The sequence below is a fragment of the Chrysemys picta genome, chromosome 9, assembly GCF_011386835.1.
Source record: "Chrysemys picta bellii isolate R12L10 chromosome 9, ASM1138683v2, whole genome shotgun sequence".
NCBI classification, from domain to species: Eukaryota; Metazoa; Chordata; order Testudines; family Emydidae; genus Chrysemys; species Chrysemys picta.
The window spans coordinates 1,268,776-1,554,214 of NC_088799.1; the positions used below are offsets into that span (position 1 = coordinate 1,268,776).

Below are 285,439 nucleotides of genomic sequence, written 5' to 3' on the forward strand. Positions count from 1 at the left end.
CCATCTGCGCCCCCTGCACCGCCTCCTGTGCCCCTCTCCCCGGCCTCGGGCCTGCCCCGCGCCCCTCCACCTGGCCTCGGGCCTGCCCCGCACCCCTCTGCCGAGGAGCGAAAGCCGGGTCCCTGGGACCGGAGAAGGGGGCGATGCAGATGGGGCGTGGAAACCTGGCTGGGCCAGATCCTGCTCCATGCCTGGGTTTGCCCCGGCTGCCAGCAGACACCCCGTTATCCCCCTGGGGCCCCAACACTGGGCTACAAATTCGGGAAGAACGACTTCTCCTCCGGCCCTGGCTGTTCTGGGTGGCATGGGGGGGGCCCTGGGGGTGGTTAGGTGACCAAACAAACACCTGCCCCTCCCCCCACCGTCGGTGACTCACAAGGAGACAGGCGCTTCCTGCAGCCCGAGCTCAGACCCCAAACTCTGAGAGAGGAGCAGGACACAGCACACGCGCCCCTTGGCATCTCCCCGCCTGGCCCCTGCCTTTGTGGATCTTCCCATTCTTAGACTCCCGGCTCTCCCTGGGCACTGCAGGGAGCCAAGGTGCCTGACTCAGGCTTTGTGGCTCAAGGATTTTCCTGTCACTTTCTAGAACCTACAAGTTAGGAGCTGCGACCATCTGCATTGCAATGCCTGAGTCTGCTGAGGGTTCGGGCCCTGGTGACCTGAGAGCGCCACCGCTCCAAAGCACTCAGGCCACATGACAGCCACCTTCTTGGGCTGGGCATTGAAATACAGAAAAAGCAACCTGTGTGTGTGGATGGGGGCCTGAGGAGCCTGCGAGGAAGGAGCAGAGCCCTAGGAAAGAAGTTCATAAATAACCAGGGATTGACTTGACCTGCAAACTCTTTGGGGGAGGGGCTGTCTAGTGTAAAAATGTCATTCGGAAGGCCAAAAAAGAATTTGAGGAACAGCTAGCCAAAGATTCAAAAGTAATAGCAAAATCTTATCAACTACATCAGAAGCAGGAATCCTGCTAAACAACCAGTGGGGCCACTGGACGATCGAGATGCTAAAGGACGATAAGGCCATTGCGGAGAAACTAAATGAATTCTTTGCATTGGTCTTGACGGCTGAGGATGTGAGGGAGATTCCCAAACCTGAGCCATTCTTTTTAGGTGACAAATCTGAGGAACTGTCCCAGATTGAGGTGTCATTAGAGGAGGTTTTGGAACAAATTGATAAACTAAACAGTAACAAGTCCCCAGGACCAGATGGTATCACCCAAGCGTTCTGGAGGAACTCATATATGAAAAGCAACAGAGGGTCCTGTGGCACCTTTGAGACTAACAGAAGTATTGGGTCATAAGCTTTCGTGGGTAAGAACCTCACTTCTTCAGATGCAAGTAATGGAAATCTCCAGAGGCAGGTATAAATCAGTATAAACCTCGTTATCTCCATACTGATTTATACCTGCCTCTGGAGATTTCCATTACTTGCATCTGAAGAAGTGAGGTTCTTACCCACGAAAGCTTATGCTCCCAATACTTCTGTTAGTCTCAAAGGTGCCACAGGACCCTCTGTTGCTTTTTACAGATTCAGACTAACACGGCTACCCCCCTGATACTTGACATCATATATGAAAGTGAACTTCTCTACCTATGGTCATGGCTGGCCTGGTTGACTTAGTCTTGTTGTCTTCCTGCAAGGTATCATCGAATCTACAGGCCTCGTACTCTGTTTTATTCCTGCTGATTTTCATGCCATTTCTTTCAAGCAGGCACCTCTGTCTTGCTAAATCTTCCTCCACTTGCTCTTTGCTCTCCCCTGTGAGTGCTATATCATCTGCAAAAACCACGCACCACGGTGCACGCCGCATGTTTTGTGTAAGTGCATCGAGCGCCAACGGGAACCAAAAGGGGCTACTGTGGATTCTTGATGTGCTCTGACTCTTACTAAAAACTGTTCGGTTTCTCCACGTGGCCTCCTGACCGTGGTAACCGCACGTACCGACGGGGCGTGTCCCAGACATGTCTGATGTAGTCTTCAGGCATCGGTTTCGTTCTCATACACCACCAAATGACTTCTCTTGGCACGTGGTCATAAGCCTGCCCAACATGGCAGAGTATTGTCCGCAGGGTTTCTACTTTTCTCTGTATTTTTTCCACAAGCAATCGTAATGCAAAGAGAACATCCATTTGTTCGGTTCCGGTAGAACAGCTCCTAATTTGTTGGGTACATTTGTGAAATGGCTAGAATGAGTGGGACAAGGTGGGTGAGAGAAGCTTTTTGAAAGCGAGGAGCTTTCGAGCCACACAGAGCTCTTACTGAGTGGTGCATTTTGGGGATGTAATTGGAGCTCCCAGGTGCCCCCAAGCCCATTCCCCAGAGTGTCAGCACCCAGCCTGCACCCACTGGTCTCCTTCCTGGGCCTGGTGACCGATGGGGATGGTTACAACTGGGGAGGTGGCGACCGAGCAGCTAAACAAAGCAGCGGTGCCGTCTGCTCCAGAGCCGCTCCCTGCCCTTCCTGCGGGGCGAGGCTGGCGCAGAGATGGCACTGACTGATCCACTGCCTGGGTGCAGGGAGTTCCCTGAGGCTGCCTCCGGTGCTGGGCCTTGTCCCCCTGTGTGTGTTGGCCGGGAAGAGGATGCGCAGGACGGCCTGAGCCCGGTGTTTGGTGTGGGGTCGTCGGGAGCCGGGGGACCGAGTGCTTTCCACTACCGGGGGTCAGTGTCGCTGGGGCGAGGTCTCCAGCAGGGACGAGTGATCTGGGGGACCCCTCTGGGGTGCTTTGAAGGGGCCCGATTCCCAGAGGTGGGTGCTCAGCACCCTTTGGAATTCACCCCTCCTCCGAGGGGTGTTTGCCCTGCAGCGGCTCATCACCGCGGAGTCTTGGCCCCACGTGGGGGGCTGCAGCCCAGGGAGGGGAAGTGAGCTGCCCTGGCCACCCCGGCACAGACCTAGTGCTAGGGCCACCGGCTGTGCGGTTCCCGGAACAGCCCTGGGGCAAGCCAGAGAGCACCCCGAGTCGTGGGGCCTGGCCTGTGCCTCATCCTAGCCGATAAAGCTGGGCTGAGAACCCCAGCCCCTGGGTGAAAGGGCAGCGCTCCCCCTGCTCTGATCCCTCTCCCTCTGTGTCCCTCCCAGGCTGGTCCGTGCCCGCTGCCGGAGGAAGGGCTGGCAGGAGGTGTCGGTGCTCTGCATTATTTACAGCTTTGTGGGCAGCATGTGCAACACGATTGGGGCGCTCCTCGCCAAGCAGCTCGCCATCCAGGTACGCAGGAGACGTCCGGCCTGCCCCTGCAGAGGCCTGCAGATCCTGGAGGTCGGGCATGGGACAGCCCCCAGCCCAGCCCCTACGGCCAGTGCAGGATGTTGGCTAGGGCTTTGGTAGGGTGACCAGAGGGCAAGTGTGAAAAATCGGGACACGGGGTGTGTGTGGGGGGGGTAATAGGAGCCTATATAAGAAAAAGCCCCCAAAATCGGGACTGACCCTATAAAATCGGGACATCTGGTCACCCTAGGCTTTGGCCATGGTGGTGGCGCTCCCTGTGCGCCCCTGGGCCCAACAGAGCACAGAGTACTGCCCCAAACCCCTCAGCCCTGGCCAGGCACAGCTGTCCCTGGGCGCCTTGCCTGGGGGCTGGAGGGGGCAGGTTCCCTGGCTGAGTTCTGTCCCTTTGTTCCACCAGATGCCACGGTCCCCCCACCACGAGACCCCGTCCCAACTCCCCTGAGGTAACCGCAATCCCAGGAGGCCAGCAAAGATCCAAATGAGAGCTCTGATCCCTGGCAGCCCCCCGCCATGCGGGCAGCCAACTCTGACACAAGCCCCCACACCCCCTCAGCCCAGCCATGGCTGCCTCAGGCCCCCTGCTGAGGAGGGGACTCTGGGGTGAGGATAACGCAGGCTCGGCCCAGCTACCTTTCCCTTGTATACTGTGCTGGGGGCCGTGTTCGTTGCCTTGCCCTGCCCTGCCCAGCCAGGCCTGGCCCCACAGAGACACCTCTGGAGGGGACGGTGGCAGGGAGTGGGGCGGTACATGGGCAAGGGTCCCTGCCCCATGCAGAAGGGGGGCCTCAGCCCCCCACTGATGATATGGCTCTTTAAGCCTCGGTGCCACTCTTTGCTGCACCTTCTTCCCCTTGACCCGGAGCAGTGGTTCCGGGGCGGGCGTCTCCCTGTCTGAGTCACTGGAGCCCGGAGGCAGGGGTTGGGTGAGGCTCACACTCCCCACCCTGTTTGTCTTGTTCCTCAGGGCTGACAGAGGAACAGCTGCTTCCCTGAGGTGAAGTCATGAACAGCCAGAGCCGGTCTGGGGGGGCCCTGGGCCCAGCCTCGCTCACTGCCGGTGTCTCCTCAGCGCAGGGCGATTGGTCACTCCCAGCATTCACGGCTGGCGCTCGGGGTATGTCCGCACTGCAGGCAGACGCCTCTGGCTAAGGGGCTGTAGAATTGCGGGGTCCATGTTCGGGCTCTGGGACCGTCCCCCCTGCGGGGTCTGAGGGCTTGGGCTGGAGACCAAACATCTACCCTGCAATTAAACAGCCCCTTAGCCCGAGTCTGCTGGCCGTGGGTGTGTAATTGCTGTGGAGACATACCCTCAGAGGCCGCGATAGCTGCATTAGAAAGAGACACAAGGAGACACCCAGTCCTTGTCCCTCCCAGACAGACCATCCATCCCAGTGTATCTGGCCTGGGGAAGATGCGTTCGTTCTGTGAGCATGCTAAGTTCTGCCCCTCTGGCTCAGCCAGCAGTCCCTTCCCCGAGTGGATGGGGCAGGCGGGATGGAGGGGACCCAGGAGTGCTGCTGCCTGTAGTTCGGCCGGGCTGCGTGGGACTTTGCTCTGGTTTAACCTAGGGTGACCAGATGTCCCGATTTTATAGGGCCAGTCCTGATTTTTGTCTTTTTCTTATATAGGCTCCTATTACCCCCGCCCCTTTTTTTCACACTTGCTATCTGGTCACCCTAGTTTAACCGGTGGTGGGATTCTTAAGCCCAGCTAGTGAAAACGTGCGCGATGTTCTCTTCTCCCACATGGGGGCGCTGCAGGCCCTGACTTGTGCGCACCGTCCCCAGAGCTGGGCGTGCAGACGGGCTGCGTGTGTGGACACACGAACCCCCCACGGCTGCAGGGGAAGGAGGCACGTCAGAGCTGGAGCGGCTGTGCCTTTACCTGCTCGGAAAGGGGGCTGTACGCCACGTGCTTCCTGAGCTGAGCGCAAACAGGCGAGCACGGCAGGCCAGCCCCATTGCTGGGGGGGAGAACAGCCTCACGGCACTGCCCTGCAGGGCAGTTGTCCCCACTCCCAGCCCCTGGGCTGATGCTCAAAATGGAACAGCCCCTGCAGGTTTTTCACGGCAGGGCTTGCTGGGGCAGGCGGGCTCTGTGTTGTGCCCCCGGCGCTGTGTGCGCCTTAGCACAGGGACGGTTGGCGCAGCACTGCCACCAGCCACTGTGGCAGAGGGTTTGGAAGCTGTTTGAAAAAATTCCTTTTGTGCTTAAATTCTCCAGGCAGGTTCCTGGGGCCGGGATGAGTCCCTGACCCTGTCTGACCTCGCTGCAGAAGTTCCTCTCACTGGGAGTTCTTGGGGGGGTGCAGGGCACTCTTGGGGGCGTTGGACCAGACTCTGTGTGCTGTGGCCAAGAGGCTGTCTGCAGCGGGGGCTGAGAAGACGGATACTGTGCACTTCACTGGCTTATCTGGAGTAAAATCTGAACTCTGTGTCATACTCCAGGGTCTGCCCCTGCCTGGCCTGGGAGCTTCGGAGCCCACTGGGGTGACGTTCGGCACCATGGGATGTCGGCCAGGCTGGGAGTGACAGAACTCCAAGCACTATAGCTCAGGAGAGCCACCCCAGCCGTGAGCCGGTCACCATGCCAGGCCTTCGTCTGCCCCTAACAGTCAGGTGCTGGCTCTCCCAGGGACGCCGGGTGTCGGCTAGATGGGCAGAGTTTAGTTCAGTCCAGAGCCTGCTGTGGGAGCTGTCTGCCCCATTGCTCTGGTCTAGGCTCTCTGCAGCAGGCCCTGTCTCTGCCATGGCCCATGACGCTGTTGGTCTGGGGGAGGCCCAAGGAGCGCTGGGGTCACCCGAAGGCTGCCACAGAGATCTGTGCTGAGAGCTGGGGACCGGAAGTCGGGACCCATCTGCTCTGTCCCAGCTCTGACACCTGCTGGCTATGTGACCTTGGCCAAGCTGTTCACCTCTCCGTGCCAGGGCCATGCGCAGAAGGAGGCTGATATCCTCCTCTCAAGGCTGTTGAGAGACTGGTCCTCACTGTCCATAAAGCGTTTCCCCATCCTGGGATCGTGGCTCTGATCCGATTGGTCTCTCCGCAGGTCTTCATAGGGGCGTACATGGCTGCTGTTGACATCATTCACTTCCTGCTGACTCTCTTTCCTGTCTGTGCGTCTGACCCCAGACCCACACCAGGTATGTGCCCGGCGGGTCACCCTGTCCTGAATGGCGGGGGCGGGGCGGGGCGGAACCCCAGGCGATAACCTGGCCCCTCCCCAGACTAGATGCATACAGGAGTGCTGGGGGGCCCAGCATGCTACAGGGGATGAATACGTTCCAGGCCACACCGAGGGCTGGGGAGATGAGTGGTGAGAAGCATGCGGCTGGGACGGGGATTTGGGGAGAAGCCTGGCTTGGAAGGCTGGATGCTGAGGGGGTGGGGGCTCGGAGGGGGGCTGGGCGATGGGGGGTGGAGGCTGGGCTCAGGGAGGCTGGGTGCTGGGCAGTGGAGAGAGAGGGCTGAGTGCTGTCTGGGGGGGAAGTCTGGGTGCTGGGGGGGTGGACTGGGCGTGGAGGGGGTGGGCTGGTTGCTGGGGGGTGGAGGGAGAGGGCTGGGTGCTACCTAGGAGGGGGGGTTGGCAGGGGTAATAGAGGGCTGGGAGACGGGCAGGATGGGAGGGGGTGAGGACGACGCCCCCACTCCCAGCACAGCCAGTGACCGGGGGCAGGCGAGCTCTTGGGGGACGAGGATCCCGCTTTGGGGAGATGTTCTCCAGCAGCAGAGGCCGGTGCTGCCGAGGACCCGGTCCCTATGCTGAGCTCTCGGCTGGTGCTTGCAGTGCGGGGCCAGTTCCCCGACAGGCTTTCGTTGTGTCTCCTGGCTGAGACTTTGTCCTGCGCAGCTCCGCCCGGCAGGAGGAAGAGGAGGAGAAGACAGGTGAGGAGCAGCCTCCTTGCCCTCGCTCTGCCCCTGTGCACGGGCCCCGGCTGGTATGTCCTGGCGATGGCCACCTCATCCTCCCCCAAGGAGTTCCACGGCGCACAGAGGAGACTGCTCGGGACGGCACTGCAGGTAACGCAGCTCCCGCTGCCTGTGTCCCTCTGGGCTGGCAGGGATCCAGCCAGGGCAAAGCTCCCAGCGGCAGCTCCTTCGGTGCAACCCCTCGCAGAGCCTGCTGGGGCTGGGGGGAGCCTGCCTGAGGGAGCCCCGGCCAGGAGCTGCGTCAGGCTGCCGGCACTGGGGTGTGGTTTCGCCCGCTGAAGTTAGAGGCGATTAGGCTCACAGACATCAGAGTTGGGAAAGGGGGTGCTGCCAGGCCCGGGGGCGCAGGGGCTTGTCTGCGCTAGAAGGAACGGGGTGAGGCAGCACGCAGCCGTGTGTGTCGGCTGGCTGGGGGCCGGACGGGCCCATCAGATTCTGTCTCTAGCTCCCGTCATTCTGGGAAGCGACGCTGTTCTAATGAGCTACCGAAGGGCGAAGCTGGGGGGCTCCAGAGAGCCCTAGAGACGCAGGGGAAGGTTTGTCCCGTTGTGCACAGCAGACGCTAGGCCTGGCGTTTCCAGGCTGCCCTGGTGGCCCTAGAGAGCGGGAGCCGTGGTGGGTCCAGCAGTCGCGGGAAGGCAGGTGCTGTGCGGGAGCTGACTGCTTGTCCGGGCGGATTAGCAGATGGGGGTGACACGCGGTGCCTGGCAGGCCCCTCTGCTGCGCAGCGGGGAGTGTCCTGGGGGCTCCCAGTGGCTCAGGATTTCTTACCCTCCCGTTCCGCAGGAGAACACGGAAGTGCTGGGCTTTGCGCTGGGGATGCTCGCTGCGCTCGTCGCCTTCACGGCCAGGATCCCCGCGCTGTCTGGAGCGGTAAGTGGGCTGGCCGGAGCTAGGTAACGCGGAGCCCAGCACAGGGCGGGGGCCCTGGTGGCCGTGCAGTGCATGTGGCTCCATGGCCTGGGGACAGCGGGGGTGCACAGCAGGAGGGGCACAGCCTGCGAGCTAGCTCCAAACTGGGGTGTGTCGCCCCGGCCATGGCGCAGGGCTGCAGCCACAGCCCCGCGGGGCCTCTTGCCCTGGTGCAACAGGGCCCTGGGCCAGTGTAGATGTGGGTCTTGTGGCCCCTCCCAGCACACTGGGGCGTGGCAGTGTCTCCTGGACAGCCTCTCCCCGCGTGCCCATGTGCCAGGGGGAGTCCCACCCACTGTCTTCCCCCGGCCTGGGCCTCCCTTCCCAGCCTGCCACCGTCTCTCCGCAGCGCTCACTCCTGCCCTGGGGCTGTCGCCCCGACGCTCCGCGAGGCCCAGGGACTCTTATCCCACACCCTGTCCCCCCTGCTCCCCCAGTCTGTCTGTCTGTCTGTCTGCTCCGACCGCGCTGCCCTGCAGCAAGACTCCTCTGTGGCCTGCGCCACACTTACAGCACAAAAACAACAAGGAGTCCGGTGGCACCTTAAAGACTAACAGATTTATTTGGGCATAAGCTTTCGTGGGTAAAAACCTCACTTCTTCAGATGCATAACCTTACAGCACAGTCTGTCCCTGACGGACCCGAGGGCCTGAGCCCGCCCGTGGCAGCAAACCTGTTGTGTCCATGGGCCTGCTCGGGTGTGAGTGTTTGCTGGCTCAGGGCTGGGCCGCGGTCCCTGCTGCTGCCTGGCAGGCCTCGCTCGCCCTAACCAGGGTTTGTTCTGCCCCTGCTGCAATAGCAGCGCGATCCGGGATCGACCGGGCAGCTCCCTTGGGGACCCAGACCGAGGGGTTTACCTGTGCCCCTTGCCTTGGGCTCAGACCCCAGGTCGGTAAGGCCCCTGGGGGGCAGAGCATGGCAGCATTCACGTTGCCCTTGCAGGGTGGTGGCCTAGAAGGAGGCAGTGCCCCTGACCCCCGTGTCTGTGTGTTTGCACAGAGAACGGTATTTGGCTGTTCCCGTCTCGCTGCAGAGGCAAATAAACGTGGCTCGGGACACGGACCGGGCTGCAGGGAAGGCCGGGCGAGATGGCAGCTCCCAGCCTGCAGACAGCTGTGCGCAGTCGCTGTGCTTCCACTGCTGAGTGCACTGCGCTGTATCTGCTGCAGGGTGTTGCCTGGCGAAGCAGGGACTGGCCCTGCTGCCTTGTGGGGGGATTGGCTCGCGCGGATTCAGGGAGCCAGTCTGACCTTCACCTGCCTTCTGCAGTGCAGAGGGAGGCTGTCTCCAGTGACCCAGCTCTGGGCCAGCGTCTCCTCGGCCCTGGCCAGCGTCCTGTATGCAGCGGCCATTGTGACTCACGACCAGCGGCCCGCGTACTTCGTGAGAGCCATGCCCTGGCTCCTGCTCGCCCTGGGCTCTGCTGCGCTCGACGTGGCTGTATCCTTTCCCCGCCGGCTCCACGGACTGGCACGGGGGGGGTTGGAACAGAGGCCGAGGGCCTGAGCACCCCTCGTCTCCGGGGCACGACGCAGGCTGCAGAGGTTAGGCCCCTGGGTCTGATGGGCCCTGAGGGCTGCGGATCCTGCCCAAACCTTACGCCACTCTGGCCAGCTTGGTGGTGTGGGCTGGGCATTGTCCCTGAGTCAGTGCTGTGTAGCTCCCTTCCAGGCAGCCCTGTTGTGGGGCTGAGGTGGAGCCGGTGTTCCCCTGAGACGCCGTCACTTCCTTAACCCTGGGAGCTCAGATCGCCTGTCTGTCCTGCTTGATGAAAAGCCAGATGGGCCAGCGGCTGGGCCTTGTGGCTGAGGCAACAGAGACCCCGGCCACGTGGGCGCTGCTGGCGCAGGTGGAGGAGGAGGAGGAAGAGCCGAAGGGAACCGAAGAGGAAAAGGTTTCTCCTCCTGTCTCTGGGTTCTCCCCTGCCCTGCACCGTGTGCTGCCACTTGCCCTGCAAGGGGAGACGGCCAGGGGCCGGGGGCCCACCCCGGGGTGCCTTGCCGAGGTATTAGGATGGGCGTGAGGCCCTTGCAGGGATGGCTGTGCCCGCTGCAGAGCTCGCTCCTGTGCTGCCCGCAGGCGGTTGGGAGCCTGCCGAGGATTTTGTGCCTCTTGGGTTTGACATTGGCCGTTTTACCCCAGCATCCTGCTACGTCGCTGCACGGGACGCAGCCTGATCCGGGGCCCCGCTCTCCTCTGTGTGCCCAGCTGGCTCCCGGCTCCTTCCTCCCACCCCCTTTGGGGGGCTGCACAGCCCACGCTGACAGCCCCTTGGGGTATCCCCTGCGCCTGCTCCCCACCCCCTTCCTCTCCCTCTGCCCTGCGGCCCAGCTGCTCTGGTACTTCGTGGAGCCGGCCGTGACGCTCTGCTAGTTATACAGAGCCACAGTGGGAGGGAGGGAGGGACGGGTCGTTGCTCCGGCCTCCATTGAAGAGCTCAGCCCTGCCGTTCCCAGTGCATGTTGGGATTTGCTCGCTCACTGCCCCCCCTCTCTCCAAGGCCCCCAACTGGCTGCCGCTGAGCATGTTCCCGGCCCCCAAGTCGCTCCACGAGGGGGCAGCCGTCGGCCGCTGCCTGGATCTCACCATCGAGCAGGTACAGCAGGTGAGGCAGGAGAACCGCTGGGGCGCTGGGCGGGCTGACCGCAGCACGGAGCTGAGCTGCGGGTGGAAGTGAGAGGCTGGCCGGGATTGCAACGGGCTGCGGGGGGCGACCAGCCAGCGAGAGACGCCGAGCCGGGCTGAGCCAGGCTCTGTGGGTGCACACGCCCGTTCTGGGGTGACCGGGAGCTCATTGGTCTGCAGCTTTTGGGAGCCCTGCCCCCGTAAGCAGTGGGGTCTGCTACCCAACCATCTCCCCACACAGGCCTCTCCGGGGCTTTCTGATCCTCCTACTGTGCCCCTTGATTCTACGCTGGTAAATCCTGCTCCCTGCTACGTCCAGGCTGGCCGCGGTGCAGTGAGGCTGCCAGGAGATGGACAGACGAGTGCTGCCGACCCTGCCCTGCCGGAGCCCCCTGCCTACCCTCCAGTCCAGGTCACCCACGCCAAGCTCTCCCCCTCCAGCTCCTCGTACGTCTCCTCCATCAGCTCCGAGCTCGAGGTAGGTGGCTACCACCGGTCGTTTGCACTGGATCCTGTGCTAACCCCAGCCTCTTGCCTTGAACTCGGCCCGCGCTGCCTTCACTGGTGTGCGGTGCACAGAGCCGCTGGCCCCAGGCCAGGGACCGTCCCACCCAGGTGTGTGTGTGGCAGTGAGAGCGCTCCCAGTGCAGGCCGGGTCCCCAGAGCCGGGCTAATTGCCACGGGATAGGTCCAGTCACAAGAAGCCAGCTCCCCAGATAACCAGATATCCCCCCACCCCACACACACACACACACACAGATGCCCCCTCCAGGGCTGCGGGAGGGCCCGTCTCCATCTCTGCCTCACTGACTGCCGTGGGGCGGGCCGGAGGGCCAGGGCAGTTCCCACTCAGGCAAAGCGCCACTTGCCATTAGCAGAAGCTAGCGGGGCTGATTGTAGACTGAAGACTGAAACGGAGCTCAGCACGTAGCCCCTGCGTACTGCGTCGTAGGCAGGGCTGGGTGCGTCGCCCCGTATTAAACTCGACCTCATCTCCCTGGTTTCAGTTGCCTCAACCTTTGCCAAACTGTCACTGTCTGAGCTGAAAGTCCCAGGCTGGGGGCTGCCTCAGGCTGAATTGTATTTTGAAGATTTCACCCAAGATGGTTCGGCTGGTTCCAAGAACGAGGCTGGGAAATATGTTGTTTGGGCCAGGTTAAAAACTCGGCCGACTTTTCTTTCAAAAGTTCTAACTGACGCGCAGTTCTGGGGCAATGCCAGCGCCTCCCAGGCCTGCTTTGCTCCTCCCCAGGAGGAGATTTCTGCATCGGCTCATTGCTGCTGCTGTCACACTGCGCGACGTGTCATAGAAACTCTGCAAAGCCTGTCACGGTTGTTGGGGCGATTCCTGTCCTGAGCGACGTGCATGCAGCTCGCCCTGGAGCAGTGCCGTCCCTCCGAAGGTAGAATTCAGCCCACAGTGGTGTGATCCCAAGAGCTGGACAACCCATGTGCACGAGGGAGGGCGGGGAGCAAATAGTGGACTATTTTATGTAGTTCTAAAAATGGGACCATTCCGTTCCAGAACATAAATGGGAATGCTCAGCGTTCCTGTGCCATTGTTACAACCCGCCAGCACCCTGGGCTCTGGGCCTCTCCCCTCCTGTGGAAACGGGGCAGTGTATGCTCCTTGAGAGACGGGCCGATGCATGGCTTACTGCCCCTCAGCCTGACAGAACGGAGAGTGCAGAAAACCTCTGCCAACACTACCCCCCCCGGGTTCCCCGGCCTGGGGCTCAGAGATTCCTGTCTGAGGCTGGCGTTTCTTACCATGTCCCTGGCGTTTCAGCAGGCGTCTCTGGGGGAACAAAGGGGTTTATCGCAGGAGATTACAGCAGGTCAAATCCCCTTCTGCCTGAGCTAGCACTTGCCTTGCACAGTTACCATATGGAGGGGGACGAACAAAAACACATTTTGATTCTATAAAGTTTGTTTTGTTTCGTTTCTGTTTTTTTTTTTTTAAACACCTGCACCTGATAACTGGTTCCAGTAGGAGTGCACTGCACACTAGAAAGAATCTCTTTGGATGATTAGGGCGAGGTGGCTGGTTTGCACTCCATTTCCATAGGCTGAACGCGGTTTGACAGTCACTCCGAGTTTGAAAATAACAAGATGATTGAGCTCAAAGCAGCTGAAATACTCTTGGCGGGTAGGGGGCAGTATTTCCAAGTACAGCCCGGAGCAGCCCCAACTGGCGCATGTGGCTAGTTGGCAGACCCAGGCAGCCTTCGCTGGCGTTCTGGGCCCTTGCAGATCCCACGCCAATGGCTCCTGTGTTTGTTTGGACAGACTGGATTGTGTTTCTGTGACAGTGTCTCACACACCTTGTGAAATCATGTTTTCCTTGCAGTCGTTCTTCCCCCCCCCGGCTCACTTTGCACACTCGCTCGCCCGCTCTCTTCGGCTGTTTTGAAAATAAGAACTCCCCGTATTTCTCTGCTCACTACAGCTGTCCTGCTCTCGAAAGCTGCTTGTGAATGCTCCCACGTGGCCGTCTCCACCTTGGCTAGGTACCAGAGCGAGGCGTCAAGAGAAGGGGGCTGGGCTGGGCTGCTCGGTGATGGCTGCTCTAGACCAACTCTTTTCTTGATCTTTGTTTTTCTTCTGCAGCAAAAGTACTGGGAGGCCTTAAACTCAGAACAGGTCTGGAGAACTGTCACTTTGCTTTGCGCTGGGCCCGCGACCAGCATTCCAGGGACACCCATGTCTGCCAAGCGTCTTTCACTTTAAATCCGTGAAGCATTACAACTGAAGTCTGTCTTGGGTTAGATGCATGAGACATCACAAGCCCCAGAAAGAGGCCAGATTGCAGGGCAGGAAACAATCACTCATGAATTGAAGAAACATAACGTGCTTGCTTCGTCCTTCGTGCAGTCCCGGGGAGAGGCTCTGCTCCCAGGCCCGCTGGTGGGACTCCCCTGACCCTTAGCAGAGCTACTCCGGATTACACTGGGGCACAGGAGTAGAGTCTCCCCCATGATCTCCAGCCCAGGGTCGTTTTTAGGTCACAGAACTAGTTGAGGTCAAAGAGGAGAGAAGTCGTCTAATCTCCCCTGAAGGAAGTTACCCCACCTCCAAACTGGCTTTCACTGGCTGGAGATAAAGTAACAATGATGATAAACTCCACGCAGCCCTGGACTCCAGAAAGCCGTGTCCCCTGGGCTGGCACACATCAGCCATGTGGCGCCGCAGCCAGCGCTGGGTTCGTCTTGTGGCTTCGCAGTTTCATAGCGTCTCCTGTGGGGCAGAGGGAAGAAATTCTGCCGATCCGTTCCTGGGACGGAGATGGCTCAGGGGCTGGGGAGGAGAGGCACGTCCAGCTCTGTAGTGCTGGGATCGGCTTGTGTGAATCGCTGGGTCTCAGTCCCGTCCATCCACTCTCACAGCTGGCGGAGAGGTCAAGCAGGGCTCGCGCTGTCCGTCCCCCCGAGAGGTGCCCCTCCAGGACAGATCTGGGGGCGCAGGCAATGTGGAATGAGCTTCTGTCCCCTGCTGGTATGCAGCGTGGGCAGGCAGATGCCCCCTCACAATGAACAGAGGCAGAAAGGGAGTTCACACTGGCCTGTGGGATCCCAGGTACCGTATGTGCCACAATGAGCCATAGGAGTTGTGGGTGGAGCTTGGGGACTGAATATCACCACTTTTCTCCGTGCTCTGCCCTCTGAGGGTGATCCCTGCTGCATTGTGGGAAGTCATGTGGGTCCGCAGTGCGGTGACTGACCTGGGTGTGTGGGTTGTTAGTGCGCTTTATCACAGCTACCCCGCGTCTCACCCGGGTGCAGACCCGCCCTGTGTGACAAGGGAGGCGAATCAAGTTGCTCTGCCTGAGTGCTGGAGGAGTTTGTATGTGTCACTAAAGCACCAGGAGGGCTCGGTACACCTGGGCCGTTGTTCCGCGAGCCCCGTTCGGGGGGCTGCAAGTCAGGGCGGGCATGAATTGGCATCTTGTGCCGTCACACAGCATTGCCTCAAGCCCTTTCTGAAGCAATGGACTTCAATCCATCAGCTGTGTGATTCTGTAGATCCACTGGCTAGTTCTATGGGGGGCTAAAGAGGTAAATACTGCCTGGAATCCAATGGGCCTCGTTCTGCACGGCTGTGGGTACAGAAAACGTTCCTGACTCCAGAATGGCTGAAAGCCCTTCTGCTGATGTCTGCAGATATTTCCGAGGTCCATGGTACAGAGCTGGAGCTGTGTTTACCAGTCAGGTGGCCTGCGTGGCACGAGTGTCCCCTGATTACCTCCCAGGTGGGGAACAGCTGTTCTGGACCGCTCGCTCTCGTTATCTCTTGACAGTAGGTTGGGTTCAAAGTGACAAACTGTTACTCCTCAGGGGCTGAGTGCTGCTCGGGAGAGAGCGCCGGCCGGCCGAGTATTTCTGGCAATGACCCGCAGACAGTGCAGTGACCTCTTCTCAACAGCAACATCCATCCCTGGAAGTGGAAGTTGGCTGAGGCTTCTCGGGTTAGCAGCCCTCGATAGTCCCCTTGGTGGAGATCCGTCTCTGGTTATTAACTGAGCAGTAACGGCCAGAGCTGGTTAGAAAACCACCCAGAGTTTCTGGAGAGTTTTCACCCTGCTGGGATCCGACAGGCGGCTTTTCCTTTCATTCCGCATTTCTTCATGAAAAATTTTATTTGATTTCAAAAATGTTTTTCTCTGTTTGCTTCCCCCCTTTCCCTCCGTTTTTTTCCATTTTCCCGCTTCCAGTGGGAGGGGGAAGGAGAAAAGGAGGGAATGAAAAACCTACCCCAAAAAGGTTTCCATGTGGAGTTGTGTTGAAAATTTTTTAAAAATGAGAATTTTGTGACAATTTCTATTTTCAGATAAAGTTTGAATTCAGGTGGTTTTTCCCCCTGTAAAACCGGCCTGAGCAGCTCCTGTGTGGCCAGTCTGCATCCAGTGGAGAGCAGACCCCACTTCTGTAGGAGCTCTGGTGCTACAGACCTGCCTTGTCCCTGTAACCCGAAACCCTTTCTCTTCGCAGTGGGACTTCGAAGGCATGAATCTGCAGTGGAACAGAAATGGTACCGAGGCGCCAGACATCCAGCCCGGCGGCAGCTCGCTGCCGGCTTCGGGTTTGACGTGAACGCCCTCAAACAAGCCGCAGCTGCGCTGAGACTGTGTGATAATGACGCCCCCGGGGCAGAGAAATCATAGCAGGTAACTCAAAAAACCAGCAGAAGAAAGATCCTCTGTGGAAGATTCCTGGCAGGTCCAGGTTACAGCAGTACTGTGGGCCAGATCCGGGGATGCGGCTGGTTTGCATAGAGCAGGGAGTAGATGCAAATGTAGCGCAAATCTCACCGGTGTACTTCCCTGATCCTGCTGCAGCTTTGGGCAGGGCGGCTTCTTCTGCACTGGGCTGGAGCAACCTGAAGGCCACGCAAACAAACCCTGTCTGCAAACAGCCCCAAGGAGCTGAAAACACAGCTGGGGCTCAGCATGGCCTGGCGTGTCTCTGGCCACACGCCTGTTCCCTGCGGCACTCGCAGGGGCGGTGGGGAATGGCAGAAGAGCCCCATGGTCAGCGTTCCTTTGCCCGAGACTTACCGTGACGCTGGGGCAGCCCACCCCAGGCCCTGTTCACATGGGGGGGCTTACAGTGACTGCACCTCACCAGGGATGCTGCAGTGTCTGCACTAATCAGGGCTGAACCGCGCCCATTGCCCAGTGAGAATAACTGACCTCTGGGGGAGCGGAGGGCGTGGGGGCAGTTTCCCCGCCCGGGCACTGTTGGGTTGGCCGTAGCCCATCGATCAGGGTTTCCAGCCCTGCTCCCCGAGCTGCAGGGAGGGGCTCACAAGCACCCCCGCTGTGGCTGTGCGCTTCCTCTGAGCCAGGTGCCGGAGGGGGATGAGCCCTGACAGGGCAGTGACAGGAGCACGTCCATCTCCCTGGCCGGAGTTGGGACTTCAGAGCTGCCAGTCCCAGGACAGATTCAGAGGAGAAATAAGGCGCTGCTGTTTGACCGCGAGGGAACTGAGCAGCGTCACAGAGCTTCTCCATTACTTCCAGAGCAGGTTTCTGGCAGATCTGCTCTGGTTCAGCCCCACGATGTGAACTGACAGTGGGGAGTCCTACGGCCTGTGCTGGGCGTCTGTGTGGGGCTCCTCAAACAGCTGCTTCGGACTCAGCAGCCAGCGTCCTGGCCGGCGTGAGCAGGGGAAGCACAGGCCGCTGGCTCTGCATCACTTCCGCTAACAGTGTAGGTGGCCCCCATGCCTCCCGTTATCTGCTTGTAACTGGCCGGATTCTGACCATACCTTGCCGACACACAACAGGGTTTGCTGGCCAGGCAGAGCGAGGCTGGCTCGCACCAGCTCCTGGCATGGGGAAGCTCTGCTGTTCCTGAGTTACCTGCATGAGGGCGGTTGCTGCCCCAGCTGTGGGGGGCAAGGGTGGGGTCACACTCCCACTACCACAGCTGTGCTGGCCTTCGGCCTGGGCAGGGCCCTTGGAAAGAGCTGCAGGGCGAAGCAGGTTTGGAATCCCCGTTTCCTTGGCCAGTCCAAGTGCTCTGTCACCTCGGGGCCCCCCCGCGTGCTCTGGGCACTGGTATCACAGTGCCCCCATACGCAGATCACTGGTGTCTGAATCTGCTCGGTCGAGCCGCAAGCCCCCCTTCGTCTGCACCTTTTCGAGCTGGTCCTTCTAGCACAGAGACGCTGCTGGGAGTGAGACGCAGCGGGCCGCCGGGATGCGCCCCAGGGAGAGCTGCGAGGGCTGAACGTTGGGGGGGGGGGGCGCTGTTGTGACCCGAGAGGATGGTGTGAAAAGCTGGCAGCAGCGGCTGTGTGGGCTGCGTGCGGCGAGGCGGGGGTGCAGCTGGGAGATGTCAGGTCCCGCACTGCAGCAAACAGCAGGATGGTGCGTCCCGCCCTGCGTGAACGTGGAGCCGGCTCTGCCTGCGGGAAGGGGCGCTGGGGCAGAGGGGTAATGCCGGGCTCGCTTTGGCTGGAGGGAGCAGGCCCAGGCAGGTGTGGGTGGGAAAGGCTTTCCTTTTCTGTTATGCTATTGGGTCTTAGAGCAGCACCTATAGCCCCCTATAGATTGATCTCCTATAGATTGTTCCGGGGGAGGGGTCACAGGCTCCCTTTGTCACATTGCGGTGGGAGATTGCAATCCCCTGACCGTGTGCCCTGGCTGTTCTACCCCTTCTGCTCCCCAGAGTCCCTCGCAGCTCCGCTCCGTTCCCCTGGCAAAGCTGGAACCCCTCCGCTCTGCGCCGCCACCCGCAGCCAGCCGTGCCCAGAGCCAGGCTTGAGGCTTGCTGAGCACTCGGCCCGATGAGCTACAGCAAACGGGAGGGCGGCCTTGCGGTGCATTCCTAGGACACTGAGCTGCCCTCCCTCTCGGGCTCCACTCGCCTCACCCCTGGCTTCTGGGAACGCAGCACAGGCGAGAAGACGACATCTGACGAGAGCGTCTGGCATTTTGTCGCTCCCAATCTGATCTCGCAGCCCCCAGCCTGCCTGGCGCTGCCCCCTCCAGGTAGATGACCCATCTGGCAGCTGCCTAGGGCAGCGAACGTACAGCGATTGTTCAGGGAGCGAGCAACTGTGACCTGCGCTGGGTCAGACGCTCCCTTGGCCCAGAACAGCAAAACATTCCCGAGCCGGCGCTGATAAGAAACCTCCACATTAATATTTCTAACGGCTGGAGATTAATTGCCTGGTAGTAAAGCTCAGAAATGCAGACAATGCAAAGACTGGAAAGCCAGGGGAAAGGAAATTCTTCTGCTGTATTGCCTTTTCCTATTCAGATAATGCACAATAAAATATGAGCGTGCAAGTCAGCGCCTGGGGAGGGCTGCCTCAGTCGTGTCCAAAGCAGTACCACTTGCAGATATGCCAGGAGAAACCCTAGAGCAAGTGCTCTCACATGTTGTGCAAGGGGGCAGATGGGCTCTGCTGCCTTCAGGGGGGTATGTAGTGAGCAGTCATATTCATGATACTTTACACGTCCCTGGTGTCTTCTCACTGAGAATCTCAAAGCCCAGGCACCCGTGAACTGCTTGTGCTGCAGAACACTGCGAGGATGTGGGATGTGGGCAGGTCTTTGGCCCAGGGGGAGATGGGCAAAGAGAGGTGGCTTGGAAGACTCAGGCAGCCAGTCTGGCAGAGCCCAGATCCCGTGTTGCAGACACGTATCCTGTTACCATGCGGCCAACAGCTCATACACGATGGGGACAGGGAAGGGGAGATAGTGAATGGATGTTTGACAACAGCAAGTGGGTCACGACGCCCTGTGGGGCAAATCCTGCTCCCACGAGTAATCCTGCTGGCCTCCTGGGGATCCCTTCCCTGGCCTAGCAGTGCTGTGCCCTGGGGGCAGACGCGGTGACAGTGAAGTGTGTTCATGTGCCCTAGGGTGACCAGATGTCCTGATTTTATAGGGACAGTCCTGAGATTTGGGGCTTTTTCTTATATAGGTGCCTATCGCCCCCCACCCCCTGTCCTGATTTTTCACACTTGCTGTCTGGTCACCCTAATGTGCCCTGCTGGCCTCCAGTGATTGTGTGCGTGATGGATCTGGCGTTCTCTAGGCCTCAGAGGACACCTTTCCCCTCCCTCCCCAGCCGCTCTGCCGCATGGAACAATGGGAGCCTGGCATTGCTGGGCCCTGGATGGGAATAGCTGGGCTTAGGCGGGCCTAGGGAGGAGCTGGATTTTCAGGGTGGGGAGGGGGGTTTGCACGTCTGCTCACGTTTTGCCGTTTCACCGATTCATGGAGTTTAAGGCCAGAAGGGACCATTAGATCACCCAGTCTGGCCTCCTGCATCACACACATTGCCCGTTACCCCCGTGTTGGTCCCAGCAACTTGGGTTTGGCTCCAGCATCTCTGAGCCAGTGCGTTCAGGTGCATCTGGTTCTCCTCTGCTGGCCCCCCTGCAATCTGCTGACTCCAGTGTGCAAACCAGGGTGGCACTTGGTTGAAAATCTGCAAGCAGAGTAGGTGTATGAGAACAAGGGATCAAAAAGTGTTTGCCCTTCCACAGACCTTTACTATAAAACTGAGTAAAGACTGGCTGTGATATCGAGGGGAGAGGCACTATGGGACCTTGAAGGGTCAGGCTGGGCAGGGAGTGGGGCTGCAAGATTTTCTTTAAAAAGAAGAACAGGAGTACTTGTGGCACCTTAGAGACTAACAGATTTATTAGAGCATAAGCTTTCGTGGACTACAGCCCACTTCTTCGGATGCATCCGAAGAAGTGGGCTGTAGTCCACGAAAGCTTATGCTCTAATAAATCTGTTAGTCTCTAAGGTGCCACAAGTACTCCTGTTCTTCTTTTTGCGGATACAGACTAACACGGCTGCTGCTCTGAAAGATTTTCTTTGCTTTCGATTAATAAAACGTTCAGTGCCTTGTGGTCCCAGGCTTGTTTGTGAGCCCCGGGGGTCATGACCCATGGGCTGAAGGGGGTGAGGGGCTGTACAATCTTCAGCATCGGTTGGAGTGTCCCTGTCTGTCAGCATCTGGCATAACAGGAATGTCCGCCCCTCTCTGCCCTGGGCCTGCAGCCCCGACGCCTCCCGCTCCCGTGCCTGCCTCCACCGGCCGCGTTTGGGGACCCGAAGCCGTGGCCAGCGGGGCTGCTGGAGATTAAGGGGCGAGTTCACTGTGCAGTGTTTTTCAAGGGGAAAATCCCTAGTCCTGCTTGGTGCTGGTGCTGTTGTGTAGCAGCCCTCAGGCCGTGACAGGCACGCTGCTGCGGGGCAAGGTCTGGCTCCGCCAGCTTCCCTGCCACAGGCGGCATTATGTCAGTGGTGACACAGAGATGTTCTTTGTGTCGGCCGGGCCCTGGCCCCCCGGCTGGTGCCTCGTGCCCCTGCCTGCCCTTGGCCTAGTTACTCTGCATCACAGACGGGATCAGGCTATGTGGGAGTGACATACCTTGTGCCTGGGGTGCAGCGACCCCCCCGGCCAATGCGGGATGCAGCCCCTGCTGGCTCTGCCCGGGATGCAGTCCAGCCCCGAGAGCTGGTGTTAGTTTGTGGCACCGTTGGGTGCGTATCCCGGGCCAACAAAGGGGTGCTTGGACCCGCTCAGCAGCGTGTTGTGCTTCCGTGTGGGTAGCTGGCGGGTGAGCTCTGTGCTCCGGGACATCCCATGCAGGGTGCTCGTGCTCGTTACACTCTGCCTGTGGAGCTCCTGTCCTTGGAGCTAGCCAAGGGCAAAGTCTCTTGGGGCCAGCGCTGGGGCTGGGACCTGCCGGGGGTGTGGTGAGGCTCCCGCTGCTCCTCAGGAGGTGCCCCCCCCCCCGGGAAGCGGCAAGAGGAGGTGATGGACGTCACTGGATGGATGGGGGCTGGAACCCCGGTTTCACATCCCGCACTCCCTCGCCCATTCGGAGACCCCACCGCCTCGCCTGGGGCCGGGCCCAGCGCTCGGTTCCCCTGGGGCCTGGCTGGACCAGGGCTGAGGTGGAATTCCTGGCTCCCATTCGCCCACGCCTAGGCCCTGTCGGGTGTGTGCACGCAACAGAGCGGTCATGGGACTCTCGCGCCTCCGCTCGGCCTGTCTCTTAGCACCCAGGAACCGCGGTGCCCAAGGAAAAGCCCGGCACCCTTTGTTCTCTCTGCGCCCGTAACTCCTGCACTCGGCCTCCCTGTGCCCCGCCAGAACGGCTGCAGCATTGTCCGAGGTAAGGTTGTGAGCAGCCCCGGGGCGAGGCAGAACCGCCCCGTGGCTATTGTGTCAGGAGCGCCGGGTGGCTCTGGTTCCAGCAGCCCAGGCCGGAGGAATGTGGCTCGGTGCCAGAAGCTGCTGATAAAATCTCTTCTTGCAAAGGAGGTCGAGTCCCCGCTCTCCTGCCGGCGATGTAATCTGCTCAGTGCTTGCCAGGCAGCGATAACGGGCTCGGCCTCATGCGGCCCGGACTCCGCGCACTCCGGCTGTGACCACAATGAGGAAAGAGCTCAGGGTGCGCGTTAACCTCCCCCAGCCCCTCCACCGCTTGGAACAATAGCCTCTGTGGGCGATTACGGAAAATCACATGCTTAGTCCAGCTGCAACCAAACCAATTTGTCAATGTCCCGTTTTCATTTCCCCCGATAAGACAGGGCCGGGGAGTACAATAATCCCTTCCTGAGAGACAGCTGCGGCTCCCCTCCCCAAAACACACACAGCAAGGAGGCTCATTTTGGCCTTTTTGGGCTTAGTGGGAGCAAGTCGCAGTTTTTCAATCCCACTGGGGCTGTGATGCCAGGGGACGGGCAGGGAGCCTCTGTCCCAGCAGCTATCTGCAAATCAGAAAATTCTAGGAGTAATAGAGCATGGAAAGGTGGTTTCCATCCCCTGGGCTGGGCTGTGTGGGAATAGCCAGCAAAGATGAGGGATCGGTTTAGCCCAGTGGCGAGAGCGCTGGGCTAGGTGACAAACTCCTCTCTCTGCCACTCATTCACTGCGGGTTGGACAAGTCATTTGACCACCCCGTGCCTCAGTTTCCTCATCTGTAAAACAGTGGTAGAGCTATTTACCCTCCTGTGTAAAATGCTTTGAGAGTCTCCCGTGTGACATGCCAAGCAAAATTATTAAAACACTGCACATTTTAAAGCCCCTATGCCCACATCAGAACGGTCCCCCAAACACGACACCGCCTGCTTCAGAAGCAACCTGCCGAGGGGACAAAACCCACATCGCAGAAGATGGGTGCAAAGAGGAGTGAGGAGCCAGCCCCAAAGGCTGCTGGGAATGCACCCAGAATGCCTTGGGCCCAAAGCGCCGATTCCATTCTCCACACCCCTCGCTGGTTCCGTGAACGTTCGTTGCTCAGCCAGGAGCCGCTTGGTTCCGGTTCGTGGCGGTGCCGTTTTTCTCTCCTCACTTTTTTGGAACTAAAGAGCAGAGCAGCTCCTCTTGCTCCCTCCAGGAGCGTGCAGCTTGCCCTGACGCACACCTCCAGGAGGGCGGGCATGCGGCTCTTTGCCACGCCCGCACTCAGGGCGGGGCGCTCCGCTCACGGTTTAGTCTCCCCTGCCCCCCGAATTGTTCTGTTGCCTCAATGAGTTTTTGTTTGTTGTAGTTGTGGAAAATCCCCTGGTTGAGTTATTTGCAAAGCTGCAACTCAGGCTTCACCGGCGTGTGGGATCTGGGCAAGGCCCTGAATGACCAGGAGGCCTGAGCCCTCCCACCCTGCTCCCCCAGGGCAGGCCTGCTGCATCAGAAGGGGCCGGTTTCACAAAGCCCCGTTTCAGAGCAGAACACTGTTTCAAAGAGGGATTTAAAAGAGGGCAGAGAAAGGCGGTACAGATTCAAGACTCCAGACAAACCTCCAGGGCATGAAGCTCAGGGAACCAAACTTATTATGGACAATAAAGACTAACAGATTTATTTGGGCATAAGCTTTCGTGGGTAAAAAACCCACTTCTTCAGATGCATCTGAGGTTTTTTACCCACGAAAGCTTATGCCCAAATAAATCTGTTAGTCTTTAAGGTGCCACCGGACTCCTTGTTGTTTTTGTGGATACAGACTAACACGGCTACCCTTGATATGGACAATAGAGAGGAGAGCATGCTTATAAAGTTCTCAGATAACACCACGCTGAGAGGGGTTGCAAACACTTTGGAGGGCAGGATTAGAATTCAAAACAACTGTAACAAAGTGGAGAATTGGTCTGAAATCAACAAGATGAAATCCCATAAAGACTAGTGCAAAGTACTGCACTGAGGCAACTGCATCACTACAAAATGGGAATAACTGGCTAGTGGCAGCATGGCTGGACAGGATCTGGGTGTTCTAATGGATCACAACTTGAATATGAGTCAACAAAGTGATGCCACTGTGAACAAGGCTAATATCATCCCAGGGTGTATTAACAGAAGTCATATACAAGACTGTGACCGAATGCACCCCTGTATTCACACCCTACACACGACTGCAATAGTCTTTGTACAAAATATGCCTTGTGAAGTATCATTTGAATGCTACTAACTCACTGTCAATAACAACACCATGATGAAAGGTGCAGGAACATTCTATGTAGAGTTATAAACCTAAGCGGAAATTGGGTCTGCAATGTGGTTACCAGACAAGCCTGGGGAAACCAGTTTCTCAAAGACAAAGGACAAGCTGGTGCCTCTAGCCAGGTGTCATCAAAGCTGATGGGCCATCACCTGTCAAATGGCTGTTCTTTGGCAAGGAAGGGGGGGTGGGAACAGACAGATCTGCATCTTAGCAAACAACAGCATGGAACCTCTTTCATTGGGAGACTCCATAACTCCAGCCTCACAGCAGGAATGAACTTTATCTGGGGTAACCCTCAGGAAAATGCATTTCAAAAGGGGGAATGGACAAAACCACCTCAACCACCTTATCCATTTCTCTCTCAGCTAAGAAGACAAAAGTGTGACGTTTTTGATGTAATCTGGGACCATATAGATCATTGTTGCAACCAAGGTCCTGTAGTGACACCCAAATCTTGTATAAATGGGGTGTCTAAGACAAGGTTATGGTTTACTGGTTATGATTATGCTGTATATATATATATATATATATATATATATATGTATATCAATTTTGTAGTTGAAGTTATGAATATTGGCTCTATACTGTCTGTATTTCAAACTTATGCTATGCTGCTGGGTGACATCCCAGACAAGCTGGTGTTAGCTCTGCCTAGCCTGCTTGATGGCCCATTAAGGACCATCAACTATACAATGGACCCATTGAGAGAAGGCAAATATGCCTTGAGACTCAGCAAAGTATGCAGGGACTGGCCCATGTGACTCCAGACTCCATTTTGCTGTAATTTTCCACAGTAAGAACAAAGAGGTGTTCTTACACCTGGAAAAGATTATATAAGGCTGGTTTCAGAGTAGCAGCCGTGTTAGTCTGTATCCGCAAAAAGAACAGGAGTACTTGTGGCACCTTAGAGACTAACAAATTTATTAGAGCATAAGCTTTCGTGGACTACAGCCCACTATGTATCCGAAGAAGTGGGCTGTAGTCCACGAAAGCTTATGCTCTAATAAATTTGTTAGTCTCTAAGGTGCCACAAGTACTCCTGTTCTTTTTATATAAGGCTGATGCCTTATCTCCATTTGGTCTTCAATCCTGCTTCTTACCTGTGGAGGGACTTTGCTACAACTGAAGCTCTGAACAAAGGACTGAATGACCCAGCTGGGGATGTACTCCAGAGACTTGATTTGAACCTGCAGTTTATTCTATCTCTGCTACAAGCCTGAACCAAGAACTTTGCCATTCCTGTATGTAATTGATTCCATTTAACCAATTCTAACTCTCATCTCTATCTTTTTCCTTTTATGAATAAACCTTTAGATTTTAGATTCTAAAGGATTGGCAAGAGTGTGATTTGTGGGTAAGCTCTGATTTGTATATTGACCTGGGTCCTGCTCTGCTCGGCACTGGTAAGGCCTCAGCAGGAGGACTGTGTCCAGTTCTGGGCGCCCCTCTTCAGGAAAGTTGTGGACAAAGTGGAGAGAGTCCAGAGGAAAGCAACAAAAATGAGGACTGGTTTAGAAAGCTTGAGCTCTGAGGAAAGGGTTCACATACTGGGCCTGGTTAGTTGCTAGAAAAGCAAACTTCGAGGGGACCCGAGGAGAGTCTTCAAATATCGTAGGGGTTGTTATGGAGAGGACAGTGAAGAATGGGCTTTATCTGCAGCAAGGCAGATTTAGGTGGGACATTAGGGAACAACTTTCTAACTCACGGGGTAGTTCAGCTCTGGAACAGGTTCCCAAGGGAGGTTGTGGAATCCCTGTCACGGGAGGTGTTTAAGAACCGGCTGGACAAACCCCTGTCAGGGATGGTCCAGGTTTACTTGGCCCTGTTCACCGAAGGGGGCTGGGCTCGAGGACCTCTTGAGGTCCCTTCCAACCCTTCACTTCTATTCTGTGATTGATCAGTCATCTCCTTCGGTCGGTCACATGTGTCGCCTCTTCCATTCCTTGGCTGTAGTTAATCCCACACGGTATGTTAAAGCTTTGCACATCAGAGGTGCTCACAACGCCCCTGAAACAGTAGCGTAGCTAGTGGGGTGCAGGAGAAGCAGCCGCTTCCCCTCAGCACATGTTCCATAAGCAGCGCCTTTCCAAAAGCGGCCGGAGGAGCAAGGGGGGGCACAGGCTGGTGGCCCGCAGCGCAGCCGGCAGCCATGTGGGGGTGGCGGGCATGGCTGGAGGAGCAGGGGGGGTGGGGGCGCAGCATGGCGGCCGGCAGCCGGAGGAGTGAGGGGGGGCCACGGGGGTGGCACAGTAGGGGGGGAGGAGCCATGGGGGGGAGGGGCGGTGCGGCCGGAGGAGGAGCCGAGGGGGGGCGCCTTTTTTATGTTTGCTCCCCCTCCACTTAGAAGCTGGCTACGCCACTGCCCTGAAAGCGGATAAACATTGTCCTGTTTCACAGCCTGAAAACACGGCGTACTCGACATTTCATGCCCCTGGGACAAGTGATTCTTAGGGCTAAGGAAGGTTCCTATTGTCAACCAACCGCACACCTTTATCTGGCTCTTCAGGCACAGACCTGCCACTGCCAGCAGGACACACCTGTGTGTACCAAGCCTGCTGGAAGACAGCCCTCAGCCAGAGCTGCTGCAGGGCCCTCGATAGGCAATCCCACCTCGCTGCTGCTGTGCACAAGCCAAGCTGAGCTCTGCTAGCAAAAGGGCCAATAGGACCCGCAAATGGCATTGTCATCACAATCCGACTTCTTACCCTGAAAGTCTGCCAAGAACTTCGGCTTGTAAGAACACAGCGGGTGGTGAGGAGCAGTTCTGTGTCCTAGCACAGGGATTTGCAGGTCTCTGCAGTTGGTTTTCTCAGGGGGATAATGCCCAGCCCTGCTGCTAAAGGCATGTCCCTCTGGAGCGACTCGCCTATTGTTCAGAACTCATTTTCTGCGGGTTGAATTCCGGCATATCATTATCTTCGTGAGCCTGGTAACATGACCCTACACAACCCCCAATGCAGTCAATCTAGCAGCATTTATTGGCTAAATTTAAAAGATCTAGTTTCCCTTTTTCCTGCCTTCTCACCGCGACTCGACGCCCTGATGATATTTTCCTGTTCTTTCTCCGAACAGTGGCCTGGGGTGGGAATGCGCCAGGCCACCTTCACTTTAAAGAACTCGTTGCAAAGGGAACACCGCTCTCCTATTGCCGCTGCCTCTCAGCGGTGTGTGCATTGCACGCTGGGAGCCAGGCGTGAGCTGACCACGGGATTGGGAGCCAGGAACTCCCAATTCTCACTGGGGCTCTGACACAGACTTGGGTGAGTTACCTGGGGTCACTCACAGGCAAGCGGCTCCATGGGCTGACAGATAGCAGTTGCTGTGCTTACGTAGCTCTGGGCTCCTCCGGTCCTTGACGGCTTTGAGCACTGGGGGCAGGTCTTTCGGCTGCACCATTGACATTCACTCCTGTTCCTTGCCTCCAGTCCCTCCTCCTACACCAGGCTTTTCCTGAGCCAGGCGAGAGGGGACGTCAGTGCCCTGGCCGGCTGCCGCCTGCTTGAAGCTCCCTGTTCTGCAGATGATTGTGAGGAAGCTGGTGGCTGGCCAGCTCCAAACATCCTCACGGCCATTGTGCCCGGGCAGTCAGCCTCCGCCTGGGCTGTGGCACAGGAATGGAGCCAGCGCCATGGCTGGCCATCTCTGCAGACAATGGACAGAGGCGAGATGTCCTTGCTGATATTGCCCATGATCCCAGCAGCCTTTGGCACTGACGACAGACTGGTGCCGTGACCGCAGGCCCTGGCTGTGGAGGGGCGGGCCGGGTGCTTTCAGGGGGCACTGACCCCTCCCAGAGGGTGCTGATCTGTGCTGAGCCTTCTCCCCCCGAGGGGCTCGCTTCCATCAGCTCTTTGTTCAGCAACTGCTGGGGGAGATGGTGAGACGATACAGGCTGCAAAGCCATCGGTGCCTATACTGAGCTGCGACCCGACCGCACAGGGCCCTCGTTCTAGCCCACTGGGGAGGTGGCGATTTGAGTCCTTGGGATGAGCTTCACCTGACAGCCACCTTGAGCATGTCAAGGGTCCCCCTCTCGTGGGTAAGGGCCTACTACTGCTGCCAGCTAACCTGGGCTCCTTCAGCGGGGGGAGGCCTGTGGTTTTGGTGCTGAGGGTCACAGGCTCATGGTGGGGGAAGTGCTCTGTTGAGTGAGGCGTCTACCCACCCATTACCCTGCAGGTGCAGGCTTACCCTCAGCTCCTCCCTGCACGGCACGCCCAGGGTGTTGGGTCACCAGAAAAGGGGTTTTTACTTATGGGCGGCAGGAGACTGTACTGGCGCCTTTCCTGTGTGGCTCTGGCCTGGACCAGGGCCTTTGTTACCTCTTAGTTTAGACTCTTGCCTGGGACAAAGCCACCTGGTCCAGAATTAAATTAATGGAGATATCCTAACTCCTAGAACTGGAAGGGACCTTGAAAGGTCATCAAGTCCAGCCCCCTGCCTTCACTAGCAGGACCAAGTACTGATTTTGCCCCAGATCCCTAAGTGGCCCCCTCAAGGATTGAACTCACAACCCTGGGTTTAGCAGGCCAGTGCTCAAACCACTGAGCTATCCCTCCCCCCAATGCAGCTGCCCACCTTCTGAGAGGGCCGGGGTGATGAAACCTCTCCCCAGTGTGCTGTCTGCCAGGTGACTGCCCGGGATCTCAACAGACTGCTACATACAGGCGCCAGGTTCTCCTAGGGACGGCCCCCATCTCCAGCTCCTTGGGCGGCTGGAGCGCCACATCCCAACGGGGAGCTGATGGGAAGTGGGGCTTAGGGGCTGTCACCAGCAGGTCTGCCCCTTGTGGATTCCCTTCCTGGTCGCAGGCAGGACGAGCTCCAAGTCACAGTGTTTCTAGCTCTTCCTGTTGAGTGAATGATGGAATCCAGGGTTCCTAGCTGGCTGGTTGGTTAAAAGTTGTGGGCAGCAGAGTGTTTTGTTCGTGGTCCTTGAAATGTTAATGGATCCCATTTAAGGCTTTAAAATGCACCCAGATCCTGTGGAGATGGGCACCCACTTAGGGCTGGTTATGCTGAGAACATACATTGGACAGCTGTGTCTCTCGGAGCTGTGGAAAATCCACGCCCCCGAGAGCGTCGCTCTGCTGACCTCACCCCCAGCATAGACAGCCCAAGGCTGATGGAAGAATCTCTCGGAGAGGTGGATTAACTACAGCAACGGGTCGTCTACACCAAAGCGCCACAGCGGTGCAGCTGCAGCTCTGTAACCGGGCCGCTGTGGTGCTTCAAGTGTAGACATGATACCCTAGGCACCAAGGGCCATGAAGAGGACTGAAAAAGGCATGGGAGCTAGATTGATCTCACTGATGTATATTCATGCTCATATCTCTGTCTGCATGAGAACGATTCTCTGTTTCTTTCTGGCTCGTGAACTGAAAAGCTACTTGGTCTGGACCCTCCCGGACTGCTCCTGATTTCTCAGGGAAGCTGAACTGCTTCCTTTGTAATCACTCAAACCCCCCCCCCCCTTCCTCTGGGTGTGTGCAAGAGAGAGACAAGTAGCGTCGCCCCCTCCCCCAGATTTATTAAGGAACTCTCCTTCCCACATCTGCCCATCACTGCCCCACTCCTTCTTCAGTTCCCGGGGCTTCTCCCCCCTCTGCCCTGTCCCAGGGCACGTGCTGCAGGGCTGGAATGGGGAGCAGAGGGTCTCTCCCCACTGCTTACTGGAGCAGCTGGGCTGTTTCTGCAACATCCAGAGGGGACAGTCTAGTCACAGTTGCCTACAGGGCTCCAAGGTCTTTGGTACATCATCTGCAGCGGCAAGGCCTGTGGGCAAGGTGCTGGGCACCCCCCTTCAGCACACAGGGCCCCAGGGTGCCTCACATGGAATCACAAGAAGGGATTCCTACCTGGGGGCCCACAAAGGTGTCCTGTGAAAACACACCTGGACTTTTCTCCACCCCTGCTCCAGGCCCTTGGGAGCGCGCCCGGCCAGACAGCAGCACCCATGCTCCTTCGGTTAGGACATGCCTGGGCCTGGGCAGAGCGGCAGGAATCCACCCAGCAGCTGCAGGCCTGGAAACTACTTAAGGAAGCAAAAGGAATGAGTCATTTCTTGTGCTAATAAGGGCGGGGCAGGAGGGCTGCGGAGGATCCCCTGGCCTGGTTTCACCTTATAAATGGGGACTTTGCCAGTGTGGGGAAACATCAAAGCTGCCTGTTCTACTTTGTCACAGCTGTGTCTGGGCAGGAAGGACCATTTGTTGGTGGGGGCCTGGGAAGAGAGCAAAAGACTCAACCAAAACTCACCATGACTGGCCATGATCCTACCTGTTCCTGAGCCGGGATTTCAGAGCAAGTCTGGGGATTTGCTGAAAACCCCCGTGCCTGGAACCAAGCAAGCAGGTGAGAGTCTCAGTCTTTCTGGAGAAAAGTCACATTTCCAGCGTTTGTTGCTGTGGAGAAAGGCGGGAAAGGGTGACCCACGTGCGGCCGAAAGGCTCAGACCCCAGGACAAGAGCCAGGATTTGTACTTATTTAGTTCATGATTTTTAAGCTGATGCCTTGACTGCGGGTAGCCTGACGCCTGATATTTGAGCGGGGGAGGCCGTGCTGCCCTCTGCACCAGGCACCTCCAGGAGGCGTTTGCTGGCTGTGGGCGAGCCAGGTACCCCCTCACAGTTCTCTCCTAGTGGGACGGTTGAGAGGCGAGCTCCCAGCAGTGTGGGAAGGCTGGGCTGGTGAACAGCTGCCTTGCTCTGGAGGTGAAAGGTGCTATCAACATGCAGAAAGCATTGGTGGGTCCCAGTGGGGTGAACAGCACCTCCCTGAGGTGGTGGATGAGGCCTGGGGGGCTCTGGAGGGAAGGCAGTTCCTGCAAGTCTCCTTAGAAAACTCCTGCCAAAGCGCTTCAGAGGTGTTAACTAATTAACCCTCACAGCTTGCCTGGGGTGTGGGGGCTTGAGGCACAAGGTGGATAGGTGACGTGCTCAAGGTCACCGAGTGAATGGGTGTCAAAGCTGGAAAGAGAACCCAAGAGTCCAGACTTCTACATCCCTGGTGTAACCCCTCGATTGCAGTGTCTGTAAACCAGCCACCAGAAAATCTCTGGATGCTTGTGTAGCCTCGTACCACAGTCCTGGTGAGCAGCTCACTGGACCTGCTGGGGAGTCGCCTACAGCCCAGGGGCACCGAGATACAGGATGGGATCATTACTCCTGCATGGTGCTGACACGGGGCGTTCGCTCCAGACAGGGCATACAGGAAGAGCGCAGGGAAGCCAGGCCTGGGGAATAAGGTCAGAGCTCCCAGTAAAGCCAAACTCTTGTGTGTGGGGGGGTGGGGGGTGGGAGTTTGGATGCTCTGGGCCTGGGAGTTTGGATGCTCTGGGCCTGGATCCAGGAAGGGGCTCAGGTGTTGCAAAGCCCAGCATCGTGGCACGGAGCGTTTAGGTGCCTAGATAACCCCAGGCACAGATAGCAATCCGCCTAGCAAAGCTGGGCTCCCCGGCGGGGCAGAGACACGGGCCTTTAGAATGGGATCTACCAAAGCCAACAGGCCTGGCTGGTGGGAGCCCCTTATGCTAGCCAATGGGAGGTGCTGACCAGAGGTGGGGGATGCTAAGCCCTGCCCCTTCTGCAGAGTTCGGCCCCCACATCTGGGGAGGCGCCTGGCTCTGAGCCGTGAATGGGAATGCACCCCGGAGCCAGGCAGTGCAGGCGTTTCTGGTGAGCGTGAGGCAGGTGCTTGCCTGGCTCCACGCAGAATGGCTGGAGGTGAGGGAGGAAGTGCTGGTTCTGGTGCCCACGGGCCAGCTCTTAGCCCAGTGGTTGGGATGTGGGAGACCCCTGTTCAAATCCTGTCTTCCCCTCCAGCAGAGTTGGGAATCAGACCTGGCGGGGGGCTAAGGTGAGCACCAGCAGCACCCCCTCCTGCTTGGTAGCAGCCTCTGAACACGCCTACCGGCCCCGGCCCCACACGCGGGACCGGCCAGTGATCCCCTGGCTGGTGAATCGCGCCGGGGCTTCGGCAGGAGCCAGGCCCGCAGGTGCCTAGCGAGAGCAGCAGCGCGCGACCAGAACACAGGTGCCGTGGGGGCTTTGAGCGAGAGAACTTAGCACAGGGTGAGTGTCGGTGCCGGCACTGGCACTGGCACTGTTTGTCGGGAGTTCTGTGGCGCAGCAAAGCCTCAGGCTGGGATTTAAGTGCCTGGCACCCAGACTGAGCGTGAAGGTCAAGGTGGGGGGAGGGGGAGAGAGACGGGCTTGGACACAATCAGCTACTTGATGCTGCAGCTACTGCATGAAGTGTCGCATTGTGTTCACAGGGGTCATCTCGGGCCTGCTGCGCTGCTTGTTGGCTCGCACTGAGGCCGCTGGGTGTGGCGTTGTCTCCCCAGGGATGTGAGGGACTCGACTGCATGAGTCCCTGGAAACCAGAATGGGCCAAGCGCTGGCGAGAACCTGGGGAAAGGGGATAGAGGTGGGCAAGACCAGTGAAGGTCTACGATGATTCTGCAATTACCAGCCCCTCCCCTTCTTTAACCAGGGGTTTGAGTCAAAGCTGGCAGAATTTCAGCCCAGAGGAAGCTGTAACTCCAGTTGGCTGTAGGATGGGCCTCTGTCACTTTGCAATCGCAGTGTAATTATTACTGCCCAGGAAAGGCTGGTCTCTTTGCCCAGTGCATTCTGTCTTCCTCTCTATGAACCCCACGGAGTCACTGACGGGCAACGCGCTGGAAATGCCACCAGTTCATGTGACTGCTGTGCTTTGAAAGAATTCTTCTCCTTTTTTTACTCCCATCCAAATCCCTTAGGAGTTTTTTCTCTCCCTGCCCGATTCCCTTTCAAGCACCCAAGAGGGGCTTCTCTCAGTGAGCCCTAGAGAAAAATCGGTTTCTGTGAAATCTGCTGGTTGAGATGAACCTGCCTATATGAGTCTAACAGAGAATTCATTTCTGTCACAACCCTTCCAGCCTCGGGTTCCATAGCTATATACATATATGCTCAATTCTGGGGGGGCAGCCAAGCTGGAACCCTGTCCTCCTGATACCTCCTCAAGTGGTCCTTAGGGATAACTTCGATTTAGTCCTGGGACCCAATTATATCCTATACCCCACTTCATTTATTTGGGCCAGGATGGGCTAGACCAGTGGCTCAGTCTCAACCTTTCCAGATGACTGTACCCCTTTTCAGGAGTCTGATTAGTCTTGCGTACCCCTAAGTTTCCCTTTACTTGCTTATAAAATAAGACATGAAAATACAAGTGTCACAGATTTTTTCAGTTTGGGATTGTAGTGTATTTATGGCGTTCAAATGGTCTGTATCTTTTTGTTCCTCTTCCAGAATGCCAGACAAGAGATTTGCTGGGGTCCTTGGCTCAGGGCCCCACATGAGGAGTGCTGGGGTACATGTTGTCCTCTGATTGGCTGCTGTGTGTGCTTAAAATGGGCCGCAAATCTATCTTGTTTCATGCTTTCAAATCTCCTTCTTTCACTTCTGGATAGCAGCAGGGTGTGGTGAACTGAACCATTATGTGTGGCTTGGTGGCAGTGCTTTAAAAAGACTATTTTCACTAGATACACAGCAGCAAATCTGTGGCACTGATCCCAATAAATGGGGGTAGGGTTGTGCTCTAGTGAATTAAAATTCTAGAAGATGAATAGTGCAATGTCGGGGGGAAATGAGCCCTGCTCTTCTACTTTCTCCATTAGCAGCTATGGATGGAAACCAGCTTGAGAGCATTGCTTGCAATCTCCTGCCAGGACAGAATCGAGTTACTTCCTCTGTCAAGGATCACCTGTTAAACTGATACCTTACCTTGCTGGATCTCGGCCATGAGGCTTAACATCTATGATGTATTAGGTGATGGGGGGAGGGATAGCTCGGTGGTTTGTGCATTGGCCTGCTAAACCCAGGGTTGTGAGTTCAATCCTTGAGGGGGCCATTTAGGGATCTGTCTGGGGATTAGTCCTGCTCTGAGCAGGGGGTTGGACTAGATACCTCCTGAGGGCCCTTCCAACCCTGAGATTCTATCCACAGTAGACCTTAAACAGGGGTGGGGGTGGATGTGGTAGGGGGTAGCAATTTTCTCCCTGGCTGCACAATTCCCCTACAGACTATTTATCACCTTTACTGGTAGCAAGAGATGGAGCTGGATGACTTTGTTTTCAGGCTGGCAAATGGCACAATGTTTGTAAAGTTCACTGTTACCCTTTGCACTGGCCTCAGAGGTGTATCTCTGGTGTTAGATACTGCAGTTATTCAGCACATATTTGTTTCAGCAAGCACATGAAGATGTTTATCTCCTTCTGTTACAAGGGGTGTGTGTGTGTGTGTGTGTGTGTGTGTGTGTGTGTGTGTGTGGCGCAGAGTTGTGGGATGCCAGCTGAATCGATCGGTACAATCATTTTCATTTGGAACCATCTCACACTGCCAATATGCACTGGGCTCCAGTGTTTTGTTAGAGCTACTGCAAGAAACACTTCCTAGGTTCAGTGTCTGAACTAGGAATGTTTCAGAAAAGGAAATTTTATCCCTGTAGGGTAGGAGAATGTGGTCTGAGGGAAATTCCATCCAGGAAAAAATTTAGGAAATGAATGTCACTTGGTATAGTCTAGTGCATCGGCCCTCAAACTGTGGGTTGGGACCCCAAAGTGGGTTGTGACCCCATTTTAATGGGGTTGCCAGGGCTGGCCTAGACTTGCTGGGACCTGGGGCCCCAGCCTGAGCCCCACCATCCGGGGCCAAAGCTGAAGCCTGAGGGCTTCAGCCCTGGGCGCCAGGCTCAGGTTACACGACCCCTGCCTGAGACTAAACCCCTTGGGCTTTGGATTTGGTCCCTGCTGTCTGGGGCACTGGGGCTTGGGCTTTGCCCCCCCCCACACACACACTTGGGGGGCAGGGCTCAGGCCAGCTCAGGCTTCGGTCCCCCCTCCTGGGGTCATGTAGTAATTTTTGTCAGAAGGGGGTCATGTTGCAATGAAGTTTGAGAACCCCTGGTCTAGTGTATTCCAAAGGCAAAAATCACGCTCTCCAGAAGCACTGTTATAAAGTCATCCTTGTTGGGGATGGCGATGGTTTGCCACTAGCTATGGAGGGGAATGAACTCTGTTAGAGGCAAGTAAGCCCACTTCTCCACCCTACTATCCTCTCTCAGCTTGAATACGGCCTAGGAAAATAGAGCAGACAACGGTTTACTCCGGCTCCATCTCTATTTGTGCCAAGCGAGTGCGTGTTTTCAGGAGGTTGCTTCAGCAACAAAAGCCAGTTTAATGCCATTCAATGAAATGAAACCACCACCCTGCATTGTGTGGGTCCTGCATGTCCTGGGCTTGTGAGCTTGGTGGTGAGTATCGTGTGCGTGCAAAGTACAAAGGCCAAATGCTGGGCTTACAATGGGATTGCATGGGCTGTACGTCCGCACAGGAGCTGGCGCAGTGGGTTTGTGTGGCTTGAACTCCAAAAGAAAAATAAATCCCCTTAGTGAAGAGAGGCCTGGGCAGTCCGTGTCCGGGTGGAGGTGACATTCGTGCACCACCAGCAGCTTCCTGGATAATTAATAACCTGTGCGATTGCCACAGCCGTGGTGCCTGGCAGACAGTAACTAGGAAACCACAGCCGGTCAGGTAGCTAAGGGTATGTCTGGGAGTGAGCCGCCTAGCCCAACGCCACAGGTTCGTGTGAGTCGGGCTTGTGCTAGGTGCTAATAGCTGGGGTAGCTTGGGCTGGAGCGTGTGCTCTCGGCCCTAGGTAGGGTGACCAGATGTCCCGATTTTTATAGGGACAGTCCCGATTTTTGGGTCTTTTTCTTATATAGGCTCCTATTACCCCCTCACCCCCTCCCGATTTGTCACGTTTGCTGTCTGGTCGCCCTAGCCCTAGGGGAGGGAGTGAGCTTGGGCCTGAGTGATGTCTAGACAGCATTTCAGTGCTAGCCCAAGCCCCACTCACGTCTCTGGGCCCGGGCTGGGGGCTCTCTCCCACGTGCAGTGTAGACCTGCCCGAAATTCTTACAGATGGGGAAACTGAGCACCTTGGGTAACTCAACCCCGAGGGAGACACCAGCAGAGCCAGAGCTGGAACTCAAGAAGTCCTGAATCTCAGGCCCCTGCTCAAACCACGGACCAGCCCTTTATATGCTACAAAGACAATTCAGTTTTCGAGGGAAGTGGTGCATGAGGCTGACGGAGACCACATTAGAGTGTGTTTCAAGGCGTGGGGTGGGGGCAGGAAGACTGGAAGGGGAGGCTTGGGGATAAGAGTACAGCCACGTGGGGGCTGTCCCCGTCGAGCAGTAAGTGAAAGGTCCTGGATCTAAAAGGCTGCGTGGGTGACACCAGTCCTAAAGGCTATTTAACTACAGTACAAAAATGAAGATGTAGAGTATATACACAAGGAAACAGTGTCCAAGAGCTGGTGTGTGGGATTATTGGAATGGATGGAAATAGAGAAAGGCACAATGGCACTGCAGTAGCAGGCTGAGTGGGTAGATGCTTAATAATCGACTGTCCTAGCTTATGTTTGTATAAAAACTAGTCAGGATTACACAACCAGCCTCAGTCAGCTCAACAAACCTCTTAAGTGTGGTAGCTATAATCCTTCTTGCTTTGTTCCTTCCCTACTGTTAAAACCACAGCACATATTCACCGCGGGGGGTGCAAGAATCGTTTCTATGACCAGTGTAGATAGGGATGGCTTTTGAGCCAAGAACTGTGTGAAACTTTGGGGATCCAGCATTTTTCCATTGAAAGCACTTGGAAAAGCATCTTGAGCAAATTTCCTCTGTGAGAGTTAAACCCCCTCTGGGCAGCTGGCACTGCACTGCATTTTTAAAATGTGCAAATTAGGACATCATATGGGGCAAATGCAAGGCTCACTTAGGATGTTTGATGCCTGAGCTGTCCCTAGGCCTACTTTTTTTTCAATCATCTGGAAACTTTTCTATGATAAGTTGTTAAATGTGGCTTAAGGAGCATTAAAATGAGATTCTAAAGACTTGTATTTTTCAATTGTACATGACCCCTTTTTTTAAACAAAGCTGTGATTGCAAATTAGTCATTTGCATTTTCACATGGCATATGCCATATTCCTCCATGAAGTCAAGTGGCCAAGCGGCCTGATTACATCTTGACCATCAAATTCTACATTTTCCCAGGCATGTTTCATCTGCACTCACGCCCAGGAGGGTGGATGAATTCCCAGGCAGGTTTCATCCCGTGCTTGTTGCTGTTGCCAACCATGGAGCCTGAAAGATGCAGCTGGTAGAAGGTGCCATTGTTTTGGTTACGTGCAAGGGTCTTGGCTCAGGAAAAACAATGGGGGTATTGTGGCCCCCACATCTGACCCCCTTCCCCCCTTTTTAATTATGGAAAGGTGGAGTTGGTCATCTCAGCAGAACCACTTCTTTCCCCTCCCCCTTTCCTCTGGATCCTGACAGGACTTCTCTGCTGGTCTCGGGGTGTGCAGGAAGTAGGCAGGGGTTGGGCAGGTTGTGGGGCAAAAGGGGACAGGAATACACATGGCTCCCTTGCCCCCAGGAGCTTGTATGGAAAAGGCAATACTGCCTCGCAGCAGGGGCCTTTTAAGGAGGGTCCCTTGAGCAGCTGAAGCCAGGGGAGAACTTGGTAGTGCAGTTCCAACAGGGCCACGTTTCCACCACTGAGACCAGAGCATGGCCTCTGGCACATCCCTGGGCCTGGCTGGCTTGGAGGTGGGTCACGTGGCCTATTCCACGCAAAGGAGTAAACCCCACCCCAAGATGGACTGATCAGGCAGAAACGTTGTGAGGGAAGCCTGGTCCACTTTCGGATGCCACCCACTAGACTGCAGGGGGCAGACCCTAGAATCTACCCAGAGCCCTGGGATATGCTCAAGCTTATCAGTGCAGGATCTGACCCTAGAATCTCCGCTTTCGTTGGGACACCCCAGCACCCCTGCTAAAGACAGGAGATGCTAACAGGGATCAGAAACGACTATGAATTGTTTCCATAGAATTCTATCAGAAGGCCTGGCAGGATGTGCTCACAGACTGAAAAAAGTAACAAGCGTATTTTGCATTACTCTAATTTATGAGTATTTGAATGTTTACTTGGTATAAAACTTGACAACTCATTACTGATTTCCTTGGGTGCCGATTAAGTTATGATCTGAGGTGTAAGGCCTGGACCCTATTACAAATATTGTTAAGGCCAAATGATTTGGTTATTATTCATATTTCTGTACTTCCTAGGCTCTAGCCCCATTGAGTGAGCACTGAACACATATACGAAACAGGTGGTCGCTGCCCTCAGAGTTTACAATCTAAGTATGAGACTGAGACATACCAGGGTACAATCCAGACCAGTGGGGGGAGTGGGGGCTGTTTCCCCTGCCCTGCAATGTTGGGTGCCTTACAATGCATTACTGAATTAGCTCCCACTTGGGCCGCTCACAACCAGCCTTCCAGCATGCACGTCACACCTTGAGTGCTGTGTGTAAGTGCAGCCTGCCAGCCACACCTGAGTTTTATTCTGGCTCTCACCACCCTTGGTTATACTGCAGCATGACCCCAACACACCCCAAGTCTTAGATTTCCCCCCCAGAAATGTATGTCCTGTACTGCCCAGTCCTCTCTTGGAAAATACAAGTTATATGAAATCTGTTATTCCTTTAATACAATATGCACAAAACTTGTCACTCCAAATGGAGTTTCCCAGACACTTCAATTTAAACACACCAGATTAGATAAAACAAGTTTATTAACTACGAAGAGATTTTACAACAGTACAAGTAATGAGGCATAAGTCAGAAATAAAGATAAGAAGCTTATTAACACATAACTTAAATGATATCACATTCAAACATTTCTCATCAGATGCTTTCAGCAGTCTGACTCACCAAACCCTGTAGGTGAGGACCCTTCTCCAATGCTTGCTTGCTTGGTCGCTTCAGATGCAGTGAATGCGATGGGCAGGGAGAGAGAGAGGGGGGTCTTGGGGTGTTTGTCTCTCTGTTTTATAGTTTCAGTCCCTCTCCTGAAAAACATTCCCAGCTGGACACCAGGAGACAAAGAATCTATATGGAAGAATGTTCCCTGCTGCTTTTTTCCTCTTACCTGTTTGAGCTTTTTTTGTTTCACCTTCTGTTTGATGACCCTGTTTACTGCTTAAATACAAATTAAGCAGAGTGCACATTTTTTTTTGTTTAGGACAGACCTGTTTGCCAACCTTGGTTGGGCAGGGCTCTGGGATTTGGGACATGTGTTAATAACACCATGCAGTGAAATCTTATAACTTCACATACAATGTTGCTGCACATACTTTACCGAGACAATAATGATCAGCAAATTATGAGTTTTCAAATGATACCTTACAAGGCATACTCTGTACAAAGATTATTACAATAGTGTGTGAATACAGAAGTACATTCTGTCAGAGACAAGAGACAACAAGTAGATACAGACAGACGGGGGACCACAATAACAACGAAACATTATTTGTCAGCATAAACAGTGTTCACTAGCAGCCTGAGCATTGTCTTACGACATGTTAGTACATTCACCAGGTAAAAGACAATGTCATGTGTGGGAAAGCTGGAGTTGGTATTTAGTATATGAATTACCATAAGGGAGAGTAAGTACGTATCCAGGCAGAAGAATTTTTATTGTTCTGTAGGATGGACTGACCAACTTAATTCACAAGTAAGAGAAAGTTACATTTAAAGGAACTTGTAAAGGGTATGGTGACAGACAGCAACAAGGTTAGGACTGGTCTGTGTAGGGAAAGAGACAAAAAGAACTTCCTGCATGGAAAGCATATTTAGGAATAATACCAAATTTACGTAAAGAGACTTGAATCAATTCAGATTATTTACGGACCAGATCCAGATAGGAAGGTGTGTGAATCTACGATCATAATATCCAAGGGAAACCCATGAACTCTGCAAATAGCCATTGGATTTGGTGAAACAAGGCTGCTATAGTTACTTTTATGTCGCTCCCACGTATGTGTGGATTGAAATGTAAAGCAAGGTCTCTAGGAAATTATGGCTGTTCACACCCAGTATAACATTTTCAAAAATAATGACAATAATGAATTTTGTGTTATATGGTTCATTTCCTCATGTTGATGAGTCCCATGCTGAACAACTGAAATATGGACTGAATCATACTGCTGAGCTACATGGTTAGTTTTCCTCTTACTGTTGCCACCGGCTTTCTTCCTTGTTCGTGCCATACTGAGCTGATCCAATACCTTATACTTTAAAAAGTCACGGGATAATAGGGAAGGTCCTCTCAGGGATCAGTAACTGGTTAAAAGATAGGAAACAAACCACAGAAATAAATGGTCAGCTCTCAGAATGGAGAGAGGTAAATAGTGGTGGTTCCCCCAGGGATCTGGATGGGGACCAGTGCTGTTCAACATATTCTTAAATGATCTGGAAAAAGGGGTAAACAGTGAGATGTCAAAATTTGCAGATGATACAAAATTACTCAGGATAGTTAAGTGCAAAGGAGACTGCAAGGAGTTACAAAGGAATCTCACAAATCTGGGTGACTGGGCAACAAAATGGCAGATGAAATTCAATGTTAATGAATGCAAAGTAATGCACATTGGAAAACATAATCCCAACTATACATACAAAATGATGGAATCTAAATTCGCTGTTACCACTCAAGAAAAAGATCTTGGAGTCATTGTAGGTAGTTCTCTGAAAACATCCACTCAATGTGCAGTGACAGACAAAAAGCTAACAGAATGTTAGGAACTATTAGGAAAGGGATAGCCAAACCGTAAATATCAAAATGCCACCATATAAATCCATGGTACACCCACACCTTGAACACTGCATGCAGTTCTGGTCACCCCATCTCCAGAAAGAGATATTAGAATGGGAAAAGGTACAGCGAAGGGCAACAAAAATGGTTAAAGATATGGAACAGCTTCCATATGAGGAGAGAAAAGAGTTGACTAACAGGGGGATATGATAGAGGTCTATAAAATCATGAATGGTGTGGAGAAAATGAATAAGGAAATGTTGTTTACCCTTTGCAGAACACAAGAACTAGGATCACCCAATGAAATTAATAGCCATCAGGTTTAAAATAAACAAAAGGAAGTAGTTCTTCACACAACCCATAACCTGCAGAACTTGCTGCCATGGGATGTTGTGAGGCCAAAAGTATAACTGGGTTCAAAAGAGAATTAGATAAGTTCATGGAGGATAGGTCCATCAACGGCTATTAGACAATTTGGTACGGGATGCCTCATGCTCTGGATGTCCCTAGCCTGTTTGCCAGAAGCTGGGAATAGGCGACAGGAGATGGATCACTCAATAATTGCCCTGTTCTGTTCATTCCCTCTGAAGCACCTGGCATTGCGCTGGTGGAAGGCAGGATACTGGGCTAGATGGACCATTGGTCTGACCCAGTATGGCCATTGTTATGTTCTTATGTAAAAGAATTCAACAAGACAATTTAATTTCAACTCATTATAATTAAGTTTTCTAACATGCCCCTTTCTTAGAAAATTACTAATACATTGCATGAGAGCATCTCATCTCTTCTGAAGAGCTGGAAAGAGGCCAAACAGCAACTTAAAGAGAAGGGTGGAGGGAACATGTCATTCGCAGTTGACTGCAAGTTAAATTTTGAATGAATAAAAGTATGCATGGTAATGGAGTTTGTGAAGCAATAAATGAATTCAAATTTGACAGAGGATAGAGAAATAATAGTATAAAGTATAAAGGAAATCTTCTGATGTGGGTAAGATACGTATTAGAACTTGCTATGGATAGAAAAATATGAAGAGCTATTAGCTTTTTATTTGTAAAAGACTAAAAGAATTTCAATGAAGAACGATGTCTAAAAGTAATTCTCTTCACTACTATCTTCACCAACAGGAAATGGTTGGAGAGAACTTATTTTTAACACCAATGATAACTTTATAAATACAGTTTTTTTTAAGGACCACTCAATCCCTGCTGAGACTGTTATGATCATCAAGCCCATGACTTCTTTTCAAGCTATCGTCTATCTTTTAGAAAGAGATGCAGTCTTGATTTAAAGACTTCAAGTGATGGAGAATCCACTACAATCTTGGGTAAGTTGTACCAATGGTTAATAGCCTTCAGTTGAAAACTTGTACCTTATATCCAGTCTGAATTTATCTAGCTTCAGCTCCCAGCCATTTGATCTTATGCTTTTTTCTGCTAGATTAAAGAGTCTTCTACTACAGTAGATGCTAGTTTGCAGCAATACGTTGTAAGAGCAACTGCCACTTACAAGCGATGTTTCCCCGGGAACAGTTTCCATACTGTGAATTGTCGATGCTCCCCATAACAGCCACTTAGGAACAATATAACAAAAGGGCATGGATATGTTGCTACTAATGTGCACCTACCATATTAGAAATCTCCTCAGTGTAGGTATTGGTAGATCATGATCAAGTCCCCTCTTAACTGTCTTAACCAGTTTTTGTGTCATCTCATCTCCAAATTTTACCAGAAATGACTTCATACTTTCTTCCAGATCATTGATAAAGATACTGAATAGCATTGGGTGAAGAACAAATCCTTGTGAGACCCCACCCCCATTGGAGGCCAACTTCCCATTTACAATTATTTTTTTAGATCCATCAGTTACCCAATTTTTCATCCATTTAATATGGGTTGCATTGATGAATCCCAAATAGAGACAGGGCCTAACTTACTAAGAACTTCAAAAAGGATCTGTGCCAAGGAGTACCTTGTGTACACTATAAGTATACCTGCATTTCTGTAACTAGTTTGTGACATTCTTATCTGAATCTGTTGCAACAAACACAACTGAGTATTATTCACAGTGCAGCTTTTTCCCCAAGACAGCTGTCAGGGGTCCACTCACCATGGTTATAAATCGACACCCATCAAGCTGTTTCTATCAGGCTAAACTGGTTACACAGGCCCAGGTCCTCTCTACACCGCAAAATAATTTGTGTCAAGCTGGTTACAGGAAGACAACTATGTATTGCCCTAGGTGCTAACAGAGGAGAAACACTTTTTTATTGAGTGTTAACTAACTTGGGGGTGGACACAAAGCCATATTTATAGTTAAGCCTATAATAACTGGTTGCAAAATTAAAGTCTTAACAGGGTAGTGCAGAGTCAATTATGGGAAGTACAGTGCATGCTTTGGTTAGAATATATACTTGTGTATTTAACAACTTCAAATATGTATGCTTCCATCTAGCTTTTCTTCCCTGTATTCATTTAGTCACTATTGACAACATTCTTGGTGCTGGGCAAGACCCATGATACAGACAGCCTCATGGTTAAGGATGAGTGTCTGTCATGGAAGTCACAGATTCCGTGACTTCTGCAGCGGCCAATGCTGGTTCAGGGGCCAGCAGGGAGGGGGCTCAGGGCTGGGTAGGGATGCGGGGTGGTGCTTATCTCGGGGGGAGGGGCTCCCCAACTCCCACTGGCATATCCCTGCAGCTCCTAGTGGAGGGGCCAGGGAGCTCTGCGTGCTGGATGCCCCTGCAGGTGCCACCCCCACAGCTCCAATTGGCTGCGGTTCCCGGCCAATGGGACTGCAGAGCCAACCCTTGTGGAAGAGCAGCATGCGGAGCCCCCCTGGCCGCCCCACCCGCAGGAGCTGCAGGGACATGCCGGTCCTAGCTGGGTAGGGAGCCTACCAGCCCCACCAACCCTCTCTCCCAGCACCAACAGGGGTGCCAGGCCACTGTACCCCAGCACCCGCGGTACCCTGGACTGCCCCCTCCAGAGCACCTGCAGCCCCCTGGCCCAAGTTTTAGTTAGTGGTATATAGTAAAAGTCATGGACAGGTCACAGGCTGTGAATTTTTGTTTACTGCCCGTGACCTGTCCATGACTTTTTTACTAAAAATACCCGTCACTAAAACATAGCCTTACTCATGGTGCAGACAATCTAATAAGCAGACAAGATGCATTAAGACATTTAAGAAGATAACAAGGAAACATGCTTTTACCGTTTCTATCAGGGACTCCCCTCTGTAGGTCACAGTGGAAGATGTGAGTCTTTAGGAGGGAAAGATCCAGAGATGCTGCGGGTAAAGCGGCTGAATGGGGACACTTTTTTGTCTGTATTTATATCTTAATAAAATAACACAAGAATGTACCAGGCATATCTTACAGTGTGTGGGTGCTGAATGCACGGACTCTAAACTTTCTGAATTATGATGAATGGAAGGCCTCGTGATCTGCATTGGGGACAGTAATTTCTCCTATGTTTAGCTGTGGGTCTTAGATTTCTCACATGATCTTGATGTTGGACACCGCCATTTCAGGGTTTCTATTGGACCAATTTTGCAGAGGGGTACCCCTGCTGAGCCACTACAAGTGGCTAACTCAGCCATTTTCAAATATTTTCACAAGGGTGGATCTCATCTTAGTAGGGAGATTTTCCATGGACAACCTTCTCTCCCTTTCACAATCACATGCTGTGTCAACTGCAACAGTTACTCATATGGAAGAACAAAATTAGGAAGGTATTTAGTGTACTTTTAGCTTCTATCAATGGAATTTAGCAGCTGGAAACAAGAAGGGAGTCAGCACCACCAGACCTGTCAGCTTTCGGCAGCCTACCAGTTACAGCCCTGAGGAGCAGAGTCTTGGAAATTGTTTTAACTCATCTCACCTACAACTACTGTGCCCTCTGTATCAGACAGAGGAAAGCAACAGTACTTATCCTTAAATGCTCTCTCTTCTTTATGCCTTGACACAGGATCAAACCCACAATGTAAAGGCCTGTCCTCGACCCACAGCAAACCCCTCTGACAAAGACTTAAGAAAGATGTCTTTCACTCAACAATTGCATAACTTGGCATGCCAATAACTACCAGTGAATTGGCTTAGGAGAGGGGTGGGCAAACTACGGCCCACGGGCCAGATCCGGCCCATCAGGGCTTTGGATCCGGCCCGTGGGATTGCCACCCCTGTAGCGCTGCGGGCCCCGCGCCGCTCCTGGAAGTGGCCAGCACCACGTCCCTGCAGCCCCCCGGGGGGAGGGGGTAGAGGGCTCCGGGTGCTGCCCTCACCAGCAGGCACCGCCCCCTGCAGCTCCCATTAGCAGGGAGCGGGGAACTGCGGCCAATGGGAGCTTCGGAGGAGGTACCTGCAGGCGAGGGCAATGCGGGGAGCCCTCTGTCCCTGTCTCTCCCCCACCCCCCCCCAGGGGCTGCAGGGTCATGGTGTCGGCCGCTTCCGGGAGCAGAGCAGGGTCAGGGCAGGCAGGGAGCCTGTCTTAGCCCCACTGTGCGCTGCTGCCACCCCGGAACCGCTGCAGGTAAGCAGCACCAGGCCGGAGCCTGCACCCCAACCCCCTGCCCTGAGCCCCCTCCTGCACCCCAACCCCCTGCCACACTCCTCCTGCATCCCAACCCCCTGCCCTGAGCCCCCTCATCCACTCCACACTCCAGCCCTCTCCCCAGCCCTACATTCATGGCCCTGCGTGCAATTTCCCCACCCAGATATGGCCCTTGGGCCAAAAAGTTTGCCCACCCCAGCTTAGGATGACCCCACTCTGGGAAATGGCAAGAATGCACAGAGTCCCCCAACCACTGCCCAAAATCCTCCTCCTCCCCTAATAACAGGTGTCCCTCACCCACCAGGAACAACCACCTCACCGCACCCGACAGCCACACTTCCTGAGCAACAACCCCTCACCCTCTCTTCAGCAACTTTCCTAAACACCACATCTCCCCCTGCACCCACAGCCCCTAATGCAACCGCTAAGACCTCCAGCGACCCCGCAAAACCCCGTAAAGTGCCACAGCGCCCTCATCTTCCCTGAACGCCCCACCCGCCCCCCAACACTCCCAGACTCCCCCACCAATTACTCCCACACCCCTCTCCAATGCTGACCCCAGCCTCAGCACCACCTGACCAGCCCCCCCATCCCAGCCCCCCCTGTGCCGCCCCAACGGCCCCTCCCCCATCCCAGCCCCCCCAACGGCCCCTCCCCACTCCCAGCCCCCCCCGTGCCGCCCCCAAGAACCCTTCCCCCTCCCCACTCCCAGCCCCCCTGTGCCGCCCCAACGGCCCCCCCCATCCCAGACCCCCCCCGAACCAGAGGCCCCTCCCGCCCGGCCACCGCGCAGTGTCGTGACCGCCCCCCGGCCGGGTCTCGGAGCCCCGCGAGGGGGGGGGGGCGGTTCCGGCACCTCCCCAAGTGGGTGGCGGTGACGTCACATCCTGCCCCCCCGCGCCCCGCCGGTTGGAAGCGGTTCCCCGCCCGCCGCACAGGAGCGCGGAGCCGGCCCCGCTCACGCCGCCGGCGCCATGGGGCTGAGCTAGGGGCGCCGCGCCGCCGGGTGAGTGTCCGGGCCCGCGGGGGGGCCGAGCGAGCCGGGGGGGCGAGCCCGGGGAGCACGTGGGAGGCGGGTAGAGCCTCGGGCCGGGCCGCACGCGCCTGCCACGTGCCCTGCGCTGCCCCGCTCCCCTGCAGGCCGCGCGCCGCGCCCCCCCCCCCCCCGCTCCCCTGCAGGCCGCGCGCCGCCCCCCCTCCTGCGCCCCCGCCCCCCCTCCTCGCTCCGCACTCGCGCCCCCCCCGCGCCCCGCTCCGCGCCCCCCGCCCCCCCGCTCCGCGTGTCCGGCCCGCCGCTCCGGGCGAGCCCCGGCGAGGGCGGGAACATGGACTCTGCCCCGGCGCCCTGCAGGCCGGGCCGGGCGCGAGTGTCCCATCGGCCGGGTGGGGGGTAATCGGAGCCTCTATAAGAAAAAGCCCCCGGGGCTGGGCCAGCCCTGCCGCTGCGCAGCTCCCCGGCTGGGGCCGGAGCCCGTCAGCGTCCTGCCCCCCGTCCCCCCACCGCCTCACCAAACCTGGGTGACACCCCACAACCCGTCAGCGTCCTGCCCCCCGTCCCCCCCCCCCCTGCCCCACCAAACCTGGGTGACACCCCACAACCCGTCAGCGTCCTGCCCCCCGTCCCCCCCCCCTGCCCCACCAAACCTGGGTGACACCCCACAACCCGTCAGCGTCCTGCCCCCCGTCCCCCCACCGCCTCACCAAACCTGGGTGACACCCCGCAGCCCGTCAGCGTCCTGCCCCCCACCCCCGCCTCACCAAACCTGGGTGACACCCCACAACCCGTCAGCATCCTGCCCCTGTGCCCCCCCCCCGCCTCACCAAACCTGGGTGACACCCCGCAGCCCGTCAGCGTCCTGCCCCCCACCCCCTCCCCACCAAACCTAGGTGACACCCCACAACCCGTCAGCGTCCTGCCCCCCGTCCCCCCCCCCCTGCCCCACCAAACCTGGGTGACACCCCACAACCCGTCAGCGTCCTGCCCCCCGTCCCCCCCCCCCTGCCCCACCAAACCTGGGTGACACCCCACAACCCGTCAGCGTCCTGCCCCCCGTCCCCCCACCGCCTCACCAAACCTGGGTGACACCCCGCAGCCCGTCAGCGTCCTGCCCCCCACCCCCTCCCCACCAAACCTGGGTGACACCCCACAACCCGTCAGCGTCCTGCCCCCCGTCCCCCCCCCCCCCGCCCCACCAAACCTGGGTGACACCCCGCAGCCCGTCAGCGTCCTGCCCCCCACCCCCGCCTCACCAAACCTGGGTGACACCCCACAACCCGTCAGCATCCTGCCCCTGTGCCCCCCCCCCGCCTCACCAAACCTGGGTGACACCCCGCAGCCCGTCAGCGTCCTGCCCCCCGTCCCCCCACCGCCTCACCAAACCTGGGTGACACCCCACAACCCGTCAGCGTCCTGCCCCCCACCCCCTCCCCACCAAACCTGGGTGACACCCCACAACCCGTCAGCGTCCTGCCCCCCGTCCCCCCCCCCTGCCCCACCAAACCTGGGTGACACCCCACAACCCGTCAGCGTCCTGCCCCCCGTCCCCCCCCCCTGCCCCACCAAACCTGGGTGACACCCCACAACCCGTCAGCGTCCTGCCCCCCGTCCCCCCACCGCCTCACCAAACCTGGGTGACACCCCGCAGCCGGTCAGCGTCCTGCCCCCCACCCCCTCCCCACCAAACCTGGGTGACACCCCACAACCCGTCAGCGTCCTGCCCCCCGTCCCCCCCCCCTGCCCCACCAAACCTGGGTGACACCCCACAACCCGTCAGCGTCCTGCCCCCCGTCCCCCCCCCCCTGCCCCACCAAACCTGGGTGACACCCCACAACCCGTCAGCGTCCTGCCCCCCGTCCCCCCACCGCCTCACCAAACCTGGGTGACACCCCGCAGCCCGTCAGCGTCCTGCCCCCCACCCCCTCCCCACCAAACCTGGGTGACACCCCACAACCCGTCAGCGTCCTGCCCCCCGTCCCCCCCCCCCCGCCCCACCAAACCTGGGTGACACCCCGCAGCCCGTCAGCGTCCTGCCCCCCACCCCCGCCTCACCAAACCTGGGTGACACCCCACAACCCGTCAGCATCCTGCCCCTGTGCCCCCCCCCCCGCCTCACCAAACCTGGGTGACACCCCGCAGCCCGTCAGCGTCCTGCCCCCCACCCCCCTGCCCCACCAAACCTGGGTGACACCCCGCAGCCCGTCAGCGTCCTGCCCCCCACCCCCCTGCCCCACCAAACCTGGGTGACACCCCGCAGCCCGTCAGCGTCCTGCCTCCCTGCTCCCCCGCCTCACCAAAAGTGGGTGACACCCCACAGCCTGCCAGTGTCCTGCCCCCCCCTGCCCCACCAAACCTGGGTGACACCCCACAGCCCGTCAGCGTCCTGCCCCCCTGCTCCCCCGCCTCACCAAACCTGGGTGACACCCACAGCCCGTCAGCGTCCTGCCCCCCGTCCCCCCACCGCCTCACCAAACCTGGGTGACACCCACAGCCCGTCAGCGTCCTGCCCCCCGTCCCCCCACCGCCTCACCAAACCTGGGTGACACCCCACAACCCGTCAGCGTCCTGCCCCCCACCCCCCTGCCCCACCAAACCTGGGTGACACCCACAGCCCGTCAGCGTCCTGCCCCCCTGCTCCCCCGCCTCACCAAAAGTGGGTGACACCCCACAGCCTGCCAGTGTCCTGCCCCCCTGCCTCACCAAACCTGGGTGACACCCCACAGCCCGTCAGCGTCCTGCCCCCCCCCCGCCTCACCAAACGTGGGTGACACCCCACAGCCCGTCAGCGCCCAGGGCAGCTTCCACTCCAGCAGATCCTCTGGCCACAGCCCGCGGGCACGTGAATACTGCTTCTCTTGGGTACAGTTCTGCATCCTTCGCCATTGTCCTTACTATCCGCATTCGGGTCCGGTAACTAGCCTTGGCAGTGAAGAAAACTATGTCCATTTGACACGTCCTGGGAATTTTAGGTAGGCAGAATGTAATTAGCTAAAGTGAGATTTAGCCAGGGCTGTCTAGTTGCTTATACTCTTCTGCATGGATGGTGTGTCTGTTGTTTTAGTGACCATAGGGGTCAAGACTTTGCTTTTACATCTCATTCCAAAAGCATCTCACAGCAAATCTGGCACTTCCAACCACACAGTACACCTAACATCAGGTACAGACACTAATTCAGAGGGAAGAACGCCACTTCCTGCAACCCCCTGAATTTTCCCCAACCAAGGACTGCTGAAGAAGCTTGACCATAGTTTCTGAGCTCTGATAAAATCAGAACTGGAGGTGGTATTCAGCAGCAAAACCCTGAGGAAAACTGCGCTGATAGTTTGTGCTCCTGTGAAGTGCTTTTCAGGAATCAACAAATTCAATCAAAAGTATGAAATAGCTACCTGAGAAACCTGGATCTGAAGAATGCAGGCTTCCGTAACACCTTGGTCTTTCAGCAGCTTGACACAGCTGTTAATAAATGTAAAATGTTTTCAATTTCTCCAGTATCATTAATTGAATTACATATATTAATTATTAAGTGACTGCACTCTTAACCCCAGATATAACCTGAATTAGTGTTTGGCTAACTCTGTTGTAGGGTAGCGAGTATTCTCATTAACAAATCCCTTGAATTTTGCTTCTTGATTAAACTTCACCTTTATGTATAATTGAGGCAATACTGTCACTTTCTTATGACATCAGGTACATTCTTACTGTTCAGTTAAACCTCAGTTTATACCTACGCAACCGTGAGTTGTTGGTAACTTTTGCAAGAAGTGTATTCCCTGTCAGGAACCTTCATATCTGTGTCAGTTTTGATAGGATATGGTTCAGCTGAGTTTAAGAACTTAAAAACTCACCTGATGTTCAAGTTTTCCAGTTGTATTTAGATCTTTCATTATTTTCTTGTATGTTTTCAAATTTATTTAAAAGCATCTATCCCAACTGGCTCCTAGTATTTATGTAACTGAAGTATATAATCATGGATGATAATTCCAAACTATAACCACTTAAACTCAACAGACTAAACCCCGTTAGCAACAATGCAGCAGAATAACCTCTCTCAAACATCCACCCTCTGTCCCTCAACCTATCTCCTTAGCAAAGGCCTGGGAATGAGTTTGATGTGAGCCTTGCAGCATCTTCTGAAGGTCAATAAATCAACATTTTATCAGACCACGGAGGAGATCATGTTCAAGCATTGAGAACCCTTCAAGGACCCAGCCACCAACCTCTGCTATTTGGAGTTGTTGCAGTATATCCGAGGGCAGAGAGAGACACTTCATTAGCTAGGTTCCAAACCATTTAGGGCTTTATGGGTCTAAATTAACAATCTAAACTCCATCAGAAAACTAATTGGAAGCTAGTGCACTCACGGAGCGCTCAGCGTGCTCTCACTGTGGATGGCCACTGGGCAGGCATGCCACTGCATTCTGCACTAAAGTGTGCTAAACACCCATACATCAGAAGCTTAGGATGTTTGTATCTGCATAGACCTCTCATCTTCTCCATTTTATTTTTCAGAACAAATGGCAGATCTTACTCTGAATTCTTGGATAGTATCTTTAGCAACTGAGACAAAAGAGTCTTCTATTTTAACTCCTTCAGTCCACTCATTTGCTTCTTTCCCTTCCTGCTCTGTACTGATGTTTGGTAATCACCAGTCAATCACACATTTGCATGATTGATCAACAACTTTCACATTTACTACCTTTATAGTCAGAAACAAACACCAAGTGAATTCAGCATTGTGAAAACTGAAAAACAAGATAAGCTAGGTAGCTTTGCACTGAACCATATTAGCAGATGCTCTGTCCAACTTCCAGAAGTTTCCAAATTCTAGAAAGCCAAGGCCCCCTCACAAGTTATAGCTTTACCTACTGGGTCCCCAACTCTCCACTTGAACATTCAATGATAGTTGGTTAACCCACTAGGCATGCCTTTGTCATCGGTAATCACTCCATCCATTCCCTCTTCCCCTCTAGGCGTCTATCTAGACAGTTCTAAATCTTTTGTTTCCTCATAAGCAAACCTTGATGTTTTTATGACTTCCCTTTTAAGTTCTTAGACTAGTTAGTTTTTATTAATAAATTAGGTTCTAATTTTTGTTTCTATTTAAAATAAAAAATTTCCAATATATGGTCATGTAATTACTTCAGAATGTCACAGAAGTACCAAAAATGAAAAAAGCAATAACATCCCCTGAAAAAATCCACTGTGCTGGATTTTTAACAACATTACTACTCCTAATAATAAGGTCTATGCTTAGTGATTATAGCATCAGACCATCTGATCATAGTTATCCAAGTCTAATGTTTTAATTGTTTTTCCTTGTGGTTTATTAAAATATTTTCTATTTTGAATGCTGAGAAGTCTGGTCCAGTTGTTGTGTAGTTCTAGAAAAAACAACTGTGAAGACATTGATTGCTTTGTATTGTCAGAGTTGTGTAGTGTTTAGCCTCAACTCTCTTGGTTTGCCAGTGCAACTGAAACTAAATTTCAACTATTATTTTAATCCCCCCTTTTTTATTGCAGGGGACTCAGCTGCTGAATCTAGTCCGCACTGAATTTTCAGACAGGTTAGCCATGCTTTTCTGTGAACAACTACATTTGAAAGCATTGCTGCTTTTCTTCAATTACCTTTCAGAATAAAGGCAGGTTTCAGAATAAAGTTGACTTTTACAAAACATTGTCCTCTGTAGGGTAGATGATGAGATTACTTTTTAACTTGTGAAAAACAGATGGCCACCTCTGTTTTACGCTCTTTTTTAACTTCTTGAAGAGTTAGATATTGTAAGTTGCAATTGCTTCTGCTGTTCTGAATGTGTGGGTCTTTACTCTTTTCTTCACTTTGGGTTTATCTGCACTTGACTATTTTACCTAAGCTGAGCCCTGACATAATACACAAACTTCTGTAGAAAGGAATAAATGTTTGGGGACTTTTGAGGGTAGCTTTCACAGTGTGTTTACTACTGTGAGTTAATTGGCAATCAGTCCACTTGAGATTTTTTTTTTTTTAAAGTGTAGTGTAGACATATCCTTCAAGAGCCAAAGAAAGGTATTTAACTTGTGAACTTAATGATATCTGGTTTAACTTCTTATTTTCTGCTGATAATTCTGTAATCAGCTAGGATCATCTCTCCCTTTCTCCCCCGATTCCTTTTGATTGTTAAGGTGACTTGCTTGTGTATGATAGATGTCAAGCATTTTGTACAGTATCAGGCCTGGTCTACACTAGAAAATTAGGTCGGTTTACTATGTTGGTCAGGGGTGTGAAAAATGCACACCTCAGAGCGGTGAAGTTGAGCCGACCGAAGTCCCTGTGTAGATGGCGCTAGGTTGACAGAAGAACTCTTTCCTTGACCTAGCTACTGCCTCTTGAGGAGGTGGATTACTGACGCTGATGGAGAATCCCTGCTGTCGGCGCAGTTAGCGGCGACACTGAAGCGCTACGGCGGCGCAGCTGTGCTATTGTAGTGTTTTAGACAAGTCCTCAGTGTAGTTACCTGGGGGAGGAACTCTGTGGCTAGTTAGTAGCACACGTCAATGCCACCCAGCAGTTTAGGGCAGCAAGTGAAAAATACTGTACTAATAACAATACTGAGCACTTCACAAAAGTGGTTAAGCATTATTATACCTGTGTTAGATGGGGAAGCTGAGGCACAGAGAGGTTAAATGACTTGCCCAGGGTCGCACAGCAAGTGGTGGAGCTGAGAGAAGAACCAAGGTCGTCTCTCAGTCCAGTGCTGTATCTCCTGGCCCATGCTGCCTCCTGTTACTTGTATACTGCCAACTATATGTGAGGTGCTTTAACAATGGGTAAGAAGGCACAGATTCTTGCCTCAAAGAACTAAACAGGCTAGCTAGATAATGCACAAACATAGGAATGGTGGAGCGAGAAGTGACACAAGCAGTCTGGTTTAGAGATCTGCTCAGGCCTAATTTTATAGCCCAACCCAGAAGCTGACCCAAACTTGACCCAAGAGTGTTTAGTGTTTTCAGAACTCACAGGACCCAAACCTTTGTCAGCGCTGCTGCCGCCTCATCCTTGGGGCTTGGATTGGTGGGGGCTTTCTGCTCCCTGTGCCTGTGATCCATCTCTGGTCACCTCCTGCCCTTGGGGTTGTCATGGCAGTGGCTGCATGCCCCGCTTCTGCCGGATACTGCTGCTTTGCTGAGCTGTGTGCGCTGTGGAGTGAGAAGTGTTGTGATTCATTGGCATGCTCGCTCTGCAGCACACAAAGTGCGCACCAAGGTGGGTGGTAGTTGGCAGGAGTGGGGCACACAGCTGCCACTGTGCTGACCCCCCAGGCAGGAGGAGGTGAACAGAGATGACTCATGGGAGCCCCAGAGGGTCAGGTTATTTTCAGATCCAACCTGACGCTAGTATGTTTAAACAGTGAAGTTTGGAATAATTTTGCCTTTGTTTTTTAATATTCAATAGCAATTGCAGGTGAAATTTTAGGAAGGCAGAATGTAATTACCAAAATAGGAATTTGGTTAGCATATTAGGATTAGCATTTCTAATCTTGTGAAAAATTCTACAGGATCTGGACCTTACTTTTTCTTCTTATAGAAAGCACCTCTAACAAGACAGTTCCCCCACTCACCTGGCTTGGGCACCAGTTCAGTAGTGGTTCAGAGAAGAATCATGCATTGTTCTTATTATTTGTATTATCATAACTATACAAACAGAACAAAAGATAGTTCCTGGTCAAAGATCAAGTCAAGTCACCAACACAATTTCTTGTAGAAACTGATTTTCCTTGCAGGTCTTCTCTCCCAGTACTGAGCTGGGCTGACCCTGCTTAAGCTCTGAGATCATGGTCCAATTTAATAAATGGTTGTAGAATACACCTGTTGTACCAACTTCAAGAAGTCTTCACTCTCATCTGGCACTAGAAGTAGTAGAAATTATAGTGTTTGAAGTATGAACCAGGGCACACAGCCAACATAGTGTTGAAAAAGCCAAAGGTGTTGAATTGTTCATTTTCCTATCCAGTGTTCTAGCTTCTGCTATTCTGGAAATTGTTTGTTTATGGGGTCAAGTATCAGAGGGGTAGCCGTGTTAGTCTGAATCTGTAAAAAGCAACAGAGGGTCCTGTGGCACCTTTGAGACTAACAGAAGTATAGGGAGCACGAAAGCTTATGCTCCCTATACTTCTGTTAGTCTCAAAGGTGCCACAGGACCCTCTGTTGCTTTTTGTTTATGGGAAATGCCACTTTCAGTTTATACTCTTTCTTCTACTCTACTTCCATACTAAATGTTTCTAACTCTCACACTTCTCATCCATTTCTAGTCTCTTCTATTTCACTGGTTACTAAATATTTTTGGCTTTTCCAATGCCTATCTCAACAATGAATAAACGAATTGTTTTAGAACATTAGTCTGGAAGGTGAGTTACAGATTTTTTCAAGTGGAATAGTAATTTATCATACCTGTCTTTTGTGCAGTGATGTTGCTAGGCCTTTGACTTTAGTATCTGAGTGCCCAGAATCTTTTAATGTATTTATCCTCCCAACATCCCTATGAACTAGAAAAATGCTATTATCCCCATTTTATCGATGGGGAACTGAAGCACAAAGACACTAAGGCCCATATATTTAGGCACCTAAATACCTTCAAATATCTGGACTTAAGTGATTTGCCCAAGGACACATAGGAAGTCCATGGTAAAGCAAGGAGTTGAAATGGGACAATGCAAGTTCCGGGCTAGTGACCTAACCACCGGACCATCCTTCCTTTTCTAGAGGACTTCAGATCCTTGTGATGCTGCCTCTTTGTCATATACAAAAAGGAGTTAGATTTTACACTTTTGCTTGGCTGAAGTTAGTTTTAGGAAATAGACATAAGCTGTTACTGCTAGAAGCACTGAATTCAACAACTTGTGCCTTATCAGATTTAAAGGAAACCCAAGGGGAAATGTTCTAAAACTTTCCTTACTGAATTTCAATCTGCTTTGACTTTCTTTATGCTAGAGAAAAGTAAAAAAAAAAAAAATACATTCTTCAATACACTGTAAAAGGAGCCACTTCTTAAAGCAAAAGCAATTTTCATGAAATTAAGATTCATGAAGAATTTTCTAAAGATTTACTTTCATTTCAATGATTAGCTTTGATTTCTTTCCACTATCCCACCCCAACACACATATTATGTAGCTACTGCTTAAGTACACACTACACTCTTTAAAGCAGTCTCTGACACCACAATCACGCAAGCACTTGAATTACACCCAGTAAATTAAATGTGTATGTTCAGGCATACCTACGCTACAGTTGCTAAGCGACACTGGTATGGAGCTGCAGCTGTGCTGTTGTTGTGCTGTAGTATAGATGCTTCCTACATTGACGGAAGGGGTTTTTCCATTGATGTAGTTAAACCATCTCTCTGAGAGGTGATAGATGGAAGAATTCTTTCATCGACCTAGCCGTGTCTACTCTGGTGGCTAGGTCAACCTAAGTACAGCGCTCAAGGCTCACTAATTTTCACAGTGCTGAGTGACATAGCTAGGATGATCTAATTTTTAAGCATAGACCAGGCCTAACTATTTGGAGGATCAGGGCCTTAGACTGTGAGCCTTTGGGGTGGTATCTGTCTTTTACTACAAATACATAGGGTGCCTATTACAACTGGTCCTTGAGATGAATCTGTATATGCAATTGACATGGTAGATCTTAAAAGTTTAACCCCCCCCCCAAAAAAAAACCCTAAAACCTGTTGATTTTGTAGCTAGTTACCTAATAGTCTTTCCTAGATAATTGTGTTTGAATGTTTAAAATTGTATGCTAAAGTGTTTCCTGTTTCAGGTTGATGTACAGTAAGATAAAAATAAAGAGTTTCATTGAGGAAAAGCTACTTCCTTTGTTAAGTAACCTACATATCCGAGAATAAGGATCAGTTGATGTTAATCCGTGGTTCTAAGTCCTCAGGGCTGCGGCCGGGAGAGGTGCCTCTCAACCAGCCCCTCCCCAACCCAGCCTGGCCCAGCGCTCCACTTCACTTGCGCTGCAGTTGGCTCCTCTCTGGACCCTTCCCCGCGCTCCTATGGGCCCCCCGGCCCAGGGCTTCTCTCCGCCCCGCTCCTCTCAGCCGGCCGGGTGAGTGCTCCTCTCTCAGCCCCCACCCACCCCATCACTGGCAGGCAGCCGGAGCCCGAAGCGGTGGACTGTCACTGGCGGCCTGGACTGTGGACGGACCTGCTGCGGCCTGGGGAGAGGCGCCCTGGCCCCAGCCCAGCCCCCCTCACCCCCCGACCTGCAGCGGACGAGGGGAGAAGCGCCCCAACCCAGTCCAGCCCTGGACATGCTGCGGGCAGGGGAGAGGCACCTATCCCGTTGCCCCAGCCCCGGTGCTCCAGCGGCGTGGAAAGGCACCTCTACTTAAAAATGTTGAGTCTTTGGCTAGCTGTTCTTCAAGTTCTTTTTTGGCCTTCCTAATTACATTTTACACTTCATTTGCCAGAGTTTATGCTCCTTTCTGTTTTGCTCACTAGGATTTAACTTCTACTTTTTAAAGGATGCCTTTTTACCTTTCACTGCTTCTTTTACTTTGTGGCTCTTTTTTGGTTCTCTTACTATGTTTTTTAATATGGGGTGTACGTTTAAGTTGAGCCTCTATTATGGTGTCTTTAAAAAGTTTCCATGCAGCTTGCAGAGATTTCACTTTTGATGCTGTACCTTTTAATTTCTGTTTGACTAACCTCCTCATTTTTGTGTAGTTCCCCTTTCTGAAATTAAATGCTACAGTGTTGGGCTGCTGTGGTGTTTTCCCCACCAGGGGGATGTTACATTTAATTATATTATGGTCACTATTATCAAGCGGTCCAGCTATATTCACCTCTTGGACCAGATCCTGTGCTCCACTTAGGACTAAATCAAGAATTGCCTCTCCTCTTGTGGGTTCCAGGACTAGCTGCTCCAAGAAGCAGTCATTTAAGGTGTCAAGAAACTTTATCTCTGCATCCCGTCCTGAGGTGACAGGTACCCAGTCAATATGGGGATAGTTGAAATCCCCCATTATTATTATTGAGGTTTTTTAATTTTTATAGCCTCTCTAATCTCCCTGAGCATTTCATAGTCACCCATCCTGGTCAGGTGGTCGATAGTATATCTCTACTGCTATATTCTTACTATTCCAGCTTGGAATTACTATCCATAGAAATTCTATGGGACAGTTTGGTTCATTTGAGATTTTTTACTTCATTTGATTCTACGCTTTCTTTCACATATAGTGCCACTCCCCCACCAGCACGATCTGTTCTGTCCTTCTGATATATTTTGTACCCTGTGTCTCATTGATTATCCTGATTCCACCAAGTTTCAGTGATGCCTATTATATCAATATCCTCATTTAATACGAGGCACTCTAGTTCACCCATCTTATTATCTTAGACTCCTAGCATTGGTACATAAGCACTTTAAAAACTTGTCACTTTTTAGCTGTCTCCCATTACATAATGTACTTGAATGAAACTCTTGTTCATTTGACTGTTTCTCATCAGATCCTATCTGTATTTTATCTTCCATACTCTCCTCCCTACTAGGACATAGAGAATCTCCATTAGTAGATCCTCTCCTAAGGGATGTCTCTATCCGAGCCATGTGCTCCTCTGCACCTGTTGGCTTTCCCCCAGCCCGTAGTTTGAAAACTGCTCTACACCCTTTTTAATTTTAAGTGCCAGCAATCTGGTTCCATTTTGATTTAGGTGGAGCCCATCCTTCCTGTATAGGCTCTCCCTTTCTCAAAAGTTTTCCCAGTTCCTAATAAATCTAAACCCCTCCTCCCTACACCATTGTCACATCCACGCTGCCTGTCTAACTGGGCCTGTGCTTGGAACTGGAAGCATTTCAGAGAATGCTACCATGAAGGTCCTGGACGTCAATCTCTTACCTAGAAGCCTAAATTTGGCCTCCAAGATCTCTCTCCTATCCTTCCCTATGTCACTGGTTCCTACATGTACCACAGCCACTGGCTCCTCCCCAGCACTACACATATGTCTATCTAGACGTCTCGAGAGATCCGCAACCTTTGCACCAGGCTGGCAAGTCACCGTGCGGTTCTCCCGGTCATTGCAAACCCAGCTATCTATGTTTCTAATGATCTCTTCCTAATAACTAGAGTTCCCTCCCCCGGAGAGGTCTCCTCAGTGCGAGAGGATATCACATCGTCTGGGGAGTGTCCCAACTATGGGATCATTTCCCTCTGCTCCAGTTGGATGTTCTCCTTCCCTGGGACTTTCATTCTCCTCAACAGCACAGAGGCTGTCAGACTGGAGGTTGGACCGTTCTACTGTGTCCCAGAAATTCTCATCTGTGTACCTCTCTGTCTCCCTTAGCTCCTCCAGCGCAGCCACTCTGGTCTCCAAAGCCCCTACACAGTCTCTGAGGGCCAGAAGCTCCTTGCATCGAATGCACACATACGCCACCTGCCCATAGGGCAGGTAATCAGACATGCTGCAATAAACTGGGTAGCCCCCACTCTGTTGCTGGACTTCTGCCTGCGTTATCTTTTTACTCCTGCCGCTGGCTCCTTTGTTGTTTTGTTTTTATCAGGGGATGTTTTTTGGTTTAAGTTTAAGGAATGTTAAGTGCATGTAGCCCACTCCCCGTACTCCGTCGTCGTAAACTCCCTCGCAAAACACCCCTGTTCGCTAGCTCCTCTGGTCACTGAGGAGCCGGCTTTTTAAAGCTCTGGTCTTCCTGAGGAGTCCCCCGGTTAAGGGTTGATGGGGCTAAAGGGCTTAGGAATCAAAGCCTCGTTAAGAAGCTCTCAGTTCTCAGCCTAGCCTAGCAGGCCGCTAGGCTCAGCACCCACACAGTCAGCACACAGTCCCCCAAACAAACAGACCACACGGTATATTTCAGTCAAACAGCAAGCACACCACAACAAACACACACACAACCGACAACAAACTTAGCCCAAGGGTCACGTAATCGCTCCTTCTTCACCTGGAGAACTCCGTCGCCAAACTCCCCTGTTAGCTGCTCCTGTTCGCATAAATTGAGAGAGAATGTTCTGACCTTGAACGTTGTCTTCTGCAAGTTTTCCTAGATGAACAATTTTCCTCCTTTTTACAGTAGGGTCAAAAGGCATTACAGATAAGTGTCAGGTTAATGATTACTGTGCTATTTTAAAGCTGAATGGAATATACAGTATTCCAGCGAATCTTTAGTTTTTGCAATTTGTTTTGGTAAAAAAACAAAAACTGAATTCATTGATTGGATTTTTATTAAAAAAAAATGCACAAGCTAGAAGTGTCTTATTTCTTACCTTATCTTGATGGAGGAAGATTGTATGCACTCAGTTTGAACACTGTAAAAGAAGATTTAAGCAGATTACTGTTACGCTGTCTGCGTGTCTGCCTTCTTTTGTATTACTACTTGCTGTCATTGCATTGTTAAGCATTTTTCTCTCACTAATAATTAGGATTTTCCTTGATCTAAAATTGGAGACTTAAGGTCAGACTTCCTAATGGATGCTCAAGCATTTTGATTTGAACAGAAGCTGTTGGTGCTGAATCATTTTTGAAAATCAAGCCCATAATATCCTGTTACTGGTAGGTGTTTTGCTATTGACATTATTGTGGTGACAGAAATTCAGTATTTATTGATGTACAACAGTCAAGCATGTGGGAAAAATGAGCTTCAGGGGGGACAGGGGAAACTTCATATTCAAGTGCTTATTCATGTCAATTGCAATCAGGTGTGCGCGTGCCGTGTGCACAACAGCTGGAAGATTTTTCCCCTAGCAGTATCCGTAGGGTCAGCCTGGGCATCCCCTGGAGTCACGCCTTCATGGCGTCCAATATAGGGCCCTGCCGACCTGCCACCCCCTCAGTTCCTTCTTGCCGCTGGTGATGGCTAGCTGGAACTTCCCTCACTCTTGCTTCTGCAAGCGCCTTTAGCAGTGTCCCACTGTCCATTGTGTATAGTTAGTAGTAGTAGTGGTGGTGGTGGTGTTAGTGTTAGTGGTTTCTCTAAGTTTCCATTACAGGGATCTCCCCCCCGTTTCATTCCCCAACACCGGGGCATGCCTCTGTCACCGGGGTTCAAATTGTGTGGAGTCTGCGGTAAATTGATGCCAGATAGTGACCCGCACACTTCTTCTTCGAAGTGCCTTGGTGAGAGTCACCCAAAGGACGAGTGCCGCATTTATAAGGGGTTTTGGCCGAGGACCCTTACAGATCGCGAGCAGAGACTCAGAATTATCCTCATTGAGGCAGCCCTCCACCCACAGTCTGACCCGGGGTCAGCGGAGCCTGTGCCGAGCGCCGCCTCCTCTGGGCTCAGCACACCAACGCCAAGAGAGGAGGCTCAGGACTCCCGGCACTGACACGGCGCCAAACATAAGACTTCTGTCAGGCGCTGAACTTCGTCCCCAGTCCCCAGAAGAAAAAGAAGCAGGAGAGGGGGAGTGCTCCTCCTCCGAAGCCTAAGGAACCAGCAGCAGGGAGGCCTCCGCTCAGCCAGCCTACTTGGGCCCGTCGCCTCCCAGGGGCTTGTTGACTCCTGCCCCGCCCCGCAAGGGGTCTAGTCGAGTCCGGCCCACACTGTTCTCTTGACCGTCCTGGCTGGGACATTCAACTTCCCTCCACTCCAGAGACTTTTGAGGTGGTGCAGGACCTTATTTGCCTGACAGCACCGCCTTCTCCAAGGAGGAACGAGGCACCAATAACCCGGCCACCTATTCCATCTAAGGGCAAGCCGGCGATGATGTCACACCGCTCCCTGTCTCCGCTGCGCCACTCCCTGGTGCCGGCCGCCCACATGTGGGGACCGCACCAATCCCCAGAGGCCCGGCACCACCCAGTACCGCTCCTCCATGGTCTTCCTTTTCGGAGACCTCGGAGTCTGAGGTGGAGTCCTATTGTTCAGATAGGTCCAGCAGCAGGAGGTCTAGGACTCGGTGACACTGCCAGCCTCCTCCGGCGCCGTGGCCAACTCATTGGCAACCACCAGCTCAGTGGCCCTTTTGGACTTGCTGGGCCTAGCATCTAGCCCATGTTCAGAGCCAGGGCGTTGAGATCCAGGTCGGCATTGGTCGTGTCGGCATCCTTCGCCCCCTTGCAGCAGCTGGCACCGGAGACAACGCCAATACCTCTGCCTGCTGCTCTGTACTCGGCGCCGGCGACCACCTTGGTGCTGGCGATACAGCAGCCCAATGAACAGCATGACCCTCTTGTCGCCGAGGGCAGTGACCAAGGCCATGTGCTGGAGCTCTAGTCTTCGTCCTCTCCAGATGAGGCTGTTGCAGGCACTTCAGTGGCCCCGGCCTTGGAGGACAGCAGGGTCCTGCAACAGTTGTTGTGCAGGGGGGCCCAGAACCTGGGGATCCAGGCAGAGGGGCTGGTAGAGGATGCTGATCCCATGGTGGACATCCTCACCCCCTCTGGGCCCTCGCGTATTGCGCTGCCACTCATCAAAACTACAAATGAGACCACAAATACCGGCCTCTTTGCCCCCTACAGCAGGGGTGGGCAAACTTTTTGGCCTGAGGGCCACATTGGGGTTGTGCAACTGTATGGAGGGCTGGGTAGGGAAGGCTGTGCCTCCCCAAACAGCCTGGTCCCCTCCCCATATCCGACCCCTCCCACTTCCCGCCCCCTGACTGCCCCTCTCAGAACCCCCAACCCATCCAACTCCCCCCGCTCCTTGTCCCCTGACTGCCCCCTCCCGGGACCCCCGCCCCCTATCCAACTCCCCTGTTCCCTGTCCCCTGACTGCCCCGACCCCTATCCACACCCCCATCCCTTGACAGTTCTCCCGGGACTCCCATCCCCTATCCAACTGCCCTCTTTTTCTCGTCCCCTGACCACCCCCTCCTGGGACCCCCCGCCTCTAACTGCCCCACTCTTGTGAGACCTGAGACCAAAAAATCCCTTCCAGAACCAACAGATGCGATCACTTGTGTCAGTAGCAGATGAGAGGGGCAAAAGAGGGCACTAATATTAGCCCTTGTCTGGGGATGAGTAGAGAGAATTGTGCAGTATCCAAAATCCTCTGCATCCACAACATAAACCAATCACATGAGAGAAATGAGACCTCACACTGACAGTTGAACTAGACTGCTTGTATTTCTTCTGCTGTTGGACCACTTGCACAGGTTTTAGAATCAGGAGACTATATCTTCCACCCTTCCCTCCTGGCCAAGGCTGCTTGTTAATTCATTTTAGTTAGTGCACACTCAGTTGAGCTGTGTCCATAAGATGCAGAAGTTGAAAGCGTATTAATGGCCAGTTAATACATGTTCTGTAATCCACTTTAAAGTGTATTAAGATGGTTGTGTTTTGAGTTAGTGTGAACTAATGTAGTTGCAGGGATGCATGTGGCCGGAACACAATACACAGATATAAAACAGACTGCACAATAAGTGGCTATAATTATTCATGTTATTAATGGATGATGATGAGTCTGATATGTACCAGCTCAGGTGTAAATTAAGTTGAGAGTGTTCCTTTGGAGCTGACCGATTCCCTACCGTCTTTTGGCACATAGTTTGGGATAGCAGATTGAACCTTTAGTATGGTCTAGAACAGCCTTTTGTGGGACTTCAGTAGGACTATTGGCTGCAGCCTAGCACACACAACTAATTTGAGACATTTGGATTAGTTGTGCCCATTAGGCTTCCTTATAACTGACCGGTAATTAGTGGCCTGTACGTCATTGCTGGCAGCATTAGATGTGCTGGACCCTGCAGCGTGATCCATGGCAACATCTGCAGCCTTCAGAGATACAGAAGGAGGTCCAGACAACAATTGAGGATCTCCCTTTTGAAGGTTGTGACCTGTTTAATGCAAAAAACGATGAAACTCTGTACTCTCTGAAGGATTTGATGGCTACTCGGTGATCCTTGGGAGTCTGTATGCCAGCTCTTAGGAGAAAACTGGCTGGGTCACAGAGTTCCTTGAGACAGTTGCTATCTACCTGTTATTTCAACCCAAAAAGATCCCTGGAACCACGAGGAAGAAACAGAGGTTTCAACAACGGAGGCCCTCTGCCTGTTTGCCTGCAGCTATACAGATGCCCATCTCATTCCTGCAAAATTGATATCATCATTGAGAGCTGTATAGAGAATCTTTACCTTCTCTCTCTCTCTCTTTTCCTCCCCCCCACCTCCCAGTTGTTGGCAACCAGATCATTCTCATAGTCTGACCTAATATAACTGTCAACTCAGCCCCTGACATTACCTGTCTCACCCCCTGGGAGCTCTCAAATGAAGGTTAGCACCTACATCCAGACCCAGCTTTGTTGTGTCTGACAGAGTGGATGCTGGCTGGTTAACTATAATGTGAAGAAGCTGCTCTGCTGAGGTCCAGTATTTATTGTTGCAGAACTGGAAAGACTCCAGTAGGCTGACCTATGCAGCCAAGTGGAAGAGGTTTTCTATTTAGACAGCTCAGTGCCACGTATTTCTCATAGGGTATGTCTATACTGTATTACAAGCCCAGAGTTTGACCTCCCTTCCATCTGCACACAAATGGCACTAATCCAGGGTTCAGATCTGGGGTCCCAGAACTCCACAGAAGTGGAGGGTCTGAGCCCGAGTCAAGCTGTGACCCAGGGTTCAAGCCCTATTGCTCTGCAGTGTAGACCCAGCCCCTCTGGACTCATGCTCTGGGAGTCCACCAAAACTACCCCACAATCCCACGGACCAACTTTCTGTGTCTTTTGGACAGTCAAGTTTGGCAGACAGTCACGTTTTCCCACGCTGCACCACAAACAAAGGGCTAGAATGGCCACATTTTGGGAGGCGCTAGGAAGTCTGGGATATGGGTGGTGGGACTTGGGCTCTCATCATACAGTGTAGAAGCTGGAGTCCCAGTTTGGGATCCAGGCTTCAACAATTCTTAATCTCGGGTTACAAATGAGAGTAGACTTCTCAAGCCCTAAATTAACAAACTGTGGGTTTGCTAGTTTGAGATTTACTAACCCTGGCTTACATTGCAGAGTAGACGTACCCCTAGAGACTCTGATTCCTGGTATTCTGGACTTTCTTCTATCCCTACAGAATGCAGGTTATCCATCGACTCCATGTGGGTACACTTAGTAGCATCAGCACATCATTCCACTGCTCAGGATTACAACATATTTGCCATCCTACTGTTGCTAGATTCCATAAGGGAATCCTTCATGAGTTTTCCCGATTCTGAGAGCCCCCCCTTCCTGAAATTTTAATGTATTTTTATCTGGGTTAATGGGTTCTCCTCTTGAGCCCGTAGCAACATTGTCACTTCTACATCTATCTATTAATATGGCCTTTTTTTTTTTATTTTTTTAAATCTATATCAACCAACTCAAAGTGTAGGAGAAATACAGGCATTTAGGGCTGGTCCACCTTACATGTTTGTTAAGGATAAGGTAACCCTTAGGCCTCATCCTAGGTTTTTACTTAAGATTGTTTTTCACTTTCATTTGAATCAGATGATTCATCTGCTCGTTTTCTTTGCCAAGCCCCACTGCAATTTAAGGGAAAACTAAACTACACATCTTTGATGTAGTTAGGACTCTTGACAAAACAAAGCCATTCAGGAGTTTCCCCAGACTGTAGCATTTGCAGGCAGAGGGAAAGACTGACTAAATGGGTTCTTAGTTGCCTTAAATCATGCTATGAGTTAGCTAGACTGGATCCATCAGACAGGTTAAAGCCTCCTCCACCATGGCTCAGGCAGCTTCTGCGGCTCCCCTAAGAAACATACCAGTTTCAGAAATTTGCAAGGCAGCTACATGAGGGTTAGCCCACTGTTTCACAAGGCATTATTTCCTTCTCAAGATCTGATGCCTACTTTGGCAGGACTGTCCTGTAATCAATATGTAAATACACTCCAGGTACTCACCTGCTGTCCATGAGGTTGCTGTTTGTAAGTCATCAGAAGTGGAGTATGTGTGGCCAGTCACTCAGAGAAGAAAACTGTTACTTACCATACAGTGTAACTAGTTTGAAATGTGTTGCTTGCATGTATTCCAAAACCTGCCACTCTTCCCCACTACGGCAGTCCAGTAACACCTGGATTCTGTATTGGCAAAGGAACTGAGGGACAGTTGGGCTCATTATGCCCTTGTGTGATGGTGCACGAGGTGATCCAAGCTGCAGGCATGACCCCAGTAGAGACTGCTGGCCAAAATAATTTGATTTGGTGTACATGTGCACAGAGGGTGGACAACATGATCGCAAAGAACCAGATACTGCAGGGTAAGTAACTTAGGTTTGGTATTAATAGTAAATCTGTAGCGCTCATGCCATAGTGGTATAGTGTCCCTTAAAGATCTGGGACCTGTGGATGTGCAACTGAAGGGATGGTCAGTTCCTAGTGTCTCATCAAAAACTAGGAAAAATACCCGATTTTAGAACAATTTGCCTTTAAAGTCTCATAGTTTTTCTTTTCCTTTATTCTTTGTTAAGGACGTCTGCCTGTGTGTGTGTGTGTGTGTGTTTTTTTTAATGGAATATTTCAGTTTCCATGATGTAGTTGGTAGTATTTAACAGGTTGTTGGTTTTTTTACCATAGACGTGTTTACTTCCTTTCATCAAAATATATAGTACAATAACTAGAAAGTTTCAGAAAATACATGCAGCTTTTCTTATGTTGACTTGCAAGGACCAAGTGTTATCAGGAAGATATCAGAAATTCCTGTCCTGTAATCTGAGTTTATTACAAAGCGTTGTCAGAAGCTGTTATAGTGCAGTTACTGTAGCACTTACAATATTCTATATAGAACAGAATTGTATTCTTTCCCCAAAGAACCATAGATGCAAGTGATGGAAAAGACCTATTATGTCATCCAACCTAGCTCCCAAAGGGATAATTCATTATTTATTTGAATTCTAATAGCATCTGAAGTCCCCAACTAGGATTCTCCTTCATGGGGCACATATTTTTACCCTTTATTTAGATCGTCCAATGGTCTTGATGAAGGGAGTGTAGAAGCTATTTGTGTATTTCTGTCATGTGAAGGATGGTGTAGGTCAGTGTGCATCTTATTTTTAAAAATAGCCTCCAACTTGACTTTGCTCAGGTTTTCAAGTGGTCTGAAAATCGGACCCCAGATAACTCAAGTTGAGAATCACAAATAGAGGTGTCCGGGTACAGAGGTTGCATTTGAAAATTTAACTATGGATTGGTATCCCTGGGTGAATAAGTTATTAATTTGGACAGCAGAGAAAGAACTGTACTGTCCTCTGTGTTTCAGTCTCTGTTTTCAAGAAGAAATTTTTTTGTTCTAGCAGCAGAAAAGGAATAAAATTCCATCTTTAACAGAGCTCATGTGAAGAAGAATGTCTTTCCTCCTGCACACAAGTTTTCTAAAGTTAGTTAGCCTTAGAACTACAAAATCCTTTTATTAGAGCAGTTAATATTTGTAAGGACAGTTTCACTACATACACAGTTGAGAATGAGGAAGAATTTAAAAATAAGCGGAGTTGTGATTAATAGCTCTCGTTCTGAAAGAAATAAGTATTCCAGAGCTGAAACTGAAGGGCCCCTTACTAACTGTCAGGATTCACTAGTTTGGTGATAGAACCTGCAACAAACTCAGACTGTTAATAATACAAGATCTGAAGTTTTAATATTTCAGTTTTACAAAAGGTGATTATTTGCATAGCATCAACAGCATGAGGTATTCCACAGATATATTCACTTACATAAACAATGACGGAAGTCAGATTTAGAAATAACAGTTTGGGTGGGGGGGAGGGGATGAAATGTGAGTATTTCAGCAGGTTTCTGTCAGGATTTAATTCCAGATGGCTGTAAAATCTAAGGCCTGGTCTGCACGAGAAAATTAGGTCAGTTTAACTACGTTGGTCAGGGATGTGAAAAATCCACACCCCTGAGCAGCGTAGTTAAGCCGACATAAGTCCCTGCGTTGACAGTGCTAGGTCCATGGAAGAATTCTTCTGTTGACCTAGCTACTGCCCCGTCCCTCGAGGAGATGGATTACTTATGCTGATGGGAGAAGCCCTGTTGTCCACATCAGTAGTGTCTGCACTGAAGTGCTACAATGGCAGAGCTGTGCTGGTGTGTGTGTGTGTGTGTGAGAGAGAGAGCGAGCGAGCATGTGCCAGCCAAGCAGCAGCCTGTGAGCACATGTGATCCTGGAAAAAGCTAGAGAGTAAACCTTGGGGCTGTAAACGAAGAAACTGCCCCTTCTGTTCTTGTTTCCTCTTGTGTTTGGAAGCAGTGCTCTGTACATTCCTTGCAAATAAACAAGATTGCATAAAAGAAAATACCAGACTCCATCAATTTCTACTGCCAACTGTAACATCCCAGGGCCTCGGACTTTGACTAGCTGGTTGGGTGAAAAGGGGGTAATGTTAGTTAACTTCTGAAGGAAATCCAGATTTGTATGACTACTCTGAATGACTCAGAAGCAGCTAGATTGACCATGGCTTGAACCTTGGCAGGAATGTGATGGCATTGACGGTAAATTTCAGGACGGTGAGTCAGATCTGTGTTCTCTTCCTGTCTGTTAGAAACTTGCTGTCTGCTGTATAAGTGACCTTTTCCTCAGTTTCCCCATCTGCAAAATGAGGCTATTTTCCCACCTCATGTGGCTGTTGTGAGGCTAAATTATATGGTCATAGCCATATATGTTTCTGTAAATAAGTAAATTGTCATCAGCAGCAATCTCTCAACTGATTATGGACTGGTGTTTCAGTGGCTTTTTATATACAATAGAACCTCAGAGTTATGAACCCCTCGGGAATGGAGGTTGTTCATAACTCTGAAATGTTTGTGACGCTGAACGAAACATGAACATTGGCTTAATACAGCTTTGAAACTTTACTATGCAGAAAAAATTTTTGCTTTTAACCATCGTAATTTAAATGAAACAAGCACAGAAACAATTTCCTTACCTTGTCAAATTTTTTTTAAACTTTCCCTTTATTTTTTTAGTAGTTTACGTTTAACATAGTACTGTATTTTCTGTTCTTTTTCTTTCTGTTTTTGGGGGGGGGAGTCTCTGCTGCTGCCCTTCAGCTAACAAGCACATAAATTGTGTATAACTTGAACTATGCAAACCTCCTAGTTTTGAAATTGATAACATTATTCAGTAAAATGACTGTTTACATATGTTAAAAATGAGCTATCGTCACGAATTCCCTTAATGCATGTTATTTGTATTGAGGGCCGAGTTGCTAGGCAGATATTGAAAAGACAGCCCCTACCCTTCTTCAAAGAGTTTACAGTCTAATTAAGGTGAACATGACCCACAGTTCAGGGTATTGAGATATCTGTCATATTCTTAAATTTCCATTACCTTGGTTTGAGTGGGGGAAAGCATTCTCTTAATGGTAAATGTAAGAGGTTTTACTAAAGTTAAAAACTTGTTTTCAGGATTCTAGATCAGAAAAATAGTGCATGTTTAAAATCAACTAACACCATATAGTAGTGGTGGCCAACCTGAGCCTGAGAAGGACCCAGAATTTACCAATGTACATTGCCAAAGAGCCACAGTAATATGTCAGCAGTCCCCTGTCAGCTCCCTGCCCAGCGCCTCCCGCCCACCGATCAGCGCCTCCCAATCAGCTGTTCCTTGGCGTGCAGGAGGCTCTGGGGGGGAGGAGCAAGGGCACGGCAGGCTGAGGGGAAGGTGCGGGGCCTGTGGCAGAGCCAGGGGTTGAGCAGTGAGCACCCCTGGCACATTGGAAAGTTGGCGCCTGTAGCTCCAGTCCCGGAGTCGGTGCCTATACAAGGAGCCGCATATTAACTTCTGAAGAGCCGCACGTGGCTCTGGAGCCAGAGGTTGGCCACCCCTGCCATATAGTAAAACATATTACACATACTGTAATCTGTGCAAAAAATGGTCTTTTACTCACCTTTCAGATTTGAATGCTGTGGTGTGGCTGTGTGTGCATTATAGTACCATGACTTCATCATTTAGAAAATATACATTACATTTACTAGTACTGAAATAACATTCTACAGAACATATAGAAAGCCATGTTCTTTCTTCCCCTTGGAGTTTATGATCTAAATGTCAACAGTAAAACTACAGTTATCAGTTATTGTCCCTGGTTGTTTATATTGTACTCTTCAATTTATTTGCCAATTTAAAAATTTTGTGATTCATGATGGATCCTCTGATTGATGCAAATTAGTGAGGCTTTACTGTATTTTAACAAAACTAGTGCACCTCCCCAAGAAATCTGAGCTGTGGATATCTTTGTTTCTAAGAGTTAGTGATATCACAAGTACCATAGAAAAGAGAATGCAAATGTGTGAGGGAGGATTAAAATCTCACCTGGTACCATAAATGTATACAAACTATTTAAAACATCTGACAGTTCCCAGGTGCATAATCCTTTGAGAGGTCATCTTTTCCTACCTTAAGTTTATAGATGGCTAAGGAATGTTTGGGATTGCTGCACCCTCTACATTAACTTTTTTCTTTAATTTTTGAGTCCTTTTGTTGGATTTTATTTTGTTGAAAGTAATGTGAACCCATTGGCTTCACTGGAATTCCTTCAGATTTATATCAAAGTAACTGAGCTTAGGATCTGTCCAATACGTTCTTTAAGTTCAAATGAAAAACTCAGAGTTCTCAAAATGACAGACTGTGAACGACAGCTTGTACACCGAGAGTGACTTGCTATTATAAACACAATGACAAACTAGACAGATATCTCTCTGAAAGAATCACTGCCATAATTTTGTTTACTTTTCAGGATCGAAAATAAATGGTCCCCAAATATCTAATTCCATCATTTGTGGTCCTTCAGTTACCCAAATCTCTTTTACACAGTCTCCACTCATCATTATTGTGTTACTTAATTTATTATCTAAATTGCCCCGGACTTTGAATACACTCCTTGTATAAGTCTAACAAGTCAGTTCATTTATTTTTATCAATACTGTTCCAGCTGACTACAATTATTAGTTTATTTGTTCACTTGTGGGATCAGATGAGTAGGTCTAAAAATGTAGTATTTTAGCATCACTACTGTTTTTAGATTGTAGTTGGATTTGTATAACAAAAACAAAACTGCATTCCAAACAATACATTTGTTGATACATGTCCGTTTATAAAATAGGTGTTATAATGGACTAATTCTTTCAGACCATTGCATTTGGTACTTGTGATGGTTCTTTACTTTGGCAGAGAAATCAGGGTGTCTATGGCTCACTTATCTCAAGATCTCATGGAGGTGCTAATTTTGTCTAAAATACCACACTAATTAATTTTTGTAACCTGTGCCAATGTACTTTAGAAACTTACAAACCAGTTTTGCTTTTAGCAGTGTCTTTGGTTTACCTTATAGGGTATGTCTGTACAGCAGTTAAACACCCGTGGCTGTCCTGGGTCAGCCGACTGGCTTGCGCAGCTCAGGCTGTGGGACTGTTAAATTGCTGTGTCGACATTTGGGCTTGTGCTGGAGCCCAGGCTCTCGGACCCTCCCCCCTCACGGGGATCCAGAGCTCAGGCTGCAGTCGGAGCCTGAATGTCTACACAGCAATTTTTAGCCCTGTGAGTCCGAGTCAGCTGACTCCAGCCAGCTCGGCCATGAGTCTTTTATTCCGGTATAGATGTACCCTAAGGTTGTTTGCCTGCTCATCACAACAAACAAGATTGGTTCCATAGTACAGATTAAGAGATTACTGGTAGGTGTTTGTATTCTAATGATTGCTGCCAGTGACCCAATGTTCTTATGTGATTGCTTTCTTAGTATTTGATATTACAGTAACTAGCTGCCACCTGGGATATTTTCAGTGTATAGTGTGGGTGCCCACTAGAGGGCATAGATGGCTTTCGTTCTCTTCACTTCCTAAAAACAAAAAACGTATACATTCTTCGAAATGATTTGTAAGATTGGCTCATAAAGACTTGAGTCAGACCTTGTGATTACTCTGTGCATAGATTACCAAATAATAATATACTGAGAGTCAGTAGTACATGTAGAGATAAAAATCTCCCTGAAGGGATATCCTCTTAAACTTCTTGTTGCCTCAACAGTGGATACAGTTGTGAGCACAACTTATTCAAGGCAATTGGTGACATTCATTACAAGTAGTCCTTGTCTCATAGCATAACTGTTGGCATTTTCAGAATGTGTTTTGTAAATAAATATTTGTCTTTGTTTCAGAAAAAGAGGTAAGGACAGCCAACTTTTCATTTTTTCTGGAAAGACTCTCCTGGTTGATATTAAGAGGGATGTAAATCTTCACATTCTTAATATTGATGACATAGACCATATAACAGTGTTTGTTTACTTGGCATTTACTTTGGAAATGTCACTTGACCTAGCCTATGGAAAGTTATAAGGGTAGGGGATGTGTGTGTGATTTTGTAGTAGTCCTGTCTCTCTGGAAACTAGGAGTTCCTTTTAGATTATTTTTAATAATGCCCTCGTGTGGCTGTGACACTATTGTTGATCTGCAGCTAGTTGGTCCAAAATTTGTTTTATCAAGATAATTTTAAATGAAACATTCCCTTGGAAGTACAACACTTAGTATATTATTTCTTTGATAGGATAACGAGTCTTGTGGATAAGGGAGAAGCTGTGGATGTGGTATATCTTGACTTTAGTACGGCATTTGATATGGTCTCGCATGATATTCTTATCGATAAACTAGGCAAATACAATTTAGATGGGGCTACTATAAGGTGGGTGCATAATTGGCTGGATAACCATACTCAGAGAGTTGTTATTAATGGTTCCCAATCCTGCTGGAAAGGCATAATGATTGGGGTTCCGCATGGGTCTGTTTTGGGACCGGCTCTGTTCAATATCTTCATTAACGACTTAGCTTTGGCATAGAAAGTATGCTTATTAAGTTTGCAGATGATACCAAACTGGGAGGGATTGCAACTGCTTTGGAGGACAGGGTCATAATTCAAAATGATCTGGACAAATTGGAGAAATGGTCTGAGGTAAACAGGATGAAGTTTAACAAAGACAAATGCAAACTGCTCCACTTGGGAAGGAAAAATCAGTTTCACACATACAGAATGGGAAGAGACTGTCTAGGAAGGAGTACGGCAGAAAGGGTTCTAGGGGTTATAGTGGACCACAAGCTAAATATGAGTTAACAGTGTGATGCTGTTGCAAAAAAAGCAAACATGATTCTGGGATGTATTAACAGGTGTGTTGTGAGCAAGACACAAGAAGTCATTTTCCGCTCTACTCTGCGCTGGTTAGGCCTCAACTGGAGTATTGTGTCCAGTTCTGGGCACTGCATTTCAAGAAGGATGTGGAGAAATTGGAGATGGTCCAGAGAAGAGCAACAAGAATGATTAAAGGTCTTGAGAACATGACCTATGAAGGAAGGCTGAAAGAATTGGGTTTGTTTAGTTTGGAAAAGAGAAGACTGAGAGGGGGCATGATAGCAGTTTTCAGGTATCTAAAAGGGTGTCATAAGGAGGCGGGAGAAAATTTATTCACCTTTGCCTCTAAGGATAGAACAAGAAGCAATGGGCTTAAACTGCAGCAAGGGAGGTTTAGGTTGGACATTAGGAAAAAGTTCCTAACTGTCAGGGTGGTTAAACACTGAAATAAATTGCCTAGGGAGGTTGTGGAATCTCCATCTCTGGAGATATTTAAGAGTAGGTTAAATAAATGTCTATCAGGGATGGTCTAGACAGTATTTGGTCCTGCCATGAGGCAGGGGACTAGACTCGATGACCTCTCGAGGTCCCTTCCAGTCCTAGAATCTATGAATAGTGAGGTTTTCTTTAAAATCCTTTTACAGAAGGTTATCTTCAATTTTCCTTTTTTATAGGGTAACTTTAACAATGTTAAAGCTAGAAAATTAACAGCCTTTCTAAATATTGGGAAGCCCTCTTTCAAGTTGCTCTCTTGTATGCAGTGTTGTTGTAACCAAGTTGGTCCCAGAATATTAGAGACAATATCTTCTATTGGACTAACTTGGTGAGAGAGACTAGCTTTTGAGCTTACACACAGCTCCTCTGGCCTGAAGAACTGTGTGAACTCCAAAGCTTGTCTCTCACCAACAGAAGTTGGTCCAATAAAATATATTGCCTCACTCACCTTGTCTAATTGATGTCTTGCACATAAGAGCACCAATATTTAAATAAGAGAAATAGCTTTTAACGTGAGCTTATGTATACATTCCAATGGAAGCATGTAGATACAAATAGGTGCTAAAATACTGTTACCTTGAATGGTCCCTTAGAATATGTGCTAACTACTTATGCTAAGTTGTCTGTTCCATCTTGTATATAGCTGTGACAATCTCCGTAACTTTCCTGGACCTGAGGAAGAGCTCTGTGTAGCTCGAAAGCTTGTCTCATCAACAGACCGTAATTCAATAAAAGATATTACCTCACCCACCTTGTCTTGCTAAAATACTAGGTAGTTTAGCTTGACTCGCAAATGAGGTGGTATGGCTATAGGGAATTAAAGCGTAGGCTGATGTTCAACTGGTACTTTGAGCTTGTTTTGACATCTAGGAAGGAGGCTTTTCATCACTAGATCATTGGTGTGAATCTAGACTAGGTCCGTGGCAAGCAGAAATTAACTCCTCATCTGCAATTCATTTCCTAGTAGATTATTTTATACAAAAATTAAAAGCATCACTGTCACATATGGTATGTTATTGACTCTGAGATGAATGGGCATGAGAACTTCTCAGTATCTCATGGGTTCAAAAATTCTTAGAGTTTAGGGCTAGAAGATCATTTAATCATGTTCCTCAGACTTGCAACACAATTCGTTCCTCAGAATTGTGTTGTAAGTTGAAACGTTGCAAGTCGAAACCACTTTTCCCATAGGAATCAATGGTATGAAGGGGGGATTGGTTCCTGAACCAATAGTGCTTGATGCACTATTTTCACCACAAGAACCCAGATTTTTGTATTCAATGAATTCTAGATGACGAATGTTGCAACATCAGTGTTTTTACTGGTTTCAGAGTAGCAGCCGTGTTAGTCTGTATCCGCAAAAAGAAGAACAGGAGTACTTGTGGCACCTTAGAGACTAACAAATTTATTAGAGCATAAGCTTTCGTGGACTACAGCCCACTTCTTCGGATGCATATAGAATGGAACATATATTGAGGAGATATATATACACACATACAGAGAGCATAAACAGGTGGGAGTTGTCTTACCAACTCTGAGAGGCCAATTAATTAAGAGAAAAAAAAAACGTTTGAAGTGATAATCAAGCTAGCCCAGTACAGACAGTTTGATAAGAAGTGTGAGAATACTTACAAGGGGAGATAGATTCAATGTTTGTAATGGCTCAGCCATTCCCAGTCCTTATTCAAACCGGAGTTGATTGTGTCTAGTTTGCATATCAATTCTAGCTCAGCAGTCTCTCGTTGGAGTCTGTTTTTGAAGTTTTTCTGTTGTAATATAGCCACCCGCAGGTCTGTCACTGAATGACCAGACAGGTTAAAGTGTTCTCCCACTGGTTTTTGAGTATTTTGATTCCTGATGTCAGATTTGTGTCCATTAATTCTTTTGTGTAGAGACTGTCCGGTTTGGCCAATGTACATGGCAGAGGGGCATTGCTGGCACATGATGGCATAGATCACATTGGTAGATGTGCAGGTGAACGAGCCCCTGATGGTATGGCTGATGTGATTAGGTCCTATGATGATGTCACTTGAATAGATATGTGGACAGAGTTGGCATCGGGGTTTGTTACAAGGATAGGTTCCTGGGTTAGTGGTTTTGTTCAGTGATGTGTGGTTGCTGGTGAGTATTTGCTTTAGGTTGGGGGGTTGTCTGTAAGCGAGGACAGGTCTGTCTCCCAAGATCTGTGAGAGTAAAGGATCATCTTTCAGGATAGGTTGTAGATCGCTGATGATGCGCTGGAGAGGTTTTAGTTGGGGGCTGAAGGTGACAGCTAGTGGTGTTCTGTTGTTTTTACTGTACACTGTATTTTGGAAGCAGCATTCAAATAAACATATAAACTCACACATGCTGCTCAGAATGCCGGCAACACAAGCTGAGAAAGCCAGGGAGAACTGCACACATGTTGAGCCTCAGCCAATCACTGTTCAAGCATCCTGATTGGCTCCCAGCCCTGAGCTCAGCCAATCAAAAACAAGCGGCAAACCTATCCCGCAACAAGCTACCCTGCTGCTTCAAAGCCAATCAGAAGCAACCCCTTCCCGCTCCATACCAGTATAACGCAACCAGGAGGTGATTTCACGTGAACTTTATGCAAATCAAGCGTTGTAAGGGCGAAACCAGTGTTATGGGGGCGAAATGGGCAGTCAATTCAAAAGCGTCATAAGTTGCATCCGACATAAGTCAGGTGTCGTAAGTCCGAGGACTCCCTGTATATCACAGGCCATTACATTTCAACCAGTTACCCCTGTATTGAGCCCAGTAACTTGTGTTTGGCTAATTCAGATCTTCCAGAAAGGCAGAGATGGAGAATCTACCACTCAGTAGCTAATCAACCTTGCAGTTAAAAACTTCTTATGCCTTATTTCTGGTTTGAATTTGTCTGGCTTCAGTTTCCAGCCTTTGCTTTTTGTTATGCCTTTGTCTGCTAGATTAAAGAACTCTTCAGTACCTAGTATTTTCTCCCCATGAAGGTACTTAGACACTGTAAATCAAGCCACCTCTTTGTCTTCTTTTTGATAAACTATTCAGATTGAGTTCTTTAAGTCTCTAAGTCTCTCACTGTAAAACATTTTCTCCAGACCTTGCATCATTTTTGTCGCTCTTCTTATCCCCCTCTCTAATTTTTTAGCACTCTGTCTTTAAAATGTGGACACTAGAACCGTACACAGCATTCTAGTATCGGTCTCACCAATGCATATACAGGCGAAATCATCTCCCTATTCCTGCTTACTACTCCCCTGTTTATACATCCAACGATCACACTAGCCTTGTTTTGCCACCTCGTACTGGGAGCCCAGGTTCTGTTTTTCACTATGACCCCCTGTGACAATGCGGTTCTGGCGGAACCCAACTGAGAGTGCCAACTCAGGACAAATTGCTCAAATAGGGCAGTTACAGCCCAAGGCTGGGGTTTTTTCCACCTCTAAGGCAAACCAAACCAGCCAGACTAAGAGGACTCCAGTCTCACCCCACTGGCTAACTGCAAGTCTCACAAGCAATCTCCTTAGACACTCCAGTTTCCCAGTATTACCACCAGTACCACTCGTTATGGGGACAAATGGTTATGAAAACCAATACCCCAGTAAAAGAAAAAGGTTCTCCTGATCCCAAAGGACCAAGCCCCAGACCCAGGTCAATATACAAATCAGATCTTACCCACAAATCACGCTGTTGCCAATCCTTTAGAATCTAAAATCTAAAGGTTTATTCATAAAAGGAAAAAGATAGAGATGAGAGTTAGAATTGGTTAAATGGAATCAATTACATACAGTAATGGCAAAGTTCTTGGTTCAGGCTTGCAGTAGCGATGGAATAAACTGCAGGTTCAAATCAAGTCTCTGGAATACATCCCCCGCTGGGATGGGTCCTCAGTCCTTTGTTCAAAGCTTCAGCTTGTAGCAAAGTTCCTCCAGAGGTATGAAGCAGGATTGAAGACAAGATGGAGATGAGGCATCAGCCTTATATAGTCTTTTCCAGGTGTAAGCACACCTCTTTGTTCTTACTGTGGAAAGTTACAGCAACATGGAGTCTGGAGTCACATGGGCCAGTCCCTGCATACTTTGCTGAGTTACAAGGCGTATCTGCCTTCTCTCAATGGGTCCATTGTATAGCTGATGGTCCTTAATGGGCCATCAAACAGGCTAGGCAGAGCTAACACCAGTTTGTCTGGGATGTCACCCAGCAGCATAGCCTAAGTTTGAAATACAGACAGTATAGAGCCAATATTCATAACTTCAACTACAAAAGTGATACACACATATAGACAGCATAATCATAACCAGTAAACCATAACCTTGTCTTAGACACCCCATTTGACCCCCTTTATACAAGATTTGCGTGCCACTACAGGACCTTGGTTGCAACAATGATCTATATGGTCCCAGATTATATCAATAACGTCACACCCCCCTTCAAGGTTTTTCAGGTTGGCTTGACATGACCTGTTTTCCATAAAACCATGTTGACTGGCATTAATTATATTCCTATTCTTTAATTCTTTATTAATTGAATCCCATACAATCTTTTATAATTTACCTTGGCTTGATGTCAAGCTAACTGGCCTGTAGTTCCTGGGTCATCCTGTTTGCCCTTTTAGAATATTGTGACAACATTAGCCCCTTCCAGTCTTCTAGAATTTTGCTGATATTCCAAGATTTATTTAAAACGTTCATAAGTGATCCAGACATCTCCTGTGCCAGCTCCTTTAGGATTCATGGATGCAGGTTATCCGGGGCTGCTAATTTAAAAATCTTTATCCCTAGTAGATATAGTCTAACTTCCTCGGTTACTAATGGACTGGAAAATACTTCATCATTCCGCTTCTTTCTAAATACAGAACAAATATTTATTGAACACTTCTGCCTTTCCCTCCCTGCATTAACAACAATTTTACAGTCTCCATTTAGTAATGGGCCTATACCATTGCTAAAATTTCTTAATATATTCTCTTATTGCCTTTCAGTAATGTTGAAGTTGGATAACTCATAAAGCTGAAGCTACAAATTTAATACTTGGTTTGTTTTGTAAAAATTATAACATTAAAACAAGTCAGATTGGTAAATTCTGTTGTTTTTAACCTGTGAACATACGAAGTTGGCAAGTTCACATGGAGAGGATAAAACTTGACATCCCTCTGCTGGTTAACATTAACATGTTTAACTGTGCAGTTGTGATTCAAGAAACTTTTATAAGCTGCAGTGGCAAAGCAAGCAGTGCTCATGGCTCCATAGATTAAAAAAATGGGGAGGAGGATGATTTTTTTATGTGTGCGTCTGTGTGTGGTTGGTTTTAAACAGCCTCAGGAAAGTTTAAGGAAAAACTGCCTTTACTGCATAGTTAAGAAATCAAACTTTAATTCCAGAGGTTAACGTTTGATCCCATGACATTTACTCTTCCACACTTCACATCTGATGGCAGAGAATAATGCATTTAATAGGGAAGAGAGGAATAGAAAGGACTACATATGTCTATGCTGTGTCGGTCCCAGGATATTACAGACACAAGGTGGGTGAGGGAATACCTTTATCAGACCAACTTCAGTTGGTGAGAGAGAGTTTTCGTCAAGCAGAAGTTGGTCAAGTAATAAATATTACCTCTATATTTGTCTAAGCGTTTGGGAACTATCTAACTTTAGGAATTTTTTAGCTTTGAGTGTTGGATTTCTCAACTACAGATCTGCATTAATATGTGACTGTCTGCAGTTTAAAATAGTAAAAATATAAGAGTTCAAGAAATGCAGGTGATAATTAGATACTTCACCAGTTGATTAATCAATTTTTGTTTTTCCCAAGTTACTTTTGTAACAAATGTTAGCAAGTTATTATTAGGTACAGTTATAGTTAACAAGTTTTTGAAACTGAAGATATGCAGGCAGCTACACTAGAAATGGGTTTTTCAGTACAGCATTAATTATAGAACTTTGTTTAGTTATAATGATGTGTATGGTTTTGAATGTAACATAGGACATAAAATTATCTTGAGTGTAGCATGTGTTTTACTATTGCAGCCTACAGACAAGTATAATTATACAAAGATACACTTTAAAAATATAAACACAGTTTTGGTTTAGTATATGTTGGATACAATGGTCTTCCTTAAGCCTAAGCACAGAAACAAAAGCCTGCATTATTATAACAGAAAGCCCAAGATGGGAAGTGATAAAATGGGTATTGAGTAGAGGGCTTTGTTAAAACTTAGCTGGTGTACTTGTAAAATTTCCATGTATTCATTAAATTCTTATGTCATTCTTATTGTTAGAGGTTGGTTAGTTGACTAAAGTGTTAAGCTTTGTTTGCCGTGACAAATTATAACCCTAACTCCTTTCAAAATATAGTTGGAAGATTCTGAACTTGAATAGTTCTTACAAATTGTATGCATTATCCAAATATTTATTCTACATTATGGGGATAAAGAATGATATTTAAGGGTGTCTGTGTACAGAAGAAACACTGCAGAATTATAAATAGCAGGGTCTTAAATTTCTGTAAAGATGTATTACTCAGTTTAGAAATGTCTTTCTGTCAGAGCCCCTTTTGCCCTCTTTATTTTAATTTAATTATTTTCTCTGGAACTTGAAACAAAAATCAAGATGTTAAAACAACCTTTTTTTGTAATGCACTGTAAACAAAAAAAGGCATTTTATTTCAAATTTATAACGGTATATTGGACTGACATTACACTTTTTGGCACTAGAAGAGCATCTTACTTCTGAAGATGAAACATCACAGGAATTTCAGCTTCTTGTGATAAGGAGTGTAATGGATGTGGGGAGAAGATGACCTCTAATCCTAGATCTGAAGTTTCTTGAACAGGAGTTCTCAAACTGGGGGTCGGGACCCCTTGGGGTCACAAAGTTATTACATGGGGTGGTGTCGAGCTGTCAGCCCCCACCCCAAACCCTGCTTTGCCTCCAGCATTTATAATGGTGTTAAATATTTAAAAAGTGTTTTTAATTTATAAGGAGGGGGTCGCACTCAGAGGCTTGCTATGTGAAAGGGGGCACCAGTACAAAAGTTTGAGAACCACTGTTCTTGAACATATAAACCAGCAACACTTTTTTACTTTTCTCATACAGTATAGTGGACATCCACTGATACTGACCCTATGGAAATAGCATTGGTGATCAACTCTACTTCAAGTCAGAGCAAAAATTCTGGGTTAGACATTTGTTCTAAAGGAGTGCTGCTTGGAGAAGGCATGAGAAAGGGTGGAGGGAGGTTTTGGAAACAGCTTTTCCTTTGGGGACATCATAGGCAAGGGATCTGAGGAAACTGACAGGTCCCATAAGAGAGAGTGGCTACAAATGGAAGGGGCACGTGGAATCCAAGTTTCAGTGAATGCTTTTTTTTTTTTTTTAAATATCTTTTGGTATTGAAATCCTACCACATGCAGGTCAGAGTTTGTGTACGACTGTCATATAATCAAGCCTCCTTAGTTTAAAAGGAAAAAAAAATTTAAATTTAGCTGCAGACTCTGCCAGCTATTTCAAAGTCAGTTAATGAAGAAAATAGGCTTCTTTTTATTTGGAAAAGATGCCGTCTAGTTCTTTTGCAATATAGTTTCATAAGATTGTGTTTGTCAATATTTTCATAGTCTGTCTTTGGGCCTTATGTTTTTTCCGTTCACCCTTTTCCATGATTCTGTTGTGCAACAGTTTTTAACAATAAAACTTGACAAAGGTTTTGGTTTATGTGCCCAATTCTCCATCTCCCCTGTATGTAGAAGGCCCACTGGAATTCTGTGTTTGCAGCAGCTGCAGGATCAGGCAGTAATTGCTAAGAAGACTTATTTTCTTTTCCTTTTCTTTCATTCCTTTTGCATGGAAATTTAAAAAGAATCGTCACAAGAGTGAAATGCCTGCAAGCTAGATGAAAACTATTTTAAAGACACCATAATAGAGACGCAAACTAAATGTATCCCCCAAATACAAAACAAAACAGTAAGAGGACCAAAAAAATGCTCCCATGGCTAAACAACAGAATAAAGGAGGCAGTTAGAGGCAAAAAGACATCCTTTAAAAATTGGAAGTCAAATCCCACTGAGGAAAATAGCAAGTCAAGGATAAAAGTATAAGTAGGCAGGCTGAAAAATAATTTGAAGAGCAACTAGTAAGACACACAAACTATCAGGATTTTTTTTTTTAAAGTACTTCAGAAGCAGGAAGCCCGTCAAACAATCAGTGGGGCCACTGGATGACCAACCTGGTAAAGGAGCACTCAAGGAAGACAAGGCCATTGTGGAGACACTAAATGAATTCATTGTATGGGTCTTCCCAGCAGAGGTTGTGAGGGATATTCCCATACCTGAGCCATTCTTTTTAGGTGACAAATCTGAGGAACTGTCCTGGATTGAGGTGTAAATAGAGGAGATTTTGGAACCAGTCGATAAATTAAATGGTAATTAGTTACCAGGACCCAGATGGATTCACCCAAGAGTTCTGCGGGAACTCAAATATGAAATTGCAGAACTACTCATTGTGGTATGTAAACTATCACTTAAATCAACCTCTGTACCATATGCCTGGAGGGTAGCTAATGTAACGCTGATTTTTAAAAAGGGCTCCAGAGGTGAACCTGGCAATAACTGGCTGATAAACTTAACTCCAGTACCAGGCAAATTGGTTGAAACTATAGTAAAGAACAGAATTATCAGACACCTAGGCCTGGTCCACACTAACCCCCCACTTCGGACTAAGGTACGCAAATTCAGCTACGTTAATAACATAGCTGAATTCGAAGTATCTTAGTCCGAACTTACCGCGGGTCCAGACGCGGCAGGGAGGCTCCCCTGTCGATGCCGCGTACTCCTCTCGCCGAGCTGGAGTACCGGCGTCGACGGCGAGCACTTCCGGGATCGATCCCAGAACATTGATTGCCTGCCGCCGGACCCGGAGGTAAGTGTAGATGTACCCCTAGATGAACATGATATGTTGGGGAAGAGTCAACGTGGCTTTTGTCACCAATCTACTAGAATTCTTTGAGGATGTCAACAAGTACGGATATCTAGTGGATATCCAGTGGATATAGTGTACTTGTGCTTTCAGAAAGCCTTTGACAAGGTCCTTCACTGAATACTCGTAAGCATACTAAGCAGTCATGGGATAAAAGGGAAGGTCCTCTTGTAGATCAGTAACTGGTTAAAAGATAGGAAACAAAGGGTAGAAATAAATGTTCAGTTTTCAGTGTGGAGGGAGATAAATAGTGGTGTCCCCCAAGGATCTTTACTGAGACCAGTACTGTTCAATATATTCATAAGTGATCTGGGAAAGGGGTAAACAGTGAGGTGGCAAAATTTGCAGACAATACTACATTACTCAAGATAAGTAAGTCCAAAGCTGACTGCAAAGAGTTGCAAAGGGCTCTCACAAAACTGGGTGAGTGGGCAACAAAATGGCAGATGAAATTCAGTGTTGATAAATCCAAAGTAATGTACATTGTATGTATAGTTGGGATTATGTTTTCCAAAATGATGAGGTCTAATTTAGCTGTTACCACTCAAGAAAGATCTTGGAGTCATTGTGGATAGTTCTCTGAAACATCTGCTCAATGTGCCTCAGAACTCAAAATAACGAACAGAATGTTAGGAACCATTAGGAAAGGGATAGATAGAAAATACCATAATGCCACTATATAAATCTATGGTACACCCACACCTGGAATACTATATGCAGTTCTGGTCACCCCGTCTCCAAAAAGATACATTAGTATTGGAAAAAGTACAGAGAAGAGCAACAAAAATGATTAGGGGTATGGAACAGCTTCCATATGAGGAGAGATTAAAAAGACTGGGGCTATTCATCTTAGAAAAGAGATGACTCGGCCGGGGGGATATGATAGAAGTCTAAAAAAATCATGAATAATGTAGAGAAAGTGAATAAGGAACTGTTATTTATTCCAAGTAACACAAGAACTAGGGATCACCTGATGAAATTAATAGGCAGCAGGTTAAAAACAAACTTAAAGAAGTACTATTTCATACAGTGCACAGTCGGAGCGTGGAACTTTTTGCCAGGGGATGTTGTGAGGGCTGTTGCCTGATTCTGTAGTGGTTATTGATTATTATTGGTTTCCAGTTAATTACTAATTAAAGAACTGGGGATTGTAGGGTTCTAGGCCCAGAATCAAGGTTATCAGGTTCAGTGTCTGGTTGGGAACCCTCATGTGCACAATGGAGACGCACTCAGGGCAAAGAAAAACTTTATGCAATTTTATTAGTACTGTGACGGGTTGGATCACAGAAACCCCCTTGGGAACTGCCAACTGCTGTGCCAAGACTGGGAATCTAGCACCCTGTCTTGTTGAGCCAGACATTCCAGTCTGCTCCAGCACTGACCCAGGGTCTGAACCACGTGCCCCAAAGCTGCAGACTTACCTGAAAGCAACTTACAGAAGGGTTCCTGTCTTTAGCACTCAGATGCCCAACTCCCAATGGGGTCTAAACCCCAAATAAGTCTGTTTTATCCTGTATAAAGCTTATACAGGGTAAACTCATAAATTGTTCGCCCTCTATAACTCTGATAGAGAGATATGCATAGCTGTTTGCCCGTCCAGGTATTAATACATACTCTGGGTTAATTAATAAGTAAAAAGTGATTTTATTAAATACAGAAAGTAGGATTTAAGTGGTTCCAAGTAGTAACAGACAGAACAAAGTGAATTACCAAGTAAAATAAAATAGAACAGGCAAGTCTAAGAAAACTGAATAAAGATAAAACCTCACCAGTTCCAGTAAGCTTCCTTTTACAGACTAGTCTCCTGCTAGTCTGGGTCCAGCAATTACTCACATCTCCTGTAGTTACTGTCCTTTGTTCCAGTTTCTTTCAGATATCCTTGGGGGTGGAGAGGCTCTCTCTTTAGCCAGCTGAAGACAAAATGGAGAGATTTCCCACAGGCTTAAATAGACTTTCTCTTGTGGGTGGAGACCCCCTCCTCTCTCCTATGCAAAGTCCAGCTCCAAGATGGAGTTTTGGAGTCACGTGGGCAAGTCACTTGTCCATGCATGACTCAGTTTTTACAGGCAGCAGCCATTGCTTACCTGCTACCTTGAACGTCCTCATGTAGACGTCTTGTGTGGATTGGAGCCTCCCAAGATCCATTGTCCCTTAAGTGCTTCTTGATTGGGCACTTAATTTGCACGTTCCTTTCTCCAGAAGCTGACCAAATGCTTTACAAAGGCTAATTAGAAATCAAGCCAACTAGCCAGGGAGCCATTGATCACCACCTGTTGAGCTCGATGATCTAGCCAGCTTTCTGTCCACCTTATAGTCCATTCATCCGGCCCATACTTCTTTAACTTGCTGGCAAGAATACTGTGGGAGACCGTATCAAAAGCTTTGCTAAAGTCAAGGAATAACACATCCACTGCTTTCCCCTCATCCACAGACCCCGTTATCTCCTCATAGAAGGCAATTAGGTTAGTCAGGCATGACTTGCCCTTGGTGAATCCATGCTGACTGTTCCTGATCAGTTTCCTCTCCTCTAAGTGCTTCAGAATTGATTCTTTGAGGACCTGCTCCATGATTTTTCCAGGGACTGAGGTGAGGCTGATTGGCCTGTAGCTTCCCGGATCCTCCTCCTTCGCTTTTTTAAAGATGGGCACTACATTAGCCTTTTTCCAGTCATCCGGGACCTTCCCTGATTGCCATGAGTTTTCAAAGATAATGACCAATGGCTCTGCAATCACATCCGCCAACTCCTTTAGCACTCTCGGATGCAGCGCATCCGGCCCCATGGACTTGTGCTCGTCCAGTTTTTCTAACTAGTCCTGAACCACTTCTTTCTCCACAGAGGGCTGGTCACCTCCTCCCCATGCTGTGCTGCCCAGTGCAGCAGTCTGGAAGCTGACCTTGTTCGTGAAGACAGAGGCAAAAAAAGCATTGAGTACATTAGCTTTTTCCACATCCTCTGTCACTAGGTTGCCTCCCTCATTCAGTAAGGGGCCAACACTTTCCTTGACCACCTTCTTGTTGCTAACATACCTGAAGAAACCCTTCTTGTTACTCTTAACATCTCTTGCTAGCTGCAACTCCAAGTGTGATTTGGCCTTCCTGATTTCACTCCTGCATGCCTGAACAATATTTTATACTCCTCCCTGGTCATTTGTCCAATCTTCCACTTCTTGTAAGCTTCTTTTTTGTGTTTAAGATCAGCAAGGATTTCACTGGTAAGCCAAGCTGGTCGCCTGCCATATTTACTATTCTTTCTACACATCGGGATGGTTTGTTCCTGCAACCTCAATAAGGATTCTTTAAAATACAACCAGCTCTCTTGGACTCCTTTCCCCCTCATGTTATTCTCCCAGGGGATCCTGCCCATCAGTTCCCTGAGGGAGTCAAAGTCTGCTTTTCTGAAGTCCAGGGTCCGTATTCTGCTGCTCTCCTTTCTTCCTTGTGTGTCAGGATCCTGAACTCGACCATCTCATGGTCACTGCCTCCCAGGTTCCCATCCACTTTTGCTTCCCCTACTAATCCTTTCCAGTTTGTGAACAGCAGGTCAAGAAGAGCTCTGCCCCTAGTTGGTTCCTCTGATAGTGTGGTATCAGGTTCTGTGGTGGGGCAGAAGAACTGTTTCTTGGAGAGAACAGACAGTTCAGCTCTGCTGAGGGGTAATCTTGGTAAGTTGATGATGTTGAAGTGCCATGTAATGTCCATGTGCTGAGCCCCAGTCTTGGTTTCTCCTGGAGATGCTGTTCTGTGGGTTGTGGAGTTCTTGTAGTTGCTTCCACTTTGTTTTTGTGTTGCATGGCTGTTATCTGGGTTTTTTTGATAATTATTTTCGGTTTACAACAATCTGTAACGTACTAACCCTTCTTTGTCCTATGATTAGAGATGTTATCTGCCAACTTCATCTTGAATGGTCTCTTGCAACACGTGTTAAGTTCTTATTTGTTCCACCTTGTATTTATCTGTGGCATTCCAATTACCTTTCTCAGACCTGAAGAAATAGCTCTGTGTAAGCTCGAAAACTTCTTTCTTTCACCAACAGAAGTTGGTCCAATAAAAGATCTTACCTCACCCACCTTGTCTCTCTTAACTATAGTTAGGCAGGTGGTGTTCTGTGACCCCCACTTTTTTTGCTGACCAGTATTCTTGTTGTTTTGTGCTCTGCCTGTCTGTCATATCCACCGATTGTTTCTTATTCTTAGGTTTAAATAGGTAGCCTGTTATTATATGCATTCAGCCATGGACCCAAGTTAATACCCCTATCTTTTGGTGTTCCTTTAGAATCTATTGTGATTAGTAACTTGATTTTTATATGTTCTATGAAAAATGCACTTCCAGCAAGCACAGAGTCCTTTAACACCATGCTGGTTTATTTCTGATTCCTAAGGAAGAGTGCTTTATAACCACTTGAATTATTGACACCAGTTTTTGCAGCACCTTGAAGGTCTCCCTGTTCAGGCATTGATCAAGCCAACTCCTGTTTACTACAAGATCTAATGGATTTCTAATCAGGTGTACCATTGCCATGTCATTGATTAACTTTTTTTTACAACATTTTTGTGGAGCAAAGAATAATAAACTATATATATTTTTCTACTTCACCTGTGCCCACTGATGAGTTTTTTGTGTGTATCTTGTATTGTGTGCTTAGTCATATAAAAATGTTGAGCTCAAAGCTGCTCACTGTAAATACAAGGAAGGGTTTGGTCAGAAGCATAATATCCTATATGCGTGTAGCCATGCAGATAACATCAGGGCTCATGCATGCACATGAAACTATGTCCTAGGACCCTAGTGAGCTGTTGTACTAGTTTGAATAGAGTGAGCTGTACCAACAGTCTGATGGCTGGAGTCATACCCTCTATACAAATCCAATTAAAGTTTTTCAATTGTTCCCCTTCCATCCTTCCCTCGGCCAACCCCCCCCCCCCCCCCCCAAACCAAACCCAAACCCAAGCAGTGCCAAATGTTCTGCGATATTTTAATCTTTTGATAACACAGTTTGAAAAGCCCTTGGAGACTTTTTTAGATTTTAGACAAAATAGTTCATTGGCAGGACTTCCCTTGTAGATAGGGTCTCAGTTATTAAGAACTGCATTGTGGAGCTCATGATAACAAAAGCATTTGGAGAGGACGGGTGATAGACTGCTACTGGTAAGAGAAACTTTTTTTTGTTACTTAAATGCTGTTCCAAAGATCTGAGAAGCAGTTGAACAAAAGATGTTTAAGATTAAACTTTTTTTCACCATTAAACTAAGAAAATAAAAATACTTACATAATTAAAACAGACTAAGAAGGGGATGGTATTGGAGGATCTAACTACATGGCAAAACACTTCAGACAGACAAACAAAAAGACGAAATCTCCCCCCCCCCCCCCCCCCCCCGTACTGGTGCCTATGTTGCCATCTTAGAACGTAGTATTGTATACATCCAGGCACCGGGAATGTCTCTCTTCAAAACTTCATTCTTTCCTCTTGTGTGGAGATATCCTTCCCAAGATTAGAGGTTCTCTCATTTTCTCCTACCATTCTGCAATTTTCAGTTAACTTGTTTTTTCCAGTTCTTTAACTTATGGCAACTGCTCATGCTTTCAGCAGAAACTCATACCTGTGACAAATGTTCAGCATTGTTGACTTAAAATCTTTTCCATACAAAATTGTTACAAATGTTCTCTACAAACTATACAGAAGCTTAGAAAGTTGATTTCAGAACCAAAGAAAATAGTCTAATAATGGTCCTCAGGAATCTCATTAGACTTTAAAAAGTCTTTTGATAGATAAATTACCATGAAATGTTAATTTTAACATATTTTGCATATTTGTGACTTTCTGTCTCATTTGTACATTAGTGCAAATTAACGTTTGAAATGAGGAATTGAGAATATTCGGAGGAGAATATAGTCACTCTTCGTATAATGGCTGAGTACAGCTAGAACGCTTTTAACAATACCACATTTATTAATGTTGCCCAACTTTGTAGCAGAGGACTATATTGGCAAGCTGCTAGGAACATAAGCGCTTAAACCAATTTGATATAATTTTTAATTTGTGTCTATTTGTATTCACTGTGATGCATTTAGAATAAGTAAAACATACAAATAAAACTTGCTGTTCTTAAACTGTCGCTACTTGCTTTTTCTTCACTTTCTTTCTCTTTCTCTTCACATCTGCCATCTTGTTTCTCATGTCATTTTTTCTTTCTACTTCATTCTGCCTTTTATTGGGTTCCCTCAGCTTCCCTTTTTTTTTTTGGCCACTCTTCCTGTTCACACTGCTTTCCTTTATTCTCCTTCCTTCTAATCTTGACTCTCTTTTCTCCATGCTGTTGATGGAGCCAGCTGAACCTTGGCCTTTTCCTCAGGTCCATGGCTGCCTGAAGACCAAAGTGACTGGCTCTTTACCAGTGACACGCTTGGCAAAGAAGGGGGTTGATCCATTACCACTGCTGCTATTTGCAGGTGTCTGTTTCTGTTCCTTTCTATGACTTAGCTAATCAGCAGGGCGCAGAGCAAGCGTCCACTCCCTGCTTTTGGATGGCCTTCAGATTCCAGGAGCTGCTTCATCTGGAGCCCAGCTAGAGGGTGGGGAGATGTAGGGAGAGAGCAGCTGGCAGTGGTGAGATGAAGGAATTTTACCTGCTTAACATTAATTTATGCTAGGGAAGTTTTGAGGACACACTACTTGTACTAACTGTTTGAATATTTGAGGTTATGTCCTGATCCTGCAAACTCTGATTCATGTGAGTAGTTTTTACTCAGGGAGTTCCGTTGGAAATACTTATGAAAGTTATGCGACAAGGTTTGCAGAATTGAACATTTAATTTGCAAATTGCAGCAACTTTTTGATATTTACGGGGTGAGGGTGTGTTCATGTATTTACATTGGAATGCATATATTTGTTGTTGTGGGTTCTGGTGGCTAGACAGCATGGTATATACATGTTTGAATTAGAAAAGAAGATAGAACTTATATGAGGGAGTAGTTTGTTATATTTGTATTAATTTTTAAAGTAACAGTCTTATTTCTGAAATAGGATTTTCAGTACCAAAATGAAAACTCTGTATCAGCGTACTTTGCCTTTTTTGTTACTTTTTGAATGCCTAGCAGTATAATAAAATACACTTAGATTATCTGTGCCATGTGGTTTGTGGAATGAGTCCCAGTTTAAGAATGTAAATTGATCCAGATTTGCAAACAGATATGCAAATATGAATAATCAAATACCATTTATTCCTCTCCCCCTCAGTGCTTTCTCGGTACCATTTATTCTTCTGCCCCTCAGTGCTGGCAACTGTTTGCTTTGGCTCGCTGTTCTCAGCAAGACTCGAACTCTGCCGTCAGGCACTGAGACTGATAGTGCAGCAGAGTAACGTGCATGTTTTTTTTAGGGCTGGAGCAAGTTAGTTCCAGCATGATAAATGGAAATCTTTTCTCACTTTTCTCACGATTGCTGTGAACTTTACTATAAACTATAATTCATTAGGCACCAAAAACTTTTCTGGTTATACAAACTGATTTGAAAAAAAATAATCCTGTGATTTATCTGTTGTGGGTACATAAACTTGCATTTGACATGTGTTGTTAATCTAATGGTCAATTTTGTGAATTTTGTTAGAAACCATTAATTAATTTAGGGCAGTTTTTACTAATAAAATTTCCAAGATATTTTCCTCAGTTAAAAAGATTCTTCAAAATTAATCTGCTGTGTAGTGAAGAACGTACAGGTGACAATTTTAATAAACTCAAATACCTGGTTTTAGAGAGAACTTTGTTTAACTGTTGTGTACTCCATGGAGCAGTGGTGTGCATTTGAAATAAAAAAAAAAAAAAAAAAAAAAAGTGAAGTCAAACTAGAGTCAGAAATTTACACCAATGGTTCGATTTTAGTTGGTCATGTGATATAAAAATGTCAGTTTAGCAATGGAATGGGAAATTGAGTTTGTCGTATTTCTATTTTTATGACTGGAAGCCCTTTTAGCAATATAGACACCTTGAATGACCAAAGTAAGTAGTCCAACTGGACTTTTAAAATTCAAATATTTTTATTAGGAGAAATCATTTTAGCTTCACAGGTTCTAAGAGGCCTGTCTTGTGCAGGCTTGTCAGTGAATAGTGCCAAAGCATAGTTTGAAGACAAATGGGGACTCTCTAGCTCTAGAGTACACTAAGTGTTAATACATTTTTCTGAATAATTTGTTTGTCGAGATTCTGCTTCCATTGGAACTGTGACAGCTAATATTGATTGACTTGGTTCAATCAAATGTGGGAGGACACTGACACAGTTTTTCAGCTGACTAGAAGTGATATTTATTTAAAAAAAGATAATATAGAAATTATTTTTAATCTTTATTTCATAGTGAGGCTTCTATTATTATCTAAGAACTTGATCCTGCAAAGAACTCCCTGCAGATGGACTCCTGCACCCATTTGGATCCCAGTTGACTTCAGTGGTTGTCTGTGTTGGAACATGGGCTGCCTGCACAGTTCTCCAAGAGGGATCAAGGCCTAAGCATACAATAATACAAGTTCTATTACAGGTGGGGGTGGAAGCACTCCCAATAATGCTGCCTGATGGTTCCCTTCACCCTGTTTTCAGTCATTTTTAACTTTGCCAAACTTTAACCATTTGGGTTGATATTTCAGCTAAAATGGTTCAGTCATTTCTGAGAATGAAGCTAGGGAAAAACATGTTTTGTCCATACTAAAAAATTCCATTGACTTTCTTTGAGAAGCTCTTGCACCCTTATGCTTTGGAGCAGTGACTTGAATTTTGGCCGAGAGGCAGCCTTTGTGGCAGGGATATATGCCTCTACCCCGATATAACGCTGTCCTCGGGAGCCAAAAAATCTTTCCGTGTTATAGATGAAACCGCGTTATATCGAACTTGCTTTGATCCGCCCCCCCGGAGCACTGCTTTACCGCGTTATCTCTGAATTCGTGTTATATCGGGTCGCGTTATATCAGGGTAGAGGTGTATATGCCTTTTGCCTTCCGCGTGAAAATCTCTCAAAATTTGGCCAAGTGATAAGTCTTTGAAACATTTCAGTTCACACATGCTCAGTTTTGACTTGCTAGTGCTTTGCAGCTACATTCTCTGAAGATCATGTATTCCTTGGACATGCGCCAGCCTAGGGCTGACTTTTACTGCAGTGGCAGCTGTGGCTGGGCATGAGAACTGAGAGCAGGGTGCCTCTCGCCTCTACTCATGCCCCTGCCCCCGGCAGTGTGGAGGGAAAAGCTGCCTCGTTCAAATGCAGAAGGGACAAGAAGTGGAAAGGAGTGGGGTGGGAAGTGATTGGGGAGAGGGGGCAGTGCACTGCCAGGGCAAGGGGATTGGGACTGAGAGCTGGTGGGGTGGAGGGAAAGACTCGGAGCAAGAGAGGGAAACGGTTGGATGAGAACTGGGAACCCCTGGGGGTGAGGAAAGGAGTTGGAGGGGAGGGGATACAGGAGTCTGAATGCTGGAAAGGAGAGAACTGGGACTGGTTGTGCAGAGAGACTGAAAAAGGATCCTGGGGTGAGGGATGCTGATGTTGGACAAAGGTCCTGGGGAGGGAGATGGGCAGCCAGTGGGGCTGAGGAATGTGGGCAGGAGTAACTGGAGGCCGGGGTGGACAGAGATCGGATGAGGCGCAGGAGAGGGGAAACTGGGACTGGCTGGCCAAGCAGACTGGAAACAAGGAGTCGGAGGGTTTGGGAGGGAGTGGGCATGGGTGGTCAAGGAGCCTGGGACTAGGATGAGAAGTCTGAGATGTGAGGAGTGGGACTGACTAGGTGAGGAGGGTAGAACTGGGACAGGGAACTAAAGGTGGGGGAGAGACAGGACAGGGGCAGATTGGAGGGGATGGAGCAGAAAGGGTCACGCTTTGGAGGAAGTGGGCAGAAGAGTCTGTGCCCACTAGAGCACACTCCCCTCCAGAGCCTGGCATGGGAACCCAAGATGCCTGAGTGTCCTCATTCCTCTGCTGTTAGGAAATAGCTGTGAGACCCACTGACAAAGTGGCCCATCCCCCTCTAGAGCTGGCTCACATAGAGGATGACATAAGAACATAAGAACGGCCATACTGGGTCAGACCAAAGGTCCATCTAGCCCAGTGTCCTGTCTTCCGACAGTGGCCAATGCCAGGTGCCCCAGAGGGAATGAACAGACCAGGTAATCCTCAAGTGATCCATCCCCTGTCGCTCATTCCCAGCTTCTGGCAAACAGGGGCTAGGGACACCATCCCTGCCCATCCTGGCTAATAGCCATTGATGGACCTATCTTCCATGAATTTTTCTAGTTCTTTTTTGAACCCTGTTATAGTCTTGGCCTTCACAACATCCTCTGGCAGGGAGTTCCACAGGCTGACTCTGCGTTGTGTGAAGAAATACTTCCTTTTGTTTGTTTTAAACCTGCTGCCTATTGATTTCATTTTGGTGACCCCTAGTTCTTGTGTTATGAGAACCATGCCAGCAGATCTTGGGTGTAAAAAGGTTGGAGACCACTGCTCTACAGTTTCTTCCACACTATCCCTTGTCATAGAATCATAGGACTGGAAGGGACCTCAAGAGGTCATCTAGTCCAGTCCCCTGCACTCATGGCAGGACTAAGTATTATGTAGACCATCCCTGACAGGTGCATCGAAAACCCAGAAATAATCCTATGGCCATCACTTCTCAATTCTTGATGTCTGGTGTGTACCCTGCAAGAAACTGTCCATCTGTTATGGCTAGGATGAAAGTCCATTAGATAGTTAATATTTAATTGTAAAAGAGAGCACCTTTCTAATGAGACAGAAACATCAATGTAGGCACCTAATAAACTCACATAACTGTGTGACCCTACTACTGTTACCCTCGTCACCCTTCACTTTCCACCTTCTCTTTTGTTTGTTACTCACTTCTTGTCTTTTTTTGAGTTTGGAAATGCTTTGTCCGGGCAGGGACTGTCTTTCTGTACATTTGTTCAGCACCTAGCGTGGTATAGGCCTGCTCCTGAGTGGGGCCCTTGGGTGCTGTCACAATACCAAAAAAAAAAAAAAAATTTGGTAAGAATTTCTAATTCTTGTGTTCTGTTTGGTACTGCTCTCCAGCTGTGCATTTCCACCTCCATAAGAATCTAAAAATACAGTTCATACTAAGGATATATAATGGTGTGTATGTTTACCGAGGTGCTTTAGTCTTGATATAATATTATATATAATGTTATAGTAATAATAATTAATAATAAATAAAAAATTCAGTTAGAGGTGTCAACCAATTTCAAGTTGAAATTAAAGCATGGCTTTATGGCCAGGGCACTGAACTTAGAGTGAGGAGATTTGGGTTCACTTCTTGGTTCTGCCACAGATTTCCTGAGTGACCTTGGGCAAATCACGTAATCTCAATGTATCTTGGTTCCCCATCTTTAGAATGAAGATATTTCCATACGTTACAAGGGTGTTGTGAGATTAAATTCACTAATATTAGTGAGGCATCTAAGTAGCTAGAAGTACATTTTTAGTTATATCTGTTTACATTTGTCAAATAACAGTTTATAGACTTCTAGAATAAAATTGGGTTTTGAAAAATAATTTTAAAGTTTAACTATTTTAGTGGGCACTTCTGTATATTGAACAGCAAAATACTTCAACATCTACTATGGTCACAAATTCTGTTAAGAGTTAGATGAAAGCAGGTTGTGTCAGTGCATTTCATGTACATGCATGTTGTGAATGTAGTTATGACAATGACACATCAAAAGTTAATGCCTGTGCACAGTAGTCAAAATATTGCTTCAATAGTGTTTTTTTTTCCCTTTTTTTTTTGTTTTTTTAATACTTCTCTTGCTAGAGGTCTTCCGGTATCTGAAGTTGAGAAGTTTCTTATCTCAGTAAACATGGAAAAGGAAGAAAAGAAGATTGTCAATACAGGCGAGGAGGATGAGATGGTAATCAGTTTTATGGTCTCGTTTCACAAATTGAAGAAAATGTTGCTTTTCTGTTTGGGGCATATTGCTTAAGGCACAGTCCCCATGAGCCCCCCCGTGCAAGGCTGGGTCTGGCATTGCTGCTTGCCTGAGCCCTGCTCCCGTTCCCCCCCCCCCCCCCCCCCGGCCATATGAGGGGCTGGCATTGCTGCTTGCCTGCTCCCTGCTCCCCTCCCCCCTCCACCCCACCCCCCCGCAAGGGGCTGGCATTGCTGCTTGCCTGCTCCCTGCTCTCCTCCCCCCCCCCTTGCGAGGGGCTGGCCTTGTAGCTCAACCCCCACCCAGCATTTTCCTCTGCATCCAACTTGTTTGACCAAAGTGAGCATCTGTCCCATGTGCTCTGGCCAACTGATCAAGTTGGCAAGAATAAATGGGACAAACACCCATTTTTTCCAAAAAAGTCAGGATGGCTGGGACAGGGCTTAAAGAAGGGACTGTCCTGGCCAAAACCCTAAAAAAAAACCTTTTGACAAAAATAAGAGCTCTAGCAATTAGAGTGTAATGATATTTCAAAAAGAGATTTTGCAAATATTGTTCAGTGTTCATATTTTCATCAATGTGAATGATGCTGGTGGGTCCCAGTGACAGCTTCCATTTCACTGATACGTCAGAGCAGGAAATCTGTTCCGTGTAATCTGAGACAGAGGAAATACAGCTCAGCATCTGAAAGTTTCCTTTGTGTTACTGCACTGAAACACTTAGGCCTTGGCTACACTAGCGCTGTATAGCGCTGCATAGCGCTGCAACTTGCTGCGCTGAGGGGTGTGAAAAAACACCCCCCTGAACGCAGCGAGTACAGCGCTGTACAGCGCCAATGTAATCAGAGCCTGCAGCGCTGCACGCTACTCCCCTCGGAGAGGTGGAGAGAGCTCTCGCAGCGCTGGCGGCGCGACTACACTCGCACTTCACAGCGCTGCCGCCCGACTGTAGCCAAGCCCTCAGTTCATGCCTTCCTCCCATTCCCAACTACCCCCTTTTTATTTCTTCCCCAGAGAATGAAACCCATTTGTCAGTCAGCCTGATTTAAATCAGCAAAGTGTTGATTTAAGTCCTCGATTTTAAACAACTTGTACTAGTTATTTTCTAAAGAAGATGCTTTTTCATTGGTTGATATAATAACAGTTAAAACATGCTGATTTACAGCTAAATAGAGCCTTTACACTAGACTTGGTACACTTTTGTTCCCTGCCTGGGAGGGTACACTGTAACTATATACCTTTGTTGAAGCAATTATAAAGCTTAATATTTTCAGATTATTAATTGTACATTTTAGTCTGTTAGAAAATGGTGAATGATATGCTATTTTATAGATAATTAACCTTTTGCTCGTGATTTGTATCATGTTGCATTAGGATGGTAACTGAAACTTAATTAAACACCCAAAACAGCATATAAAATGTATTTTTATTAAACAAAACAAGCCCTTACTACAATACATGACCTATAGTGCCCTATTTATAAAGCTTGACCTAAAAATTAGATGTTTTACCCCTGATTCTTTCTTTATATAGAAAAGCAGTCTTTAACTCAAAGACTTTGATAGAGGCTCATGTATTCAGCATATTTTTTTTTAATTGTTGTAAGACATTATAATAAGTTTAGGTCCTAACATATTTTGTATTAAATTCAGATTTCATTTTAACAGGTTTATTTAAAAAACTATATAATTTAAATAAAATAAAAAAGATTAAAATCATTCCCCCCCCCCCCCAAAATTATCAGTTTTATCCACCCTAGTTTGTTGTCTGATTGTGAGCAGAAAGAAGTATACTAAACTGTTCCCAGCAGTTGTTGGGGTGTAGAGCAGGCTTGCATGCCATGTCCAGTTACATCTTCAGAACCATGGACCAGAACCAGGTCCTTAAAAACTAAAGGTTAGATTGTAACGTAAGTTTCCCTGCATAACTGCCTCAGGAACAGTCCAGGGAGGAGTCTGTGTCTGTATTGCAGTGTTTTTAAATTGGTGTGTATGTAGCACTTCTGTGGGTTTTAATGAGTCTATGTGCAGCGTTGAACAGAAGCAGTAGCCACAATATAATGAATAAACTTTTTTGAACCCTCCCCCTAGCAAGGAAAAGGAGGAAAAACCTTTGAAATATGACACATTTATCTGCCACAGTTTGTAACAGGTTACTCCTGAATTTTTCAGCCAAAGCAATTAAGGATATCTTTGTTCATTATTTGTTTCCCTGTTTCCGTACAGGAGATTTATGGTTATAATCGGTGCCACTGGAAGCTAGTTTTAGTTGCTATAGGGGTGCTTTGTACTGGTGGCTTCCTCCTCCTTCTCCTCTACTGGATGCCTGAGTGGCGTGTGAGAGCAACGTGCAAAAGGACTACACTTAAAGACTGTGAAGTGGTGCTACTGAGAACGACTGTAAGTTTGTACATTGAATGTGCTCTAGTTTTGTGAATGCAGTGTTTGAAACAGAAAAGTTAGAGGTGGTAGTTGTCAGCTCTCAGGCTTGTAACCTTAGTGATATTACTTCCTTTGCATCACAGTTTATAAATAAATGATCAGGGTAGTTTGCCAGTGATAAGCAAATTGAAAACATGAAGGAGGCTTTGGGGTAAATTAAATCATGAGGACTTCAGAAAAAATACTCTATTTGCTATGAAACTTGTAAAAGATTGTACTCTGCTTGTGTAGCTTTGTGTCTGAGAAGAATGGTGAATATCCAAAGGACGTTTGCTGTTATTAGTAAGGACTTTTGATACTTTAGTATTTTGTGTTTGCCTAAATAAGTAATAGAAACTAAATAGCATTCAGTGAAACTTTTAACATCTTCGCTAAGAGGATTTTTCAAAAGGTTTGATAGTCATGCACTCGTTATTCCATATAGTTTGCATTCATAACTCTATTTAATAGTTGAGAAAAATAAATATCAAGAAATTGATTTTACTCTCAAGAAAGGATGATTATAAGGTAGGTGCACAGGCAAAATATATGAACAATATACAGGCAATATCTCGACAGTGTCCTTTTTAGCTAAAGCAATATTACTGTAGAATTTAATTTGTGTATGTAAATGTCTAAAGAAGACTATCTTCCTCCAAGATTTACTCCTCATATCCTACTTAGTTTTCTTTTGTATAGAAGATTTCAGGAACTGATTAGACCTGGTTTTGGAAGGCCGTGAGCTAAGGCTGTTGCTGCACCGGCCTCAGAGTTTTGTATAGCATAATATAGAGGTTCTCAAGCTACCGTCAGTGATGTGCAGAACAGCTTCTGTCACAATGGTGCAACATCCATCACGCATCTAACAAAAATGCTTTCTTCTAGTTGTGGCCCTCGTTCAGGACTGCTAGGATTTCCAACAGTTTTTCTGCTCATTTCTAACCCTTAAGAAAGCTCTGCACAGCTTTTCATGTCTTTCTTTCTCCAATGTTTCTTTGATGTAAATTCAGCCATGAACAAATGTGCAGATAACACCAAATTGGAGAGGCAGTCTAGATAGAAGAGGACAGAAATAAACTACAAAGTGACATGGAGAGGTTAAAGCATCAGGGATTGCAGGTTATGAGTGGATATCTGGTATTAATTACTTAATTCAACCAATGTCAAGTCCTGTACAAAGGAAGAGGATATAAACAGGAGAAGTGGAAAATGTGGGGACAAAGCTATGCAACACCATCTTCATATTAATGCAAGATTATTTGCATCCATTCTACTTATTCCCACATATATTATATATGAAACTATCTCTGGCACCCCAGGGGCTAGAAGTAGGTGTTCAGGATCCCATTGGGAAACTGGAAATCTCCCTCTTCCAACGGTATAAAGCTTATGTATAGGAAAGTTTGTTACTGACCCAAGGCTAGATCTTGCTTGTTTTGGGCTTTGGTCAGGTGTAATTTTCGGGAAGACTCCACGTTTTACAGGATAAAGTTTCTCTGGCAGATTAATTGCAAAATAAAATGGTAGCTGCTGTCTGTTAATGAATTTTGAAAGCTAGAATAAGGCCCAGAGTAGTTGGTTTCCTGGGCAGGAGGAGGCAGACAAAGGTGTGTAGTAAATTTATCACATAATTCTGCAATTTATCACATGGCTTTGCCACTTCACATGGACATCACCTCCACATTTGGGAGTGCTATGCATGTATAAATTAATTCCCCCCCCCCCCCGATACTTTTAAAAATTAAGGTTGAAAGTTTCTGCAGAACACTCACAAAAAGTGCCAATATTTCTATACAATAAATCTTATACTTCAGAATAGCCCAGAAATAGAAAAACAGGGAGCTGAATAGTTAAGGGGAGCAGTCATTTCACTCATGCTATTCCTTCTGTATCGCCTATCCCCTATACCAGTGACACTCCCCCACACTTAGCGTAAACCAATCCCCCTCGTGCTCTGAAATAATAAATTATTGTTGAATATATGGAAGAAATACCATGCCATTTATTTATAAAAACCGAAAGATTCCAAAACTGAGTCTGAGGGTTCACTAGCACACATCAGAGCTTTGAAAGTTTTCTGCTAGTGTTATGTGGAGTTAGTGGTAAAATGTTTTTATAAATAAAAGGGAAAACCTTGTCCTTGGGGTAATTTGGTATCAATCCCATGGTGTCTTTCATTTCTGTAAGTATATGTGGACCTTGCTAATTGGATTGTTTTCCACCTGACATTGGTACTTATTAAAGAAAAGAAAGATGTCCCTAGGTTCACTTTTATACATCCTTACAAGGTATTAAACAGTATTCTGCAATTTGTTTCTCGATTAACAATTTTTTTCTTTGTTAGGATGAATTCAGGATATGGTTTTGTGCAAAGATTCGTATTGTGCGTTCTCTGGGAGACAACCCATTACAGAATCCTCAGTCTATTGAAGACAAAGTTTCAAATGGCCATAGTGGTCATTCATGTGAAAGCCCTGCTGAAGAGAATAGAAACGACCCAAACAAATATTCTCCTGTAAGTGGACCTGTGGTATCTGAATCCTTAATCTTCAAGGCAGCTATGAAAAGAATACATATTATTCACACACAGTACAATACATGTGACCTGCTTAGACTGCCAAAGAGGCCAGTTGGTTGAGGTAGGGAAATGTGCTCTTATATTTTAAGTCACAAAGTGTAACAGATCTTGTGCATCTGTATATTGTGGGATTAATGAAAGAATAAGACTATTGAAAAGTAAACGATCTTGTATAAAATATATTGTCAGTATTGGAGAGAGAGCACACAGGAAACATTTTGTATTTCATTTTTAAAACTTATAGTGTACCTAATTTAAGTTCAGTTTTGTTATAATTTTTTAACATGATACTAAATGAAATAGAAATCGGGTGTTGAACAATGCCAGCATAATACCTAATTGCATGTATTTGCCTTACAGATTCGCTATTTCACACACCACAGCGTAATGTATTTCTGGAATGATGCAGTCCAAAGTTTTGACTTCAAAAAGTAAGAACACTTCTTTTTTACCCTTGCCTTGCAGAGCAAGTATACGTATTTTCTTGGTAGCCATAACTGTGTTCCCAAAAAGCTTATAAAAAATGACAGTATTCCAGTACTGTTTTCCAATTCTGTTTTCTTGTGAATCTTTCTCTGGTTTGAGCCTTTTCCATCTCCCCAATGAACTTCAGGGTTTTCTTGATTGCTAGCGGGGGTCTTGGTTAATCCACTGACTAGCACACCACATCTCTAAGAGTATGTCGATGCCTGGGGCTCTCCTGTGCCAGCTGACTTGGGCTTGCAGGACTGGGTTGTGGGGCTCGTTAATTGCAGTGTAGACATTCCAGCTCTGGTTGAGCCTGGACATCTACACGGCAATCAAACCGTCCTGCGAGCCCAAGTCAGCTGGCACAGGCCAGCCCTGAGTTTTTAACTGCAATGTAGACATCCCCTAAGAAGGCTTGGTTTGTTGTTGGGGAAGAGGTGTAGCCTACCGACGTCTTCTGTGCCCCACTATATGTGTGTTCCTCCTTCCTGGCCCATGTTGAGCCATCCTGCCCTGAGGCACAGCTGGAGTTGGTGAGAATTCTGCATGTGAAATGTGAGTAAGTTTAGGTCCTCTGCCTGGATCATGTGTCTAGGTGCTCAAAACTCTCTCAACCACTGTTTTGAATGACTTCCACTTCCTGGGATCACAGCGTTGGGGCCTATCACTTCTGAGACTTTTTATTTACATCTTATTTTGAGCAGAATCTGGTTGTAAGTACCTTAGCCATAACTCTGTTTTGGTGCCCTACGGAGCTGATAAGAGTAATTTTCTCTTTAATTGGAGTTAAGTTAGGAGAATATTTCTATAACTTTTGATTCTTGGAGGGTGTACTCTTGAGTGAGTCCACTCTGATTTAAAAAGAAGAACAGGAGGACTTGTGGCACCTTAGAGACTAACAAATTTATTAGAGCCACAAGTCCTCCTGTTCTTCTTTTTGCGGATACAGACTAACACGGCTGCTACTCTGAAACCTTTCACTCTGATTTACTTCTACATATCCCCTGTGCTCTAGGTCACTTGTGATTTTTTTGTAGTGATCTGCAGTCTAAATTAGAGATGTAGGAGGAAAATGTGGAGGTCAAAGAGGGTAAGAGGGATCGTCACTCGTTTCCCAAAGTCAGGCAAGCCTGTGGATGCAAGCTGTTTCAGAGGCCCAGCATTAAGTGACATTTCTTTTTTTTGCAACCATTCAATATAGAGCGCACAGTGGAGGAATAGTCACCTCTTACATTGCTGTTCAGTCAGGTCCAAAGCAGAGGGAGGGAGGGATTACACCCCAGTGGCCAGTTATCCAGCTGTCCATAAATGTACCCCAGCCGTTCCACATTAATCCTGCTTCTGAGCTGGAACTCTCTCATTAGTAATAGAATGAGGTATGAAATTGGTCTGAAAATTGTTGACCTAACAGTGCTTCCAGATGGAGTTACAGCCCCAGATGCTTTTCCCGAGCGTTATTAGCTCCACCGCCTCCCTCATTCAGTAGCGGTGCACGGGGCATCAGGGTTCAAGAAGAAAGTTACCAATGTCAGGCCCTGCAGATAAGCTTTTCCTTTCAATGCTGAAAGGCAAAACGAACACACGGTCCCATTTTTCCACTTTCGAACAGCAGCTTGCTACAGTGGGAGATTCAGACAGCTCAAAGGCTTAACTGCTGTCTTAACCATACTTAAGCAGTCTTAACCACCGGTTCACCAGACTGATCAGCCATCTAAACAAACAACTCCTAAGGCTAAAACAAGTCTAGGACACAGTTCATGTTTGGCCCCCTCCAAAAAAAAAAAAAAAAGGTAGGTGGGGTAAGGGAGGCAAGCAAAAATAACTAAACCCCCACTATTAAGGAACTTTGCTACGTAAGTGAAAGCCTGTCAGTCATGTTGCCCCACAAACATTTCTTGCTTTCTAAAGAAATCTGTAAAAAGTAGTATGAAAAGTTGGCAAAACCACTACATCAGAGTACAAGTAGTGATAAAACTGTAAGGAAACTTACTGTCTTTTTTGGGGACAAAAATATATATCTTGGCTAGTTTCAATTGAGTGCAAAGATCTTGTAACTGGAAGTCTATATTCAATCCCCAAACTTACCATAATTAGAGGCAATGTGGCAGCAATGCCTACAGGTAACATTGCCCAGCACTTTGCATTATAGGACCCTATTTTCAGTTGCTTGTAGTTTGCCAGACTTAAACTGTTTAGGTTGGATTTTCCATGAGAGGTGTCTGCCTCAGGTGTGAGTGGCAGGTTTTTGGTTTGTTTGTTTGTTTTTACTTTCAGCTAAAATGGTTCATCTGTTTCAGACAATGAGATTAGGGGAAAGTATCCCCCCCCCCCCTGTTAAAAATCCCCACAAACAAAACTGCCAGTTGTTTGATTAAGAAGCTTTAACTCTTCCATGCTTTGGAGCAGACATATGACATTGGCAGAGGGGGCTGCCTGTGTGTCATGGATGCCTTTTTCTGTTTCTTTGAAAAAGCCTCTGAAAAATGTGTTTGCATGTGTTTAGAAGAAGTTTGTTAGAGCTTGGCTGCTAAATTCTCTGAAGATTCCATCTGCGCTGAACATACTTCATTCCTTCACAGCTCCTACCTGCTGAACTGGACTGTGCATATGCCATTCCCGCAGAGTAAATTAGGGTGCTCCATCCCCTGAGCAGGGTCTCCTGTGCAGTTGCTCATCTCATCTGCCAGGACTGCTGTGGCACTAGGCACAGAAACTCTGTACATGAGACTTTCTCTCCTGTGCTCTGGGAGTGAAGCAGGGTTGTGTAGTGAACGAGGTTGTTGTCAGTGTAGGACCCCTGTCTCATTTGTTGCACAAGTTGGAAAGTGCACAGTGAATGTGGCAGGGAACTGCAGGAAGAGAAAAGGTGGCATTGTTGTTAAGGCCTCCCTTGGAGAATTTAATTCTATCCTGGCCTCTGCCACAGAGTTCCTATGTGAGTCTGGGCAAGTCACATCAACCAGAATTTCTCCGATGGCCAACATGTGTTCCTCATTTTCCTTGTACCCAACTTAACACGCCTGGGGTCAGATTGGCGGAAGAGCTAAGCGTTCACAACTATAAATGAGGTGCATGGGAGCTCTGCTGTCAAACATATAAAGTGCTATAAAATGCTAACTATTCTGAAAAATCAGGCCTTAGGCTTCTTAAATTGATTGTCCAAAATTAATGGACACTTTTGACAATTTTGGCTTTCACCTCTGTGTCCAGTTCCTCATTTTGTACATGAGGAAACTGAATACCACCTCACCTCACGGGAATGTTGTGAAGATAAGTTCATTAATCTTTGTAAAGAGGTAAAATGATACTATGAGCACTATAGAAAACCCATGAGGAAACTAATAATTCTGTATTTAGGGTAGTGTTTGGATGATGTGCAGTAAATACATGGGCCACACACTGAATGATGAAGATAAAAAGAAATATTGAATCCATCCTGTGCACTGAATGAGGCAGAGGTCCTGTGGGAAAATTGGTATGTCATATAATTTAAAAATGTATCATAATGCATATGCACAATGGGGTTGAATTAAGGTTGTATGGGGGGGAGGGTAAGAAGGAAACAATAAGACAATGGCAGTGGTTTCATTGTACCAGTGGTCTAATTGTTGTCAGTTTTTGTAGGCCTCATTGAAAAGAATTTTAAAGAGGGATTTGAATAGTAATTTATAGGTCAAAGCTAATCCATATCATATCCATTTTATTAAATTCAAATTAAATAAATTCTTGCCTTTTTTTTTTTTTGTGGAAGCGTCCAATACTAGTTACACAGGTGTTTAAAATAAAAACTTAAATTTAAAAATAAGTGATGTAAAACCAAAGGGCAGACTTGACCTAACCAAGAGATGAATTCAGTGGTCTTCTGCTCAGTCTTTAATTTACCTAATTGATACTTGCAATAACTAGGCAAAAATGAGTGGAATGACATTCATAACTGACTGCTTTTTAATATTCTTGTATAATGCAACTTAAACGTCTAATAAAAATGTCTGGTCTTTACAGTTCCTAAGCATCTTAATGGGAAATTTAAAAAAAGAATATTAGCTAAGAAGCTTGATTCTGAGAACTTGTTTAATTTCTACAATTATTTTAGGGGACTGGATGAGTCTACTTCCTGCTCTTCAATTCATAATGAACATAGTAAAGGTTTGACTAAGGAGGTGCATGACTACAGGTAATACAATATTCAGACTAAAATATGAATCTAAGAGATGTCAGAAAGGTACATGGTTATTAGATAGCTGTGTTTATGGTATATTTCTCATAAATGAATAAAATTAAGTGTGATCAGTGTGTGTGGTTTGGATGTTAAACTTCCCTTCAGAAGAATACCTTGAATTGAGGAATCATATTACATTTGAGTGGTCTCCTTTGTCATTGCTTATATCAGCATTGAATATAGATAGAAATGTTTTTTTTCTAGTCTCTTCAACTGTGTTTGTGTCAGATCATTTTTTCCGCAATAGCATTACCGTTAACAGTGGAATCGGAGCGCCTATTGTCTTTGAAAAACAAAGGCTTTAATTGCTTAATTCCTGGCAGGAAATTCTTGTGATGCTCAATAATCGTTTCAAATCCACAAATTGTCAAAAGATTCAGAAATCAATTGCATATACAATAAGGTGGGTAAGAGAGATGACAGGGCTCTTATGAGCTGGCGAGGTGAAGGTGATAAAGTTGGGAGGAAACTGGGTTTGGTGAACGCAAAGGAGCAAAATGTATACATCTAGGAACAAAGAATGTAGGCTGTGCTAACAGAATGAGGGACTCTATCCTGGGAAGCAGTGACTCTGAAAAAGATTTGAAGGCTATGGTGCTGTCTCAGGGCTCTTTAAATCTAGCCCCTTTTCCTGGGCTTTTAACCTAGCTGTTTCTCTTTTCAGGGCGTGAGACACTCCAGCACTGCCGGGAGGGGGAACCCGGGTCCACCCACTACTCAGGGTCCCAACCCAGGGACCTTATACACAGCAGCCACTTACTGCTTCCTTTACTTGATAGCTGCTACATTCCTTAGGCCTCATCCCACCTGACCTCTTTACTTCTGTCTGGTACCTTAGGACTAGAGTTCTCAGATCCTCTCACTCCCAGGTTTAGCAAATGCAGCCCATCAAGCTCCTTTGACACAGAGGAGCACCCGTCTGCTCTCAACCAGGGACTGGCCTGCTCAGTCCTGCAGGTCCTTTTATCTGAGCTTGCTGGGCTCTGATTGGCTGCTTCCGCAAGGCCCATCTAGGTAGGCCTGGAAGACCCATCTCGACTGCTCCTTCCTGGGGTAGTGTGTGGTGGGACTTTGGGGCCTCCAGCAGGGGGCCTCAAAGGGCCTGGTACACCCCATCTCACTTATCTTCAGAAAAATGATAATTAATAAATAGGAATTTTGTTTCAACTTCGTACTTTTAAGTGTATTTTATAAGATAGGTAGGGTGTTTGCCCATTTCCAGTCCTCTGAAACGTCATCTGTCCTTCATGAGTTCTTGATGATGATAGGTAGTGGTTCTGAGATTGCTTCAGCTAGTTCCTTAAAGAAGATGAGGATTAATTTTGTCAGGCCCTGCCAACTTGAATATGTATAACTTATCTAGCAGCAAAGAGTCCTTATAGATTCACCCACGAAAACTCATGCTCCAATACGTCTGTTAGTCTATAAGGTGCCACAGGACTCTTAGTCTGGATCTGTAAAAGCAGCAAACACGGCTACCCCTTTGATACATAACTGATCTAAATATTCTTTAATCTGTTCTTTCCCTATTCTGGCTTGTGTTTCTTCCCCCTTGTAATTAATATTAATTGGGTTAAGCATCTGGTCACAATGAACCTTTTTAGCAAAGACCTGAAGCAAAAATAGCCATTAAATTCTAAGCAGACTTCTTGGTGTCATATTAGCTCGCTTTCCCCATTAAATCGTGGACCTATGCTTTCCTTTGTCTTTCTCTTGCTTCTAAGAACATACGAACAGCCACGCTGGGTCAGAGCAATGGTCCATCTAGCCCAGTATCCTGTTTTCCCTCAGTGGCTGGTGCCAGATGCTTTAGAGGGAGGGAGCAGAACAGGATATTTTGAGTGATTGTTGCCCTGTTGTCCAGTCCTAACTTTAGCAGTCGGAGGTGCAGGGACACCCAGAGCATGGGGTTGCATTCCTGACCATGTTGGCTAATAGCCATTGCTGGACCTATTCTCCATGAATTTAACTAATTCTTTTTTTGAACCCAGTTATACTTTTGGTCTTCACAACATCCCCTGGGCAATGAGTTCCGTGTTGTGTGAAGAAGTACTTCCTTTTGCTGGTTTTAAGCCTGCTGCCTGTTAATTTCATTGGGTGACCCCTGGTTCATGTGTTATGTGAAGGGGTAAATAAAACTTCCTTATTCACTATCTCCACCCCAGTCATGATTTTATAGACCTCAGTCATATCCCCCCTTAGTCGTCTCTTTTCCAAGTTTGAATGGTCCCAGTCTTTTTAATCGCTCCCCATATAGAAGCTGTTCCATACCCCCTCATCATTTTTGTTGCCTTTTTTGTACTTTTTAGAATTCGAATATCCTTTTTGGAGACGGGGTGACCAGAACTACAGGCAGTGTTCACAGTGTGGGTGTACCATAGATTTATGTAGTGGCATTACGATATTTTCTGTCTTATCATCTATCCCTTTCCTAATGGTTCCTAACATTCTGGTAGCTTTTTTTGACTGCTGAGGCACATTGAGTGGATGTTTTCAGAGAATGATCCACAATGACTCCAAGATCTTTCTTGAGTGGTAAAAGCTAGTTTAGATCCCATCATTTTATATATATAGTTGGAATTATGGTTTCCAATGTGCATTACTTTGAATGGTTTCCAATGTGCAACACTGAATTTCATCTGACATTTTGTTGCCCAGTCACCGAGATCTCTTTGTAACTCTGCAGCATGCTTTGGACCTACCTATCTTGTGTAAACTCTTCTATTGTAAATTCCCTTCACATTTGAGTTAGTTAGCTGTTGTGCCTTTAATATTGTTTCTTTGAGAAATGCCAAGTCTTCTGACCTCCTTTTTCCCTTAGATTTTCTTCCCATGGCACCTTATCTACCAGTTCTGTGAGTTTGTCAATGTCTGTTTTTTTTTTTTTTAAAGTCTACTCTCACTCCTTCCTTTCCTTAGGATCATGAAATCTATCATTTCATGATCACTTTCAGCCAAGTTCCTTTCCACCTTCCGATTCGCAACCAATTCCTCCCTGTTGGTCAGCATCAAGTCTAAAATGGCTGTCCGCCTGGCCACTTCCTCCATCATCTGAAAGAAGTTCCCAGCACATTCCAAGAATTTACTGGACATGTGTTTTGCCATATTACTTTTACTATCCAGATATCTATTGGAAAAGTTCCATTATTACCAGGTCTCGTGTTTTGAATATTTCTGTAGTTTGTTCTAGAAATGCCTTATCCACCTCCTCCTCCTGATTTGGTGGTTTGTGGTAGGTCCCTATCATGATGTCGCCCCTGTTTTTTTCCCCACTTTTATCTTCACCCGGAGACTTTCAATTAGTCTGCCTCTCAGTTCTTTCTGGACCTCAGAACAAGTATATATATTCCTGCTGTATAATGCAACACATCCTCCCTTTTGTCCTTGCCTGTCCTTCCTGAACAAGCAATATTCCAGTCATGAGAGTTATCCCACCAAATCTTTGAGATGCCAGCTAAGTCACAATTTAGCTTGTGTACTGAGACTTCCAGTTCTTCATGTTTATTCTCCATATTCCTTGCATTTGTGTATACACTTCTAAGATGGTGAGCCATTTCCTGCAGAGATTTCCCTCTTGTTATTCCTATGACCTATTGTAAATTTCCATTTCTCCTCCTCCTTCCCTGCTTCCAGCCCTCTTCAGGGTCACCTCTTTTACTACCTACTTATGGGCTTTTGTCAGCTGGCCCCTCTGCAACTATTTAAAATCCTCCTCACGAGATTGACAAGTTGATGTCCCAAAAGTCTCTTCCATTTCTTTGTCAGGTGGACAAAAGCATACCATGGTCGAGGAAAGGAAAGCCCTCTTGTCAAAGTAATCTGTGTAGCTGTGCATTCGTCTCCAGGATGTGTCTGTCTGTGCCTGGGCTCATACCTTCAACTGGCAGAGTGGACGAGAACACCACCTGAGCTCCCGACCCTTTCACCCTCATTCTCAGAGTCCGGTAGTTATTATTAACCTGCTCAGGCTCATCTCTTGTATATGTGGTGTTGTCAATGACATCACACTTACATGTAGTTTGCTATCCACTGTTATCTCTAAATCTTTCTCTTACTATTTCCAGGTAGCTGTTCTTTGGTTTTGTATGTGTTTTTCTTCTCAACAGTTCTGTTTTCGTGTAGCATCACAAATCATTATATGTAGATCACTGTCTTTATCTCTTCAGGTCACTTTGTGTTTAGGTTTTTTTTCTGTTGTATGCTTGGTACCTCTCAGATTTGTTTGGCATCACCAGAAAATTGGTTCAGTGAATACCTAGATCATAAATAACTTAACGTTCAAGGCCTGCAGTGTCTCATCCAGACATAATTTTTTTTCTACTCGCTGCTGATACATTTGTCTATTATTCATCCTCGCCTAGCATTTAAAAGGCTATATTGCCTGTGTGAAAGACCACCTAACACTCTCAAATGAATGGGAAGATAAAGTGCTTTAAAATAATTAAGGTTAAAATAACAGTAGTGTGGTATAAATTATCTGCAACCAGAGAGCAACTAACTTTTTGGCTCTCCCTCCATACAGAAAAGTATTCTATGGAGTAAATGAAATTGCCGTGAAAGTGCCTTCCATTTTTAAGCTTCTGATTAAGGAGGTAAGAACTTCTTTTATTTAAAAAAGTACTATATAGAATTAATAAATCTTTGGAGTGGCAACGAATGTGTGTGAGGTTTCAAATGGGGATTATTTTGTATAAAGTAAATTTTAACCCTTTTCTTCACTTGTGAGATTGACCTTGTCATAAACATACAGCTAAGGGTAGCATAAAATCCCTCCTTTACCTGTAAGGGGTTAAGAAGCTCAAATAACCTGGTTGGCACCTGACCAAAAGAACCAATAAGAACAAAAGATACTTTCAAATGGGGGTGTGGGGGGGGGGGCGGTGGGGAGAGGTTTTGTTCGTGCTCTCTTTGTTTTGTTCTCTCTCTGGACAAGAGAGGGACCAGGCAGGAAAAAAACATCTCCTAAAAACCTAACTGAAATGAGAATCTAAGATTACAAAAATTGTAAGTAAAGGCAAGAAAATGCGTTAGATTTTTTGTTTTAGCTTGTGAATTTTCCCTATGCTAAGAGGGAGTTTTATTCCTGTTTTTTGTAACTTTGAAGCTAAGCCTAGAGGGGAATCCTCTGTGTTTTAAATCTTTTTATTTACCCTGTAAAGTTACATTCTGTCCTGATTTTGCAGGTGTGATTCTTTTACTTTTCTTTTATAAAATTCTTCTTTTAAGAACCTGATTGATTTTCAGTGTCCCAAAAACCCAGGGGTTTGGTCTGTGCTCACATTTTCCCAACTGGTGAGGATATTATTCTCAAACCTCCTCAGGAAAGGGGGTGAAGGAGTTTGGGGGAATATTTTGGGGAAACAGGGACTCCAAGTGGCCCTTTTCCTGAATCTTTGTCTAAATCACTTGGTGGTGACAGCAATACCGTCCAAGCACAGGGAAAGGATTTGTGCCTTGGGAAAGTTTTAACCTAAGCTGGTAGAAATAAGCTTAGGGGGTCTTTCATGCAGGTTCCCACATCTGTACCCCAGAGTTCAGAGTGGGGAGGGAACCCTGACAGACCTTAATATTTCTTAGACCTCCTGATCGGGGGAGCCAACAGCTGCAGGCTTTGTGGGGCCCAGAAGCCAGTTCTGAGTCTAAATAACAAGAGCATTACAGATAATGTCAGAGCTCTATGCAGAGAGTTAAACTGTAAAAACCCATGCTGCGTCTGGCTCTTGCCAGGTCTCTACTCGTGAGCACTAAATATACTCGTCTCAAACTGTAAACGTGGTAAAGACTCGATAAGAGTATTCACCAGATGAATGAGTCTAAATTGCATGTTTATCTTGTTCCATTTTCTTTGTATCTTCTCTTGGCGGTACAAACAAATGACTAGAGTTGTTCCCTTTTATGGATAACATGGTTTTTAAACTCATTGAGCTAGCAGTTACTCCTGAAGTTTGGGCTCCTTAGGAAAATAAACTTGCCAGACTTCCAGCTGGGCAGTTGTCTGGATACCAGTTCCCTTGTTAGTCAAGCTAAAATTGTCTTTTTTTCTTGAGGATGCTGTTAAGTGTTCAGTATCATTGGAAGTAGAGATGCAAAAGTTGGAGAAAATGTTTTGGCCGACTTCTGCTCTCACTTGCACATGCTGCTCCCATTGACTTCAATGAGAACTGTGTGCCTTTGGAATTTGGCCCCTTTTAAGGAAATCACTCTGATTTTGTAATTTACTCTGGCACGTGAAGTGAAATCTTAGTGGAAAACAGGACCCACATAGGCAAAACTTTGAAAATCTTTTGTAAGACAGAAGGAACTGAAAAGCCTAAGTTTCTCCCACTGAGAATAAGTTGAATTTATTTCAGACTAATTTAGGAGAAGAGTTACATTTGATGTAACCTTAGTATGTTTTTTCTCTCTTTCTCTCTCTCAGGTTCTAAATCCGTTTTACATTTTCCAACTGTTCAGCGTAATATTGTGGATCACTGATGAATATTACTACTATGCATTAGCGATTGTGATTATGTCTGTGATATCCATTGTTAGCTCACTGTACACCATTAGAAAGGTAAGTTCAAATTAACATAGCTGTCATCACAAACACGATTTTTACTAGAGTACACATTTCAAAATCATTCCCTGAAAACCCTACTTTAAAGTTTAACTTCATTGTGTGTGTAATTTTGAGATGAAATTGACTCCAAAGAACTCAATATTTTAAACAACAAAACAAACCCCTTTCCCCCCCCCCCCCAGAAAGGGAGATAAAACCAATTAGCTATGTTTAAAGTGTATAAGAATCCTTTACCTAAAGTCCTTCACGTGCTCTATTCTATGGAGATACTGTTTACATCTGCAAAAATTTACCTAATTTATGTGGATTAGTGAGGGTGAGAGAATGGTTAAAGTTGGATGCAGTCAGATCTAGAGTTCCTGGGTGCTTGGATTTGGTTTCTCAGTTTGACCTCCATAAACAGATATACAGAGGTCACACTGAAAAACATAAAAAGAACAGGAGTACTTGTGGCACCTTAGAGACTAACAAATTTATTAGAGCATAAGCTTTCGTGGGCTACAGCCCACTTCTTCGGATGCATAGAATGGAACATACATTGAGGAGATATATATACACACATACAGAGAGCATGAACAGGTGGGAGTTGTCTTACCAACTCTGAGAGGCCAATTAAGTAAGTGGGGGAAAAAAACTTTTGAAGGTTTTTTTCACTTGGCCTCTCAGAGTTGGTAAGACAACTCCCACCTGTTCATGCTCTCTGTATGTGTGTATATATATCTCCTCAATGTATGTTCCATTCTATATGCATCCGAAGAAGTGGGCTGTAGCCCACGAAAACTTATGCTCTAATAAATGTGTTAGTCTCTAAGGTGCCACAAGTACTCCTGTTCTTTTTGCGGATACAGACTAACACGGCTGCTACTCTGAAAACTGAAAAACATGTGGCCTTGGGGTTGGGTCGTTATGGATGTTTATTTCCTGTTGGCCAAAGGGAGGAATGACACTACAACTCCTAGTTCAGTCTCAGAGTTCATTACAACACTGATACTGGTTGCTCCACCTTGTATGGACTCCTCCTCCTTGGAAGAGAGAATGAAGGGGGTTGAGCCTCAGCACTGTTGCACAGTGAACTGCAAATCTGGTGATGCACTTTCAGTGCAGAGTTGGGGTTTGCAGTTTACTGAAGTTGAGATTAATGAGATTATAATATAGTTTGTGGGAGTCTGAATTCAGAGTCAGGAAGTCTTGACTGAAGACAGAACTACCATGGAACCATTTCAAAGCAATGCTCAATAATTCAAGGTCAGAGAAGACTTGGTTTTTTTTAAAAGAGCAGCATTTAAAGTTCACAATCAAACTCCGCATTTTTAAAATGTATATAAATTAGCGAGTATGATGTTTGCATTAGAATTAGAGCAGAGAGGATAATTCATTTTTCAGTTTGGGTGCTGAACCGAAAAATATGATGATGATAAAATCAGTTTGGGTCAAGCCACAATTGAAATTTTTAGTTTTCTCACAAACAAAAAAACCCCAAAATTAATTTTGATTGTTACTCCCCAGGACTGAAGCTGCTGGGTGAAGAGCTATGAAACTGACAATGTCAGTTTCACTCAGCAGCGCGGGCTCTGGCAGCCTGCAGCCCTGGAGCAGCCATGCCATGCCCAGCCAGGGACGACACCGGGTCTCCAGGCCGATGGCTACACTGCAGTAAAACCCCTCCAGCTGACTCGGGCTCCTGGGGCTCAGGCTGCAGAACTGTCAAACTGCAGTGTAGACGTTCGGGCTCTGTAGCTGTTCCGGTCCTGCGAGCCCAAGTCCGCTTACAGGGGGCAGCCGTGGTGTTTTATTGCAGTGTAGCAATACCCCTGGAGTCCAGAGTTGGGAGCCTGAGGCTTCCAGGATTGCCAGGCTCCCGGCTCTGCAGTAGGGAACCTGGAAACCCTGGCATGGCAGGTGTGCCCTGAGCCACAGATCTAGAAATGCCAAAGTCTGTGGCTCTAAGGCAGTCCCCTGGTGGGTCTGCCCTGGCGCTGTGAACCTGGCAGCACTGGGGTCACCAGCGCCCTGCTGTGGAAACACTGCCTTGGATTCGCTGAAATGTCATTGAACCCAAATATATTGGGCTCAACAAATCGGTGTTTTCTGAGGAAGCAAAGTTTCATCAGAAAATTTCTGATCAGCTTTAATTAGCATTTATTCAGTGAATTTGCACTCCCTCTCTAGAAGCCTGGGTAGAAATATGGGCCTTGCACTGCTCCTTAAAGGTTGACACATTCCAGGTTTTTTGGTCCAAATCCATTTCCTAAAATATTCTATATGAACGGATCCCATAGTACTATGCAGTTCAAGGTCATTTAAAGAAGCTTATTCTGTGGTCTGATAGAGTATGGATCTACAACATGCAGTTTCAACCGACAACTCTCCATCATACCTACTCTAAAGAACTCAGAGAAGAACCCACACCCCAGTTTACCCAGGAATTTAAAGATATCATCAAATCTTTCCACACACAACTCCAAGAGAAACTCTACAAACTCATTCCCCAAGAACCCACCCCCGAACCTTCTACATGCTTCCAAAGACACACAAACAAAGGAACCCAGGAAGACCCCTCCTATCTGGCCACAGCACTCTCACTGAAGGAATGTCAGGACTCATAGAAACCATCCTCAAACCACTGACCACACAAATGGCGAGCTTCCTCCAGGGTACAACCGACTTCCTTCACAAACGCTGCAACATTAACAGTGTTCCTCAGAGCGCCATCCTCTCTACCATGGATGTCATTTCCCTATACACCAACATCCCTCACAATGACGGCATGACTGCTTCCCTCAGATATTTACAGGACAATGGACAACCCTCAGATATTCACCCCAAACACATCGCCAAACTCATTAATTTCATCCTCACCCTCAACAATTTTCCATTCAACAACAGTCACTTTGTCCAAACCATGGGTAGTAGGATGGCTCCCAATATGCCAGTCTCTTCATGGGCCACCTTGAAGAAGAATTTCTGGACAAACGGACCATGAAACCAATAATATGCCTGAGGAACATGGATGATATTTTCGTCCTCTCTGCAGACCGTTTAAACTCCCTCAAGATTTCCACCACAACTTCAGCAACCACCACCCGTCCATCAAACTCTCACTGGAGCACTTCCACATGAGCATCAACTTCCTAGACACGACAGTCAGCTTCAACAATGGAACCCAACAGACAACTATATATAAGAAACCCACGAATCACCACACCTCCATCACAGATCCAGTAACCACCTCAAACACACCAAGGAATCTGTTATCTACAGCCAGGCGCTCAGATACCACAGAATATGCTCTGAGGAGAAAGTCCAGGATATACACCTTAACACACACAAAGCTACCTTCACCAAACAAGGACACTCCACAAGAGAAGTAGATCACGTCATGAAATAGGCCATCCAAATACCCCAAGAGAACCTGCTTCAATACAGAAATAAAACCCCTCCTACCACTACACGCTGGAATCCGTATGAGGTGTCCTCAAACAACTACAACCCATGCTCGATGGGGTCCTGATCCTGAAAGAAATCTTTCTTGAACCTCGACTTCAAACAACCCCCCAGCCTCTCCAAGCTCCTCGTCAGAAGCAAGCTCCTCACAGATCAGGACACACCAACTCAAAGCGGCACCAGACCCTGCCAGAACAACAGATGCAAAACCTGCAGTCATATCTCCACTGCTACGATGCTCAACACTCACCTCAACACGCCTTTCGAGATCCATGGGTCCTACACATGCTCATGACAACATGTGGTGTACCTCATCCAGTACACTAAATGCTCAAATAACAACTATGTGGGTGAAACCAGACAATCGCTGTGTACTCTAATAAACTCTCATAGGGTGTTTTTGTCTTTCATCATTTTTCTATCACCAGTAACACTTCACAAAGTCATCGCTCTATATGTGACCTATCAGTCCTCATCCTCAAAGGAAACTTGCACAACACCTTCAAAATATGAGTCTGGGAACTTAAATTCATAATCCTGCTAGATACTACAAATAATGGACTGAACAGAGACGCTGGATTTATGGCTTATTACAACAATCTGTAACCCACTAACAAGCATTCTTCGCCCCCCCCACCCCCCAGCTGCCACCCTCCCACTTCCTTTAACACCTCCCCAGCCATGGGGGGAAAGAGCCACTTCACCTTGAATAGTCCCTTGAATTCCATGTTAGCTCCTTCTGCTAAACATAAAGAGCTCTGGGTAAGCTTGAAAGTTTGTGTCTCTCACCAACAGAAGTTGGTCCGATAAAAGATATCTCCCCCACCTTGTCTCTCTATGGATCTAGAAGGCTGTTAGTGCTTCTAATTAGTGACTTGTTCTTTTTCCCCCCTTCCAGCAATATATTATGTTACATGACATGGTGGCAGCTCACAGCATTGTCAGAGTTTCTGTCAGCAGAGCAAATCAAGGTAAGTTTCCCTGGTTGAAAAGATAAATCTAAAACTGGTCCTTAATGAATAGTTTAAAGTATGATTAAAGTAATTAGGTCCCTGTGATCTCTTAGCAACATTGCTCAGGAAAAGGGACAGGTGTGAAGTTAAAAGTTGGAGAAGATAATCTACTTGAGTGTCTTTTTCCAGATGATCAGCTCAGTATTTATGCTGGCACAGATCTAGACAAGCCCCTCGTGTCCCTCCCCCATTTTCTTTTATGTACCTCTCCATGCATATAGCTAACATTGCAATATCCTACTTCTGGCCTAGAGGATAAAAATAGAAACCCCATGGGGAGACATTTTTTAGTACCTTTCAGTGAATCAGAGCAGGGCTGTAACCTCCTTTGGCAGCCACATCACCAACTGTTCCAGGTTCTGCTGGCGTGGTTCTCATAACACAAGAACTAGGGGTCACCAAATTAAATGAACAGGCTGCAGGTTTAGAACAAACAAAAGGAAGTATTTCTTCACACAACGCACAGTCAACCTGTGGAACTCCTTGCCAGAGGATGTTGTGAAGGCCAAGACTATAACAAGGTTCAAAAAAGAACTGGATAAGTTCCTGGAGGATAGGTCCATCAATGGCTATTAGCCAGGATGGGCAGGGATGGTGTCCCTAGCCTCTGTTTGCCGGAAGCTGGGAATGGGCGACGGGATGGATCACTTGATTATCCTCATTGATGGATCACTTGATGGTCCTTCATTGAGTAACAGGTAGGCCCGTTACTTAATGGGGGGAAGGGGAGAGAATAATAATAGAAAATGTGGAAATGGCAGAGGTTCTTAATGACTTCTTTGTTTCGGTTTTCACCAAGAAGGTTGGTGGTGATTGGACGTCTAATGTAGTGAATGCCAGTGAAAATGAGGTAGGATCAGAAGAGGCTAAAATAGGGAAAGAACAAGTTAAAAATTACTTGGACAAATTAGATGTCTTCAAGTCACCAGGGCCTGAGGAAATGCATCCTAGAATACTCAAGGAGCTGACTGAGGAGATAGTTGAGCCAGTAGTGATAATCTTTGAGAAGTAGTGGAAGACGGGAGAGATTCCAGAAGACTGGAAAAGGGCAAATCTTGTGCCCATCTATACAGAGGGAAATAAGGACAACCCGGGGAATTACAGACCAGTCAGCTTAACTTCTGTACCCGGAAAGATAATGGAGCAAATAATTAAGCAATCAATTTGCAAACATCTAGAAGATAATAAGGTGATAAGTAACAGTCAGCATGGATTTGTCAAGAACAAATCATGTCCATCCAACCTGATAGCTTTCTTTGACAGGGTAACAAGCCTTGTGGATGGGGGGAAGCGGTAGATGTGGTATATCTTGACTTTGGTAAAGCTTTTGATACTGTCTCGCATGACCTTCTCATAAACAAACAAGGAAATGCAACCTAGATGGAGCTACTATAAGGTGGTTGGAAAACCATTCCCAGAGGGTAATTATCAGTAGTTCACAGTCATGCTGGAAGGGCATAACGAGTGAGGTCCCGCAGGGATCAGTTCTGGGTCCAGTCCTGTTCAATATTTTCATCAATTATTTAGATAATGGCATAGAGAATACACTTATAAAGTTGGCGGACGATACCAAGCTGGGAGGGGTTGCAAGTGCTTTGGAGGATAGGATTAAAATTCAAAATGATCTGGATAAACTGGAGAAATGGTCTGAAGTAAATAGGATGAAATTCAATAGGGACAAATGCAAAGTACTCCATTTAGGAAGGAACAATCAGTTGCACACATACAACATGGGAAATGACTGCCTAGGAAGGAGTACTGCGGAAAAGGATCTGGGGGTCATAGTGGACCACAAGCTAAATATGAGTCAACAGTGCAACGCTGTTGCAAAAAAACCAAACATCATTCTGGGCTGTATTAGCAGGAGTGTTGTAAGCAGGACACGAGAAGTAATTCTTCCGCTCTACTCTGCGCTAATTAGGTCCCAGCTGGAGTATTTTGTCCAGTTCTGGGCACCACATTTCAGAAATGATGTGAACAAATTGGAGAGAGTCCAGAGAAGAGCGACAAAAATGATTAGAAGTCTAGAAAACATGACCTATGAGGGAAGATTGAAAAAATTGGGTTTGTTTATTCTGGAAAAGAGAAGACAGAGAGGACATAAGTTTTCAAGTATGTTAAAGGTTGTTACGAGGAGGAAGAAAAATTGTTTTTCTTAACCTCTGAGGACAGGACAAGAAGCAATGTGCTTAAATTGCACTAAGGGAGGTTTAGGTCAGACATTAGGAAAAACTTCCTAACTGACAGGTGGTTAAGCACTGGAAAAAATTGCTTAGGGAGGTTGTGGAGTCTCCATCATTGGAGATTTTTAAGAGCAGATTAGACAAACACCTGTCAGGGATGGTCTACATAATACTTAGTCCTGCCATGAGTGCAGGGGAATGGACTAGATGACCTCTCGAGGTCCCTTCCAGTTCTGATTCTATGATTACCTGTTCTGTTCATTCCCTCTGGGGCACCTTCCATTGGCCACTGTTGGAAAACAGGATATTAGGCTAGATGGACCTTTGGTCTGACCCAGCGTGGCTGCTCTTATGTGGGGAACAGAAGTCTTGAACTGCCTTAGGTTCCTTGTGTGACAAATTGTTTGTATTATTTCTGAGGCACCATCAGTGTAAAATCAAGGGTCCATACAGAGAGTTAGTGAATCATTAGTTTAATCATTTTAAGTTATACTGTTAATAGAAACAGCATAATTGTTGTAGCCTGGGCCATGGCTGTTACATCCATGTAGGAGTCTGTTGCTGGTGCTGATTTACAAGACTTTATTTACAGTTGCAGAAAAAGAGCTTGTTCTTAAATTTTTACCTTACTTTCAGAAATAGAAGAGATCCTTTCCACAGACCTTGTGCCTGGAGACATCATGGTGATTCCATCTAATGGGACAATCATGCCCTGTGATGCAGTACTTGTCAGTGGTACTTGCATCGTAAATGAAAGCATGTTAACAGGTGAAGTAAAATTTACATCCTGGGTGGCTGAGCAATGTGGCTAAAAATGCTAGTTGATAAAGTTATGTCACTGTTCTTTTTCTGACTTGCAGCTTACCTTATGAGAAGGAATTTGTTTACATACCCTGAAATGTGTATTTTTATAATGTACTCAAGACGGTATTGATAGTATTTATACAAATCTTGGCAATATTAATATTATTTAATAAGTATTTATATTGTGGTACTGTACTTCTTATAAGCCAACCAGATCAGGGCCTATATTTGTATAATTAATGGGGTAATGAGGAGGTGTCTTCATCTCACTGTTCTTATTTACCTCTCTTCTATTTTCACTATTTAGTTAAAATAAGCATGTTTCTGTTAAGTAAGGAATCTGCAAGCTGAGAGTTTAAGAATTCTCAAATGTAATGTCTTAAAGTGTGACCCGTACGAAAAGAGACATCCGTACAAAGCTTTTGGGTCGCCTTTCCTTTAGGCAAGATGAGTACTGGTTTCGATCTGGGTCATGTTTAATTGCTAGACACTATCGTATTTTGTTTTTGTTTATAAGTGTTGAAATTGCTACATGAATAATTAGCAAGCCACTGATCAAAACTGGATAAAGGTGCGTGTAGGAACATATGCTAGCAAAGCTTACTATAGGTAGCCTTGCCTGTATCAAATGACTCTTTACAGCAACAGTTACATTTATTGTTTGATAGGTTTTTATATTTTACCTTCAGTGCTACAAGCAGCAGCATTTTCATGTTTTGCTAACTGGTGTAGTGATTTAGAGGAGGGAAGACTGGGCGCAAGAGTCTTGGTTTCTGTGGGAGGTCTAGAAGGTTACAGAATGGGATAATGGGAATTAGGACTCCTGGGTTCGTTTCCCAGCTTTACTGCCTGGCTGAGTTAATTTAAGCAGATCACTTTATTTCTCTGTTTTAAAATGGGGATAGCACTCACTATTTTAGAAAGTGCTTTGAGAGCTATGGATGAGAAGTGCTTATTATTTGTATTTGATTTGGATGAACTGAAGAACTTTTTTTCCATTTAAGGTGAAAGTGTTCCTGTAACAAAGACTAATCTCCCAAATCCTGCAGAAGACCCAAAAGCAATGGGAGATGAAATATACAGTCCAGAAGTACATAAGCGACACACTTTGTTCTGTGGGACCAATGTCATTCAAACCCGTTTTTATACTGGAGAACGAGTCAAAGCCATAGTAGTGAGAACAGGTACAAATTCTAATTGTTCTCACTTATTCGCGTACCGTTTGATTTTTATAGTTATGTCTATCTGCTGCTCTCTACCTTTTGTCAGTTAATGTAGTTGTGTTAAACAGATATTCCCCAAAGCATTTAACAAAGTTACTTTTAAAACTTTTATTACAATGGTACTTGATAATGCTCTGCAGGCTATTGATTTTTCAGCACTGACAAATCAATTAACCATTAGAGTCAAGGGATTTAAAACATGCCCAGAAACATTTGCAGTAGCATTAAACTCAGTTTGCAGTGTTTTTGCTCAAGAGTGCATTGTGTCTCTTTCTTTGATTTTTTTTTTTCTTTTTCTTTTGGATACATTTGCCTATGGAGAAAGTCTGTTTCTCATGTTGAAGAAGTAAATTTTATTTAAAAAGCAGTCTCTGCCCAAAAATGGCAGACACCTTGTTGTATATTCACTGTCTTTATTTATAACGCTATACTTAGTCATATTAATAGTCTGGATTACAGAGCTATTAAAGTAGTGAGAAGTATCGTTTTAAAACTCTGCATAGGATTCCCCAGAAGAGCTGTCAGTATGTTGCAAGTCTGTTTCTTAAAAAGAAGCCTACCTACAGACCTATGCTTAAACCATAATTCTAGATAGGAGAGGTAGGTTTAGCTTGAATAAAACATTGTGAGCTTTCTAAAGGAGTTCCCCAGTAAAATCATTAAACCTCTAACAGCTTTTCATAGATGATTTTCATTTTTAATATAGACATGGACTAATCATCTTCTATTCTAATCTTACTGCTGTGTGTTTTTTAAAACATCTAAGTGATTTTTTTCTGTAGTTCTATTTTAATCTTATTTCCTTTTTATTTTATAGTAATTTTTTTTCTAGTGGACATATCCCTGGACTGCTATTAAAAAGCAAAAATTATTTTCAAAGACAAATTCTGATAGAAACACTGCGTATGTTCAGTTTAAATTCTTATTTCCTTTCTGATTCATTTTGTTTTTCACTCTCGTTGATTTTTGAGTTCTCTTGGTAGTGGAGGATTGGAACCCGAGGAATGTCAGTGCAGATATCTTAAATGTAAACATTCTTAAAATTATATATGGTTTTCTTTCTGCATGTAAAATGTGTAGTCTGCAAATAACCTCTGGCAAGGGAGCCCAGTAGTCTCACTTCCTGCTTTGACTTCAAATTAAAGGCAATATGGTCAATTGCCCTTCATCATGCTGAGGTCCACAGACCTCCATAGTTCTGCATGGTCCATAGTTTAAGTATCATGTTAATTCAAGTAAAACCTAGCTTTGAGTTCTTTCAGGAGGGCCTTAATGTGGATATACCAATGTCCAAGCCAAAAGGTCACGGCTCTGTACTATGATGTTACCAGCATGTTGAAGAAAAGGTCACTTTGTACAAATCCCAACATTAAACGCTTCCTTAGGGCAACAACCTTATTCCAGACTCTCAAGGTCATAGACCAAAACCTTGGACCTTCATTCTGCCTCTTATGGAATTATCCAGATTGAACCCCTGCTGGGCAGTATCCTTATTCTTCCTGGCCATTAGGCACCTCCCAAGAGCTACTGTGTCTGCTTTTGAAATTAGGAGCTTTCTCAGATTAGACCCAATATTGTTCTTTTAGTTCTGACAGGTAGTCCTGTCGTAGCACTCATTCCCCGAGTATGTTCAAAAATATTATTTATTTTGAACATCAAAGTTCAGTTCCTAGAAGTGCTGATAGTCTCAGGCTGGAGAAGTCAATTCTCATGTATTGAAATCTGCTATGTGGGCAAATGTCCACAAGTTCATAAATTCACCAAATTTTACATATTGGCCAGCCAGTCTTTAGCCAATGCCATTTTGGGGCAGAATTTTTCTCCATGCGTTAGGGCCCAGGGGTCACGGGTTTCTTTTCTCACCACTGGGTCGCCTCATTGTGGCTGCATCTGGGGAATAGCTGTGACTGGCATGGTGCCCCCTTCTGTCTCTGCGCATGCAGCGGCCCCTCTCATGCTCCAGGAGTTACAGTGCTTCCTCTTTGAGAATTGGGATGCTCTCTCTTCATGGCTTGGCCTTCCGGCCAGGTCACTATGCGTCTTTCCCCCTTCTGCAGTATCAAAAGCTCTCTGTAAGAATTGTCTCAGGCAGTCTTCCAATTCACTGCCCAGACTCTGCCACTTCCCCCATGGCTGTAGGGGAACCCAGGCCCGCCCTCTACTACAGGTTCCAGCTCAGAGACCTTCGAGTCAGCAACCAAAGTCTGCACAGTCCCAAACCTTGCTGCCATTTCCCTGAGTCTTTTCCCACTCACCTCTACCAAGCTTCCTTCTACACCACCTTCCTCGGGGCCAAGATCCCAGGGGTTCTGCTTGTTTTCTCCTTTTTCCTCTCTAAGCCCAGAGAATGATTACAGGCTTCCACGCTGCAGCCTCCTCCTGCCTTTGCTAATTGGCCTTATACCAGCCCCCTCCTGCTCAGCTGGCCTCCATCCTCAGTCAGGGATAGCTTATCAAGCCTAAATGTCCCTCAGGTGTGGCCCCTCAGGTTACTTAACTTACTCTTGGGCCACATGAACCCTTTTTGGGCTAGCATGGGGGGCCCACACTCCATCACACTAGGGGAAGATGGAAATGTATAATGTTCCTTGTTTTGAGTTTCCTTGTTTAAAGAATGGTTCTCCTTCCCACCGTGTAAGCAGATGACTGTGAAAATCCCATTGGAACAGATCTGTGGACAAAGCTTGATGAAGAACAGGAAAATTTTCTGTGCTTACATGAACATTTCCTTTCTTTGAGTAAAAAGGTCCAGAGATTCAATCTGTCCTTGTGACAAATAGGTGATCCAGATTAGAGATGGAAATAGACAAAAAGTTTGGATTTACTTTGTTAGGTGGAATTCCCTGTGTTCCTCCAGTAGGCGAAATTGTTGTGCTTTTTCCTCAAGGTGTAGTTAACAAAATCTGTAATGTAGGAAATTAGAATTGAATTAATCTGCCTGTGAGAGCTGTCTCAACTGGAGGGCGCTTCAGCTGGCAGGGGATTCTCATGCAGCCAGTAACTGACAAGTGTGGGTCTGCCCCCATGCTGAGTGCAGACTGAAGTACCCACATAATGGATCTGTGGACTGTGTTTTGGAAGAAACATTTTCTTAAGGTGGCTGCATAGGGGAGTAAGGGGTTGTAAAGTCCTGTTCTCCTCTGTGGCTTACAGGAATCCCTGCTCTGTGCAGTGGGGAGTGTGGGTTCAAAGGAGACACTGCTTCCCTGCCCGCACGCTTCGGAGGGGAACAGCTGCAGCTGTGGTTCCACACTCCACATGTGCTGTCTGATGTAAAGGGGTGAAATAATTACTGAGTAAGAGGCTGGTGAACATTACGTTACTTTCCCTCTGAGCCAGAAAGAATTGTGACTTCCTAAAATTCCATACTTCTTGCATTGCTCCTGGGACATCAGTTACGCACTGTTCCTTATGCATATTGAGATGTAAAATACCAGTCTCACGCTAAGTATCAGAAGTAATCCGAGGGAGTTATGGTTGCTCTGCATCTTTCAGGATTAGACCCTTAGTATTAACAATTTTGTCTTTGAGTTAGTGGCCACACAGATTTCACCCCAGGTGTACATACGCCCCCTATACCTGAGATCAGATTCCTTTTGAATAGCAGTGTCTGTTGTGGTTACATGTGTGTTTTGTGACCTCTGTAGCTTGGGATACATGGAGTAGAGCAGCCGTATCCATCGCTCAGTTCCTCTTCAATGCTGTGAGATGGAACCCTGCGGTATCCATATCCCTCAACCACAGGACGTATCCTTAGCTTAGTTACTGCCATCATGTGACTCTGCCAAGCCCATAGAATCATAGAATCTCAGGGTTGGAAGAGACCTCAGGAGGTATCTAGTCCAACCCCCTGCTCAAAGCAGGACCAATTCCCAACTAAATCATCCCAGCCAGGGCTTTGTCAAGCCTGACCTTAAAAACTCCTAAGGAAGGAGATTCCACCACCTCCCTAGGTAACCCATTCCAGTGCTTCACCGCCCTCCTAGTGAAAAAGTTTTCCCTAATATCCAACCTAGACCTCCCCCACTGCAACTTGAGACCATTACTCCTTGTTCTGTCATCTGCTATCACTGAGAACAGTCTAGATCCATCCTCTTTGGAACCCCCTTCAGGTAGTTGAAGGCTGTTATCAAGTCCACCCTCACTCTTCTCTTCTGCAGACTAAATAAGCCCCGTTCCCTCAGCCTCTCCTCATAAATCATGTGCCCCAGCCCCCTAATCATTTTTGTTGCCCTCTGCTGGACTCTCTCCAATTTGTCCAAATCCCTTCTGTGAGGGGGAGGGACCAAAACTGGACACAGTACTCCAGGTGTGGCCTCACCAGTGTTGAATAGAGGGGAATAATCACTTCCCTCGATCTGCTGGCAATGCTCCTACTAATACAGCCCAATATGCCTTTGGCCTTCTTGGCAACAAGGGCACACTGTTGACTCATATCCAGCTTCTCGTCCACTGTAATCCCCAGGTCCTTTTCTGCAAAACTGCTGCTTAGCCTGTCGGTCCCTAGTCTGTAGCGGTGCATGGGATTCTTCCGTCCTAAGTGCTGGACTCTGCACTTGTCTTTGTTGAACCTCATCAGATTTCTTTTGGCCCAATCCTCCAATTTGTCTAGGTCACTCTGGACCCTATCCCTACCCTCCTGCGTATCTACCTCTCCCCCCAGCTTAGTGTCACCTGCGAACTTGCTGAGGGTGCAATTAATTCCATCATCCAGATCATTAATAAACAATGAGCATTCCCACTATCTTCTTTCCCTGGAAGACAGTGCATAAGAGCGCTGCTCTGTATGTCTCTCGTTCTCCAAACAGACTCTTAAAAACAGGGAGGTGAGACTTAAGTTGCTCCTGCTTGAAAAGTCCATGGAGTCTCCAACCTCTGCCTCAGAGAAACTCAGCGTGGGTCAGTCTGATCCTGCTTCACCTTCCAGCTTCAGTGCTCCCGCCGCCCATGGAGCCCACACCGCTCCCCTACCACCTCAGTAACTTCTGAGAGAGGGAGGAACGAGCGCAGCTCCAGGGGGGATCTAGGAGCAGGGCTCCCTCACCAGCCCTGAGTAAGAGACTTAAAACTTCTCGTGGGGCCTCATTCACCAAGAGTCGCAGCTTGGAGTCCCATTCTGGTTCCAAAGAGCACGACGGCACTTTTTACCACCAGCGTCACGTTGTGCTAGTGCCATGTTCCCTTGCACCAGCTTCCATGCTGAAACTGCAGCACCCACCACTTCTCCTTCAGGGCCAGTCACAACCTTCACGGTACCGATGGACTTTGCAGCACTGGTTGTCTCAGTGCTGGATATTTCGGCACAGACTGGGTGGTCCCATGAAGGGCTTCGATCTATAGGTGCAGTCCCAGAGTCTTGTTTGGAGTGCTTCAGCGATGTTATGTGCAAGCAACCAGACTTTCTCCCCTAATTCACCGGATCCAGCATGGATTCCTGGACAGCTCCGCTCCACCTTTGGTGGAGGCCTACTCTTTTTCATTGTCCTCCTCAGAGCACAGTGGAGACCCCTCTCCTTCCCACCATACAGGTCTCCATAGGAATCCAGAGATGACTCCATCAGAGGACACAGAAAGAGGACAGGGTTTCTCTTGGGGTTCTCCGTCTTGGTATCCTCCTATCAGCCCTGGCCCTGGGGTTCTCCCTGGGGCATGAACACTATTCTAAGAAGCCATGCCTTTCCACTCTGAGAGCCTCCCCCATTCTTGGGACCTCAGCTTAGTCCTCATTGGATTAATGGGGACCCACCATTTGAATCTATGGCAACCTGCTCTTTGTACCGTCTTTCCATGAAAGGTGTCTTTCTTGTGGCTTGTTACTTGTTACTAAGAGTGTGGGAGAAGTCCAGACCCTCAAGGCAGGTCCTCCGTACACCACACGTCACAAGGATAAGATCATCCCTAGGCCTAACCCAAGTTCCTTCCTAAGGTAGTCTGATTTACATCTCAATCTATCCATCTACCAGTTTTCTTCCCAAACCTCCTTCCATCCTGGGAGAATCAAGGCTTCGAAGGCTAGATGTGGTGAGGGCACTGACCTTTTGTTTAGACAGAACAAAGTCATTCAGAGCCTCACCTAGACTGTTCCTGGCTTTTGCAGAAAGGGTTAGAGGGCAACCTCTTTCCACGCAGGCTATCTAGTAGGTTTTGGACTGTAGTAAGACTTGGTATCAGATAGCAAGCAAGGATCATCTGGGTCACGTTAGAGTCCATTTCACTAGGGCTCAGGGCAGCTTCTGGTGCTTGCCTGGGTAATATACCAATATCTGAAATACGTAGGGCTGCTTACCTGGAGCTGGGTTCATACGTTTACCTCTAATTATGCCTTGGTTCAAGAATCCATATCAGAGGCCAACTTTGGCAGTGTTGTCCTGCTGTGACTTTGAAAATAGGACTCCTTGAAAATAGGACTTCCCATCTCCAGGTTTGAGATAACTGTTGTTAGTCATCTAGAGTGGAATCTCTGTGAGCAGTCGCTTGAAAAAAAGAACAGTTACTTACTCTGCAGTAGCTGTGGTTCTTTGAGATGTGTTGTCCATGCAGATTCCATGGCCCCCCTTCTTCCCCACTGATTCAGAATCCAGTTCCTCTTGGAATTCTCACCGAGGAACTGAGTGGTTATTGAGGCCACCCTGCCGATGATACCTCCAGCTGCGGTGGACGCGAGGGCGGGTGGAGTGCAGGCATGGCTCAAACAGATACGCTGTTTAAAAAGAATCCAATCTCACTTGCCTATTAACCCATGCATGCCTAGAGTGGAGTTTGTGTGGACAATAAATCTTGAAGAACCAGTTACTCTAGGGTAAATAACGGTTCTATGTGCAGGGTTGCAGCTAAAATATAAAGACTATCTGAGTGAAACATTGATCAAACTAAATTTGCTCTTCATCTTTTTAATGATTTGATTCTGGAAGTCAGAATTTGCAGATACAGCATGCAAATAGGTTTAGCACTTACAAAACCTGAGGATCAAAAGACTAGCTCAGGATTTTAGTGTCTCAAAGGCTTTTGGTGCATTGTATGACATTGCCATTGTTTACACTTTTAATCTGATACCTTAAAATCCCTCTCCTTATAGGCTTTAGTACATCAAAAGGACAGCTTGTTCGTTCTATACTGTATCCAAAGCCAACTGACTTCAAACTCTACAGAGATGCCTACATGTTTCTGCTGTTCCTTGTGTTGGTGGCAGGAGTTGGGTTTCTTTACACGGTTGTCAATAGCATACTAAATGAGGTATGGTTACCATCTCTCCATCACCCTACTAATTTATTTTAACTGTAGAAGCTGATCGGTGTTTTGTTAGTAGGGATGGGTGAGCTTGTGCAAGACAACTTTCTGCAAATACTGAGTCTAATTTTTAAATGAAACCTTTATGGCTGCATTTGTTTTCCGTGAATGTTGTAGCAGACAAATTTACTGACAGGAATGTTCAGCAAAAAAGCAAAATTTAAGGGACTATTAGAGGAAAGTGAAATTTGAATTTCTAATCACAAGCTTTTGCACCAGAAAATTGATTCTAGAAGTTACTGTGATCCAAAGAAGAAATAGGATACCATGTTACTTATGTCTAATCAAAACGAATTAGATATTGCATAGGCAGAACATATTACACAGTAATGAGCTACATACCAAGGATCATTCATAGAAATTATTTGGTGAGATTATAGAAAATACAAATTTATCAGATTTGTTGCACATTATTCACTCACCTTTGACTTTTAACTAATGTATGGGGGAAGATACCAGAGGCTTAAATATGTAAAACCTTTTAGCACTAGATTGCTAAAATTGTATTGTGCAAGTAAAGGTTGTGGCAGCATTGTTAACTTTCTGAGCAGAGCAGAAGCTACCTGTGATAATCCAGGAAGAGATGAAAGGAGCGTCACCTCTGAAATCTGTGGCCCAATACTACATTAAACGTAAGGTACTAAGGAGAGACTGGTGAATCCTATAAGCTCTGGATTTTTATTCACTTTGCGTACTCTCTTTAACTCTAGGTTCCTGCTCATATAATAATCATTGAGTCTCTTGACATTATAACCATCACTGTACCACCTGCACTTCCTGCTGCGATGACTGCTGGGATCGTTTATGCACAGAGGCGGTTGAAAAAGATTGGTATCTTCTGCATCAGTCCTCAGAGGATAAATATCTGTGGCCAATTGAATCTCGTGTGTTTTGACAAGGTTAGATACGTTTTAAAACTATTTTGCTGGTTATTGGCTGGAAAGTGTTGTGTGCAGTTTTTAAAAAGTAGCAGTTATAGTAGTGGCTACAATGGCATTCATAATCATGATTTCAGAGCTAACTTGTTAAAATTGAAAAGCTCTATTCCAATAGCTACAGATCCTAAGTGAATTCATTGGTGGTAGATGCTAAACATAGAAATACCCCTAGCAAATAGTTACAAATCTGAGTGGAATGTTCCTCTCAAAGCTCCAGATGCTACTTTGTCAATAGTTCCGAGAAGCATAAGTGTTGTGTGGAGATTGGGTCCAAACTGAAACTGTCTGAAGGCCCCCAAGCTTCAGGAAAATTTGGATTCAGACTTTGTAGCTTGGCCACATTTCTCATTTAACTTTATTTCAAATGAAAGGCCAAGCTCATATGTTTAAGGTTGTTCCTTATGTAGGAATAGGCACAATTAAAAGTCAGAAATAGTGCAAGTAAACACAGCTAGTCTGTCTCTTCCTTTCAGCTAGTACTTAATCCAAACTTCTTTCCCCTCTACATTTTTCTCTTACTCCTTAAACTGTCTGCACAACTGTTTTATTTCTGTTTGGCAGATGTATTCAAAACGGTGTGTTAACTCTGTGTAAATAACTACTGCCACGGCTAACAGTTTAGTTTCAACCCTCCCTCCCCAGTTTGGGCTGTTGCTTCTTTTTCCATCTGGTGTCTTTTTCACTTAGAATTCTATGTAAAAGTTTAAGAATTTCCTCTTCCAAAGAATATAGGCCTTGTGAGCTCACATAATTGAGGGCTGAGGGGCTGTGTATTCCATCCTGTCCCCATGTGCACAGATAGATGTTTTTATTACAGACACTGAGCAGTGAATACATAGCACTGGGCCAGTGACATAGTCATATAATTCTGTTTTACAAAGTGAACGTTTCCACAAAGCCATAGGCAGTTATCTGCAGAATCCGTGAGGAGATGTGTTCTTTTTTTGTTCTGTAAAGATCAGTTAGTAAATATCAAATCTATATTTTGGCTGGAAGTAAAAGTGCAACAGTTACTGCTCAAGTGTAACTTCGCTCATTTTCTGCTAATATTTCTGCTGTATCCACTGGCCCTTTTCAGAGCCCACCTTGGTTCTGAAGGCTTTTCTGTTGACACTGTCTGTTTTATTAATTTGTTTTTGTGGCAGACTGGCACGCTTACTGAAGATGGCTTAGATCTTTGGGGGATCCAAAGAGTGGAAAATGCTCGGTAAGGAGAAATGTGCTGCAATATTTGCATGGGAGAGAAGTTTGGTTTCATTATTTGGTACAGTGTGATTGACATGAGAGCAAACATGTAACTGGCACTCAGACTACGGTGATGAGCAGGATATAAGAACCTGCATAAAGTAGAAAACTGTGATCTTTTGTGTTCCTGAATGTGCACAAAAAAAGTGACTAGAAAGGGGTACATATCAAAATGTGATCAAGACTTGGTGGAAAATCCATGACACTTTGACGCAGCTCTAAAATGTGGGTTAGCTAGCTGAGGTGGGAGGGACCACAATGGAATTATGAACAGCGCACAGAAACCATGCAAAGTAATTTGTGAGCTTGGCCTGTGCACTTGTTTTTGACTTTATCGTCACTGGCTGGTCAAGCGGTTTTATTTGAGTTAGCATGAACTTGATTCAGGCAACCAGTTTTACTTCCTGTGTAGACAGGCCCCATGTGAAGTTACATGTGATCAAACCAGAGGTGGTTGATTATTTACATAGTGAGGATGGGGGTTTCAAAGGAGCCTAAAGGGTGTATATGCCTATATCCCATTGAAATTCAATGGGAGCTGGTCGCCTAGCTCCCTTAGGCTCTACTGTAAGTCCCTGCCTGCAGTCCTAATCCATTCCCTGTGTTGTATGGAAAGGATAAGCTTCAAAAGACTTGTGTAGCCAGTGTTCTGCTAATATAACCCTTTGGAATTTTCTCTTAAATCATTGTAGAGCAAAGCACATCATCACTTCATTGGCTTTACTGTCTTCTGTGTTAGTTTCCTTTTTCCAGAAGAGAGAGCTTGCAATGAGAGCCTGGTGAAGTCTCAGTTTGTTGCTTGCATGGCAACTTGTCATTCACTCACGAAAATTGAAGGAGTGCTTTCTGGGGACCCGCTTGATTTAAAGATGTTTGAAGCCATAGGATGGGTAAGTTCATTAGTTCTTTCAAGGGAATCAGCATTTCTAAGTGCAGTAATGTGAAATGTCACATAGTCATATTATATATGATCTGTTATACGCATCCTCAGATTGCAAGATTTAAATTCCTAGATGGGCTACAGTACTGGAGTGTCACTCTAAAGGGACAGTGTCAACCCAGAAATTCATGTTTTAAAAATACTTATGTCTCATACTAAAACCTAAATTATTGACACTGAAAGAATTCTTAATATCTAATGCACTTTTCTCCAATCTTGGGAGTGTGGGTCAGTTTGTGGCACAGTGTGCACCCTTTTTTAGCTAAAACTTTTGAAGAGACTTTGGTCTATCTGCTCTTTCACTGGTATTTAATATTGTTGATTCTTAATAGAAACCCTGTCGAGAAAGATAGAGCTATTGATGTTGACTACTGGAATTGTTGTTTTCAGAAATATAATTGTCTGATGTAAAGTTAGTTAATGAAAGAAGTGAACTAGGTGTTGTTTTCATTTAGATTCTTGAAGAAGCAACTGAAGAGGAAACAGCTCTTCACAATCGAATAATGCCAACCGTGGTTCGACCTCCAAAACAGCTTCTTCCAGAATCCAAACCTGCCACAAATCAAGAAATGGTACAAAATTTCAAAGCAAATATAAACCTCTGTTCTGCATGCATTTTGTTCTTTAGCTCATTAGAGGAGTTAAGAGTGGATGCATATTTCTCTGTATTGTGGTCCTGCAGATCTAATCCTGAACAGGATCAGGACTGGTCACTACTTCAAAGGGAAAATGTAGGGAGCACTCAGGTTTTGCAGGAGTTGGTGATTGGATAGATGGCACTACTCCTTGACACCAAATTAATGCATCAGTATGATGATGCTCTGATCACTTCTGATCGTTTTAAAGATACGATGATGCTTTTTGAAACAATTAGGTATCCTTACCTGGTAACTAGTTTGCCTCTGTATGCTCCCCATGTAGTAGCTGCAATATTCTCGTCTTACTTCCTGTCCTTAGGTGTTGAGTGGAGTTGGGAGTGCATTGTTAAACTCGTACCATGTTTCACAACAGGGTTCTGCATTTTAATTCGTATAACAGCTCTGAATTTATAGCAATAAGGAATAATACTTAGCAATTCTCTAGCACCTTCAATCCATGAGTCTATAAGAGTCTACGGGGAGGGTCCCAGAACCCAAACTCCAGCCTGAACCTGGAAGTCTGTACAACAATGAAACAGCCGTGCAGTCCGCGCCCTGCGAGCCGGAGTTGGCTGGCATGGGCCAGCCACAGGTTTTCTTTGCTGCATAGACATACCCAAAATGCTTTTCAAACTCTAATGAGTTACACCTCACCACCCTCTGTGAGGGAGGCACAGGGACACACAAAATTCTTATCTATTGATGCCAGGCTCGTGCTTTCACTATTACACCACATTTGGGAAGTGCTTTGGGATCATTTGGGGTGAAAGGCACTATGTAAATGCAAGACATTAATATCAAACTTGTTCAGCCTAATTACAATACAGTGCCATTTAAATTGAAAATCTATCTTGGGGATGCAACTGCCATATCATATTATTCAGATGTATTACTGATCTGATACATATCTGATACTAGCACTGGAAATATAGCTTTGAAATGAAGCGTGGTAATAGATTGTTAGAAACAAAGGTTTTTTTTTTTTTTTTGTCTTTTTTAGGAACTATTTGAGCTCTCGGTAAGTGTGAATATTTTCCCTTTTCCTAAGAAAATGGCTTTAAAAAATAAATAAATAAAGGGGATGGATATGTTCAGCAACTCTCCCTCTTTGTTGTCTCTGATCAATTATACAGGCCAGTTATGAGATTGGAATTGTGCGTCAGTTTCCGTTTTCTTCTGCTTTGCAACGCATGTGTGTAGTAGCAAGAGTGCTAGGGGAGAAGAGAATGGATGCGTTCATGAAAGGTGCCCCAGAGGTGATTGCCAGTTTGTGTAAACAAGAAACAGGTAAAGGAATAACCTGACTTTTCTCATAGAGTTCAGATGTGATATGGGAGGTTTTAATAATTCTGTAATTGGCTTTTTTTTTTTTTTTTTAAAGTTCCTGTTGATTTTGAAACCATTTTGGAAGACTACACTAAGCAGGGCTTCAGAGTTATCGCTCTTGCTCACAGAAAATTGGAATCAAAACTTTCATGGCACAAAGTCCAGAATATTAACAGGTAAGAGGGGCTACTTTTAATTGAGAACTAACATATTTAAGACAATTCATACTAAAACATGCACTATTTACATTCTTTGTACTACTTGAATCGCCTGAAGGCTGCTTATTTTGGTTTTACCTAAATTACATCTCCTTTCTAGCTCTCACCTGCAGTACTGTACAGTGATGTTGGGATCCTGGACATTAGGCAGAGAAGCCTAAGGCAAACAAGTGTCTTCTGGTGATAAAGTGCGTGCTGTGGAACAGCCCTGACCCTACAGTGTACCATAACTGTTGTGTTGCGGTATCTGATACAGATTAACATGACAATCCCCACTTTCTTCGTAAATATAAGTGTATTTATGTAGCAGAAGGTAACGCGTCCATTAAAGACTGGGTGTGGTGTTCCTGACAACAACCAAACATGGAAGACATAATGAGGATTGTGAACCTGATTCTACACACTGTTGCACAAGGTCTGCACCCTGTTTGAGTAAGGGAGTTACAGCAGCTCAGAGCTGGTGTACCAGAGTAGAGAATCAGACTCCATGTTTCAGATGTGGAAGAATCAACAGAAGCAACTGAACATTCACAAAAGAAGCCAGTGTCTTGCATACTTCCATGTTGTTCTGTCACAAAAGTGACAGAAGAAAATACTGAAAGTATTGTAGATCATGTGTCTATTTAGAAACCTCCAGAGCTTTGTGATCATCCTCATTTATTACCTGCCCCTTTCCATGTAAGCTGCCTGGGAAAGTATTTAAAGTTGTGGCTTTGTTTCAAAGACACAAAATTGGCTATAATTCTAATGACTTTCAAAGTATTCCATTAGATGCTCTCTTTGTAAAGCCAAAATTTAGTTTAGGTTCTTCCCTGAGAAATACTTTCTAGACATTGATATTTTTTAAAAAGCTGCTGCTGCTGCTGCTTCGAGTAATGTCCCTGTGGGTGCTACACTTCGGGTGTTCGTGTGCCTTTGGAGTCCTTGATCGGAGTTTTTCCATGAGCAGTGTACGTTTGGCCCACATGTGGTCTATACAGCCATGTGCTGCGCACTGCAAGTATATAGGGCTATCATAGAATATCAGAGTTGGAAGGGACCTCAAGAGGTCATCTAGTCCAACCCCCTGCTCAAAGCAGGACCAATTCCCAGCTAAATCATCCCAGCCAGGGCTTTGTCAAGCCGGGCCTTAAAAACCTCCAAGGAAGGAGACTCCACCACCTCCCTAGGTAACGCATTCCAGTGTTTCACCACCCTCCTAGTGAAATAGTTTTTCCTGATATCCAACCTGGACCTCCCCCACCGCAACTTGAGACCATTGCTCCTTGTTCTGTCATCTGCCACCACTGAGAACAGCCGAGCTCCATCCTCTTTGGAACCCCCCTTCAGGTAGTTGAAGGCTGCTATCAAATCCCCCCTCATTCTTCTCTTCTGGAGACTAAACAATCCCAGTTCTCTCAGCCTCTCCTCATAAGTCATGTGCTCCAGACCCCTAATCATTTTTGTTGCCCTCCGCTGGACTCTTTCCAATTTTTCCACATCCTTCTTGTAGTGTGGGGCCCAAAACTGGACACAGTATTCCAGATGAGGCCTCACCAATGTCGAATAAAGGGGAACGATCACGTTCCTCGATCTGCTGGCAATGCCCCTACTTATACAGCCCAAAATGCCGTTAGCCTTCTTGGCAACAAGAGCACACTGTTGACTCATATCCAGCTTCTCGTCCACTGTGACCCCTAGGTCCTTTTCAGCAGAACTGCTACCTAGCCATTCGGTCCCTAGTCTGTAGCAGTGCATGGGATTCTTCCGTCCTAAGTGCAGGACTCTGCACTTGTCCTTGTTGAACCTCATCAGGTTTTTTTCGGCCCAATCCTCTAATTTGTCTAGGTCCCTCTGTATCCGATCCCTACCCTCTAGTGTATCTACCACGCCTCCTAGTTTAGTGTCATCTGCAAACTTGCTGAGAGTGCAGTCCACACCATCCTCCAGATCATTAATAAAGATATTAAACAAAACCGGCCCCATGACCGACCCTTGGGGCACTCCACTTGAAACCGGCTGCCAACTAGACATGGAGCCATTGATCACTACCCGTTGAGCCCGACGATCTAGCCAGCTTTCTATCCACCTTACAGTCCATTCATCCAGCCCATACTTCTTTAACTTGGTGGCAAGAATACTGTGGGAGACAGTATCAAAAGCTTTGCTAAAGTCAAGAAATAACACATCCACTGCTTTCCCCTCATCCACAGAGCCAGTTATCTCATCATAGAAGGCAATTAGGTTAGTCAGGCACGACTTCCCCTTCGTGAATCCATGCTGACTGTTCCTGATCACTTTCCTTTCCTCTAAATGTTTCATAATTGATTCCTTGAGGACCTGCTCCATAATTTTTCCAGGGACTGAGGTGAGGCTGACTGGCCCGTAGTTCCCCGGATCCTCCTCCTTCCCTTTTTTAAAGATGGGCACTACATTAGCCTTTTTCCAGTCATCTGGGACCTCCCCCGATCGCCATGAGTTTTCAAAAATAATGGCTAATGGCTCTGCAATCTCACCCGCCAACTCCTTTAGCACCCTCGGATGCAGCGCATCCGGCCCCATGGACTTGTGCACGTCCAGTTTTTCTAAATAGTCCCGAACCACTTCTTTCTCCACAGAGGGCTGGTCACCTTCTCCCCATGCTGTACTGCCCAGTGCAGCAATCTGGGAGCTGACCTTGTGCGTGAAGACAGAGGCAAAAAAATCATTGAGTACATTAGCTTTTTCCACATCCTCGGTCACTAGGTTGCCTCCCTCATTCAGTAAGGGGCCCACACTTTCCTTGATTTTCTTCTTGTTGCTAACATACCTGAAGAAACCCTTCTTGTTACTCTTAACATCTCTTGCTAACTGCAACTCCAAGTGTGATTTGGCCTTCCTGATTTCACTCCTGCACGCCTGAGCAATATTTTTATACTCCTCCCTGGTCATTTGTCCAATCTTCCACTTCTTATAAGCCTCTTTTTTGCGTTTAAGATCAGCAAGGATTTCACTGTTTAGCCAAGCTGGTCGCCTGCCATATTTACTATTCTTTCTACACATCGGGATGGTTTGTTCCTGCAATCTCAATAAGGATTCTTTAAAATACAGCCAGCTCTCCTGGACCCCTTTGCCCTTCATGTTATTCTCCCAGGGGATCCTGCCCATCTGTTCCCTGAGGGAGTCAAAGTCTGCTTTTCTGAAGTCTAGGGTCCATATTCTGCTGCTCTCCTTTCTTCCTTGTGTCAGGATCCTGAACTCGACCATCTCATGGTCACTGCCTCCCAGGTTCCCATCCACTTTTGCTTCCCCTACTAGTTCTTCCCTGTTTGTGAGCAGCAGGTCAAGAAAAGCTTTGCCCCTAGTTGGTTCCTCCAGCACTTGCACCAGGAAATTGTCCCCTATGCTTTCCAAAAATTTCCTGGATTGCCTGTGCACCGCTGTATTGCTCTCCCAGCAGATATCAGGGTGATTAAAGTCTCCCATGAGAACCAGGGCCTGCGATCTAGCAACTTCTGCTAGTTGCCAGAAGAAAGCCTCGTCCACCTCATCCCCCTGGTCTGGTGGTCTATAGCAGACTCCAACCACGACATCACCCTTGTTGCTCCCACTTCTCAACTTTATCCAGAGACTCTCAGGTTTTTCTGCAGTATCATACCGGAGCTCTGAGCAGTCATACTCCTCTCTTACATACAACGCAACTCCCCCACCTTTTCTGCCCTGCCTGTCCTTCCTGAACAGTTTATATCCATCCATGACAGTACTCCAGTCATGTGAGTTATCCCACCAAGTCTCTGTTATTCCAATCACATCATAGTTCCCTGACTGTGCCAGGACTTCCAGTTCTCCCTGCTTGTTTCCCAGGCTTCTTGCATTTGTGTATAGGCACTTAAGATAACTCAATAACTCAATGATCGTCCCTCTTTCTCAGCATGAGACAGGAGTCCTCCCCTCTTGCGCTCTCCTGCTTGTGCTTCCTCCCAGGATCCCATTTCCCCACTTACCTCAGGGCTTTGGTCTCCTTCCCCCGGTGAACCTAGTTTAAAGCCCTCCTCACTAGGTTAGCCAGCCTGCTGGCGAAGATGCTCTTCCCTCTCTTCGTTAGGTGGAGCCCGTCTCTGCCTAGCACTCCTTCTTCTTGGAACACCATCCCATGGTCGAAGAATCCAAAGCCTTCTCTCCGACACCACCTGCGTAGCCATTCGTTGACTTCCACGATTCGACGGTCTCTACCCCGGCCTTTTCCTTGCACAGGGAGGATGGACGAGAACACCACTTGCACCTCAAACTCCTTTATCCTTCTTCCCAGAGCCACGTAGTCTGCAGTGATCCGCTCAAGGTCATTCTTGGCAGTATCATTGGTGCCCACGTGGAGAAGCAGGAAGGGGTAGCGATCCGAGGGCTTGATGAGTCTCTGCAGTCTCTCCGTCACATCGTGTATCCTAGCTCCTGGCAAGCAGCAGACCTCTCGGTTTTCCCGGTCAGGGCGGCAGATAGATGACTCAGTCCCCCTGAGGAGGGAGTCCCCGACCACCACCACCCTCCTCCTCCTCTTGGGAGTGGTGGTCGTGGAACCCCCATCCCTAGGACAGTGCATCTTTTGCCTTCCAATCGGTGGAGTCTCCTTCTGCTCCCTTCCCTCAGATGGGCCATCTAGTCCACTCTCCGCATTAGCACCTGTAGAGAGAACATGGAAACGATTGCTCACCTGTATCTCCATTGCTGGTGCATGGACACTCCTCTTTCTTCTTCTGGAGGTCACATGCTGCCAAACCTCCTCACAATCCTTCTGTCCCTGCTGCGCCTGCTCTGAATCTTCAGAACATTGTGGCCGTAGAAGCATCTCCTGACGTCTGTCCAGGAAATCTTCATTTTCCCTTATGCAACGCATAACGCTATGTGGGTGAACTGCCCTCCATTTCTTCTCTACTGCCTCTGCCTGAGACGGGCTCTAGTGTGTCCACTATTGGCATGCCTCAGGGTGTTTTGTTGTTGATGTGTAGTTAGTTTAGTGTTTAGTTAGTGTTAGTTGCTGTTAGTATAGAATTAATTAGATTGTAGTGAGAGTTGTGGGTATTTTCCTCTCCCTTTCCCCCCCTTTTTTGGGGGGGGAACTCATTTGGTCTGGCTGGCATGCCTGGCTTGCCAGGTTTCAAACACTGCCTCTCTCGTTGAGAGGCTGTCCCAGTCAGTGACGGCCACTCTAAGTGTGTCTGTTGCTTGGGAGAGTTCCAGAAGGGTAACATTTGCCTGGCTCTCAAATCCTAGAGCACAGAAGAATTGGGAGACCAAACTGAACCTTCCAATGATGGAATGCTCTCTTCAACCTGCTTCTGAGTATGGTCAGCAGATCCCTGCATACATCTGTTTCCGGACAGACCCAGGGCTCCTTCAACCTTGTCCCAGGTCTCCCACCACAAGAAGGTGGCTCCCAAAAGGCCTCAGTCCCCTGCTAAGTCTGCGGTGTCAATCTTCGACCTCTTGATTCAGTACCGTGGAGATGAATGACTCTTCTTCCGGTACCAGCGGGGCCGGGAGATGCCAGAGCACTTCGGAGAAGCATGGCACTAGCAGGCCCCGGGGTACTGTGTGGAAGGACAGCAAGGCCCAGGGCATATACTCCTCTAGAACAGCACCGTCTACATCAGGCTTATTAATGGTGCCTTCACACTCGGCTCCCTCAGTACCAGCAAAATCACGGTGCCAGACACTTTTGGCCCTGGCGCCTACGTGCTCCAGATCAACAGTACCATCCACCTCAACTGCTGCATCAATCTCCACCCATTTCGCACAGGAGGAAGTCTGCTACTCCCAGGATGTGTCAGTGTTAGGCAAGCTGGTGTCCCCACGGCTTCTGTGTACCGAACAACTCTCGGTACTGAGACCCTGGTGTCTGGATTGCCATTCCTTCCGGGTACCACAGGATTCTCTGCCATTTTCTGTTGGGGGAGCCCCCATTGGAGGACATTGAGGAGGATGAAGGAGACATTCAGTCAGTCTCTCCCTCTCAGTGCGGGGTTCCCTCCACATCGTTACAGGAACCCATACTTCAACAAGGATTCTTCCCTACATCAGGGATGGTGGGATCAGTCCTGGGTACCATCCCCCTGTTATCTGGGCCCCCCAGTGGGCATGCTGGGATCCTTGGGCAGTGCATAAGTAGCAATTTGCCAGACATCTGGGTCCATTGCACTGGGAGATGAGTTACACAGTCTCCACCACCAAACCCCCAACATGAGGAGACCTTTGAAAACAAGAGGCCAGGACAGACAAAGGCTACCCCTCAAACTCCTATTTCGTCTTCATCTCCGGACAGTCCAGTCATGCCTCCATCACCATCGATGGCCAACAATTTTCACCAGTTCCAGGAACTTCTGAAGAAGGCGGCTGACACCCTCCAGTTACCTCTCGAGGAGGGTAAATACTCAGAGCACAAACTCCTGGACATTTTACAGTTGGCAACACCCACCTGGATTGCGCTACCCATTAATGAAGTGCTTCTGTATCCAGTAAAGACTATGTGGCAAACTCCTGCCACCATCCCACCAACTGGTAACAAGCAGATAAGAAATATTATGTCCCACCCCCTGCAGGGACTCAGAATTTTTGTTTTCCCATCCCCCATCTAATTCCCTGGTGGTGGATGTCATAAATGAGCAGGGTAACCAGTATTACTCCAGGTCCAGTCTTTATGATAAAGACCAGAAGAGATTAGACCTTTTTGGCCAAAAGGCCAATTCATCCGGGACCTTCCAATTTCAGATTTCAAACTATGAGTCAGTTTTGAAGTCTTTATTGATCATCTTCCACAGGAGCATAGAGAGCACTTCCAGGCCATCATTAAGGAGGGTCAGTTATTAGCTGGAACCTCTCTCCAAGTATCCTTACATGCCCCAGACACTGCCACCAGAACCATCTCCAAAGCAGTTGTCATGCAACGGGCATTGTGGCTCCAGCTGTCAGGGTCCCCAAGAAAGCTTCAGAAAACTGTTGAGGACCTGCAGTTTGATAGTCAGAAGCTCTTCTTGGGAACTGTGGACAAGTCTCTGCACACACGGAAGGACCACAGGGCCACATTGATGTCTCTTGGTATATATGCTCCTAGGAACAAGAGGAGATTTAGCAGGTCTCAGACGGCACAGAGACTGTGCCGAGCCCAGCTCTCTGGATTTCACAGAATCACGGAACCCTTTAGAAAGAGACAAATTCCAGAGGCAAAGAGCATCCCAACCCCTTCAGTGAGTACCCAGTTATCATTGAAACAACAATTTGAGTTGGTTGAGGATTGACTCCTCCCTTACCTCTAGTTTGCAAGCTGCAAACTTTTGCCATCACTTTTGGACACCGCCTTTCCCATCTCCAACAGGCCTGGCAGCATATTAAAACAGACAAGTGAGTCATGGAGGTTATAACATCAGGCTACATCAGTGGTCCCCAACCTTCAATGTGGCGGGCGCCTGATGATTAGCCGCCGAAATGCTGCCGAGAAGTGGCAATGCCAAGAACCGTTGCTGCCAAAATGCTGCCGAGAAGCCGGCGGCGACACTTCTTGACATTGTTGCTTCTTGGCGGCATTTCGGCGGCTGCTTGTCTGGTGGCTGCGCTCCTCGTCAGTAGGCGGGCGCACATAGATGCCCCAGAGGGAGCTTTGGTGCCCGTAGGCACCACCTTGGGGACCACTGGGCTACATCATCTGCTTCATGTCCCTCGCTCCCTTCCACTCTTCTTCCCCCTCCCTCTTTGGGGACCCCGCTCACAAGACTATACAGAGTCAAGAGGTATACTCGCTCCATCATTTAGGAGCGACAGAACTGGTCCCATCCCCTCACGGGGGGGAAAGGGTTTTACTCAAAGTATTTTCTCATGCCAGAGAAGGACAAAGAGTTGAGACCAATCTTAGAACTAAGATGACTGAACAAATTTGTAAAGTCTCAAAAGTTCAGGATGGTGATTCTGGCAGTTCTAATCCCTTCTCTAGAAGCAGGAGAATTGTTTTTTGGCGCTCAGTCTACAGGACACCCATTTCATACAGAAATACATCTCGCACAGAGGAAACACTATGAGCCAGGATCATTTTCAATATTGAGTACTTCCTTTTGGTCTCTGTTCGGCCCCAAGGATGTTCTCAAAGGGTCTAGCAGGAGTCGCTGCTTACCTTTGGCAAGAAGTAATATGAGTTTTCCCATATCTCGATGACTGGCTACTCAAGGGTTGATCTAAAAAAAAAAAAAAAGGTACTAACTTCCCCAGACAGCCCTCTCTCTCTTCCTAGATTTGGGTCCCCAGCTAAATGTAAAAAAATGCGCAGCCCTATATGCCCTTGTGTGTGGCACGAGATTCTATAGCGCGCATGCGCGGGCTGAATGGACAGAAAATCTCGGATCAAGGACTCCAGAGGTGCACGAGCACCCACAGGGACACGCATCTCAAAGAAATGCAGTTACTGCACAAAACGAGTGACTTCTTTTCCACTTTTATGATTACATTTTTTTCCCCTTAAATAAATAAACTAATTAAAAATTAACAGAAATTATTTCTCAAATTGCTTATGAAGCTGAATCTTTTTATTATTTTTCACAATTAAAAATAAAATCTTTCTCTTTCCTTTGCCATAAAAGCATAGTCACATTGTTTAAAAAAAATAAAAAAAAAAAATAAAGAGCAATCCACCCTACATCAATTTCTGAAAATGTTTTTCCCCTGTTGTTACAGAGATGCCATTGAAAGCAACATGGATTTTATGGGGTTAATTATAATGCAAAACAAACTAAAGCAAGAAACCCCTGCTGTACTTGAAGACTTGCATAAAGCCAACATTCGCACTGTCATGGTCACAGGTTAGAATACAGTTAATCCAACATTTTGGGAACAAATAAATGTATTGTTTTGAATGGGTTTAATGCTTTTTTCCCCATCTATGTGTTCTATGTTCTATGTGGGTTGTTATATTTAACATTCAGAGTGTAAAGCTGAGTTGTATTTAGTTTCTCTGGTCCAAGTTCACTCTCTTACATAGAAAAAGTTTGATATTGTACAGAAACAAGAAGAGAAAGGGACAATAACATTTCTGCTTTTGGTATCTGAAGAGAGGAAGTATGATCTTGGGACAACCCACAAAGCTAAGAGCCAGAAGATCTAGATTCTGTTCCTTACTCTGCTGTATACTCCCTGTGTGGCCTGGGGCAAGTCGTTTAACCGATCGGTGCCTCAGTTTCCCCATCAGTAAAAGGAGGGGTGTATGAGGCTTAGTTCAGTCATATGTATAAAGCACTTTTGAGATGCTTGGAAGGAAGATGCAATGGAAATTCACATTAATATGATTTGTGCTATTTGTTAAAAATTATGCATTCATTTGAGGGGGGAGGGATTAAATTGTTGTATAGATATACCAAAATTCTACCTTACTATAATAATATCCAAGAGTGAACTGTGAACGATGCTGTGGTGATTCTGTGCTTGTTCCTGTGATTGATTGATAGTTATTTTGATTGAATTAATTGATCTGACTTATGGTCCTTCTGAATAAGCTTTCCTGCTCCGCCGTATTTTAGTAGAGTTAAAAGTGGTGCGTCCGTCTGCCTCGTTCGTTCTTTCTCCAGGAATATTTCTGTTTATAGCTTTTACATCTTGGTAGGTATGGAGTAGACATGGGACTTCTGCTACCTATGAAAATGGTAGTGGACATCTTGCAGAAATGACACTCAGACACACAAGATACCGTACCAACTTACATTACTATCCTAGAAGAGAAAAGAAAAAAGATTTGGCTGTGAAATAGCAAAGTGGGTCACCCAGGTTTAGTTTTGTGAGGTTTGCGCAGACTAGAATGATACTGCAACTGCTACGCAAGGAAAGCTAGAAGTATCATGTAATTTAAAATGTTTGGCAGATTAGTCAGGGCACAGAGACACAAGTAGGTGGATATGTGCAAACACAATGATATATTGTCCTGGAATGAAAGGTGCTGTATAAATGAAGGGACAAAGAGTCAGGACTGGGACTTTATTGCCTGCTATATGGCTTGCTTTTCATATGACCTTGCATAAGTCACTTTGGGCCATATTTTTAAAAGGATGCATACTTCCTAAGTACCCCAAAACAAACTGTGTCCCCTCTGAAACATGCACAAGACTTTCAGTGCTGTCTCTCTGTCGCCCCCTTTCCCCCCCAATACAATGAAATTGATGATAGTAGATATTTAATAATCATAGAAGATTAGGGTTAGAAGGGACCTCAGGAGGTCATTTGATCCAACCCCCTGCTCAAAGCAGGACCAATCCCCAACTAAATCATCCCAGCCAGGGCTTTGTCAAGCCGGGCCTTAAAAACCTCTAAGGAAGGAGATTCCACCACCTCCCTAGGTAACCCATTCCAGTGCTTCACCATCCTCCTAGTGAAATAGTGTTTCCTAATATCCAACCTAGACCTCCCCCACTGCAACTTGAGATCATTGCTCCCTGTTCTGTCATCTGCCACCACTGAGAACAGCCGAGCTCCATCCTCTTTGGAACCCCCCTTCAGGTAGTTGAAGGCTGCTATCAAATCCCCCCTCACTCTTCTCTTCTGCAGACTAAATAAGACTAAATACCAGGAGGTACAATATCATGGCTATCTGTGGATTTTAATTGTTGTAAGGAAATCATTGATGCCAGTCAGACAGATCTGCTGCTGTTGTTTTAAAGCAGGTTTCACTCAAGTATGTTCCTTTCCCAATGTTCATCTATATTGCCATTTGTTTAACGAAACCCTTTTTTTACTTTACTTGCTTAACAGGTGATAACATGTTAACTGCTATCTCTGTGGCTAGAGACTGTGGAATGATTCTACCTCAGGATAAGGTCATTATTGCTGAAGCGCTACCTCCAAAGGATGGGCGAGTTGCCAGGATAAACTGGCATTATGCAGATACCCTCACAAAATGCACTAATTCATCACCAGCCATTAACTCACAGGTAATTTCCGCATTGCTTTATCTCGACAAGCGTTAGCATGAGATTCACTGCCAGGTTCACTTATTTAGTTTCCTTAAATTATTCTAGTACATAGTTGTACAAGTCATAATAAATGCACTACTTAACTTACCAATGAAAATGCAATCCCAGAAGTACAGCACAATCCTGCCATTCATAATATGGGGCTGGTTTAGAACTGCCAAGTGTTTCGAGAGAGAAATTCCTGTGATTTCATCTTTCACTGAACTCTGCTTGGTTTAATTAACAACTAAAGCTCAGAGTTGATTCATTTTCAGTCTGGAAAAATTGCTTGAGGCCATTTGAGGAAATCTGGGTCAGATGCACTCAGCTGGCCAACAGGGTGTGCCTCTCTATTGCAGCAGCTGTCCATTGGCCAGCACACCAAAATCTTACCCAGCTCTATCTTTCTCGACAGGATCCTAACCTGTGACAGAGCAGCATAATTTTAAGGCCCTTAGCGTTAAGTACAGCTAAGAGATGGATGGTAATAATAGTGATATTTATATTGTTGTTCTCCTCTTCAAAGCACTGTGCATACATTAAAATAATGAAACTACAGTGAAACAAACTCTGCTCTTGAGATCTACTTAGTGCTGGGTTTTGTCCTCTTCAGGGGAAAAAGTAAATATAATGAAACCTGTCTCAAGGACAAACAGCTTTACTGAACACTGGCCTGCATAAAGATACCATCCCAGGATATGTTATACAGTGTTAAATTGCCTCCGTTTAACGGCTTGATCTTATTCCCATTTGAGTCAGTTAAAAAAACAAACATTTCTCATCAGTCCTGCAGGGTAGGGTCTTAAACGACCACCGTCCCAAAGCAGCAAAACCTGCCCCGTTGCAGAGACTGGCCCCAGACGCAGCAGCATCCTCGCCTGTGAGACCTGTGACTCAATGTCATTTGTGCCCCAGGACTCTGCATGCTCTAGTTCTGCTTACGGCGTTCAGGGTTAAAACACCAACCAGCAGTACAATAGCGAATGTTACTCTAAACACACATTTAAAAAGTAACCGGTAGATTGATGCTGCAGCTGCAGGTGACGCTTTCAGACGTCAAAAATCTGTTTTTATTAAAGGGCTTGTTCTAAAATATTTATTTATAATTAACTATGTAATAAACTGTCGAATTTTTGCTATTAAATAAGTGTAATTTAATCTTCCAAGGCTTCCTGCAGCACAAATTAAAATTCTCAGCAACCTTTATTAAAGCAATATTTCCAAAGCTACTGCTTCTGTTGGTCCTTTATATAGTGCCTTAAAATATGAAGAATAGGGGTAAGTATATTATGACTAAAATAACCAAAGTTCCTTGTTTTGATACAGGATATTCCAATTAAATTGGTCCATGAAAGTCTAGAGGACCTCCAGCTGACTAAATACCATTTTGCAATGAATGGAAAGTCCTTTGCAGTGATACTGGAGCATTTTCAGGACCTTGTGCCCAAGGTTAGTAACCTAATTGGTGTTTGGCCTTTTGGATGATGTGCAGATTTTGCACGTGACTAATGTTGGTAAGAAATCTGTTGTCTTTCAGCTGGTGTTGCATGGCACTGTATTTGCCCGCATGGCACCCGATCAGAAAACCCAGCTAGTGGAAGCGTTACAAAATGTGGAGTGAGTATTTTATTTGTTTCTGAAAATGTTGGGTGTTTGGTGTGTTAGAAAAATGTCGTTGGGGGAAAACAGAGCATTTTACTGTTTGAGCTATTTACATTTAGCCTGGTAAAAGGCTAGACTATAACATCTCAGTTGGCAAATCGGACAGTTAATAGAGCTGTTTCAAAAATAGTGTCATTTATTGGAGGACTGTGAAACACAGCTTTTTTAAATAGCTGCTTTTTCAGGAGGTTGCAACTGAAGAATTTAATTTGGTCCAGCATCAATTTAGACTAAAATTGACCAATGTGTTTCTGAGGCATAATCAAAAATCTTGTTACTTGGCTTAGTGTGAACAATTAATATCCTCAGTTAATTTCTGCTTATTAAACAAGTAAATATTTGTGGGATGAATTCTGTTTATTCAGTCATTCGTGTCCTGTCAAATTGGCTCTTACTTTTTTTTTTTTAATGGGGATTAGTCTAATGGCTGGTTTACTTTTTTCAGATGTAGGTTTTTCTAGTGTTAGTGATAGTTTCCATCTGATGCCTTAGAAATAATTTGTTGAAAAATATGTAACAAAATATTGCAAGATGCACCTTTCCCAGGCTATACAGGCAGCATGGTGCAGCAGATTAAGTATGGGAAAGGTGGTCACAAAGTTCTGAGTTCTAATCCTGGCTGTGGCATTGACCTTAGCTTGCTTCTTGACCTGGGGCAAGTCACTTAACTTTTCTGCCTCAGTTTATCTACTACATAGTAATAACCTGCTATCCTGAGGATTCGTTAATGTCTGTACAGCACTTGGAAAGCATCAGGTTGTATAAAAGTGTTCAGTATAATTGGAATAAGTATTATAGTTATGGAATGAAGTAGAATGCTGAAACTTGTCTGGTTTTTATAGTTACTATGTTGGCATGTGTGGAGATGGTGCAAATGACTGTGGTGTAAGTACACTTCTATTTTGTTTAAGGAGCTATTGTCACATTATTGTGAATTTTAAAGCTAAAAGATGATTAAACAATCTGTAACTCTCCTCCTGATAACCGGCAGGCACTGAAGAAGGCCCATGGTGGTATATCACTGTCTGAACTTGAGGCTTCCGTGGCATCACCATTCACCTCCAGGACTCCTAGTATTTCCTGTGTGCCAAACCTTATCAGGTAACGCACCGCAGAATTTTCAACAAGCTGTTTCCCATAAGTAGAAGTGGTTGATCTAGCACTGTGTGCAAGGCAATATCCTACATGCCGGCAATATGAAATCAAAGCAGGATCCGACATAACCCTTCATATTTTTTGCTTTTAGTAAAGGCACTCTGTGAGTAATGTATTGTATTTTCACAGCATGATCCCATATGTTTTTATCCCAATTGTAGTCCATGTAAAATTAATTTCTTCCTTAAAGTTGTGAGTGAGCCTTTAGCCATCCGAAGTAGTCTGAAGGTTTATTAAATTTCCTAAGAATTAATTGATTTGCTGCCATTAGAAATCAGGATTAATTTTTTGGAGTTTACAGGCAGCTTTAACAACAATTCTAATATCTGTGCTCTTGGAGCGAGACCATTCAGGACTGAAAAAGCCATCGTTCATGCCACAGATTCTGTTCATGCCCTGAAGTGCAGTTCTGCTCTGAAGAGTGACAGTAAAGGAGGCACTTCTGGTTTTGTGTTTATCTCAATGATTTCTGGACCAGATTTACTCTGTTTACATTTATAAAGGTGTCTCTTTCTAGGTGTTGTCAGTCCCTGCAAACTTAACCTGGGATCTGAGAGGCAAGCAATGTCCTTTCCTGCTTGTGCATAATCACCAGCAATAAAAATTATTCAGGAACTTCTGCCCTTAGCGATAACTTTGGGGGAAACCCATTGACATTTCAAATGGAGTTGCTGAGAACTGATTTTTGTCCCAGCAACTGGAACTTGGTTAACAACTTTCCTGATGCATGAGCCAGAATAGAATCCAGTTCAGTATACTGCAGCTGTGCAGGCTCTGTAATAAGTGCTCAAAATAATTTGTGTCCCTGAAGTCAGCAGATCTGATTCTGAATGCACACACAGAGCACATCAGTTGAGTAAAAATGTGCCACCATAGAAGAGAGGTGCATTGTAATTTATTTATTGGTTTTCCAGTAAATCTTTTTTAAATTAAACAGCATCAAGCAGAAATTTGGTGATTCTCTGTAGATGGCATGTTCATAATTGTGATCAGCTAGCAAATATATTCTCACCCCCCTTCCCCCACTTTTTTTTCTTTTCAGCTTCTTTACATGTCTTTGATCTTTTGATCTTTAGCAGAAAATATCTCACCGCGTTGGCTATTCTGTTCAGTGCTAGCTATCTTTTTTTTAACCATAATTGTTGTCTTAAATGGCTTTAGTTATATGTATGTATTTGTTTTTACAGGGAAGGCCGTGCTGCTTTAATAACTTCCTTTTGCGTATTTAAGTTTATGGCTTTGTACAGCATTATCCAGTATTTCAGCGTTACCCTACTATATTCTGTGAGTATTTGACAATATAGCACTCAAACATTATTAAATATAATTCAAAGGGCTTAAGATAAGCAAATTAACCTCTGGCTTTTGCATATTAATATACTGTCAATTTCTTTGGGAGCTTGGTGATTATGGTAAGATTCATCGTGCCTTCGTTCTCTAGATAATATATATAATGGTCATCTAGAAATATTAAAACTTTGCCTTTGATGACTAGCTAACATTACCACGGTATTCACAATATTTCATGTCCTTCTCAGTAGTTAGTATAAGGAATACTGTAGTAATATTTTCTGTTTATTAAAGGCAAAAAAACCAAAATCAGGTTATAACAGCTCTCAGAACTGCTGTGATGGAGGTATGTACCTAGAGAGAGCAATAAAATACTAAAACCTAACAGAACGTGTAGAATGAAGACCTGTTTTTCCATTGGTTACCATGCCGTAGTATCAACAACTACCAAAGGAACTGTACTGTAAACAAAATTACACGTCAGTAATGGCATACCGCTTGAGATAGAGCAACTGGAAGATACTGAGTTGTGGGGAAGAAAATGGGTTGGGTGTATTTTGGCAGAAATTATTTAATGTAAAGGCCCTCAGTGGAAATTCCCTCCACTTTAACTGTTGTTGGTTAATTCACCTTTGTATCTTTAATTCAGAATAGCAGTTAGTAGTAAGGGAGTTTTGGAGTGGCAGTTTTTGAGCCATATGCTGTGTGATTAAATGAATGGGATTTTCTTGTGTAGAACCCTTGGGGAACTTCAGGGTTTAAGATCGCCTTTGTTTGCTGGGTGTAGGCAGCATTGTTATCTACTAATTTGGCCAAAGAACAACGTACACTGAAAAACTACCTAGAAATTCATTTGACTCTGCATGCTTTAGTGTCATACACCACATTGCTACCACAGGTTTTGATCCTGCCAGGGGCACCGTACTCCTGACTCCCACAGACTTTGGACACTCAGCCCATTACTGGATCGACCCATTGTTTATAAAGTTTCTGTGCAAGTATTCATGCAAATGAATATTTTAAAAAAGCTGTAAAATGTTTCTTAATGTGAAGAAAGGAGTAATATCGCACCTGTGTTTTCTGTATAGATCCTGAGTAATTTAGGAGATTTCCAGTTTCTTTTCATCGATCTGGCAATCATTTTGGTTGTTGTCTTTACCAGTGAGTATTATGCTGAATTACTTCTGATGTTTTGTTGTATTAGCAATCAGCTGTTTAATTAACTATGAAAAAAGAGCAAATGTGTGTCTGAAGCACATGCTTTTTAGCATCTTGTTAAATATTCCTACTAACATCAATATGACTTTTGGTTTGATAACTGTAAAGGTACTATCTCAAAAGTATGAGTAAACTATATGATAAATTACACAAGTTTCTGACAGGTGTCCCCCTGCATCTTTCTTCTACAGTTCTGCATGTACCCATAGTATGGGAGGGAGATGGGGTTATTTAAAAAAATCTGAAGGTAAAAATCCTGTTGTTTCATGTTTTCAATCCCATTGGTCATGTAAATTGTCTAAATGTACATTGTTACTTATGTCTGCCATGAGAGTAAGTATATTCTTGGTTGTCCTTGTGGCAGCCACGGGTCTCTTGTGGCCCTTGTCCTTTTTTTGGTAGATGTTCTCCCGGTCTCTGTGCACTGGGGATAGGTAGGAGAAGGGATTGACCTTCCACCTCCCCCACCTGACACACGCCGGCAGGCAAGAGCACAGGAACCTCCTTCTCTCCTTCTCTTTCTATCCCAAGAGAGAGATGCTACTTATGTCTGTCTCTCCTTAAGGGAATGTAGGAGAAAAGGGTGAACAAAACCGTGGGAATATCCCCAAAACAGTGTACGAATTAGAAAATCTAATGCTAAAGTATTGCACTAAATCGGCGCGAGCTCAGGTATGTGACGTTGTGTCACCACACAGAGTTGATTAGCAGCCATGATGTCATGCATGCAGCTCTTGGCAGTACAGTGAGGCTGAAATTTGACCAGAAGTGAGTAGGCGTTATGTAAAGAGTTAAGACTCTTTTAATCCAAAAGATCATGGTGTGATTACACTTTGTTGTTTACATTTTCACAGATGGATTTTTTTTTTATGCACAAGAGATTACATTCTCACTTGTGCTGTAGGCATATGTATTTATCCACACTTGAAAAGCAAGCAGATAATAATTAGCTCAGGGGATATTAACAGAAGAATTATTGCTCTGGAAATTGAGGTATACTGTCTGACGACACAGACAGGGAACCTGTAATTGCTGCTGATTCTTACAGGTGCCATGAAGATGGGAAGGTCGGTCTACCTCTGCTGTTACTCTGGCTCCGCTGGGTTAGCCAATGGGAGGCTGGTTTGCAACATCTCTGTGGCAGCAGCCTATCGAGATGCTGCCTTGTGCAAACTGATACACATTACTCTGACGCAGAACCACCAAAGCAACTTGGGACAATGCGTATCGCAAAATATCGGGACAAATTGCGTTCCGACCTAACATCGGTCAGGACGCGGGACAAACACCTAAATATCGGGACAGTCCCGATTTTATCAGGACGTCTGGTCACCCTACCCAGAGCTCCTAGCGTAGACATAGCCTAACTCCATAAAAGTTAAACAAAATAGTACTTGGAAACGTGCATATTATGAACTATTCTTGATTTTCTTTCTCCCAATACAGTGAGTTTAAATCCTGCTTGGAAGGAGCTTGTTGCACAAAGGCCACCTTCAGGTCTCATCTCAGGTCAACTTCTCTGCTCAGTTCTGTCTCAGATTATCACCTGCCTTGGTTTTCAAACCATAGGATTTATTTGGGTCAAACAGCAACCCTGGTATGAGCCCTGGACCACCCAGTCAGAGTAAGTTGTACCTGGGTAAATACAGAATATGGTAACACTGATTCGGGGAATGGTTTAATTTAAATAATTTAATGCCCTTTGGTATCTAGGAAATTCCAAGGTGCATTTCACATGGCAACTGGCTAATGTGCAGTTTTCCTTGCCATGGAAGGAGAAAAGGCGTCTGATTTCTTGGGTCAAACTACACTGGGATTCTTGCCTTGAGTGGGTCTCAGCTTGCCCTGCCAGCCTCTGTCACAGAACTGGAGGTCTCCCTCTTTCCTGCTGCCTGTCAGATTCATATGGGGACCAGTAGGGAAAAGTGGGGTCATGTCAGATGATCAGGATATGGTGTGTGGAAGAATTGGCAAAGGGCTGGGGATACTGCCAGGTGAGCAGAGAGTGAGAGATGATTTGTCCTCTTGGGGGAAGAGGAATAATTGTCTCATGCTCAGGAAGTTAGATCAGGACCAGCGGCGTAATGGGCTTCATTTTGTGCGGGTTAGGAGGATTAGTGAAACCCGTGTTATGGGATTGGGCTGCTAGAGGAGGGGAAGTACAGAAGAAGTTTCACTGAGCTGCAGTACCACGGTGTACAACACTACGGTATCGTATTCTAAGGGTTGAAGATAATGTACTGGGGGAGTTCTGTGACCTCCTCATAAGGAACGGCTGCAAGGACCACAAGAGAGCATCAGAGATGGACTGTCAATGTTTACGTCACTGTGTGGAGGGTGGAAAGGACGGGGAAGTAATAACGTTTGTATGACAGTCTTGTGTACTAAGATAGAGTCTTAGCAATTACTTCCAGCTGTTAATATTGGTAGAAGTGGGCCTGCACTGGAGCCTTGAATCTGAAGAGCCCTGAACTTCAGAGCAATTTTCAGATCCAAACGTCATGGTTTCTATGCCTATTTCTGCTCTGTATAATGAAGTTATATCATCCTGTTATGAAGCAGCAGCAAACTGGGCTACAGGCCATTATTTATACCCGTCTCGCTTTGTTTGTTTTTCAGTTTGTAAAATTCACTTACTGCAGCCTCTACAGGCAGTAGAACAATAAGTCCTATACAATTCGTATCACTAACTGACACAATGGAAACCCAAAAGAATTCAGAACTCACGGGGCACAAAAGAAACTCCAGTGCATGACCTCAGTCACCACCCAACACAAAGGCCTTTCTGAATTACTTCATTAACTGTAGTAAAATGTCTAAAATATACCCACCATAACCTCTGTAGCAATTTATACTGGAATTATTTTCACAATAAAGACAGGGCTAAAACTTAATGTAATCCTCTACTTTGACTCCGTGTTGAATGTTCTTCTGTGTTGCAGTGCATGTAACTTATCAGCAGCCACAAACACCAGTTCCTCCCAACATGAGAATGAGACTCTTCATGATGAGCACAATATCAAAAACTATGAAAACACAACGGTGTTTTTTATCTCCAGCTTTCAGTACCTCATAGTGGCAATTGTCTTTTCTAAAGGGAAGCCCTTTAGGCAGCCTTGCTACAGAAATGGTAAGTCTCTTCTCATTATATACAATTCCTCTGTATTTCTCTAAGTAAGAATTCCAAATAACAATAGGCATATTTTGTTCACTTAGCACATTTGCTTAGGCACATGTTGTGCTGCTTTTGCAGTAACAGATTTGCTGCTGCAAGAATGTGGGGTTCCCCCAAGAGAAGAGGGAGGGGATAGTTTCTCAGGTGAAAATAGATGGGGCAGTATTGTAGAATATTCAAGATTTCCTCTGGGAATTTGGGAAGGTTAATGCAGAAATTCTCACATTCTACAAATTTTAACTTTTTTTTTCTAAAGTAAAATGCATGAAATTTAAATGGTATGCTCTCTCTGGGAAAACCACCTAAATACAGTCATTACCACTGTATTGAATGAGGTTTCTCTATTGACGCAATGATTTTGGTAGCAGAATACTCCTGCATTCCATTGCTGTTTTGTTTAAGACACGGAATAATAACATTTTTCACTTCTTAAATCTGTGGGGACTGTGTGCTTGCTACATACACTAAATCTGCTTGCTAATATCCTTAAGATAGATTTGTGTATTTAGAAATCTCACCTGCAGATTTTTTAGATTTAGATTCAGTTGCTTTAATGTTTTTCAGAATTCTGAAAGATTCTGGTCGCATTATGGGCCTCAAAACTTACTTTTTAAAAATGGTCTTTTCTTGGGAGTGCAAAAAAGTGTAATCTAAAATCTGTAACTTTTTGTTGCTAGGGCAGTGGTTGATTTGAACTCCTGTAATTTAGTCATTTTGTATTTATCTAAAATTATATGTATGGTATATATTGTTTTAGAAGGTTAATGGAGGAAAAAAAAATATACACACACACATACACGTATGTGCATGCGCACTAAAGTGAAATGAGGATTATATCCACCATTGCAATGTGGTTTGAGATGTATATTCTGTTGTTGTGAAAGGGGAAAACTTCTTGTAAGTTAAGTGTCACATAAGCTGCATTGTTTTCATAAGGTAATGAGAATTAACCAGATGTTTAAGGTGGCTTTTTTGCATATACAATAAAATCATTGCAGTATAATTTTACAGGTGAGAAATCCAAGACTGTTTCATGTAATATGTACTTGTATATGGTCTACCAATGCAAAATACATTTTGTGAACTGTTATTCAGGGGTTATTGTAATAGATATATATGCAGAAGCGAAGCATGACAGTATGTTTAATGTTGTATTTCTCTTTTTCTTTTTACAGTTCTGTTTGTTATATCTGTGATAGTTATTTATATCTTCACATTATTCATCATGTTGTATCCAGTTGAATCCATTGACAGGGTTCTTGAGGTAAGATTCAACAAGCAGGTATATACACTTCATACCTCATAAAATAAGTTGGCTGGCCTCTCTTCCAGACTAAAGTTCCCATTGACTAGATTGATCCTTTGAAAGCTAGAGTTCAAATTCTACCAGAAGACAAGCCTAATGAAAATCTGGCATATACCTATAGAGTCAAATGAGAGCCAAATATAAATTTAGTCTCACCATTTTTTAATTTTTATTTTAAAAAAATCCCTTTAGATCTAACTAATGCAGAAGAAGCATGTGTTTAAAACCCTTAACAATTTCTCAGCAAGATACTGTAGAATGAGAGGTGAGACTACCAAATGCACTCTGCAGATAAGCATTATTTGCCCTATCACAAAGAGTCGTGTTTAAGCAATAAAATAGGAGTTAAATTTGAGGTTTACAACCAAGCTTGTTTCAAATTTGCTTTATTTCATATGTACACATTTTATTGTGTGTAATTGTTCAATGCATACAGTGGACATTGGTCACCTGTGACAACTTTGTCTTGCAGCTAGTTTGTGTACCATATGAGTGGCGTATAACAATTCTCATCATCATCATCATCAATGCAATTGTATCCCTCTTGGTGGAGGTAAGTAGCTCAGATTAACAAGTGGTCTTTTCCATGTAGCCTTTTCCTGGGCTACAAGTACATCCTATATAAAATGCTGATGGAGTACAGTTCCGTTTGTACTTCTAATGTATTTTCAGGCAAGGTTAAGGCCACAAAGTTTAAAGTTTCATAATACAGATAATTAATATAATAAGGAATAATTGAGTTAAGCATCGTTATTGAATTCAATGTAATGTACAGCAGCAGTGAACTATGTTGAACACAGACTTCTGACATTGATTTTTTTAGTGTGTGTCACTATCCTTATGTGATAAACTGAGTCACACTTATGATCCTTAACAGCATAAGGGACCATTAGATCCTCTAGTCTGACCTCCTGTATATCACATTAAATTTCACCCAGTTATCCTTGTATTGAGCCCAGTAAATTGGGTTTGACTCAAACATACCTTCCAGAACAGCTTCAATCTCGATTTGAAGAGCTCAAGAGATGGAGAATCCACCACTTCCCTTGATAAATTGTTTCAATGGTTAATTGTCCTGTGTCTAACTTCTACTTTGTGCTCGTCTGGGTTCCATTTCCAGCCATTGGCTCTCGTCTTGCCATTCACTACTAGAGTAAAGTCCTTTCATACCTGGTATTTCCCCCCTGAAGGTGCTTACACACTAATTGTCACCTCTCTTTTTTTGATTAGCTAAACAGATTGTGCTCTTTAAATATCTCACTGTAAAGCATTTTCTTGAATCATCTTTGTGGCTCTTTTCTGCATCATCATCAATTTTTCAACATCGTTTTAAAAATGTGGCCACAGAAATGTATGCCATATTCCAGTATTGGTCTCATCAATGCTGTATACAGAGGTAAAATCACCTCCTTGCTCCTACTTATTGCTCCCTTGTTTATACATCCAAGGATCACATTAGCCCGTTCTTCCACAGTATCACATTGGGAGCTCATGTTCAGCTGTTTGTCCACTAAGACCCCTAAATTCTTTTAGAGTTGCTCTTCACATTTTCACATCTGTTCAATTTGTTCATGACACACCGAGTTTGAGTTAATACCGCATTTGCCCCCTTAGCACCTGCCCCTTCTGTTGTTGGTTTAATACCCTCTCCCCCTCATTGGCTCCAGCTAGTGTCTAAGAGAGATGATTAGCTGCCCGTGAGATGCATGCTAGTCCCATTCATATAGCCCCGTCTGTCACTGGAATATGGCCTAGTCCTCCACAAATCCAAGCCTTCAGCCTCACACCAGTTGCACTGTCTATGGTTCACGTCCAATATTTTATGCCTTCTCTTGCTTTTGGGACTGGAAGGCTCTCCAAGAAGATAACTTGGACGTTCCTCCTCTTCAGCTCCCTTCCAAGGTCCCTGAAGTTTTCTGTAATCTGTGGGATGTCATAGTATTGGAACCAGCGTGTATCCCCACCAGTGGAGACTTGCCAGAAGATTTAATAACCCCATCCCTCTTGCATTTCATTTCATATTTTCGCCCTAGGGTGACAGCACACCATCCTGCTCTCCTTGTGTCCTTTGCTAAATTCAGTGTCCACTCTTCATATGGAGTCACTGATGAGGATTGTTTGTCTTCTTGAAACAGGTGAAAAACCTGTCTTCGTAGCTGCTTGCTTCATAATGCAAGGATGCCCATGAGGCATGTCCCTTTTAGCTTTCTGTTCTGTTCCTCTGGAAACAGGTTCCTCTACAGTTGCTTCACTGAGTACCTGATACTGAATGAGTACTTTTAGCTGGGTTGAATGCCTCCTGGTTTTCTCTCTGCTCTTTGTCATGAATCATCAGCCCATTTCTTTGGTTTCTGTTCTCTCCAGTTCTCCTTTCACAGACTCCTCCCCTTGTTGTGTCTGTGGTAATGATTTCCAAATGTGGTTGTCAAAGAAGTGTTGAAACTTGTGCTTCCAGACCACATATTTTCTCCTATAGTATGGCCCCCAGCTTGCATTCATGCACCAGAGATCTATTTGGTCTTCTGACAGAAAAGTAAACGTAGCATGTCTGAGGCAGGACACAGTTGTTCCCTTATTGTCCATATTTGCTACCTGGAGTAGAGCTATACCTCCAACAGAAGGAGCCAGACTCCCTCCAAAACTCACCAACTTGCCACTCTTATTTGCCTGCCTCAGGAGTTCACCTGGCAACTGACTATATTCTAATCTTCACTGCTCAGCTCTGTCCCCCTTTAACCGGGCGGGGTGAACCTCTTGGACTCTTCAAACCCTGGGGCTGTTCAAAGACCACAGGGTTGCAGCCACACACAGACCCATCTCACCTAGCCTGGACAGGGGTCCACAGCCCAGCCACGCAACCTTCCTAGAGAACAGACAGACTAGACACACAACTCACCAAGTCCCTCCGCCTCTGAGCACGCCATCCGCACCTGTGCCTCCCAAAACCCTGACCAGTTTCTAATAACTAACTTTGGTCTGTGATCAGCACTGCTAAATAAATACCCAAAATGTCAGACTAATCAGAATGCAGAACATGATTTGAGAAAAGAATCTTAATTTAAAGCTTCCTTAGAACTTGCAGTGCTTACTGGAGATTCTTAAAATAGTAGTGTCAAAACTTGTTGTTTAAAAAAAAAATTCCTATTTGTGTAAATGCAGTTGTCATAATTATTGCAATTAATGTAAAGCATATATTTGTGCTTTTAAAACCCTCATGGAAGCACTTAAATACTGAAGATGGTTTCTCTCTTAAATACTAATAAAAATAAATTTTGTCAAATGAAAGCTGAGTTTAGTTCTGCACTGAGTTAATTATGCCTACATCACCGTTTCAGATTTTATTTTTATGTGCACACTAACAACAAATGATCATTAGTCTTTTTAATTCTTCCCACTCACTGCAATGTCTCACAGAATATCCTCCTTGATATGATCCTTTGGAAGGTTGTGTTCAGTCGAGACAAACAAGGAGAATATCGCCTCACCATACCCCAGCCACCTCAGGTTGGAGACCAGTATTTTGCTGTCAATCATTCAACTGTATGCAGATTAATTTAGTTTTGTACCATGCATTGTGTAGTGGTTTATGGGTGTGTGTTTGTTTTCTGCCTGTATAAACCTGTTTTTAAATAGTGTCTTTATCATATTTCTGTAACTTTACAATTAAAAGGGATTTTAACAGAAGCATCTTTAAATATTATTGTAAACGTGTCCTAAGCAGGTGAGTGTACATTTAGCTTCACTTACAGGACTTGAGAAACAGTGTGAGGCCTTTCTAATTTTTCCATTGACTTGTTTTTTCACTCCAAAATGACACACTTAAAATTTCAGGGACTGACACATTCAGTGTCACCAATGTTCATTCCAGACACTTAGTAGTAGTCTGCATATCAGCAGATCAGTAGAGTAAGACTAGAAATGTCTTGATTCTCATGAAATCAGGGTTCTTAACTGTGGGTTTGATCCAGCTCCCAATGAAATGAATTAAATTGACTTCAAAAGGTGTTGGAGCATCTTCTGTGTGATCAGTAATTTATGGTACTTACAAACAAAGTGAAACAAAATGACAGACATGGTGAATTACCACTCCTTTTTAAGCTGCTGTAGAAGGTGACAGTGTCGGCAGCTCTTCCACCTCAAGAGATAGTCAGCAAACTGCATTTGGTACCAGCCGGAGGCTACTGTCTATGGAAAATGCAATGTAGTAAAACACTGTTGGTTTGGTTATTACCTTTAACGCCTTATAGCTTTTGTCTACCTCTGGGCAGAGAACCTGCACGAGGCCCAGCCATTGCTTCAGTCAAAATTGACCCTGATTTTGAGAACTGCAGTGATGCCTAGGGCTCGTGCTAGCATTCTGCACAGGGTAAATCTAAGCCACGGCGCATAAGAGCAATCACTTGTATCCACCAGAACGGCAGCCATACCCAGTAAACACAGTAGACTGAGAAATGGGAGGAACCAGATATTTTGAGAATGATAGCAGTGTGTTTGTCTATTTATTCCAGTTAGTGGAGTAAAATTTCTAAGGTTCATGTATTGCCTATTTAGTATGAGGGGAGTGAGGAAGACTTTAAAAAAAAATAAAAATAAACATGGCGTGATTTATTCCGACACGCTAGCAGATTACTTCTAATTCACTGCTTTGCATGCTTTTTGATAGCACACACTGTCAGATAGGCATGGTTAGTTTAAATTGCTTACTGCTTGTTGTTGGTTGGATACCGTTGAACAAATGTGTATATGTGTAAAATATTTAGACATTTTTTCCCCCAAAACTTGGGCATCAAACAGACACAGTTACATCACAAAAAGTGTTTTAAGGCCATTACTCCTCAGTAGTCTACTTTGGGAGTTGACTAGTTCCTCTGAAACAGTGCAGTTATAGGCAGTACTATGAACACTTTGAAATGTACATGAAAATGATTGCTGGTGCATGAGACCTAGATACTATGATGCAGAATCTTATTTTCGCCTTGCATTTGTACCTTTTAAAATCTCATTGCTGCCACAATGCAAAAGAGGGGGTAGGCGGCCCTATATATAGATTCTGCACCACACTATCTTGATCCTGTATAATGACAACAATTTCTGAATCCGAAACTAAAACAATTCATAATGAAAGTCAGATTCGTTTCTGATGTCTCATTGTAAAATTTCTGATGTGGTTTTAAAGTATTTTGCTCTTGGCAGCCTAGTTTTCAGATCTGTTCATTTCCCTGTCCCGTCTGCAGGAGCCTTTGGATCGCTGGAGAGGGTGCGTCCTTTCCTCCCTGTTTGGCTGCAGAAAGAAGATTCCAAAAGCCAAGTACATGCACTTAGCTCAGGAACTGTTGGTTGATCCAGAATGGCCACCAAAACCTAGAACAACTACAGAAGCTAAAGATCCAACCCAGGAAAATGGTTCATATCCAATAATCACTGTAACATAACAATGAATCTCAGTGGTATGTTTCTTTAGCAGTATTCAGAGCTATGTAATTTTATGGCTTTATTTAGTATTGCAGCATGCTAAGTGTTCTCCCAGTGCAAACATTTCTGGTTATTTGGTCTCTGAATACAAAGTTCAGAGCTGGACATCGTACAAATTATACATAAAAAACACTGAGCTAGATGACATATAACAGAAGAAACATTTTTTTTACTAAATTTTGAAGCCTCACTTGTCCAAAGTGAGCTGTATTTAAAGGTTTAAACTGCAGGGCAGTTAAACAGGGTCCTTTGAGTATTTGGGGAATGTTGATATTTGGTGGTAATTGTTCCACCCTGTGTTCCAACACCAGTGTGAGCGCAGTGTGCTGTCTGACACAGCCTTTTCACAGCAGTACTAGAGACCCACAGAAACCACATGGAAAGGGTTGTCAGTTATTTCTTCTTCACTTTTTATCAGAAAGCATTGTGACTGTAAGATGATCCTGGAGTTTTAGTGTGTATCCCTCCTACTTCACATGGACTAAAAACAGATTCGTACCTAATAGTTCAAGAGCGTTTCCAGCTGAGGGACAGGTAAGAGTTTGGACTTGCAGCTAGTCCTTAAGTCTGACCCTGCAGGTACTGGGAATGCAGTAAAAACTGTGTGCTCAGTCCCTAGGAGGAAGGAAGCGCATCAATCTCCTCTTACCCTCCTCTTCAGCTAATCCTGAATTGTCATAGGCTACAGAAGGACAGGTTGTTGGGGTCTTTGAGAAGGGGGATGCTGAAGAACCCAGGCCAAATAATTCTTCCCTTACATCTTACTTTTATTGCATTTAACTGACTGGTGGCTCCATACGCTCTTACTCTGTCCAACAAAGGAATTTGATTACTTTTATCAGACCAGGTTTTATTTGTATCATTTGAGCGATTTTTAATACCTTTGCATCAGCAAGGCCAGAACTACTGCTAGGAGGCAGAAAATGGTTTTCACGTGCCCTTAGCATTAGCAAATACTAATCCTGGGCACCAAGGGCTTATGAATACCAAAGGATTGGTCTACCAGTGTCTTAATTACCATGTAGTTGTGTGCAGCAATGTTAAGATGGAAACAGATGAGCCACAATCCAGGTCCTGTTATAAAATTACTGGGCTGCCTTGGATCTCTCTCTTTTTCTTTTTTTTTTTTTTAAATCTTTTGCACCCAGTGGTGCCATGAATGCTTAAAGTGTCAGCGCACAGTTTCACCATGAGGTGGTGCCAAAGAGCATTGTACTAAGCCACTTGGAAAATTAAATTGCAAATATGAGACAGCAAGCAGCAGCAACTTCAAAAATATTGGGTTTTAGAAGCCTATCAAAATGGGTAAAAAACCGAAAGCCTTTGGCAACCAAATAAAACAGTAAAACATTGAGGAAAAACTCCTCCAGTCAGTTCTTATTGCTCTTTTGAAAGAATAAAAAGTGCTAAAATTTGGACTGCCTTTTTTAACTACGTGAAATTGACTGATCTAAGCAACTCTGAACTTTGGGCGAGGACACCAGAAATCCAGCTCTGGCCCTTACACGAAAAATCCTGTGGAATTGTATGTAGGGCTGAATGAAAACTGTGGAAATTACTTCACTCTAGGGAGTGTTTTCCCTTTATAAAATCCAGGGGATAGCTTGTTAAAGTTATCTAGGGAGGGTCTCATTCTCTAGGATTCTTTGCAGCTCAGGCCTATTTCCTTTGTGTTTTCGTATAAGGCAGCGTGTGGTAATATCCTCCTTGCCTCGACGGTGTTGAACATGCCATGCCAATGTTGGAATTAATAATTGGGGCATAAATGGTTTGGAGGGTTCCTCTAGGACTGTGAAGATTAGCAGTTACATTAACAGTTACTCCTCATGAATGAATAGTACGCTTGTGGTGTACTATCCCCTATGACAACTGACAGCTCTCTTCCTGTTTTATTTTGGGAAGGCATTTACCAGCTTTTAATCAGTAGTGCAGACCAGAATTGTCCTTTTCCTGCCTTTTATACTGTTAAACTTCAAACAATATTTGTAACTTTAGAAGAGTGTAAAAACTGGATCACTGCTACTGACGTTGCCACTGTTGAGTCTTTGAAATATCTCATTAGTGTGGAATTTGGGGGGAAAGAATATTGCTAGCTGAGTGAATATTCTTTATATCTCCCCTTTATAGAAAATATTTTACTTTAGTGGAAAGATTCCATGAAGCTATGCATCTTGGACCTTGGAGCTGTGACTTACGACCACATCCTATATTTGTTTAAATGTTAACTTACAGGGGGTTTTGAGTTAGTTTAATTCATTTTAACTTGCTTGTTCAGTCAAAAGTGAAGAGAGAAATGTGCACATGGTCTGCATCTTTCAAGTACTATTGCTCAGTGCTCTTCCCACAAACTGCTAATCAGTCTGTCCTCATTCAGATGTTAAAGTCAGTCTTTCATTTGTGATGAGACTATTCCATGTACCAGCCCATTAGAAATATCCAGATAATAAGGAGTAAACTACTTATGGAGCAGTGCGTTTGTTTAAAGAGTATTCTAATATTTTTAATTAGGGCCAAAATTGTCAAGTGTGTCCATGACTTTTGGGTCATGGCTTGTGAAAGTGAGAGCAGGATTTTCACTGGTCCAGAGCACCTGCAGGATTCTTTGACTCCAGATGGAATTGTGGGTCTCAGCACCTCTAAGAGTCCGATGCTATGTTCAAGTTGGGCACCAAAATTAGTGGATGCTTTTGACATCATATGACGGAGCAGCAAGGGTCTTGGACCAAGAGCAGTGAGCTATTGGTAAGAATAACCGATCAGCTGTCTTTTTTTTGGGAAAAAATCCTTTAAAATTTTTCTTTTTGTTGCAAGGTTTTGTACTTCCGAGGGTTCAAATACAGCCATGGAAGTAGGCACAGCTCCTACTGAAGTCCCTGGGAATTGCACCTTCTTACCTCAGGACAGGGTTCAGCCCTATTTGCCTGTGTATCACTTTGAAAGGAAGATGTGGTTTGTCAGGTGTACAGAAAGCTAGCAAACTAGATCTGGCCCCAAATTAGCAAGTTCAGTTCATATGTTGAAGTATGTTGGACTTCAGAATTTGTGCTTTAAAAAAACCTTTTTGTAAATTGTTCTTGAAAGCTAATGAATTCAGATGAACAGAACTATTTAGTGGGTCCTACTAAATACTCTTGATGGTCTTTTTTCTTTCTATTCTATAATTCAGCCTCACACTGAAGAGTCTGATTCAGATTTTCTTATTAAATTATTTAAGTGTATACAGACCTAAATTTAAATCTGTATATGTCTTTCTTCAGTGTGCTAGGATTTGTAAATATAATTGATATAAATATTATTTATGCACATACTTAAAAGAATGGTCTACCCAGGAAAGCAATTGTTAAATAATAAATGTAACTTTTAAAAATTTTTAAATAAATAACCAGATCTTTAAAATGTGTATCCCTCAGGGTTGTTTTTAAAGTTCTCCTTCCCTTCAGATATAATTAGTGGTAACTGTAGATTTCAGACATTATGTAACTAAGTCTGCTGTAAAATAGGCTGCAAATAATGCTTGAGTCAAAGTGGCGAAGCCAACCACAAAGTAAAGATTGTTTAGATTCATTTGTAAACTTTAAATTGGGAACTTTTACAATTGCACTTTTATTTTTAAAATGGTCACAGTTTTTTATTCTATTTATTTTATTTCTTGTTCTGTGTTTATGAAGATTGTGCTGAACCAGTTCATCTGAAATTGGTAAATAATCCTCTACTGTATTATGTATATATTATATTAACATTAAACACAGGCAGGATGCTTTTTTATGCTGCAAATTTTTTAGTATTTTCCTTGATCATCACAACATTCAAGATTTAGGAAGTGCTTTAGAATTTCTCCCATGAAATTTTGGAATTCTAAAATTAGATTTTTGTATGTCTGAGGGAAAGGGGTGGTTTTCTGACAATTTTTAGAGTCCTTAATATGTTAATTTTATACAGTATAGCTTCAGGTTTTTACAGCTATTTTCAATGAATTGCAGCTTGTTTGATAATTTTGAACCAGAAACTACTCTTGGTTTAGGTGATGACTTCCTTGAAACTAACAAAAATAGAAGGCTCGTGATTTTAGCATTCTCTGGAAGCTCACCTTCCTCTTATTTTTAAAAAGCTAGTTTAAATCACAAGTGATACTGCATCTTTATATTTAAAAACACTTAATGCTGCTCTAGAATGGTACCCAGTTGTCAAAGAGGCACACATGCATAACTGTACATTACAATTGTAAATAGCCTTGTAAAATCCTTTTTATGATTGAAGCTATTTGAAATAAAAATGTAAATGGACAGCGTGTACTTTCATAGCTTTTGTTACTAGTGTTCAGGAATGTTTCTCTAATTCCCCCGGTCACACATCTCGGGCTCGATTCAGAGCCCATTGAAAAAGAATGACTCCCATTGGCTTCAGTGGGCTTCGTCTCAGCCCCATCTCCATGCACTCTTGCTGAGTAAGGGACATGTGTGTGCATATACACGCACCAGATTAATATCTGGAAACAATGACAGTGACCTTAGTCTTGCATCATGGATTGATGAAGGCCCTGTCGAGGCTGTAGCTTGTACCTTACTAAGGATAGTGATGCATTTCTGCTTCATTATTGAGATCTTCCAGTGCTGCATGCTTGCAGCGTGGTGTGCTGATAGCATTTCTTCTATGGTGACACTTTCATTTCTTGCCAATCTTCTGCCTGCAAACAATGTTCCTGCCACTACCATATCTGTCCTGCTCTGAGTCTGGAAACATCACTTCATGAATGAGGCTGAGACCCTTTCCATACTGCAGAGTGGAAATACATTTAAATATTCCAGGACAAAGAACTTTGTTTAGGAAAAGTTAAGGTAGAATGTGTTTTGAGAGGGGTCCAGCCGACACCCAAAAGCGTGACAGGTTTTTTAAAAACCCAGGCACAAACCTGGAACCAAAACAATATTTTATGAAACTTTTGCTTTCACCAAGATCCTTATGGACTTAGGGTTTTGTTGCAGGCAGTTCAGGGAGGCAAGGGAATTAAACTGGGGAGACACAGAAAGGACGTAAAAAGTGCCCAGCCTGGATTGCTTAGCCTTAGTCTGGAGCAGAAAGGTGTCTATTCCCTGCGGGTGCTGCCACGATTCTAGCTCTGATGCAGCAAAGCCTTGTGATGGAGAAGTGACGGGAACTGGAGGACCTTGTTCCCCAGATCCTTACACTTTGGCAGAAGTACAGGGGATTTCAAAATAAATACATACATGAATCTGAGACTGATGTTCCTTTGGGTCTACTACAAAAGCCTGTATATTCAGTTATGTGTTGGACATGTGACATAACATAAGCAAGACATTCTGCTCCTCTTAGGCGTGTATTTCTGTACCTTATTCGTGATGGGGGGATGGAATAAAGAATTCTGGCTCTACTCAGACTTCTACTGGGCAGTTGGGGCACATATGCCACACGTTCTGGTGGACCACATCCACACTGACCATAACTGTCCTCCCTCTTTGAATGCAGGTTTCTATGTGTATTCCACTGTGGGAACGCATGCACTGCATGCCCCTGGGGTCAGAGAATTTTTGCAAGCAGTATTTGTTGCTCTGTGCATGTGCCTTTGCCTTCCTTCATGAGTCCTTACATAATTTAAAGAACTCCAGGGCCACCCTCTGCTCCGTGAGAATATATACAACTGCCCTAAAAGGGAAGCATCACAGGCAGCCTTACAAACCTAGACCGGCATCTCAATAATTATTTCACCAGCAGTCTTATGACCCTCCTGGTAAGAGACAAAGAGTACAGACCTCTCGTTTTCCTGCACCTCCCATGCCTACAGCACCGTCTCAATCTTATCCCCTAGTAAAAAGATATTTTGTGACAGGAGCTCAAGAGCTGCAAGCCATTTATGATGCCTCTACGTGACCACCACCCCCCCCCCCGTACCCTTTGGGGATTGTTTAGCACTCCAGTTCCACAACTGGAGTGTCATAGCAGACAAGTGGGTATTAGATATCATCTATCCCAGCTATGCGATCGAATTTACTTACCTACCTTCTCCAAAACCCCCATTCTCTCGAGGAATCCCTCTTCCAGTGAGGAACAATAGAGTGCACACCTTTTCAACACCAAGGAAACTCTACATAGTTCTTAGTCCCTAAAAGTTGGGTAGTTGGAGACAGAGATGTATCCTCGATCTCTGTAATCTCAACCACTTTATTCACCAACTGAGATTTCACACGGTTGCTCTGGCATCAATATCCTATCCCTGGAAAAAGACATATAGTTTACAGCTCTTGATATGAAGGTCATGTACTTTCACATGGATATTCACCCCGTCCACAGGCATTTTCTCAGATTCAATGTGGGCCCTGACCACTTTCAATACAGGGTCCTCCCATTCAGCCTCACCACTGCCCCCCAGGGTCTTTACCAAGATCTTTCTGGTAGTAGCAATTCTTTTCAGACAGAATGGCTTTACTGTTTTCCCTTATGTTGATGGTTGACTTCTCGTTGGCAAAACATATCCGGAAGCCTATGAGTCAGCCTCATCAATGCTTCAACGACTTTCTTCCCTAGGAGTCAGTGTGGACTTGGAAAAGTGTCCTCACTCCATACAGACTATAGACTTCATAGGGGCCACTCTAGATTCAGTCATGGCGAGAGTTCCTCTCCCAAGGGACAGGTTTGGCACCAGGAGCACGCTAATAGATAAGGTTAGATCAGGTTATAGGCAATCTTTGAGTTCCAGTCAGAACTTGTTTTCCTTCTGGAGCCAATGGCTTCATGGACTTATGTTATCCCATTCACCAGACTTCACCTGCATTGCCTTCAGGCGTAGCTCCAGAGCGTGTATTCACCAGTCAAACACAGCATGAATACCTTGGTAATAATTCCATCCAAAGTAACTTCTTCCTTGGTGTGGTGGAAAGATCCCCATCAGGTATGTGTGGGCGTCCCCTTCCTATTATCCTTGCCAGACAAGATGATCATTAGAGACCCCTCTCTCTTCAGCTGGGCAGCCCACATGGACAACCATACGGTGCAGGGTACTTAGATGTCCCAAGAGACCAGGATGCACATCAACCTTCTGGAACTCCAGGCAGCGCGAGAAGCTTGCAAGGTTTGTCTACCATTCATCCTATCCCACCATGTCCTCATAATGTCAGACAACCTGACAACTGCCTCATAAATCAATAACCAGAGAGGAGTGAGATCAGTCACCCTGTGGAATTGGTGTATCAGGAATCGAAGCATCCTATTGGCAGCTTATTTTCCAGGAACTCAGGATGTGTTAGTAGACACCCGCAGCAGATATGTCCCCATTAGTTACGAGTGGGAGTTGCATGATTCAATAATAAATAACATTTTTGTTCAGTGGGTGACCCCCAATCAGGATCTGTTTGGCTGAACAAACAAGAAGTGCAACATACGTTGCTCCAGAGGAGCTCTTGGACTATGCCCTCAGAGCGATGCTCTTTCTCCTCTCATCAGACCATCTGAGCAATGCCTTTCCTCCCTTACCACTCCTACCTTGGGTCTTACAAAGTCACAACAGGGTACAATTCATCCCCATTTCCCCCCAGTTGGCTCCCAGATCTCCTACAATAGTCATCTCGTTCTCTACTCATCAGCCAGACCTTCCCTGATCTCTTGATCCAGGAGAAGCGCAGGATCAAGCATCCCAACCTCAAAGCGTTTCATCTCATGGCTTGGATTTTTGGATGGGCATCAACATTAGAACATTCCTGATCAGAAGCTGGACAAACCACCCTTAATAATAGCAGAAACGGCTCCACTAGGAAATGCTATTTAGCCAAATGAAGCATTTTTCCGTCTGGGCACAACAGAAACATCTCCTGAGTCAGCAGATATTCCCCTATTTTGGACTATCTTCTTTCTCTCTCAACAGCTGGGCTATCCCTCGGTTCTATACGAGTCCACCTGGCAGCAATCAGTGCATGCCACCCACCGTCAGGTGATTATTCAATTTTCATTCACTCATTGGCTAGCAGACTCTTAAAGGGCCTAATCAGAATCTTCCTGCCAGTAAGAAAACCTCCTCTTCATTGGGATGTAAGCCTTTTATTTATGGTACTCACTAAGCCTCCTTTTGAGCCGTTATCTACCTGTTCATGTCTAACCTATCAACGAAACTATCAATGAGAGTTGCATTCCTTGTGGCCATCACCTCAGCCGGAAGGTGGGTGAGCTGGGAGCCCTACTGGTGGGTGTGCTACACACTATATTTGATAAGGACCAAGTCTCTTTACAACTACATCCAAAGTTCCTCCCCCAAAGTAGTTTCGGAGTTTCACACGAACCAGTCAGTCCACGTATCTGTTTTTTCTGAATCTCCGTGCATCTGAAGAGCAGCAGAGACTTCATTCTCTGTGTGTGAGACCAGCTTTTGCCTTCTATTTGCAAAGAACAGAACAAATTAGAAAATGACCTACATTGTTTCTTGTTATCGCAGAATGAGTCTGAGGTCAAGCTGTATCCTCCCAGGGGATCCTTGAGTTGATTTCAGGCTGTATTCTGTTGTTACTAGTTGCATCTTCCTCCTCATCGTGGGGTGAGAATTCATTCTACAAAAGCAACTGCAGTGGCATTGCTTCAGGAAGTGCCCTTACTTGACATTTGCAAATCAGCTCCTTGGCGGTCCATCCATACGTTTGTGAGGCCCGATGCTCTAGTGCAGAACTCCCCACTGACGCTTCCTTTGGGACAGCAGTTCTCCAAGCCGCTCTGCTGCCTGCATCTTCACACTCTCTCCCTACCTGAGTACTGTTTGTCAGCCACCCACAGTGGAATGCACATAGGGACCAGCACTCAAAGGAGGTTACTTACCTTATAGTAACTGGCGGTTCTTCAAGATGTGTGGTCCATATCTATTCTATCCGCCCTCCCCCCCCTTTGCTTTGGCTCTTTGCTAGATTTGTCGTAGAAAAAGAACTGGAGAGGCAGTCAGACTGCGCCGCCCTTTATGCCTTTGGTTGGAAGCGCGAGGAAGGCTAGGGCATGGGCAAGGATCAATGGACACTGCTGGCAAGAATTTGCCAACTCCAGGTGTATGGCACGCATGCATACCCACCGTGGAATACTGATATGGACCCCACATCTCCGAGCGCCTCCAGTTACTGTAAGGTAAGTAACCTCTTTTGTCCCAAGGCACATTGCTTGCAAAAGCCCTTTGCGGGGGGGTGTGGGGTGTTGTGTGTTTTGCTGCGCACCCACAAATCCCACTGGAGTAAATGGGAGCTGTGGGTACGGAGAACCTCTGAAAATCAGTCCACTTCTCTTACGTGACTTCACTTTTGGCAGTGAAGTTAAAATAAATTCTGGCCTTTGCCTTTAAAATACCACTCATTTTTGCATAAGTTAAGAGGTGTTATCTTGAGGATGCATTATGCTGTCAGCCTTCCCATGTAAAATGCAGAATCATCTCAGAGTCCTCACTTGTCTGCTAGATGCTTACTGGACGCCTCTAGGCTGCTTTGCCTCTACGGTAAGACTCAAGCACCTGTTTTTTACATTCGGCTGGGGGCTGGGTTTAGAATGTGCACAAGATAGTAATTCACAATAGGTTAGATAACATGTTATTGAATCTGGTATATTTGATTTTCCAATCGTGTGGGTTCAAGTCCTGGTATGTAAACGTAGGGTTACCATACGTCCGGATTTTCCCGGACATGTCCGGCTTTTGGGGGCTCAAATCCCCGTCCGGGGGGAAATCCCCAAAAGCCGGGCATGTCCGGGAAAATCGGGAGGGAGGGCTGGGCCGGGATCGCGGGGCCGGGCGCGCGGTGCCGGGCCGGGGTCCAGGGGCGCAGTGCTGGGCCGGGGCCGCGGGGTCGGGCCGCCGAGGGGGTGCGCTGGGCCGCGGGGCCGGGAGCCGGGGGGTCGGGCCGGGAGCCGGGCCGCCGGGGGGGGTGCGCTGGGCCGCGGGGCCGGGAGCCAGGGGGTCGGGCCGGGAGCCGGGCCGCTGGGGGAGTGCGCTGGGCCGCGGGGCCGGGAGGTCGGGCCGGGAGCCGGGCCGCCGGGGGGGTGCGCGGGGCCGGGGGGTCGAGGGGGTTCGCTGGGCCGGGGGGTCGGGCCGGGAGCCGGGCCGCCGGGGGGGTGCGCGGGGCCGGGAGGTCGGGCCGGGACCCGGGCCGCCGGGGGGGTGCGCTGGGCCGCGGGGCCGGGGGGGGGTGTGCTGGGCCGGGCCGGGAGCCGGGCCGGGGCCGCGGGGTCGGGCCGCTGAGGGGGTGCGCTGGGCCGCGGAGCCGGGGGGTCGGGCCGGGAGGTCGGGCCGGGAGCCGGGCCGCTGGGGGGGTGCGCTGGGCCGCGGGGTCGGGCTGCCGGGGCCGGGATCCGGGGGGTGCGCTGGGCCGCCGGGGCCGGGAGCCGGGGGGGTGCGCTGGGCCGCCGGGGCCGGGAGCCGGGGGGTGCGCTGGGCCGCCGGGGCCGGGACCCGAGGGGGATGTGCTGGGCCGCCGGGGGCCGGCAGTGCTGGGCGGGCCGGGGGTGGTCGGCCGAGGGCCAGGGCCGGCACCCCAGGGCCCGAGCCGACCCAGGCTGGAGCCGCCGGGGGGGCCAGCCTGGGCCGCACCTCCTCCCCCCACACCCCCCCTTACCTGCCCAGGCTTCCCGCGAATTAAATGTTCGCGGGAAGCAGGGGAGGGGGCGGAGACTTTGGGGAGGGGGCGGGGCTGGGGGCGGGGCCAGGGCCCCGTGGAGTGTCCTCCTTTTGGAGGCACAAAATATGGTAACCCTAGTAAACGTGTCAGTTTTACATGTTGTTCATGGATTGAATTCTGGCATTCTTGTACAATACACTGAGAAATCGTTAGGCACACAGGAATTGCTGCACTAGATCAGACCCAAGATCCATCTAGCCCATTGTCCTGTCTCTGGTGGTACCCAGCACCGCAGGCTTCAGAAGAAGATGCAAGAACCCTGCAGTAGGTGGAAGTGGGGTAATTGCCGCTCAGTAGGGAATGGCTGAAGCCCTGAAGCATGAGGTTTAATACCCCTGACGGAATTTTCAGCATCATTATAACAACTCTGGATATTCTTGTTATCCGTATAAATGTCCGATCCTGTTTTGAATCTTCCGACGTTTTTGGCCTCAATCCGATCCTACTCTGCCTTTGATCCATGAGGATGCATCGCCTCTCACCCAGTGATGAGATTCCTTAGCAGGCGTTTGTGTGGGATCTTAGGCCCTGGGGGGAGGAGGAGGGTTCTGAATAAATTGCCAGCTGGTTCTCCTTTATCTGCTTCTTTATTGAGACAATCAAAGAATTCTAGGGTCCAACTGAGAGAGTTTTCTTCTGCAGAAAGTGTGCTGGTTACACCCTATCAGATCAGGAACAGAGACTAGCAAAACACCTGGATGTACGGATCATTTCAAGCAGTTTGCCAGATGCAGACGTAAGGCTTTACTGGTCCATACGTCCCTGAATCTTACAGTCTTTTTAAGCAGATACAACATCTGCTTCCCGTCAGTCCCCTGGAATAGCGACTGTTTTTAATGAACGAGTTTATGTTCCTGTTAGCAGCTCAGCCGCTTCAGAATTCTTGGATGGACCCTCAGGCCTGATGACTTTCGCTTTTTAAATGATCATTTTGCACCAGCAACTCTTCTTCTGTCATCTCCGCCTCTGAGAGCAGCTCAGAGCGGGTCCAGGACAGGAATCTCCCAAACATCCGCTGGGGTGAAACATGATGCCAAGAAATCATTCAGCCTCTTCAAAATGTCCTTCTCTTCCTTAATTGGCCCCTTTTAACCTTGCTAAACCAGTCACCCCAACTTTCGCAGGCCTCCTGCTTCTTATGTACTTGAGTCTTTTGTTGTTTGTTTTTACACTTTTAGCTATTTGCTCTTCTAAATTCATTTTGGCCCTCCTAATTTCCCTTTTACTTAATGCCTGCTGTACTTATGCTCCTATTTATTGGCTTCACAAGAGTCAGATTTCCAAATTTTGAAGGATTTCTTTCTGGCTTGATTAGACTCTCAAACCTTGCCATTTAACCTTAACGATTCATTAGTTGCCTTCCTAATTCTCTTTGTGTTCAGCGATGTGTGTGTCTTCTGAGATTCTATTATTATCTGGCAGGGGGGGTTAAGTATATTCCATGCCTCTTCTAAGGATTTTACTTCCTTTACTTGTAGCATTAGGGCCTTTTTGACGAATCTCATTGTATTGAAATCTCCTTTTTTGAAGTTTAGTACCACTGGTACCTTACCTCCCCCTTGGATGTTGAGTCTAATTATATTATGGTCACTATTACTTAATGGCTCAGCTCCTGTTACTTCTTGAATTAGCTTCTATATATTACTTATGGCTAAGTCAAGAATATCCTTTCTTGTGTGTTCCAAGAAGCAATCATTTGAAGTGTTGAAAAATTGCTTCTCTCTACTTTGTGCTGTTGTACCATTTGGTGGGGTGTTGAAGTCCTCCATTATCATCACCGTGTTAGATTTTGCTGCCTCTTTGATCTCTCTCAACAGTTAAACTCTTACCCAGGTTTGACAGGACCTAAAACCCCATTGTGCTTCTGCTAATACATACACTTTCAAAGCTAATTTCCAAATGTTAGGTGACCTACAACTGGGAGAGAAATTTCATATAACCGTATAGATCTCGAGGATGGCTTACGCTGAGCTGTTTGGCCATATCTGTAAGAGTGCTTGTTTTGCATGATGATGATAAAACATTAAATATTTTAATCTTCAAAGAAGAGCATACTTCAAAGAGTTTTAAAATATTAAAAGTGATCACAAAATATTGATCTATTATATGCTTTTATTGTGGCTAATACAAATATGAAAAATTAAAGATGATAAATCTTCAGTACTCTGAATTTAGAGATGAGCACCAGGATTGCCATCTGTCTGGCTTTTACCCGGACAGTCTGGTTTTTGGCTTCTGTATCCCGGTGCTAATTGCCAGGTGCCTGATTTTTGAGTGGAAAGTCTGGTCGAAAAGGGGACCTGGCAGTGTCCGGTCAAATGTACTGACCGGGCCCCCACGGTCCAGTTACCGCGGGGCAGGGAGAGGTGCCCAGTCATTAACCCGCGCCAGCCCCTGCCCAGCCGGGGCCACCTCCTACCTGCAGGCAGACTCCTTGTCAGGCTGCAGCAGCTCCCATCCCAGCCCCAGAGTGGAGGGAGCCCAGCTGGTGGAGGGGAGGGAGGTGGAGATGATCCAGCGAGTGATTGGGGGTGGGGAAGAATAAGTGACAGGGGTGGGGCCTTGGGGGAAGAGGCAGCACAACAGTGGGGCCTTGGCGGGAAGAGGCTGAGAAAGGGCACGGTCTGGGGGAAGATGCAGAGAAGGGGTGAGGCCAGGGGGAAGAGGTGGAGTACGGGGCGGGTCTTGGAAGTGGCGGGGCCATGGGGGGTCCGGTTACCAGCAATTAGAAAGGTGGTAACCCTAGTGAGTACCATCTAAATGCCCGTAATCAAATAAAACTATAGAGTTTGGGGCATTTTCATCATAATCCAGTACATTTTTAGGTTTTTGCTACAGTCATTCACACAGTAAATTTTATGATTAGTACCAAATTGTTACAAATATGTAAAATGGAAACTGGATTCTCTGGTACTAATTTATAACTGCTCATATTCCAGGCACTTCAGCAAGGATGTTGGTTTTTCGTTTAGCTGTAATCATCCATCTTTTCCTTCAGCTGAATGCATCTGTTTGCCCTGAGAAATGCGAGTGTATTCTGAAAGATGCCATCCGTTGCTCTGGTTCCAGTATCAAAGACCTAGCATCGTTAGGTCTGCCTACCAACATGACACAAATTCTGATAACAAATACTAAGGCAACCGACTTGAAGGACAAAGTCTTTTCGGGAATGACAGTGCTCCAGCGTCTCATTCTGTCTTCAAACGAGCTTTCCCTCATTTTGCCAGGAGCTTTTAAAGGCTTAGTAAAGCTAAAGACCCTCAAACTGTTTGACAACAAGTTGACTCAGCTTCCCACGGGAGTGTTCGATGAAGTGGTGGCCCTTCAGCAGTTGATCCTTGAAAAGAATTTGCTGACGGATATTGAGCCCAGGCTGTTTGACAAACTAGTCAACTTGCAGGAGCTGTTTTTGAACAAAAACCATCTGACAGAGCTTCCTGATGGAGTACTAAGAAACCTCGCCAAGCTTAAACTACTGAACTTATCCAGAAACTATTTGGCAGCCTTGCCTAGAAATATATTTAGCACGTTAACCAAACTTGAGAAGCTCTCTCTGTATATGAACAGGCTCAGTTCAATAGACTCTGGTGTGTTTGATAACCTGAGAGAGCTGCAGGAGCTTCGTCTGCGTTCAAATGACATTCAGTCCATTGCCCCGGATGCATTTCGCAATCTCCTTAAACTAAATAGTTTAACGCTCTCTCGAAATAAACTGCAGCGGTTACCTCATGGGCTCTTTCTGCATTTGCACAATTTGACTGAATTGACCTTGTATGGGAATCCACTGGGATCCCTTCCAGAAATATTGTTTGGAGAAATTAGGACTCTCCGGAGTCTGTGGGTATATGACACCAAACTCTCAACTGTGCCAGATTTTGTGTTTGGTAATTTGACAAATTTAGAGCTACTTGTGCTGACTTTCAATCCCGAGTTAAGTGTTCTCCCAGGGAACGTGTTCAGTGGTCTAAATGAACTTCTGAGTTTGTCTTTGCATACAAATAATCTCTCTAGTCTCCCAGAGGGCATTTTCCAGGGTCTGCAGAAACTTCAGGAGATTTCCCTTTTCAATAACAGGATTGAGGTTCTGCCTAAAAACCTCTTTTATAATCTCAGTAATCTCCAGGCAATTTACCTAAATTGTACCAGCCTGCAGTCTCTTCCTGGAGAATTCTTTACCTCGTTACCCAAGCTGCAAGAGGTCGTGCTTGACAACAATCCTTGGAAATGTGATTGTCAAATCGCTGAATTCAAAGGGTGGCTCCAGAGGAATTTAGACATAGTAAAAAATGTCACGTCTCTAACTTGTGACAGTCCCATAGCATTAAGGAATATTTCTCTCTTGTCTCTACCAGATGATCATTTTCACTGCCCCTCTACCACAGTCCTTCCACACCACACATCTGAGAGCTCCACTCGTTCCCACACAGCATCTTTTCTTGTCACTGAACACTTGCCTTTCACTTGGAAGACCCTCACAGCTCCTGTGCCCGTGATACATACGAATACCCCCTTGCTGCCTCCATCTGCAACTCCATATTTTATTGACTCCATCACTGAAGACGTTGAGCCGGCTGAATTTCACCCCACAGAAATTCCAAGCCAAATTCCCACTGGCATAATGAGAGAAATCAACAGAGTAAGAGAAATTGTCTCAACAACTGCCGCACCGGTCAGTGGATCACAAGACCGTCTAAGTGCGCGGCCATTTTTTAAATGTAACGTTCCATATAGTCAAATATTTTTGTATCTCTATGTTTTGGCTGTAACAGTGCAAGTTTTAACTGTTGTGACCACTTTCTATGTGGTGTATGAAGTCAGGCAGCTTGTGCACTGTAGCAATAGCCCTGCTCAATCGGTTGTACTGGTGAGAATTTTACACAGGGTTAGGAATGCAGATTAGGAGCTCGGCACTAGTGTAACATAGAGGATTAGTTGCATTACTGGGCACAGGCCTCGTATTTCGGACATTACAGATCTTGCATAGCGAGCACTGTAAACAGAAGACTGTGTTTGTCTCTCAGCTGCACAGCATTGTATATTGAAAATGTACTTGATCTACTGTGTATTTTATAGCATTTACCTGTAATAATAACCCCAGCTTCAGCCAGTTTTCTAACTTTTGAAGTGCCGATAAGCAGTGGCAAACAAACTAGTTGTAGAGATTATGTATAGCGTTTGGCCATCATGCTTAACTACTAATACTGCTGGAGAGAAACAGACTAATGTAATCATAAGGATTTTTCAATTTGTGCATTTTGAATAGCTTTTGGTTTCAGCTGTTTGAAGGATATTTCTGTACCTCAATTATATGTATTGTTTTGTTGGTTTTAAAAGAGAGGCTCCAGATCAAACAGAAGTTATGGGCTCGAAGTAGGAATGGCTGGGTGAGGTTCTTGACCTGTGTGATGCAGACATGCTAGAAGTTGGGTGATGGGGATGCGGCAGCACCTCATGGCTTGCAGAAATAATAGCAACTAATGTGTGGTTTCCATCACAGACAGTTTGGTTCAATGGCTCTCAGCACCCCCACTATACAATTGTTCCCCCAGCCCTGGCAGGAGGTCAGACTAGATTATCATAATGGCCCTGCCTGGCCTTCAAATTGTGTGTGTTTGGAAAGGACTAAACTGCACTGTTAGAAAATCCGTCTTGCAAATGGCACCTTGGATTATTGGTGTTCATCGCTTCTACAGGGTGTTCACTTTTTGGACATTAATCTGCTTGGACAATGGAAAATAAACGAGTCACTTTCCTTTGTTTCTAGTCGGTTTTATTTTCTAGTGATCTGCATTTGCACCCCACTGCAGTGTCGAAGAACACAATAGATCCATCCAGCCCAGTGTCCTGTCTTCCGACAGTGGCCAGTGCCAGGTGCCCCAGAGGGAATGAACAGAACAAGGCAATTTATTGTCACTCAGTCCTAGCTTCTGGCAATCAGAGGCTTAGGGACACCCAGACATGGGGTTGCATCCCTGCCCATCCTGGCTAATAGCCATTGATGGACCTATCCTCCATGAACTTATCTAGTTGTTTTTTGAACCCAGTTATACTTTTGGCCTTCACAACATCCCCTGGCAAGGAATTCCACAGGTTGACTGTGTTGTGTGAAGAAATACTTCCTTTTGTTTGTTTTAAACCTGCTGCCTATTAATTTCATTAAGTGGCCTCTGGTTCTTGTGTTATGAGAAGGGGTAAATAACTCTTTCTTCACACCATTCACAATTTTATAGACCTCCATCATTGCCCTCCTTAGTCATCCCTTTTCTAAGATGAATAGCCCCAGTCCTTTTAATATCTCCTTGTATGGAAGATACCCCGATCCCTTTTGTTGCCCTTCTCTGTACCTTTTCCAATTCTAATATATCTTTTTGGAGATGGGGCAGCCAGAACTGCACATAGTATTGAAGGTGTGGGTGTCCCATGGATGGCTATAGTAGCATTGATATTTTCTGTCTAATCTCTCTCTTTTCAAATGGTTCCTAACATTCTGTTCGCTTTTTTGACTACTGCTGCACATTGAGTGGTTGTTTTCAGAGAACTATCCACAATGACTCCAAGATCTCTTTCTTGAGTGCTAACAGCTAATTTAGACCCCATCATTTTATATGTATAGTTGGGATTATGTTTTCTAATGTGCATTACTTTGCATTTAGCAGCATTGAATTTCATCTGCCATTTTGTTGCCCAGTCACCCAGTTTAGTGAGATCCTTTTGTAGCTCTTCACAGTCAGCTTTGGACTTGACACAAAATTACTCATGAGAGTTATCTGCAAATTTTGCCACCTCACTGTTTACTCCATTTTCGAGATCATTTATTAATATGTTGATCGGCACTGGTCCCAGTTCAGATCCTTGGGGGACCCCGCTATTTACCTCTCTGCATTGTGAAAACTGACCGTTTATTCCTACCCTTTGGTTCCTATCTTTTAACCAGTTACTGATCCACTAGAGGATCTTCCCTCTTATCCCAAGACTGCTTACTTTGCTTAAGAGCCTTTCGTGAGTGACCTTGTCATAGACTTTCTGAAAGTTCAAGTAAACTATATACATTGGATCCCCCTTGTCCACATTCGTTGATGCCCTCAAAGAATTGTAATGGATTGGTAAGGCATGATTTCCCTTTACGAAAGCCGCGTTGACTCTTTCAAAACATGTTATGTTCATCTACGTGTCTGACAATTCTGTTCTTTACTATAGTTTTAACCATTTGCCTGGTACTGAAGTTAGACTTACTGGCCTGTAATTGCCAGGATCGCCTCTGGAGCCTTTATAAAAAAATCAGTGTTACATTAGCTATCTGCCAGTCATCTGGTACAGAGGCTGATTTAAGTGATAGGTTACACAGCACAGTTAGTTGTTCTGCAATTTGTTATCTGAGTTCCTTCAGAACACGGGTGAATGTCATCTGGTCCTGGTGACTTATTACTGTTTAATTTATCAGTTTGTTCCAAAACCTTCTCTAATGACACCTTAATCTGGGGCAGGTACCAAAATGAGGCAACATAGCCTTCCCTGCCCTTTCCTCAACATGTGCTGAATAGCAGTTGTCTTGCTGATGAAAACAGGCTCATCTGTGTTTAATATGCCTTGTAGTACAATGTGATAAACCCCGTCAGAGTGGGAGGGTTGGGTTTGTTTTGTTACAGCAAGTGTGGAGCTGCCTGGAAGCACCATGAATAGAAGCAGCCGAGTGTTTTATTACAGCGTGTTCAAAGAGAAGAGGGAAGAGTGTGAAACTATTTCCCAGTAGTTTCCAGATTAACGCACACTGAGACTTCACAGGCAGCTACCATACATGTGGATTCCTGCTTATGCACGTTTTTATGAGCACTTGGTGTCAGACCAATTCTGGTACCTGTCATGTCAATATTATACTGCAAATCTACTTACAATCAGGAAAGAAATGAAGGTAGGCTGCATGTATGTGTGAGAGGAAATTGTCCTGCAGACTAGCAGGGGCTACTGTTCCTTCCTGCCATATATATTACAGAGGGGGCTCCAAATTTCAGAGCAGTGGGGTTTGATGAAAAGAGTTGGATCCAAAACTGGCAGGAGCTGTCTCCTCCAGAAGTGGATGCATCGGAAATCTTGCAAAAAACATTTGTGCAAGATTTTGGCCCAAAATGCCAGATGTCTCATGGGAACAATGTGGAGTGATTTCCATACCTTGTCCCAGTTTGGCCTCAAGCCCTAAGACTAGCCTAACCCTAATCCAGACCTGAATCTAAGTTCATTCGTAATGACAAGTTCCAAAATTGAGCACACTGGAGGCTTCAGCTCACTGCAACACAGTCAGACATTAACTCAGAGCAGCGTGATCTCCTTCCATGGCCTGGCATCCTGGATTTCACAACAGGAAACCTGGTGCAAGGCTCTGAGGTCAGTCAAGAGATAAGAATAGAAGGCTGGGTGGGGGCCGATCCTCTCCCAGGCCCGGATTGCTGGGCTTCATTCTGGCTCTGACTAACCGTTACTGCCCAGTGCCAGAGAGGGGCTGAGGGGTGCGGTACAGCTCCCAGTCCAGACCTCCCAGAGTGTGGGGACTTGCCTAGGGCCCGGACAAACCAGGCTGGTTCCTGGGCAAAGTGAAGGCTGGACTTCGGGGCTCTGTGCAGGATGGGAAGCCTAAAGTCAGTTGTTTGTCAAGCTGCCCCCACACAGGGAGCTGGGAGCTCCTCACCGCGTTAAACCCACGGTGCTGCTCTCTGGGGGGCACAGCCTGGCCCCCTGGTGGTGTTTACCCCCGACATGGACACGCGCAGGGTCAAGGCTTTAATTCTGTGCCCTGGTGCCTCTGTCAAGGGGGCAGCTTCTTTCTTGGGCCTGATCCGGGAGGGTGCTGAGCCCCCTCAGCTCCCAGGTGAAACTCGCCTCGGTGCCAACGGGCTCTGCAAGTCCCTGGACCCACTTACGCTCCACTGGTGCCCGGGTGGCCAGTGCTTAGCCCCGGTCGCTGGGCCTGGTGCTGGGGCATCTGCTCCCCGAGGGTGACTGGATCCATTTCAGCCCCGTGGCTGCGCACTGCTTCGAACAGGGCCCTGCCTGGGGGTGGCAGAGAAACGTCACAGGGGGGTTCCTGGCCCCACCCACTCTACAGGCTGCGGTGCACAGCCCTGGCCCATTAAACACCTGCTGTGCAGCGAAGCCCCGTCACCGCCACGCACCCCCGGGGCTGGATTCACCCCTCCGAGGGGCGCACGTGATGCAGAGGACCTGCTGTGCAGCGAAGCCCCGTCACCGCCACGCACCCCCGGGGCTGGATTCACCCCTCCGAGGGGCGCACGTGATGCAGAGGACCTGCTGTGCAGCGTGAACTTCACGCCGCAGCCCACTCCTGCTGCTTCTGGGATGACTGCAAGCTGCTCTGCGCCCTGCGGTGCCCGCTCCAGCCCTGCCCCTCCCTGGGCCGGCTCCCTTTGGGACAGCCCTTGGCTGGACCCTGGTGTTCTCTCTGTTTGACACACAGCTGGCCCAGCGGGAGGAGCAGCTCTGAAATGTCGCATTGGCGTGCAGGGCTGTGCAGCGTGCTTGCAGCACAGTGTAATCACAGCTGGTCCTGTTTCCCCCGGTCTGCTCCCAGGCGCTGAAACTCTTTCCAGCTCTCTACGAATTTACCCAGCGAGAAGGTATTAACTCGAACTCTCCTCCCATGCCCCTTGCGCCAAGCACATCCCTGCCGTCTGCCAGGCTGCCCTGGGACTAAGACACCCTGTGTTCCCATAGGCCATGCCAGCTGCTTCCCCTCCAGATTCTCCCCACGGTCCCTCCCACACCTACCTGGTAGATCTACCGAGCTACCCACAGATTTGCAGGGCTCTGTTCATGGTGCTCTCCCTTTCTTCCCGCCTGCCCCTGAAGCATTCAGTGCTGTGGTTTTGGGTTAAATGACATGACACAATTAGCGCCATGCAGTTCCCTGGCCGCAGTGGCCCTTTCCATCGGCTGCATCTCTGCTGCCCATCCTCGGACGTGTGTTGCCACCGCACTGCAGTTTTGCAAAGCTGAAAGTCTAAAATCTTTTCTACAACAGATGAAGCTTGAAAATCACTGTGCTTAGGAGGCCATCAGCCAGGAGCCGGCCCAGCAATGGGAGAAGATGCATGTGTTGGCTAATGTGAACGGTGAGGGATGTGTAAAGAGCTGCAGAATTCCCCGGCTGAGGGCTTGCAGGATTAGATGTGTGATGAGTCTGGGCTCTGTGCCAATGCATCTCTCCCGGTGAAGTTACTTCAATAGCAATGCAGGAGCCAAGGCACTTCCTGCTGGTAACCGATTGGGGGGAGCTGATGGACACGGTGCAGCCAAGGGTCATTATTCTTATTGTTTATAAACTGAAAATGATCAGGGAAATGAAGTGAGAGGGGGGCCTGGCCCTGTGACTGCTGCATTCCAGTCCCAGTGCTCACAGCTGCTGTCTCAGGCCTGGAGAAAGTGGCTTTCAGTTTTAACCTCTCAAACTCGGGTTTCTAGTCCCCTGACGCTGGGAGGTGCTGTGTGAGGGCTAAGGGCTGGTACTGGCGGGCGGGCTTTTCATGAGGGTGATGCAGTTTCACTGTTGTGGGAAGGGCACTCGTATTTCGAGTGTGTGCCAGCCAGCCACGTCACTTGGATCGCCTCGTGGCCACAATCCCACTCCTCAGCCTAGCCTGGGCTCTCCTGCCGCCGCGCCGTATGTCTCTCTGGGATGGGCTGATCTCCACTTGATGTCTGCTCTCTGTTTAGAGCATGGCCAGGACTGGGAGCCAGCTCCTCCTGGTGCCAGATCTGTGCTCAGACACTGGATTGCTCGGGGCTCCCTTCCTGGGTGCTTCCCATCTGGCAAAGGGGGGCTAACATCTCACTTCCTACCTGCGGGAGCTGGAGGCAGAGGTGGGGGAGTGCATTGTGTCTGCTGTGCTGCCGGGTCTGATGGCTTGGATGGGGACGGCTGCGTTTAAACGCCGACCCCTGCTTTGGTGGAGCGGGTAAAGGCTGATCTGGAACAAATCCTGGGCTGGCAAAACTCCAGTGAGCCGCTTCCTCCACTTCAACCCGTGAGCACGGGGAGGCCCAAGGTCCACCTCCCCTGCAAACCAGCTTTCCATTCATCCCCAGCCCTCAGACACGTCTCTTCCGCTTGGGATTATCTCTGCAGCATGACTTGGCCAGGATTCCCGCATTCCTTCCTCGGCGAACACGGCTCTGGGGCCCTGGCCAAAGCCCCATGTTGCTGACGCTGCTAGGTCCCGTCCGTTCCCATTACCTGCTCTCAGTCAGGGCTTTTTCAGGAAGGGGCAGGGGTGGAAACACAAAGGTTTGGACTTTTCATAAACAGTCACTTTCCTTCTGTTAACTCAGTGGAGGTTTTAACTTTATCTCACTCATCAGGGCAGCTGATCGCTCGCTGACGGAGAACAGGCTGCAGATGTCTTCCTCATCTGAACATCCCACCATTGCCATGTCCTCATGAAAGAAACAGCAATGCTCCCTTTTCCCCAGGGCTGCCGCTAAGCGCTGTTCAGCTCAGCCATCGCTGTATGGGCCCCGTGTAACAGTGGCAAGTTCGCCTGGGTGCTGTAGGAGAGACCCAGGATGACATAGTCCCTGCAGGCTGGTAGACCAAGTGTGGTGGTGATTTCTCCCCCATGCTGGGCGGGGATGAGGTGTGCCCTGGGGGGGAACACGGGGAGGCACAGAGGTCCCCAGTGAGCACACGGCGTGTCCCCAGTCATCACCCCGTAGCAGGACAGAGCAGCTAGGTTTCCCTCATGCGCCGCTGAGACTTCTCCGCATGGAGTGGCGTGTGCACGAGGGTGCAGAGAACACCGCTGTGGCTGGATCTTTGCACCCTCGCAATCACGCAGGAGCCGTCCACAGAACAGACCTAAAGAAGGCCAGGCCTGGGGGGAGCAGGAGGCTGGTGTCTGGGGGCAAAGAGACACCGGGGGCATAGAGTTCCTGGTCTAGGTGAGGGGGCCAGCGCCTGGCTGGAGGGGGAGTTTTCTATTTATCCGAGGTATAAATGGCCCCTTTGCTGCAGAGTCTGGGCACCTCGCCCTCTTTACTGTATTTATTACTGCAACCCCCTGGGGGCAGGGCAGGGCTGGGCTCTCATCCCTGGGGGATGGAGGACAGTTGAGGCACACGCACCTGGCCAAGGTTGCACAGGAAGGCTGTAAGGGAGCGGCGAGCCTGGGTCCCAGCCCAACTGCTGTGCCATCCTTCTCTTTTCAGCAGGGGTTTGAATGGCAGCTGTTGACCTGGCGCCCTGGGAATGGCAGGTCTCCCAGGCAGAAGGAAGCGGAAGGAGTGTGAGGAAGACGGCGTTGGCAGGGCGAAGATGGTGAAGGAGGTAGATTGAAGGACGTGAAATAACTTTGCAGGAATCTTGGCATGTGCAATATGGGGGGAAGCAATGGGGTGATGGTAGCTGGAGAGAGAGGCCCCCGAGGTGGCTGGTGAGAGCGAGGTCAGCTCGCTGGAGGCCCTGTGGTGCTCGCGGGGGGCAGACAGTTTCCTCTGTGCACGTGCGTTACCCTTGTGCGCTCCTGGAAAGCGATTCCAGGTCAGGTCTGAGCGCAAGACCCACTGCTTTGAGACAGGCCTTCCACAGCAGCGACCAGCAACTGGGGTGCCTGGGGGAGCCAGGCTAGGAGCAGAGGGCAATGAGGTGAGACTGGAGAGTGGTGGCACTTCGGGCGTGCTCTGGGTGTTGTGCTTCAATCCCATGGGGAGCAGCGGCCTGGGCTAGCGAGGTTTGTTCTGCTCTCGACAGGTTCTTATCCCACCCTTGTCCCTGGGGTCTGAGTCGCCGCTCAGACGAGCCTTACACGCCATGGCTGACGTCTGTCCCATGTGGTTCAGCCTCCCGTCCTGTCCCGGAGGTAAGGGGGTGTGCAGAAGGGCGAGCGCCTTGGAGATCATCACCGAGCCCTTGAGCTTGAGTCACTGCTCTGTGGGAAGCCGGCGTGGGGAGTGGAGGGGTCTGAGGCGCTGGCGGGAGCTGGTGTAGGGAGCAGAGGGGTCTGAGGCCCTGGCAGGAGCCGGCGTAGGAAGTGGACAGGTCTGAGGCACTGGGGAGAGCCAGCAGAGGGGTCTGAGGCACTGGCAGGAGTCGGCATGGGGAGCTGACGGGTCTGAGGCGCTGCGGGGAGCTGACAGAGGGGTCTGAGGCGCTGGCAGGAGCCGGCGTAGGGAGCAGAGGGGTCTGAGGCGCTGGCAGGAGCCAGCAGAGGGAGCGGAGGGATCTGAGGCCCTGGCGGGAGCCGGCGAAGGGAGCAGACACGCTGCAGAGCTCTGTGCTGTTGCCTCAGACCTGGGCCATCCCCTCCCGTGGCACAGGACATGCTGCCATTTCCTTGCCATGTGAGGGAACAGCGAGATCCGAGCTGTGATTAATCCGCGCCTCAGAGGCTGATGTCATCTCTCGCCATCTGATAGGGCCGGCGGAAACGCTGGCTCCCAGGCTGGCCGTGTTTCTAGCAGACAGCGCTGGCTCACGGCATGGCTGCAAGTGAGCATTGCCGGCTGCTTGGCAGCTGTGTGAGAAACTGGGGCCGGGGCCAAGGCCAAGGCCAAGCCCACGGAGCTGCTAATTTTAGCTGTGACTCTGATTTTCCGACCAGACAATCTCCGAATAGTGCCCTGGGGCCCTGGCCGGAGCCCTGCCGCCCCCAGCCCCGCACTGGCCAAGGGAGCTGGGCGCGCAGCTGTGGGGGTGCGGGGCGAGAACCGGCCTGTCCGAGGGGGAGCGGGGACTTGCCCAGGGCTCCCCGGGGCAATGGCTGGGCTGGTACCAGCGCTAATGGTGCCATCGAGGGCAGGCAGCTGTTTCGGTAGGAAATCCGAGACGGTCCCTGCCCCGATGACCTACGCAACCGGCAGGTACCAAGTGATCAGCCTGAGGGGGCAGGTGGCAAACGGGATAGGGGCTGGGGGAGCTTCCCCTGTGCCTGGCGCATGGGAACGCCTAGGCCACGGGCGCTGTCGTGTTTGTTTATTCCTTGTTAACGCTTGTGGGTATGTCCTGGGATGGCGGGGAGGGGGCTGAGGACAGGGAGGGCCTGTGGGGCCATGGACATAGGGGTGTGGCTGCTGGGAGAGGTGAGCATTTGGGGGGAAGTGGAGGGTGCCAGTGGGGAGGGGCTGCTCTGTGATGGGGAGGGAGGGCCGTGTGCCGTGGGGGTGGGGGGTTGAGGCACAGGCAGTGGGTGTGAGGAGGGGCAGGACATGGGGGCGGGGGGTGCAGGACAGCCACAGCCCCGGTGAGTGTTGTGGAACAGCTGCAGTCTGGGCACGGTTATTTCCCTCCCCAGAGCAGCTGGCTCACTCCCGGGGAGCCGGGGCGGACGTGCCTGCTGCAACGCTCCCCAGGCACCTTGCCCCATTTCCTGTTCCCTCATTCACCTCCCCCCGTGGGGCTGGCCAGGAGCTGATCTCTGCTCACACAACGTCTAGGGGTGCTGGAGGTGCAGCACCAGTGAAATACCAGCCGGGGGGGCCTGCGGTCTTCCCCTGCTGAGCAACCCATGAACCCCCACCCCAAGCCCCTCTACGTCCCCTTTCCCACAGCAATCCCACCCCTCCCTCCGGGGGGTGTCCTGTGGGCCTCTGCCTTGGCGTGTCCCATTCGGATTCGGGGCAGCGCACGTTCTCTCTGCAGTGTCCTGGACAGGCAGAGCACCACACACCTCTTGGGGGCTCGGCATCAGCCAGCCCCACACAGGCCCATCAATGGATGGTCAGGGACGCAACCCCATGCTCTGACTGGGAGTGGGCGACAGGGGATGGATCACTTGCTGATTCCCTGTTAGGTTCACTCCCTCTGGGGCACCCGGCATTGGCCACTGTCGGCAGACAGGACACTGGGCTAGATGGACCCTTGGTCTGACCCAGCCTGGCCATTTGTTCTTACACGAACGTTGTATAAAGCCGCAGCGGCCGGGGTGTGGCAGAGACGTGCTGGGGGGCTGCTGGGAAGGGGACGCCCCTCTGAGCTCCAGTACCGGTGGGTGCAGCAGGTTAGCAACATGCCTGTGATCTGCTGAAGCCACCTCTGCCCTAGAGCAGAAAGCCGTCGCAAACAGGCAGTGAGTGACTCCATCCTCAGCGAGGGACGCTCGGAGTCTGGGGCTGGCCTCTGATTTTGAGGAGGAGCATCTGGTGGTCTTCGGCACCCGCTGCGGCGGAGGAGTGAAAGCTCCAGGAGCAGAGTGCGGAGAGCAGCCGGGGGGGCTGCGGAACGGCGATTTTGAAAGGACGGCGATGGTTTCCTTGTGAGAGGAACCCCCTGAACTAGACAGCAGAGAGCGGCCTGGAGAATCTCCTGGACAGCCCCTAGCTCTTAACGCACGGCCATTTCCTGACCTAGTTGTTCAGCATTGTCCCTGCTTGTCTGGAGAGGAGATCGGTCCCTTCGGGGAGCTCAGCCTGCGTTTCAGCAAGATCCCAAACACGTTCTCCATTGGGCCTCTATGAACGGAGCCGCACCTAGTGCTTGCAGACGATAGGTCTACCCAGTGCTGGCCAGATCTCAGCCCAAATCCCACTGACGGCAGTGCGAATTCTGCAGGAGTTGAAGACTAAGAAAAACTGAGTAAGGGCCTCAGGATTTGACCCTATGTCAATCATTTCAACTGGATGAGGGAAAAATCCCAAGCACTTGGTTATTTTTAAAGGCTAGCTAGTTGTTTTAGGCATACTTAGTCCTGTCCTATGTCCAACAGGCTCACAGCAAAACAGATTTGCTTTGAAAAATGTTTATCTCATCCTAAACTATGTCTATATGTTCGTGCTTGGCCCTGCCTTTGCTTTCCAGCTATGCTGAGTTCATTCCAGATCTGTCTCTGCTAACATCCCAGAGGGCTGTGCAGTGCGGACGTGTGCAGTGAGCTCAGGCCTGGGGGCTGGCGTCCCCCGATTTCTGTTGCTGATTCTGCTGTCGCCTTTGGGGTGTGTGGCCGAGGGCAAGTCACTTACCTTCTCGCTGCATTTCCCCACCTGGAAAATGGGTTTAACCGTATTTATGAACCCACCTCAAGGGCTGCTGTGCTGAAACAAAATCAGCTGCAGTTTGCAAAGTGCTTTGAAGGTACAAGATGCTTATTACTGACACAAAGCGATGCCAGCCCATGCACTAGGGGCAGTGCTGTGGGATCTGTGCAGAGGGTGGAGGACAGGTTATTGTTTTGCCTGTGATCATTCTTGGCAACCATGCGCTAATGCTACAGCGCCCCAGATGGAGAGCTCTGGACTTGGGAGCAGTGTCTTTGGGTGTTCATTGTGGCTCCTCCATCAGCCCCTGATTAAAGATGGTGCCTGGTGCACAGATCCCGAACGGGAATGGGCCTGAATGTGAAAGCAGAATGGTCTCCCTGCTGCAGAAGAGTCCCAGTGTCATCAGCCTTGTCTGCGCTGGCTTCGTATAACCCTAAGATCCCCATCACCACGGCCACAGCTTCGCCGGCGGGAGCCACAGCGTGAGCACTAATGCAGCCAAAGTGCTTGCGGCTGCGGGGGTTTAATCCACTGTTCTCTAGGCCACCAGTGAGCAAGGGCAGGCAGCATGGTGGTAACACTGCCAGTGGCTGCAGCAGTCCTGTGTACATTAGTGGTCTGGTCATCACTCATCAGCTCTCGTGACGGTGGGGAGCAGCCTCGCGTAGAAACAGCTTTAGCTGTGGACGTGTTCTCTGCACACAGACACCGAGTACCTGCTTGCCATGCTGCAAACATTCAAAACAAGGGGTGACCTCTTCTCCGAGATCCATTCCATCAGGAGCGGTTCAGGTGGGAGGTCTGGAACGTCTGCCCTTCCCTTCTCCACGACCCCATCTGCTGTCAGAACCAGAGCCGTACTGCCTTCAGAGAGTCGTACGTTCCGCGGCCAGAAGAGACCATTGGATCATCTAGTCTGAAGTCCTGCATAACAGACCAAGAGCACCTTCAGTGCTTAGGAAACTCCAGCTGGTACCGAATGCTGCAGTGCGACTCCTCAGCAATGCCAGCACATCGAATCGTAGGACTGGAAGGGACCTCGCGAGGTCGTCTAGTCCAGTCCCGGCACTCATGGCAGGACTAAGTATTATCTAGACCATCCCTGACAGGTGTTTGTCCAACCTGCTCTTAAAAATCTCCAGTGATGGAGATTCCACAACCTCCCTGGGCAATTTATTCCAGTGCTTAACCACTCTGACCGAAAGTTTTTCCTAATGTCCAACCTAAACCTCCCTTGCTTCAATTTAAGCCCATTGCTTCTTGTCCTGTCCTCAGAGGTTAAGGAGAACAATTTATCACCCTCTTTTATATCACAAACTTGTACCTATCCAAAGACTGTTATCATGTCCCCTCTCGGTCTTCTCCTCTCCAAACTAAACAAACCCAATTTTTTCAATCTTCCCTCATAGGTCATGTTTTCTAGACCTTTCATCATTTTTGTTGCTCTTTTCGCTTTTCTCCCATTTGTCCACATCTTTCCCAAAGTGCGGTGCCCATTTCTCCAGTTGAGGCCTTATCAATGCTGAGTAGAGCGGAAGAATTACTTCTCGTGTCTTGCTTACAACACTCCTGCTAATACAGCCCAGAATTATGTTCAGGTTTTTTGCAACTGTGTTACACTGTTGACTCATGTTTAGCTTGTGATCCACTATGACCCCCAGATCCTTTTCCGCAGTACTCCTTCCTAGGCAGTCATTTCCCATGTTGTATGTGTGCAACTGATTGTTCCTTCCTAAGTGGAGTACTTTGCATTTGTCCTTATTGAATTTCAGCCTATTTACTTCAGACCATTTCTCCAGTTTGTCCAGATCATTTTGAATTTTAATCCTATCCTCCAAAGCACTTGCAACCCTTCCCAGCTTGGTATCGTCCACAAACTTCATAAGCGTACTCTCTATGTCATTATCTAAATCATTGATGCAAATTTTGAATAGAATTGGATCCAGGATAGATCTCCGCAGGACCCCACTTGATAGGCCCTTCCTTCTTGAGTGTGAACCACTGATAACTACTCTCTGACTATGGTTTTCCAACCAGCTGTGCACCTTTCTTCTAGGACAGGGGTTCTCAAGCTGGGGGTCAGGATCCCTCAGGGGGTTGCGAGATTATTACATGGGGGGTCATGAGCTGTCAGCCTCCACCCAAACCCCGCTTTGCATCCAGCATTTATAATGGTGTTAAATATGTACAAAAGTGTTTTTAATTTCTAAGGGGGGTGGTGGTGCACACAGAGGCTTGCTATGTGAAAGGGGTCACCAATGCAAACCTTTGAGAACCACTGTTCTAGGAGGTTCATCTAGGCTACATTTCCCTAGTGTGTTTATGAGAAGGCCATGTGAGACAGTACCAAAAGCCTTATTAAAGTCGAGATATACCAAGTCTCTGCTTCCTCCCTATCCACAAGGCTTGTTACCCTGGCAAAGAAGGATATTAGGTTGATTTGACATGATTTGTTCTAGACAAATCCATGTTCATTGTTACTTATTATCTTCTAGGTGCTTACAAATTGATTTGATTATTTCCTCATTATCTTTCCAGGTACCAAAGTGAAGCTGTCTGGTCTATAATTCCCTGGGTTGTCCTCATTCCCTTTTTATAGATAGATACTATATTTGCCCTTTTCCAGTCCTCTGGGATCTCTCCTGTCCTCCACAAATTCTCAGAGATAATTGCTAATGGCTCTGAGATGTCTTTAGCCAGTTCCTTAAGTATTCTAGGATGTATTTTGTCAGACCCTGACAACTTCAAGACATCTAACCTAAGTAATTCTTACCTTGTTCTTTCCCTGTTTTAGCTTCAGAACCCACCCTGTTTCCACTGATGTTCACTAGTTAGTCGTCCAATCACTGCTAACCTTTCTGGTGAAAACTGAAACAAAAAAGGCATGTAACACTTTGCACATTGCTGTGTTTTCTGTTATTGTCTCCCCCCCCCCTTATTGAGTAATGGGCTTACCCTGTCCTTGGTTGTCTTCTTGCTTCTCATGTATTTGTAAAATATTTTCCTCTTACCCTTTATGGTCCCTAACTAGTTTAATCTCATTTTGTGCCTTGGCCTTTCTAATTTTGTCCCTACATACTTGTGTTGTTTTTTTATATTCATCCTTTGTAATTTGACATCACACCTGTCCTCCACTCTCTCCTCCAGCTTCACACAGAAGAGCGAATCAAGTTCCTGGTCTCAGCCCTCATCTTCGAGGGGCCAATGTCCTAGGCCCTTGGTACTTCAAAGATCGACTAAAGTTCTGGGATGGAGACTGGTCAGCAGCGCTGCTCCTCTGGCCCACTGGGGCTTTATACAGCACGGGCAAAACTTGTCTGTGTGCAGGAGAGAGATCTTCCTCGGGCTGGTCCCAGGAACCAAGGACCACCCCAAGCTCTCCACCTTCCTTCCAAGCGCTCCCCGGCTGCACACACTTCTGCCTGTGTCAGCGATTCGCTGCATGGATTAACACACGACTGAAAGGCGTCCAGATACTGCCGTGATACGTGTGGTGTAAACAGTGACACAGAACAGACGAGAGACCCTCCGCCAAGGATTCCTGCCGCCAGCCCGTAACTTCTGGTTGAGCCAGAGCAGATCTTTTAGAAACTGACCTCCAACCTCGATTTAAAGGTAAGGCCTCAAGGGCTGAAGAACCCAGGTAAATTGTGTTGCCTTTCAGGACTCGCCTCCACCTGCAGGCATTTGTCTAAAGCGGCAGATCTCAGCTCTGTGGGGCAAGAACCAACATTGCGTCACAAGGGAGTACCCAGCAGGTCATGGCCCAACAAAGGATGAGTATTACTGTGTCGAAAGGTGGGTGGGTGGCCGAACCCTGTGACTCTACATCAGTCGGTCTGACCCTTCCTTCTGTTCAAAGGGTCTAAGGCGACTATACTCCTACTGCAGCAAACCCTCGTGCAAGAATGTCTGTGTGTAAGGAGCCCCGAATCCATGGCGGGGGATGGGGGAAGGGGCTTTAGATGTACATGGAATACTAGAGAAGGGAATAGCTGCTGAAGGGAAGCATTTTCCTCTCTGGGGGGTGTGTGTGTGTGTGTGTGTGTGCGCGTGTGCGTGTGTGCAAACAGCTTTCTCTACATCATTCGCTGGTGGATGGCATTGGAAACTCAGACATGTTCATTCACGTGGCAATGAGCTAAAGGGCTTGGATTCCATTCACGCGGCCGGGTACGCACAGAATCAGCCCAGGCCTTAATTAAGAGGAAACTCATTTTTTTAAGGGTTTGGGCGTCAGAACAAACGCAGACGCCCGGTGAAGAATGTAAGGGCTGCTCCGTTTCAGCCCCACGTAAGCAGTTTGGGAGTCTCAGCCTGGAAAGTATAATTAAGCATAACTCATCCAAACAGCTAGCGAGTTCTGCCTGAGCAAAGCCCCAGGAATGGACCCGCGCGCAGGCTTTGAACAAGAGTCTTTGTTTCAGTTGGTGTCATCCCAGAATCACCCAGCTCTCATGGCACGGTTCTCAGGGTGAGCAATCACTGGCGTGCTACTTTGTGGCTGGGTCCTAAGTGGGCGTCATCTCCTCTCAAAGGCCGATGCTCTCTGAGCTGGGGTTTGGCCTGGCGCGGAGGCTAGAGCACTGGCCATGAGCCTGCTGTCGTGGGCTGGCTTTAGTTGTCTTTGATCTGAGGTTGGGGGCACCCCCAGGTCAGACTGGACAGACGGAGTGGTCCTCTCCCCGACGTCGTGCAGACGTGGCATCAGGAGGAGATGCCATGGACAGTCTGTAGCCTGCATGTGTCTGCAATTCCCCTGAGCACCCTGCCTGACAGGGCCAGGGACTCGTGGGCTGCTCCCCGTCAGGGGTGACGGGACCAGTGACCCCAAGATTCCAGGCAGCCTTGAGGGGGGATGTTGCTCCCCAATAGATCTCTGCCAAGCCGGCTGCAGAGCGCTATCCTCCATCCTCCTTTACTAGCTCAGTGACCCGGGGGTGAATCCTTGGCTGGACAGAGGCGCAGTGTTTGGCTCCAGGAATCATGTTCTCTGGGAAAGCAGCTGCCTCTCCCTCTGCGGCATATGGCCCAAAAACAATGTACTTGTGCTCTGTGACGCATTCCCTTTGCAAGGTGTCATTGGCCCTGGGTAGGGGAAAAGCAGTCCGGTCACTTTCCTGAATGGGGGGAGCCGTCGTGGTGTGGAGGGGAAGCTCATGGCTTACCCCTGCCTAGCGAAGCCTGTTTGTTGTTCCAAGGTGTTTCCTGTGTCGGCGGAGCGGGAGTGTGAGGCTCAGATAATTGCAAGAGCCCATCTTGCAATTATGGAAAACAGGAAGAAGCCAGGAAAACACGAAAGCCTCGGAAATGCCTTTGCCAAAGAACCCACGTTGGAGCCTCTCCTCCTCCAGACATTGTTAGTATCAGCCCTTGAGTCACAGAGAGGGATGGGGACTCGCCCGCGGCCAGAGTGGGGGATAGAGCGCCAGGCCCCCAGTCCTGTGCTCAGGACACTAGCCCATGCAATTCTGTGCATTCGATGGGGCAGGGACGAAGGCATGTGATTTATTGCAGGACGGCAGAAGCACACTCCTTTATTGCGTGGCTGTCATGAGCACACGTGTGCGCGCCGGGGGCTCCGTGCCCTCACGTGTGTGTCTGTGTCCCCCCATCCTTGCTCTGCCCCAAGCCCAGCTGTTGCCTGTGAATAAAAAGCTCGGTATGTTGTGCAGTGACTGCGTGTGCCACGTCTCCTGCCGTGATTCTAGCACTGCTGTTCTCCCGCGCTCGATCTTCCAGCCCCGGCTACAAACTCTCTGGTCTCTCTTGTACTTTCCAGTTTCTGCCGAGTTCGTCTCCTTCTTTCCCCTCATTCTGTTTTTCTAAATTTAAATTATGGAGATATACCTATCTCATAGAACTGGAAGGGACCCCAAAGGGTCATCGAGTCCAGCCCCCTGCCTTCACTAGCAGGACCAAGTACTGATTTTTGCCCCAGATCCCTAAGTGGCCCCCTCAAGAACTGAACTCACAACCCTGGGTTTAGCAGGCCAATGCTCAAACCACTGAGCTATCCCTCCCTTGGTCCCATTTCTCTTCCGGCGGCTCCCCCCCGTTCCGCCCCCTCCTGCCCCTGTTTATCTTGCAGTGTCTAGTTGTCTATCTGCGGAGCTCACGTGCTACGTGCGGACAATACAGCTAGCTGGCCACATGCAGCCTCAGGAGTAGCAGTTGTGGCCACCCCACGTGGAGGAAAAGAAGCGAGTCCCCTCATGCAGCCAGCAGAAGGGGCCAGGCGGGCAGGCCTGAGCAGGGGCCATCGTTGCTCGTGAGCTAACACAGGTCCGTCTTGGTGGAGCGTTCCCGTATCGCAGTGCGATGTCATGGCATTGTGGGGTTGGCCTGACTGCCAGGCCGTGGCGTATGGTCGCCAACTTCCCTGAGGCCTCACTCCTGCCCCGCCCCCTCTCTGAAGCTCTGCCCCCACTCACTCCAGCCCCCCTCCGTTCATCGCTTGCTTTCTCCCACCCTCACTCACTTTCACTGGGCTGAGGCAGTGGGCAGGGATGTGAGAGGGGGTGAGGGCTCTGGCTGGGGGTGCAGGCTCTGGGGTAGGGCTGGGGATGAGAGGTTTGGAGTGCAGGAGGGAGCTCAGGGCTGGGGTAGGGGTAGGGGATGTGGGAGGGGGTGCGGGCTCCTGGAGGGAGTTAGGGTGCGGGACGGGGTTCTGACCTGGGGCAGGGGATTGCGGTGTGGGAGGGGGTGCGGGCTCCGGGACGGAGTTAGGGTGTGGGACGGGGTTCTGACCTGGGGCAGGGGATTGCGGTGTGGGAGGGGGTGCGGGCTCCGGGACAGAGTTAGGGTGTGGGACGGGGTTCTGACCTGGGGCAGGGGATTGGGGTGTGGGAGGGGGTGCGGGCTCCGGGACGGAGTTAGGGTGCGGGGCGGGGTTCTGACCTGGGGCAGGGGATTCAGGGTGTGGGCCCCAGCTGGGCTGCGCTTACCTCAGGTGGCTCCCGGTCGGTGGTGCAGTGGGGCTAAGGCAGGTTCCCTCCTTGCCCCGGCTCCACGCCGCTCCTGGAAGTGGCCGGCATGTCCGGTCCCTAGGCGGAGGTGCGGCCAGGCGGCTCTGCATGGTGTCTGCACCTGCAAGCACCGCCTCTGCAGCTACCATTGGCCATGTTTCCTGGCCAATGGGAGCTGTGGAGCTGGCACTGGGGGCCAGACATGCCGGCTGCTGCTGGGGAGCTGCGCGATGCCAGGGCAGGCAGGGAGCCTGCCTTAACCCCGCTATGCTGCCGATCAGACTTTTAACAGCCCGGTCAGCAGAGCTGCCAGGGTCTCTCTTCGACCGAGCGTTCCAGTCGAAAACGGGACGCTTGGCCACCCTACTGCGGCTGCGCCTCTGCTACGCTCACGGATGGCAATGCAGTGCTGAGCCGGGCTAAGCACAAGCTTTACGGCTGCCTTCGTGTGCCAGCTGGAAGCACCTCGTCCTTCTACCCCATCGCTCGTGTGCCCTGTACGGAGCCCAGCTGGCGGTGGGCTCGCGGGGAGAGCTTGCGGGATCAGGCCCGGGGATCACCCCGGGCTGCTGGTTCCATCAGGACGTGAAGCAGCACAGCCAAGCGCGCTGGCCTTGACCCCGACTGGGGCTCTGGCTGCAGCCTGCCCTTTGTGGTTAGCTCCAAACCTGCCACTTAGCCAGCTCCTCGAAAGCCAAGAGGGGCCTGAGGCCCGGGCCACATACTGTACGGAGCCCCAAATAGCCCTGCCCTTCCAGACCCACCCTGGGCCAGCCAGAGCTCTGTCCCTCACTCCCTGCCCGGCCAGGCAGAGGGGCTGTTCCTGGTACAGGGGGCGGGGGGCAGTCCCCAGAGGCTGTGGGGCCAGGTGTGTGCTGGGGACTCACCCCGGCTGCGGGGGCCGGAGGCAGAGCTGAGCAGGGGTTTGCTGGGGGTTGTTCTAGGCCCATGGAGCCGTGGGGAGAGTGTGATGGAGCCAGGCCGTGGGGCGAGCTGGACCAGGGCTCACGTACTGCCTGGCTTTGGTGGGTCAGAGCGGGTCGCTCCCAAAGGCCTTGGCTCACGGTCCGGCGCCCAGGAGCCGCCTGAGGGGCCCCGCTGCCGGGGGCTGGCCTGGACAAGCAGCGCGCCCTCGGCCCTGGCCGCTGCTGATGCTTGGTAAGTGACTAGCTGTTTCTCCTCCCACTGTCATGGGGGCCTGGGGCTGTCCCCCAGTGGGGCACAGGCTGTGTCAAAGCCGCCGGTGGGGAGGGGCAGCGCTGAGTGGGGGCTACAGCAGGGGGCAGGGAGGCAGCAGCCCTGGGCTCTGTTCCTTGCTGTATCCCTGGCTCCCTGTGTGACTTTGGGCATGACACTTAATTTCCTCGTGCCTCAGTGTCCCCATCTGAGAAGTGCAGCCCCCTCCCTCTGTACAGCAACTGAGGTCAGCGGGGAAAGGCGCTGTCTAAGCAGCAGGAGACTCTGCTGATCATCAGCCTCGCTCCCCTCGTCCCAGGTTTGTAGGCACAGAAATGGTCAGTCTCAATGTAGGAGTGTGAGTCGTTCTGTCTCTCACTGGGGGCTTGTCTGTGATCCGTTGGGGAGGGGGAGCTCTGCCCCCGTGAGCGGACCTGGGATCTAGGCGACGTCTCTGCTGTTGTGACATCCAGCTCTCGGGGCTCGCTGCTCCCCTCCAGACAAAAGCATCAGGACTCACAAGGATTCAAATAACGGGTTACGTTCCAGCTCTTCAGACAAACGTTCCCTTCGGTTTGGGAACATCAGGGGAGAAATAGACCCAAGGTTTTTCTGTTCCAATGATTTCTCTAGCCTCTGACACTGCCCTGTTGCTGATTCATTGATTCAGACAGTTTAAATACTGGGAGGGGACATAGCACTGCGCTCACACAGCAGCACTGGGCTTTCTGCTGCTCAACATCTCCCTGGCACTGCAAGAGCTGAGCAGCAAGACACAGGGCTGGTAAGTTACTTTTTCATTGACTGTGTTGAGAGCGCTGGCTCCAGGCTCAGTGTGGGGACAGGGCTGAGGGACAGCCGTGTGTTCGTCCAGCCTTCGAGTTCTCTTAGCAGCACCGAGGGTTTGTTCTTATCCAGCAAACCAATTCTAGAGAATTCTTGAGAGAGCAGAAATATTTAGGTAAGAGGAGTAAAACTCAAAGCATGATAAATAATAATCCATAAAGAATGGGTGAAAAGAAAAAGTAAAGTAAAAGTTTCAGATGGGTTGATTGTTAAAGGGGAAGTGTGTGTGTGTGTGTGTGTGTGTGTGTGTGTGTGTGTGTCCTGACCAAGACAAAGGAATATAATGAATAGAATAGTTTTCAGCTGGTTTTAATTAACTGGTGGTTGAATCTTTCAAGTTCACTTTAAAGGGTGTGACATGAAGAGACCGTTTGATGTGCAGAGTGCTCAGTTAAGTTTATAAGCTGCTTGATGTAAACAAAATTGTTCTCAGATGCAAACTATTTCCATCTGTAAACCAAAAAAATGTGATGGCTTTTTAGGGATTTTTTCCCTCTTGCAAGCAAATATTTTCCCTGGCAGCGATACAGCGAGTCCAGTTAGCGAGTCGCCCAGCTCCAGGCTGGGACGCTCACCCAGCACTTAGGCAGGTAAAGGGGGGGTCAGTTTGAGTTACTGGAGTCAGGGGTCAGAGCTCCTGGGAAGCAGCCAAGGGCTGGCAATCGAGTCCGGGGCAGCAGGAGAGGGGAGCAAACAGCGACTTTCCATTTCTACCCTGTGTGGACCAGCGCCACTAAGTCGAATTCTGAACCCAGGGGGTTGGATGGGGCTGTGATGGTGCCAGGGGGCCGTGGCTCTGTCCAGGGACGGGTGGGGGTTGGATGGGGCTGTGATGGTGCCAGGGGGCCGTGGCTCTGTCCAGGGACGGGTGGGGGTTGGATGGGGCTGGGATGGTGCCAGGGGGCCGTGGCTCTGTCCAGGGACGGGTGGGGGTTGGATGGGGCTGTGATGGTGCCAGGGGGCCGTGGCTCTGTCCAGGGACGGGTGGGGGTTGGATGGGGCTGTGATGGTGCCAGGGGGCCGTGGCTCTGTCCAGGGACGGGTGGGGGTTGGATGGGGCTGTGATGGTGCCAGGGGGCCGTGGCTCTGTCCAGGGACGGGTGGGGGTTGGATGGGGCTGTGATGGTGCCAGGGGGCCGTGGCTCTGTCCAGGGACGGGTGGGGGTTGGATGGGGCTGGGATGGTGCCAGGGGGCCGTGGCTCTGTCCAGGGACGGGTGGGGGTTGGATGGGGCTGTGATGGTGCCAGGGGGCCGTGGCTCTGTCCAGGGACGGGTGGGGGTTGGATGGGGCTGTGATGGTGCCAGGGGGCCGTGGCTCTGTCCAGGGACGGGTGGGGGTTGGATGGGGCTGTGATGGTGCCAGGGGGCCGTGGCTCTGTCCAGGGACGGGTGGGGGTTGGATGGGGCTGTGATGGTGCCAGGGGGCCGTGGCTCTGTCCAGGGACGGGTGGGGGTTGGATGGGGCTGTGATGGTGCCAGGGGGCCGTGGCTCTGTCCAGGGACGGGTGGGGGTTGGATGGGGCTGTGATGGTGCCAGGGGGCCGTGGCTCTGTCCAGGGACGGGTGGGGTTGGATGGGGCTGTGATGGTGCCAGGGGGCCGTGGCTCTGTCCAGTGACGGGTGGGGGTTGGATGGGGCTGTGATGGTGCCAGGGGGCCGTGGCTCTGTCCAGGGACGGGTGGGGGTTGGATGGGGCTGTGATGGTGCCAGGGGGCCGTGGCTCTGTCCAGGGACGGGTGGGGGTTGGATGGGGCTGTGATGGTGCCAGGGGGCCGTGGCTCTGTCCAGGGACGGGTGGGGGTTGGATGGGGCTGTGATGGTGCCAGGGGGCCGTGGCTCTGTCCAGGGACGGGTGGGGGTTGGATGGGGCTGTGATGGTGCCAGGGGGCCGTGGCTCTGTCCAGGGACGGGTGGGGGTTGGATGGGGCTGTGATGGTGCCAGGGGGCCGTGGCTCTGTCCAGGGACGGGTGGGGGTTGGATGGGGCTGTGATGGTGCCAGGGGGCCGTGGCTCTGTCCAGGGACGGGTGGGGGTTGGATGGGGCTCTGATGGTGCCAGGGGGCCGTGGCTCTGTCCAGGGACGGGTGGGGGTTGGATGGGGCTGGGATGGTGCCAGGGGGCCGTGGCTCTGTCCAGGGACGGGTGGGGGTTGGATGGGGCTGGGATGGTGCCAGGGGGCCGTGGCTCTGTCCAGGGACGGGTGGGGGTTGGATGGGGCTCTGATGGTGCCAGGGGGCCGTGGCTCTGTCCAGGGACGGGTGGGGGTTGGATGGGGCTGTGATGGTGCCAGGGGGCCGTGGCTCTGTCCAGGGACGGGTGGGGGTTGGATGGGGCTGTGATGGTGCCAGGGGGCCGTGGCTCTGTCCAGGGACGGGTGGGGGTTGGATGGGGCTGTGATGGTGCCAGGGGGCCGTGGCTCTGTCCAGGGACGGGTGGGGGTTGGATGGGGCTGTGATGGTGCCAGGGGGCCGTGGCTCTGTCCAGTGACGGGTGGGGGTTGGATGGGGCTCTGATGGTGCCAGGGGGCCGTGGCTCTGTCCAGGGACGGGTGGGGGTTGGATGGGGCTGGGATGGTGCCAGGGGGCCGTGGCTCTGTCCAGGGACGGGTGGGGGTTGGATGGGGCTGTGATGGTGCCAGGGGGCCGTGGCTCTGTCCAGGGACGGGTGGGGGTTGGATGGGGCTCTGATGGTGCCAGGGGGCCGTGGCTCTGTCCAGGGACGGGTGGGGGTTGGATGGGGCTGTGATGGTGCCAGGGGGCCGTGGCTCTGTCCAGGGACGGGTGGGGGTTGGATGGGGCTGTGATGGTGCCAGGGGGCCGTGGCTCTGTCCAGGGACGGGTGGGGGTTGGATGGGGCTTGGATGGTGCCAGGGGGCCGTGGCTCTGTCCAGTGACGGGTGGGGGTTGGATGGGGCTGGGATGGTGCCAGGGGGCCGTGGCTCTGTCCAGGGACGGGTGGGGCCAGTGGAGGTGGAGGTCATGAGCCCAGTGTGGGAGGCTAGGGGCTGGGGACGGATGCTGGGGCTCTGCAGTGCCCCCCGTGGCTGAGAACGGTTGGGCGCCAAAGGGCGTCTGTCTCCCCCCACACCCTCCCACCAAGGTATGGTGGGCTGGGCTGCTGAGAGCCTTACGCAGACACCTCCCCCCCGGGCAGGGTTTGCCAAGGGTCTCTGGACCCACGTAAAGAGCCAGGGGCCCGGGCGTGCTAGAGAAGTGCAAAGTGGCGCCATTTGCTCACACCCGCGCGCTATCCCGAGGCAGCCCATACGCCGGCACCATGCCATCGGGCCAGGCCTTCCTTCGACAAACCAGTCTGCCCGGGGCTCAGTGCGCCCCCCCCTCCCCAGGAGCAGGGGCTGAGCGTAGGCTCCGTCTCTGCCCGGCCGCACAGCTGCCCGCTGGGTTTGGCAGGAGGAAGCTGCCTTTGCTGACTTGACTCTCTCTCCAGGTGGGTTCGGAGAGGCCAGCCAGCCTCTGCTGTCCAGCTGCGGGCGTCTCAATGCACCACAGCCCTGGGTGAGCCGTGGCCGGCCCGCCCCCTCCAGACGCCAGCTGGGCGCTCATGGGTGTGGCTCTTTGGGAATGGGCTCCCGGGCCACAACCAGCCGCATCTGGGAGGGTTTTCCCATCTGAGCTGCACTCCAGGGCTGGCCACTAGATCTCGAACAGACAGAACTGAAACGGCAGCTCTCCACTATCTGGAGCCGCTGAGCCCGTGCTGGGACCCCGTGTGTGTGTATTGGGGGGGGGGTTGTGCCCTCCTGCTCAGGGCACGTGTCTGCCAGTTGGGGCTCACTGCTCAGCCCCTCGCTGGGGGTGCTATATGGTGGGGGAAGGAGCATGTCCTGCTCTTTGTGGGCTCAGAAGCCAGGTGCCCCCATTGTGTGTTTCATCCCCACCCACCCTGCACAGGCAGGACGGCCCCACAGCCCCATCTCCGCACTGCCCCCCAGGAAGGAGCCAGGCCGTCCCCCCACACCACGGTCCAGCCAGCACTGAGGTTTCCCCTCCAGCGAGGCCCATGCTGGCCTTCCCGGGGAACTCCCTCTGGCGGCCCTCACTGCTGCTGCCGTGTCAGTCGGGTTTGGGGACGCTGCAGACCCTGGGGACGGCCCAGCTCCTGGGTAGTCGCCCTGCGAGCCAGGCCCCATTCTGAAAATGGCTCTAGGGCCCCTGTGCTCCTGACCCCAAGAGGCAGCCCCAGAGTCGGCAGGGGGCCAGTACCTCTTGCCTTTCGCTGGCCTGGCCCGGAGACCATCCTGGCAATCCGTCAGCAGGCTCCCTCCCACGGCCCAGGGCCACCGGCCACCCGGCCCACAGGGCAAGCCAAAGAACTTGCACCCAAGGCGTTTCCTTTGTCTCCCCAAAGGGCTACCCCTGAACAAAGAGCTGCTTTCTGGGACCGTTCACGATGGTTCCAAAGAGCCTGGCACTTAACATGAGTCACAACTCGCCCCGGCCAGGGCTGCCCGGCGCCTGGAGGTGCCTGTCCCGGCATGCGGCGGAGCTGCGATGCATCTGCGAAAGATCCCCTGGGGTCCGTGCACCCTGCGCAGTGAGCCAGTGGGGCTGACTAGTGAGCAGTGAATGTGCAGTGGCCGGAGTCACTGCAGTTACTGGGGCTCGTAAACTGTCCAAAGCCCAGCTCAGGGTGGAGCTACGCCTGCTCGGCAGCCCTGCAAACACCAGGGCTCAGAGTTTCCAGCCATCAGCCTGACCACCTCCGGTTATTGCCATCAAGCACGCAGGCCCAGCGCCGCTCCTCCCCAGCGGCAAGTGCCACAGAGATGCTGTGGTGGCAGAGGGAGCCGTAGGCTCATTGCAGTGGGGAACCTGCGGGACAGTGCAATTAACGCCTGTTATTCTTGCACGTGCAGTGGATGTAATTAGTTCAGCTCCACTAGCAGTTCGAAGAGGGAGGGTGATGCATAACAGCCCAGTATTATTGTTAGCAGCTTTGCTCACCTAATTGCCCTGGGTTTTGGTTGAATTTCTAAACCCTGAATGGATGCCAGGAACTGCTGGTTTGAGTTTTCCACTGGGCTCTGCTCTGGAGACGTTCCAACGCTGGTTCCAGCTGGAACAGCTCACGAACGCGGCTCTGCTGGAGCACAGGAAACCACGCTCGCAGCCCCTGTGGGCTACGCAAGAGCAGAGCAATTTTTACTTTTGCTGCGAAAAGTCTGTGAATGATTCTAAGAGCTGTGGTGGGTGCCGGGCTGCGTGAGAGACACTCTTGGCTTTGCTCCCAGTTTGTTCCAGTCTGCCCTTTGTTTGTCCAGGCTGACGCTCCGAGATCCCGTTCCCATCCCTCGCTTGGGTGGGAGGTCTGTGCAGCCTCAGTGGGGTGGTCAAGCCCTCCAGCCCGAATCTTCTCCAGGGAAAGGGGCTGGCTCGGGAAGTTAGTTACGTGTACAAAATCTGTACCATAGAGCCAAGCCAGGATTCTCTGGCCCCGTTCCCAGCCAGCTAGGCCTCTGGGTGCTACAACTCCCACAGAACAGCGCTGCTCAGTCCAGGTGCATCGTGTGGATTTTGTACTTCCTGTGGAAGCATCGGTCATTGGCCAGGGCAGCTCCAGGGCTAGAGGGGCTAATGATCTGTTCCCATGTGCCAGCTGCCATGTGTCTATTAGCATCCTCCCACTGAACCCAGGTGTGAAGGGGTGTGGCTGGCCCTCGCTGCAGGCGAGGGGCCCCCGGCGCGTTGCTACCCTGGGAACGGGGAATCTGGAGCATCCTCGCCCCAAAGGCCCTGTTCCAGCCACAGCGGTAGTGGGAGAGCTCCCTCTCGCAATGTCGTCTGCCTTGTCGTCCCGGCGCACACGGGGAGGTGGGGGCTGCAGCTGGAGCCCAAAGATTTTAACAAAGGATGTAGCGTGTTCTAGTGGTTAGAGCCAGGACTGGGCACCAGGGGCTCTGAGCTTTAACCCCAGCGCTCCCACAGACCTGCTGGGCCCTTGTGCCAGTCACATCCCCTCTCCACCCCTCAGGCCCCCTCTGCAAAGTGGGAGTAACAAGGCCCATGTCTGTAGAGCCCTGAGGCCACGCGCTCTATAGCCGCTAGGGACTTCTCACTCCTTGCTAGTATAAATGTGTCTCTGGGGGCTCTGTGTGTGTCACCCAGATGCTGGTGGCTTCTAATCTCACCCAGCCAGTGCAGGGCATCTCTGCGTGAACGCTGGTTCCCCAGCTGGTCTCGGGTTTCCTGGGCCTGGTCTGTGTATTGTACGGTAAGAAGCTGCTGCAGCCCTCGTGCTGTAAGAGCCGGTCTCTGGTGAGGTGATTGATGGCCCTAGCGTCTCCAGCCCGCCTGACGTTCGTGCAGCTGATGGGAAAGCATGGCCGTTGAATGCTCTCTGTTTGTTTTGCTTCCAGGCCCCATGGCGCTGACAGGCTGGGTCCCGCTGCTCGTGGGGTTTCAAGTCCTTCGCTTGGCGCTTGGGCAGTGTCCTGAGGAATGTCAGTGCTCCAAATCGGCCCAAGTGGTGTGCTCAGGAACAGAGATTGCGCAGCTTCCCAGCCCCATCCCCGCCAACGCCATGAGCCTGCAGATAATCAACACCCGCATCGCTGAGCTGGGGGACGCTCCCTTCGGCAACGTCTCCACGCTGATTGCGCTGAGAATTGAGAAGAACGACCTGTCTCGGATCAGCCCCAGAGCCTTCCAGGGCCTGGCTGCCCTGCGCTACCTCAGCCTGTCCAGCAATAAGCTGCAAGAACTGCCCGTGGAGCTCTTCCAAACCTTGGGGAAACTCGAGTCGCTGCTGCTGTCGGGCAACCAGATCCTGCACATTCAGCCCTCCCACTTTGCCCAGCTCAGCAACCTCAAAGAGCTGCAGCTGCACGGGAACAACCTGCATTCCCTCCCGGAGGGGGTGTTCGACCGGCTGCCCAGCCTCACCAAGCTGAACCTGGCCAAGAACAGCATCGCCGCCCTCCCGGCCAAGGCCTTGCGGAGGCTGCCGAGGCTGCAGGTGCTCAGGCTGTACGAGAACCAGCTCCGTGAGATCCCCGCGGGCGCCTTCGACAGGCTCCGGGAGCTGCAGGAGCTGGGGCTGCACCAGAACCAGATCGGGCGCCTGTCGGCCGGGCTCTTCGCGCACAACGGCCAATTGCAGAAGCTCTTCCTGTCCAACAACCTGATAGCAGCTCTGCCCCAGGGGGTCTTCCTGCACCTGCCCGAGCTCTCCAAGCTGACGCTCCATGGGAACGAGGTGCGAAGCATCGCCCCTGGGGCCTTTGGGCCCATGCCCAAGCTGAGCGAGCTGTGGCTCTATGATAACCAGCTCACCACCCTGCCAGACTTCGTCTTCAGCAACCTCACCCAGCTGCAGCTGCTGGTTCTGAGCAGAAACCAGATCCGCACCATCTCCACCTTTGCCTTCCAGGGCCTAAGTGAGCTCCTGGAGCTGTCTCTGCACACCAACGCTCTGCGCACCTTGGACGGAGCGCTCTTGCAGGGCCTGCCCAAGCTGCAGAACATCTCCCTGCAGAACAACCTGCTGCGTGCCCTGCCGGGGGACCTGTTCCGGAACGCCCCTGGGCTGCTGAGCCTGCAACTGCAGAACAACTCCCTGGAGAACCTCCCCGCAGGCCTCCTCGAGCCCCTGGCCCAGCTGCGCCACGTGAGGCTGCACGACAACCCCTGGCGCTGTGACGCCAGCATCCTGGCGCTGAAGAACTGGCTCCGAGTCAATCAACTGAAGGTGGGGGACAGCCTGCCCGTATGCACCCTGCCGCTCCTCGTGAGGGGTGCCCCAGTTGTATCGTTTGATGGGGGGCACTCCTCCCCGGAGACCCCTTCTGGGGCCCCGTCATACCGGCCAAACCCCACCTCCTTCGGTCACCCAGAAACGTCACCCTACGCCCATCCGTCCGACCAGGCTCAGGAGAAAGTTCCACCAACACCCTTCAGCCCCTCGCTGGCCAACCAGCCAAGCGCAGGGACGGAAAGTGGGTCCCTGACCACGCCACCGGCCGTCCCTGGCGTCACCCAGAGGGGGCTGTGGGGCCTGACTCGCACTCAGAGCGGGGTGGTGGTCGCTGTCATCACGCTGGGCTGCCTGGCTGTGCTCTGCACACTGGTGGGGCTGGTAGCCTACAGCTGCAGGAAGAGGAGCCAGGTGGTCCTGATGCAAAGGAAGGGGCAGAACAAAGCATAGACTGGACAGCGTGAAGCTCTGTGCGGATTGCGTTGGCACTGCAGAGCCCCCCGTGTCCCACCCCCTCAGGGCACGGCAAGTGGGCGTGGGGCTGGGAGAGGGGGAGGATTTCAGTCCATACGCTACCAGCAGGCCTTACATCGACTATAGTGACTGGTGCTAAATTGCCTTCCTCACAGACTGACCCAAACCTCCTCACCCTGCCCTGTAGGCAGAGCCTGAGGCCTGTTGTCCCCACTGCATCACCGTGGCCCCTGTGGGTGCCCCCATGGGCCCAGCCTAGGCACACAGGAAGTAGCCCCCCCCATGGGCTCTCCATGGCCTGCCACCCCATGAGTGGCACAGCTCCCCCCATGCGCTCTGTGGTGGGGTCAGCCTGGGGCCTTGGACATAGGCCAGAGGCACCAGACGCTGGCTCCCCCCAGCAGCTCTGCGGCAGAGCCGTGGGCGCGTGAGGAGGAGTTGGCCCAGTCAGTTCCTGGCCCTTCGTCCCTCTCGCTGTCCCAGCTCCGTCGCCTGCGAGGGTCCAGGGCTCTGCTGGGGAAGGGCCAGGGGTCTGCGAGGAGCAGGGCCAGTCTGACGCTCTGCCGGGCCTCTGAGCTCCCCCCATCCCAGCACCACATGCGCAGGGATCCGATGGCCATGGCCCTGCTGTCGGGACAGGGCAGGCAGTGACGGCTCCGCTCCCAGGCCAGCTGGGCGCGGGGTCCCCAGAGCCGCACACTGACTCTTCTGCGGCTCATGCCCAGCTGTGACACAGGTGTGTCGTGGCAGTGTGTGTCCGTGGGGGTGTCCCGGCCCTCCCTAGCTCCCGCTCCCGTCAGCCCTGGGACAGAGCTGGCCGTAGAATCAGGCTTCGTACCCGCGAGCCGCTCACAGAACCAATCAGCCCAATTCAGGCAAACAATTATACGGCATGGAAACTCAGGAGAAAACGGGCAAAATCCGAATGCCTGGTGCCCCGGAAACGCTGCGGCCCAAGGTCTGGGCTGGATCAGTGCGCGTCTGCCGTGCAGTCACCGGGGGTGGGGTCCCTGTGCTCCCGCACTGCATGCTGTTCGTTATGGAGCATGGACCTTCCTGTTTTTTCACCTCTCACCACCCATAACTCTGACCCCCACAGTAGTGCCCAGTGTCTGCCTCTCCCCCGATCACTAGGGCACGACACCCCCCCTGCTGCCATCCCCCCATTTCCAGTATGGGCTGGAATCCTCACCTACCACGGTTAGAGCCATCTCCCCACTCCTGAGCCGACCCCCCCGCCCATCGTCTCCTTGTGCTTCCCCATTGACCTGTCTGTATCCACCTGTTGTCTCTTGGCCAATACTTAGAGTGTGAGCCCTGTGGGGCAGGGACCCTCTGTTTGCTCTGCGTTTGTACAGCACCTTGCACAATGGGTCCTGGCCCAGGGCTGGGGTTCCTAAGTGCTACAGCAATAAAATATCACTGACCCAACCAAACTCCCCTCTGTCTGGTCACTAACATCTCCTCTCACTCCTCCAGACACCGGCCTCTGAGAGCCGCTTGCCGTGAGGCCTCAGGCAACTGCATCTACTCCACCCCCCGAAGCACACGGTGATTGAGCGGGTCCAACAGCTCCCTGGCGCTCTTGGTCAGAGCCTCCTCTGATGTACTCGGGAGAGCTGGCGGGGGGGGGGGGGGGGGGTCAGTGTAAACTGGTAAAACAAAACCTCCAGGCCCAGTGTTTAGAAAGCAAGGGCCAGAGCGTGACCCTGGTGACGCCGGCTGTAAATCCAGGGTAACCCCATGGACCTTACTGCACTCACGCCGGATTTACACCCGAGTCACTGAGGCCAGACTCTGCCCCTCCGGGCCGAAGGCTCTGACATGCGCTGTGTCTGCAGTGGGCGTTTACTCCGCCGGAATTGGGAGTGGCAAGAAAATCTGCCCAATGCTGGTAAAGCGCCCAGGCTGATGGCTGGCACTGCCCCAGAGTGGGGCTGGGCACGACCTTTCAGCCAACGGCATAGCACCGTCAGCTGGGCTCCCTTTCCATGCCAAGCACGCCACCCACTCCTTGGCACGGCTTCTCCCCAGCCCGGGCCTGGCTCAGTCTCTCCCCCTCGTGCTCTGGCTGAGGGCTGCCAGCGCATCCTCTTTATTTCACAGACCTCAAACCAAAGCCCTTCGCCTGTCTTGTCATCCGCCCACGGTGCTGGAGCTCCTCTCGTGTTCACAGCCAGGGCTGAAGGTGCTGACCCTGCTCTGGTCAGCAACGTTAGGAGCACCTCATCCTTCTGTCCCACGTCCATGTAACTCTCACTTCCTGGTGCTGGTCCTCTTCTCCAGGGCTGCGTACTTCCCCCCCCGGCTAGCGTACTGACCACAGTGATCTTTGCGTGTCTATTGCCGCTGTCCGAGTGACACGGTCGCTCCCTGTCGTGCGCTGCGCATAGCTGCCCAGGCTGGGGCCCGCTCTGCTGCAATTTGTCAAACAGGCATCCCCTGGCCTGAGCAGTGATTTTTGTTTCAAAGCCAGATTCCCTCCCCCGCCCTTTTAGTTTCAAACCCTAATTATGGCTAAAATTCTGGCCGGGAGGGTGGGCTAACTGGAAAGCATTAGCAGGGAGCTGGGGACAAGGGTCAGGGTTCCCCTCGCTGCCCTCCACCCAGGACAGGTGTGACGCTCTGCTAGGGCACCCAGACCCATAAGCCGCTGTGTTACCTCTGCCTCCGCAAGGGGGAGCTTTGCTGGGACTTCGCCTGTGTGTCAGCGTCCTGCCACGCTCGTCTGTCCGCCCCTCCACCTCAGGAATCTGCCAGACTAAGCCTGGCTGGTAACACTCAGTGAACCCAGTTCCCGAGCTGTCCGGTCTCTCTGCCAGGAGCCCCACAGAAATGACCCACAGCTGCTGTCTCCGGAGAGACCGTACACACGCCAGCCCGTTCGGCTCCCTGCGGACTCACTTGTTACTTCACCAGACCAGCACGGAGACGGCTGAGAGGACAGCTAGTATGTTCATTAATAAAGCTCAGAGATTGATGTGATATTAAACAGAGATAATAGAAATGGCAAATGGTTACAAACAAAATCAAACAGGCCTTTCAGTGTCTGTCTGTAGCAAGCTACAATCGTCCCTCCGCAGCTGCCATCCGGCCACCAGCATTTCCCGGCCCTGCATCCACCACTCCCAGGGTGCTGTCCCCATGGCGACTGAGGGGTTCCCTCTCCGTCCTTTCAGAGCCCAGTGACTCTTGGGGTACATCTACACTACAGGGGGGAGTCGATTTAAGATATGCAAATTCAGCTACGTGAATAGCGTAGCTGAATTCGACGTATCGCAGCCAACTTACCCCGCTGTGAGGACGGCGGCAAAATCGACTTCTGCTGCTTCCTGTCGACGGCGCTTACTCCCACCTCCGCTGGTGGAGTAAGAGCGTCGATTCGGGGATCGATTGTCGCGTCCCGAAGGGACGCGATAAATCGATCCCCGAGAGGTCGATTTCTACCCGCCGATTCAGGCAGGTAGTGTAGACCTAGCCTTGGAGAGGTAGGCCCTTGATAACGGCTTCTCCCCTGCTGCTTGTGCCAACGCCAGGCTGTGTCCCTCCCGGGCTGGTAAATTTGTTTCTCCGGGTGTTTTAATCACTGTTTACCTTAGATGTAAATGTCCTTCCATTGTCTCTGTGCTCAATTTACGGGGGAGACATAGGCAGATGAAACACCGTTCCATTGTCTAGGGCAGGCTGGCATATCCACCGCCTCCAAACCTACGTAAAGAACAGACTTCCAGCATACACACGCACCCGTCTTTACCCTCCAGCTGTGCAGACAGCGTGCACTGACAGGCAGGGGTAGCACGTCACCAGGGGTTAGGTGATGCTTTGCTCGATATCCTTTTAAGGTCCAGAAATACTGTATCCAGTCCGGTGACTCAACTGCGTCTCCTCTGGAGTGCTGGGCCCTGGTCTCTCCCTGTGGTGTCTGCCCCGATTGGCCCTGGGACGGTGGGGCAGCTGCATCCCGTGTGGCCACGTCCGAGGCAGCCGACTGGGAAAAGCGAGCCCAGAGGGGCAGATATGGGGTTCCGTGGCAGAGCGGACACCAGGCTGGATCCGCCTCCCCCCAGGGTCAGCAAGGCCTGCTGTGTCCAGCGGGTTTCACCCCTGGCAGACGGGCACGCCCACCGCTGTCCCGCCCAGCCCATCCATTGCTGCTGGCAGCCCTGTGCTCAGCCAGCGTCCCCAGGGGCTCTGCCGGCTGAGGCTGCAGGGTGGGGATCAGGCCACGTCCCAGCTGTCCTGGCCATCTTTGGGGTTGCGCTGGCTGCTTGCAGGCCCTGCCCCTCGTGCCACAGCAAACCCTACGCTGCCAGTGGCCGTCCTGCCCTGGCTCTGTGCCAGCAGGAGGGCACTGGCTGGAGGAGACCGTGTGCTGATGGTGCCTATTGGAAGCCAGATTTGCTCCCCCCCCCACCTCCTCCTCCTCACTCACACAGTGGGGTCAGCACAGTTCTCTGGGGAGAAAAGCTGGTGTAAGAGAGGGGGAATGTCTTTATTAAGCGTAAGCAGGGACCCCACCCCTGGGTTTGCTTGCCCTGACACAAGACTAGCCATGTGCACCCCTGGGAGCGCTAGGGACTGACAGGGAGCGGCTGAACGCCCAGCTACGGAGGCCTGTAAAGAGCCCTGTAGCTCTGCATGGCCCGCCTCCCGCGGTGATTCCTGCCACAGCACCTTCCCTTCAGGGTTTATTCAGAGGCACGCATTTGGCTGTGCAAAGCCGCCTGCAAGCACGTGAACGTGCCCTGTGCCCGTTCGGTTCCAGCCCTGCCCGGTAGGTGCCACACCCTCTCCTATTGGCGCGGTGAGTGGCCGTGTCACTCCCAGAGTGGTTGGGGCCTTCGCCTGCACGTACGAATAACCTGGTGCGAACGTTAAGTTCGGAGTTCTCTTCTGGTCCTTAGCCAAGAGTGCGGAACACGCAGCTCCCTCCGGCGGCTGAGCTCAGAGTAACCCCCTGGCCGCTGGCGCCAGCTGGGAATCTGCCACAGCATCCTGAAACCGGTGGAGGAGGCGATTAGTGTGACAAGACAGGTGCGTGGGCTTGGCTGAGCCAGGGAGAAGGACCTGGGCATTGCTAGCTCACCGGGACCCAGTGCCATGTGCTAGCTGTGGGGTAGGCCTGTCTCGAAATGGGTCCGAGAACTCCGTGCCAGTCCCCATGGAGAATCTCATCCCCTTTTGCTCGCACCAGTGTTGCGCTGGAGTAGTGCCCTCGACGGCAGTGGTGCTCCGGTTGACTCACAGCAACGTGAGCGAGCGGGGACTCACCACGCTGCTCCTCTGGGGCGTTTGGTTAGACCTGGGAACTGAACGGTTATGCGTGTTAAGTGGCGGCAGGGGGTTTCACCACAGGGCAGAAATTACATGGAGCCCAGCACAGCTGAGAGGAAGCGGTTGCTTCACGTTAACTCAGCTGACAAAGTGCTGAATCTGGTTTTTCTTTTTCTGCTTCTACAGCAAGAGACACTTCCCACCTTCCACGGCCCGGTCTCACCCCGCAGAGAGCAGGCGCTAAGAGGCACTTAAACAACCCAACGCAGCCGGGGGCTTAGTCTGGCTTTAGAAAGCCAGTTCCTGATGGCTAGGGTAGGATGTGACTGTGACAGAAGAAACTGAAAACAATACGTTTTGTACAGTAGCAGCTCCGGGCATCCAGCCAGCTGGTGACACCTATACAAGAACCGCCCTTATCAGACAACTTCCTCAGGTATGTGACCGTCTCCCCGCAAGCGACCCCCCAGATTTACTAAATACAACTCGACCCCTGCTAGCTCAGGCAACTGTTTTTTCTTGGCCCTTGAAGGGGGTCCTTTGAGCGAGGACTCACTGGCAGGGCCTGGGGAACAGGGTGTCTCTCTGGCCATATCACAGCTGGCCAAGATCTTTGCTCTCCCACGCCAAGCAAGCCCGGGGGCTGGATGTGAGGCTAGCCGGGGGCCTGAGGGCTGCAGGAAGCAGTGCTGGCTGATCGGGAGATGGTGATTGTCTGAACTCTGACGGTGTGCCCAGCCTGGCGCTGGGGGCTGTGCTGCTGGAAGGGATGCCTTTCGGATGAGATGTAAAACCAAACCCTCAAACCCTTGTGGTTTATTAATCCCGAGGAACGTTCTGCAAGCTCATCAGTGTTCGTGCTAGTTCCTGGCCAATTCCTAATAGCTAGAGACGAGGCCGAGCTGTGCGGTTTAATGTCCATGGGGCCGAGCTGTGCAGTTGTTTAAAAGGCCTTAACAGAGAAATTGGGGTGTGGACTGGATTCAAGCTTCCCCAAAGTGTGTGTGTGGGGGGAGGGGAAGGGGAGGGGGCAGCGGGGGTTGCAGTTTGCATCTGGATTTCTGTCTCTAACGGTCACATTCTGCATCCCTCTCATTTCCCCTTTGGTAGCAACAGGAGAAGTTACTGGTCGCTTCTTCCCCTAAAAGCTTTGGGGGGTGTTCTTGTGTCAAGCAGCTGCTGCATTCCCCCCAGTGGTGGCTGCTTTAGAGGGGTGGGTGAGAGATCCCTTTACCATGCAGGCAGTTTGTAAAAAGTTTTGAGATCCTCCTGAATGAAAGGTGCCCCATAAGCATCAGATTTTTATATTCTACCCACTTTGCTAGGCCCATTCTTGAGTGAGCTTGGTGAAAGTTGAGGGGGAATTGAAAAGCGTTGCTGGTTGCATTCTAATACTTTTAGGAAGGGCTGATGCTGGGTGTTCCAGAAGCTGTTCCCCCTCATGGAAAGTGCCTTTGTTTTGGGGGAGCTGGTCAGTGGTTTAGTTTACTCAGAAGCAAGGCGTTTCTCTCTGCTCACACCGACGCGCTGAGTCTTTTCAGAGCACTCTCAGGACACAGGATGTTGTTGATGTGAAGCAGAAATCACTGGCCCCATCCAGGCTGAAAGTGCCTCCGTGTCCCTTGCAGTAAACATGCTGCCGTTTGAAGGGGCAAATTCCTCCTGCGAGGAAAGGGCGGAATCACGCCCGCGGCCTGGCTTGGCTGGACGAGAGGTGTCTGCATTGTCGCTCCTCTCAGGCACTCGGGACCCTGCTGGAGGGAGCTGCCTGCAGTGGGGGGCGGGCGGGTGTGCAGGATCGCGACTTGGGGCCACATGCAGGGCTGGGCACCCAGTGGCTGCCAGGTCGGGGGGAGGCTCCCTGCGGAGCTGCAGGGAGAAGTTTTTGGGGTGAAGCCAGTAGATCCCCAGAGGCAGGGATTTTTGGGGGTGAGGCATTGCTCATGGCTGTACCGTGGGGAGCCTGTGGCGATCCCTGGGAGCGTGCCCTGCCCCACCGTGGCAGAGCTGAGAACAGCCGACCTCAGCTGTCACTCAGAGCAACCTTTGCTTAAAGGAAATGCTGCAGCCTCTGGCCAGCTCCCGCTTTCTGTGACTTCTCCAGGCCATCTGGGAAGGGGCTGGGCCCGGGGCTACTGACCTGTGTGTTTTTCTCTAGCGCAGGATGACGTTTCCCAGACCCCTGCTGCTGTGTCTCCAGGGCCTGCTGCTGGGCAGGTTTGCCCAGGCCTGCCCGCTCCCCTGCCAGTGCTACGACGGAACAAAGGTGTTCTGCTCCGGGGCGGAGATCCGGGGCATCCCCGAGGGCCTGCCAGGCAATGCCACTCAGCTCTTCTTCGTGGAGACCTCCCTCGCCGCTGTCGAGAGCGGGGCCTTCAGCAACTGCGGCAGCCTCACCAGGCTGGTTTTCCTTAACAACCCAAGCCTGGCCCTGCAAGCGGGCGCCTTTGGGGGGCAGCCCAGCCTCGCTGAGCTCGAGGTCTCGGGCAGCAATTTGTCAGCCCTGAGCAGCGAGGCCTTCGGCAGCCTGCTGGAGCTGCGCCATCTCGTCCTCACCTTCAGCGCCCTCCGAGGCCTGGAGCCAGAGCTCTTCAACCGCACGCCCAGCCTGGAAGCGCTTCACTTGCAAGGGAACGAGATAGAGACCCTGCCCCCCAAGGTCTTTTCCCTGCTGAGGGGGCTGAGGGTGCTCGACCTGTCTCACAACCCCATGGCCCAGGTGCCCGGCCAGCTGTTCGACCCGCTCGCCCTGCTCCAAGTGCTGAAGCTGAGCGACGTCGGCCTCACCCGCCTCCCGCTCGGCATCTTCCAGCCCCTGAGGAGCCTCGAAGAGCTCTCCCTGGATAGGAACGCGCTGGCGGAACTGCCCCTGGGAGCCTTTTCTGGGCTCTCCCGCCTGCGGAGACTGGAGCTCCAGCACAACGCCCTCACCAGCCTGCGTCCCTGCACCTTCTCCTGCCTGCCGAACCTGGACGTCCTAAACCTGGAGGGCAACCGCCTCTCTGCACTCCCCGCCGGCCTGCTCTGGGGCACGCCCAAGCTGGGCCAGCTCTTCGCCGCCTCCAACCGGCTTGAGACCATCCCTGAGGGGATCTTCAGCAACCTGTCCCAGGTGCAGACCATCGTGCTCTCGCACAACCAGCTCAGTCACCTGCCCGCGGGGGTCTTCAGAGACCTCTCCAGCCTCACCACGCTGCAGCTGGACCACAACAACTTCACCACCCTGGCAGGGGACACCTTCCACAACCTCCTCAGCCTAGAGGTGCTGGATCTGGCCGGGAACCGCCTGCAGGTGCTGCCCGAGGGGATCTTTGACTCCAATGACTTCCTGCTTGGCGTGGCCCTGAAGGACAACCCCTGGGTGTGCGACTGCCGGCTGGCCTCTCTCGCCGGCTGGATCCGGAACTGGTCTGCGCCCCTGAACTCTCAGACCTTCTGCGCAAGCCCTGACCGCTTAAAGGGATGGGCGCTCCCAGCTTTACCTCAAGAGCAACTGGTGTGTCTGGCTGCTCCGGGCCCGGCAGACTCCTCCTTGTCCCCGGGAGAGGCAGAGCCAGCCCGGGCCCCGTGCACCTACAGTGACCCCGAAGGCACCGTGCAGCTCGCCTGTGACACAGCCGCATGCCACCGGTTAACTGTCAATCTCCCTCCACAAGGGGACTCGACTGGCCAGGGTCTGGCCTATGATAGCAACTGGGTCTTGAATTCCAGCTGTGGCACAGTGAGGGTCCGGGTCACCATCCGTGCAGAGCCAGGAGGGGCAGCAAGGGAGGAAGAGGCTGTTTCTCACCCCCCCCCATTCTGAGCCCCAGGCCGGAGCTCTCCCCAATGGGCTGGTGCCATTAAACGTCACAACCAGAGTGATGGGTTGTTATTGTTCATCTCAATTCTCCCCTGTGCTGTGCGTTTATTGTCCCCGAGGCGCTGTCTGAGAGCCAGGCGTTGGTACGGGTTTACGGGCATCTCTGTGTATTGGCTGTAGCTCGGGTTTCATTAAATGCTATTCCTAGTTCAAAGTTTCCCACAGTAAAGAACGTGCAGCTGCTCCCAGGGTGACGCTGCATCCCCCGTCCTGGCGGTCACCAAGATAAAGACATGCAGGGCTGCAGCTATCCAGGGTGTCCCTCAGACATACCAGCAGGAGGGGCCTGATTCTGACCTCACTTCCGCGGGTGTCAGTTGGGAGTGAGTTATTGCATAGCCAGGCCCAAAGCGCCAGGGTATGTATGGTCTATAGCAGCCCTAACGCAGCAGGGACTAAGGTCAGAGCAAAGGGGCAGGGACGGGGGGGGGGGGGCACAAAGATGGGGTGGGGGGGTTTCCAATAAGCAATCCTCCTCTCTTCTGCTCAGTGTGTCTGGAAATCAGGCCCCAGTCTCCAGCGGGGATGCTGGAGTGTGTGTGGGGGTCATGCTGTCTGGAGCGGATCATGACTGTTTGCACCAAGCTTGCCGCAGGCTGAGAGCCAAGACCCCAGACTGGCTGCATGTTCTACAGTTCGGTGTCACCAGCCCAGGACAGTGAACACCTGAGGCAGTGTAACCATCTTACCAGGCAGTCCCCTGGGGCACTCGGGGATAAACCGTCACTCATACCAAGGATGACGCCATATTCAGGTTGCCCCCAGTCCCAAAAGACCATTCACTTACCCCAGGTCAATTTGTGTCGTCGACCTCACACCAAAGACAGCATTGGTAGCCAGTCCTGTAACAAACTAACTAGGCTAAAGGAAGAAGAGAGTTAATTACAGGTTAAAGTGACAGGCGTATATACACCAGTGAGTGTCAGTCTGTGGGCTTGTCTACACTCGCTGTGCCGCTGTAGCACTTAGTGAAGACGCTACCTGTGCTGATAGGAGAACGTCTCCCATGGGCGTAGTTACTCCACTCCCGAAAGTTGGTAGCTGTGATGCCAGGAGAAGCTCTCTTACCCACATAGTACGGTCTGCACTGGGGGCAATCACAGCGACGTCGTTAAACCGACAGGAGCTGGCGGTGTCGCCGAAGCCTCCGATTCGAAAGGTGACGGGGTTGCAGTAATCTGGCAGTTCAAACGGTCTCCTAGGGCTGACCCTGGCCACGCAGCAGGGCATTTCTCTGCTTATGTCTAGGACTCTTTGCCCCTCCGAGTTCAGACAGCATCGAAGAGATTCAGTTTCTTCCTGACAGGGATTTTATCCCCTCCCCTCCAGAGTCCTCGCCCCTGGGATGAGTTCATGCCCAGGTCTCTCCTTGCTGGAGGGAGTGAGGACTCCACTCCACAGGGCCTCTCGCCTTTGTCCGCAGGCCAGGCCGAGACTTTACCTAACTAATGCTGCTTCTCCGGTGTGGTGAGTTACACAATGCCAGAGGTTTACAACCGGCCAGCAACAGAGCTACCCCATGGGCTAGCGAGGTTCTAAGGGAGAGCAAGACGTGCTGCATCCTACGAGCATTTCGTGACGTCTAAACACTGAATGCAATTCAGTGTTACCAACTTCACAGCCAGTCCCTAGTCTGATCATGCTAACGCACAGGCAAGTAAGTCTGTTTCCAGCTAGGACTTTGTAAGTTTTCAGGCCTTGGCATGGTCTGCCAGCGTCACAGGGGTGGGGGAGGAGTATTGGGGGTACACAGAGCAGATTGCCGTATTGTGACAGTGACTTCCCGGCTCCGGAATGGAGGCTTCGCGGGACGTTACTGGAGTGGGCTGCACACCCAGAGGATCTCCCCATTTATCTGTGCGCAGGCTTGGGATGGACGTGACAGCAGTCACGTGGGGCCGGGACCCCGTGACAGCCAGCTCTGTGCCAAGGCCTCCAGCTAGTCACCTGCTTTGCCATCCAGTCTCCCCTGAGCGTCGGGCTGGTGTGCTGTGCCGTGTCTGGCCAGGTGAGTGATGCTCTTCTCCCATGTCATAAACGTAGCGCAGAACTGTCCCCACCCCCCGCTTGGTGACGTCCCTCGCCGAGGTCCCGCCCGCGGCTGTGGCTGGGGAGCAGAGGACACCACAGCAATTTATCCGTGTGGAATGAACGAGTGCACGTGTCAGTGCATTCCTTGTACAATCATCCCGGGGGAGGACATCTGCCTGCATGGCTGGCCTGGACGACACGGAGTCCCCCCGCTGCACAGGGCTTTGTTTAATCAGAAGTAAAAACGACAGGCTCTCTGGGGCAGGGCTTGTACAGCGCCTAACACCCTGGGCCCTGGCTGGCTTTCTTGGGCACTAAGCTAATACAAATAATAACAACCCCCCTGCCCCTGTTTTTACTGCACGGCACTGGCTGCTAACCCGGCCCCGGAGGGTGTGTCTACCCTGCAATCAATCCAAGGTATGACTGTAGCTCAGCTAGACGTACCCTGCCAGCTTTACCCGCACTAGCACGCTAAACCCAGCACTACCCATCCAGGGGTGCAGGCCCCAGCACCTCCCCAGCTGGGCGTGTCCAGCCGGCGCATCGCCGCTGCTCTGTCTAACTGCGGTAGCCCAGGGAAAGCTACCCCCGCTGCTGTCACACCTCTGAGCGCAGGGTCACCAATACGCATCGCATGCCCATCGGGAAAGGGCAGAGGGTGGTTGGGCAGGGGGCTGGTGGGTTATAAACCCTTTCACCGGTAGCTCCCCGGCTCCGATGCTGTTACCACCTGGTGGCTGGTGTGAAGGGAGCTGCTCCATCCATGCCCAAGTGCTGCCGAAAGGGGACAGGGACGGAGCAGGCTGCAGAGACGGATCTAACTCGGTGACTGTAGCACGGGCCCCTCCAGGGGCGGATTGTGCACTGCCGCTGCCCACGTTGTGCAAGGAGCTGGCCAGTCACCGGGGCCCCAGTCCCATTCACTGCGGTGGCGCCACATTCGCAGGGAGGGATTTTTCGAAAGAGTAAAGTAGATACAAACCTTGTTTCTCTTGGGCAGTTCTGTGCTGTCTGGCCCTGTGAGCCCAGAGTCTGGCACTGGGGTCCCACGGCACTGCACCGAGAGGAGATTGTGTCCCCTGCTCTCCTGTGCGGCTGCTCCCCCCGAGCCCAGCTGAGCCCCCGGGCTGTTTCCAGCCCCCCGAGCCTGGCTGTGCAAGCTGTAGGCTGGTCAGTTACTGATGAACCTAACCGTGCTTTATTGCTCTACTGTTCCCAGTTTCCTGGCTGCTGTCCCAGCCCCTTGCAGCCTCAAGCCCTGTCCAAGCATGTGGTGAGTGTGCCCCTGCCATCCGGATCCCTCCCGCCGTGGGGGCTGGTCTGCACCAGAAAGTCAATTCGGATTAAGGCAGGTTGTGAATTGAAAACTCCACTAGTGACTCCAGAATAACCCCACCTGGCTACAGGCGGGAGAGGAAGGTTATTCAGAGGCCTGTGCTGCAGCGCCATCTCATGGCCAAAAGCAGGGGGCGCCGCTGAAATGGAGACAAAGACGATCTTCTGTAGAGACATGGGCCCCCAGCACCCCGAACAACAACAAGCCTGCAAGCTCTGGCTAGAGGAAAACCTGTGTTTACACGCGCCTCCCCTAGTTCCTTCTCGGCTCCAGGCTGCCCCGCCAGGGGGGCAGTGCGGTGAGCAGGGAGCCGTCTGGTGGACAGACGCCACTGCCCTTCGAGCAGCCGGGAGAAGCTGGTGCTGGTGCTGTGTCCGCCAGCCAGGGCTGCAGCCTCCATGGGGGGCCCTGTCGCTCAGGGCCGCTCTGCATGGGAAGTTGTAATTGTACCGCTAGAGTTAAACTGCTGCAGAGACAGCGACGTAATGCCCCGGGGGGGACCCTCTCGTTCTGCCCGACGTAACGCCCGGGGGGGGAACACCCTCTTGTTCTGCCCGATGTAACGCCCGGGGGGGACCCTCTCGTTCTGCACAGGAGTGACATGTTCTGGCCTAGCTTAAAGCCCTTCCAAGGCGACCCCAGATGACCTGGAAAAAGCCATTTATACCAGAATGAGCGTCCCCACGCGGCGTGCTGCTGTAATGATGTCGGTTTAAATTCATGCCCTCCCTTCGGCTGGGGTAACTGCCCCACGCAGAGGAGCTCTCCGAGGCGCGGGTACTGGTGGCTGCTCAGTGACCACTGTGTGTCCACACCATGCAGCACGTGGACACCTACCCCATCTAGCTAGAGCAAAGCCAGCTTGAGTAACAGCAGCAGCGAAGCCGCAGCGGCGTGGGCGTTGGTTGCTCAGGTACGTGCCCGGGGTCCCGGGCAGGAGGGGCGCTAGCCCATGCACCCACCCAGGCTGCTGCGGCTTCCCTGGGTTGTTACTGGATCTGGCTTTGCTCTAGCTAGCTCGGGTACGTCCACACCTGCAGCAATCACACCTCCTGAGAGCCCTGTGCACAGGGCACATTCCAGCCAAGAGTCCCTTGGCCCAGCCTGTTCTCCACACCCTGCCGACGCTGCGTTACTAGGGCGCTTCCGAGGCCTCATTTAAATCAAATCCTTTACACCAAACCCGCCTCTTGACCCCTCGTTCGGCAGTACCTGGAGTGAAAGGGTCACAACGTGTGTACACACCCAGATCCCGGGGGGAGGGGAGGGGCATTGTGGCCTGCGGGTAAATGACCCTGGATTTGATCTCAGTTAGGACTGGCTCATGAAATCGTGAGGAAATTAACAAATACTGCAGAGCAACTGAAGCTCCCTTGTCCAACTCCTCCCAAGGAGATGTGTTTGTCAGGGAGGGGCGGGGTGGACACCTTCCACCCCAGGTTCTGCAAGCAGGGCCCCTGGCTGTCTGTCGCACCACTGCTCACTGTTCGTGAACGGACGTTCATGCAGATATAGGCTTTCTCGAAAGGAGCACTGTCTGGGCCAGGAGCTGCCCCGGTGTAATGGTGATGCGGGTTACCCAGCTGTGGTTCTAGCAGGGAAGAACTAGTCTGTCCTAGAGCGAGACTTGATCTTGAACTCTCCTGCTGGTTGCCCTTCCTGTTCCGGACCCCCGCTCTGTCCCCCTGGCACGTAAGTCACACAAACCAAGGGGGTAACCTCCAGCACTACTTCTGGTACCTCTGAATCTGGAGCCAGACAAAATCATTGTTTTAATGCCCTCTGTAAGCCAATGAGCTCATGGATTCTAAACTGGGAAGAGAGAGGAACAGATTTAATTTTTCTTCATAATTAACATTTGGAAACGTCTTGTTTTTCAGTGCAATGCACCTGGTTTCCTTTTCCTTCTCTCCTGCCAAGCCCTTAAGTGCAAATGATATAGCATGGGTGAAAGGGAGCATGGACCCCCCCAAAGACTACCAGGGGGTCTACACAGGGCCATAAAAATGATGTCAATGCGATTCCAAAGGCTGCAAGGTCCATCACTCCTAAAACACCTTTGTGCAAACCGACACATTGGCGATAAGATTAAGACAGTCGAGGTTGGGGGAAGTGGCTGGGTACAGAAGAAAGAACACAGAGGTTCTGCCAAGTGCCACGGCTGTTGCCCCAGAGGCTGGTGGCTGAGTCGTGAGCTTCAGAGAAGCCGAGGTGTGAGTGACAGGCCAAGGGCCAAGAACCCAAATACCTCACCAGCAACCGAGCGGTCGTGAGCCCAGCTTCCAGCACCATTCGTGTCTTTCAGAAATGTTGTCAGGGCCCCAGGCAAGGATTCTGCGTGGCTGGCTTCTCCCCGGGAAGGCCTTGGAGGTAACTAACATGGGCCTCCAGCCCCTGCTCTCTGCACCCATCTCCCCCGGGGAATGGTTCGTGCTCTTGCCCTGGGGCTGTGGGGGTGCCGGCTGCTCCCCGTTCCCATTGCTGCCGGCGAGAGCCCTTTCCATGCTTTGCCAAAGGCACCACATGCTTTCCTCTGCCCTCCAGCTTCCCCATTACAGCCCCTCACGCTCACGGCTGGGTGGTCAGTGGAGCAGGAGCCCAGGGCCTTGTGGTCCTGAGCTGAGGAGGTGGAGGTCTATGTGTGGAGTTGGAGGTCCTGGCTTCAGTCCCCACGGATGGGGGCTAGCGCTAGCCGTAAGATGCTTTGGGTTGTGACAAGTAGGTGTCTTCTTATGGCTGCCTTGTGACTGCCCCTCCTGCGGCTCCGCTGGGTGCGCCAGTGATTAAACAGCTCATCATCCGGCCCAACATCCGGAACAGCAGATGAGCTCGGCCCCCGGCCCCCTTCCCACATGTGAGAGACGGGATGAGCTGTGATGCCATCCTGGGGCGCTCCGCTGTGTGCAGCGCCCTAGCCCTGTCGCCTGGCAGTGAGGGGGGCAGCGGGTCCTGGCACAGAGCTCAGCAAGAGGAAAAGACCAAGTGAAACGGAGACGGGCGAGCACGCTGAGTCCCACAGGGGAGCCCTAGTTCCCCCGGCCTGTCCCCAATGCTGTCTGCTCCCCCTCCCCACCCCAGCCACCTCCCCCACACCGCAGGGGATACTGACACAGGCTGGACGGAGGGGAGACCAGCCGAGGCGGGCTTTGCACAGGGCCCCAGGCAGTATTTGCAGGCATGTAACTAACAAGGGCAGCCCAGCGCCCAGCACCTCGCTCACGGACAGTGGAGCCAGGCCCTAGATTGCAAGGGACCCTGGGCAGCTCGGGCACACTGCTGCCCCTTTAAACACGGCCCCCCCCACAGGAGGCCCGGTGCAGGGCTCTTGGCGTCCCAGAAGGGCGGATGGCTGTGCCCATCTTGGTCTCTGGGAATTGAGTCCATCTGCCCTATCCTGCAGTGCCCACCCTCACGCTGGCCATCATGGTGGGTGTCTCGTTCCCCCCCCCCGTGATGGGGTCCCTCTGGTGGGTGCTGTGTGTGTGCACCTCACCCCCCCCCATTGTTTGCAGGGTGGCTGAACCCAGGGGGCTGCCGGTGCCATTCACCGACATCCCTGCTGCTGCAGCAGACTCAACCGGGCAGCTACCCTGCCTCCAGTGCTCGCTTCGCTCATACAGGGTCTCCGGTGACAATGACAGCGCCTTGCGGGAGGGGAGAGAGGAGACTGGGAGTGTGTGAAGGGAGAAGGAATCTCTGCCCCATAGGGTGTGTGCACAGCCCATCACCGAGAAAACTGGCAAAGGCACTAATGGAAAACAAGACAGTCCTGGGACTGGAAATCTTCTGACAGGTCTTTCTGCAAAGTGTCACTAGATGGCACCAAACGACAGCCAGTGACCTTGTTCCCGCCTGTCCACGGGCTACTGAAATTTTGACACTCCAGCGCCTGACTTTACCCAATAGCTTTACACTGCACCATGCACTTCGCTTAGCAGCAGCGAGAGGGAAAGGCTGCAGGAGATGGAAATAGAGACTAACGACTCTGGAAGTCCTGGCATAATCCACCAGGCTGGGACGGCACCAAAATAATGGGCAGTTATTGGGACAAATTACTTTGGGTCGCTCTGGGATTCTCTACCACAGGCGAAGTGTTCAACTCATTGCCACAGCTGAGTCTGAAGGACGTTTTCCCCTGTTGGCCCTGGGGACTGTGGGACATGGAGGGAGTCCTGCACGTGGTTCAGCCTGGGTTTATGCCACGCAACACGGGAGCAAGGGAGACTGGTGCTGACCTCGGCTCGGATGGGCCTTTGCCCATTTTTATCTGCTTTCTTTTCCCTTCATTTCTAAACTTCATTTGCCTGAGACAGCCCATAGGTGCTCGTGGGCCTCTGCCCAGAACGAGGTATTTGCATTGCCCTGGTGCACTCGATTTGGGTTGTTTCTGACAAAGCCGATCATCATCTTTGCCTCTGACCATTGAGCTCCCAAGGGACAGGCACACAGGGTTCAATCCTGCTCCCACTGACTTTAGAGGGCTTGGGCTCGTTGTCTTGGTTTCCTTCTTGTTACTGGTCGACTTGACGTGTGGATTATGCAAAGAGCCACAGGGCAGCTCCCCGGTCACAGCAAACCCCACGGGGCTCTGTATTCTGTCCGACTTCCCCTGCGCTGTGTTACATGACAGATCAATATTTGGATTTCTGAGTTCCTCTCTCTCTCCCCTCAATTTCCTCATCTCTGATATTAAAGTTGTCCTTGTATGCTGCTGCTGCCTTGTACTAACCTGGTGACAAGGCGAATGCTTTTATCCCAAGGTTTTTCTCCTTGTAACCTCCTGCAGTGGGTTCTGGTCCTTGTCTTCTGCTTGAGTGCTGGGGTCCTAAACCAGAACTTGCTGGCAGACAGCGCTGTGCGCCCCTGGATGGGAAATTTCCCCTGACACAAGGGCAGGGAGAGAGAGAACAAGCACCTTTTCCTTTGAATTATCCCCCAAAGGCAAACAACAAACCCGCCACCTCTTTGGAATGCTGCCTGACCAACGGGCTGCCTGGAGCTGTAGTTGGCTGGGGACAGGCCAGTTTGTTCAGCTACAATAACTGACCTGAACCTTCCCCAGAATCCCCAACTGACTCCAGCTCTCCTTTGAACTTCAGAACAAGTCTGGCAAACTGTCCTAATCTCCTGATTTTGGACGTGTGTCCCCGTCTCTGTAGTCCTGGGCTCCAGCTCACAGCAGAAGGGTACGTGCCAAACTACAACCGAGTCCGTCAGCGCGGTTGTCCTGGCCTAGCAGGAAGTTGCAAAGCTGTCACTAGGAAGTTGTTCCCATGAAATCTTTAGTCCAGCTGCTGACACAAAAGGTTCAGGTGGATCTGATAAGCGCTGGATAATAAGTGTATCAGCTCTGGACCTGTTATGCCTTCGTTTGCAGAGTACTGCGCCTTTACCTCTCTAAGAGCTGATGTTTGCAGAGACAGGGAGCCGGTTTTTTGTTCCATTCAATGCAGCCTGTCACAGAGGGGAGAGACACATTGTGTGTTCTCCGCTGGAGATTTCAGTGTTGCTAACTCTCAGCTTTATCATCAGTCTCACAAGAGCTTTGTTTGTTTGTTTGTTACAAGCCCCAGCTCCTGGAGTGAGGTGAGTAGGTGAGAATCTCCGCTTCCTTTTGAAAAACAAAACGAAATGTAAATTTCGAGCCCTCATGATTGCAGAGTAAAGCTTGAGAATGTGAACCTTAAAGGCTCAACCCAGAAGGCAAATAAAAGGACTGACAATGTATTACTGATTACAAACTCGTGATTTTTCGGGACCTGACTCATGTTTTTTGAATGCTTGGTGTTCGCAACGTTGTGACTTTATTTTTGTTCTTTCTTGTTCTGTTGTTCTCAGTTTGAAATAAATCATTGTGACTGAAAGTATCTTATTTCCCCCCCCCCCCCCCCGCCCACAAAAAAAAATCAGGTGAGGTTTTTGCATCTGATTCAAACTGAGCCACCGCTCTAAACATTGTAGAGGTCCCCTCCCCACTAGTTTTGGATCCAGAGGTTGAAAAGTTTCTGCAGCTTTCTGAAATGTCATCCCAGTGTGGGGATAGCTAAGAGGACACAAAGCAGGAGAAAACAAACACAGCAAGTCAAATATTAAGGAAAGAACATCCTGGCTTTCCACTGTCTTCTGGGTTACTCAGAGGGGAGAAGCGAAGTTATACTCAATCCACTTTTTGAGCAGAACAGGATACAGAGAGCACAACTTCTGTGTATTCAGAAACCTGACGGTGCTCTGTGTTTAGACTGCATTAGAAACGGGCTTAGACCAAAACTGTTAGAGGGGGACACCACTCAATATTGGGGTGTTTGATCCAGTGCCCCTTCTCTCTTTATAATGAGCTCAACCAAAGACCCAGATCTTTACATCCTGGGGCTTTGGAAAAGTCTGGATCCAGATTTGGAGCCAACCCCAAACTTTTCAGCTCAGGCCCATTTTCATGCATAAGGGCAGTTAAACTCTAGGTTCCTGGTCTGGTCCCTAGCTCTGAACAGCCTGAGTGCTGGGATGTTCGAGATTCATGGGATCTGAATGTTGCAGCCTGAATCCATCCCTAGACTGAATTGGACATGTCCTTCCCACGGTCCTTCATACCTTGAAAACATGGTAATGAGAAATGAAAACTCCCCTGACTATGCAATACAGCACATAGTGCTAGCTAATGAACACCCACACACAACGCCCTGTGACCGTCTCAGAGCGTGGCCCCATTAGCACTTAACACCATTTGCACAGCACGGGGGCAGCTCAGACTGCGCTAGGGGACAGTGGACGTGCGAAGGTACACCAGGTTCAGGCTTTCATAGAATTATAGAATATCAGGGTTGGAAGGGAGCTCAGGAGGTTCTAGTCCCACCCCCTGCTCAAAGCAGGACCAACCCCAACTAAATCATCCCAGCCAGGGCTTTGTCAAGCCAGGTCTTAAAAACCTCTAAGGAAGGAGATTCCACCACCTCCCTAGGTAACCCATTCCAGTGCTTCACCACCCTCCTAGTGAAATAGTGTTTCCTAATATCCAACCTAGACCTCCCACACTGCAACTTGAGACCATTACTCCTTGTTCTGTCATCTGCCACCACTGAGAACAGTCTAGATCCATCCTCTTTGGAACCCCCTTCAGGTAGTTGAAGGCTGCTATCAAATCCCCCCTCATTCTTCTCTTCTGCAGACTAAACAATCCCAGTTCCCTCAGCCTCTCCTCGTAAGTCATGTGCTTTGGACCCCTAATCATTTTGTTGCCCTCCGCTGGACTCTTTCCAATTTTTCCACATCCTTCGTGTAGTGTGGGGCCCAAAACTGGACACAGTACTCCAGATGAGGCCTCACCAATGTCGAATAGAGGGGAATGATCACATCCCTCGATCTGCTGGCAATGCCCCTACTTATACAGCCCAAAATGCCGTTTGCCTTCTTGGCAACAAGAGCACACTGTTGACTCATATCCATCTTCTTGTCCACTGTAATCCCAGGTCCTTTTCTGCAGAACTGCTGCTTAGCCAGTCGGTCCCTAGTCTGTAGCAGTGCATGGGATTCTTCCGTCCTAAGTGCAGGACTCTGCACTTGTCCTTGTTGAACCTCATCAGATTTCTTTTGGCCCAATCCTCTAATTTGTCTAGGTCCCTCTGTATCCTGTCCCTACCCTCCAACATATCTACCACTCCTCCCAGTTTAGTGTCATCTGCAAACTTGCTGAGAGTGCAGTCCACGCCATCCTCCAGATCATTAATGAAGACATGCTAGTGAGGGATCTGCTAAGCAAGAACTATGTTTCCCATCTCACCCTTCCCCACTGCACTTCCCTTTCCCCTGGCCGAGGGGAAGGGTCCTGAATCAGGAAGGGACTGGCTACTTTTGGGAAGCGGTGGCTGCATGGCTTGCCAGGAGCTGCGGAAAAGCTGGAGGCAGAGGGAAGCCCCCGGAGCTGCGCCCAGAGCTGCCTGTGGAACGGGCTGTGGCTGCCAGACATCACAGCTGGCTGGGAGCAGGTCTGCGTGGCACTCACGGGGGAGCAGCAGCAGCTGGGCGGGGAGCCAGGGCAGAGGGGTCCCAGTGAGAGGCACTGTCTGAGCCTGGCTTGGAAACCCACCAGGGCTTATTTGCTTGAATAGAGACAGGCTTGGAGAGGGCAACCCAGGTACTAGGCTGAAGAGCCCTGAGGCTCGGTTGGGCGGCCCTGGGGACCCCAACAGGAACTGCTCTTGCTGACTTTGAACTGGGACTGTTTTAGCCTCTGTCCCTAGGACATCTGCCACCGCCCCTTCCCTGCCAGCCCTGGTGAAATACCCTCTCCCACAGCCACTTGTCGGAGTGGTCACTGGGACCTCCCCGTGGCCTAGCTGCTGAAGTGCCTCCAAGTCGTGGTACACCTGGCAGGCTGCTGGCACCTCGGCGGTTGGTGTGTGCCAGCACTGAGCAGCAGCAATATTTACCCTGGCAAAATGCCTGTCCTAGAGCTTATCCCATGCGTTGCGTTGCGTTGCTGCTGAAAGATAGCAGGGAAATGTCTCAGCAGACACGGCCCCAGTGGTGGAACTTGCCTGCCCTCAGCCATGTGGAGGAAATGCTCTAGAAGGAGCAGAAAGTTGCTCTGTGTTAGTTCACTAACCCTGACTGTAAGTTTGTGCTAAGAGTTAGCGCGGTGCTTCGGGACCTGCAGCTGCTCGCTGGAGCCCTGACGATGTCTGTAAAATACTGTAGGGCAAAGTGGAGCAGCAGCCCATCTGCGTGGGATAGAGGGAAGGCCCGTCACTCAAGGTAATGAGAGACAGATGTGGGGCGGGTGTGTTTTTCCTGGCAGGCCAGATGTACTCTGCTTAATAAATGCTTTCGAAGGGGTGGGATTTTACAGGGTTCTGGGGAGCAGAACCTTGGACATTTCCCAGGTGAGAGGGATCGTTTTTGATTTGCAGATACTGGCTGGCCCAGTGCATTTTCAGCAGGGCAGCACTCGGGGGTGTGAGTAGCGTAACATAATCACGTCTTTAGGGACATTGAGAGCCACAAAGTACGCCCACCTTCTTATTAATTACGTCTTATTAGCACCATCTGGCCTGTGTCTAGTGGTGCACATTCTAGGGTGTATGGGCTGCCCTTTTCTGCAGATCTGTGCGCTTTTCAGAGGCACCTGTCCCCCCTTGCACTGTTTGGCAACTGAGCAAAATGTTTGCAGAGTTTTGTCCATGCTGTACTAAGGAGCCTCTCCAAAGTCCTCGTTCCTACCTTTGGAGCGAAGTGGCCAGCACTCCGAGAGCAGCATTTATACTGTCCCTGAAAATACCCTGAAAGGGCCCAGTCTGGCTGAGTATCCGCTCAAGTGCCCCGCACACTTTTGGGTGCTGTCACATGCTGATCGCGAAGGCATTCCTAGCCAGCCAGGGCATTTCCTGCTGTGGCTGATGATCAAGTTACATTGGCCTTCCAGCTCTGGAAAAGGTCAGAGTGAAGCTAGTGGTTAGAGCAAGGGGCTAGCAATCAGGCGTTCCATTTCCATCTCTGCCACTGGACAAGTTACTTTACCCCTCTGCTCCTCTACTTTGCCTGTCTGCACAATGGGAATAGTGACACCGACTTCCCAGGGGAGCTCTGGGGCTCAGTTAATGCGTGTTTATAAAGTGCGTTGAGATCCTTGGATGAAAAGGGCTGTATAAAAATCCTTACGTTTTCCTTCTCTGATCTATGCAGCACCCGCTCAGACACATACAAATGTTGTTTTAACAGTCTAAACGCAGCTGTACCTTGGATCCTCAGGTATCCGTATCGCAGCTCGTCAGTATAATGGAGCAATGGAACCAGACGTGAACTTTACAGGTATTAGCCGTGAGGCAGCCGTTGTGAGTCCCAGTGAAATCTGGGGAATCTCACGGATCCCGGAATTGCTGTATGATTTCTGCCTAGCAAGGTAAGTCTCTGTTTGTTACTTCATCACGAGAACGAATAACTGGCAGAACACGTTTCCGTGGTCTTGAGCGCGAGGCCTCCGAGCCCCCCGGAGCAGTGTGTGCTCACCTGTGATTAAAGCTCGGGGAACAAAGCAGAGAAGCATTTTTATGTTTGTGGGAATCACATCCATTAATTCCCCTGCCTACTATTCACGACCCCTTTTACTTTGTCATTCAGAGAAGCAAGATTTTATTCCTGAGAACGCTGGCAGCAAGCAAGACCTCCAGGAGGCTGATGGGAGCTGGGATGAGGACGGGGGTATTGAAGCTAGCTGTGCTCTGGTGACATTTTGAAAAGCTTATTTGTTGTTTGCTCGGTGGATCCATTGAACAAGGATGGATACCTCCCCAGCAGAAAAGGGGTTTTCCCTGTTTATAAAACGTTAGGTTAGCCAATCAGGGAACAGAAACAATGCCACGTGACCAGTCACAAAGTGCAAACAGTCATAGTGGCCGGTTAGTGAACAATCACGAGGGTGAGTGAGCTGTTCCCTGGACAGAGGTGAGTAATGAACACATCCGGAAGAGATGCACCACCCTGGAATCAATTGTTTGTTGGGAGCGGTTCTCGCAGCGGGAGAGCGATGGTGACAGGAGCTGGTGCTGTAATCGGATCTGGCTGAGGTTCGAGGGCTCCACCTTTGGATAGCAGCCTTGAACCATGCGGAACGGGCTTGGAGTCAGTTCAACATACTGTGCTGTCAGGGGAGCTGGTCAGAGCGGTTTTCCTTCAAAGGATGCAGATTGCTTGAACTCAGAACCCTTCCCAGAGATGGTTGGATTCTGATGAAGGTCCGGCAGAGCCAAGCCTGCCTGGTTTCCTGCCAGCTCACCCGCCTGGCTCTTCTGCCTGGCAAGCTAATGGGTAGCAAAGCTCCTGGTATCCCTGGGAGCGCCAGCTCCTGGCTCAGGCCGTGCTGCCAGGCACGCTGCAGCTGCAGGAGAGTCGAGAGCCAGCAGTCCCTGGGGGTGCTAGCACTCTCGTGCCTACGCTCTGGCTCAGCTGTGCTGCCGGGGTCCCCATGAACCCACCAGGCGGAACATCATTTAGAAATCATTGAAACAACCTGTTCTGATTTTTCAAAAAGAATTTTTTGGTCTCTGTTTCTAGGTGAATTTTGAAATGTTCGGATTTCTGAAATCCACTGCGAAATGCACTTACCGTTCTCCCCATGGCTCTAGTTATCCCCGAGGCCTGTGTGCTTCTGCGGGACAGCTGGGCATCACCAGCAGTGCAGTAGGATTAGGGCCAGAGCAAAGAGAAAAGTGTGAGTGCCGGCATGGAGCGAGGGTGGGGGTTAGCTCAGGAGCTGCCGCGGCCGGGAAGAGGCACCTCTCCCTCCCAGCCCAGGTGCTGCTGCGGGGAGAAAGGGCTGCGGGGGGTGTCCTCTTTCCCCGCTGCAGCCCCAGGGCAGTCAGCACCCCAAACCCCTCATCCCTAGCCCCGCCCCAGAGCCTGCATCCCCAGCCAGAGCCCTCATCCCCCTGTACCCAAACCCTCTGCGCCAGCCCTGGGCCCCCTCCTGTACCCTGAACCCCTCATCCCTAGCCCCACCCCAGAGCCTGCACCCCCAGCCAGAGCCCTTATCCCCCTGCACCTCACCCTCTGCTCCAGCCCTCGCCCCCTCCCACACTCCAAACCCCTCGCCCCCCCCACATCACCGCAATATTGGTGCACATAACAAAATTAATTCTGCACATGCATGGGAAAAATTAGAGGGAACATTGGTTAAGGGGCGACTTGATGCCAGTCTATCTACATGGGGACAAAGATTTAATACTGGGCTCTTCAGTCCAGCAGAGACAGGTCTACCAGGATCCACTACTGGAATTTGAAGCCAGGTAAATTCAGACTGGAAATAAGGTGTAAATTTTTAACAGGGACAGTAACTAACCACTGGAACAACTTACCAAGGGTCGTGGTGGATTCTCCATCACTGGCGATTTTAAAATCAAGACTGGACGTTTTTGTAACAGCTCTGCCCTAGGAATTATGTTGGGGCAGGTCTCGGACCTGTGCTGTACAGGAGGTCAGACTAGACCATCCCGATGGTCCCTCCTGGCCTTGGCACCAGGGTGTCACTGAATAATAACTATGTGGTGTCATCCACTGCTGGCTTTTTCTCTGGAGTGGGGTGAAGGAACAGCCGTGCAGGCACATGGAAACAGGGCCGCGGCAAGGCCTATGCTGACGCGTAGTGCAATGCAACATGGCTGCCATGCTGAGCCCTTGTCCACAAGCAAGCTGCCCTGTGCTGGTGTGTTCTGTGGTTGCCACGCTGCCGCTCCCTTCCAATCCAGTCCTACTGGAACACTGCTGCGTGCAGTTCGGCCACCTGAAGCCTGTCTGGCACGGCAGCGATCCTGACGTCTGATCCTCTATAGCTCATCAATGGAAACTGCACTGCAATACATCGGTCCCAACCCGATGTAACCTTAGCAGAAACAGGGTTGAGTCTTGCTCGCCTGGCTCGGGGGAATGCTCCATAGCCCTCCTGAATTCCCAGCAAAATGTTTTTTTCTTTCATAAGAGCGGCTGTACGGGGTCAGACCAAAGGTCCATCTAGCCCAGTGTCCTGCCTTCCGACAGTGGCCAATGCCAGGTGCCCCAGAGGGAGTGAACCTAACAGGTAATGATCAAGTGATCCATCCCCTGTCTCCCATTCCCAGCTTCTGGCAAACAGAGGCTCGGGACACCATCCCTGCCCATCCTGGCTAATAGCCATTGATGGACCTACCCTCCATGAATTGATCTAGTTCTTTTTTGAACCCTGTTATAGTCTTGGCCTTCACAACATCCTCTGGCAAAGAGTTCCACAGGTTGACTGTGCATTGTGAAGAAATACTTCCTTTTGTTTGTTTTAAACCTGCTGCCTATTAATTTCGTTTGGTGACACCTAGTTCTTGTGTTATGAGACACAGTAAATAACACTTCCTTGTTTACTTTCTCCACACCTGACATGATTTTATAGACCTCTATAATATCCCCCCCTTAGTCGTCTCTTTTCCAAGCTGAAAAGTCCCAGTCTTATTAATCTCTCCTCATACGGAAGCCGTTCCATACCCCTAATCATTTTTGTTGCCCTTTTCTGAACCTTTTCCAATTCCAATATATCTTTTTTGAGATGGGGCGACCACATCTGCATGCAGTATTCAAAAGGTGGGCATACCATGGATTTATATAGAGGCAATATGATATTTTCTGTCTTATTATCTCTCCCTTTCCTAATGAGGCCCAACATTCTGTTTGCTTTTATGACTGCCGCTGCACATTGAATGGATGTTTTCAGAGAACTACCCACAATGACTCCAAGATCTCTTTCTTGAGTGGTAACAGCTAATTTAGACCCCATCATTTTATATGTATAGTTGGGATTATGTTTTCCAATGTGCATTACTTTGCATTTATCAATATTGAGTTTCATCTGCCATTTTGTTGCCCAGTCACCCTGTCACTCTTCGCAGTCTGCCTGGGACTTAACTATCTTGAATAGTTTTGTATCATCTGCAAATTTTACCACCTCACTGTTTACCCCTTTTTCCAGATCATTTATGACCTACTTTCTACTTACTAGGGTTCTGCTTTCAGTCACAAATGTGGAATTTTACCCTGACCTGCCATGTAGGTTGGATCTATTCAGTCCTGGGGCAAGGAGTCCTGGGCCAATTCAGTCTTGGGTTCATGTACCTGAAGACTCATTAGAGCTAACCCAGGGGCTTTATAGGTCAGGACCCCCTTTGGAATGGACTATGCCGCTTGTTTCTAGCCCTGACAGAACATGAAGTATCAACACCTTCAGTCAGGAAGGGGAGAATGTTCAGAAGTAACTAAGTGAATTGGCACCTAAGTGCCACTGAAAGTCCCACTGATGATCCCTGGGATGTAGATTCCTTGCATCACTTAGTGCTTTTGAAAATGGTACCTGTCGTTGTTGTTATAGCAACTGTGGGACTCCTTGGGTGTCAGAGAAGTGAGATTTGCCCCTGCATCTGCATGACAAGAATCTTAGTGACCTCTGCTGATACGGGACCCCTGGTAGACAGGAGGCTCTTTCCTTTTTCAATGGTTCCGTGGTTACGGGTTTGACCCAGATACCATCTGGCCACTGAGCTCACGCGAACTGGAGTGCAGAGATCAGGGCCACTCTGCTCCATGTTGTCTAAGGGTCTGTCTATGTTGGGAACGTGACGGCAGCACAGCTGCAGCACGGTAGTAAAGACGTAGTAAATCCAGCTCTCCGACAGATGCTAGCTAGATTGACAATCCAGCCACCTAATGCTGTCTACACTGGGGCTTGGGTTAGCTTAATGACATTGCCTAGGGTGTGAAATTTCCCGCGGCTCGAAGGACGTAGTTAAGCCAATCTAACTTTGTAGTGCAGAGCAGGGCTAAAAGCATTCTGTATTTTGACTGCGGTGGCTGAATGGGTCACAGAGCACGCTTGCCGCTGGCGAGATTGGCTCCGATGGCAGAGGTCGGCTGGAGAGCCTGTCGTCCATTCACTGTCAGCCACTGAACACAGCCAGAAACGTGCTCAGCCTTTTGAAGTGCTTATCTGCAAAACGCATTCATTCTGACCTTGCTTCCAGAGCTGTTCCGTATGTGTGCCACTCGGCTCGGTGATAGTAACACACCAAAGACAAAGGCCCCTCTCTGGCCATCTTGCTTCCTTCTGACAGTCACGGTGTTAATTTATAAGCGAGGCCAGTGCACTTCACGTAACACCCAATAGAACATGGCAAAGAATTCGGCCGATATCCAGGGGGGAATCAGGACCAGACTGAGCGCAAGCAAGTCTAAAGCAGGGTGTCGGCTGCTGCGTCACCAGCATGCACAGCTCTGCGTCATCTGGAGCCGCTAACTTTTTTTGTTTGTTTGTTAGTCTTTAACGATCTCCAGAAAGGAAAACTGGCTGCAATGTGATACCACCATCAGCAACCTTGTTTCAGAACCAACAACTCTGGTGCTAAGCCGCATGCCCCTGAATTTGCTGTAATAACGGTGTGTGTGTGTGTGTGTAGGATTTGGTGTTGATGACATGTTCATAAACTGTATGAATACAGTGGCAAAGAATCACATCCAGAAGAATCACAGAGCACTTATGCACTCAAAATGCAGCTGCCACTGGGGCAGAGCAGGGCAGAGTTTAACATCACTTGCTATACAGTCCTTTCAGCTGGAGTGTTGCTGGCGCAAGGCCTGCAAGGGAAGGCCACAGGAGAGGAAGGGAGGCAGGGTACTTTGTCCAATGGGAAGCGTGGGGGGAATTTCAGGGAGGCTGTGTGTGATTACTCAACGTGGAGTTTGGGCAGGATCAGGAGATAACACCCCTGCTCTTGCAGAAAGTAGGAAGGACAGCCTAGAGGCCTGGAGACGCCGCGGGCCAGACCTCAGCTGGTGTCAATCGGTGTAGCTCCATTGAATTAAATGTACTTATGAGGTGGCCTTATGAGTTTAAACGTGTCATTTCCATGGTATTTGCCCATCAAAGGGTTTGTGCAAAGCGATGCCCTTAATGAACTCAACTAAACAGAAAGCTGCAGTTCTCGCCTCTGCTCCACAGGCTACCGCGCACCCTCACAAAGTTCTCCACCCCTGAACTGGCTTCCCAGAGGGGCGAGTTCGCGGGCTCAGTGCTGGCCTTCGGGGGGCTGGGCCTGGGCCCTGGAAGAGTCTGAAGCACCAGGGTGAAGGTCGTGGTTGACACCTCTGCTCCTCAGACACACGTCCCAGGCTGCAGGTTATTTCTGTCTGAAGCCTGTCTGGGAGGCCCGTGTTGGTGTCCTTCATCCCCCTCCCCATGGAGAGGGATCCACGTCACGTCAATCTGCCATTAATCTAGGGTAACTGGGGGCCGTGTCGGTAATAGAATAATAGAATCTCAGGGTTGGAAGGGACCTCAGGAGGTATCTAGTCCAACCCCCTGCTCAAAGCAGGACCAATTCCCAACTAAATCATCCCAGCCAGGGCTTTGTCCAGCCTGACCTTAAAAACCTCTAAGGAAGGAGATTCCACCACCTCCCTAGGGAACCCATTCCAGTGCTTCACCATCCTCCTAGTGAAAAAGTGTTTCCTAATATCCAACCTAAACCTCCCCCACTGCAACTTGAGACCATTGCTCCTTGTTCTGTCATCTGCCACCACTGAGAACAGTCTAGATCCATCCTCTTTGGAACCCCCCTTCAGGTAGTTGAAAGCAGCTATCAAATCCCCCCTCACTCTTCTCTTCTGCAGACTAAACAATCCCAGTTCCCTCAGCCTCTCCTCATAAGTCATGTGCTCCAGACCCCTAATCATTTTCGTTGCCATCAACAAAAACTCCACTATGGAGCCCAGCGCTGGCTAGCAATAAGACTGGACACCTCATCAGTCCTTCTGGAGCAGCACGGGGGCCCGTTGGCAGGGTCTGCTGCTCCCTGTGCCGTTCCTCCCCGGTGTCACCCACAACACCTCGCCACCCGCCGGGGAGCCACGTGACAGGGCTGGTTTTAGTGTGATCCCCGATCAGTCCAACGCGGGACCCCAGGCCCTTGGGCCACTGCCCACGTGCTGGTGAACGATCGCTTGCTCTCTGTATGGCAGGTTGGAGTGCTGGTCATGCCGAGGTGGCCAGAGGTATTGGGTCAGGCTCTCTGCCCCGCTATCTTCGCTTTGCACTTCTCCGGGGCTGCAGAGCAGACAGGAAGCTGACCTAAGTGGCCTGCTTGGGGATTCTCTGGGAACAGAGGAATCCTCCACTGCTCCGAGCCAGCCCTATCCCAGCAGAGGGGCCTTTGGGTGTAGCCGGAGCACTACTGCCCTCCGGCGATCCCCAGCTGTCAAACCGGAGCTGGAGAACGGGGCGCAGGGGCTGCTCTAAGCCGTGCTAGGAGACGAACGGGCTGACGGCCAGCCCCAGGATCGGGGAGGATAAAGGGGGAGAACAGCCACTTTGCTCCCCCCAGCACACACACTGGGATCCGGCCAGTCCTGGGATCCAGTCCCTGGAAAGTGCACCAGGGGGCCCTGTCGATGGTGACAAACAGGTCCTGCCACCTGCCTGCTGGTTGCTTCCTGCCACACAGGAACCTGCCGGTGCGAACGGTGCCGCGCTCCCTGCCTGCACTGCGCCCCGCTGCACGCTCCGGAGGCTATGAAATAACAGGCCTTTCTTGTGGCTGATAGAGGTGGGTTGAACACCTGCAAGTGGAGATTTTAAAATAACCCTGAGCCCCCCGGGCGGCTTGCAAACCCAGGCCTTTACCAAGCAAGTACCGCCCTACCGCCCGCATTAGCCCTCCCCTCTTGCTGCACCATCCCAGCCTCTCGCTGTGTCGGCTTCCTCTCCGAGTGGTCTGCTCACAGCTCATAAAAATCTGACACAGATGTGCCTGGCTGATGGCAGGCGGCGGCTGCCTGATGTGGTCGTGCTGCTGCTTCACGCCGACCCCGTAACCCTCTGCCATTCTGCAGCGAGGGGCGGGGGCGGGAGGGTGGACGTGATGTTTACCAGACGAGCTCGTCTGCGTTACTGTGCTGGCCACGGCAGCGATGTGACAGAGGCACCTGGTGGCCCCTTGGGCAGCCTGGGTCTAGGTGTGCCCTGTGGACGCTGTGTGCGGTCCTGCCACTCCTCCGGGCCCTGCTGCTCCGATGAGCGTCCAGGCTGTTCATTGCAAAGGTGGACTTGGCCAGGGGTCGGAGCAGCGGGCTAGCTCTCTGCCCACACCAGTGCCACTGCCCCAGAGATAGGGCCGGTGCAAGGAAGTTTCGCGCCCTAGGCAAAACGTCCACCTTGCGCCCCTCTCCCAGCCCTGCAGCAGCTCCTTCCCCCCCCCTGCCCTGAGGCGCCCCCCCGTGGCAGCTCCCCCCTCTGCCTGAGGTGCCCCCCCCGCGGCAGCTCCTCTCCCCCCGCGGGGAGCCGTGTGGAAGCTCCCTACCCACAGCTCACCTCTGCTCTGCCTCCTCCCCGAGCACGCCGCCTCCACGCTAATTCTCCTCCCCTCCCAGGCTTGCGGCGCCAAACAGCTGATTGGTGCCGCAAGCCTGGGAGGCGGGAGAAGTGCAGCGGTGATCGCATGCTTGGGAAGGGGGCGTAGGAACGCTGTAAAAAAAATAAAATTGGGAGCACCGCTTTTTGGTGCCCCCAAATCTTGGCGCCCTAGGCAACCGCCTAGTTTGCCTTAATGGTAGCACCGGCCCAGAGAGCAGGAAAGGAGTCATCCGCAGGGACTGGCATTGCCAGCGGGAGGGGAACGTGCAGGGGAGCACTGTGAAGGGAAGGGAAGTGGGGCTTGGGGCCTGGGAAAGGAGGAGGTGACTCTGAGATGTGCCTCCCGGGAGGAAGAAGTCCGGGGGCTTGGTCTCCAGCTGGTGGGGAAAGGCACCTGCTCCCAGCACTATCACCGAGTAACAGCCAGTCTGTAGAGGTGAAGAGTCAAACCACAGCCAAGGAGGGGCTGTTTCCTGTATCAGTTCACCCAGGGACACAGCATGTGATGTAACAGTGCAAAGCTGAAGCCAATAATCATGCTCCCCGCACGCTGCTCTGTCTGCAAATCTGCCCTGCTGCATGTCTGCAACTCGGCAGGGCCCAGTTCTTTACACCCAGGCAGGCCTGGGGGGTCGGTACCATGTTAGCCGGAGGGATAAGTAAATACTGGGCTGAACTCAAAATCAATAAGCTGTTGATAGTGTCTGTCTGTCTAGGGCCTTTCTAATGCTCCCATCACTAGAGTACCTACCCCCAGTGTCTGCATGAGAAGATGGGCAGCACAATGAATCCCAGGCCACAAACCAGGCTTGTCCCACCAGCTGCATGGCCGGGGATCCCTCTCGGCAAATGATGTCCGAGATCTGCCGTCTCTCTGCATTGCTCGGCAAAGACCAGTGGGTGTTGCCAGGCATGTTTTTGCTATTACCCCCTCAGTCCCAGCTGGTACGAGCCAGAGCCCGAGTCTCCTGGTTTCCCACAGCAGTAGCCTCCCTGTCCGTGCTGGGGCCCGGCTCTCCCATTCGCTCCCCACCGGCTGAGAATGCCTCACTTCTGGAATGAGTGGGCTAGATCCTCGGCTGGTGTCAACGCAGACTTTCAGCTCTGCCGTCGCTGCTAACGGCCTCCTTGTATTCCATGCGTGGGGGCTGGATCCCCCACTCTGCCAATGCTCCCTGCTTGAGTCTGGCTCTGGAACTCCAATCCCGTGCAGGATCCAGCCCTCAGGCATGTACCAGTCCAGGCAGCTCTGCTCTAGTTTAGCCAGAAGTTCTGGGCTGGGTGCAGGAATGGCTGGCGAGACTCTGCCCTGCGAGTGAGAGGAGACCCAGGCTGCATGACATGTTCCTGCTGGAGAAAGGTACCAGACTGACAGCCCTGATGGTGTAGGGGCTGGTTCCTGCCTGCCTTACGCCTTGTCTTGTCATTTACAGCTGTGCGGCTCCCGAGCCTTTCCCACGCTGCTCTTTAGCCCCACTCTTTCGGCAGCGTGTGAAAAGCAAGAGAGCAAAAGCAAGTCCTCACGTCAGGAACGGGCGCCAGAGGAGCGGAAGTTGCCTATTTGTTTAAGGTGCAGGCGAGTTATGTCAGTCCGCTGCCTGTTTGTATTTCTTTAGAACGTGCATGTGCGAGCAGAGTATATAAAGTCCCTTCATTGTGCTGGGGGAGGGTCGTGCTGTTTGAAGCTGAGGTGAGAAAACACAGCGAGGCAGATGGAACCTGCTTTTGGAGTGAAAGGTTTTTTTCGGCTATTTATGATAATTAGTGGGAAATGTTCCTCAAGCGTTTCAGATGATTCTGTAATGAAGCCGGGCAGAATGTTCTGGCTTTGTTCCTTTGGAACCATTAAAAATCCCCTTCTTTGGCTTCGTTAATGCAACGTTGAAAAGGCACAATGGAATAAAAGTAACTCTGAGCAGAGTGGAACGCCCCTTCCCCCCCCTTTCTATACAGAGACCTTTATAGCTGAGATTTTCTGGGTTATAAACCTTAGTGCTCATAATGTTCATGTGAACACGGCAGAATCCCGTTACTAAGGTTATTTGGCATCTCTAATGTGTGTGTGTATTAACGCATCTAAGATGTGAAACCCACAGAAGTGCTCAACAAAAAACAAAAGACTGAATTAAAAAAAATTAAAAGGGGCAGACGTGATGCAAAATGTCATCAATCAATTTTTGCAAAAGTTGCTTTTCTGAAAGCAGTTGTGGCTGGGCAGATACAGACAGGACGATGTCTGGTGTCAAAGATTGTTGAGCCTTGAAGGAATGTAGAGGGATGCCTTATCTGGGCAGATGGAAATATAAAGTTGGCTCCCAAAGAAATTCTTTTAGAAGGGTTGAATCATTGCTTTCAATGGTCCAGATCCTGTCCTGCTTACTCGTATCAAATAGTCCTTTACTCTCTGAGTAGTCCCACTGAAATCAGAACAGACTAAGGGTATGTCTACACTACGAGAGTAGTTCGATTGTACTTAAATCGAATATGTGGAATCGATATTACAAAGTCGAACGTGTGTATCCACACTAAGGTCAGTAATTCGACTTTGTGAGTCCACACTAACGGGGCAAGCGTCGACATTGGAAGCGGTGCACTGTGGGCCGCTATCCCACAGTTCCCGCAGTCCCCGCTGCCCATTGGAATTCTGGGTCGAGCCCCCAATGCCTGCTGGGGAAAAAAATGTGTCGAGGGTGGTTTTGGGTAACTGTTGTCATCCAACTGTCACTCCCGCCCTCCCTCCCTGAAAGTGCTGGCGGGCAATCAGTTCGCGCACTTTTCTGGTGAGTCACAGCGCAGACGCCACAGCGCTGTGAGCATGGATCCCGCTGCGACCATCGCTGCAGTTATGGCCGTTGTCAACACCTCACACCTTATCATCCACCTTTTCCAGAGGCAGATGCTGAGAAATCGGGCGAGGAGGCTACAGCAGCGCAGTGAGGACATGAAGTCTGAGAGTGGCACAGACCTCTCACAAAGCACAGGACCTCACGCCGTGAACATCATGATGGCAATGGGTCATGTTGATGCCGTGGAATGGCGATTCTGGGCCCGGGAAACAAGCACGGACTGGTGGGACTGCATAGTGCTGCAGGTCTGGGATGAATCACAGTGGCTGTGAAACTTTAGGATGCGTAAGGGAACTTTCCTGGAACTTTATGAGTTGCTGTCCCCTGCCCTGAAGCGCAAGGACACCCGGATGCGAGCAGCCCTGACTGTCCAGAAGCGAGTGGCCATAGCCCACTGGAAGCTTGCAACGCCAGACAGCTACCGGTCAGTCGCGAATCACTTTGGCGTCGGCAAATCTACCGTGGGGGTTGCTGTGATACAAGTAGCCAATGCAATCATTGAGCTACTGCTGTCAAAGGTAGTGACCCTTGGAAACGTGCAGGTCATCATAGATGGCTTTGCCGTGATGGGATTCCCAAACTGCAGTTGGGCTATCGATGGAACTCACATCCCTATCCTGGGACTGGACCACCAGGCCAGCCAGTACATTAACCGAAAGGGCTACTTTTCAATGGTGCTGCAAGCACTGGTGAACCATAGGGGACGTTTTACAAACATCAACGTCGGATGGCCGGGCAAGGTTCATGACGCTCGTGTTTTCAGGAACTCTGGTCTGTTTAGACGGCTGCAGGAAGGTATTTACTTCCCGGACCAGAAAATAACTCTTGGGGATGTGGAGATGCCTATAGTGATCCTCGGGGACCCAGCCTACCCGCTAATGCCCTGGCTCATGAAGCCCTATACAGGCGCCCTGGACAGTGAAAAAGAACTCTTCAACTACCGGCTGAGCAAGTGCAGAATGCTGGTGGAGTGTGCTTTTGGCCGTCTCAAGGGGAGATGGAGAAGCTTACTGACTTGCTCTGATTTCAGCGAAACCAATATCCCCATTGTTATTGCAGCTTGCTGTGTGCTCCACAATCTCTGTGAGAGCAAGGGGGAGACCTTTATGGCGGGGTGGGAGGTTGAGGCGAATAGCCTGGCTGCTGATTACGCCCAGCCAGACAGCCGGGCGATTAGAAGAGCCCAGCGGGACGCGCTGTGCATCCGGGAGGCTTTGAAAGCTAGGTTCCTCAGTGAGCAGGGTAACCTGTGACTATTAAGTTTGTTTAAAGAGAAGCAGAACCTGCCCCCGTTTCTTTACCCACTTACTGTTGACTATCCTCTCCAGCTACATACCCCGTTCACCCCGTCCCCCCCCTTCCAACACACGTTTAAAAATAAAATAAATGGAACTTTGTTAATGAACACCGTTTTCTTTATTACAGATTTTGCGGTAAAGGGTTGAAACTGGGACGCAGACTGTGGTGGGGAGCGGGCGCAGTGATGGAAAGGACGCTTCTAAACTCGAGGAATGACAGGCCCCTGCTCCTAGAGAGGTCCGCAGTGGTGGACTGGTTGTTTCAACGGAGCCTGCCACCCCTCCTTTTCAGGACTCTGTGTGTGGGGGCTATGTGACTTTGTGGTGGGGGAGGACGGTTACAGATCCCCTGCTGCGTGGCTCTGTGATCCAGGATAAGGACCACAGCATAAGATCTCTATCTGCCCTCCCCCGCCACAAAGTCACATGCTCTCTCCCCCCCCCCCCCATGAAACATGAAAACCACCTCCCAGACTGACCAGGGTGCCTAGTGACTGCAATGTGTGTGTGACCTTCTGCTGAACCTGCCCCCGTGTCTGTACCCTGGTAAAGGTGACTGTCCTCTCCAATTACCAACCCCCTTCCCCGCCTTCAAACACACTCTCCCCTAAAAGAACATGACGGAAACAGTAATTAACAGAAACGTATCTTTTATTAGCAACTACACAGTTAGGGGATGAAACTGGGACGGGGGCTTGGGTGAGGCGGGAAGGAAAGGACTTATCAAATTTTTGGGAATGAGAGCCTTCTGGTACTTAAGCAGTCTGCAGGGGTGGAGTGACAGTTTTCACGGCTCCTGCCACCCCTCCTTCTTGGTACTTTGGGTGAGGGGGCCATGGGAGTTTGTGGCGGGGGAGGGTGGTTAGAGAGAGACTGCAGCGGGGCTCTGTCCTCCTGCCTCCGGTCCTGCAGAACATCCACAAGGCGCCGGAGTGTGTCCGTTTGCTCCCTCATTAGTCCAAGCAGCGTTTGAGTCGCCTGCTGGTCTTCCTGCCGCCACCTCTCCTCCCGTTCTCTGTGTGCTCGCTGGTATTGGGACATGTTCTCCCTCCACTGGGTCTGCTGGGCCGCATCGGCTCGGGAGCAGCCCATAAGTTCTGAGAACATGTCGTCCCGTGTCGTTTTCTTTCTCCGCCTAATCTGTGCCAGCCTCTGCGAGGGGGATGCCGGGGTAGGTCGGGAGACAGTCGCAGCTGTGGGATGGGAAAAAGGGAGCGAATTCCTCACAAAGATAATTTTTTGTGAACAATGAACATAGTCTTTCTCTGTGAACAAGACCATGCACAGCACCTATCACGTGCGCACTCAGGACAAGGTCGAATTTTCGGCCTTCGCATTCAGTGCCTGGGGTCTTGCAGTGGAGATCAGACAAGCGGGGCAGGACAGCGGAATTCGGGTAGAAGGCTGACATGGTAAGCCGTAGACTTTTGGCTGCTTAAAACTTAAATTAGAGCAGTGCCCTCCCTTCACGTTCAAAGCAATGCTCCTATCGTTGGGCAGTTCCTGCTGCCGGCAATCAGGCAAGCAGGAACTCTGCCCCTGTCCCACCCCATCGCGGCTGTCCCCGGGAAAGATCCCTGTATGCTGCCCCTCTCCCGCCTCCACCGCGTGGCTGTAAACCGCCGGTGAGAGCTCTGTAAAGGCACAGGCAAGCAGTCCCAATAGTAACATTCCCCTAATTCTAAGCAGGTCACCATGAGCGACATCACCCTGCTGAGGATTTCTGAGACCGAGAAAGAACGCATGCTGCGTGAAAGCCAGCAAAAACCAGGGCCGTATGCCGCCATGCTCTGCAAGGCAATGATCCCAGAGTACTTGATGATAGCCTGGCGAGGAAAAGTTTCCTACAACGGAGGACACAATAAGGCCGCTCTCCCCAGGAACCTCATGCAAAGGCTTTCCAATTACCTCCAGGAGAGCTTCGTGGAGATGTCCCATGAGGATTTCAGCTCTATCCCCGGACATATAGACTTCTTTTCCAGTAGCTGCACTGGCAAGGACTAAAAAGTAGAGCGCCTAGGGCAAACTAATCATGATAAACCAGACATTGTTAAATTCTTTTGCAGTAGTTGCACTGCCAAGGACTAAAACGTTAAATGCCTAGGGCAAACAAATCATGAAAAACCCATTGTTAATATTCCTGTTCTGTTCAAAATAAATGTTTACATGTTTAAAACACTTACCGACTGATCCTTCCCCTGATTCAGGGTCCGGGTTAACGCCTGGGGAGGGTTGGTAGGGGATCTCCGTGAGGGTGATGAAGAGATCCTGGCTGTCGGGGAAATCAGCGTTGTAAGCTCTGTCGACTGCCTCGTCCTCCTCCTCACCTTCCTCATCTTCCCTGTCCACTAACATCTCCGGGGAAGCGGCCGTCGACAATATCCCATCCTCAGAGTCCATGGTCAGTGGTGGGGTAGTGGTGGCGGCCGCACCTAGACTGGAATGCAGTGCCTCGTAGAAACGGCATGTCTGGGGTTGGGATCCGGAGCATCCGTTTGACTCTTTGGTCTTCTGGTATGCTTGTCTCAGCTCCTTGATTTTCACGCGGCACTGCGTTGCATCCCGGCTGTATCCTCTCTCTGTCATGGCTTTTGAGATCTTCTCGTAGATCTTCGCATTCCGTCTTTTCGATCGCAGCTCCGAAAGCACAGACTCATCGCCCCACACAGCGATCAGATCCAAGACTTCCCGATCAGTCCATGCTGGGGCCCTCTTTCTATTCTGAGATTGCATGGTCACCTCTGCTGGAGAGCTCTGCATCGTTGCCAGTGCTGCTGAGCTCGCCACGATGTCCAAACAGGAAATGAGATTCAAACTGCCCAGACAGGAAAAGGAATTCAAATTTTCCCAGGGCTTTTCCTGTGTGGCTGGTCAGAGCATCCGAGCTCGGACTGCTGTCCAGAGCGTCAACAGAGTGGTGCACTGTGGGATAGCTCCCGGAGCTATTACCGTCGATTTCCATCCACACCTACCCTAATTCGACATGGCCATGTCGAATTTAGCGCTACTCCCCTCGTCGGGGAGGAGTACAGAAATCGAATTTAAGAGACCTCTATGTCGAACCAAATAGCTTCGTTGTGTGGACGGGTGCAGGGTTAATTCGATTTAACGCTGCTAAATTCGACATAACCGCCTAGTGTGGACCAGGCCTAAGGGACTAATGTGAATAAGGAGAGTAGAATCTCTCTCTATAGCTGGGTGACGATGTGCCACTCTGGTTTCATTGTTATTAGGGAGTGAGAGCTGGTTGATTCTTTCCTTTTCTTTAGCAGTGGGATTATTCTCTGGCATAAATGATCAAAAAAATGTCCATCCCCATGATATAATCCCATTGTCACAGACCTAGTAGAGGTTATTTCCCCCAGAGAGATGTGTAAAGAGGATACTCGGATTAAGATGGCCCACTAAAGTGATGAAAAAGGGGGAAAGGCCAGTAGCTTTTAGAGAGATGATCAAGGTTTATCTTGACAAGTAGGATTTTATTTTCATTCTTTCTTTTTGCAATGGTTGTAACTTGTAGCAGGGAAGTGCTGGGCTCCTCGGCTGGGATGACATGGGAGGTTGCAATGGAGAAAGTTTCTTCCAGACTCTAGGTGAAGGAAGATAAGAAATTAGGAGGTTGGGAAGGGAAAGTTGAACAAAACCTAAGCAAGAACCTGTATTCAAACAGCTCCAGACTCTGGGATGTTTGAAATCCACATTTAGGTCTCAATGTTGTGGCTCAGACCCTTTGATAGCATGTGTCACAGCCTGGCCCAGCCCTCCTCTTGGATACCAGTCTGTTGATAGTGGGCCCAACCACTGGTCCCCACCACTGGTCCCCACATGCCTCTAAGCCTGGGGTCTGGGCAGTGCCAGCTCATTGTCCCTAGCTCTGGGTCTCTGGGGCTCACCCCAGGCTCGGACCCTTTTCTGAGCCCTTCCCTGGGATGTGGGACTCCGCAGTCCAGCTGCCCCCAGGCCCTGGGACCAGTGCCTCAGACCTTCCCCCCAAGCCCAGTAATTTACTCTCCACCAGAGCTCCACCCAGCTGTGGGCACGCTGGGCTTCTACTTTACCCCCTTTGGGAACGCTGGCTGGAAGGCGCGGAATATAGACTCAGCCGAGGGATTTCTCAGCTGCAGACATTTTACTCTTTAAACAGCAGCAGAGAGTTACAGCTCTTGGCTAGATAACAAAAACCCTGAGACGCACCCCCTTCCCCGAGGCTGCATTCACCCCTCTGAGAGGCCGTGTCAGAGCTTCAGGCTGGGCAGGGTCCATCCTGCCTGCTCTCTCTACAGCCCACCCTTTTTGCATGTGGACAGCCTCACTCCCCCTTCCTAAATACAGAGCAGCATTATTCTGTGATTGGGGCACTAGCCTAGGACGTGAGAGACCTGGGTTTGAATCCCAGCTCTGCCAAACGCTCCCCGAGTGACCATGGCAAGTCACTTAGGCGCCTAAATACCTTAGAGTTTGGGCCTGTCTCTGACTGATTTCAATAGGAGTCAGGTGCCAAATACCTCTGAGGATCTGGGCCTACGTCTCTCTGTGCCTCCATTCCCTGTCTGTACAATGAGGTTCACAGCACTGCCCTACCGCACGAGGGTGCTCTGAGGATGGTGAGGTGCTCAAATACTCTGGTGTTGGGGGCCAGATAAGCACCTTAGATGGCCTCTATCCCCTTTTGCCATGTACCCAGGGCGAGAAACCCCAGCCCTTCCCCCCCCCCACACCCCCGTCAGGCTTCTGCGTAGAGAATCCCTTGTTCCATGGGGTTGAGCCAGCAGATGCGACAGTCAGAGCTGATGGCTCTGGATTGCTCTGTGGTGGCTTCTTGGTCATAGACCTTTCCAGGGCCGGGCACCTGTCTGGAGTGCATTCTGATAACCTGCCTTCACCAAGGTGTTCAGCACCTAAAACAAAATGGATGCCCAAATCCAAAATGGAGGTTACAATACAAAATGGAGTTCACAGTTTGACCCAGAGGTACCCTGCTCTGTCATAATATGAATTCGTAATTGTGAGCAATTTTAGAAAACAAAATCATGCTGAGAATCTGTTTCTATTGCATGTGGCTCTCATGGCCGGGTCGGATCTGGTGTTGATACAATGCCTTTAATACCGAAGGCTCCCAAAGCACTTTACAGACTATTGGAATTGTTTCACTGAACGATGAAATGCAGCCACCTCTAAGATGAAACACAGCAATCGTTTGCTGTGTTCTGAAAAGTCTGGGTAACCCTCTAAGTACCCAATGTAATCCAAAACAGCATAGACAGCAATGCTTTTGGAGAAAACGTGTCTAGAAATATAGCAATGTCAACAACATAACCTAACTTTATAAGATAAGGGTCTCCCTTCCCAATGTGGATTACATTTGGGATCATTTTAGACTTTAAAACCACACCAAGCCCTATATTGCACAGATACTTTGTTTCCATGATGATTGGACCTGACTGTGCCTGGAAATCCTTTTAATAGACCAGGAACAATGAGGCTGCCTTAGTGTTTTTTCTCTGCTTCTGGGAACTCATCGGCAGAAGGACAATGGACCAATTACTACATAAAATGTGCAAGCTCCCGAGGAGAGGTTAAGGGCTGGGAGCACAGCTTCCTTTGAGCTGGCTCTGCGACTCCATGTCATCTGTCCCTGTCCTTAATCAAGTTATCATATCAACCAATGTCTGTGCCAACGGGCCCCGTCACTCTTTTCAATGAGAAAAAAAACTGCAGACAAATTTCTAGCAGCAGGAAGTTGGAGCTCTCCTGCCTGGCTGGATGAAAAGTACCTGTAACCTCTGCACGGCCTCCCCGCTCTCTCACGCTGAGAGATTGCTTCAAGTTAGCACCACGCTGGTTTTGGAGCCTGTCCTTTAGGGATAGCCAGGAATGGGCTGGGGAGAATAATACACTGAGTGCAGTGGCAACAGCAGCAGCACAATGTGACCATCTGTGTCTAGGCTGGCATTTGTGCCTCCGTTTTTTGTTTGGACAGCTCCTAGCATTCCCCTTAAAGTGTGATGCCCATTCTGAGGCACAAGTCAATGAAAGCAACATTTTTGTGAGCAAGATCAGCGGGTGAATGATCCTCAAAGGAAATCTCTCTGGGCTATTGACCCATGGGAAGGAACATTTCGTTAGCTTGGGTGGGTGAGTGGGTGTCCAAATGAATTGTGATGGGGATGGGTCCAAATCAGAATCCTGGCTCCAACACACCTGAATTCTGGAAGTGAGCGTGTGCAGAACCCGCCTCTGAATTTTGCAGCCTGGATCTGACTCTCTAAACGGCTGAACCAAACACCTGCAAAGTTTGGAGTTCTGGAAATCTGCATTCTTGACAGTCAAGAGTCTGAGTCTGAACCCTTCCAAAATGCAGCGTTTTCACAGGTGTGTGGAGATGACAGTCATGAATAGCCTCCTGGCAGTTCTTTGCAGAGAGAGGGATGCGGCTAACGCAGGAAATCCGTCTGGCTGACCTGTGGCCGAAGGACCCACCGGCTGGCAGACAGTATAAATAAGCCGCTGTATAAGCAGGAGGAGAGTTGCTGTTAATTATGTTTTCAGCACCTTAAAGTGCACAAGGGGCAAGGGAGACTGAGGGCTGGCAAAATACCTAGCAATAGTAGCTCCTTCAGCAGCCCTCCTTAGAAGAAGAACAGGAGGACTTGTGGCACCTTAGAGACTAACAAATTTATTAGAGCATAAGCTTTCGTGGACTATAGCCCACTTCTTCGGATGCATATAGAATGGAACATATATTGAGGAGATATATATACACACATACAGAGAGCATAAACAGGTGGGAGTTGTCTTACCACCTCTGAGAGGCCAATTAATTAAGAGAAAAAAACTTTTGAAGTGATAATCAAGCTAGCCCAGCTTGATTATCACTTCAAAAGTTTTTTTCTCTTAATTAATTGGCCTCTCAGAGGTGGTAAGACAACTCCCACCTGTTTATGCTCTCTGTATGTGTGTATATATATCTCCTCAATATATGTTCCATTCTATATGCATCCGAAGAAGTGGGCTATAGTCCACGAAAGCTTATGCTCTAATAAATTTGTTAGTCTCTAAGGTGCCACAAGTCCTCCTGTTCTTCTTTTTGCGGATACAGACTAACACGGCTGCTACTCTGAAACCTCCTTAGAAGATGCACCTTCCAGCATGTCCGGAAGATGAGTCAGTTAGACCGGGCCAGAGCCTGAGAGGTAGGTAAATGCTATGGGAGTCTGAGAGATCAAGTGACTTGCTGAAAGTCGGCTGGTGAGTCCATCCATCTCTCTCTCTCTCTCTCTCTCTCTCTGAAGTACCCATCGCTGTGATAGTTTGGCACTGAGGTCACGGGGGGTCAGGCTGCAGACCCAGGGACAGAACCCAGAACTCCTGATACCATTCGCCTCATGCCTCTCCATACAGGCCTGCTCCCGCCCCTCAGACGGGAATGCCGTGGGAAGCGCAGTGAAGGGCCTGGCTCAGCTGGGCGGGTGATCACCGCCATGCGGACGAGGTAGGCATATTCCCTCTCCCTCTGCCTCTTTTTGGCCTACGCTTGCTTTCCAACAAATTATTTCTATAAGCTCTCGCCAGTGGCCAGAGACAAAAGCTCAGGTATGGAGCCTCGGCATGCTCCTGACCTTTCACATCCTCGGACAAACGTGCAGCAAGCAAGAGAAGGCAGCACAAAGGGGACCCCAAGCTGGTTGGAGCCGTGACCCTGCCTTGCCACAGCTACCTGCTGCTCCAGACAATGGAGCCCACGGCCCAGGGCCTGCCTTCCGCGACCATGAGAAAGGGCCCGAGATAATAATGAGCCCAGCTACCACTGCTCTCTTCAGAGAACTGAGTCAACTCCTTGGGAAGAAAAAACCCCTCTTGGATAATAAAGAAGTAACAAATGAAGAATAAAAGCCTATAGAAGACGTCTTAACCCAGCCAAGAAAAAAATGTCAACATCTGTGGGGCTGTCTGCAAAAACAGACCAAACCCCTAATGAATCCCCTCTAGAAAAGGCATTCACTCGAGGAAAGGCAAAAGGCTACATTTTTCTATGGAGGTATAAAGATTTTGATGAATCTGCCCTTTTTCTTTCCAGTGCAGTTGAACCAAGCGCTAATGTTCATCTTCAGCTTTATTAAAGAACCGGGGGAGGAGGGGGGAGGAGAAAGGAGCAGCTTGATGGGGAAGTTTATGAGGAGGGTGGATTTAGGGAGCCTGCATAGATGTCTGAACATTGAGGCGAGGAAGAAAAGCAATGGGTATTAGAGAAAATACTGTTTAACAAGAGTTTCTTTAGACAGCCCATTTGGAGAGAGACTGGCGTTCCAATAAACGTAATCCTCTTAGCACCGACTTAAACGTGTTTGTACAAAACAGGGAAATATAATATGAATGGAATAGTCACTTTTGCTAAAATACTTAATAAAAAGACAAAAGTTCTTTATTTTGATCTTCAACTCCAATTCGGGGTTGGGATGCAGCAGATGTTTTCTCAGAAGGCTGTTAAAAAAAAAGAAAAGAAAAGGAAGAAAATAGCCTTCCAAACACACTCTGGTGTGCAGAACCTTTGGTTATTTTATAAACCCACTGCTTATCTGCAAGGAAAACAAGCTTTTATGCAGCTTCTGTGTTTTCTGAACTATAATCTAGTAGCTATATTTTTTTAACCTATGGAACTTCAGGAGGAATACTTGATAAACAAATCACATTCCTGGTGGAAATACACGTGTAATTTTCTTGTACATCTCGTGGCGTGGGGGGGGGGGGGCCTGTTTTTTATGCACAATAAGTATTTAGTGATGTCCCCAAACTGAAAATATTAAATCCTCTACCAATTCACTGAGATTTTAGAACCGGTGTTTCTAAACTGACCAGAGGGGTATCACCCAGGTACCCTCTCTAATTCATAGTGTTACATTGCTCACATTGTGCTGTGCTGAATGGAGAACTACATTATGACTTTGACTACCTTCTAAGTATAAACTAATCACAACCTAATTTTCACTGGGAGAGTGGACCCATTTTTTGAGTGAAGTGGAGCAAAATTGTACAGATTTTTCACAAACGAAAGTTATGATATTGAAATGCAAAGGCCTCCAATTTAGCAGCCGCTGTTTTAACTCTAAAGAAATTCTGCTGAACAAAATAAATACAGACACCCTTTTATCTAATGCTGATGCATTTATGCAATCATAGGCACTCTTTAATGCTTTGGGCAGATGTTTTATGTCGCAAATGCAAATCTCAAAAACAATTATATCAGTCTGGCTAACAGAACTGTTCATTTGGGTGCTAGAGGAAATAGTTGTTACAGCCAGTAAAAAAAAAAATTTCAGCTGAACATTTTTCTGTCAGAATATGCTGTTATACTGAAGTCAAAACTTTTCATGTCAATTTCAAAAAAAAAAAAAAAAAAAAAAATTTTGGCTGAGAAATCTTGAAACAATTTGAATCAAAGTAGTGTATTTCATTGTGACTTCAACAGCTTGTTTTGTCTTAATTTTTCAAACTTTTTAAACTTCTAATTTAATTTAAATTTGCTTTGATAACACTGAAACAGTCATATAATACAATATAGAATATTCTATATGCAAAATATTGCATGTAAACAAATTATTAAACATAATACACCAATTATATATTTAATAATTTGTATACAATATTTAGTATATAGAATATTCTGTATTGTATTATATGACTGTTTCAGTGTTATCAAAGCAAAATGTGTCAACATGATCAAAACAAAACATTTCAATATGGGCATTTCAATGTTTCTGAACTGGAATATTTTGGAATTTCCATTCTGCAGTCAACTTTGAAATTTCAGCGTTTTGTCCCAACTTGAGAAAAAAGGGAATTTCAAAATGTCAGAATTTCCCACGTGATGGAAGCTCTGTTTGCCAGCCCTTGTAACTATATTGGGGCAAACCTGATCAGGCCTAATATCTCAGGATTTGCATCTGTGTGGTTTTTCCCCACTGGTTTATTTAGTCCCTCAGATCCCATTTAAGGGTCTAAAATAGCAGGAGAGCTCGTCTTCTCCCGGGGTTTCCAGAACCCATGAGCTGCAGGATGATGAAACGACAATGAGTTGGATTCCTCCGTCACAGCAATGTGAATCAGGAGTGAGCCAATGGAGCCCATGTGAAATTAGTGCAAATGAAATGAGAATCAGCCCCAATATCTCATGTTATTCTGGCCCTATAAATGGCACGCAGAAACATAAACAAGCATAAGTACCTGAAATATGAATTCTAGTCCCCACGTACATTCCTAATTAACAGATCAACCAGCTAATGAACTGCACCTTCCCCCCGGAACTTGCTTGCCACTTTGGTCCTTAAAGCTTATAGAATTAACTGGGTTCTTTCTGCAGGCCAGGTGGTGAAGTATGGGAAGGTAACCTGAAAAGTAGCCATGTGGGGTCACTTTCTTCATTACTCTCAGCTTGCCAGCCCCAGGAACGTTGCTGGGAATACACGACTCTTCATTGGTGCTGGTGAGTAACCATCAGTGCAGTGGGTTTGTGAGTTCTTGAAGATAATCACTAACCATTTAGAGATAGTGTCTTAAGTGTCCTAGAATGAATTTCATCACTGACTTGAATACATCTGGAATATCTAAATATTCCTTGACTTGTTCTTTCCGTATTCTAGCTTGTGTTCCTTCCCCCTTGTTAATATGAATTGTGTTAAGTATCTAGTCACAATTAACCTTTTTAGTGAAGGTAGAAGCAAAATAGGCATTAAAGACCTCCGCTTTCTTGGTATTATCCGTTATTAGTTCTCCTTCCTACTAAGTAGCATACCTACGCTTTTCCTTTGTCTTTTTCTTGTTACTAATGTATTTATAGTCCCTTGCTAGGTGTGATTGCTTGATGTATTTAGGTTTATAAAAGCACCTCCCTGGTGCTCTGGTCACTGGTCTGTTTGCAGCTGTGCTGCTCACCACGGCCACTTGGAGCAGCAGAGAGTGCACGTCTCCTGCTCCAACGCATGGATTCCTGGCGGATCTCCATTCGCAGCCTGGGGCTATGGCACACAGCTGAGCAGTTCTGATTCCATCCAGCAGAGGGCAGTGGCGTCCATACCACCCACCCCAGCCAGCTCACTGCATATGTTATGGGCCCCGTTTAGGGGCATATTTCTGAGAACCTGGCTGCAAGCGGCCGTCGGAAAGCCAGACCTTCAGAGTGGAGGGTGTTTCCGTCAGCCATAACCCCTCCCAAGTGGCATTGCAGACACCGAACCCAGCTGAACAGCACAGCTGTACCGTGTATACGACGTGCTGTCACCACATACCATGTGTGCATCAGCCCGGAGGTCTAATGGGGAGGGAGTCGGCTGGCGTTTGCCTTCCCCGTCACGTCCTCATTGCGGGGGCTGTGAGTCAGGCAAATGACACTGTTTGACCCTAACCTCCTATTCTGTGTGGTTCATTAATAACTCAGTCCCTGCCACAATTCCCCTCCTGCAACGGCTGCCAGCAGATTTGGCGCGGGGGGTGTAACCAGAAGCCAACCCACGGTTAAAAGGAGAACAGCACAGCATATTGCATCCATCTCGGCAGCTGCTCACGCCACATGACAGACCAAGGCACAGCTCAAAATACCACCCAGGCGACCACTGGGGTGTCTGCGAGGAGCCAGACGCTGCTGCCACTATGGTGCAGAAAATCTCTTCCTCCACTTGACGTTTACAGAGCAGAGGCAGTGACTGCTCCTGTGCTGGGACAAAGGCCTGCTGCCACGCTTAGGGTGACCAGACAGCAACTGTGAAAAATCGGGACAGGGGGTGGGGGGTAATCGGAGCCTATATAAGAAAAAGTCCCAAAAAACGGACTGTCCCTATAAAAACGGGACATCTGGTCACCCTAGCCACACTGCTGCCACGCTTCTTCCTTCTGGTTAAGAAAAGTGGTAACAGATTTCAAGAGGGAAAAGGGCCCTGGCGTTTGCTGAACCACGGTGGAAATAACGCTGCCGTGCTTAGATCTTCTCCCCTTCCCTCTCCGCCGGGCAAACCCCGAGCCCCAGTGCCAACAACCCCCTGCCTGAATGGAGCAGCCCGCGGCGCCTGAGCCACGCTGAGCCGCCCCCTCCCAGTCGGGTCCGAGCAGCTGTATCTTGGCAGTGCTCTTCTGGGCTCAGGGGTGGGCGAGCACGAACCCAAAACTGCTTCTCACCAGCAGCCCAAAAGCACCAGGCTCTGCTAGACCCCGGGCCGGCCTGCTGGCTCCAAATTCCAGCGGGAGGGATCCCTGGGACCGGGCCCCGCACGGCACCGAGCCCCACAAGGAGGTGGGCAGGAGTTGGAGGAGCTCAGCACCTGCAGGAGCGGCGGCTCTTAAGGAAACGCTATGGGGCAAATCGTCCTGGGGCTGTGAGGCCGTGGGACAGAGCCCTGTGTGTGCTGCTTGGCCAAGGACGGGAAAGCCGTGACCCCACAGGCCTTGCCCAGGAGGCTCTGCTGGCATCTGTAATGTTATCTCCCCTCCTGCCATTTCCGAGCTAGACAGACAAAGGCTAAATGGCTTTAAACCTAGAGACGAGCTGGAACCAGCTCCCTTGAACTGTGGGAGAGTTTGGATCCTGGTCTGAATGTCTTGGCTGGATTTCTCTCGCCCAAATCAAAACAACCCTTCAGCAGATTTTGTGGCTCAGACCCATCTCTACATAAACCCCATATGGCAAAATAACAGCGCATGCTGAGCCCAGGGACCTATGTCTTGTCTGCCAGCTGGTTGGGGTGGCGGTGAGGATGTGGGTTTATTTTCAAGGAAGCATGCCGAAGCCAAACGTTTTGTCAGTCAGCTACACAGCGGCCAGACACCAGCAGAGCTCTGGTGTGTGTCCTGCACACACTGTGCTTCCCAGACACACTCCCCCAGGACAGCCCAGAAGGGGGCTTGTGGGCTCCAGTGCAGAGCTGGTTAGAAAATGGGTTTTTTTTTCCTGCAGAAAATTTCAATGTAAATTAAGAAAAAAAATAGTTTTCTTTAAAAAATTCTGCAGAAAATTTCCACTTTCTGTCAAAAAACAAATATTTTTGGCCAAAATCCAGAAGTGTTTGGTTGTTGGGCAAAACTTTTTAAATGAAAGCTTAATGCATTCTGTGGAAAGCAGATATTGTTTTGCAAAACATTTTGTCTTGTCGAAAATCCATTTTGCCTTTGGAAAACACGTCTGACAGACTCGTTTCTCTCCGTCCTAGTTCCTAGGCAGCAGCTCTCACCAAGGCGCTAAGAGTTCTGCCGCAGGCCACGCAGGGCCTTGAAGGTAGCGCCCTGCAGAGCGGACAGGATTCGGAAAGATGCCGAGAGCCCCCTGACATCAGTGCAGGAGTGGCCCCTGGAGATGGCTCACGCTGCAGGATCCAGATGTGGGTTTTGAACACTCAGAAGTTCAGGAATGTTTGGATTCGAGGTGTGGATTGAGGCCTTGCTCTCTCACTGTCAGACAAAACGGGCTGTTTTTCAGTCCCATCAGTTTGGCAGGATTGAAAAGCCCCATTAAGATGCAGGCTGACTTGCTTGGAGCTATGAGCTGGCCATGTTTTGGGCCTGAACTACATCTGCAACATAGGAACTAACGTGGCTTCAAGCATCTTTGCCTACATCTCAGTGGGGCTTGTCGATCATGTTAAGCTAACTCAAGTGAGCGACAGCATTTGGAAAACATACCCTCTTTGCCTGACAAGGCCCATGCTCCCAGACCAGTGCAATCTGGGCCAGGCCGTGCTCAGGTGTGCTTGCCTGAATACTTGCTGAAAGTGATATTACACGTGAAGGTCACAACGAACATTTCCTGGTTGTGAGTGCTTTTACCAAGGGCAGTCTCACACCAGCTGCATGGCTAAACCCTTTACAATCACAAAGCTGATCTTTATTCCCATGGTAGGGAACTTTTTCAAGTGCATAGAGCTTGTCCTGCTCATCTTTAGCTAAATGAAAAACTATATTTTCCCCCTAGCATGTTTCATTTAGACATCAGCTCAAGCCAGTAAAACCTGGATCCAGATTTCAAACACCTGAAGGCAAAGGGCACGTGGTTCAGGCCTTTATAAAAATAGAGAGCATTTGGCAACGTTGGATCTAATTCTGGATTCCCTTTTCACGGTTCTCCCACCTCCTTCAGTCCTGGGGAGGTAGGATGTTGGGTATAATTTCAAGCCCTGTCGTACAGCCCCGGGTCTCCCCGCTAGGACTGCCCCGAGAGAGGGACCAGGCAGGGCAGCTGTCTGCAGCACTCAGGAAGTTTCCCGTTGCTCAGTGTGGATCTCTGAACGGACTCCGGCGTGTGGGGGTTCCTGTGTGGCGTGGAGGGATGCTGACTGATAGGGTCAGGGCAGGCCTGAGAGTGGGCCTGCCTGTGTCAGCTCCAGCAGGTGAAGAATAGCTGGCCGACTGCCCACCCTGCCTCGTTATCTGACCTCTAATTCCTTCTTATCATCCTGCTGGGAGATGAAGCGGCTGCTGTGGAGAGATGTTGCTGCAGGCTAGAAGTGCTGCCTGAGAGCGAGGGATCAGCCTTGTGCCAGGTGAACAGGCCGCTCAGGCGCCATGTTGGGCTTGTGATGAAAGGCTCTGGCTGAGGGGCCCTGGGCACAGAGGCATCTATTCACCCTCAGCACAGGGAACGCCTGAGACCCTCCCCACCACTGCCTGGGCACCATGCGATGGCGTTGCCCCTTCCTGCCTTCAGAGCTGAGGATTTGGGCAGGCCTCAGCTGAGAGCCCCAGCTAGTGGTAGCAGGATGGGGAGATTGTGTGAGGTGAGCGCCTGTCCACTGGGAATTGGTCCGAGGCCACCGAAGAACCACCAGCCTGAAGTGATGGCTGTCAGGACTGGAAATAAGAACGGCCAGACTGGGTCAGACCAATGGTCCATCTAGGCCAGCGTCCTGTCTTCCACCAGTGCCAATGCCAGGTGCCCCAGAGGGAATGGAACAGAACAGGGCAACGATCCAGTGATCCATCCGCTGTCGTCCCGTCCCAGCTTCTGACAGTCAGAGGATATGGGACTCTCAGAGCATGGGGCTGCATCCCTGACCACCCTGGCTAATAGCTATTGATGGACCTATCCTCCATGAACTTATCTCGTTCTTTTGTGAACCCAGTTTTACTTTTGACCTTCACAACATCCCCTGGCAGCAAGTTCCACAGGTTGACTGAGCATTGTGTGAAGGAATACTTCCTTTTGTTTGTTTTAAACCTGCTGCCTATTAATTTCATTGGGTGACCCCTGGTTCTTGTGTTATGTGAAGGGGCAAATGTGACATTATGCCCCATAGTCATCATAGAAATATTGTTATGATATGAATATGGCATAACTAAGATATGTTTTATGCCAGACGGGTCATGTAAGGTATCATTGGAAAGGTTATGATCTACTGAATGTGATTATCCAATTTGTATGCATGTGTCATTTCTGTATCTGAAATTAGAAATATTGACTATGTAATAATTACAACTGTGTTTTCACCTAAGGAATGCCCACCAGACAGTATGCAAATAGCCTGGCTGGGCCATTAGGAAGGGCAATAGGTCTTTGAAGATACTAATCTCCCTCCTTCCTGAGAAGTTTCCTGGGATGCTGCTTTGACACTGGAGGGTCAGGTGATCGTGTCACCTGGTACTGGATGCCATTTTGGACTTCTGGTATTTTTCTACTGGAAGAGGGAGGGGCACAAACTAGGAAACAAAGGGGTCCTGCCATATGCAAATCCTATATAAGGCTGGGGAGTGAGTTCATCTTGATTTTTCTCCACTGCCTCCCTGCCCAAGAAGGAAAACTGCTGAAAATACCTGAAGAAACAAAGGAACGAAGCTGGGGGGCAGAGGGGCAGGGGCAGGGGCTGAGCCCGGGCTGGGAACGGTGTCTGGCCCATGAAGGATATACCTGGAGTTTTAAGCTGCAAGCAAGAGCTGACTGTCTACAAAGAAATTCTGCAACCTGCTTAAAACAACATTTAGGGTGAGAAGTTATTATGTGTAGCCAGTTTCTTTAGTGTATCAAGCTTAGTTTGTGTGTTTTTGTTTTATTTGCTCAGTAATCTGCTTTGTGCTGTTTGCCATCGCTTAAAATTTACCTTTTGTAGTTAATAAGCTTGTGTTTGTTTATTCTAAAACCCAGTTTGTGCAATTCATAACTGGGGGAGGGGCTAAAAGCTGTGCATATCTTCCTCCCATTGAGGGAGGGAACGAATTTCATGAGCTCACGCTGTCTAGATCTCTGTACAGTGCAAGTCAAGATCATTTTGGGTTTACACTCCAGAGGGCGTGTGCTCCAGAGTGCTAAGCAATCCCCTGAGCTGAGTCTTCCAGCACAGAGCTGATTGCAGACTCTGTGTGACTCTACAGCTGGGTGTGTCCCTATGTGTGTGTGTGTGCGCGCGCAGCAGGACAGAGTGAGCTGTGGAGTGGGTGGGCTCAGTGGGACCCCAATACATCAGGTGGCACCCCGGAAGGGGAGCGTCCAACCTGTCACAGTAAATAACCCCTCCTTATTCACTTTCTCCACACCAGTCACAATTTTAGGACCTCTAACGTATCCCCTCTCCGTCGTCTTTTTTCTAAGATGAACAGTCCCAGTCTTTAATCTGTCCCCATAGGGAAGCTGCTCCTTAATGCTAAGCATTTTTGTTGCCCTTCTCTTTTTCTAATTCTAAAATATCTTTTTGGAGATGGGCTGACTAGAACTGCACCCAGTATTCCGTGTGTGTGTGTACCATGCATTTAGATTGTGGTATTATGATATTTATTGTCTTATCATCTATCCCTTTTCTTATGGTTCCTAACATTGTTACCTTTTTCGGCTGCTGCTGCAGAGAACTATCTACAATGACTCTTTCTTGAGTGGTAACAGCTAATTTAGACCCCATCGTTTTATATGTATAGTTAGGATTGTTTTCCAATGTGCATTACTTTGTGTTTATCACCATTGAATTTCATCTGCCATTTTGTTGCCCAGTCACCCAGTCTAGTGAGATCCCTTTGTAATTCTTCACAGTGAGCTTTGGAGTTAACTAGCTTGAGTAATTTTGTATCATCTGCAAACTTTGCCACATCATCACTTCACCCCCTTTGCCAGATCATTTATGAATATGTTGAACCGCACTGGTCCCAGTACGAATCCTTGGGGCACCCTTATTTACCTCTCTCCATTGTGAAAACTGACCCTTTATGCCTACCCTGTGTTTCCGATCTTTTAACCAGTTACTGATCCATGGGAAGAGTTTCCCTCTTATCCCATGACTGCTCACTTTGCTTAACAGCCTTTGGCAAGGGACCGAACAAAGGCTTTTTGAAAGTTCAAGTTCACTGTATGTGCTGGATCCCCCTTGTCCACGTGCTTGTCGACCCCCTCAAAGAATTCTAGGAGATCGATGAGGCATGATTTCCCTTTACAACAGCCATGCAGACTCTTCCCCAACATATTGTGTTTGTGACGGACGATTCTGTTCTTTACTATAGTTTCAACCAGTTTGCCTGGGACTGAAGTTAGATTTACCAGCCTGTAATTGCCAGGATTGCCTCTGGAGTCTTTTTTTTTCTAAAACAGGCATTACATTAGCTATCTTCCCGTCATCTGGTACAGACAGTGATTTAAGCAATAGGTTACATACCACAGTTAGTAGTTCTCCAATATCTTATCTGAGTTCCTTCAGAACTCTTGGGTGAATGCCATCTGGTCCTGGTGACTCATTACTGTTTAATTTATCAGTTTGTTCCAAAACCACCTCCTATTGACACCTCAGTCTGGATTTGAAGCAGCAAACTATATTCACATTGAGCAGAACTCGGTGCTCTGGTTTGAAAAAGTATTTGTGAATCCATGTTTTTAGACTCGTGACCAGTTCTAGTGAGAAGATGTTTTCTGAAGGGGTCTGTTGGCAGGTGCACATACAATTACAGCTGTTACATGCATGGCAGCATCACAGTGCTCATCAACCTCCCAAGGTTCTGTTGGGATATGCACCTCAGATGGTTGGAGGCTGCTGCACGCGTACACTAAACTGTCTACCCTGCAGATTGGGTTTGGGAGTCTCGCAAAAATAGACTTTCGCGTGAGCTTTCTCCTGGGCTGGCTGGAACTCCCGTGGGAACCCTAGAGCCCTGTGCTGACGGAGAGTGTGGAAACAGTCACTGCTCCAGTTGCTGTGCAGTGGGCTCTGGTCAGTGCCCGTGCTGGGGGCAGCAGCTCTGGCTCAGTCGGTTTGCTGCTTAAGGACCCTGTGCCCTGCCGGTATATATGTGGCGAAGGTTCATTCAGAGCCCTGACAGCCGTGGGTAAAAACCCATTTGTACCTGCTGCCAACCCGGCCTGCTTTGGCAAGTCTCTGCTGAGCCTGGGGTGTCAGAGCACAGGCTGGTCTGGTGGTGAGGGAACAGAACTGGAAGGGAGGAGATTTGGATTTCTGGGCTGGCTGTGGGCGGACTTGGGCAAGTCTCTTATGATTGTCCGTGTTGGCTCATGTGATGTGCACCAGTGCCCTCTGCTGGGCAGAGTTAGAGCTGGTTCTAGCTAACAGTCTTGCTAACAGCTCAAATGCTGTGGGCCCGGGCTGTGGGAGTCGTCTGGGGTCTAGTCCCACTGTCGGCAGGAAGTTCCCAGTGGCGAGAGTGTGCAGCACACTGACAACAGTGAAAGCCGAGGGGCCACGCGTCTGCTAGAGTCAGTACAGAGCTGACGGGTGAAGAGAGACACAATTCACAGTGCGTGCTGCTGTTCAGAGAGGCTGGGCTGCATGGACCAGATCCTGTGCCCAGCAAGGTCAGTTATGAAGTTTCCACTGACTGTAGTGGTGCAGGGCCGAGCTCTACAAAGACCAATTTTAATGATTTTTAGTTTACGGCCCTAGGCACCTGCCTTGTCCTCACAGAGCCTATGGTGCAGCTGGCCCTGTGGCAACAACTTGCTGTTTTTTTGTAAAAGTGAAAAACCAACTTGCCGCCAGCAGAAGACACCAGTTGTGAGAGAAGAAGTGGAGTTATTCTCCGGGTCTGTCATCACCTCCTCCAGACCTTAAAGGCTCCTTTCCCCACTAAGTGAAAAACTAAACAAAGAATGTTTATTCCCAGCAAATCACATTTACTTTTCCGGAGATCAGTGGAGCACTTATGGCTTCGTATTGCTCTGAATGGGAATTTGAGATCTACTCGGTTTAGCGACAGTGCCTTTGTTCTTTAGCATAAAGCAAAATTGGTTTGTCACATATTTCCAGCTATCACAGTAAGTCAATGAAATTGCTCGAGCAAGGCAGACACTGAGAGCTAACCAAACAGAAGAGAAGGTTGAGATTTTGTTGATAGTTGCTATTTTTTCCCACTCAGCCAGGCCATACATCCAGGGCACATCTTAAAAGTACGACAGGGCGCAGGGCGAGCTGTGAGCTTTGTGCTGCCCCATGATCAGAAGGCGGATGATGTGGAGATTTAAGTCGTTGATGATGTGCCGGCTCAGTTTGAATTTGCTCAAGAGGGGCTGAGGAAACACAGCAGCTCTTAAGACAATAGGAGCTTTTTTCCTGTTTCTCTTGTGCCTGTCATGGTTTTTGTAGGTTTTTCTAAATGTGACAGCAGGCTGAAGTAAGCTCTTTTGCTTCCTAGCTGATCATGTTCTTCCCAAGGTCTTTGTGTAAAAGGCACATGTTTTGCACAAACTGCATTATTATTTGACAAGGGAACAACACAGTTTACAATCCAATAAGCCCTCGCATCCTTCGATGATAATGCTTACAATATGTGCATTGTTTCAGGGCAGCACCAACAAATATCTCGTGTTTTACATAAGTGAAGTTCTGTGCCCTTTGCTAATTAATACCTGGGACCAGCCCCTGGATTGGCAGGCTTATTAACTCAAGGATGCAACGCGATTTCTTAAAGAATCTCATTGCCAATACAGTGTTGTTAGCTTGTATGTCTGGAGAACTGAAGTTACAATAATTTGTGTAATATGAAGAGTTCTGACCATCTACTGGGCCAAAAATCAGGGTTTAAAAGACCCCTAAATACATAGCTGCAGTTTTCTCTCTCTCTCTCTCTCCCTTTCCTTCCATAAAGAAATTAACAAGTTTACTGCACAAAAACTATGTTTAATGTTACAAAAACCAGCTCATTGTCAATGCAGCTGAGCTGTGGTGAAGGTCTTTCACTAACTCCTGTAAGCAAACACAGGCATCAAATGTGCCTGTCTGAGCTCAGATGGCTGTTTGGGAGATATCGAGCTGGGCTGAGTGGTCTCAGAGACTAAGAAAGGCTGATTTTACCATCAGATAAAAACCTTGTTTTTCAAGAAGCCGGGAATTGCTTTCTGAAAACATCTGACTACATCTGACAATCCAGCACGATCATATTGAATGGCTGTTGCTGTGACCGAGAGATGGGCCAAGGAGGCAGCAATTAGATTTGAATCTGAATTAGGCTCATAGAATCATAGAAGATTAGGGTTAGAAGAGACCTCAGGAGGTCATCTAGTCCAACCCCCTGCTCAAAGCAGGACCAACACCAACTAAATCATCCCAGCCAGGGCTTTGTCAAGCCTGACCTTAAAAACCTCCAAGAAAGGAGACTCCACCACCTCCCTAGGGAACCCATTCCAGTGCTTCACCACCCTCCTAGTGAAATAGTGTTTCCTAATATCCAACCTAGACCTCCCCCACTGCAACTTGAGACCATTACTCCTTGTTCTGTCATCTGCCACCACTGAGAACAGTCTAGATCCATCCTCTTTGGAACCCCCTTTCAGATAGTTGAAGGCTGCTATCAAATCCCCCCTCACTCTTCTCTTCTGCAGACTAAATAAGCCCAGTTCCCTCAGCCTCTCCTCATAAGTCATGTGCCCCAGCCCCCTAATCATTTTCGTTGCCTCTGCCGGACTCTCCAATTTGTCCACATCCCTTCTGTAGTGGGGGGGGGGACCAAAACTGGACACAATACTGCATATGTGGCCTCACCAGTGCCGAATAGAGGGGAATAATTACTTCCCTCCATCTGCTGGCAATGCCCCTACTTATACAGCCCAATATGCCATTAGACTTCTTGGCAACGAGGGCACACTGCTGACCCATATCCAGCTTCTCATCCATTGTAATCCCCAGGTCCTTTTCTGCAGAACTGCCGCTTAGCCATTCGGTCCCCAGTCTGTAGCAGTGCATGGGATTCTTCCGTCCTAAGTGCAGGACTTTGCACTTGTCCTTGTTGAACTTCATCAACAAGGCTCAGGCCAAAGCTAGGTCTGACCCCAGGCTGGGCTGTGGGGCTAGACTCCTCTCTCCACAATGGCTAGCCCAGGCTCCTGATCCCAGACACCCTGTATGGGAGTTGGGAGGCCATGTAGAGACCTGAGGCTAGGCGTGGGCCTCGGCCACCTCGTCTCTCCACTCGCAGAGCTGGGGAGCGCTGCGTGGATAGAGGCAGTGGAGGGAGAGCTCTGCATCCCCTGGGGATGCCTGGAGGGACACTGTTAGGCCCTTGAGGGAACCTGTGTGGGTCAGTTAGAGAGGCTCCCTCTCCTGGTGATGGGAAGGCAGGAATGCTGGGCGGGCTGGGGAGGTACTGAGGAGAAAAGCACCTTTTGGTCTGGTGTCCAGTGCAGAATGAGCCCTGCATTGCATTACTAGCTTGCCCACCTTAGCCGGGATGCACTCGGAGAGGATATTAGGCAGCAGCTGTGAGCTGGGCACTCCCCTTTCCAGAGCCTGATGCCGGCTGGACAGTGCCAGGGCAACATGATCTGGATCACCCTATCCCACCCGTCAGAGGAAGCACCACGGAAACGTCTCTCCTGCCCGGTAGCAGGACTGCCGGTGCAAAGCCTCGCCCCAGCAGGGGAGCGTGAGTCCTGACATGCTCAGTGCTGAGTGAGTGGAGGCAGAGTTTGAAGCAGCTGGTGCTGGGTTGCTGTCGCACTGATGGAAAGGGGTCCCAGGGAGCAGGGCTATCAAACCCCAGGGAACACACATTACGGCTAAGAGAGGAGAAGCTGGAGAAGGAGAAGGGCCCTGCTGTTTGCTTTGCCAGCTGGCCACACTATGAGCAAAGACCCCTTTTGTGTTACAGGAGAAGAGTATTTGCAGCCTCGCTCTTGGTGTAAATACAGCCTTCCCTCACCCCATAGCAGGCTTGGTCACCAGGGAAACACCCATCTTCTCTCCCCCGGAATGTACAGGCTGGCTTGATAAGGCATTGTTCTCTGGGAAGAGCCATTAGCCCACCTAAGTGGGGCGGTTATTGACTCTCCTGTCAGGCCTCATGGCTGTCGGTGCCTCCCTTTGTGTGCATTGTGCAGCCATAGAAGATGTGTACAGAGGTGCTGTTTGCCATTTGGGACCATGGAGTTTCCTCTCCTCCAAGGGCTGGTGAGTGGCAGCTTCTCTCTCTCTTTCCTCCAGGGGAGCCAGGATTCCCCTGCTGCCTAGTAGGTTTGCAGTGCCTCCTGGCTGCCGGAGCTGACCTGAAGGACCTTTCCTCTCGCTTGTTTGTGTTTGGGAATTGCCAGGTCCTGCTTGTAAGATCCCAGAAGCTTCAGGGCTCATTTCCTGTGCTCCAGGTGCTCCTTGGCCAGACTCCCCTTCCCAGCTCCAGCTACCCAGAGATTTGGTGTGGTGTGTGGGGCGAGTCCGACTGAACGGGGCTTAGATCCAATCCAGCCAAAGGGGCCCCAACACGCCAATAAATTGATTTGCTCATGACACATCTAGCTCCCTTCCCTGTCAGTGCTCCAGGGGCCAGATCTGTGAATTCATGGATCCTGCCTTAATCCCACTCGGGGTGTGGGGCCCCTTCTCATCCAAATACTAGAAGGGCAGGCTGCATAGACCCCTCTGAACTAGACAGTGGCACCGTTTCAAGGGCAAATGGGCCTCTCTAGAGCCATTTGCTCCTGCGGTGTGTCGACACAGCACCCTGTACATTGGTTCAATTCACCTGCAGCCGCTTCTGAACATGTGCGTTTGTGCGTCCACGCCAACAGGCCCTGCCCAGCCCCCCAGAACAGGAGTGTGGCAGCAGGTACGCAGCAGGTACCAGTACGATGCTGTAAGAGACACCAAACTGGCAATGAGGAGAAAATGGTGAATGGCATCTGGTGGGAAAATCGAAGAGTTTAATGCAGAATATGAGGATTGTCAGCAGTATGTTGAAAGATTGGGCCACTATATTCTGGCAAATGAGGTTAGAGATGAGGAAAACCAGAAAGCAATATTTCTCGGTGGCTGTGGCAGTAAATCCTGCTGCCTTTTAAGGAGTTTGTTACAGGCTCGGAAGCCAGGAGAGAAATGTTTAGAAGAACTGAGCTGCAAAGGATGTTAACTGAGCACAATACTGCATAGCCCAGCATTAGTGTGGAACATTTTAAGCTTCATAATTGGTCATGACTCACGAGGAGACCCGGCGAATCTATCCCTGTACACGGCTGAGCTTAAAAAGCGAACTGATATTGTTCATCTGGCAATGTCCTGGAAGATACGCGGTGACACAGATTTGTCTGCAATACTAATGATGAAAAGATACAAAAGCGGTTACTAGCAGAAGGGAATTTACCTGCCCAAAGCAGTAGAATTGGCAACAGCTATGTAAGTAGCATTAAAATATTTACATGATTTACATTTAGATGACAAGACAATCAAACTGATTCTGTAAACAAAATGCAAAGCCAACAAAAAGGGGTTCCGGCTGCTGTAGGGTGCTTCCGCTGTGGAGGAGGGCGGGTGGCATCAAGTTGTAACTATAAAATGGCCCAATGTCATAAATGCCTCAAGGTTGGACACCTACCCAGGAAATGCAGAGGAAGTTATTAACCAACATATCAAAAGGTAAGCGGTTAAAGCCCACGGTTACAGAGAACAAGGAAAGAATCAGAGGGCCTTTTGCTGGAGGGGGAAGAAAAGGCAGAGGAGGAGGTACCCACTGTACTGTACACCAGGGAAGAAAGTGGTACCCTACAAAGTAACAGGAGCGTTTAAACAATCAGTGCACGTGGAAGTACATACAAGGACTTCAGCGACAGTGATTAATGAATATAGCTATCAGCAGTGCCAAGCGGGACGTGACACTGCACACCTACCCTGGAGAATCTGTCCAGATGATAGGTTCAGTGCTAGTTCCTGTAAAATATAAAAGCCAAAAGGACAAAATGCAAAACAAAAAACTTACCAGTTTTAGTGATCTGAGGAAAAGGGCAAAATTTGTCAGGCAGAGATTGGATAAAAGACCTAAAACGGAATTGGGAAGAAATATTTAAAGTTGAATAGGGTAAAATACCCACACTCCCGGAAGTTCTAGATGTTCATCCCACAATTTTCCAAGAAGAGTTAGGGACGATGGAGGAGGTAACACTCAGGGTTTATATTCAGGATGTGGGCCAGCCAAAACATTTTAAAGCAAGACTACTTCTTTATGCTCTCAGATTAGAAACAATCCAGACTGAGTGGGACAGGTTGGAATAGCAGGGCATCAATACACCAGGGCAGTTTTCGGAATGGGCTACCCCTGTAGTACCAATGGTTAAATTCAGCAAAACCAGCTGCATCTATGGGGATTATAAAGTAACAGTGAATCAAGTCTCTAAACTAGACACCTACCCCATTCTGCGCACAGAAGACTTGCTTATCTTGCAGTGCTAGGTGGAAGTCAAAATTCAGTAAACTGGACATGTCACAGGTGTACCAACAGATGAGATTGGAGGACGATGGTAAGAAATTCACCACTGGGAACATCCTCAAGGGTTTATATCAATACAATAGATTAGCATATGGAGTGTTGTCAGCCCATGGAATTTTTCAGGGTGCCCTGGGAAGTTTGTTGAAAAGTGTTAGGCGGTTGTAGTGAGGATTGAGGTTATCCTCGTCAGCGGCAGAAGTTACCCTGAACATCTTTCAACATCGGAGAAGGTACTTAAAAGATCGAAAGTGGTGGGACATCACTTCAAACAAAATAACTGTTTTTTTATGAGCCCAGAACTGATGTCTCTGGGATCCAGGATCGAGCAGGAGGGAGTTCACCCTATGGCTGACAAGGTCATAGCTATTGAACAAGTGCCAGTGCCTTAGTGAGCTAAGAGCTGGCCTACGTATGTTAAATTACTGTCACAGGTTTCTTCCAAAGCTTTCAGCCCTTGTAGAGCCTTTACCCCACCTTTTGAGGAGAGAGACCCCTTCACATTGGAAGAAAGAAGAGAAAGTGCTCCAGGGGTCTAAAAAGCTACTTAAATCCTCTGAGCGCCTTGTTCCTCTTGACCTGGGCAAGAATTAATCCTATCCTGCAAATGGCACAGGGGCAGTTCCGTCCCATAAAATGAAAGATTTTAGAGAAAGACCAACTGGATATGTCTCCCAGACCCTTAGTGAAGCTGAATGGGTTACTCCCAGCTGGAGACAGAAAGCCTTGCTATTGTTTTTGGAATAAACATTTCCACCAATAGCTCTCTGGGAATCTTTGATCGTTTTGGCAGATCACAAGCCACCGGTGGGTCTCTTCAGTGAAAATCAGAGGAGCTGATCGTTGCAGCTGCCCAACTACAGCATTGGGCTTTGACGTTAGCCGCCTATACAATAGTTTACAGTCGTGCCAACACCTATAGTTGTCAGTCAGTTACTGTTAGCAGAACCAGCTGGTTCTATGGAGAAATTTTGCTGCTCATGGAACACCTAGACAGACCAGACCCAGTAAAGGCTTCCCAGGTCAGACAGCGGTCTAGACAGGGTCCTGTCTTGTCCCAGGTAATGCAGCACATATTGCACAGATGGCCAATCAGAGTAAGGGGAAAGAATTTCAACCATTTAGGACCAGGAGTACGGAATGAAATATAGAGAAGGAATGTGTACTGTGGGGCACAGGTATTGTGATTCCCCCACAAGGATGAGATCAAGCCTGACCGAAGGACATGATGCACACCCTGGCATTTCACACGTGAAATCTTTGGCTTGGAGCTGTGTCTGGAGGCCAAATGTGGACAAGGACTTAGAAAAAGGAGTGAAGGATGGCACTGATGTCAGGGATACCAGCAGACCCCTGCCCTGGCACTCCTTCATCCCTGGGAATGTCCAGGCCAGACGTGGTTCTGAATACATATAGATTTTGCGGGCCCATACGCAGGGAAGGTGTTTTTAGTTACAGTGGATCCTCATTCTAAATGGTTAGACATGCATGTGATGACCTCCACAACATCCTTGGCTAACTGTGGAAAGCTCGGACAGTCCTTTCCCATACATGGATTCCCAGTCGTACTTGGACCCCAGTTTTTATCAGTCTGGAGTTGAAAGATTTTCTGAGAAGAAATGGGATTAAACATATTCAAACTTCACCATAGCATCCCGCTTCAAATGGTCTAGCACGGTGTTTCTCAATCTCTTTGATACCAGAGACTGGCTTGCTGCCTTCCTAAACTAGCTGCTCATTGAGAAACACTGACGAACAGAAAGAGCTGTTCCAACTTTCAAAGAAGGAATGAAGAAGATGATGAATGGGAGCTCGGAAACAAAGCTGTCTTGATTTCTTTTGACGTCACAAACCACTCCTCAGAACAATGGGGGTGAGCCTGGACCAGCTGTTGATGGGAAGAAGGATAAAAACTAATTTGGATTTAATTTATCGCGGCATGGAGGGGGAGGTTTAAGGAAACAGGCTGATCAAACAAACAAACAAACAAACATGATTATCGTGCCAAAGACAGAGAGTTGGGTTTGAAGGATCAAGTCTATACCAAAAATGTTAATATACACAAGCCAACGTGGATTCCGGGTACTATCCTACAATAAACTGGACCTTTGTCTTTTCAAATCGGTTTAAGTGATGGTCGAGGGGTACGACGACATCTGGATCGGGGTCCTCTGAGACTGAGCTTTTGGGTGAGGAATTCTGCTAGAAGCAAAGGCCAGGAAGGGATGAAGAATTGCCCAGAATGCCCGAGTTGGGGGTATCTACTGAATCACCAAACCCAGAGACTGGGGGAAGAGTTTCCCCAACACCTGAGGTTCCATTGGCAGCCGAGGAAGGCTGCAATCCAGCAAGAGAAAGAAGTGCCCAAGTTATTTAAAGAAGCACATTCAGGCTGTAAATTAAGAGAGGAGGGATGTAGTAAAGTGGCTATTAAAGGGTTAACCACGTGACTCAGAGTATTATGGGCTGGAGCCCTGCTTCACTTTTTGACCTTGCTTCCTGTGTGAGTTGGGGGACGGGGGTGGGGAGAAAGGGGCTGAGTAGGTAATCCCAACAGTAATTCAGCGTGTCCGACAGCCTGCAGTAACTGTGCGTGGACAGGTTTCAGAGTGGTAGCCGTGTTAGTCACCACAGACAGCAGGTTATTGTACCCACTGGGGGGCCCTATACAAAATATACCTGCCCTGTGCTGTGTAGTGTCACCTGGCTGGTAGTTTGCAGACCCAGAGGTTACTCCAATGACTGGTTCTGTCCTCGCTGAGGTTCCCTGTATAGGTATATCGCTATACCTCTCATGCGCTGCAGCAAGGGCTAGCAGCAGGCCTCCCTCCCTGCCACACCTGTCCCTCCTGGGGCTGTATCAGTCCTCTGGGAGGGACCCACCTGGCCAGTGAGAGGTGCAAGGAAGGGGCAGGACTTGCTTGTCCAGTGAGTGAACACATACCTTGCTGATGTGCCTCCTGCTGGTGTCTCTAGCAGGTGTCCCGCATCCCAGAGACATCTCTTCCCCAGCTGTTCGATTGCGGTGGCAGCCCTGGGCGAGCCCAAGTATGTGCTGTATTGGCTTAGAGGCACTGTGAGGGCCTGATCCTGAGAGGTGCGGCGTGCCCACAATTTCCATTGATCTGAGTGGGAGCCGTGAGTGCTCAACACCTCTCAGAGAATGGACATTTCTGTGGGTAACGAGAACAGTACTTACTACAAAATGTTCCAGAAGGGAGCTAAAACTTCCTGCTTCAAGGCTTTCGATGATCTCCAGCTATTGGGAGTTAGGTAGAGACTTCCCGGGGCAGTGTAGAAGGATTAGGGCCTATCCTGTAGTGCCCTCCTCCTCCCAGCCCAGGCTCTGCTCTAGCTGAGTCATTGACCCCCCGGGTTAATTCTGCCAGAGCTCTCTCAAGGAATCCCGCCTGGGGAGCAGTTTCCAGCTAGGTTAGTTGTTTCATTTGAGCCTTCTTAATGAACACAATCAAAACCTTGCAGATTCTTCCCTCAAAAGTCTGTGCAGGCTGAGCAATCCCTTCCCCAGATATGTCCTTCACCCCCGTAACTCCAGGAACCCAAACTTCCGGGCTCTTACCTCACAGCCCTGTCAGTAAAAGACTCCACACAGTCTCCCCTTCTGTCCATTTGGTTTCTGAAACAATTCCTCTCCACAGTAGCTCCAGTAGCCGTCCATGGGGAGCACAGCACCTGGTCCCTCAGCTTTTGGGAGGGTGTTGCAATTCCTCCCTCCATTTCCTGCTGCCCTCTTTTATAAGGGTCAGTTAATTAAGTTCCAGATCTTTCTCAGGTGCGGGGGGTGGGGGTGGAGGGGGCGGCTAATCTGCCAGCCAGCCAGCTGCAGGCCTTTGACCTCCAGAGGAACGGTATCCCTTATACCATCACAGGCAGGTTGCCTCATAATACCGGTTTCTGGGGTTCTTGCACCTTCCTCTGAAGCAGCTGATGCTGGTCATGGTTGGAGACAGGACACTGGGCTGGATGGCCCTGAGGTCTGACTGAGGCTGGCATTTCCTGTGTACCGGGCTAGATGGACCATTGGTCTGACCCAGTATGACCTTTTGTACCTATGTCAGTTCCTGGGTTTGCACCGGCTGCCTCATTTTCCAGACTTCTCTCTCTATAAGTGTAAAAAAAAAAAAAAAAAAAAAATTAATGGAGATATCCTATCTCCTAGAACTGGAAGGGACCTTGAAAGGTCATCAAGTCCAGCCCCCTGCCTTCAGTAGCAGGACTAAGTACTGATTTTGCCTCAGATCCCTAAGTGGCCCCCTCAAGGATTGAACTCACAACCCTAGGTTTAGCAGGCTAATGCTCAAACCACTGAGCTATCCCTCCCTCCCCCTGTAAGCAGAGTCAGGATAAGCTCTACCCTGACATCTGGTGGTGAATTATGGCGAGGGTGGAAAAGAACTTCAGGGGCTGATCCTGTTTACATAGGCACACCCACCCGCCTAGCCTGGGACAACAACAACTGAAAATGGTTACTTTGGCTGGTGTGGGATCCTCAGTTTCTCTATTATTGGGGCAGGAAGAATAAAGTGTTGTTACCCTGATTCTGTGAATCAAGGCCAGTGGAACTGTTGTATGACAGAGGGACTCACCAGTAACTAAGTAGCACTCGCTAGACAAGGGGCATGGGTTACAAAACCCAGTGAATTGAGAGAGGTTGGGGACAGGTATGTTACCTGATGGTATGGGCCCCTTTTGAGGGCCTGGAACACCAATTGCAATACCTCCTCTCTCCACTGTTGAATAGCAGAGCTAAGTTTGCTTTCATTAGGAGTCTAGCTAGAAGTTGCTGAACTGAATTCACTTTGGGCCAATGGTGCACCAGCACTGGGGCTCCCCTACTACAAGCTGAAATCAATAAAAGATCTAAAATTGCTGAGCTGAGATCACTGAGTGCTGTGTTAATCAGTGGGGGAGCCTGAAGATATATTGCTAAGCAGATGGCAGAGCTGAGCAGTTTGTGGGACGGTTGGAGAAGCCCATGGAACAGCGAGCGAGCGGAGCGGCGCAGAGTGGAGCTGAGCCATTTGTGGGGACGGCTGGAGGAGCGGAGTGGCGTGGCGTGGTGCGGCTGGTAGAGCGGAGCCATTCGTGGTAAAGGCTGCAGCAGAACTCCACGGAGAGGAGGGGCAGTTGGCCTCGGACCGCGTAAGGTGCCCCTTAACATCCTGTGTGCCCCCCCCATTTCCGCCCAGGCTGGGGGGGGTAAAACTTTGCAGATAAACTTTTGAACTCTGGGGCGGCATTGACCAGGGACAGAGATTTTGGGGTTGTTGGACTTTGGAGTGATTGGACTTAAGACACTGAGGGGAAAAGGACACTGCCAAACTTACTTGGAGGTGGGTCTTTTGCTCATGGTTTGTGTTATGAATCCTGTTTGTGGTGTTTCCCCAACATATGCCGCATTGTTTCCCTCCTTTATTAAAAGGCTTTTGCTACACTCAGACTCCGTGCTTGCGAGAGGGGAAAGTATTGCCTCTTAGAGGTGCCCGGGGGGTGGTATGTAATTGTCCCAGGCCACTGGGTGGGGGCTCGAGCCAGTTTTGCATTGCGTTATTGAAACGGAACCCCTAGATACTGAACCCGGCCCTTGTTGCTGCCAACTCAGAGGGGCAGAAGGGTTACATAAGCAAGGCTGGGCCTAACAACTTTTACAAATTGCTGGCACTTCAAGAGCCCCCTGATATACCTAGCGATTAAACTTGCTTCCCTGCGGCACAAGGAAATCCGAGAGCAATGTATCGCTTCAAAGGGAATTCCTCCTCCTTATCACCGAGGTCTCAGGGAAAAATGGCCGTGTATGCAGCTAAAGCACAGGCCCAGGTGCCTGGAAACCTCAGCTGTGTTCCCCGCTCTGCTGCAGGCTTCCTGTCTCCCCTGGGGCAAGCCATTTCCCCAGGAGTGCCGCCTGCTTGTGTTTGTGGTGGATTAGACCCAGAGAGGAAAAGGGGCCTGAGCCACCTCCCATTGCAGCCAACAGGAATCTTTCCACTGAGTTACAGTGGGTCTCTATAGACTCTGGCATTCGCAGACTGAGTCAGTGGAGTTGTCCTGGCTTATGCAAAAAAAGGTGTGTTCTTACCTGGAGTTAGCCGACACAAGGTAGGGGCCCACCTTGTTCCTAGTACAGACAAGGCCTGTTTCCGCTTCCTCATCTGCCCAATGGAGATAATAGTGCTTACCCATGGGGCACTGGGAGCTGTGTTCTACGTGATCTCGGATTTTATGTACGGCCTTAGGCCCAGCTCCTGTGGAGGTCAACGAAAAGGCTCTCAATGAGGTCAGGACAGGTTGGGTCAGGCCCTTGAAGTGCTTTAATGGCTCCTGAAGGGCAAAGTAATATTATTTATTTTATTTGCTCTTTTCCATTGGCGGGAAGTGATAACGGACCCATTTCAGTGCCGGTGTGAGGGGCCCGCTCTAGCGCCCTCACTCGTATATGTGCCTGGTTAGACTGATCAGATAACAAGGCCTGTCTGAGGTGACTCTGTCATAAGCTGCAAAACCAAATCAAGCCAAGCACCCCCAGAACATGAGATGCCTCTCCCCACCCCAACCTGCTTCTCCCACCCTCACCTCCCTCAGCAGCAGTTCGGTTCCAGGGGAGCGGCACCACACACACCAGGCCTGACCTCGGTCCAGACTGACTCCTGCTGCACACCTCCCTTTCTAGTACCTGGGTTCAGAGCCAGGCCTGCGAGTGTGCACAGTGTGTGCTCTCCTCGCCAGGCCCTGCATTCCTCTTGGCTACAGCTACCCTTTGGACATTGGTTTCCATGGCAGCTCGATCCCTCTCCGTCTCGGAGCTCCGGAGAGCCACCACTCTCTCTTTCCCATCCATTGCCCTCATTATAGATTTACTGGCTTCGTCACATCGTTGGAAGACATGTCGCTGACAGAGCTGCTGGCAGTTCACAGCAGAGAAGCCTGCTCCTGGCGTTCTTACTGTCTCAAGCAATGCGCTAGCACAGGAATATGGCTGTGATGTAGCAGGTGTTTCTGGGCCAGCCTGTCCTGGGATTAGTGCCTGGAACACTGGAAATGTGCTGAGGGACGAGGGTGTAGGTTAGTGGGCAGAGCAGGATTCAGCCTGCAGTCCATCTTGGAGAACGCACTCTGCCTTTCAGTAAGATGCTCCTCAGGTATGTAGCACGCTGGGCTCACGGCCCTTGCTGTTCCTTGCTCCATGGAGGGAGCTGGATATTGGTGTAAAACATGGCATTGTCTCACAGGCGGTGTTGTGATCATGCAGTGAGTCTAACGTGATTTACATCTCCTATTCGACCTCTGACAACTTCAAAGCCCCCTGAGCCCCAGTGAGATAGGAATTGAGCGGAGGGACTCCGGCTGGAGAAATCAGGAATGGGCACAGATCACCCTGGAGCTTCCATTGTTCCTTCCCCTCACAGACCCTGCTCGACAGTTCCGGGATAATCATATCGCTCATTGTGCTGGAGGGAAGGCTCCAGTGCAAACACAGGGAGCCCGTCAATATTGGTTTTTAAGAAGACTTTTTTTTTTTTTTTACCCATGTCTGGAGGTTTATACCTAAATCCCCTCAGGCTACCGAGACTTCCCTTGGGAAGGACAATCCTGGGAGTTTACACTAACACCAGCCATTGATTGAAATTTCTCGCCCACCTGTTTGCACACAAGATTTAATTTGGTTGATTCTTCATGCTCTTTTCCTGCTTAATTAACAACCTATTGAACTTAACATTAAAAGGGAGAGAGACGGAATTTCCTGAAAGGAACTAGAAAGTTCCAAATTGCAAAACAGTGAGAACACCTTTGAACTAATGACAATAAAGTGATTTCTCCATTTGTATGAAATCAGGAAATAATATGCTACCCATTGACTTTGAATCGCCCTGTTAAGGAACACCTCTTTGATGTTAAAATATAGTTAATATAGGCCCTTTCATACTGACTGCCTATCAAGTACACTCGCTGTCTGTTTCTATGGCCCTGATCACTGTGGTCTCTGACAGACAAAATGCTTTACAGTAGTCATAGAGGTTAAGGCCAGAAGAGATCATTTAGATCATCTAGTCTGACCTCCTAGATATCACAGCCCATCACATTTTGCCCAGCTACCCCTGTACTGAGCCCAGTAACTTGTGTTTGGCTCACACGTATCTTCCAGAAAGGCCTCCCGGTCTTGATCTGAAGACATCAGGAGCTGACAAATCCACCATTTGCCTTGGTAGTTTGTTCCAGTGGTTTGTCGCCATTGGTACTGCCAGTGGCTGTATCTCAAAGTGCTCGACAGTGAAGGAACGTAGCTGCTGGGTTAAATTACAAAGGGAGCGACACGGGCCATGGCGGCAAGATAGGCCAATAGGCAGAGAAATATCCTGTTTTTATGTGAGGCATTTTGCAGTGATTAAAAAGATCCAGGCCTTGCCTCGAAGAATGTACCATCTGCATCAGCCCACAGGGCAATGGAGCTCGCAGCAAGGGAAGTGGAGAGGCAAAGGAGGGGTGTGTGTTACCACAGCCATAAATCATGGTATTGCAATTGCTTCTGGTAAGCACTGAATCTGTTTGGGCCTGTCTACACTAGAGCTGGAGGGGTCTGTCTACACTGCAGGGGGAGTTCCCAGCTTGAGCAGACATACCTGGGCTAGCTCTGAGCCAGCTAGTATGCTAATAATCGAAGCGGAGCTGTGGTGGTACCAGCCCTGGATGAGTACACTCCGGACTGAACCCCTAGGTGTGTACCCGGGCGTGGCTAGCCCCTCCCTTTGCTCTGCTGGGGCAACGCTGCTGTTTTTAGCACACGAGCTGGATCAGAGCTAGTGCAGGTATGTCTCCTTGAGCTGGAAATTACACCCCTCCCCCAGGGCAGCTGTACCCTTAGAGCCAAAGCCACGTCAGGGCAAGTGGGGAGGGGCATCTCGCAGTGGGGAGCAAGGGGAAAGGAGGGAGGGTTTACGGGAGGATGTGAAGGAGGGAGAGTGAGGTGGCTGGCTGCACAGGCGCCTGGGGCAGGAAGCTGCTTAAGGAAGGGTTTGAAGGGGGACAAGTGGGCCAAGCACAGGCGGCGAGGCGGGGGCCAGACCCCTGAATGGGAGGAAAGGGGGGTTGGAACTAATCGGGAGGCAGGGAAGGGAGGACGTGCGTAGAGCGGCAGGAGGGGAGGATGCAGGAGGGATTGAAATGGGGAAAGTCATGGAGAGGGCAGGAGTCCGGGTGAGAGGTGGGAACGGCTGTGGGAACCGTATGGGGCGGGAAGCCTGGGTGGGAGGAGAGAAGCAGGTGAGTGTGCGAACGGGTATGTGCTGTGCGGAAGCCTGTTGCCTTCACTAGCTCGTGCTTTTGATGAGTTAAACTGTGAGCCCAGAGCACCCGCGTGGTTGGAGTTCTGGGAGAGGTTTAAGCTATGGGGATCTCCCTCCAGAGGCTTAAAGCACACAGGGCCCAGACAGGTGGGACCCAAACACAACAGCCTAGTGAGCGTCAAGCAGAGCACAGTCTGCCAGGGCTGTGTGTTTCACTCAGTGTAGCCTGCTAGCTTCTGCCTTAGAATTACCCAGCATTGCGTTAAGGGCCTGATCCTGAGCGGTTCTCACACCACCAACTCCATTACTGGACTCAGTCTTACTGCAGTCAGTGAAAAAAAAATCCCATTGCCTTCAGAGGGAGTGGGATCAGGGGCCCGAGCCAATGGGAGTGGAGTGTGTTCAGCATTTCATAGGACCGGTTTTTGTGTAAGGGAGCTATACTCCGGGCACGTGGCATTGCTGGAGGGAGAGTTATTTGGTGGCATCTTCATACAATTCTGAGTAATTAAAGACCATCTACAAGGCAAGGTCTTCAGGAACTGTTTATTGAAATGTTTAAAATTACAAGTACAAACTATAAAAAGAAGAACAGGAGGACTTGTGGCACCTTAGAGACTAACAAATTTATTAGAGCATAAGCTTTCGTGGACTACAGCCCACTTCTTCAGCTTATGCTCTAATAAATTTGTTAGTCTCTAAGGTGCCACAAGTCCTCCTGTTCTTCTTTTTGCGGATACAGACTAACACGGCTGCTACTCTAAAAAGTACAAACTATGGTCTTTATACACCGTGTCTATCTAATCCGCCCTGGTCTAATGACCTAGAGCCGAAATTCAAATCTGTTTCCCTGACCGGAACTCTTTATTTCAAGCTGAACTTCATGGACCAGATTTTTAAAGGCGCCTCTGCCCACTCTCTTTTTAAAATGTGTGTGTGAACCACACCCAAAGACTTTGCACTTGGATCCACTATTTTTGCAGGTGCAGTTTGCACTCAGAAGAAGGGAAGCTGTCCTTCAAAAAACTGCTCCTGCATCTCTGTAATGGATCAAAATTCCAAATCCAAACAATCCTGAATCTGCCAGGTTGAAACGACCATTTCCTGTCTTTTGGGGTGTGTGTGTGTGTGTGTTTGTGATTGTTTGGTTTGCAGAGCGCAGTCATGTGTATTTAATATGTGATGTCCCTTCTGTCTGTAGTGCTGACTCATTAATTGCCAGACAATGAGCAATGGAACCCAGATGTTCCCGTTCGGTGGCCTCCCATCCTTCATGAAGTTTGTACCGTGTGAGAAAAATACAAGAGGAAGTGCCTTTTTAAATGTTTGCATTGCTGCGCACTTTACTTCCCTCGCCACAGACAGGCTCAAAGCCTCTCTCAAACGCCGGGCCTCATCGTCACCCACATCTGACCTTGCAGTGTGTGGCACCAGCAAAGAAGTTCAGGGCAATGGGCTGGATGTGGGGAGACGTCAGAAGAGAAGAGAGGCAGAAGAGGGCATTTCTTTCTCTCTAGGAGGGTGTATTAACCCCACGGTGTTTTCCAGTGTCAGAAGCACTGCTCCCCCTCTGTCAGGCTTAGGGTGACCAGACAGCAAGTGTGAAAAATCGGGATGGGGGTGGGGGATAATAGGCTTCTATATAGGAAAAAGCCTCAAATATCAGGACTGCCCCTATAAAATCGGGACATCTGGTCAGCCTAGTCAGGCTCAGGAACTCACATCAGCGGCAGAGCGACATTGAATACACTTGCAGTTCTAAGCATTATCCTTAGGTGGCCACTCCACTGCAGACTGGTACAGCCTGTGAGATTTAGGAACGTTCTGTAAGGGTAATCCTTTGTATTTGTGCAGCTTCTCTCCTGGGGAAACTCAGAGCACTTTACAAACATTAAGTAATTAATACATTAATCTTCACACAATGCCTCTGTGAGGCAGGAGAGAGCTATACCCATTTCTAAGGTTAGTTAAATGGATACCAGAAAATAGTTTGACCAAGGCCGCATGGGAACTCAGTGGCAGAGCTAGGAATAGAATCCAAGTGTTCCCTGCTCTGACCATTAGACCACACTGCCTCTTGTAATACTACACAACAGAGGGCTGGGTTGGTGACTCTGTTTTCTTCCTGATCTTTAGTGATTGGACCCCACTGCTCTGGAAGGCTCCAGAGTCCTTCAGAGGAACAGGTATTTGGCTGACCCAGGAGTAGGTTGGGCTGCTTGGAAGGTGTGTCACTAGCTTACTCGCAGGTTTCACATTTGAAAAACAGAATCCATTATTTCAATAACCAGCAAATGACGTCTTGGCTTCCATGATCTCTCCAAAGTGTCAGCACTGTAGACCAATGGTGGATGTAATTAAGACTTTAAAAACATGTGCTAAGCTTCTATGCTGCCTTCAGGTAATTCCCCAGAGAATTCTTAGAGAATAGGCTGACCCAGGGGACTCTGTCATTTTTTAATTACTATCATTGCTAAATAAAAAGTAACTTTGTAACAGGCACAGGTTTACCGGGAAGTCACTTCTCTCTATGGCCAGGGGCTAAACAACCATATTTAAATACCATGTGGCTTTTAAAAGCTATAGCAGAAAGGTGATGTTAAAGGGCTGGGCTGGCATTTAGGGGCTGAGGGTTAATTCCCTGCTCTGCCATAGACTTCCTGTGTGACCTGTTCCTATTTGTAGTGTTCACCCCTCTAACGATTACAAATTATTTCTTCATTTCCCAGGGATCGTCAGAACAAGCTTTACTGGAGAATACCCCAGGTTAGTCGATGGGATGGCTTTATTGTTAGTAATATGGGGGTTGTAATGGATTATGTTGTTGTACCATCATTTTTTAAAGACATGTATATAACAGAGTGCATAAGAATTTGACCAACAAATAACCTCTTGTAAGGTTTCCGCATCACATTTTTAAACAGGAAAGGAATATGATACCAACGCTATACGAATTATGATCTGATAAGTTTTCCTGGCACGTTGTCACATTAACTGTTACTGTCTTTCTTTGACATTAAAATTTGAAACCTTTCTACACAATGGATTTAATCCTGAGACTTGCCCCCTGGAACGACGTTACTATTCGTTATTTTGTCCCTGCATCTTCTCTCAGCAGCTTTTCTCATCGATTCCTAGGACTCTGTTTCACCCCGCGCATGTCAATGGCTGAGCTGGGATTTCCCAGTTGCCAGTAGTCTGGGGGGAGATGCTCTGGGGCTGGCTCCATTTTCAGGCAGTGTCTTGGGCAGTTTTGTGATCTAAGCACCACAGTGTTGGGACAGTCGCTCTTGCTGCAGTGTCCTGCAGGCCGTTACCAAACACCAGACGGGTTCAAAGGAACTAGAGTCCTGATGAGACCCTGTAAGGGAGCCCCAGGATTCCGAAGGAGCTGAGATTCAATAGGACGGACCAGCTCGTCAGTGGCTGCGGCCTAGTTCTCAGACACGGAGGGATGGGCAAGAATCGGGAGAGGCCTGCACTTTCAGGCTGAGTGCCCACAATCTCTGGGCCCTCACAGTGATTCCTCAGTCCCTTGTAGGGGGCAGGGTGGGATGTCTTGCCCATAACCCGGCAGATCCTCTGAGCCCAGTGGAGATAGATTGATAGAGACCCATCTGGACAGAGGCCTTGCTCCTCCACGTTGGCTACCAACCCCTCAGGCCCCCTACAGACCATGGCAGCAGGGAGCTCCCTCATGTTGACAAGGTCACAGAGGGGTCTCTGCACGGCCTGGGGAAGGCGGGTATGATCCTATGGCAGTGGCACGCCCCTGGCAGAAATCCACTGGGTTTTCATCTCCACTCGCAACACGGCCAGCAGAGCCCCTTGCTGGGGCTTGTCAGGTGGTTTGGTTCATACTGCTCAGCCAGCCAAGGCCCACGTACTGGACAGAGACCCACAGCGCGGGAGAGCAGAGACCTGGGGTAGTTCGGAGGGACAGGCCTGCCCCGCTGACACTGGGCTTTGCACTAGTAGTGGGGCTGGCCGCCGGCATGGAGTGCGTGCGTGTGGGCGGGGGTGCGTGCACTGGTGCGTGTGCACATCTCCTTCTCCGATGTCTTGGCTGCAGGCTCGATGAGCGAAACCCAGCTGCCTTCTGGCTGGGGAGCATCCACTTGGAAATCGAGGAGGAGCTGACAATCCCTGAAGATTGGCTGCACATACGGCCAAGCAAGAACTGCTGGCTCCCAGCCTAATTCACTGCAAATGTTCTTCAAATGTGGTTCTAATTTGTACCTCCCTCCCCTCCCTTGGCTCTGGGAGAGCGCTCCGGTCGCCAGCGTGCTGTCAGACTGCAGGGCCGCCTCACATTTCAGCTGGCGGGGGATGGTGCATGGACCAGGACCAATAAATCCTCAGGGCTCACCCAGCTCAAACCAGTGACCGGTGGGCCATCTCCAGACAGGAAATGACAGCTCCTACTGCATGCTACTCGTTACCAGAAGGACTGGGCACCTCTAAGCATGTGTCCTGATTTGAACATCCACAGGGCCCAATCCGGTGAGACTTTGAGCACCCTCAACTCTTGTCGAGTTCAGGCCCTTTCTTGGTAAACTCTTTGTGGCAGGCTGTAAAGATCCTAGTGGACCACTGGTGCTGTTCAAATAATGGCCAACTCTAGTTCTAGCTGGGCTCAGACATGAGGCATATTCTTTCCATGATTTTGTCCTTTATTTGCATGACTCGTAGGGCGAACACAGGACTGGAAGCCAGGAACTGCGGAGTTCTTATTGTACTTAATTGCTCTGTGCCTCAGTTTCCCCTCCTGTAAAATGGGGCTGAAGACATCTACCCACTTTGCTTTGTGCCAGTCGGGCACAGCCTGTTCTGCCTCCCACAGCTCCCAGGCAGGTTGGTGGCTGGAGGCTGCACCTTCCTGGGTGCAGCTGATTCTCCTTCCCGTGCTGCGTGTCGGGCCAGCCACGCTGGCCGGTTCAATGGGGGCCTTTCCCCGCCTGCTCTCTGCCCCCAGGCGAGCAGGGCTGGGGCAGCCCCTGCGTTCTCCAGAGCCTGATGCTAACCTATGCTATCCTAGTGGGGAGGAGGGTTCCTGATCCCTCTCACTACACTCAGCCAGGCAGGATGTCCCCTGAATGGACCCAGGCCAGGCAGGGCATTATTCTCATCCCCATTTCAGAGATGGGAAAACCAAGGTGCATAGAGCGGCATGACGTACCCAGGCGAGTCAGTGCCCCGCTGGGATGCAGCCTGCTCTGGTGACTGCGCTTCTCTTCCTGGCGCTGCCACTGATTGGCTGGGTGACCGCAGGGAAGTCACTTCCCTTCTGGTTCCCCTCCCAACCCTTTGTCTTGTCTGTTTACACGGCAAGCTCTGTGGGGCAGGGGCCATCTCTCCTGGCGTGATGTACCGTGCACTGCACACTGGGGCTCGGATTCCAGCCGCGGCCTCTAGGCGCTACCATCATGTAACTAATAGTCTCTTGCATTGCAGCCCTGAGCTTCAAGTGCTTCCCGCCAGCCTGGCCTTAGCTCCATGTCAATATTGCACCATGTGCAATGTCAAAGCTCAGCAGACTTGTCTGAGGTGGGGTTGTGAATTAGTGTCCCCTGTGCTTCAGAGCCGTGCATGACCTGCAGTGTGCTGCTTCCCTGTGCTCTGGGGGCAGGAGGGGCATGTGTGTCAGGGACAAGCAAACAGCACAGAGGTCTCTTGAACACTGCACATGTTCTGGGTGACTCAAAGGGATGTAGCACGAGATAATTGTATAATGGTGGTATGGGGGGAGAATTCAGTGTCTGTGTCCCTTGTGCTCACGTCTTACACCCCCTCTATCTATCTATCTATCTATCTATCTATCTATCTATCCCCAGCCACCCCCTCTATCTATCTATCTCCAGCCACCCCCCCTCTCTCTCCAGCCACCCCCCCCTCTCTCTCTATCTATCTCTCTCTCTCCAGCCACCCCTTCTATCTATCTATCTATCTCCAGCCACCCCCTGTATCTATCTATCTATCTATCTATCTATCTATCTATCTATCTATCTATCTATCTATCTATCTATCTATCTATCTCCAGCCACCCCCCCTCTCTCTCCAGCCACCCCCCCCTCTCTCTCTATCTATCTCTCTCTCTCCAGCCACCCCTTCTATCTATCTATCTATCTCCAGCCACCCCCTGTATCTATCTATCTATCTATCTATCTCCAGCCACCCCCTGTATCTATCTATCTATCTCCAGCCACCCCCTCTATCTATCTATATCTATCTATCCCCAGACACCCCCTCTATCTATCCATCTATCTACAGCGCAGTTTGTGAGGCTCTCCCATGATACAATGCACAATAATGGGGGAAGTACATGGTACCAATGTATATGATGACACCGGACACCGGAGTCCTTAATTCACACAGCCAAATGCAAAGCTGCTGTGGTTTGCTGGTTTCTGCAATCTTTAGCAGCAAGGTTGGGCAGAGTAGCTCAGACAGAACAGAGCCTCCCCTTTCCTGCAGAACTGCTCAAACCAAAATCTTAGCTCAGACCTCTCTGGGGAGCTGGAGAAGTCTGGGGAGCTTTTCCCCAGTGCAGTCTGCGTAGCGCTGGGGTGGCTTGAGACCTAGCGACTCCTGAAACAGCCTCTAAACTGGAATCAGCTAGACCGCTCAGCTCTGAACAGCTGGCAGAGAGTATCAGCAGTGAGCGCCTTTGTCTTGGGAATTCTCCCGCATTGTTGCCCTGAAGGTGCTGATGTCCCAAGTTGGGTGGTTTGTGCTTTGGTCAGGGTGGCTAAGCGTCCAGCTGGGGGGTGTTGAAACTCGAGTCCAGGGGCTGTAATGGGCACCTGAGATACACACACTTGAGCACCCCCTTTGCACACTTGTGTTCAGGCCTGTGCTCCACAGGCACATGCCAGAGAAACGCTTCTCCTGCTATTTCCAACCCAGCTGGAAGCAACAAGGGCCAGGACTCTGGTGAGGTTTCCAGCCCAGATTTGCTGATTCAGGAGGTTCGGCTACAGAGTCAAGTCCAAGTGAACTGACCCGAGCAGATGATCACAGGTTTTGGGGTGCAGGTAGCTGCTGGCTGAGGGGCCCTGGGCTTTAGGGGGCCCTACAAATAAATTTTCATTTAAAACACAAAATATCACGTGTCGCCTTTTTGCCTTGAGAGCGCCTTGGAAATGGGAGGCCACATACACCCACCGCTGGCCCCGACGCTGGTGCTCGGACCTGAGGGTGCTGCCTGGGTCTGGGTGGCTAGATAGAGATGGCGAAGCACAGGTGGCAGGGCTGGCCTTAGGAGGAGAGGGACCCAGCTACCGGATCCGGGGGGACTCCAGATGAATTTGCAGCTGTGGCCAAAGATGCTGAGGATGCCAGGTTCTCCCAGCCCACCGGCCATGTGGCCTCTGACCACCAGCCCGGGGGGCCCAGCGGCGTGACTCAGTCCAGACAACGGACAAAGCGCAGGGCACAGAGGATGGGGCTCCAGTGCGCTGATCTCCTCTAACAAGACACTGCAGCACACACTTCACTTGATACCTTAGGCTTGTCAGGGGAGAGGGCCAGGGGCGGCGCCAGCCGCTTCCTGCTGTGGGGGCTGAGGTGGGCTGGACAGAAAATGGGGAGGGGGGCTTTGCCCCCCCCCCCCCGCCACAAGGCCCCACGTCTCTCTGTGGTCCCATTCCCTGCTCCTCCTCAGTTAAGTGCTGGTCCCGCCCCCTCCACTGAGCCCCCGCCCCCTCCACTGAGCCCCCGCCCCTCCACTGAGGCCCCGCCCCCTGGGCAGGTCGGAAGCTGGAGCTGGGCGATACGGGGCAGCTGCTGCGCTGGCTGGGGTCCTGGTGCGGGTGGCTGCGGCTGCTGCTCTCCCATCTCCTCCTCCTCCTCAGTTCCCTGCCGCCCTTCGACCGCTCGCAGCCCATACGAGCTGCCCAGGCAGGGGGACCCGGCTCTGGGCTGGCAGAGCCCTCGGGGAGCAGTGACCGTGGGGCCCAGGAGCCCGGGCCAGAGCGAGTCCGTTCAGGCTGCTGGGGGAAGCGGTGCCCTCCGGCGAGTGGGGCCACAGGCTAGGGGCTGCTCTTGGGCCTCCCGGCTCCCCGGCGGGGCTTGCTGGCGCTAGCAGGGTGCTGCCATCACTGCTGGGCAGCCGGAGAGCGCCCACCTCTGGCAGCAGCGCCACCGCCGGCAGCAGCGCAGAAGGAATGTTTGACCTTTGCACCGGGAGAGGTGGCTATAAAGGGGACGATCTTCCCTATCTCTGCCAGTGTCCATTGTGCCAACCAGTGCTTGTCTGTAAGGTTCTGTGTACGTGTTAGCCTTCACCAGGATCCCTCTCATGCACCCAGCTCCTCCGGACAGTTGTCATTTAACGAACTGTTTGGCCACTCCTTGGGTCCCCTCCTGCTGTTCCACGGGGTGTCAGAGCCCCCTCCTCCCAATGCTGCTGCTGCTGCACACCCACTGTGTGAGATAGGGTGTCACAGAGACTCACAACGGGGGACAAAGCACTAAGAACTGCCCAGGAATCCTTAAACAAAAAACACCCATCACCCGATGTCTGAGCGCCTGGCTTGTGAGCTGCAGGGCCTAACAGTGGGTTTACATGGCTTGGGGCTCTCAAGACAACAGGACTAAGAGGGGATATGATAGAGGTCTATAAAATCATGGCTGGTGTGGAGAAAGTAAATCAGGAAGTGTTATTTACTCCTTCTCATAACACAAGAGCTAAGGGTCACCCAATGAAATTAATAGGCGGCAGGTTTAGAACAAACAAATGGAAGTATTTTATCACTCAACGCACAGTCAACCTGTGGAACTCCTTGCCAGAGGATGTTGTGATGGCCAGGACTATAACAGGGTTATAACAGGGCGTTTGGCACTCTGTCACTGGGAGCAGGTCCCATTGTGGCAAACACCCTTGTCTGCACGTGGGCAGTAACAGAAGGAAGGAGCAGCGTCGCTGACAGCTATGTTAATGTTTTCCCCAGGGTCCTGGGGCACAGTGGGGTTTCTCTGATCCAGCCTGTGTGTTCAGTTAAATAGGGACATTCATATTTTATAGTCACATAAGGTCTTCCCTCTGAGGATCTCTATGTGCCTTGGGCCCATTAATTAACCCCCCTTATAACACAGACAAGCACCATTATGCCTATTTTAAACCTGACTGAGGTACGGAGCATTTCCATGACCTGTCACGGTCACTCAGCGGATGTGGGGCAGAGCTGAGGTGGAGGACACTGGGGTCCCGAGGCACCACTCCTTTGTACTAAGCTGTTGACATTGCTAATGCTTTACCCCTCCGTGTTCATGCCACTTGAACGTGCTCGTGCCTCTTGAAAAAATAAAATACTTGACCCATAGTGCCAAGTTTCAGCAGCTCTCACATTTTTTTATGGCTGGGTTAGAAATGCCTGAATATCTGAGTTCTGAATGGAAACCCTGACACAAAGTTAACTCTCATGGTATTGAAATAAAATTGCCTCAGACGAATACAATTCTTCTCCGGTTTCAGGAGGGTCAGGCTCAATTGGCCAGGAGTCTCCTAGAGCGAGTGCAGCTTGGGTGAGCCAGCACCTGCAATAACATCTTTCATGTCATTGTGCTGATGGCAGATACTGCAGGAACGGAAAAGGAAATGAGTAATAAAGGAGCTGGGAGCAGCAAAGTGGAAGGGAAAACTCAGCAAGAGAACTGTGAATTCCCTCCCCACTGACCTGGCTAGAAGGGGATTTGTTAATGATTATTTTGCCAAGTAATTTTAGAGGAGAACCCCCCTCTGCAATATATCCCGTGTATGTGGTTAACTCTTGCAGGCTCACTGCTGTCTGTGGGGTGAGGGTGCATTAAAGATCCCTTCATCCTGGGCAAATCCAGAACCTGGTGATTACATTCTACTGCCTAAAATTCCCCATGCAGTTTCAATTGGATATAGGAATCTACTTGACTTCCCTGTCCTAAATTATTGCATATTATTGTTGTGTGCTGTTAGCAGACACCCCATTCCACTCTCTGGGTGGCTGCATTTCCATAGTGGGTGATGGAATCCGACTTTCAGAGTATTGGGTTTGGAAATAGTTGGTCCAAACCTGCAGTCTTGCTACCAAAGCCTATGTAATTTCAGCGAGTTTGGATTCCTTTGTAACCCTTCTTGTCCCTCCAATTTGGCCTCTGACAGATTGCTTGGATCCAGAGTCTAAAGAGAGGGATCCATTTTCCGTTTTTGGTTGAGATGCTGCCATAGTCTCTCAAGAACAGCTGATTGATCCATTAAAATGTCTCCCATTTGGGGATGAGATCTCTAAACAACTTGTGATGTTTCAGTATCAGTGGTTTGAGCATTGGCCAGCTAAACCCAGAGTTGTGAGTTCAGTCCGGGGGGGGCGCATTTGGGGATTTAGTTGGGGATTGGTCCTGCTTTGAGCAGGGAGTTGGGCTAGATACCTCCTGAGGTCCCTTCCAACCCTGATATTCTATGAAACTACAGGCATGACCTGGTCTGGGGCCTGCAGCTTAGCCTGAGTCTGAACTGTATGCAGACTTCAACGACTTGGCCCATTTCACCATCAGAGTGCATTGAGATCCAAACGGCTGCACTGAGAGGCAGAATGTGAACTGTCTCTGTAGCTGTACTTGGTGAAAACTGTAGAAGGAGATAAACCCTATGGCCATCAACATAGAGAGGTAATTGGTTCATCTGTCCATTTTTGGAGGGCAAATTGATGGGTTTGGACTGGACCTTAGAGAGAACTTACCTTATTCGAGGAGTCCTCCTCCAGTGACGGGGGTCGCTGTGTGTTCATTTCAGGTGTGTTCATGTAACCAAAACTCACAATGGGACCGTCACAGTCTTCTAGGCAAGATCTCCAGCAGGTGACACACAGCCAGGTAAGTGGAGGAGGGATAGCTCAGTGGTTTGAGCATTGGCCAGCTAAACCCAGGGTTATGAGCTCAATCCTTGAGGGGGCCACTTAGGGAGCTAGGGCAAAATCAGTACTTGGTCCTGCTAGTGAAGACAGGGGGCTGACTCGATGACTTTTCACGGTCCCTTCCAGTTCTAGGAGATGGGATATCTCCATATTAAAAAAAAAAAAAGTGCCTGTCAAGTGTTCAGATGCCTCTCTCTCTGTATTAGGCCAAACCAAACACCCAGAGGTGAAGGCCAGCAATGGGACAGTTTGGATCTTGATCAAAACTCAGTGTGTGGTACCTGCCTTGCATTTACATATGCTAATTGTATGTGTTAATGTCACTTTGATTGGGAGAGCAGGAAAAGGAGAAATACAGTTAAAACTGTCCTTTCTTTAAATAAACCACTGATCTGGTGCAGCTCTGCTGGGATTGTCCTAGTGAGAGAACAAGACCCCGGGTACAAGGAAACACAGGGCTTGTCCTTTTAAGATCAGAAGGGTTTTTTAATTGACTTTAGCTCTGGTACACTAAGGAAAACATAGAGAAGGGTAATTAAAGTGTAAGAGCAATGCTGGGTTTGCCTTTAATGGCTTGCAGCTGCAAATATTTTTCTGTCTTCCCTGGCCCACTTGTAAGACGTCTGGCTGTATTTCTCATCCTGACCAATTAGATTCCCATGTGTGCTGCAGGAGTGAAAATACAGAAAGTGAATAATCCTTCAGTTCTGCTCCTCATCTCAAACGTCTTTGAACCTCTCAATATGATGGCTCTGTTCCATTAGAAAACATGTTGTTTCTTCATTCTGCCCCCTCCTACCACTCCCCTACCCCTTCCCTTGTTTAAAAATGTTCTTAACCTTTAGCAAAGGTACCTGGGCACCACCATTCATCTTCAAACCCTTCCAATCAAAGCTGAGGGCTTTTCTTTTCTTTTCTTTTTTTTTTTTTTGCTTAGTTTCACAACAGTTTTCCCTTTTTGTTGCTGGTTTTCTGCCAAAATTTCCACGCTGAAATCAAAAGGACCCATCCATTAATAGACAGCATCTGTAACAAGTACACTAGTGTTGTGTCTTTTTCAAGGTACCCTGTTTTTTTAGTAAACTGGTAGTGACTTGTAACCTCCAAAATGGGGAAAGGGGGAAATCAGTGGCTAAAATCCGAGCAGAGTAGAAGCTACAGTAGCATAGGGGAGTGTGTGTGATAGGGATGTTTTTGGTGCCAGGGTGGCTCACAGGGTAACCAGTAGCCTGCGGTTCCTAGGATAGGGTGCTGGGGGTCCGCTGTGACATGAGGGTCTGGTCACCTTTGAGTTCCTCTCTTTCGGGCAGCTGCCCCCTTCTTTGCTCCACCCGACACAGACACGAGTAGTCAGAGAGGGCTACGGAACACCAAGGACCAGCTCATTCTGGGGAACCCAGGACGCAAACTTGGGGTGTGTGTGCAGATCATGTGATCCAAAGCCATGGGCAAGGCCGGGACTGACACCCCACTGAACCCCAGGGCAATCCCAGCACAGGCAGCTGCTGCAGCCTCTTCTCCACGCAGCCCACGAGTGTGCGTCTGTCCTAGGCCACAGAGCCCAGCCCTAAGGCGCGGAGGCACGGGGCAGTCTGCGAGCTCCCTTCCGGTCCTGGCCCCTCCCTGCCCCCTTGTGTGCGTAGCTCAGGATTGTGTCTGGCTTGGCTGGCGAGGGAGAAAACAAGACACATCCCCCTTGGGAAAGGGGTGGGGCACAGCACCCTCCTGTGCTTAGCAGCATCTCCCAGAGGTGCTTCAGCCTGGGAGCGCAGCACTTCCCATCCCAACACAGGGCTCTGCCAGGGCACCGTCAGCCCTCGCCCGGCCAGCCCCCAGGAACCTGCCAGCCTTGTTCATCTCTGCAGTCAGCGGGGCCGGGGCATGTGGCCAGCCCAGAGCAATGGGTTCCTGTTTCAGCAGCCAGGGGCTTCCCGTTCCCATTTGCTGCCACCTCCATATTAAGTTCCCCTGGGAAATATATTTCCAGCCACATGCTCCCCTGCCCACCTGCTGCAGGTTTAGGTGGTGCCACCTGCTAAAGTAGCCAGGCTCCAGCGCAGGGCACGAAAGGAAGCAGACACCAGAGAGAAGAGCCGATAGGGCCTCCCTGTGTTTGGAGGGGGTCCAGGCAGCCTCTCTGGCTAGGGCATCTCTGAGCCACATGTCTAGGGCTAGAGGGCAGCGTCTGGCCTATGTCAGGAGAATGACGGGGCGGGAGCAGTAGCAGGCAGCTCTCCAGCCGGTGGGGAGAGCGTGGGTAGGACACCGGGAGACAGGCCATGACAGGGGAAGGTGGGAGGCGTGCTCTGAGCTAAGCTCAGTGCTGGACCATTAATTGAAACATTCCTGACGTATTTGTGTGTGTAAATGGGCCAGATTCCACCCGGAGACTAGGAGACTGCACAGGGGTCACGGGGTGGAATTTGGCACAAACAGTGGGTCTGATCCTGCTCTTATTTACCCCCGGGGTGAAGCAGGAGCAGCTCCGCTGAAGTCAGTGAAGTTGCACTGGTGTAAAATCTGCAGGCGTGAGAATCGGGTTAATTTCTGCTGGTGGGGTTAAATCCCAGGTGGCAGCAGCGATGGGCCCAGACTGTACCACTGGCTCTGAGATCTGAGTGCAAATGGGGCGACGTGAGTTTCAGCTGCTAGCAGGCTGGAGAATGCCCTGAGTTTGGAGGGAGTCCAGACTCACATTTGGATCTGAACACTGCAGCTTGAGTCCATCTCTGTAGAAACCGGCAAACGTCTGACGTACTCCTGGTTAGGCTCAGCACAGCTCAAAGGGGCCGTCTCCCGCCGTCTCAGCCTTGAGAATCTCCTGCAAAGCAGAATGGTGAGTGTCTAATAAATGCCAAGTAAAAGCGGCGTTGAGTGTGAGAGTGCCTTGTCAGTGTCAGGAGCCGGTGATTAATGACCCTCTAATCCCGCTCGAAATACCTGACCAAACCCACTGGAGCCGGGCAGCAGAACAAATCTCGTTAGTCCCATCAGCCCCCTTGCAAAGGTGTGGGCTGCGGCTGCTCCGACCGGTGCTGTGGGCCACTCAGCCCTCTTCCCTCGGGTTTTTAAGCTTGTAGAAGAATGAAGTGCATACAATGGAAAAGGAACTCGGTCTAAAGGAATAGGCTGTGCCATGAATAAACATGCAGGTTCCTGTGTTGGTATTTGGGTGAATGCCTTGCTGAGGGGGTTGAGATGCCCCAGTTACCCCCATTGTGTGAGGGGAGTGACTCTCCGTTTGAAGTCAAGGTGAGGACACGCTGAGGGCAGATGGAACCTGCTCTGTTTGTGAAAGAGTTTTTCTGCTATTTATGCTAAGCAGTGGGAACGCTTCTCAAGCATCGCAGATGATTCTGTAATGAGGCCGGCCTAAATATGCCCGCATTGTTTGTCCAGGACAATTAAAAACTCCCCCTTGCCACATTAGCGCGCTCTTTCTTTCCAGGGAGGCACTTGGAGGCTGAAAGAGGACAATGAGGGGAGAGTGAAAACACCACAAAGACCGACTTTTGTTTTGTGTTCCTTTGAATCTTCTCCAAGAGCCTATTTCAAGGGGTGTCCTTTGTGGGCTTTTCAGCGGTACTGAACCCAGAATCGCCTGTTGTTTAGCAACACAGAAATGGGACCTTAATTGACTCTACTCCTGAGTGAACTTTGTAAATCATTCCTGGCCCAGAGTGGAATTTGGTGAAATAAAACTTGGCTTTGGTAAATCTAGGTAGAGTCATTTCTTCACAGTTCTCTGGCAGGTCCATCCAAGCAGCTGAGAAATACAGTAGGATGCTATAGGACTTTTATTAAACACAGGGTCTGTCATACAGAGCATATCTCAGAAAGGCTCCACAGAGGTAGACAATACTCTGCACCTCCATAGCACCCACTTTCCTGGGCTCTCAATGCCTTTACAAACACGGAAGAATTAAATCCCTGTGAGAGAGTTTCAGACTATTACTCCCAGTTTACAGCTGGGGAAACTGAGGCACAGAGCAGTCGGGTGGGTTGCCTGTGGTCACATGGTAAGAGTGGTGCAGAGCTGGGAACAGGGCCCATGTCTCCTAGATCCTGTCCTGTGGTGGAGGTAGGGTGACCAGGCAGCAAATGTGAAAAATTGGGATGGGGTTGGGGGTAATAGGAGCCTCTATAAGAAAAAGACCCAAAAATCAGGACTGTCCCTATAAAATCAGGACATCTGGAAATTGGAAAACCTGGGGGAGGAGAGGGATGTGTTTCCTGCTTTGATTTGAGGCGAAGCGAAGAGATACCTGGAGGACGTTTCAGGTGACAGGAAGGGCTGAAGAAGATAAGGTGAGAGCATCAATAGTGACCAGACTGTGAGCAGGGAAAGACAGGAGCCCAGTGCTACAGCCGATGTATGTGCATGCGTGCATGGGGAACTGTGTTAGCTCACGTGCTAGCTCGCCTGCAGGAAGCTATCCTCTGTCACAGCAACGCTGCATGCTGCTGCAGGTCTTCACTGCACTGTGTGGTACTTGCAAGCATCTAGGTGCAAAAATTACAGTTTGCTGCCCAGGGGAGAGAAAGGAAACATCACACACACACACACACACCCCACTGCCATGTTCCCAGAGGTCCAGACTCAGTTCCACTGACTTTCTTGGGAATCCTGCGGCTCCAAGGAGGATCAGGCTGCGGATGTCTGGGCCGGGACTCCACCCCCTGATCCAAACGCTCCTGGACTGTGAGAAAGCTCAGCTCTGGTTGGGACTCTGATGCTCCAGCCCTGGAGTGTGGGTTGGGAATTTCTCCGGCGAGCCGGATACCTCTCGGCATAACCAACGCAGGTGTTTTTCAGCCTCCCTCCCCAGGCGCTGTATTTCCCACGTGTTGGGTTATGAGTGACGGCTGCTTGTCACTGGGGGGCTGGCCCTTTGAGGGGAGATGGGGCTCAGCCCCTTCCCAGGGGGGGAAATGGGTCCTGTGGCTCAGTCAGGCCTGAGGGACGGAGAAGGAGCGGCCTGGGGGGAGAGAGCAAGAGAGATGTGTCAGCAGGGGAGAGCAGGCCGGTTCTCTGAGGCACCAGGGGAGCACCGTGCCAGCCAGGTAGGGCTGGGAGCCGCCGGCCACAGCTGGGCAAGGCTTCCGGCTGGAGAGCCTGGGAGGGGCTTGATGACAAGCAGGGAATATGGGAGCTGTGAGGACCCTACTGGGAGGGGTCTGTGATGCTCAGCCAGGGACAAGCCTGTGGGGAGTTTACTGAAGGGCCCTGAGGA

The 285,439-nt window shown here is 49.2% G+C and overlaps 5 protein-coding genes and 1 long non-coding RNA gene across 23 annotated transcripts in view; 5 read left to right on the forward strand and 1 right to left on the reverse strand.

Annotated features, from left to right (window-relative positions):
* The window catches only part of TMEM44 (transmembrane protein 44), a 20,865-nt gene extending 2,363 nt beyond the window's left edge, over positions 1 to 18,502 (forward strand). The window contains exons 2-10 of one of the 8 annotated variants that reach the window (XM_065557474.1): positions 3,089 to 3,215; positions 6,286 to 6,379; positions 7,024 to 7,256; positions 7,953 to 8,039; positions 9,348 to 9,518; positions 9,826 to 10,083; positions 10,579 to 10,683; positions 10,945 to 11,181; positions 11,711 to 13,256. In XM_065557474.1, the coding sequence (XP_065413546.1) occupies positions 3,089 to 3,215; positions 6,286 to 6,379; positions 7,024 to 7,256; positions 7,953 to 8,039; positions 9,348 to 9,518; positions 9,826 to 10,083; positions 10,579 to 10,683; positions 10,945 to 11,181; positions 11,711 to 11,749 (1,351 nt within the window). In that variant the 3' untranslated portion in view covers positions 11,750 to 13,256. Of the gene's footprint in view, positions 1 to 3,088; positions 3,216 to 6,285; positions 6,380 to 7,023; positions 7,257 to 7,952; positions 8,040 to 9,347; positions 9,519 to 9,825; positions 10,084 to 10,578; positions 10,684 to 10,944; positions 11,182 to 11,710; positions 13,257 to 13,313; positions 15,665 to 15,691 lie in introns of those variants that run through there. The other 7 variants (XM_065557477.1, XM_065557476.1, XM_065557480.1 and 4 more) reach the window with 7 other exon arrangements.
* Positions 18,503 to 38,343: 19,841 nt separating this feature from the next.
* LOC122172524 (uncharacterized) lies at positions 38,344 to 53,196 on the reverse strand. Its single transcript, XR_006172899.2, has 4 exons — positions 52,932 to 53,196; positions 49,313 to 49,379; positions 48,682 to 48,882; positions 38,344 to 39,910 (listed from the first exon to the last, which is right to left on the reverse strand). It is a non-coding gene; the product is annotated as an uncharacterized LOC122172524 (long non-coding RNA).
* Positions 45,781 to 161,310, forward strand: ATP13A3 (ATPase 13A3). Of its 7 annotated transcripts, XM_065557483.1 has the most exons (34): positions 45,828 to 45,935; positions 51,447 to 51,490; positions 93,202 to 93,298; positions 95,541 to 95,714; positions 98,080 to 98,250; positions 98,674 to 98,744; positions 102,875 to 102,955; positions 107,523 to 107,592; positions 109,419 to 109,553; positions 113,902 to 113,974; positions 116,836 to 116,967; positions 118,008 to 118,187; positions 125,302 to 125,459; positions 126,224 to 126,412; positions 127,597 to 127,658; positions 128,436 to 128,586; positions 129,092 to 129,208; positions 130,275 to 130,292; positions 130,408 to 130,561; positions 130,656 to 130,776; positions 139,489 to 139,613; positions 141,550 to 141,728; positions 143,076 to 143,198; positions 143,287 to 143,366; positions 144,254 to 144,296; positions 144,403 to 144,512; positions 145,754 to 145,850; positions 146,945 to 147,017; positions 148,521 to 148,698; positions 150,017 to 150,204; positions 151,425 to 151,513; positions 152,028 to 152,108; positions 154,970 to 155,059; positions 156,790 to 161,310. In XM_065557483.1, exons 3-34 carry the CDS (start codon positions 93,248 to 93,250, stop codon positions 156,985 to 156,987), a joined length of 3,762 nt encoding a protein of 1,253 aa, XP_065413555.1. In that variant the 5' UTR covers positions 45,828 to 45,935; positions 51,447 to 51,490; positions 93,202 to 93,247; the 3' UTR covers positions 156,988 to 161,310. The 7 variants fall into 7 exon arrangements, with proteins under 7 accessions (XP_065413553.1, XP_065413557.1, XP_065413556.1 ...); XM_065557481.1 differs by lacking the exon at positions 51,447 to 51,490 and having other exon boundaries at positions 45,781 to 45,935; XM_042843852.2 differs by lacking the exons at positions 45,828 to 45,935; positions 51,447 to 51,490 and adding an exon at positions 48,761 to 48,895.
* Positions 156,865 to 173,427, forward strand: GP5 (glycoprotein V platelet). Of its 2 annotated transcripts, none has more exons than XM_065557487.1 (2): positions 156,865 to 157,002; positions 170,610 to 173,427. In XM_065557487.1, exons 1-2 carry the CDS (start codon positions 156,990 to 156,992, stop codon positions 172,568 to 172,570), a joined length of 1,974 nt encoding a protein of 657 aa, XP_065413559.1. In that variant the 5' UTR covers positions 156,865 to 156,989; the 3' UTR covers positions 172,571 to 173,427. The 2 variants fall into 2 exon arrangements, with proteins under 2 accessions (XP_065413559.1, XP_008173031.1); XM_008174809.4 differs by lacking the exon at positions 156,865 to 157,002 and adding an exon at positions 161,445 to 166,496.
* A 13,352-nt stretch (positions 173,428 to 186,779) lies between these two features.
* Positions 186,780 to 202,254, forward strand: LRRC15 (leucine rich repeat containing 15). 3 transcript variants are annotated; one of them, XM_042843855.2, is made up of 2 exons: positions 186,780 to 187,260; positions 199,013 to 202,254. In XM_042843855.2, exon 2 carries the CDS (start codon positions 199,018 to 199,020, stop codon positions 200,797 to 200,799), a length of 1,782 nt encoding a protein of 593 aa, XP_042699789.2. In that variant the 5' UTR covers positions 186,780 to 187,260; positions 199,013 to 199,017; the 3' UTR covers positions 200,800 to 202,254. The 3 variants fall into 3 exon arrangements, with proteins under 3 accessions (XP_042699789.2, XP_008173032.2, XP_008173033.2); XM_008174810.4 differs by lacking the exon at positions 186,780 to 187,260 and adding an exon at positions 192,068 to 192,573; XM_008174811.4 differs by lacking the exon at positions 186,780 to 187,260 and adding an exon at positions 192,605 to 192,750.
* A 4,069-nt stretch (positions 202,255 to 206,323) lies between these two features.
* On the forward strand, positions 206,324 to 209,957 carry CPN2 (carboxypeptidase N subunit 2). Of its 2 annotated transcripts, none has more exons than XM_024111354.3 (2): positions 206,324 to 206,533; positions 208,261 to 209,957. In XM_024111354.3, exon 2 carries the CDS (start codon positions 208,262 to 208,264, stop codon positions 209,900 to 209,902), a length of 1,641 nt encoding a protein of 546 aa, XP_023967122.2. In that variant the 5' UTR covers positions 206,324 to 206,533; position 208,261; the 3' UTR covers positions 209,903 to 209,957. The 2 variants fall into 2 exon arrangements, with proteins under 2 accessions (XP_023967122.2, XP_005310060.2); XM_005310003.4 differs by having other exon boundaries at positions 206,326 to 206,533; positions 208,256 to 209,957.
* The last annotated feature ends 75,482 nt before the right edge of the window (positions 209,958 to 285,439 follow it).

Coding starts and splice junctions, on each gene's coding strand:
- LRRC15 (XM_042843855.2), top strand. CDS start 199,018: ATGGCGCTGACAGGCTGGGTCCCGCTGCTCGTGGGGTTTCAAGTCCTT.
- CPN2 (XM_024111354.3), top strand. CDS start 208,262: ATGACGTTTCCCAGACCCCTGCTGCTGTGTCTCCAGGGCCTGCTGCTG.
- ATP13A3 (XM_065557481.1), top strand. CDS start 93,248: ATGGAAAAGGAAGAAAAGAAGATTGTCAATACAGGCGAGGAGGATGAG. Junction 143,199..143,286: donor TTCAGGACCTTGTGCCCAAG/GTTAGTAACCTA, acceptor GTTGTCTTTCAG/CTGGTGTTGCATGGCACTGT. Junction 155,060..156,789: donor CCATACCCCAGCCACCTCAG/GTTGGAGACCAG, acceptor TCCCGTCTGCAG/GAGCCTTTGGATCGCTGGAG.